At 39.4% G+C, this 288,358-nt stretch overlaps 2 protein-coding genes across 2 annotated transcripts; one reads left to right on the plus strand and one right to left on the minus strand.

Moving 5' to 3' along the window:
* Nucleotides 1-22,760: 22,760 nt before the first annotated feature.
* On the plus strand, nt 22,761-150,855 carry OSBPL10 (oxysterol binding protein like 10). The gene is given in 14 exon segments (XM_030007562.2): nt 22,761-23,062; nt 23,064-23,161; nt 59,777-59,885; nt 59,888-59,954; nt 61,703-61,782; nt 74,552-74,743; nt 95,763-95,973; nt 106,363-106,517; nt 126,829-126,975; nt 133,637-134,120; nt 143,399-143,585; nt 145,038-145,220; nt 146,754-146,907; nt 147,677-150,855. Coding segments are annotated over 14 exon segments (2,325 nt in total). The 5' UTR covers nt 22,761-22,849; the 3' UTR covers nt 147,722-150,855.
* Nucleotides 150,856-152,891: 2,036 nt separating this feature from the next.
* STT3B (STT3 oligosaccharyltransferase complex catalytic subunit B) lies at nt 152,892-206,338 on the minus strand. Its single transcript, XM_030007561.2, has 16 exons — nt 205,834-206,338; nt 183,647-183,755; nt 181,590-181,877; nt 179,811-179,876; nt 176,118-176,217; nt 171,419-171,517; nt 169,754-169,900; nt 167,021-167,069; nt 165,262-165,416; nt 163,281-163,492; nt 162,240-162,427; nt 161,559-161,730; nt 158,961-159,134; nt 157,831-157,944; nt 156,555-156,767; nt 152,892-154,550 (listed from the first exon to the last, which is right to left on the minus strand). The coding sequence occupies exons 1-16, from the start codon at nt 206,112-206,114 to the stop codon at nt 154,470-154,472; spliced, it is 2,448 nt and encodes an 815-aa protein (XP_029863421.1). The 5' UTR covers nt 206,115-206,338; the 3' UTR covers nt 152,892-154,469.
* Between the last annotated feature and the right edge of the window lie 82,020 nt (nt 206,339-288,358).

Raw genomic sequence — 288,358 nt, forward strand, 5'->3', positions numbered from 1 at the left:
AGAAACCCATGTTCGTAAATTCTTTAACAATCATCTAAGTTTTAGAGCATTGTAACAGGAGTTTCTAGAGAAATCTTTTCTATAAACCCCATTTCCTATTCCTTTCCACCCATAGTGCTTAGTGTATCTAAAGGATGGAGGGCAGGTCTAGCATTGCAGGCTAGTCACCTCTCTGTGATGGAGGTAGGACAGCTTTCCTGCTGCCTCTGGTCACCTTTAATGAGATGCAATCTTATTTCTCACCAGCAGCGGGCTGTTTTTTTGCCTTTACCTTCGTGCTGTTCAATTGCTCTGCATCAGAAAACAATGCAAGCTGTGCAACCCTAATGTGTGCAAAGCCTCTCTACATCGAGTGTGACAATCTTAGTAACATTTGTGTACAGTATATGCAGTCTAACAGTACCAGCACATCCAAACCCTGTTATCAGCATACCAAGCCAGCATGGAATGTCCCCCATGGAACTGATCTGCCGTAACTAGTTTGTAACTCAAGGGCGTAGGGCTTTATTTATCTTATCTGCAGAGGATAAAAACTCCCATGAGGGTGTTCCAACTTTCTGTTTTGTTATTCCATGGTAGAGCCTATGCATATTAACCCACTGAGTATCGACACCTAGGACAAATTTAGCATCCAGAGTAACTCTGACTGATTTCAATGTTTTTGTTTAGTTGGAAATCATACACTTGCCATAAATTGTGAAAGGCCAGGGGGTTCTGAAACAGCTTTCAAAGATGGCAGCTAGCCAGTTGATAGGGCCTGAGTATGTACACCAAAGCTTTTCAGTGTGCTTATGTCGTGATTTAACCCCAGCCAGCAACTAAGCACCATGCAGCCGCTCACTCACTCCCCCCGCACCCAGTGGGATGGGGAGAAAATCGGGAAAAGAAGCAAAACTCGTGGGTTGAGATAAGAACGGTTTAATAGAACAGAAAAGAAGAAACTAATAATGATAATGAAAACACTAATAAAATGACAACAGCAATAATGAAAGGATTGGAATGTACAAATGATGCGCAGTGCAATTGCTCACCACCTGCCGACCGACACCCAGCTAGTCCCTGAGCGGCGATTCCCCCCGCCCCCACTCCCCAGTTCCTATACTAGATGGGACACCACATGGTATGGAATACCCCGTTGGCCAGTTTGGGTCAGCTGCCCTGGCTGTGTCCTGTGACAACTTCTTGTGCCCCTCCAGCTTTCTCGCTGGCTGGGCATGAGAAGCTGAAAAATCCTTGACTTTAGACTAAACACTACTTGGCAACAGCTGAAAACATCAGTGTTATCAACATTCTTCTCATACTGAACTCAAAACATAGCACCGTACCAGCTACTAGGAAGACAGTTAACTCTATCCCAGCTGAAACCAGGACAGCTTAACATCATTTGTTTCAAAGAAAAAATCATCAATGCCCAACAGCGTCCTGATTTGCTAGCACAGAAAATTTTTTTTCTATTAAATTTTAGTGCCTGTTAACACTTGTATTAGCAGGTACAACAAAGCCTGGTAACGGAAGAAAAGACTCCTGAATGCAACTTTATAACAAGAACATGATATCGATCAGCAAAGAATGACTTTCACTGGAGATAATTTAGTGTGCTATGAAGGAGGAAGCTCCTTTGGCACTAGAGGGAGTTGCTGTTTCCCGACAATAAATCCTGTCCCATGCAGCTAAGGTTCAAACATAGCGGAACTTCATTGGTTTTAGAGAGTTTGTATGCAAGCTGACTGAGAAAAAGACCAAGATGGAGAGGTCTCCAGGCATTAGACTGAACATTTCCAAACAAGATATGGCACAAAACAAAGTTTACAGCCAGTTAACATGTCAATTTCTATTGTGATTCTTAAAATTAGTAAATTATTTGAATTAATCTCCCAGTTTGGACCTAATTTGAGTCTCCACCCTTTATGTTTAAGAATGACAGGGATGTTCACAGCAAAACTAAAAATCTGTAGTTTATGGGTAGCTTCATTGGTTTTAGCAGCTAGCTTACGTCCCTGCTCACAGAGGCATTTCCAAAAGAGGTCTGAGTTCCAAATTCCGGATTGATGCCTCAGTTGGTTACTTGGGTGTGGGAGAAGCAACAGGAAAAAAAAAATCCCTGCAAGTTCTTAGAAAAATAATGTTGAACTGTGGTGATGTTAACAATTTCATCACTAGTTTTGATCTTCTTTAATTTTGGATAGAAAAACTTCATTGTTTGTAATGCTTATGTGTATTAATGTGGCATTCAGACCTAAAATAATGTTCTAGAGCCTGAAGTATTCATCCCCAAAGCTCATGCAACTTGGTTGCCGTGGATAGGGTTGTGGAGGCATAAATGATGGGAGTATAAGATGCAATCACATTGATTAAGAAACAGGCTGAAGAAGGGTTGAGTTTTGGTCACTACTGATAGGAATAAAATCCACTAAATATCAGTAGATAGATATCAGTAGATATCACCAGATATCAGTAAATATCAGCAGATATCTCTAAGTAGAAGAGTTTTAGTTTTGAATATGCACAAGGGATAAGTCCACTTTCATTTACATAAACCCACTCTGAGAGTCAACAGCATGCCACAAACTACTGTCTCAAAACAATAGCTGTCTTTTTATGTAGAAGAGAGGCTCTAGCACTGTTTGACAGTGTCATAGTTTAAGCCCAGCAGGCAGCAAAGCACCATGAAGCCACTTGCTCACTCCTCCCCTGCAGTGGGATGGGGAGAAGAAAATATAAAGAAAAGCTCATGGGTCAAGACAAGGACAGGGAGGGATCACTCACCACTTATGGTCACGGGCAAAAGACAGGCTCAACTTGCGGAAAAAACAAAAGCAATTTAATATACTACTAATCAAATCAAAACAAGGATAATGAGAAGTAAACCCCAAACCTTAGAACACCTTCCCCCCACCCCTCTTTCCTTCCCAGGCACAGCTTCGCTCCTGATTTTCTCTACCTCCTCCCCTCCAGCGGTGCAGGGGGATGGGGAATGGGGGTTGGGGTCAGTTCATCACACTGTTGTCTCTGCCGCTTCTTCTTCCTCAGGGGGAGGACTCCTTACACTCTTGCCCTGCTCCAGCGTGGGGTCTCTCCCATGGGAGACAGTTCTCCATGAGCTTCTCTGGCATGAGTCCTTCCCACAGGCTGCAGTTCTTCACGAACCGACCCAGTGTGGGTCCCTCCCGTGGGCTGCAGTTCTTCAGGCAGAGACTGCTCCAGCGCGGGCTCTGCCATGGAGTCACGGCCATCTTGGGGGGCATCCCCCTGCTCCGGCGTGGGGTCCTCCCCGGGCTGCAGGTGGGCATCTGCTCCCCCGCTCCTCTCCACGGGCTGGGGGGGGACAGCCTGCCGTCTCACCACGGGCTGCAGGGGCATCTCCTCCTCCAGCGCACCTCCTCCCCTCCTTCTTCACTGACCTCGGTGTCTGCACAGGGGTTTCTCTCGCATTCCAATCTCCTCCCCCGCTGCAGCTTTCCCTTCTTAAATCTGCTATCCTAGAGGCACTACCACTGTCGCTGATGGGCTTAGCCTTGGCCAGAGGGGGTCTGACTTGGAGCCGGGGAAGCTTCTAGCAGTTTCTCACAGGAGCCACCCCTGCAGCCCCCTCCCCTGCTACCAGAACCCCGCCAATCAAACTCAAAACAGATAGTCTAATTTATAGTCATTTGGTTAAAGAGGAAAATTCTTTACAATTATTAGCACAAGGAGACTATCCTCCCTATAGTTATCCCCATATCTGCAAACTTGTCTCCTCTGCTCTGATATTCTAGTTTTTACCTAATACGTAAGAATGGATACCAGGATGGTGTAAAAAACATTTGGATTGAAGAATAAATTAACATAGTAGATAATGAAGCCGCTTCTCAACTGCTATAAAATTTGCTGCATCTTTTAGAAGAAATATTATCAGTTCTCTTGGAGATTCAGATCTTCATATTTGCTGCTAGTAGAGATGATGCATTGTCTTTCTTTGTGCACCCATAAACTCTATTGCATGACTAAATGACCTGCTGTAATAACAGTGAACTTAGTAATGTAGTTTATGGCTTAGCTTTCAAGTTTGCAAGAGGATTTATTTGGAAGTTTTTAATTGTTTAGTGTGTTGGCCTTGAAGGCACTAAAATGTGCGCAAACATGCATGCTCTGACCATTCAAAATTCATCATCAGTAATGTAATTAGAAGTCTTCTGAAGTGTGTGAGCTGTCCACATTATAATGAAATGGAAAATTGACTTTGTAGTCATTAATTACAACATTAACTGGGCACCTTCTTGCACCTTTAAACCTTGGAGATTTTATTAGAATATTGGATTAAAGAAAAATATGATTTAGTATTTTCTCAAAGGAAAAGTGAAATACATAGGCTTTTCAGGATATGCTATTGCAGATGTATCTGGAAGATTTTGGGAATGCATTCAGTGAAGAAAAATCCTTGGCATCAGACATGTTCCCTGAGTGTTCCTTCCCTTTGAGGAAATGGAACACGTTCCTTTTTTAAATATTTGCTGAATTCTTTGGAATCCATGCCTAAGTGGAATATTTTTTCTATGATGTTTAAATGTGTTTGCTCTTTTGATTCTTCTGTTTGCTCTGTGTCCTGGGTTCAGCTGGGATAGAGTTAATTTTTACAGGAACCTGGGAGGTGGGGGGGCATAGCCGGGGCAGCTGACCTGAACTAGCCAAGGAGCTGTTCCATACCATGTGACATCATGCTCAGTATATACATGGGGAGTGGGCCGGGGGGAGGGCTCTCCTGCTCTCGACTTTCGGTGGGGGAAGTGGCGGAGCGTCGGGTCCCGGGTGGTGAGCAGTTGCACTGTGCATCACTCTTTTCTGTATACTCTTTCATTAGTACCGTCGTTGTTGTTGTAACTTTTTTTGCGTTGTCCCAGTAAACTGCCCTTATCCCAACCCTCGAGGTTCCAGTTTTTTTTCTTTTCTCTCCTCCGTCTCCCCCCTATCCCACCGGAGGGGGCGGGAGGAGTGAGCGAGCGGCTGCGTGGTCCTTTGTTACCGGCTGGGCTGAAACCACGACAGTCCTTTTTGGCGCCCAACGTGGGGCACGAAGGGTTGAGATAACGACAGATCTAGCCAGAGCGTGTTGAAACAAATTTGTCATACGCATTCCTTATATTAGATAAATAGATGTTAGTCACAATGTTGATTAATTTGTTTACATGGTGGCGTTTTGTAAGTCCTTATATGCTCTATGTATTGCCTGTAGTTACGTTTCTCACCTCTGGGAGAGTGATTGGGATTATCATTTTGCTGTACTGGGCAATGTCGACTTGTGAAATGATTACATCACTGGTCATGAGATTAAGCTGGTATCTTTATGAGGCAGTGATATCATTTCCATACTTTGGGCACCTTCTATCGGATTTTATTGGTAATTACAGCCAATCCATGGGGGAGTTAGGGGGGGATACTTCCCCCCGTCCGTTCGCCTCCCTTTTCTCCTTCCGACTAATTACAACAGCTTTTGAGAACTTTGAATATCCTTGGGATGCACAAGCCACTGTGCTGTTAGTGCTATGCCTCCTGAATATGTTTCAGGTCTTGTTTAGGGCTACAAAAAGGCTCTTTAAGAGTACCACCCAGAGATCTGCCCCAAAGCTGGATATTCATGGGTGGCACGGCATGTGGGAGGATATGGGCAGGTATCTAGAGAACTTCTCACCCCCAGTGGCTTGGAAGTTCACTCCCGAACAACTACAGAACCCTCATGAAGCGGTAGAATATTTGAAAGAAAAATGCTGTGGCTATTCCAAAGACGTACAACTCGCTGCACTGTGCTGGGCCCTGGCCAGTATCTACCAAACACTGCTTGATATTAGGCAGCACCCTCAGGGAGAAAAGGGGGAAAAGATGGAAAACAGGACAGCAGGCACCGTGGCTACCCCTACCCCGGCAACAGGCACCGTGGCTACCCCAACCCCGGCAACAGGCAGCGCGGCTACCCCAACGGCAGTGACAGATACTGCAGCTAAACCAGAGAACCAACCTGTGCCAGTATCAGTCGCCCCTGTACAGAAAAAGAAACACACAAAGAAATCAGTTCGCTCAGTGAGAGATGAAGATGAACCAGGGTCATCACGAGAACAGGAGGAAGAGGCAGAACCTGAAATAATCACCCGATCTCTATCCCTGAGTGAGTTGCGTGACATGCGAAAAGATTTTAGCCGCCACCCAGGTGAGCACATTGTTACCTGGCTGCTCCGATGCTGGGCTAATGGGGCTAGTAGTGTGGAATTAGAGGGTAAGGAAGCCAAGCAGTTGGGATCTCTGTCTGGGGAAGGGGGCATCGACAAGGCGATTGGGAGAAAAACACAAGTCCTCAGCCTCTGGAGGCGACTTCTGTTAGGTGTAAAGGAAAGATACCCCTTCAAGGATGAAGTTACATGTCACCAAGGCAAGTGGACCACCATGGAGAGAGGTATCCAGTACCTGAGGGAATTAGCCGTGCTGGAGGTGATTTATAATGATCCAGAAAATGCGCAGTCACCCATAGACCCAGATGAAGTCCAATGCACACAACCCATGTGGCGGAAGTTTCTATGAAGTGCACCACCAACCTATGCCAACTCATTGGCAGTAATGTCCTGGAAAGAAGGCCATGGACAAACGGTGGATGAATTGGCTGTCCAACTCCGGCAATACGAAGGAAGTCTCTCTTCCTCCCTACGGGCCTGTGTCTCGGCTGTAGACGAATTGTCCCGAGAGTTCCAGCAATTCAAAGTGGATATGTCTTCCTCCCCACCTGTACAGGCCCGCATCGCAGCTATTGGGAGTAAGCATTCCTCTGCCCAAGAGAGAGGAGAGAGAAAGTACACATGACGGGCTAACCTGTGGTTTTACCTGCGTGACCATGGAGAGGACATGAGGAAGTGGGATGGAAAACCTACCTCAGTCCTGGATGCACGGGTACGGGAGTTGCGAGAAAAAGCAACCAGAAAAGAGGATTCTTCTTGGAAAACTGCTGCTCCAGTTTCCTGTGAGGAGTCCCCCAGATGCAGTAGATGGGCTGATCACATTTCTGATCCTCTTGAAGGGACTTCTGATTCACGTGTGCGAAAAGTGAGTAACGAATATTCTAACCAGGATTAGAGGGGCCCTGCCTCCAGCCAGGTGGAGGAGAGGGACAACCGAGTCTACTGGACAGTGTGGATTCGATGGCCTGGCACATCAGACCCACAGGAATATAAGGCTCTAGTAGACACTGGTGCACAATGCACCCTAATGCCATCAAGTTATAAAGGGGCAGAACCCATCTGTATCTCTGGTGTGACAGGGGGATCCCAAGAGCTAACCGTACTGGAAGCTGAAATGAGTCTAACCGGGAATGACTGGCATAAACACCCCATTGCAACTGGCCCAGAGGCCCCATGCATCCTTGGTATAGATTATCTCAGGAGGGGATATTTCAAGGACCCAAAAGGGTACCGTTGGGCTTTTGGTATAGCTGCATTGGAGACGGAGGAGATTGAACAGCTGTCTACCCTGCCTGGTCTCTCTCAAGACCCTTCGGTTGTGGGGTTGCTGAAGGTTGAAGAACAACAGGTGCCAATTGCTACCACGACGGTGCCCCGGCGGCAATATCGCACCAACCGAGATTCCCTGATCCCCATCCATAAGCTGATTTGCCAATTGGAGAGTCAAGGAGTGATCAGCAAGACTCACTCACCCTTTAATAGTCCCATATGGCCCGTGCGGAAATCTAATGGGGAATGGAGACTAACAGTAGACTATCGTGGGCTGAATGAAGTCACGCCACCGCTGAGCGCTGCTGTGCCAGATATGTTAGAGCTTCAATATGAACTGGAATCAAAGGCAGCTAAGTGGTATGCCACAATTGACATTGCTAATGCATTTTTTTCCATCCCTTTGGCAGCGGAGTGCAGGCCACAGTTTGCCTTTACTTGGAGGGGTGTCCAGTACACCTGGAATCGACTGCCCCAGGGGTGGAAACACAGCCCCACTATTTGCCATGGACTGATCCAGGCTGCACTGGAAAAAGGTGAAGCTCCAGAGCACCTGCAATACATTGATGACATCATCGTATGGGGCAACACGGCAGAAGAAGTTTTGAGAAAGGGAAGAAAATAATCCAAATCCTTTTGAAGGCTGGTTTTGCCATAAAAGAAAGTAAGGTCAAGGGACCTGCACAGGAGATCCAGTTCTTAGGAGTAAAATGGCAAGACGGGCGTCGTCAGATCCCTATGGATGTGATCAACAAAATAGCAGCTATGTCCCCACCAACTAATAAGAAGGAAACACAAGCTTTCTTAGGTGTTGTGGGCTTTTGGAGAATGCATATTCCAAATTACAGTCAAATTGTAAGTCCTCTCTACCAAGTTACCCGGAAGAAGAATGATTTTAAATGGGGGCCTGAGCAACGACAAGCTTTTGAACAAATTAAGCGGGAGATTGTTCATGCAGTAGCTCTTGGGCCAGTCCGGGCAGGACAAGATGTTATAAATGTGCTCTACACTGCAGCTGGGGAGAATGGCCCTACCTGGAGCCTCTGGCAGAAAGCACCTGGGGAGACCCGAGGTCGACCCCTGGGGTTTTGGAGTCGGGGATACAGAGGATCCGAGGCTCGCTATACTCCAACTGAAAAAGAGATATTGGCAGCATATGAAGGAGTTCGAGCCGCCTCAGAAGTGGTTGGTACTGAAACACAGCTCCTCTTAGCACCCCTACTGCCAGTGCTGGGCTGGATGTTCAAAGGGAAGGTCTCCTCTACACATCATGCAACTGATGCCACGTGGAGTAAGTGGGCCGCACTGATCACACAACGGGCTCGCATAGGAAACCCCAGTCGCCCAGGAATTGTGGAAGTGATCATGGACTGGCCAGAAGGCAAAAATTTTGGAATGTCGCCAGAGGAGGAGGTGACACGGGCTGAAGAGGCCCCGCTGTATAATAAACTGCCAGAAAATGAGAGGCAATATGCTCTGTTCACTGATGGGTCCTGTCGCATTGTGGGAAAACATCGGAGGTGGAAGGCTGCTGTATGGAGTCCTACATGACTAGTCGCAGAAACTGCTGAAGGAGAAGGTGAATCGGCTCAGTTTGCAGAGGTGAAAGCCATCCAGCTAGCGTTAGACATTGCTGAAAGAGAGAAATGGCCAGTGCTCTATCTCTATACCGACTCATGGATGGTGGCAAATGCCCTATGGGGGTGGCTACAGCAATGGAAGAAGAGCAATTGGCAGCGCAGAGGTAAACTCATCTGGGCTGCCGCACTGTGGCAAGATATTGCTGTTCGGATAGAGAAGCTAGTGGTAAAAGTACGCCACGTAGATGCTCATGTACCCAAGAGTCGGGCCACTGAAGAACATCAAAACAACCAGCAGGCAGATCAGGCCGCCAAGATTGAAGTGTCTCAGGTGGACCTGGACTGGCAACGTAGGGGTGAGCTATTTATGGCTCAGTGGGCCCATGATACCTTGGGCCATCAGGGAAGAGATGCAACATATAGATGGGCTCGCGATCGAGGGGTGGACTTAACCATGGACACTATCGCACAGGTTATCCATGAATGTGAAACATGTGCTGCAATTAAGCAAGCCAAGCGACTGAAACCCCTGTCGTATGGAGGGCGATGGCTGAAATATAAACAGCGGGAGGCCTGGCAGATTGACTATATCACACTCCCACGAACCCGCCAAGGCAAGTGCCATGTGCTTACAATGGTGGAAGCAACCACTGGATGGCTGGAAACATATCCTGTGTCCCACGCCACTGCCCAGAACACTATCCTGGGCCTTGAAGAGAAAGTCTTATGGCAACACGGTACCCCAGAAAGAATCGAGTCAGACAACGGGACTCACTTCCGAAACAACCTCATAGACACCTGGGCCAAAGAGCATGGCATTGAGTGGGTATATCACATCCCTTATCACGCACCAGCCTCCGGAAAAATCGAACGATACAATGGACTGCTGAAAACTACATTGAGAGCAATGGGGGGTGGAACTTTCAAACATTGGGATACACATTTAACAAAAGCCACCTGGTTAGTTAATACTAGAGGATCCACCAATCGGGCGGGCCCCGCCCAACCAAGACTTCCACATACTGTAGAAGGGGATAAAGTCCCTGTAGTGCACATGAGGAGTATGTTAGGAAAGACAGTCTGGGTTAGTCCTCCCTCACGCAGAGACAAACCCATCCAAGGGGTGGTTTTTGCTCAGGGACCTGGGTACACCTGGTGGGTGATGCAGAAGGATGGGGAAGTTCGATGTGTACCTCAGGGAGATTTGATTTTGGGAGAGAATAGCCAGTGAACTAGGCTGTATGATATTTAACTGCTAAATAACCTGCCAATGTATGTCATTGTATCTATAGTGTCTATATGCCATATCAAGGGTATTACTGTAAGAATTACCCAAATGACTGAAGAATGGACTTTGAAACTGAGCCAAGAACAACAGTGATAGAACTTGAACTGGCGCCCAGCAATTTCCTCAAGATCAACATCTTCGACCTGCAGACCAAGGGTGTGGGTTGCATCAAATGTACCAGCCAGAAGTTCCAGAGACAGCATACAACAACCCAACACCTCACACCATCTCTCTTATCCTGAAGAAGTGTTACAACAGATGGAGCCTCAAAGTCATGGACTAAATAAAATTGATGGACACATTGGAGGGATAACCCATTGACTAAGGGAATACTATTTGTATGTGTGTGTGTGTGTGGGGGGGGTCCATATACATATATATCTATATATAAGACAAGGAAAGTGGTAGCGGTTGATTGGAAAATGTAAGATCTGGGCATGATGTAAATGGTATAGAATAAGGGGTGGATAATGTCCTGGGTTCAGCTGGGATAGAGTTAATTTTTACAGGAACCTGGGAGGTGGGGGGGCATAGCCGGGGCAGCTGACCTGAACTAGCCAAGGAGCTATTCCATACCATGTGACATCATGCTCAGTATATACATGGGGAGTGGGCCGGGGGGAGGGCTCTCCTGCTCTCGACTTTCGGTGGGGGAAGTGGCGGAGCGTCGGGTCCCGGGTGGTGAGCAGTTGCACTGCGCATCACTCTTTTCTGTATACTCTTTCATTAGTACCGTCGTTTTTGTTGTAATTTTTTTTTGCGTTGTCCCAGTAAACTGCCCTTATCCCAACCCTCGAGGTTCCAGTTTTTTTTCTTTTCTCTCCTCCGTCTCCCCCCTATCCCACCGGAGGGGGCGGGAGGAGTGAGCGAGCGGCTGCGTGGTCCTTTGTTACCGGCTGGGCTGAAACCACGACACTCTGTGAATCCCAAAATAATGCATTCAGGGTCTCTTCTCATGCTGTGTTAGGCCAAGGGGAACTTTAGTAGAGGCATGAAATGTGAAGTGCTTGAACTTCTCCAGTTCTTTTCTATACTCTGTGAGGACTTCTGTAGGAAGATGTCTTCATAATAACCTGAATTATTTTGCTTTCCATTTGCCTCTGAGTGTGGCCTCCTTAGTAAGACCAAGGTCGTTAGTTACTTTTAATCCAAAAGTTGGGGCTTTTTTTCCTTTGACACTGTCATAATTTATAGAAATATAGCCTAATTAATATATTGTGTCTGTGGGAAAAGCTAACCACTGTGAGATCTAAGTCCTGTTGCTTGTCTTCTATTATTAGTGGCATTATATTAGAAACTCTGCAGTTCTGGCAATACATTAGTTTTGAGCTGGACACTGGTGCACAAAGCAATACATTTCCCATTTGCTTTCTAGCTGACAGTCCATTCATCTCCTGGTACAACACCTGTGAGGAATTAATCAGACTTAATGAGGCCCTCATCATCTCCTTTTTGAATTGTGCACTCTGCTGGTGCACTCTTGCAAAATGACATCATGTATTAGATTTTTTTGCTTCTCTTTATACATACATTTTGTGAAATGTTTTCCTAGGTGGTGCTGGCTATTACAGAATGTAAGGCTTCTTGTGTTATTTTGCTTGACTTTGATTTTGAGCTTTGTATGCTTATTCCTTATTACCATGTGGATGTGAACTTCATACTGAGTCGTCCTTTTTACTGGCATTTTGAATTTTCAGTCGTGTCTGCTGAATTAGACTGCCATCCATCTGCTAGAAGCCTTGTTCTAGATCTAGCAGATCTTGAGCTAACTCTAAATAATGTGCCCAGATTTAATTCTAAATCTGCCAGTCTTTTAAGCGTTTTCTGAAGTTTTTTATTTGTGTCCTAGATTTCTATATTCTTTTTTCTTCATGAGGAAACAAATTTGATTCTTTAGTTTTCATTCAGCCGCAGATACTTCTAATGTAATCTTGTACCCTAGATAAAACCACATTTTTGTGTTTCATTTTATGGCACAGCTATTGTACTTCTTACATTTCTATGCTGCAGTTTCACTGCCTCCTTTGACCTATATTAATAGGAGATCCCTAAACGTACCATGTATTTCAGCACCAGCCACCATAAAAAGGTGACCTTCTCAAAGTCATTTTTTCTTTTAATGATACCTATTGCTTTTGTATATACAGTATAACAGCATTTGAACTTCCTTACATTGTCTGCTGTATTTCTAGAGAGTTAGAGCTGTGATTGAGCCTTTAGGATATGTAGTTTAATTTTATTTCTGATGTTATGTGACATTAAGTAGGCTCTGGGACACAGGATGCATAGCAGAGATCAACTACATTAAGTGCTTTGATTCCAGTTGGACTTGAATTTCTTGATCTTCTCTATTCTATAGCACAAATTTCTCAGAGGTGTAGCTCTTCACAGAGGGTGCCACTAACAGTACAGAGAATGTAGGGGAAGTTCAGAAGCCAGTGAAACAGGAAGGTACACGCTTCCTGGCCAGTCCTTCCACGTGTGCATTCCTGGGTAGCTACGAGCAGCATTAGTGAGAAGAAAATAACTTTATTCTCCAAGGAAGAAACATCAATTGCATTGTGCTACGGATTGTAAATGAAAAATGTGCTGCCTTCGTTATATGTTACAAATGGATATTAATTCCTTTTTTGTAAACTGATAGTGTATATTGCTTGCTGTTTATTTCTACCTCCACAGTCCAGGTTGAAGCAAACTGCATTTGGTCAAAGAAAAAGAGGGTCATAACCTTAGCTCTCTTGACTTGAACTAAAGTGGACAATTTTCCTGAGAAAGAGGGTGATGCAAGATTATTTTTCTACCTTTCCCTCACTTTTATTTTTTTCTTTTAGTAAGACTCAAGCCTGAGGACCTGTACTGCATTTAAACAACTTCATAGAATTTCTACTTTTGAGAACTGTGCTAATTATATAGTAGGGAAATGTTAGGAAAAAACAAAGTGGAAAGAAATTGCTTTGTATATTTCTTCCCGTATTTATTAATTAATAAGGCTATTAGTACCTCTGAATACATAAACACAGTTCCTATTATCTGTGAAGAAAATTACTTGAGTGCAAGGAGTGTGTCAGAACTGTTATGCATAAAATTTGTGTAGATAGGAGTGGTATTTTCCCTCAAAACTACTAAACTGAACAAAAATAATCTTAACACCTATGGCATGAGGGCATCAGTTTACTTTCATGCAAAGAAACCTTTTTTTTTTCCTTAAACCTTTCTCTTTTTTTGTGCGTTGGCTTGGGTTGGCTTGCTTAGATCTGTTTCCCTTTGTAAAATTTTCCTAAGTTTCAAATTACCCTGAAATGCTTGGTTATCTCTGTCTGTGGTCGATGACCTCTGAATTATTTCTGGTGCACTGCATCATCAAACAACATCAGTTTTCCTTCTGAAGCTCTATGAGAGTGAGAAAATCCTGTGGTTATGTCAGGAGACTTGTCTTCTGTTTCTCCCTGGTTTATAAACTTCCTGGCAGTTAACTGCCAGGATTTTGACACATGTGGTTTATGTGCAGCCTGTGAAGACTGCATCTAACCTAGCCTTTTTTGGCAAACTCTCCATTACACTCAGGCTGACACTGGAGCAGCTCCACCTCCACTGGGAATTCTAAAGTAGACCAGCCACTTGTGTTGCTATCAAAGTGTTGTCTAAACTTGGTTAGAACAGATCTCGCTGCCAAAATAAGGCGATAGCAACTGCCAAAGACCTTGCTGGTGCTCCAAACGTGGTGTCACAGTCCTCGTTGTTAGCCAAGAAAAAATCTAAAACTCTTTCAAACTGACTGATTCTTGTCTTTGTTTCTGCCTATAAGCCCTATTTTTCCCTGTCAGCAATAGAATTCTATGCCCTTCTCTGCCAAAAGCAATATGAATTTGATTTCTGACATGAAGGAATCTGGCATCAGATTACATTAGTATATGGGCTTTGTTTTCCCATAATAAGACCCTATTCCAGTTTATGAAGCACATGCTATGTATGAGTTTATTTATAGCTTTTAGATGATGATTTTGTTCAAGCACTCTTCTAAAAAAAACAGGAGGTGCATGATCTTTTGAAGACCTTTCCTGTTCCATTTGATATTTATATTAAAACCTCAGCTCCTTTCTATTTGTTTTTTCATGATGTGTTTTGAAAATTACGTGGAGAACTTACAGAACCTATAAATCTGACATCAAATTAAGTGAAGCCTAATTTAGTGGGGAAAGTTCTTATTGAGACACTTCAAAGCTTTGTAATATTGTTTAAACTTTTATTTCTGATGACAGTTTCAAATATGTGAGAAGTTTTTTTTTTTAGAGATCCAATGCCTGTCTTGTCAATTAGGGGTTGACCTCTCCTGATCAGGATTTCAAGGTCCCCCAGAATTGGTCCCTATTTTTCCCCAATAGGATAGTAAGATTAGACATTCCTTCTTCATTTCACACAAAGAGGATGTCAGAAAAATGAAAACAAATTTCTCCAGTCTCCTGTGTATCTTATAAAGAAGGAAGAAAATTCTCTGTGTGTGCAAACCCCTGGATTCTTCCTCTTATTGTCATTTCAAGTTGTTTGTGTCTGGAATCTGTTTTATCAACTTTCATAACTTTAATGCTATCTCATTTGCTGAAAGCATAGCCCTATTTTAGGCTGTAACACAGTATCACCATATTAGGGGAAGTTTATGATTGATTGAAGTTGGCAGAGCTCAGAGTTTAGAATGTCTGGATTTGTGAAACTGCAGCTAAGGAGTGCCAGTTCCAGGCATCCTCTATGGAAATGACCAAGGTTAGGAAAAGTTAAACTGAAAAATGGCAGCTTCCTGAACTCGTAGTTGCTTATTCTAAAAAATTAACATTTGTTTCTACCTTTGAAATCACGGCCACTCTCATATCAAGCCGTGTATGAATGCACATTCAATTTTGCAGAATAGGCTCTCAAAAGACAAAGATCAAAGCTGACAGCTGAGTTTCAGAAACCAGAGAGACGGAATCATAATTCAGCTCTTTGCATATTTGAGGTTATCTCCACTGGATACTCCTGTCAAGGCTGAGTGTGATATGAGAGAGCAAGCATTACAAGCAAATTCACTGGAGAAGAAGGAGAAAAAAATATGGCTGTCTTTTTTCTGTCCTGCAACCAGAAGAGGATTAGATAAATGACCTTGTCAGGCTTTTATAAACCTCAGTTTCTACTATTCTTCAGAATCAGTGAACAGTCAATTCTGTGCTGTGGGGTCCTGCTGAACATAATTTTGTCTATCTGTTATATCAGCATTAAACCTGCAGACCACAAAAGAATTAGCCCAGCATTTGCACGAATGAGGCAATATGCAGCATACTCATTATGTTTTTTTTTTTTAAAAAACTAATCTTATTTATTGTAATATGTAAGAAATTTTTGGTTCACGCATTTTTCACAAGCTATTATAATTTGTCTGTTATCAGCCAAATTAAAATCACTCAGTGGTGAACCCTGGCAAACAAAATGTCATCCCTAGCTTGGGATAATTGCACACATCACACATTCTAGAGTTAATCAAAGTATAACTCCCAAGACTATAAACCCCCAAACTGTAAAAAAAGCCCAAGTTTTACTGCCTTTTACACGCTTATTGATTGGTTTTATTGGTGAGAGCTAAAATTTAGAACTGAATGGCAAAATATATTTCAGTAGTTTAATGAATTTTCAAGAGATTTATTTTGATAGTAAAAAACAGTTAAAATATAGGTATCACAATTTGCTCTAAGTTTCTTGCCTTTTGTGTTAACATTACTGATAAAAAACTAGGAAATTTCTATAATCTGCCAAGCTTCTAAAACACTGTCATGAAAAAGGGAGTGAACATTATGCTTGTTTTAATATGAGGTTCTGCAGTTTCAGAAAGTTTCATATATACTCTGTCTTTTGTCACGTCTGTATATTTCAATCACACATATTGAAAGACCTACCAGTATTTTTTATGCAGATTTGTAGGTAAAAAAGGAGTCAGTCATGTTGCATTAGAAACTTGTATTTGTTTCAATTATGTTTCTGTAGATGAAACTGCTTGCAGAATGGAGCCTGAAATTAGTATCTGAAGTACTTTCTGCATAAGTAGTTGTTAGAAAGTTTTATTAACTGAATTTTTCTCCCTTTTGCAGTGCCAAAAAATCTTAAATATTTGTGTTTTGTTTTTAATTTCTAGTGCATAGTTCTTTCCTTTTTTCTTAAACTGTCATCCCATTGTGTGGTGGATTCCCGAACTACCTAAATAGTATTTTAAAGCTGATGTGAGTAAACCACAGCTCTGCTGTGGGTGAATAAGCGTATTAGAGACTGGTCCAATTTGAATGAGACTAGTTCTTAAGCTATAAGATACTGCATGCTATTGTCAAACAACTATACAAATTGCTGTTGGTGGAGTATGAGGTCAGAGCTTAAGGGGCATAAGCTAGTACTACATTATCAATAAATATACACTCTGCAGTATAAGTGCTCTATAGCAATACTTTTAGGATGTAAAAATGATTTTGCAAATTAGGCATAAGATTACAGGTGCACAGATATTTAATTCAGAAAGTGGATGGACACTAAGCTGGGTGTTTTTACAGTGATACACAGCCTCATGCCTTATGAATAATAAATGTTGAAATCTGGCAGATTCCAGTGGAACCACTCAGCTCTCCAAAAAAGGGGGATAAAAGACAGCTTAGCACTGGTTTGAGATATGATATAAGAGACCGGCACTGAGTAAACTCAGCCTGGTCTTGAACCTGAATTTCATCCTTGGTGGGCTAGTGTACTTTTCAAATCTCTAAATGTTTAACTATGGAGCTAGAAAAACAGTGGGTAAAAATGCCTGCATGCTGTTAAGATTTGGTATATCGACATTTATCTGTAATTCCACATCAAACCAAAAAGGGTTACTGTTATCCAGCAGGTTATGCTAGATAATCCCAGTGTTTTCTTCTGGCCTCAGTGTATGAATGAATCTATTTTAAAGAACTGTATTTGCGATTACCTATAACAACTGTTCAAACATTATCTGGCACAGAATAAGGCTGTTCCCACTAGCTAAAATACACAATATGTAGTGTTAGTGATATTTATGCTCACTTAGTTTCTTTATGCACTGGTTTCCTATTTGTTTCCAGTTGCAGTTCAAAGGGTTGACTGTAGCTATGTAGAAAATACCTTTCGTCATGGTTGTCATACACATCACTTTCTCAGGCACCTTTAATGACATCCAATGCAAATATATATCATATGCATAATATAAACTAGTATTCTCTCCAGCTAACCATCCCAAAGTTTGTATTCCAGAGGCTCAGACATTTTGATCAAGTTTTGTTTCAACTGGTCTAACCTGCAAATTACAGAGCAGTGCACTGCAGCAGAGTAAACAAGCTATGAGAGTCTAGTTGTGGCAGCACAAACCTCAGTCCAAATGAATTTGTAACGCCTCGTGGTAGAGTAAATTACCCTGCATGCAAGTGTCTCTTTCCTTGGCTCAATTGTTTCTAGCAGCAAAGGTAGTTTGGGTACATTTGCCATATGTCGCGTTTCTCTTGACTGTTTCCCTCTCACCAGCTTTAAGTTAAGTGAGGTTTAGAAGGATGGTTATATTGGTGGATGAGAAACCTGGATGAGAAGCTGCTGACAACAGGATTAAGTGTGGCAAAGAAGCATGTTTAGCATACATTGCAGACTTACAGGAACCAGAGAGGGAGAATAAGATGCATACTGATTCAGCAAAGCCAATGCTAAAGTTGGCAGACTGCAAAGTTAATGGTAGCTTCAACAAGTTCTTGAAATCCTCAGGTCAGAAGTATTTTACTCATGGATGACATGCTGGTTAAATCTAAGTGAAACCATTATACGAGATAGAACATAGTATTACAATTCTTGGACGGTGCTATGAAAAAGGCCAGATTAGAGGGGTCACTGCTTCTTTTAGACCCTTCAAGTCCAGGAATCTGTGGAACTTGATCTGAGGAAGGACTGGAGGGACATGCTGCTGCTGTGCACTGTTCTGCCTGCTGCATTCACTCTCTGGCAGTTGCTGTAGACAATTGGGGAAGCATTAGCGAGAGCAGGCTTGGTGCAGGTGTGACTGTGGCATGAACTGAACTTTAGGGATCGTGTCTGAGTCATTACAGCGCTGATGTCTATAGACAGTGGTGATAGAGGTGCACAGTGGTATGTTTTTGCCCTAAGTACTTCCTGCAGTTTAGCGACAGATGGCTTTAGTCTCCAAAGCTCATGTGAAATGAAGCAGTGTCTCAGGAGAACTCTGTAGGGCAAGGAGGAGACAGTAAAACTTAGCAAGCCTTGGGGCATTTCCATGGAATAGAGTCAATGCTTGAATGTCGACAGGGCAGAAGAAGTTTCTGTAGACCATATAGTTAAATTCCTCCATATGATTATGATGGTAAGAAGTTGTGTGGAAATCTGGTGGTGGGAGGAGGTGGAAAAAGAAACTGGAAAGCAATTCTAGAAAACTGTTTGCTATGGGAGAGTTAAAAAGGTATAGAAACCCAAACCAAGATAACCAGGAAACAGAAATTGGCCAAAGGATTATGAGCTGACCTTGTTCTAGAAGCTAAAACTGTGTAGCTTAGCAAAGGATGGAGAAACATTTCTGTTTCCTGATAAGGGCAAACAATATCGAATTTGTTACCTTATCAGATGTTTTTCTTTCTAAAAGGTGCGATAAACAATAAGTTACTTTGATTCTTTTGGGTACTTAATGAAAGAGGCAAAATTTTGGTTTGATCGGAGAGTGAAACTAACATTCTAAAGGAGGACTGTAATGTAGCAGCTGTGTTACCTTGGGAACAGTGAGAACCTTCATTAGGCAGGTTGCTGTTAATAAATAGCTAATTAAGAATACTTGTAACAAAGCATACATCATGCAGTACTGCATCAGACTAAGTCAGTGCGTATTACCCTGAAGTCTAGCTCTACTGGGACAGACCGTTAGCTAGTAAAAAAAGATAAATACAGGTTCAGTCATTTTGAAGAACATTAATAACTTAAAATAAATGAAGGTAGGGGCTCACTGATATCAAGAATGCTATGAAAGGTTGTCCAGCTCTGTTAGATTGCAACAGTATGTACATACTGGGAAGGGAAAAGGGATGAGAAGAGTTACATACTCTTTTGCTTAAATACAATCTAAAAGCTGCATAGAGTGCCAATGTTTGACTCAAACGACCTTTGGTTAACCAAGGTGGAGGAATCCTTAGTATATGAAAAGCTGCACTATAGGTTAAACCAAAGGTCTATTTAGTCCAGTACTTTATTCCTTCCACTAGTAGGTGCTTAGAGAAAGACTCAAGAACAGGGCAGGCATTATTTCATCAATAAAGTAAACAGTCTTCAAAGAGAAGTTTAGGGCCTTTCTGAACTTTGAATATGTCCAAAACACTTTGGTCAACCTTGTTTAAAGGTTCTTCAAAACCAACTGCTGTTTTAATCTTTCTAGACATTAGGCATCCAAACCCATCTCATAACAATGAGTTTTACAAGTACAAATCATGAGAAAAAGTATTGTGCGTGTTTTAAACCAGCTGCCACACAGTTCTTGTTTCATGAGAAAGGGTGAAGAATCCTTCCTATTAACGTGAATACCGTCTTGTACACTGATTGTCTCTTCCAACTGAAAACCATGTTCGGTTAGATCTCTCCTCATAGAAAAGCTGGGGTTTATGCCTCTTCTCTTTTTACTCTGTCCTTTTTGAAGGCATATTATAAATGCAGAGTATACAGACACTGGCTGTACTATAGATTTATATAGCAGCATGCTGTTACTTCTGTTTTCCTAATGAGCTCATCACAGGTGTTTGCTTGATTACCCTTGAACAATGGAGATGGGGTTTTCAGAGGACTACTTAAAATGACTCCAAGATCTCTTTCCTAAGAAGCTATAGCTAATTTATAGATCATCTTTATGCGTACATAGTAAATGCTATTTTCTCTCCATGTGCTTTACCTTGTTTTTTAGCAACATTAAATTTCAGTTGCCATTTTTTCAGTGATTTAGTCACTACTGTGAGATCCTTCTACTATTTTTTGCACTTGATTCTAGTTTTAACTATGAGCGAATGAAGGGATTTTTCCTGTGTTTTGCTTCCTATCTACTCACTAGTTTATAACCTGTAAGAGGACTTCCTATGTTATCACATCACAGTGATCCTTCTAGCAGCAGTGAAGAATGTTTTGGGATTTTGCAAAATTCTCCTGGAGACATAATGTCCTTAAGCCTGTTGTCGCTTTCATTTCAGAAACACCCTGATGAGCGCACCACTTACTTGAGTTTTATTGTATAGAAAGGTATGGAGAAGCTTCTCTACACCTGTGTAAGGCGGCTTCTTTTCCTGACATAATTCTCTTCCAATAAACTCTGTGGAAGGCAGAAAAAATTACATTCATTACCTATAATGTAGAACATATATAGGTAATGTGTTGCAGTGGCTGATGTGATTACACTCTTATTTCATTAAAGCATTTTATTCCACTGTTCTGGAATTGTAACTTATTATGAGGAGAAATGAAAGGGTCTTATCGTTATCTCCAGCGAGCAGGGTCTGAGCTTCCTGAAGGAGCATGCCTTGTTCATTCCAATGCCTTCTGAAAACTGTGGTCATCAGGAGTAGTGGAGTTGAGCCTAAGAATGAGGATTTTCGGGTTGTAGTCATGGAGTTTCTTTCCACAGTAAACAATGATTGGGGAATTTTACAGGAACATCTTAAGAAATAGCTCTGACTTGGAAAAGTAGTTACTCTAAAATATTCTGTTTTAACAAATAACTGAGTTCATAATCTTCGTCTGTACCGCAAGAGATGTGCATTAAATGTTCCACCAATGAAATACTAAATTAAAATTCAAGTTTCCAGACTGCAGTGCCTCAGTATTTAGCTACAACATGAGAAGTTTAACCACCCAAAATTCAGGATCAGGTTGCCCAACATTTCAGCTACCCAACCACAACACATATGGTAGGATTTTCCAGAGAGAAAACTGGGAGAATCTAAGTTAGGAGCCCTCCCCTCTGTGCTGATTTATATGGGGAATGGAGACCTCTAACTGCAGGTGGATTCAGATGGTTTGAGTATCTTCTGAGGTGCAGAACACAGGGGGCACAGGACACTCGGTACACTCAAAAAATCTCTGGTAGACAGGACTGTAAAACTTTCCACAGGGTTGAAAGCACAGGAGCTAAGCTCAGTTCGTATTTTGTCATGGACTCTCTGAGCTCCTCTGTATTTCAGGTCTCCAGTTAGAAAATGACAAGAATAACCACATCTCTGGTATGCTGTGAAGACACGTATTGTAACAAAACTGAGGCGCTTCACTAACACAGCAAGGATGGCCATAGAAGTGATCTGAGGGTACGTAACCGCACAGCTTTGTACCGAGCTGACTGTACAAGGATCTGCTTAGCTTTTTACAGTGATCTTGAGGTTACATCCCCCGTTTTCAGGGTGGGTGATGTAACCCAGAATCGTATTTTTTGCAAAGTCTGGCTGAATGACATGCTGGTACACATGATGTGCAGCAGCACGTGCTGTGTGTTGGGCACGACTGTTGTGCTCCTGACTGCTGGGCACACCACCCACCTCTTGATTTTTCACCGAGCGCAGGCACTGCTCTGTGCTGCTGGTGTACTGTATCACGGACGGTCGTCTCCTCGGTGTCACGCTCTGTGGTAACGGGCAGTGGAGTGTATCAGCCTGTACCAAGAAATCCCCTCCCCGGTGCTATGCTTTGCGCTCTGGTGGGCACAGCTTTTGTGAGTGCCAGTCATACGCTTCGTAGCCCGGGCATCCTCCTCTCTGGTGGCGTTTCTGCGAGTACACCCTGCACGCAGCTGCTGCGTTCCTTGCTCCCCACGCGTGTGCGTGTGAGGCCTGTCGGGGAGGGGGACGGGTGTCTGCCGGGCCCTGCGTGCTGGGCTCCCTCCCCTCCCTGCCCCAGGCAGGAGGGCCTGGCACCGCGGACGCGGGGCACCCTCCCCGCGCCACCAGCCCGGGCGCCTGGGTGGCTCCGCACCTCCGCCCCGCGCCCCGTGTGCCGGGCACCGTTTCCTCCGGGGTCACCCCTCTGAGTCGCACGGCGTGCGCGGGCACTCAGGCCCGTGGGCCGCCTCGCTGCACCACCCGCTCCGTCTGCAGGTCACGCCTCTCCCCCCTCGCCGCCCGTGTGCGTGGCACCCGCCCGCACGCAGGGGCCTGCTGCCCGGCTCCCGCGGCCCGCGGCGGCCGAGCGGCTCCCGCCGCCGGGGCAGCGCCCCGGCCCCCGCCTCGGGCAGGCGGGGCGGCCCAGGGGGCGGCCGAGGGGGCGGCGGGCGGGAGCCCGGCGGGCCGCGGGGCACCGAGCGCCGCCAACTCCCCTCAGCACCTCGCGGGGAGGCGGCGCGGCGGTTCCCTCGCGCGGCGCGGCCCGGCCCCTTCTCCTGCGGGCGCCGCCCCCTCTCCGCGCCGCCTGTGAGTCAGGGCTTTGCCGGGCACGGGCGGCAGCCGCGGCCGGAGCGGGCTCGCAGCCTCCGCCGCGGGGCCCCCATGGAGAAGGCGGCAGCGGCGAGCGAGGGCGGCGGCAGCAACAGCAGCAGCCGCAGCAGCAGCCGCCCCACGTCGGCGGGCTCGTCGCCCTCGTCCTCCTCCGCCAGCCGCGGGCTGCCGGGCCGGGCGGCGGCCGCGGGGAGGCTGGACGGAGGCGGAGGGGGGGCCGGCGGCAGCGGCAGCAGCCCCGGCTCGGCGGCGGCCAGCCCGGGGGGGCGCGCAGGCGCCCGGTGGCAGCGGCAGGCGGCGGGAGCCGGTGCTGGAAGGGACGCTCAGCAAATACACCAACCTTCTGCAAGGCTGGCAGAGCAGGTAAACCGCCGGGCCGGCCCCCGGCGGCGCTGCGGGGCCGCGTCCTCCCCCAGCGGGCGCCGCTCCTCACCCCCGGCCGCCCCCAAGATGGTGTCCGGGCAGCTGGCGCCGCCGCCCCGACCCGACCCCTCCCCGGCCGCCGCGGGCAGGTAGGCCGGGCTGTGCCGCCGGCCCTGCCCGAGGCCAGGCTCCCTTCGCCTCCGCGCCCGCTTCCCTTCGTTTTGCGTTGCCTGTCTGTTTTCCCAAGCGAAGGAGCAGTTGGGCGTAAGGACGGGGCGGGCGGCCCGGTGTCGAGCCGGGGGGCGCAGGGCAGGGCGGCCGGAGCGGCGGGGGCAGGGGAGGACTCGGGTTGCACATGCTGTTCTCCCGGCAGTCTTCCCGGTTTTAGGCTCCGTTTCTATCGGGTTAGTCTCCTTCTTCTGTGAAGTTACCTTGGATGACTGAAGAATGAAAAACTGGGTGAGATGCTCTCAAAAGAAGTGGGGAAAACGCCATGCTTGTGATTATTATGGCTATTATTTTCTTGCTGCGGGGTGGGACAGCGCAAACAGTTACCTGCGTGTTCAGTAAGATCTCCTCTGCTGCTATGTCCTTCCTGTTAGACAAGTCGTAATTTATGTTGATACGGTGACAGGCCCCGGTCCTGCAATTTGTTGGGTGTGGACCGGCTGACGTGCATCTGTGGGAGTCCCAAGGAAGGTCTGGTTTTGAATCTAGTGTCTCAGTGCAAAATTTCTTACAGAGTCGAAGCCACACTGTGGAATTAATAATGCTGTATTGGGATCTGTTGAAATCAAGAGAGAAGATTTCTTATTAGTGTTTTACTTTCTGTTATTAAACTTTGTCCTCTCAGTGGATGGATTAAGATGAGTATCTATCTGAAGCTTGACTTTTTAATGTAAGGCATCACAGTGATGGTTTTGAAGAGGAGGACATTTACAGGACTAGTTACAAACCTCTGCATAAACCTTTAAAACCAAAGAAACCCCAAACCTACCAAAACCTGCTGTTGCTTATATTAAGTGATCCCAAGCAGTAAGAACATGGGAATGGCTGGGACCTTGATGTTCTGACAGTAATTTTAAAGCATTTATAAGTGACAGAGTTAAATTGCACAAATGCCAATGATGCTATGATGCTGACTGGTGTGGGGCTAAGTCAGTGGTAGGAGTACTGTAGCAGTACTTCCTGAAAAGTTTCAGGAGTTGGTCTAATTCCATACACTGGAAGGCATGCATAGGTGCACCAGCTGTGAGTGATAATGAGTATGTCTGGTATGATTTGGATACACACTCATCATCATAAAACTAGACTGCTTCAACGTAGATGTAGGGAAGGCCCTGTACTGTCACTTGGTTACTGCAGTTCTGTGCTAGATTCACATTAGACTTGTATATGTTGATTTATGCAGTCCTCCCGTAGTTTTGTTTAAAAACCAAATAAACACATTTTGATACCTAAAATGTAGGACTAAAATGCATGACTGAAAATTAAGAGCCCACCCTACCCCATTTTTTTTTCCCGACACCTCCATCTCTTTTTGTAGAAACAGTAACTCTTTTTACTCTGGGTGATTTTAAGGGTCGTTTTCATGTAATCTGATGAAATTACAAAATACAGGTCATTGCTTATAAATCTTTGGGTCTAGAACTGCCTGTTTGTTGTATTTGGGATCAGATTAAATCTTTGATAAGGCTGACAGCTTGAAATAGCATGTATAATCTGTGTATGTCCAAGAAACTTTTATCTGAAAACATCATGGGAAAAAGATAAATGTCACTTAAACAATTCTACTATAACACTTGGAAATTAATGTCTGTTTATTTTTAGCAGTCTTTTTTTAATGCTGCTTTATCATGCTTTGTCAATTACCAGTTTTATTTTCTATAAATTTGGCTGTTGAGCAAGCGGTTTATGATGACACTGAGCTTTTAGGCCAAGTAACTTTTTTAGTTTGTTTGCTTATTCTGTTCTGTTGATGTATGTATCTGGTTTTTGGGGTAGGGAATCTGATACAACTTCTAAACAGAAGAGTTGAAACTTGAGGCTTACAAAAGTTGGTCTTCTTGCATAACGTCCAATAAATGAGTAGTGATCCATGGGTTCAAGTGTGGTTGTCTGTCAAGCCTTCTGAATATTTGTTATGGAGTGTGTTTTCTGTGAATTAGAGCTCAGTCTATAAGAGTTGGTAAGTGACTTCATAGCTGGCACCTGCAAATCAATCAAGAGTGTATGTGTTACTGAACGATGATACAAATTAGTTTTGAATTTACCTCATCTGAAAAAACACAAGGCTGTTTAACTGCATGATCAATACAGCCAGATGGTGTGAATATAAATAAAATGGAAAAATAAAGCAAAAACTGACAGGGTTCAGTGATCATGGATTTGGAATGTTCTTCTTTAAAGCTCCTTATCCGTTAGCCTAAATAATTTAAATGTATTTAATGTTAGCTATGCCACGTGGTGTTGAAGTTGAAAGGGTTTCCTAGCTTATCCAACACTTACTGTGCAGAGTAGCCTCTACAAGTCTAAAGAAATTATTGTAATTTGAATTATAATAAACTAGTGTCACTTTTTTATCAGTTGTCCTTTAACAGGTGTATGTAAGGTAGTCTTATTTTGGTTAAGGCAACTGAGTATGAATACTGAAGCATAACACTGCATTTATAAGCATTAACTGAAGTAATTGAAGGCCTCAAATTCAGTTAGTCTGGAGAGCTGCATTAGTCCTTAGTTTAAGAATTTCTGAGGGTTTGTTGTTTATTACTGAAGAAATCTGTTTGTTCTGCTCTAGCAGGTCAAGCACGACCTGATCTGGAAATGAGTGAGGTTCTTCTTCACCTTTATAACAAGCAGAAAGAAATGCTGGTTTTTGTTTGGTTGCTTTGAGGCAGTTTGTTGTGTGATAAAGGTGTCAAGGGGCCTGGGCATCTAGAGTGTCTCCACTGAAGTCTGTAACTTTCTGTGGATTTACACAGGTATGAATGCAGAGAGCAGAACTTAATCTAACACACAGACGCTTTGACATGAGAACACTTGTGTCTGGTCTGAGACATTGGGGCATCTGACTGTCTTTACTATGAAATTACAAATAATTATGTTCTCAGAATTGAAGTACTGTTACAAAGCATTTCTGTTGGGATTTACTTGTTCTGTGTCTATGGGAGGGTAGTAGCTTGTATTTTAAATGGGAGTTGTGTGGGTTTGATGGACAAATATATCTCTGTAGAATCATCTCATGTCATGCAAAACCTATTCTGCATGAATTAAATTGATATTAATGAAATACTTATTGCCTGTGGCATCATCATCCTGTTTTTGAATAGATTGGTAAAATGTTGTAAAAAGTCTTAAAACCCCATTTGCCTAAGGTAGTGTGAAATTCACATGTGGTTGCCTCCCCCTCCTCACTTTTTCCTTTAAAGTGTTTTTAGTACTTGTAGGGTTTTGTCCTGCAAGCGTGTATAAGCCCCTGGATCAGCTGCATTTGGGCTGGGGCTTAAATTTGGATTTGTAACAACAACAAATGGAGCCCCAGCTGATGGACGTTGTTGTTGCTTTTCTGAGCTGAACTGCTCTGTGTAAATTGTTTTGTAGCCCAGGTGTTTTCTAAAGCATGACTTTGGCCTATTCCTGTTTACTCTCTCAGTTGAGAAATACATTGTTGTGATAGGTTGACCCTGGCTGGTTGCCAGGTGCCCACCAAAGCCTTTCTATCACTCCCCCTCCTCAGCTGGACAGGGGAGAGAAAATATAACAAAGAGCTTGTGGGTCGAGATAAGGACAGGAGAGATATCACTCATCACTTACCGTCACGGGCAAAACAGACTCAACTTGGGGAAATTAACTCACTTTATTACAAATCAACCAGAGTAGGGTAATGAGAAATAAAACCGAATCTCAGAACACCTTCCCTCCACCCCTCCCTTCTTCCCGGGCACAACTTCACTCCCGGCTTCTCTACCAACCCCCCCAGCGGCACAGGGGGAACGGGGATGGGGTTTACGGTCAGTTCATCACATGTTGTTTTCTGCCGCTTCATCCTCCTCAGGGGGAGGACTCATCACACTCTTCCCTGCTCCAACGTGGGGTCCCACCCACGGGAGACAGTCCTCCACGAACTTCTCCAACGTGGGCCCTTCCCACGGGCTGCAGTTCTTCACGAACTGCTCCAGCATGGGTCCTTTCCACGGTGTGCAGTCCTTCAGGAGCACACTGCTCCAGCGTGGGTCTCCCACGGGGTCACAAGTCCTGCCAGAAAACCTGCTCCGTGGGCTCCTCTCTCCACAGATCCGCAGGTCCTGCCAGGAACCTGCTCCAGCGCGGGGTTCCCACGGGGTCACAGCCTCCTTCGGGAAACCCACCTGCTCCGGCGTGGGGTCCTCCACGGGCTACAGGTGGATATCTGCTCCACCGTGGACCTCCATGGACTGCAGGGGGACAGCCTGCCTCACCATGGTCTTCACCACGGGCCGCAGGGGAATCTCTGCTCCGGCGCCTGGAGCATCTCCTCCCCCTCCTTCTTCACTGACCTTGGTGTCCGCAGAGTTGTTTCTCTTACATGATCTCACTCCTCTCTCCGGCTGCCGAATCCGCCTGTCCCAACTTTTTTCCTTCTTAAAAATGTTATCACAGAGGCGTTACCGCTATCGCTGATTGGCTCGGCCTTGGCCGGCAGCAGGTCCATCTTAGAGCCGGCTGGTATTGGCTCTCTCTCGAACACAGGGGAAACTTCCAGCAACTTCTTACAGAAGCCACCCCTGTAACCCCCCCCCCCCGCTACCAAAACCTTGCCAGCAAAACCAATACAATTGTGTTACCAGTCTGCATGAATCATGCCCGATGTACGTCTTGTGCCTGGGCACCACTAGACATCTTTTGGGGATTAGCTGCATTCCTTGTATGTCAACAAAAAGTGTACTTTGGGGCAATTTGGGGATTTTTTTGCACTCAGTCTCTTTACTGGGCTTCACAATGCTGTGGTGTGGTCTCTTTGCTTGTCTAGTTGCAGAGAACAGTTGCAGTCTGACTGCTGCCACCACAGAAAGACCCTTCCTTGTTTCCAGTGTCCCAAACAGCAGCTAGGATACCGCCAGAGGCTGTGCTGCTCTGACCATAGCTGTTACAGGAGGGTCGTTTTCTCAATATGTTGACAAAATATGTCAATGCTGTTTTGTGCTATAGCACCTACAAAAATCTGCATGTAACTTTTTTTTTTTATTATTTTATATATATTCTGGAGAAAGAGATTGTGACCTCTTGGAAGGGGAATTGATGAAGATACTTCAAACACAGTAATAATCCCCCTCTCCCTCCCTCTGAATTAGCTAGTCCATCTTTTGCAGAATTTTGGGATCGACATATCTGCTTGGGGAGCTTTGGGGTAGTTAACACCTCTAGTAGTTGCTAATTCTTCAATGGTACCAGTCAAGTTGTTCTAGCAATGAATTGTGGTCGTCTTCCAGTGTAAAAAATGAGTAGATGGTTACTGAGCAAACTATATGACTGTAGTTCTGTAAGTATACCAATATAGCTGCTGGGAGGGAATTCTGTCCTAGAGAAATAAACTGTTGTTTTAATACAGAATAAACCATACTGTCAGGATTCTAACAGTAGACAGTATCTGAGAAGGAGAAAATAACCATGTGCTTATTTAATGTTTGTGACGTTTGCTGAAATGGGAATTTGTTGTGTTCTTACTAGAATCGGATAAATGCCAACTCCTCCACTGCCTATCTTTTTGTCTTAGTGTGTTTCTGGCATATCTATACAGGGCTTTGTGTAGGTTTTAATACCTTCCAGGACTTATTTGCAGTGTTTGGGAAGGGGGCAACTCCATTTTAAGGAGCTGGAGATGCAACCGTCTCTCTTTCTCCTGTTGTTGGAAATCTGCTCCTTAAATTTTGGAACCTTGATTATAATTTGTTAGGAGCTGTGGAAACTTTAAATTTTCAAGGCATTTTGATAATATTGGGCTAACATTCTACTAAAGATTTTACTTGCAAAAGAGATTTTACTAGAAACTCTGTTGTCCCTTCACATGTAGATTCTGTTTGTAGTAGGAGGCAATGTGGAAAGGGAGAAAACTACTTAAAACCAACATGTGTTAGTTCTGTTGAACAAATGAATAGGATATTTTCTGTGCTGAACACTCAGAAGTCGCATATATTACATTACTGAAATTAAGATGTCTGTCATCAGTTTCAAATAAACTTGGAATTTAAAATGTCAAAAAATCAGTTATTAATAAGTTCTGTTTTGGATTAAGGCACTAATCTTTTTTTCTTAATCCTGAAATCTATGTAGCAGAAAAAATTACATGCAAATGTAAGCTTTCTTTTTTTCTCCTCTCCTTCTTTCACTTTTTGTGTTGAAACTTCTTCCCCATAAGTATCATTAATGCTCACTTAAAAAAAAGTAAACAAAAAAGTGAAAAAAAAAAAAGTAATATCTTTAAAAGTATATCCCTAATTTATTTGTAGAAAAATTAGAACTTTTACTTAACATGCACTTTGTCTTTGTTTCGTTAGTGGTTGATTAAACCTAACTGGTTTAATCATGAACTGGTTGATTTAGTTTGAATAGCTTTTGCTGTTGTCTCTAAACTAGCTCTGTTGGGATAATGGAGAAGGCTGTTCAAACAGTGGAGTCAGAGAAAGAATTTTAACAGGGTAAGAGGGAGGCTGAGAAATCCATCATTCTCTGCCCTTCAGTGATGCTTACAAGAAGCATTTGGAAGAAGACAACTTTGAATCTCAGGCTGAAATTGAAAAGATGGTCTTGTGGTTAAGGAATTGGTTTGCACTGTGGAGATGTGCATTCTGGTTGGAGAACTGCCATGGATATTTCTCTTGTCCCCAGGCAGGTAACCAAAGTTCTTTGTTCCTCAGCTGCTTGTGTCCCATGGTGTCAGGGCTGCTTATGCCTATGCAGAGGATAAATTCATATGATGCATAACAACCTAATGCATAAGATGCTTGATGGTAACGTAGAAAAAATCTGTTTAAAAGAAATGAGACTCGGGCATTTTCACTCAGGGCGTATATTTGGGATTTGCAAGTGTACTTCAGAGCTGAGCAGCAGTCTTGTACCAGAGGGAATGAAGTGACAGGCAAAATAGAGCTTGGTCTTCCTTTCACCCAGATGTCACACTTAGCTTTCAGACAGCAAAAAGAAGTGGCAGTTGGCACTAACACTGAAGCACTTACCCTTATCTGGGTTTTGTTATTACTAGCTCGTTTTGCTGCTAGCTTTTTGAATGGTGATTTCTGTGCTTGGCATCACAATGATAAATGTGGTTCGAGGGAGCACACATGCACTTGCTGGCTCATTTAAAAAAAACCACCAGTTTATGAATATGGATTTTGTTCACGTAGGAGAAGTGACAGTAAGTTGTTAAACTAAGTAATGTGCCTGGAGTCTTTTTATGAGTGTATAAGAAAAGTATTCAAAAGATTTCCCCAGTCATTTTATATTTAAAACAATTGTTTAATAAGAAGAATGTATTTGGGCTTTAGCTTCTCCTAATACTTTTGCTTTGTTCTTTATGATGTATTTAAAAGGCTGAACCTTCTAAGTGAAAAGGATGCTAAAATTGCTGTAACTAGTGGTTTTTAATGTAAAATTGTATTTGTTAAATATGTATTATAATGAATGATGAAACCAAAAAGTATTAAATTTGGTTCAACTGAAAATGCTGAGTTTGTTTCTTTGGTCCTAATACACTTCCACAACTTTATTTTCAAGTATCTCGGTATTGTGCTTTAGATCTTGTAGGCTTTTGTGGATATCTTACTGAGATGTTTGATTACTTTTTGGAACCTAATCCAGGGAGGCAAAGTTTGCTTAGCATTTAACTATTGCATATAAAAATGTTTCAGTAAATGCTGTCTAAATGCTACTGCATTCTCTTTTGAAGATGGCATTTAATTAGTAGGTAATTTAAAGTTGAAGAACATAGGTCCTTAACTACCCAGTTGTGTAGCACAAGGCATAGAATTTGTCATGGTTTCTGTTACACCTAGACTTGTGTTTCTCTTTGGATATCTATTTGAGAATTTATCTTCCAGTGATAGAGGATTCTTTACCATAGCTATGGGAACAATTTGCCCACCTTTAATCACTACTTAAAAAATTGCTTGTTGTTCTGAATACATGTCAGCCTTCGACTTTTCACTGAATCTCGTTATGCTGGTTGTGCATGAGACTGAAGATACCTCGTATCAAATCTAATTTCTGTGTGCAGTCTTTTTGGGCAGGCTAGGTTATCTTTTGTCTGTATTTGGAGTATCTAGAACAACGGAGTTTTCTTGCTGCAAGTCAGATCTCCCAGTAATTTTAATAATTTATGATAGTTCTGATTATTATTTGGTATTTCAATGTTTTTCTTCACATGTGGACACTAGAACTGTGTACAGTTTCAGTTGCGGTTGCACTGGAGATCAAATACAGGGGTAATGCATCCCATTTCCTCCAACTCAATATTGCCTGCTTAAAAAGTTCAGAGACCATTAGCTTTTCAGGTCTTCATCATTATTTTTTGAAAGCTAGGTTGTTCATCTTGCCTCGTAAGTTCAACTGTTAGTCTAATTACACAAAACACTGAGACTTCATGTTCCTTGGTGCTGCCTGGGTTCTCCAGACAGGTATCTTCATACCCAGGCTCTTGTTATTTCCTACTTGCTTTGCTTAAGCTGTCAGTGGCGCAACACCCTGGTGCTTGTTACGCCGTTTTCTCCTGATATCCGGTATACTTCCTGATCCAGTAACATATGGCATAGTACTACCAAAATGAGTGCCAGAAGTGTCAAAATGAAGAGTAGCACTTAACTATCCTTTTTTGGATGGGAAGGTGATGAAAAGGAGTGCTGTGGGAGCTGTCTCCTCGCAGTATGCTCTCTCCGTGGTTAACATGTTTTTGCATATCCCCAGTGATACTTCTTGGGCTTTCTCATGGTGTGTGCATGCCCTGTTTTTGAGGGGGTAAAAATAGTAGTTAATTATTTGTTTACAGAAGACAATAATTTAAAAATATAGTTGAGGAAACTGATTATTAGCTGGAAGAATTACTTGGACAAAATAATCAGTAGATTTTTTCCTTACTCTGAATTTTTATGAGTCAGTGCTTTTCCAGGTGAATCCTCTATCTTGTAATTTTGACTTTTTGTCACGAGATGTATGATTTTATTTTGATAGTATTGGAATGCATGTTGTTTGCTGATGATAGCTTACTTTCATGTCATCAGCAATCTCTATGGAAATTTTTTTTCCCATCTAGGTCATTGCTGAACACTCCAAAGCCAAGAACTGATTGCCAAGGAACCCTATTAGAAATACATTCACTCGAAGATCCTCATTTAGTTATATTTTGAGGCTGGCTCCATCTCTTAACTGTTTTTCAATGCATTTAATGTGTCTTGTTCATTTTTTTTTATTGTACTTAAAACTCAGTGCTGCCTGTATTAGAACATTGCTTCAGTGCTGTTAGTATTATGAAGCAAACTTGTGATATCAGAAACCTAGCAGGTGTTCTGGAGGAAATTTGTTTTTAGTAAATGCATACTCATTAGTGTTAATTATCTTGCTTTAAATATCTTTTGTTTGTTTAAAAATGTACTGTATCAGCTGTTGCGTTACTTTATTGAGCATTGGATTGGCTGAGAGGCATATGCAATTACCTAGGCTGTTGCATTTATACTTTTTAAAATATTTGCATAGTGTAGTTTCCTTCAGTTTGGGAACTTTCCCATTGGTTTTGGTGGAAAGGAGCTGGATGCACCAAGTATTGATGAACCTTAGCATTTTGAATCATTCACTATATGCTTGGTGAAACCTAACAATTTTGTTAGTTAGTATCTTTCTGATAAAATTACAGTTTAAAATTTGGAGTATTATTCTTCAAAATAAAAGACAGGGCTACACTGGTACATAGTATTAATTGCTGTGTACATGGCGTTTGTTTCCAGACCCTTCTACAGGCTAAATGCGGTTGCTGTTGTGTATCTCTCAGTCCAGTGCACCCACTCAAGAGTGTTGTACAGTATTTGCAGGTGCCTTAATGTATTTGACTGAAAAGACCTTAGCTTATCAGTTGGATGGTTCTAAGTTGAAATCCCTAACATAATATTTTTCTGTGGTTTTGAATAAGTTACTACAACCAAGTTCATTTATCAAGTACCTATTTCTCAGTGACCTAGGAAGTGGCTTTTCTTCAGTTACACAGCCTTTTAGAGATTAACTGTTGCAGTATTAAGAGTTGTGCCTTATATAGTCTGCCTTTCATCAGGTTCCCAAGATTTTTTATAAAATAAGTCAATGATTATTTGATTTGGTTGAGAATGGACTTGGAGCACAGTTAAGAATTGTGGTGGGACAACTTGTCTTGGGTCATTCAACAGTATATTTAAAAGTTAGAGGAATTGCGTAAATGTAAGTTGAGCATCTGTGTTGATAAAGCTTCTGCATTTACCTTGTATACAGAATTGTGAACCACACTGCCACTTGCAGCTATATTAGTTGCTACATCTTCAATCGAGATAGGATGATGCTTTCATGTAAGGGACACATATGTGCTGTGGGAAAATCTACACACTGGAGTGGGACTAGTATGTTTAACCTCACTAGGAGAGGGCTGTGTGTGTTTTTCTAGCTTTGGAATATGGAGAAAACCTTCCTGGTAAAAGGAGAGTGGCTTAAGCTAATGCAGGCAAGACCAGGCATTCTGCTGCTATTCTCCTTAAATTTATAAAATTAAAAAAAAAATGGGGGTAGAGGGGAAATGGCCTACTTGTCAGTTGCCATTATTTGGAGGTGGCAGGGAATTGATCGGGTTTCTCCATACTGCTTTTATCATGGTGATAAGAGGAAGATAATGAACTTGATCATGAAAAAGATACTGAAGTGTAGGCACAATGGAGAAGCAAAACATGTTATTCATTGCTGCAAGCATTTGAGCATTTTGCAATGGCACAAAAACCTCTCCTGAAGGTGAGTGGGGTTTTTTTGGGGTGGGGGTGATGGTGCCTTACCACAGTAAGCTTTTTATAGAAGCTCCTGCTCTTGAAAATGGAATAGAGAGATTTTTTTTTTTTTTTTTTTTTTTGAGCTGGAAGGTTTGCTTTCTACACAGTAAGGTGTAGTGTGGGTTTTGTCTTTCCCATCTTTTTTTCCCGTCTTTTTTCCCCTGGTTAGTAGGCTTTGATTTTTGTGACTGTTGGGTTCATGTATCAAACTTTATCTTATTTTTATTAATGCAAGTGCAAGGAAAGAGTAGTTTGGTAATAGAACATAGAACAAGGGAGGAATGAAGAGATGTAGAATGGTGGGAGAGATTTAGAACAGGAGTTAAAGCCTCTGGAGGACAACTGATGGAGGGAAAGGGAAGAAACAGAGGAGGGAAGGAAGTAGATACTGAACTGAAGACAGCACAAGGATAGACCTTTACCACTTTTTAAAAAAATAAAAAAGAATGTCTGGAAATCATATAACATGAATTCAGAATGAAGTCTTGGAAACCCAAGTGAGATAATTTGCTCTTTTTTATTTTAATTCTGCCATTAGGAATGGCACACAAGAACTAGAGAGGAAATTAGTATTTTCTAAATTGCAGAATGTGTAACGCAGTGACAATTTTTCTGGTTTTGCTTTCTTTCCTCTGCCACCTTCTGTAGCAGGGCTCATTTCAGGCTAGTAGATGACTGATGTGAATAGCAGCCAGAGGTAGCTACTGACAGTGTCCACCTGGATATATATTAATGTGCCAGACTTACCTTTGCCCTTTTAAACACAATATTGTTTATGTGGGAATTCAAGCATATGGGATGATGAAACTGTTTTCCTGTTAAAGATTATAAGTATTGTTTCTTTATTTTTAATTAAAACAATGAGGATCTGGATTTTTGTAGAACAACGTTTTTAGAAATATATATATGAAGCAGCAATCTAATGCTTAAAGGTCTTCGGAAGTAATTGTTGCTCGCAAATCTAAATATGCTTTCTTCAGAAGGATCATGGCTAATACACTGCATATCTCACAACATATTGATGAAACCACCCTCTCATGGACTCTGTGGACTCTATACATATGTTTCTAAGAAACGGTGTTGACAAGATACTCTGTTGTGAAGATGGCTGCATATCAACTGTCAGGATAAAGACCAAACATAGAAACTTAAACTTCTCATTTCTGTCAATGAATTGATAGACCTAAGAGTAAAGGCAAGGCAAACCCTATTGGACTGGAAAGTATTGGCACAGAAAGCTGATAAGTTCCAACTATCGTAAGATGATGCAGCATGTGAGAGAGGTCTGGTTTCTGCAGAGCTTTGTTTGAACTAGCTGGGGTGGAGAAGAGATGGAAATGAGCCAGCATGCTGATCTTGCAAGCAAGACCCTTACTTTGTATATCGTATTTTCTTCCATATGATGCGTAAAGAAAATACTGCATGGTCTTGGATATGTTCATTCTTTCCAACCAGGAACTTTTAGACTATGGATTAAAGAAAAAAATAATTTCAAAAGCTAGGAAGAACAAGCAGAAAGGAAGACATAAAATTGAGAATTCCAAAAATTCCCAAAGCAAGACCTTAACTTGCCTTTTGCATTTTTTTCTTCTGTGTAAATATATATTAAAAATATATGCAGCTCACAAAAAATGGCATTAGTGTAACATAGCTGAGTTCTTAGCCCCTTGTATATGAGTGGAATGAATATTACTTGTTGAACAGGTTCTGTCAGTGAAATAATATTTTAAATGAAACTTGCAGTTGGGAGAAATGCCAACATTCATGTGGTTCAATTTTGAGAACCTAGATGATAAATTATCCGCATTTTGAAAGTGAAAAATAACAGCTGCTATAAAAACTACAGTAAAAACACAGAACAAATTTAAAAGCAGATGTTTTATTCTGTCAACTTGCACAAAAATTACTGTCCAAACAGATGTGTTCAGAAAGCATTTGTCTACTAGAAGGTATCTGGTAGTCCATGTATTCACTTAGAATATATCATAATAATTTGTGTCTAGAACAGCTATAGAGAATATACCCTCAGTGAATTATATAAGTAGTACACAGTGTGGAATGAGGGAGGAATGAAGAATGGGTTTGAGGACAGCTGTCTCCTGGCATCATGTATATGTCTTTTTCTACCTGGAAATTACCTTTAAATTTTTTTGTTGCTTTTGCAGGTGGTAATCAGCTCTTGTTATTATGTGTTTCTTCCGCATAAATTGTATGAGTAATGTACATATATCCAAAAGCCAAAAATAGCTAGATGAACGTGAGGCAGTTACCAGAAAAAATTGGGAAGCCAGATTCTTGAATACAGAAGCTTTGTATTGGCATTCTGATGACCTAGATTGATGAAGATAAGCGCGCTTCAGATGAAAAGGTGTTTTCAAACTGTTCTACTTGTCTGTTTTCTTAGAAATGTTATTAATACTTCAAACACACCATAATATATTAAAGAAAAAAAGTCGTCAGTATTGCTTGCATCTTTGCCAGTATTGCAATACATTACTCAGTAAAAATAAAATACTTACTAAAACTAAGTTGTAGCACAATTGTTCTCCTTTTTAAACTTTTAACACTATATTTTATGGTGATGGTGTTTTCTTAAAAAAAAAAAAAAAAAAAAGCTTTATTTTTCATCTGAGAATACCATAGGTACTTCACAAAATTTGAACAAGCCTCAAATGTGATGCTTACACTACTGAGGTTAGGGGAAGAAGTGCTTGATCTCTAACTAAGCAAGTCTTTCCTCATTAAATCATTGCCAGGTGTAATGTATATGTTTTTCTTTTCTTGGTGTAAAACTGGGATCCACAAGTGGCTTTCATTGATTACAAGGTGGGTTTCAATTCTAAACATTAATCTTTCAGTTTATAGGAAGGTTATTATATCTTGAGGTCCCTTACTCCTTGATGGTTTTAGCTGCAGACGAGAAAGTAACACTGAAGAGTTGCTGGCTCCTGGCAATGATTCTTGCAGAGGACAGGGCATCGCAAACCAAGGATGAGCAAAGAAGTCAGTGAACTCTGATACAACCTCTATAAAACTTTGCTGACTCAAGGCAGCTAATTGAAAATTTATGCTATAATATCCATTGATGGGATGTGGTTATGCTTTGAACCTTATTGGATTGCATTATTGTAATACAGTACAGTCAGTACCTTTCTCTTGATATGTTCTTGCTCTTAAAAAGTTGGCTTCAACAAAATAGCTTCTGAATATTGAAAAGATGTCAACTTGAAATCTAATTGATCTAAAAATAAACTAGGAGTAGTTTTGGATATACTTGAAACTTTTTCTGCCATTTTTTAAACATACAATGATAATATGAACTACTTGTATTTGCCAGTCCTTAACATAATATGTGCTGAGAAGAAAAACCCTCTTATGTAGTACGGTAACCTTTACTAATACAGTTACTTCCTATTGTAGAAGATCTCTCTGTAAAAATTCCATGGATTTATTTTTAATTGACTGTGCAATCATACTGTACTTCCCTTCTATCTCCACCCCTCCATTGTCAGTGCCTCTATTCTCTTTGGTTTGTTCAAGATTTTTTGGACATCCTAAGGTATTTCTGTAATTCCATATTCTGTTTGTAAAAACTACAGCTATAATTGATGCAAGTCCTGTCCAGTTAAGTGTTTGTATACATTTTATTTAATGCTTACCAGGCTTCATACAGTATGCCTGCAATGGTTCCACACCCAGTAAGGAATGCCGTTTAGTGTGCCAAGTAAATTCATCATCAGGGAGATAGTGAAATGCAAGGGACCTGGAGGTTGCTGATAAAATATGTCGTTCATATTTTTGTTTTCCTTTCTTTCTTCTCTCTCTCTCTGTTTCTCTCTGGGAGGGCACTTTAATCTAAACATGCTTTTGAGGCTTGTTTCAGAATATCCTCTTCTCCTCCCAAGCCCCAAATTGCACTGGTTAGGGGAAGGTTGGTAATTTGCCCCAGAAGTGAAAGCTGGGACACCTGATGTGGGGATCATTCTGTCTAGCTGGGTCTCTTTGCTCCTGGATGAGAAAAACACAACCAGAGACTGGAATACCAGAAGCTTCTAATTCCTTGGTTTTCTTCTGTCATTAAATAACTTGCTAACAGGACTGCTAGTTTTCCCCCCAGTTGTTACATTTTAATAGTAGAAACCCTAGTGAAAATGTAATTATGCTGGGAAAATAATGACTTCACTGGTACTCTTATCCTTCTTTTTTAATTAAGATACTAATTTAGACTTGATAGTCATAAGGAGCTATGAGAACAGCCGGTATCTTGAAGCAAAGCTTTCAGATAGTACAAACATGAGAATCAGTTGCAGACAGTAAGCAATTGATAACCTGTCAGTTATGACAGCCTTGTTCATCCCCTTTGTCCTTCCCAGGGGGTCAGAGGTTCAAATTGCAAGTTTCATTCTGCAGCTTTCTGGTAATCCAGTGCTTTTCTAGCCTTTATGTCCTCGTGTGCCCTGCGCTGCTTACAAGGCGTAGGCGGGTGATACAAGGCGTAGGCGGGTGATACCCGTGCTTTTGGGACACTCTAGAGTGTTGTGGTGGTTTCTGATGGCTGGCATTGGCAGCTGCCCACAGCCCTGCTTTGGTGTGCTCAGCGCTTCGTGGCCTGGAGTTCATCCATCTGCGCCTGTGAGCTCAGACTGGTGTTAGTTTTTGAGCTATACTGAATTAATTCACAGCCCCTGGGCTCAACGGCAAAGGGTAGGTTGCAGGTATAGCATAGCTTGCTTCATTCAGTGCGGTGGTTTCTATGTTGGCCAAAAGAAATCCTGTAAGACATACTGTGTTTTTGCTGTGCTGCCGTCTAAAGGCTGGCAGATCATTCAAACGTAGACAGAGCTCAGAGCTCCCCATAGCACACTGTGCTCCTCTCAGTGTGGGAAGAGTATTGGAAGTGTCTCCCTGTGCATTACCTTTTGTAAAGGGGTCAGGTGGGTGCTTCTTGGGCACAGAGGTTGTGGTGGGAGTACCTGAGTTGAGGGATGAGCCGCGGGAAATAGGTGGACCTTCTAAGCAGACGGTAGCAGCTTATGACTGTTAGCCTCATAACTTGGGTTCTTACTTTTTCTCTTGCTAGTTTTTAAATGGAAGAATTAAAGCCTTGAGGAAGAGGGCTGAACAGATGCCAGATATCGTCTTGCTCCTTCTTGTGCTGAACAAACAGGTTGGCAGTTGAATATGAAGATTTTCTGTAGGGTCAGGTGAATGGTATGAATCCACCTGTCCTCTTCCCCATGTTCTAAGGATCTCTGTCCTTTCCCATCTATTTGATCTTGCTTTTGATACTGTGACAGCACGTGTAGGGGGAGTAGTGCTGTAGGAGATGGACTGAAGAGAAGAAAACATTTGAAAGTAAGGAGGTCAGATATGAAAATGTTACATGTCCTAAAAATTAGAGATGGATGAGCTGTGACCTCAGGTTCCAGAGAAGAGGCTAATGACATGAAGCCTTTTTGGGTTTTGTTCCCTTTGAGCTTAAAAATTGATTTTTCAAAAGTGGCATTTGAACAGATTGAACACAAGAGGTGTGGAATAGGTGTCTCAACTGAGGGAGCTGGAAAGCTTAATGGAACTGTCAGTAGTAATAGAGAAAGCAGCTGGTATAGGAAAAGATATAGTGCAGTTTCTCACAGATTGCTTATTGGAGATGGTGTCAGGACATCAGGAACAGATGTCTGAGAGGCTGAAAATACCTACTCTACTCATGTTGAGTTTTAACTTTAATTCAATAATTCCCTCAACTGGATTTAATTCTTGGAACACTGAATTGCATGCTGTTTCAAAGGCAAATATCAGAATTATGAAACTGTAACTGAGTTATTGAAATGTGAAAACTACTGGATCTCTGCTCTCACAATTTATTTATTTATTATCTCCACTTGTTCCGTGCTTACATTTTTCATTTTTTTTTTTTTTTTTTTTTTTTCCTAATAGCATTGTCATCTATTAGGTGCTTGGATGAATTGTGATGGGTGTCTTCTGTTTTAAAGAGTATTTTACATTTATGAGTTGGTTTATTCTGCCCCCTTTCTGCATGCATTTGCTAACACTGGGTTCAGTGGTTCAGTTAAGTTGTGGCATGTTTATACTGCTGAAGGAAAAAATGACCACCTTATGTCTTTCCCTTCAGGGGAAAGAAGTTCTCTTTCTTGAAATCCCTGCCACTGAATTTCTTCCTGAAATTCTTCTCCTGCATTGTTTCCTGCTGTGTCATTGTTTCAGGGAATGCATAGTAGGCAAGCTGGCTATTGCAGTTCTAACAGCAAGCATGGTGTTTACTAGAGTTGTCTAAGGAAATGCTTAAAATTATTGCTCGTGTTTTAGTCTGTTATTAAGGAGTTTTTCCTCCAAGTGTATTTAGGTTGTGTGGTTTGGTTTTTTTTTTTTTTTTTTTTTTTTTTTACGGTCCTTTTATCATACTGTCTGCTTGTCATTGCTCAGAATGAAATGAAATGCAGAGAGGGTGCCTTATCAAATGCTGCAGTGCAGGACCAGTGTGAGACTGAGGAGTGTGGTGAAGGCAGGTAGTAGAGTACCAAAGAGCACTGCAGAGAAGGAGTGACCTTCAAATGTCAAATATCTGTTAGAAAACAGGACTTAACAGTTTGTGCTCCCTAAAGTGAAGGAGAAATACTTCTTTATAATGTTTTCTTTTGAGAAACACTAAGTTTTTAGGAATGGCTGTTAAAAAAAATGCATCTCTCTGTAGTTCCAGTTTTCAGTTGGGACTAATATTTCTTTTAGGATCCCCCCCCCCCCCCCCCGTTTTTTTGCTTAAGCATTTCTGATCATAATTTGTGTGTCTCAGATACAATGAGTGAGGGGAGTTATTTTGTTGGGGAAGAGGGGGAATAATGGTATACATTCTGAAGCCCTCAAATCATATCTTGTCTGTTGGAGGTGCCAGGTAACAGCTAAGGAGCAGCATCTGTTAAGACTGTTTGCAAAGAGTTGATAACGTTTAGGACTAAACTAAAAGAAATCTACAAACAAGTGGATAAATACAGAAGTACTTAACACAGCATTGATTTTTATCATAATTAGGTACAAGGAGAAAAGCTAGAAGGAAGGTTTTTTTTGAACTGCATTTGAAGGGAAGACATGAAAATAAATTCTAAGTCATTACTGAAGGAAACTTAGTGCAGTAAGTTTGCTTGCTTCTGATTTATAAAGCTGAAGACTTCTGGTAACCGAAGGAAAACATATTGCTTATAACTGCTAATTGAGGAAATGGTTAAGCTATAACAACTCAATCTTTCCTTTTCCCAAATCTCCCTGTAGCATTTAATTATTATGACTATGGATGTTCATGAGGATATTTATAATGTAGCCTAAATGTTCAGGCACTAAATATAAGATTTGGGATTCTAGCTGGTGCTAGAACCATTACACTTCAAGTGTAATAGAAATCTCACAACTTGATGATATCTCCCATCCCGTGGAAAAAAGCCTGCTGTTTTGCTATAATGTATTTAATGCTGGTTTTACCAAAGAGAGGAGAATGCAAACCTGACCTGAGTGAAACTATAAAAATCTGAAGTTGAACTAGAAGCAGACTCTACAAGACATTTTATTTGTCTCATTAAGTTAATTCATTGTTCCATGGCTTGATCTTCTACAGCCAGGTGATTCTGCTTTATACCATTGATAAACAGTGACATTGTCAGCATGTTTAAAAGAAATTAGTTTTGCTATCATATTTTCATTATTAGCATTATTTCTTTAATACCTGTGTACTAGTTTATTGCAAAAGTGAAGAATTTAAACTTCTATTTTGAAGCTGTTGGTTCGTAGTTGTTCATAGCTCATAAGTTCATAATTTCAGTTATGGCAAAGGAGCTCTTTTTATTTGTGTGGGAGGGTGGATTAGATCAGCAATTTCTGAATTGCTTTTATAACTAGTGTGATTGTAACTGTAGGAATGACAACAGAAATTATGTTAAGCTTTTAAAAAGTTACCAGTGAGTTGGTGCCTTTTTGTAGAGCAGACTGATTGCTTTTGTATTAAGAATGATGCCAAATTTTATTTACAATTACCTGCTTGCTAGCTGATCAGCCAATACGACTCTTCTCAATAATTCAGTAAGATATAACAAGGGATTTGACGGAAACGTATATAATGTAGGAGGCTCCTGAAAAATACCATTTTTCATAATTTTAACATGGAAATTGATGTAGTACTGAGTACAGTGGAAACTAATATGGCAGGACTGCTGGTGCTGAGTGGTGTGAATTGCTTGTACTATCTGTTTTCTTTGACCATCCATCTAAGGTTTGTATTAGTAAAGTAGTTGTTAGCGTGGGAGAGGCTGTGTTTTCAGCCTGGGAGAAGGTTTTTGCAGGTAATTACACAAAAGCTTACTTTCCAGGAGTTCGGAGTAGTTGAAAGTTGATAATGGGGCAGCGAGCGAGCTCCTCTGTGCTGGACAAGCTGTCAAGTCAGGACTGCTATGTACGATGACTAATGAATGCGACCTTGTCGTGGATGAATGGAATGCACCTCACTCAAAGAGAGAAGCAGCAATATGTTTTATTGAGGCAAATAATAATTTGACAGAGTTCAATAAATTCGATGGAATTTAACAAAGTTTAACAATGGTTTAACAAGGTTCATAAGTTTGATGGCAAGGTTCACCTTATTAATTACTGCATGGAAGAAACATACAAAGGAAAATTGAGTTAGAATTGAGTTAGAATGATTGACACACAGACTGGAGACGCAAAGAGTGAGGAAGACCCTCCTGTTGACTCATGAGGTTCAGAGTGGACCCCTTGCTTTCTAAACTCCTTATGGAGCCTAGGTGCGGCTAGGTCCAATCTTAGACTTTGACAACGGTTTATGTCTAATGGAATTATCTATACAGTGTTTCTAAAAATATTGAGCGGCTACATGGATTAGTAATGTTTCATTGGTATTAATTCAGCATGCTATCAGTCGCTTACTGAGGATCTGTCGCGGGTAAGGGATCTCTCCGCCTTGGGCAAGGAAGGACCTCTTAGTCTCAGGTGAGGGATCTCAGACCTTGAGAGGCGTCCCTGCTCAAGGGGAGATCACCTGGCATGCAGTCCAGCTGCGGTTCAGGAAGAGCTCCAGCTGGGCCTGTCCTGCTGGTAGTACTTGTAGAGTGAAGTACTTGTCTGCTAGTTGATAGTACAGACGAGATAGATGTCTTCATTTTAGCTGTGGTATCTTGTTCTGTACTTTGGTTATCTTGCATTTTTGGGTTTCAAAACCACCTTTCGAAATATTTTTCCGAGGTACCTTCACTCCCTTGTATGTGAGCCAGGAGCTTTCCAGCTCACAGGTTCACCACGGGGTGTGAGGCCTGTTGCTCCTCAGCCAGCCTGAACCAAAGTATGGCTAGGGGTCAAGTGTATCCGTTGCAGACCTACGGCGGAAAATATTGGCCAGTGGTTTCCATATAACACTCACAGGTGCAGAGGAAATGGGTCTCTCTCCTGCTGGATGGATGACTCTGCAAAGTTCCTCTTCTGCCCAAAGACTGACCTGGCTGCATTATTCTTTAGCTAGCTACCACTCTTATTATTGTATAGGCTATACTGGGATGCGGTGCCGAGTACTGCTATTGGCCAGCGATGGGAACAAAGAAATGGAGATGACAGAGCAGTAGTTCTGATGTGACACCAAATAGGGGAAGGCTAGTTCAGCTGAACTAGGTTTTTAGAGTGCAAATCAGCAATTTTTCCTTGAGGAGGGAAAGTGAGAAATTACAACTGATTTTCACCTGCACTTTCTAAGGGCAGCTTTTTTCACTTTGCCCAATTATGTTGATGTAACAATTACTGAGGTTTTGGGGGAACAATTCCTGTTTATTTTACACCATTGCTGTGGACTGTGGTGTAAATGTGCAAGACATTGTATTTCTGTCTAAAAGTAAGTGATTTAGAGATTAAAGAACTCATATCTGATGTTTAACTTTTTTTTTTTTTTTTCATTTTAATTTACTGATCATAAAGGAATTGTATGTATTGAGAAATACCAGAGCTACTTGATGTATTTTCTTCAAAAAAGTAGTTCTGGAATGGAATTGTTCACATAGAATGCAAACAATTATAAGAGGATGTCTGTCCTGATTTCCTATGTCTTCATCCATGGAAATACATAAAATGTAAATCAGGTTAAATATAATTTTTGGAAGGGTTTTAGCTTCCAGAGGAATGTCATGTTCTTTAGAGTCTCATATCAGTAACTTGCACAGAATTAAAAATCTCTGACTTTCTTCCAAATAACAATGTTGGAAAAGCAGATTAGGAGAAGAAAATGTAAAAGTTATTTCATAGTTAAGAGGAAAAAATGAACATGGCTTATGTATCTTTGTAGGCTTTTATAATGATTTAGTAGTTATAAATTATTTTGCATATTCCGGTTGTTGTTTGCTGATATAATTAGCATGAATTTATTTTGTGGTTTGGGTCGAGCCGGTAGGTGGTGTCTGAAACGACCTCCTTTGCTTTCATGGTAGCTTGTACCAACTGCTTTCATGAGACCAGAAGATGAGCCACTGTTTCACATTCTTGCTGCTGAATGGTAGAGACCGTCTCCCAACCGTCTGTTCCTTCAATATTTTTTTTCCTCTGGTTTAGCAAATTGAGTTAGTTCCTACTGAGTTTGATGAGCACTAGAGAGGACCCAAGGGATGGGTTGTGACCATGCAGCAGGGGAGGAAGGAGGGAAGAGGAGCGGTGGTGAGCCCTAAGTTTGGATGAGGTTTTACAACCAGCTGAGCTGTAGACATGAGGTGAGGTTAACTGCGCTGTGTTTTGTGAAGAAAATCTAAGATATGTAAGCGTAACCCACACTTAGCAGTAAGCCTAGCACACCAGTTTCTGGAGGAGAGGGAAGTGATCATTTGTCTCAGTTAATACTTACCTGAGGCCTGTTTCTGATCACTAGTTTACCACTCACGCTTCTTCCTTACTCATTTAACTGTTGTAGTGGAGGTTGTGAATCAGTGCCAACAGCACTGCTGTTCAAAATGTGGCACAGTGATACATTATCATCTGCCATCAGTCTGTCAGTTTTTGTTTCACCGAGCACAGGACTTTGGTAGGGTTGGTTGTTTGCTGCTCTGCCGGGTGATGATCTATGGCAATGAAGTGGAGGGGAGCAGACAACGGGAAGACATAATGGCTTCTCCTGCCACAGCATGCATTAATGGCACTTGTGATTTGGAGCCTGCAGGTATTCAGTAATAAATGTGACTTTTAATATTTTTAAATGGTACCTGTCATAAGTTTTTCAAGATTTGGAATGCAGAAATACGTTCTGAGAACGCATGCACAGATGATGGAATGCATTTACAGACTCATTTAGATTCCTGTATACTTCTTGAATATTTCCCTGCTTGCTCTACATGAATGATTTTTTTGTTTATTTTTATTATTTATTTATTATCTAGTGGTAGTGTTTCTGACACATTACTCTTCCAGGTAGACTAGGGAAAGCTGGAACTAATATCTTGAGGCTGATATGACCAGAGGAGAGCATCCTAGGTGTCTCTCATACATCATGAAGGAACAAAGAGGGTGCTTTTTCTGCCTGCTGGTCACCCTTAAGCATAGCAGAAGTGATGTAACTAGATCTGTACACAGCATGCCTGAGAGTGTTGAATGTACAAAATATGGTAGATTTGCATTTTCACTTGTAGGTTTTTATATTAGCAGGTGGTAAGATGGAAGTCAAGAATATGGTATAAGAGAGAAGTGAATGAAAAAAAAATAGTACCAAGGTTATTCCTCTGTAATTGAAAAATAAACCCCCAAACGTCAGACCATACACCATCACTTATGATACTTAGTACTGTTGGAAATAGAAAAGACCAAATGAGAATAACGGAAGCAACAGAATTATTCTCTACAGTTTTATCCCTGCTGATAAATACAATAAAGCGCTATGCCATTACAATAGTCCTCAGAGGGTATGGTTTAATGAGTTTTCTTGAACTGAATTAAGAGCATGTTGTTAACAAAAGGGGGACAATTTCCTTGCATGCTACTCACTGCTCCTCACTCCCTCTTACTTTGCTATGACTCTGATGCCCTGTTGATTGCATGGTAATGGAATTCAGCTCACTAAAATGGCAGAAAATTAACCTGGCCAAAAAAGATGAAAAAATCTTTAAGTATATACGGGGTCTTGGTATCTTTCTTGTTAAGTACTCCAGCTTCAAAGTACTCCAGTTACATCTTTGCTGCTTCCAGTATGTGCTTGCTTAGTCTATTGAAACTAGGCAGCTATCAGGAGAAAGTGTAATGCTTAAGAGAATGATATGAATGTACTGTCAAAGTGTGGTCTGATGTTGGCTTTTCTGTTGGTCACCTAATAAGCCTTGGAAGAAGTAACCAACTAATTCTTTTCTTTAAGGATATGTTCAAGATGTTGGCAAACTAGTTTCGTGAGAAGTAGGAAAAAACCCCGCCTTCACTAACCTAATAATTAACCTATAGTACATATAGTCCAGTGCAGGAGAGTGTTTTGCTCTGGATGGTGGTTGGAAGTCTAGCTAGTGGAGTGCTTTATTCTTGACTGTAGTGTCAAATGATTCTTCAGATTTCTGTTTACTTAGTTTTAGGTAAATTTGCTGAAAACCTTTTGGCATGTCCTGTGGCCAAACTGTTCTGCTTGTCTACTCCTTCATCCCTCCATTTCCTCTGTAAATTGTCCCTCACTTGTTGGCAGCAGAGTGGTCATAATAAAACTGAGGTTCTGTCTCCATAAATCATGACATGTGTGACTGCCCTAATTAATTTTCAGCAACATCTTTCTATTGAAAACTTCTAGGTTGGTGACACCTTTTTATTAAGAGAGTTTATGAATCCTATCTAACCTTTTATATTTCATGTTTAATAATTAAAAATGAGAGAAGAGCTAAGTGGTGGTGAAGGCAGTTCAGTGATTTAGCTATTTTGTTCAACAACTACTATATACAAAATAGTGGAGATTTTATAGCATAGAATTTACAATTCAGTTGCATGACTTAAGATACCTTTCCTGTGGCTTTGGGGTTTTTACAGTCTGTCTTAAAGCAACCTTGGTTTCCAGTAAGCAGTAAAAATGAATTGGAAAGAACTCCAATGGCCAGTTTGCTTGCATTGACATTTAGTGCTTTTTATTTATATTCAAGTCAACTCCCTGAAGTTCCCTGACTTACCACTACAGGCAGTTAGTGTTGTGCATGGAACCATATTCACCTGTGAGGAGCAGACTCATTAGGGTTCACCTACATAGATAATTTCCCTGGCCTTTAACTTGGAAACATGCAGCCCAAATACTTCAGGCTGAGATAAGACTCCTTTTGTCTGTGTAATTGACTCAAGATATGACTTGAGTGATATTCCTAACTTCCCTTCTCTCATTGTTAAATTGAGCAAAAAGCAGCACTTAAGGTGTAGCTGAACTACTCTACAGCTACTCTAATTGAAGCTAGAGTGGTCTTGTAATTTGAGCTACTTCTATTTGAGGTCTGTTTTTGTGGTCTGATTACCTGAATAGTTTGCCTGATATTCCCACCTGGAGGTGTTTGGGCCATCCCTTGGTTTGTGATCCAGCAATTGTCTCTTCCTCGGCTTCTGCGTTCATGCTGTTGTTCAGGGTCACGCTCTGTGCCTTTGTTATTTGTTTCATTAATATTTCAGTCCATGTAAGTATCTTATCTCCAGGTGAAATCCTAACTAACATCAGGTCTGGCATAAAAACTCAGGGTCATATTGGTTTTCTCATGGCTGAGTGCTTTTTCTGTATACAGTTGTAATTCTTGGCAGCAAAAGAGAGTTCTAAAAATTTGCAGGTGTTTGCTGTATGAAGGTGCCTCCCCTAGATGGGACATAATATCCAATAACAGTAGTGCTGGGTTGAGTTAGGGTTAGTTTTTACTAGTGAGGAATACAAGTTGTTGGAGAAGAGAGAGGAAGAGTTGGGAGGCACAAGTCGGAGAAACGTAAGCCAACTTTACCTCTGCAAATAAGGGTTTGATTCATCCTTGGTACACCGTAAGAGGGAAGTAATAGGAAAGTTTAGGATGGGGCCAGTGGAAGATGCTGTGTAGTAGATGTGGGGGTGTGTGTGTGTGGGTTTACTGCTTTCTTCTTACGTTTTATGTCCTTCTAGTAATAGTATCCATCTCTCTTAATGTAGTTCAGAGGGCAGGCTGTAGTTGCTGAAGGTGAAGGAGATGAGTGTGGGGATATTTCAATTAAATAGATGTCTTTTGTTCAGCGGCCTCTTTTGCGGGTATGTATGTTTGGGATTGCCAAAATTTCGTAGCTGTAAACGGTAGAGAATTTGGATTATGGATTATAGTATTTTGAGATAAAATTGTGATTTAGACCTGGCTGGCTCACACAAATTCAATGGAATATGGTTTTCTTTAAACTCTGTTGTGTAGTAGTACTGATACAAAACCAGCAATTCCAGGCTCCCTGTGAATGTGTGTTGTGGGAGCTTTATATTACGTGACTGAATTTGCTACTTTCTCATTACGTTGCATGAGAACCAGGCTGTCAAATGGATTTATTTGATTCATTTATGGATGTTGTAATAGCAAGTACCAGAAAGACCAAGCTAAGGTCACATCTTCCCTTTTCAGTCTGTGAAGTCTCCTGCAGAATGTGGCAAGTAGCAGACAGAAATCTCTGTAAAATACTGCCCTTGGTCAAATCTCACTTCATTATTGATGTGTCTTTATATATGACCTTCCTGGAAATGTGTTCTCTGTGTGTGTGTACATGTCCCTACTTAAAGCAGAGACTGTTGAAAGAATAATATATAATAGTGTCAGTCACTGTTGGACTCATTAGTGCTCTGAGCTGCTGTGTTCACAGTGGCTGCATTCAGTGCTGCCTTCTTTTTGATTACTTTCCTTCAAATAGGTCTGTGGGATGCTTATATTTTCTTAGTGTGTTTAATGTACATGGTAGAGCCTTTGGTTCAGCATTTCAGGCTTCCAGCTCGTTGGAGAGTTATATTTTTAGTATGTTAGGCCGTCTTCTAAACTGTTTATTTCATACTGTATTTTGTAAGTACTTTGTGGAAGATGAGTTGATGCTACGCACTAGGCAATTTTTGATGTGAAGTGAGCTTGCCAAACCTGTCAAATCTTATGGCATTTGTTGCAGAAAGTGTCAAGCAAAAAAGTACACATGTTTTTATGGAAGGTCAAATATTTCTGTATCACTTACAATTATGGTGTGGGTTTTGTTACAGAAAAGAATAGGTAATAAGATTCCTGGCATGGCTGGCATAGTTTTGGGAGATGTTTAAAACTTTGTGGTGATGCAGCTGTTTGCTCAGCAGCAGTTTTGACAGCTGCTAATGTGAGTAGAAAGAATTACAAATACTAATGTGGAAAAGTTGCTTTCACAAGCTAGATGTAATTGAATATCTGATTTTATATTTTTTTTTTTCTTTATTTTGGGGAAGGAACTTAGATTTTTTCCAATTTTTACTTGTATTCCTCCCCCGCCAATGTTTAGGGGTTCTTTTGTAGGTGATTCATTATAGTAATGAAAGCAAATGAGTCAGTTTTTGCATTTATTTACTACTTCTCACCTAGTTTGCTTATAGGTCCTCCTGAAGGCTGTTTCTCTGGATAGACTTAAGGTACTTTCCAACTAGAGTATTGCTTGACTAAGCAAAGTACATGCATTCTACTTTACATCCTCTTGGGATGACTAGGTGAAATCTAAACATCTTAATGTAAAACCCACTTTAGCTAGATTTTGGGAAAACAGAAGAAAATTAAGAGCTTGATTTCTGATAGCTGCCTTGTTTATTGGTGGTGGTTTTTTTGCTAGTTGGGACAGACCAATACTACGTAAAGACTTGGAGCAGAGAAGCAGTTGTCCATACAGGCTCCAAAGTAGGTCTCTGTAATTTTACTTTCTCAAAGGAGCAAAGTCTTGCTCCTGGATAAGGTGGAAAGGTGGGACTGAGAGAGGGTAAGCCAGACGGCTTCCTTCATTTTGGTGCCCAAATGACTGCAAATGGCTATCCTGTGGACCTGGCTTCATTGAGAACCAATTTAGCAGCAGAGTCTTGTGTCATACAGAGCACTGCCTTCCCCTCAGGTGAGGAATGGAGTTGGTGTGTATAACTAGTTGTCTCTTGGATGTTTCCTGTGTCTTGTTTTAGAATTGCATAGAACTGTGTCTTTCTAAAGCTTAACGACCTTTCATTACATGCAGATTATTAGAAGTGACATGGAAGTACTCTGTTCTTGTTTTGGTTTAGATCTTAGTTGTTCTTATGAAGGAAAATGTATTTTCCTATCTGGAAGCTCTGTTTTTAATCTGTGACCTGAATCAAGCTGGATAATAACATTGCCAGAATTAAGATTGCACCAGCCCATTTATTCCCCAGTTACGTCACTGCTAGCCTTTTCTCTCTGATCTGCAGTACAAAAATTGGAGTCTGCTTAATTATTAAGTAGTACTGAATTTAGAGCAAATAAAAAGGGAAGGTGGCAAGGACTACTAAATGACACAGAGTAGCATTGGGCAGCCAGCCAGTTTGGTGGGCTGTGCGCAGTAAGTGCTGTTTATGGTATCAACCTCAACTGTGTACCTTTTGTTTATGTTTGCCCCTAAATTGCAATTGTTACCCCTCAATGTGGGTGTGTTCTGCTAAAGCATAGATTAGTGTGATGAATGTACTTTTCCATAGGTCTGTATGAATTCGACGATCTGTATGAACTTTACCTGATGGGTAAAAATGGATGCATTTTTTTTAAGCCTATTTTTCCTCCCTCAGTCTTAAAAAGCAACCCCTAAGCAACTCTATTTGAAATTAGAAAACTAATAGTAATATTTATCCTTAGTCTAGTATCTTTTTACTTAAATAAAATTCGGGCAGCATGTCTATTGCTGACTATATAGAATTTCAGACTGTTGAAAGTAATTGGCATGGCAAGCAGAAGTTCATGCACGGATGAGCTGGTCAGTAGCAATTGTAGCTTCTGCAGATGCTGAGAAAGAAGTGATGTTTTGGTTCATAAAGCGGGCTTGCTTGTAAACTTAAAGATTGACTGGGACTTGAGAAAACAGAAAAAGAGATTTCTCTTAAGATTTTATTTGTGTGAGAGTTCTGTGGATGTTAAAATCACGAAGGGCATGATGATCAGAAACAAGCAGTCCATCTATTAGCTGTGGATAATACTTCCTCTATTTCTTATCTCCATTTTAGATATGGAAGACTTCTAAAAGTGTCCAGCAAATTGTAGTTCAGCTTGACTGATATGCAATTGTAATAATGCAGAGAAATTACTGTTTTGAAAATCCAGTTTTCATTGAGATGCTCAAAGTCAGTAAAGCTGCAGTTCTTACGTTTTCTTATGTTAGAAAATGATAAACTGAGGAACCTCAATGCGTAAAGGATGTTAAACAGTTACTGAAATGTAAACGTGTTCTCCCAACACCTGGCTTTAAATGACAACTTTAGAGATGATTTTTAATAATAAAATCCTTGACTGTCGAATGTGTATGCTGTGCTTTATCTTTAGTGGAATGAATAATTCCATTAATCTTATGGCTCAAGGTAGAAGGGAAAAAAGAATTAAGCAGTTGCATAAATGTTGTCTCCAAGATGGCCTATAAGATACAGTTTCCTAAAAATGAAATATTTCTATGTGACATCTTGTTCAGTTACTGGAACCATAAACTTTGCTTTTCTTTGACAGAGTCATTTACTTTCTATCCTATAATTCTTATCTAGTTTTTTTTTAACTACATTTAAAAAAAAAAGGAAGAGAATTATAGAATAGTTTGATTCCTTATTCTTGAAAATGTCCTCTTTTTGAGGATTGTGGAATCACTGGCAGTGACTGGAGGAAAATTGGAATGGAGTGAAAGGAAAACGTGTTTGGAAACTCAGAAATGTTGAGAACAAAGTGGTAGAAGGAGAAGGCAGTGGAATTCTTCTGTTGATGAGCTGCTTCTGTTCTTAAAGCTAATTCGATGCTGAAATGTGTAGTGGAGCATAGTATTTGTCACACTGTCTGGAATAATAAATTCAGCAGTTTGAGAAGGGGAAATACATGGATTGTTACTTTTCTAATATGATAGGGAAGGTGATGTTGCCTATCAAGGTTGTAAATCAGGGTGAAGACTTCGTGCTGTTTCAAATCAATGTATTTTATCTGAAAAATTTGCATTTTTATGGTTAAAGCAAAAAAAAAAGTAGACCATAAAGTATGTATTGTGAGACTGGTTTAGGAGAAAAGGTATCTGTGGAAGAGGTAAAGTGGTGTTTAGAGAGGAAAGCTTCTCTGTCCATCAGTGGGAAAGTAACTGGGAAAAGATCTCCAAAAAGCTGAAACCAAGGCTAGCCTGCTGTAGAAACCCAGCATGCCTCTCCATCCAGAAGTAGTTGCTGTGCTAGGTCATCATACAATGAAAACCATTTTATTGTTTGGAGATTATGGAAGATTTTGTCTTTAGTCAAAGGATTTGTCTATGCTACTGTGCAGTATTTGGCATCCATACCAATTTTAAAACAGATGAGCTCTGGGATTGGACACAGTCCAACTATGAAACATGGATTCCAATGTAGGCTAGTTTATGAACCCAAGGAAGTAATTAATATAATGCTGCTTTCCAAAAGAGGTGCGTTTTTTAGCAGATTGAGTCCATAATTGAAGATTTGACTGGGATTGCAGTTGTCCAGTTGCAAAAGTCTTTATATAAAAAACCACTATCACATTATGAATTCAAACTGGAAGTTGTACAAAATCTGGTCCAGAAGACTGACTTAACTGGGAAAGGAGGGTCTGGGGAGAATTCAAATCACTAGGAATACATTACACAATGGAAAGATTTGGCAGCCCTACCTTGAAAACTTCTTGGGATTCCAAGTATTGAAGACTTATTTTCAGATGGTTGTTTTCTGAGATGTGTTCAGAATAAGAGGAGAATAGAAGGAAGTTCTTTTAAGGGATGTTTTCTTCTGGGAACGTACCTTTGGGTGCATTGCAGACTTGCATCCAAGTGACAGCTTCAGTGGGCAGTATACCATGTTATGGATGTACAATTGAATATTGAAATGCCTAAAAATGTTTTTGTTTTTTTTTTTTTTTTTTTTTTTTTTTTGTTTTGTTTTGTTTTTTTTTAAAGCATGCATTTCCACTGGAGAATACGGAAATGCTTAATTTGACTGGAAATAGGAAAATGAAAATTCTTATATCCAGTGAGGTGAGTAAATTACATCAGAAATGTTCATATCATGTGCTTCTGATATTTTTTGGTGTGTTTCGTTTTTATTGCCTCAAACGGGGATAGTATTGGAAATCTCAAATTTTCTCATGGAAGACCTGTTTAGCTGCTGTTCTCTGTTGACAGGCTCTGGTGGTAGACCATTTTCATCTCCTACTATACTACCAGCATTTTATCGCTTTTTAAACCATAGTCATTGCTTTTTCTTAGATTCTTCTTGAATGGGGAACTAATAATAAACGATTGTAGTAGTATATAATTCTAACATTAATGTATTATAATCATTACTATAATAAATGCAATGCTCATATCAGTGAATATGAAATCCAGTTGAAATAGTTTATTGGTACAGTGTTTGAGTCTCTCTCTTCCCCTCCAAGAATTCATAAGGCAACATAGTTTCGCTTGCTAGTATGTCATACTTGTTCTGCTTGATTATTATTATTTTTTTTAATGGCTGTCAAGGTGAATGGATAAAGGGGATAGGAATGAAGCATGATGAGTGTTTAATTAAGACAGATAGTTACAGAATTTATAAGACTTAGGATTTATTCTGAGAGCGCGCTGATTTTGAAATATGGGAAATAAAATAGAAATAAAGTGTCATCAGGACAAACTCATGAGTAACTTAAAAAAATTCTGGTAGTGTCATACTGTTTTGTGGTTGTGTTTTGTTTTGTTTTTTTTAACTTGATAGAACAGCAATAAAGTTCTAGTTTGCTGAGTGTGGCTGAGTGTTTTATCTTGCAATTGATATCGGTTGGTAATGTGTCTGCATTTGGCTGGAATGGCAGAGGGGAGTATCCCAGTGAATCCCAGGAGCTTGAGGGAGGCTACACCAGAGGAGCAGGAAGCCTGTAGTCTCTGAACGGATTTGAGTTTAAAGTGAGAAATCCATTGGCCAAGCCTTTTCTTTTGTGAAATGGCCTGCTTTTTCTTGCCTGTAATTTTACGTGTCTACTCTGAACAGTGCTTAAGCAGTTAAAACTGCTGAAAATGTGTTAAAGCGGTAATTTTCTATCTTACCATTAGATGGCCCCTTTTAATGAATATTAATTAAAAAAAAAAGAGATTATTTTGTCCAATTTTGGAATAACAGAAAAATTTAACTGTCTTTTGGAAGTGTCTGTCAGTGACAGTTATTTCATCATTTCTGTATAGTACTAATTGTTTGTATGTCTGGTATGACATAACTTGACTCTGCTACCTCCTACCTGACTGTTTTCTAAAGAGTATGTTATTTTTCGTCAGTTTTAATCTGTAAATTAATTACGGAAATACAACAGCATGGGTAAATGTGTGCTCTGTGAACAAAGCCAGTAGAAAAATACAGGATAAGTTGGCAAAGTTAATCACTTCTGGAGAGGTTAGTGCTGTTATTTCTGCAGTGCGTGGAACAAATGACAGGAACTCAAGTTAAAAGATATCCCTGTCCTTTTGATACAGTTACATGGGGCTTCTAAAATGGGACATGTACCATTCTCATACTTCTGTTCTGCTTTGTATATATAATAATTTTCCATCTTCAGTTAATGAAAGAATCTGGTATCCATGTCTTCTGCACTTTTGCGATGCTCTGAACTGGGTCATCACTTGGTTTGTGATGGAAGAAAATGTTTTTGAAAGCTGCTTCTGTTTCTTCTCTTTCTGTCGTGTCCCCCCCCCCCCGCCGCCCCCCCCCCCCCCCCCCCCCCCCCCCCCCCCGCTTTGTACGAAGTCTCGCACTGACTGATTTGACATTTAATTCCTTATTCCTTCTCCTGGCTTTTCCTATCCTTTTAGCAGTTTTCGAAGTACATTATCCCCCTGCTTCTCTTGTGAGAGTATAGTTGTCTGTGTGGTTTACTCCTGTCTATCTTTTTCTGTGATACCACTGTGTGAAAGGTGAAGAGGGGAGTTGCACATCAAACCATAACTCTTGAAAAGTAAATACTTGGTTCCGTGTGATATGAACAGTGTCACTGTCAGGATGCCTGTGAAAAGTTCCTGAGCTCTCCAAAGTTACAGGAAAGCTATTTTGGTGACACAACAAGTTTTTGTTGGGCAGTTGGAACTTAACGTTTCTGTAGATAATTCTCTTTTCTCTTATGACTTTCAAAGTTGGCAGCCATAGAAACTGGTTCATCTGGGACAAGAAGGAAGGCAGGATACTTGAAGAGGGCAATGCGAAGGCTTGTGAGAACTGGTTACTTTTTTCTTTCTTAAGATTACTGCTTGAGTTGTACTGGAAACATGTTGCATGCTTTTACAGGCAACTAAGATATCATCACAAGTACTGAAAACTGAAGGTACAAGGCCAATGCTAAAGCTCTGTTTTTCTGAGACTGTACATAAAATAGGTTATGGTTGGCTATAAGGTCAAGGTAACACTACTGCTGTAGCTATGATAACAACGATGTGGAAGGATGCTGTCTCTGCATATGTGGATTTGCAGAAGTTGCTGCTCTCGGATGTCATTATGCTGGTAAAGGTGTATTCTGTACTCGAATGGCTGTTTTCCTTCCCTGGGGTAGTGTTATGGCAATGCAAAGCCCATCTTTGTGGAGCTTACAGTCATTCTGGGAGTGCTTTGCTGGCCTAGTATGCAAAGGTTTCTGAGTTGAAGTGCTCGTAGTGTTTATGTAACTTAATAGATTCTGTTCTAACAGACTCAGAGGAACTTTTTTCCCCAAATTGTTTGGTCTTGATAGCAGAACGAAAGATGATTTTTCTTGCCTCTTCCCCCCCCCCGCCATTTTTTAAACTGTTGTTCGTCCTTTTGTTAATGGTAGAGCTGTATTGCATTAGCCACAATGATGACTTCCAAGGCAGTAATGGATAAAAGATGGCCTGATAACAAAGGCTGAAGTAAATGATTTGTACCTGAACAATAAAAGGACAATGAAATTATAATGATGGCACAGGCTCAGAATGGATGTCACTGCATATAAAGCCTAGACTTGTTTGCTAAACCCAAAGAGTTTGCTGAAAACTTGTCAGTTGGATGGAGAGAAGCACTAGCTCTACGGTCAAGCTACTGTGTCATTTTCTCAGGAGCATGGCATCACTTGCGCCTAGTGCTCTGCTTTTTCTCCTGAATATGTAACAGATATTCCTAAAATGGACAAGGAAAACTGAGAATGAGCGAAACTAAAATTTACTATGAAATGTGCAAGTCTGACTTTTTTTTATTGTATATTTTCCATTTCTGCTGTTTTGACCTGCAGTTAAGTACCTCATCTTTCCCTGAAGAGGAAAAATGCTTTCGAAGTGGGAGATCAGTATTGTAAAATCATTTAGAAGTCAAACAAAACAGGAAGGTTATGTACTGGTGTAATACAAGTCAATAAGGTAATCTTCTGAAATTTTGGCAATTTCCATTTAAGGCCTCCTTATTTTTAACACTACTGTTGAAGATGTTGTGGTGGTTGGCATTCAGTTTGCCATTTCTGTAGTCCTTTTTTTTTTTTTTTTTTTTTTTGTGGTGAAGATAAACTGTAGAGGGAAGGTAAAGAGATGTGCTTCATGATTACAAAAGGGAGGCTTTCCATTTGTTTCGTGAGAGAAGGGATGCAGAGACATGCTTATGGGAGATGTGGGAGATGGAGTCAGGGCTGAAGTGAGGGGTGTAGTGGTGCAGTAGCTTAAAATTATTTGGGGCATGGGTTGTTAATCTGTAATAATTTAAAGAGAATTTGATCTTTGTTCTGGGGCAGTGGTGGCAGTAGAGAGTTATGCATAAATGTGGCAAAGGAAGGTTGCCCAAGCAAAATGTCTGAAGCTCTGTAAATCCTAGGCAATGATTGCTTGCATCATGTCCAGGCTTGTTTAGCTTGAATAAAGAGGTGAGCACAAGAACACCAATAACTTGAACACGATGTGAAGACAATCCTGGAAATATGCCATGATGGGAACGGTTAGAGGTGTTCTGCATATGGGGATATTGAAAAAGGGCTAAGACAAAATGCCACTTTCAAAACAAAGTAGTGACTTGAGCAAATTTGGGGTGTACAAAGCTATAGAAGTCTGAATAATCCCAGTTTCTGAAATATTGTACACAACTTCATATGATTTTTGCTACTTTTCCTCTAGATAGGATTAGCATATAGTATGCATTCCAAATGCCCATGTTAGTGGTATTAGCCAGATTGTTAGGGTTGTTTTTTTAGTAGAGGCTAAGGGGGTAACTTGCTGTGTACTGGGTTTGTGTGGAGGGGTTTTGGTAGCAGGGGAGGGGCTGCAGGGGTAGCTCCTGTGGGAAGCTGCTAGAAGCTTCCCCGGCTCCATGTCAGACCCACCTCTGGCCCAGGCCGACCCCATCAGCCACGGTGGTAGCGCCTCTGGGATAAAGGAGGGAAAACCTGCAGCGGAGAGGGGAGTGGGACGTGAGAGGAACCCCTCTGCAGATACCAAGGTCAGTGAAGAAGGAGGGGAGGAGGAGCAGGGGAGGAGGGGATGCCCCTGCAGCCCATGGGGAAGACCATGGTGAGGCAGGCTGACCCCCCCAGCGCATGGAGGTCCACGGGGGAGCAGATGCCCACCTGCAGCCTGTGGAGGACCCCACGCTGGAGCAGGTGGGTGCCCGAAGGAGGCTGTGACCCTGTGGAAAGCCTGTGCTGGAGCAGGCTTCTGGCAGGACCTGTGGCCCCGTGGAGAGAGGAGCCCACGCTGGAGCAGGTTTTCTGGCAGGACTTGTGACCCCGCGGGGGACCCACGCTGGAGCAGTCTGTGCCTGAAGGACTGCAGCCTGTGGAAGGACCCACGCTGGAGCAGTTTGTGAAGGACTGCAGCCTGTGGGAAGGATCCACATTGGAGAAGTTTGTGGAGGACTGTCTCCCGTGGGAGGGACCCCACGCTGGAGCAGGGGAAGAGTGAGGAGTCCTCCCCCTGAGGAGGAAGGAGCGGCAGAGACAACGTGTGATGAACTGACCCCAACCCCCATTCCCCATCCCCCTGCACTGCTGGGGGGGAGGAGGTGGAGAAATAGGGAGTGGAGTTGAGCCAGGAAGGAGGGAGGGGTAGGGGGAAGGTGTTTTTAAGGCTTGCTTTTACTTCCCATTATCCTTGTTTTGATTTGATTAGTAGTATATTAAATTGCTTTTGTTTTTTCCCCAAGTTGAGCCTGTCTTTTGCCCGTGACCGTAAGTGGTGAGTGATCCCTCCCTGTCCTTGTCATGACCCACAAGTGTTTCTTTATATTTTCTCCTCCTCATCCCACCAGGGCTGGGGGTGGGGAAGAGTGAGCGAGCGGCTTCCTGGTGCTTTGTTGCCAGCAGGGCTTAAACCGCATTCGTGTGATCTTCACTCTGGTCTGTTGTGAGTCATAGCAAACTGTCCTTCATGTGAGCCAGGAGGTTGCTGTCCGTTCCCTCTTGGCAAAGAGTGTTAAATAGTTGTTCTGTGTAATAGCATAGATGATTTCCATAGGGAGATGGAATTTAAGATCTCTGCTGTTGTGAAATATAGATTTATATGGGGGGGAGGAATTATGTTTCCAACTCTTGAGACCAACATACTAACATCGAAACATCTTCACTTTCATTTAGTGCACTTGGACAATGCAATTAGTTTATTTTTGTTTGTATGATCTTGCAGTCCTAGCAGTTGGTTTATTGTGGCATGGCTTGTCTTCGTAAAAACTTTTTTTTTTTTTTTTTAAATTTTTGTGGATTTTACTTACTTGATTTTCACTGGCTGACTATTTCTTGATCCTAAATGTATGATCAGCAGTAAAAATGTTTTTTCCTTGTTAGAATTTGTTAGCAGAATGACCAAATAGAATTTAGACTTTACTTCTCTCTCCTCCTGATTGTTTTCTTATACATGGGTGTCCATACTTCCTACCTATTACTTATTGGGAACTGAATACTCAGTTCCCTTGGCCAGTTTTCAAAATTACATTCAACATCTGCATGTGAAATATTATCACAAAGATGAAAATACCATTGTATCTTTAATTGTGCTCATCCGTCTGCAAAAGCAGTGTCATCTTTTCAAAGGACTAGTTGTGGGGAATTAGCATGTCTTTCAAGGTTATAAATGGTAGAAAAAGGGGAGGGGCCAAAACCCCCCAAAAGAAGCAGTCTCATACTTCTTCAGTGGAACCTCTTAAATTAAAAACTCCTTTCCTTGCTTTCATGTCTTGTATGTGGACCTCACCATTAATCTGAAAGAAACATGAGTAAAAGAACAGCTCACATGTACCCTTGAAAACCAAACCTAATGATCAAAATAACAGGACCTTATAAAATTAGGTTATTACAGAAACGACTTTAATCTCGTTCGTTTATTTATGATCTTGATTTAAGATCAGTCTGTGCTCTTCTTTGAGTAAATGCGTGAAAAACTCTAACAAATACTATACAATTGCATTTTCTTTGAACAGGTACTTTGTGCTGGACTTTGAGACGGGGATTCTGCAGTATTTCGTGAATGAACAAAGTAAAAACCAGAAGCCACGTGGAACTTTGTCTTTAGCTGGAGCTATAATATCACACCCAGTGACGAAGTGCCACACATGTTGGTGGTCTACTCTGCTAATGGAGAGATGTATAAGTTGAGAGGTACAGTGTTGTTTGAAGTGCCACCTGAGTCATTCTTCTCTCCCATTCCTGCTTCTACATCTCTTCTCTCATATCTCATTTCTCTTCTACTTCCCTATACTGTCAGAAAGTAGTGGTTATACAGCTATCTTGTTACATACTGTATTATAAAACACACTGGAAGAGTAATCTGGAGTTAAATATGTGTGAATTTACAATATGTAGACTTTCAGGGCTGGAAGATACCTCAAGATGCCTTCTGTAAGTTGTTACTGTGGCATTTTGCTTGTACAGTATCTCTTGTTTGCTTCCAAAGGTAGAAAAAGCAGCTTTCATTGCTGTCCACAGCATAGCATTTAATTTCTAATATTGTTCTCCCCTGCCACCATCCTGCAGATAATGTGCAGTAATGAATCTGCTGATGGGTCAGAGAAGGGAAAAATGCCAGTGGAAGGCTGTTAAGATAATATGTTCTTGTCAGTCTTGGAATAATAGAATGCACCCTTAACATAAAATTTTGCCTTCCTTTGCTCCCAAATATAAGAAAGACAATATAAGGTATGTAAGAGTTACTTTGGAATAATTAAAAAAAAAAAAAAAAAAAAAGGCAGTATTCTGATTCTAAGGTATTTTCAGTATGGTTGATTGATCAGGATACTTTAATATCAAACTATTTTATTAAAAAAAAGAAATAAAAAAGTGACGTGGTATAACAAAAGTTTAAAATTATGTTAGTTTTATTCTGACCACAGTTTGTCAGTTATCTGGCAAGACAGAGTATGCAGGACTCCTCCCCTGTGGTACAGTGTGTTGCTGTTCTATATGTAGAACGGAAACACAAGAACAACCAGGGAGAGTTTCTGTTAAAATGTTTTGGAATTTGCACAGCTAGAAATCATGAACACTTGTGGTTTCATTATCATGCTTTTCCAGTCACTTGAGATTATCAAATACTTACAATATGCTGCTTTTAATTTAATGAGATCTATGAATTTTATTTAAATCAGTAAATAATTTTTATGCTGAGTCAGTAACCATTGAGATACTTAATAGCAGAGGAAGTAAGAGAAAATGTTTGCTGAAATTACCCACTCTGTATGGGTATTCTTAATTACAATTACTGTAGTAGTGGTTTGTTTAAAACAAAACCAAACCTCTCTCCTAAATAGACTTATTAATATTACACAGGAGCCACCTGTGTGGCTGCAGATAATCTTTTCAATAGTTTTTAAAGCTGTTTTTTAAAAATGTGAGGGGGAAATTGTGGTTTTCATCCTTGTGTATTTAAGTTGCATGCAAATGATACACATGTTTAAAGAGAGATTTAGTTCAACTACATTGAAACAGAAGTACTTAAATTTCTGGGGAACTGGTAGCTTGTTTGGTAGTTGATTGACAGCCTGAGTGCAGAGGTTTTACTGATGTAAGTGCTTTGGTGTGGCCCTTGTCCCTCACAAAGAGAGACAAGTAAAACAAAGTGGATTAAAAATTAAAAAAAGTCACCTTGAGGTAATTCTGCTTTTAATAACACTTGGAGTAACTATGAAGAAGGCTCAAGCTTATCTCTTCCAACTGGCCATGACATCTTAAGTTGAGGTTTAGATGTGTTGTACTGAAGAACTTACACATACTTAAATTAAGTAGTGTGAATTAGAATTTGTAATGCATCCTAACCAATAAATCATCACCCTGGCCCATCACCTTCTCTTATGCAAAAAAAGAGTATCGATTTACGTGTGAGTCCCTGCATTTTCTTGTTTCTGTTCTAGCTGCTGATGCAAAGGAGAAACAGTACTGGATAACTCAGCTTCGATCCTGTGCCAAACATCACAAGGAAGGTAATTCTAAGGTAAATAATTAAGAGGGAGAAGTAACTATTATTTTATAAGTGGTGTAGGTGAAGAACAGCATGACCTGGATGATAGACTGGCTGCTGCAGTTAGTGGGTTTGATGTTTAGAGGTTTATGAATAAAAGCAGCAAGTTGTCATTTGTCACTAACTGAAGCAGGCTTAAGTCAATTGGGCAATCTTAATAAATAAACTTTATCCTATTTATGAGAAATTAATGAAGTGCATTTTGGATGCTATCAATACATTGTTAATTGAGTGGCTGGATAAACAGTTTATTAATAAATACCTGTGTGATGTCCTGATTAGTATTTAAAAGTGTTAATTGATAATAGTTTTATTTAATTTTATAAGATTTAATGGCCTTTATTATAAAAGTTTCAGGTAGGTGTTAAAAGTGGTCAGTCTTCAACTTCTTTACCAGATCTGAAAGAGGTCATCATATGAAGATTTATATTATTTATTTCTCTTTGGAAGTGATGACAGAATTTTTGTCATCAAACAGATAAATATTTTGGACAGGTAAAACGTTTGGACTTCAAAAATTGCAGAATGATGGGTTGAGGGTGTCACCTGCCTCCAAGTAGAAATGACATGAATCTGTTTAAATTAGAACGCACTTTGAAAGTGGGAGATATTAAAAACAAACAAACAAAAATCCCTATTAGAAATAAATTATTATTGTATTTATTTTATTTATGCTTTTGGTGTTAATACTAAGTCAAAAAAAAAAGTTCTGCTCTTATCTTCAGTCTTTTAAGCACTTCTATTGATACCTTTACAAGAATGAAAAAGGTTGCTTTCCTCATGACTAATTGTTTGCTATGTTAAAAAAATGCATATAACTGCAAGCAGAAAGGATTCCTCCCTGCCCCAAGATGTTGAGAATATCAGTCTTATGTTAACTGGAAAGTCATGATCCTGGCTATCTTTGAAAGTTGGACCTCGAAAAGATGGATGGTATTTGAGAAGACTGGCATTCATTGAAGTGTGTGAAGTAAAATAAAACCAACTTTCTGTTCTTTGTGAGCGATGTGGACTTGTCAAGAAGCACTTATGGTATAATTAAAGCCCTTTTTGAAGGAGAAAAAGTAACTTCAGTATTTCGGTACTTTTTCAATTCTTACACATGGCAATTAAATATGATCTTTATCTAGCTGTGGCCCAGTACTATTCGGAAAGGTGCAACTCTACTTGATCAGGATACTCTCACAGTTGTTGTTGGTTTGCAGCTCAGGGACTTCCTGTGCTAGATAGAGATGGTAACTTTTTATACTCAATTGCCATCAATGAATTATTCCTCAACAAGTTTTCTGGTCGCTTCTTGAACCTATTTAAATGTTTAGCATCTACAGTGTACTGTGATGAGGTAGTAGAACTGTTGTTCAGTATATATGATATCAGAGACTTGTGCAATGGCATAGTGATTCTTATACTTCTACTCTCTATTTGTTTGCTAATATTTCTTAATACTGGCTTTGTTTTTCTCCTTTTGCCTGCTCCTGATAAATAATTCTGTAGAGGTGTCTCTTTTTAATACCAAAATCTCATTCCAGAGCGGCAGTAATTGAGTTGAAGCTGATCTTTGTGTAAGTGAAGTTTGGATCATTTTTCCTCCTTAAGTAAAAACTGTTGTACTTAGTAATTTATGTTCAGGATTTTTCATACTGCCTCTCCATGTCGAGCTCCTGCAGTAGTAGTATCTACATATTTTGATAGGCTCTGAATTAATTAGTATGTCAAGAGAAAAATCTTGGTGTTACAACATTGAAAATGTCCAGCAATTAGTAGTAGTCCAAAAAAAGCAAATAGAATTTTAGGAATTACCAGGAAAGGAGCAGGGAACAGAAGGGAAAATACTTAGACTGCTCTAACTCTGTCAAATACTTGTCTCAAATACTTTTATCAGTCCCCTTCCATTTCTGAAATGGAAACATTGGAGTGGGGGAAAGTACTTTTCATCACTTTTGTTACTCTTCTGTACAGAATGAACTCTGTGTACTGGAACTTGGCTACACTGGCGTCTTTTTCTGATGATGGGAAGGGAAAGGGCAAATCAGGGAAGTATAGTGTTAATAAGTGCTCTGGAGTGGCTGAATAGGAGGTATTTGCTCGTTGTTAATATCGGTATGGGGGACCCTCAAAGAAAACGAGGTGAAAACTCAAAATAAAAGGAGATGAATGAAAACTGGAGAGTATTGTGGGATGCTTTGGATGCCAAAAGTGTATATAGATTTGAAAAGTATTTGAAAGGCAAAATGTTGTTAGAAAGTCTTGACTAAGTGAGTGGGAGGCTATAAAATAGAAAGATGGTGACTGTCACAGAAGATCTAATATGCAACTTTTAGAAACAGGAAGGGCTTAGAACGGGGAGCATCTCTCTAGACTTGTTCTTGTACTCTTGCACAGTGACATACCACTGCTGTGACTTTCTTCTGGTTCCTAGGCTCATTGTGCAAGAAAACAAAAGGATTTCCTTGACTGAGGGGTGGTGGGCATACGTAACTGAGGAACCAAACAAAAGATTGTTTCGAACAGCAGAAGGAGGGTTCTTGCATTTTTTCTTAGAAGACTGATGAGTTACAGGAACTTGGCATAGGATGCTGGAGTATAGATGCATTTTGGTTTGTACAGCCAGTCATACATTTTAATTAGCTTGGATCCTTTTAGTATGAAATAGAAATGCTGAAGAAAACTAAAATATTTTTCTTAGTTCTGTGTTACAAGTCTACATCTAAAATCAGACTAGGTCACTTTTCACTTCATATGTTTGTTAGTGAAGCACTCTTAATTGTCCACTTTTCTAAGCCACAGAGCAAAGAGGGGTTTATATCTTCTGTATTTTTAACCTTAACAGTCTAGAAAATAAAATGTTGGGAATTTATGTGCTTCCTGATGACTCTGCTTCTTACTTCAGAAGCGTACTGTACTTGAAGCAATGTCGTGCTTACCTGTTTCTAGGAACCTTTCTTTTGACAAGATTTGTCTCTTACTGTTTTTCAACATACTTTTTTCCTTTTTCCCCTCCTATCTTCTCAGGGTTAGAGTATTATCTGAGAGGCAGATTTTCCCTGACTTTAGCATTGCATGTAATGCTAAGTAGGATTTTATCTACAAGTAAGTTTTAAAGCTTCTCTCTGCTTTTCTCTAGAAAAGCAAGTGATCAAAAGCTTTTATGTTACAATGATTAGATTTTGGAGATCAGATACTGGTTACAAGGGAGTGATGCTTCACAGAGGTTCCAGAAACTAGAAAAAAATTATTTTTTTCTTTTCCTCAAAGTTTCTTGCTTCAGATCTACTGCCTGATAGGAGGTAAGGGAAGCAAGAACTGCTGCATTTCTTTGTGATTTTTTTTTTTTTTCTTGTAGTTGAAGGTACTTTTATATAATAATATAATAATTATTAGCATGGGGTGGAAACATGCTGTTTAAAATATTTTAAATTTACATAAAATAGCATGTTGCTATTTTAGCCACCTTACTGCTGCTTTTTTGTTGGGGTTAGGGACTGGAATTACGTACAAAGGTCTGTAATGACACAGAGAAGGGTACATGTTTGACTTCCTTTTGCAGAATTGAGGACAAAAATCTGTATTTTTGGATTTGTTAAAATAGCCCTACCATTGATACGTCTGTCATGATGTGATTTGTTGTTCTAATGGCAGGAGGGCTGGATCTCTCTCTTTCCCCCCTTCCTCATACTTTGAGGGCTGTGGTAAGTGATAACCACAAATTGTCTGTCTCTGATAGCGCTGTCACGAACAGGCAGATAGATACTCACGTGTTGTAAGCTTCTGGAGTTTGAACAGAATCCAAGCTCTGTCTCTGCTGGGAACAGGCATGTTTCTACATTGGGAAAGCTGGAGCCTGAGTGGTTGCTCCCAGCTTCTTCTACAGCTTAAACTCACCTTTTTCACAGGAAGAACGAGAGGCAGAAATTTCTAGCTATTTTTTAGGAGTCATACACTTGAGAAGGAGGTGCAATGGGAAGTGTAAAATACGGAGTGAGGGATATGTTTTATCTTATGCAAGTGGGATATAGGTTAACTGGGGAAAAATAATGGGATAACCAGGCAAGCCTTGGGAAGGTTTCCAAGAATACCAGTGAAGCAACTCTTCGCTACAGGTCTTTCATATTGGAGAGAGAACACGTTTTTGAAATCTTGAACAGATATTGTTGGAAAGAGATTCATAGGAAAACATGAGAATTTGGAGAATGTTTTTCAAAGCTGAAGCTGTGTCACTATTTCTGTGAAATATTCATAGGAGAGCATTCCTTCTTCCTGCACTGGATCCAGATCAGCACTGGTTTCCTTCCTTGTTCAGAGCTACTGCCTGCTTCAAAATGCCACTGTATGGCTTGCTGTCCTTGCTGTCTTTAAAGCTTCAGCTGGGGACTTGGAGTCGTGGAGGAAATGAAGCAGAGCAGTGATTAAAAAAAAAAAAAAAAAAAAAAAAAAGTTGTATACTAATGACTAAATTTAGTTGCATCCTAATGAGTGGTCTGAAGGTGAGCTATACAGCTAACAAGTGGGTGTAACACAAGCTGTCTGTCACTTTGTTTTAATTAAATTTTACATCTTAATGATAAAAAAAGCAGTAAAAGGATAATGTTCTCTGGCAAATAATTCCCATGCTGTAACATAGTCTTAATGTTCTTGGTATTCCCATACAAGTCTCATTTTGCTTAATTACAGATTGCTCAATCTCCACAGAGTGCCAAATCGCACTGCATTGAAAGAAGTCTTCTATGTCTGGGTAGGATTTGCTGTTTTTTTTAGACTATTCTAAGTGAATATTGTTGTACAAGTTTTAATTAAAGCATTAGTCAAATTGGAATTCAGTGATATAAAATGCTTCCAAGAAGAAGTAGGCTTATGCATAATTTTTGTGGTAACTTCCAAGAACAATTTTATATCCATAAATTGTCACAAGCTTGTTAGTTCTTCTATTTCATACCACTTTTTTTCTTGACTGTTTAATGATGGTGGCTGTAAGAGCACTACTAAAACCAAACACGGGTTTTTATATCAGTTCTTAATTCCAACGTGTGGATGAGTTGCTGGATTGGCATACAACCCTTGTATTTCTCAGTGTTTATCAGCAATGTGGCAGGGAACAGAAACCTTTATCTTGTTGAAGTAGCTTCTGTCTTAAATTGTGCTCAGATGGTAACTTTCAGCTTAGGTCTGTGCTAGAATAAGGAGGTAGACTCCCCCTTGTTCCAGCTTCTGGTTTGGAGCTGCGCAGTGAGCTGCCGAAAACTGGATGGTGTGGATTTATGTTTCAGCTGAACTCAGTTGCTAATTCCCTTCAGCTGTAAATGGCAGTCCAGTTCCCTTCCTTCTGCTGCCACCCTTTGTGCGGGCTCTGTTGTGTTTCTGGTTCTGGGTTAGCTTGGGCATCAGAAACAGAAAAAATGACATCCTACTAAAAAGGACTTAGCTTTCTGACCAGCTCACTGAGGAATTGGATGAGCACTAATGTAGGAGAAACTGGACTGCTTCCAGCAGCCCCTGATGGTAAAGCTCTGTTCTCTTGTTCCTCCTGGATGGAGGATGGCTGAAATGGATCTGCCCAAAACCTAACCTTTCTCTGGTTTAGTCTGAGGCTTCATATTTAAAACTGAGCCATCCTGATGACTGCATGCTTCCGTGAGGTGCCGTCCTGCTCTCTTTCCCCTCAAGCAGTGCTCCTGGTGCCTGTTATAACCATCATCCAGCCCTCTGCAAAGGCAGCTTGGGGAGCTGAAGCCACAAAAAATTCTGTATGTGTGTCTACATCTCTGTTTCTCTTCTGGTTTAACTCCCTGGAATGGCTATCCATGAGGTCAAAATGGGCCTCAGAGCCAGCATGGAGAGATGGTGGAGAAACAAGTCCAAACCTGCCCTTTTCGGTGGCAACTGCAGTAGCAGTTTAGCTGTAATGTGAAACAGCACCTGTAGTAATGCCTGGAAGTTTGAGGTCAACACTTTTATCAAATCCCTATGAGGCAGATGTGTAATTTTTCTCCACAGCTGGAAGAATGGCTATCATAGATCTTTGGTTTTATTAGGTTTCTTCTTGCCTTATTAGTGAATGTCCACGGAGATACCTTTAAATTTCTAAATGGATTATTCACTGGGTATTTTTAATGTCTGCATGATAACTGCTTCCATAAAGCCAGATTAGTGAAAGTTTCAAGTCTTTGTGAGTGTTGTTTTGGGTCTTTTACGCACATCAAGCCTCTTCTCCTTTTGGGCAAGTTCACTATTTCCTCCTCTGGTATGCTTGTCTGCTTCCTCCCTTCATCCCTGACCTAGAGAAGTCAACTAAAGAATAGTGCTTCTAATTAAAACATGCTTTGGAAATCCTTACAGTGGTGACGCTGAGAAGGAAGCAGTGCTTGGCTGTAGGTATGTGTGTGTTTGACACCTTTTTTCCTCGCTTTGGAAGCTGCATGAAGATAAGAGTTGCTCACAGCTCTCTGCTTTCAGTTTCTACAGAAATGGAAAAAAAATCTGTTTAGGACTGAACATGAGCTTGCTCAAATGATTTTTGACAAAGAAAAGATATTATGATGGAATGATTATCATAGTCTCTTGCTTAAAAGCAGATGCATGTATTGCCTTACTGAAGATGATTAAGCACTATAATATTCTGTCAGAAAAGTTAGTACCATAGATGGTGCTTTACACAAATGTGCAAAGCGTATCGTAAGCTTTTCCCTTTGCAGTGCTGAAGTTTGGATGTTATGTAGATTCAGTCATTTACATTTTAATATTTGTAAATTATTATAATGTAAATGAAATGGATCTCTGTCTATTTTTCTTTTATCAGTGTTTGTTTACTTAAGATGCATTGGAAAAGAAGTAGATGGGAATTAAAATACTGAATGGTGGTGTCTCAAAATTGTAATTACTTCTGATAGCGTGTGACTTCTCATTGCTCTAAAGCAGCGTGCAGGGATTGGTTCTGTGCTATATATGCAGAGGAGTAAAGGAATGTCATTTCAGTATGTGTTATTCTGTAGAAAACATCTATGGCACAGTGCCTGTGAAAATGATGATTATCAGCCATAAACAGCTATGACAATTCACTTCAGAAATTAGTTTATTGATTTCTGGAACATTGCATTTACTTTCCAAAATAAACAAAACTGCTTCTGGTAAATGGCGAAAAACACTTCAGCTTTGTGAGCAGGAAGGGCAATCTCCAGGGAGAATGAGTCATGAAAACATTAGTATAGTTGGAACTTACTGTTCTACAATTACGTTATTTTAATTGTTAGGATTTTTGATATCCAAATGGAAGCATTCATTATAGTGCCTTTTTATCTTGGAGATGGACAGTCTACTAAGATAAAAATCTTAACCCAAATCTATGTTAGCTAAGCATACTTTAACTAGCTTTAGGTCATAAAACCAAGATGAACACAAGTTACAAATTAATCTTTTATTAGCTGCTTTATTATTCTTTTATTAGTTTCATTTTATTAGCAGGAAAACTGTTGGAGCAATGGTAAAATGTAGCCTCAGGAAAGAATATTTGTAATCCTTTTGGGATGCTTCAGCCTGTGGATTTCTTGACTCATTATTGCCACTATGCATTACTAATTGTTGAAGAGCTTATGTCTTCCTTTCATCAGAATTTCACTATCTATTTATTTATTTATTTGCAAACCAGAAAGCAGTAGGTCCAAAGAAAACAAGATATGATAATAGTTAAGAGGGGCAGATCAGTCATACCAGCAGCACTAGGGAGAAGAGCAGGGGTTAAGGAATAAAGATCCATGAGTTACTGTCATTGCTTTGATTTCCTGGGAGAGTGACTTTAATGACTGTTGTAGTATGATGTGTAATTAGAGAGTTTTTAGCTGTAGAAAACATCACATAGGTTTTAACATTTTAACAAAAACGGAAAATTTTTATTTTTGCACAGCACATCAGTGCAAACTGATGCTTGTCACTCCCCGTGTTTAATCTGAAGAAGTTCTGCAAAAGAGGAGTCAAGTATTTGGCTGGGACATAGGTGTTGACAATGTGTTGTGAAATTCAAAAGTGCCTAAGGGCCTGAGTGTGTAGTTCCTGGAGAGGCTTCTTCTGGCAGTGGCAGGAAGAAACTGTCAGAAGGAATTAGCTGCTGCCCCTGTCTCCTTGGATGGAGCAGGCACAGTGCTCTGCTGCTGTTCTCTGTGGCATTGAGGAGTGGAACCCCACTTCAAAAGGTTTTGAGGGCTTGTAGAAACTGCCTCCTGCAGACATTCACCTGCGCTTTGTGCGTGACTGCTTTTGCAAGTTGTAAGTTGGAATTCTTTCTTTATCATGAGGCCTTGCCTAAGGGTAGTTTCATGGGTAGCCAGAGGTCCTGGTGCTGAGCTCATTTAGGGTTTGCATGTTACAGACGTCCTCTAAAGAATAATCCCTAATTAGATGCTACAGGATTTCTGTTATGGGCTGGTGGAGTTTTCTGCCACGTTGGACGGAAACATTGGTTAGCTAGATGGATGAAGAGTATAAAGGGACGGAAAACGAAAAGGTGAGGAAAACTTGCTTATAAACCTGTAGGAGCTGTTCAAACCAATGTATTTGCCTCTGATATTTGGCACACACCGTGGCTGTACCTGCTAATTCAAGATTGCCAATCTTCCTGGCTCAGCGAGCTGCATAGGACTGATATATTGTGCTGAGAGGAGAAGGAGAGGACTCTAGGAGAGGCTCACTGGCAGAGGTGATCACTCCCTAGAGATCACATAGCACTATTGTAGGGCAAGGCATGCAGCTGAATGTCAGGCACACCAGGCAGTGTGATATGGTCAGCCCTTGCCAGGCTGTGAACTTGTGTATGTAGAGATTTGAGTTTACCTAGCGTCCCTGTGTCGCGGATGGAGTGACGCTCTTCACTTGTAAGAGAAAAGTAGCAATAGATATAAAACAGCACTTTAACAGTGTTTGATAGTAAATGCAACTGTGGTTTAACAAGATTTGATGGCGAGGTTCACTTGATACTTACTGCATAGAGGACAGGGTCAGACAAAACTGTTGGGGAGACCCTCCTGTTGAGTCATGAGGTTCAGAATGGATCCCCTTGCTTTCTAATCTCCTTCTCAGAGGGAAGTTTAGGTGCAGCTGGATCCAGACTTGGTCAACGGTTTATGTCTAAAGGATTATATATGTGCAATCAATCCTTTCCATCACTTAGCTCAGATTTCAAAGTTTAGCATGCTATTAATCACTTACTGAGAATCTGTTGCGGCAAGGACTCTCTCGAGCTTGAGGAATAACCTTGAGAGGTGTCCCTACTCAAGGCGAGATCCTGGCATGCAGCGTGCTACCGTGCAGGAGAGCTCAACGGGCCCTCAGCTGTCCACTATTTATGGAGTAAGATAATTGACTCATATTTACATACTGACTACAGGTGTTAGTTTCTTCCAAATTTGGCTTGAGTCAGACATTGACCAGCACTGTGGTTAGGCAGGTGCATTGTTCAAATTAGCCCTCGGCTATTGTATTGTTATCTGTCTCCCCTGAGTCCACATTAGAGCCGGATGCAGCCATCGCGACCAGACGCATCCATCACGACCGCCACTGGTGGTTATCAACCGCCACTCGTGGTTATTGCTTGGGCAGGGTTACGGGGAAATACAGGTCAGGTTGGGGCGTGGGAGGGGAGAGCACACCGCCACACCCTGTAGCAGGACAGCCTTCTTGAGGACCACCTGCCACTGAAACTACAGGTGGGCTGTTCTTCCTGATTTTCTCCACTGCTCCACTGATTCCCAAACTCCATGCCCTAAATGACTGTCCACCAACAGTTGCTGTGAGCTGCCACAGGCCTTTGCAAAACTTAATGAAAAGCCATCTTAAATGCGTTGTGGTCCCACAGACTGTTTATTCTGCCTCAAGTCACAGTTTAGGAGTGTAGTTGATGTAGCCCAGTGAGTTGTGTTATGAAATAGAGCAAATCTTGCACAGAATAAAATCTAATCTGGATTGAGAGACTCCTAAAATGATGGGCATATCTGTTTCTTGGAAATGTGTTCATTACTTATTTGTGATACAAAGCCAGTTAAAAAAAATCACAGCTAGCTAGCAGCTTTTGTACTAATAGTTCACTATCAAATTTATGACTCCCAAGTATAAGTGGGGTTTGGTGAAAGGTGTATTGTGTTAGGTGACGTGATGAGAGAAAATGTGAGGTGTGAACTGCAGTCAAGGTGTCTGTTGTGATCCATGGGTCAGATGCAGATAGTCCACTGCAGTTTGAAACAGTCTTGAGGAAAAATAGCATTGAAATGCCAAATAATATCAGTGATACAGATATTAACTTAGAATGTACATGCATTTCAATTTATGAACATACTTCTCAAAGTGTGCTGGTTAAATGAGATTATTTTGGCAGCTGGTTTTTCTGAAAGCCAACTCTCTCCTAGAATTCCTTCCTGATTCTGTATTTAAACAGAAACAGTGCATGGATTTTTCCATATTTGTTTTATGTTACTTTTGTTATTTGCAGATCTATAACTTCCCCCCATCCCCAAGAAAATCAAAACATAATAAAACTTCCCTCCTCACAGAATGTTGTTTTCTTTGAAGCAAAACTAATGGCTAAACTCACTGTTTTACATTGCTGCTGTTTATCTTAGTTTTAGGATCAGTTTAGCTATATGAAAGTAGTAGTCGTGTATTTTTAATATTGTGATCGCATGATACTAGAGTGTCAGTTATTCTCAGAAAGCTTCATTCTAAAAACAAAATAAGTTTTATTAAACTGGAAGATAAGTTCATTTTATGCTGAAAAAAAATGAAATTACCTTGTTCTTCTTCTGCACTCTAAATTTAGTTTAGAAGTATTCTGATGCTAGTCAGTTTAAAAAAGAAACATCAGTAAGTATATTCTGCTATTATATACTAGGGATAGCCTTTTTCTGTGAAACTCCTATTTAAAAAAGGAAATCCAATTGTACCCAGTTTCCCTCATCCCCTTCCTTCTCCCAAATACCTTTTTGCTGGCTCTTATTTAATTGTAGTTATGTCTAAGCAGTGCTTTTTCAAATGGAAGATGAGTTAAAAACCTGGCAACCTTTTGTGCCCTTCTGACAAATTCCACTCACCATGCTTTTCATGCTTTTTTTTTTTTTTTTTTTCCTTAGAGTCAAATCCAGTTTTAGTGCAATTGTGAATTATCAGCAGGATGGATAGTTTTTGAATGTCTGATTTTACAGATGCTTTTTATTATAATCTTACTAGTCATGGTAGTAGAGAATATATTCATCGCAAAAACAGAGTCAGTCCATCATTCTTGGAAGTATTTGTAAATGTAAGTCCAGACCAATGGAATAATGCTTATTTCTATGAGTATAGCAGCTCTTTGCACACTGGGAATGTGATAACCCATTTTTTTAGACCTTCAAATGCCTCAAAAAGTCTGAAGTCTAGTTTTGTGTGGGGGTGGCAGAGGGATCATGTAATTTATTTCACTCTTCCTTCTTGGCAGTGCCAGATAATCTGCCTCGTCATTTACAGTCAGTGTAGGTAACATGATGCCTGACTTTAATTCCAGTGCTAGGTGGAACCTGTCCACCTTGGATTTTAAGTCTTCTAATGAAATTACCCCAGAATTGCAAAGTTTGACCTGTAAGGGATAAGAAGAGAGATTGCACCCAAGTAATACTTTTGTGCACTTGCCAGCAGACTCAAGAGTGGTACCTCATGTTGATGGTAACTGTATTAGCAATGTTGAAGGCAGCCATCGTTAGTTGTGCAGGGTTTGTAGGAGAGGTGAAATGGTATTTCACCCCTAGGGCTGTATATATATACCTCACTTTAAGAAAGTGCTATTAAATTTCACTCTCTGAAGTGGTTTCTGTTTCATGAGGTAAGAGTTACTCTGTTTCAGCTGTAACCTTACAGATGCAATCAACAGTTCAAATAGAAAGGAACAGCTCTTTTATATTGCACTTCTATATATGATGTCCCCTGGTGCTCTAGTGCACATCTGAGCTTGATTGAGAATTGCTGTCCTAAAGACCTCCAAGAAAACTTGGGTTTGAGGGCTGCAGAAAACAAACCAAGATGGCAGCACTGACAAACGGTTAGATAAGAACAGAGAAAGTTCTTGAATGTTCAGACTGATTTTATAGTTTGTATGTTACGAGCGTTCACACTGCAGCTACTGTTGGAGATTTATTTCTGGCGTTTTTTGTATTTAGGGTTTATCCCAAGCTTCCTCCAAAACCTCTTGACTCTTTAAGGCATGTTTTGTTTTAAATGTTAATGTTTAATTGGTGTGTGGATTGGCCTTGCCAAAATTGCAGCTCCTCTGAAGTTGAAAACAGCACTGCACTGTTTCAGAAGTTCATCAGGTGAAAGCATTAAAATTTTTTTTCTTTCTTGCTGTTCATACCAGTTTGGTGAACTATAGGTCAATGGCTTCATAAAAAATGTTTGTGTTGGTGTTGTCATTACTCTGTCTGCAAAATCCTTTCTAATCTTTCGTAAAAAGTATGGTTGTAAGAACTTAGCAGCATGTTAATAGGTAAGAGTTTGTGAAGATTTTTGTTAAGGCCAATTTCAGACAAGCCAAGACACAAAGGCAATAGCCACAATGTTTCCAAGAAGATCCCTGCTGAGCAATGCAGATGGTTCAGAAGGAATAAATCAGTCCTGAGCACAGTTACACCTCCAGATTTAGGTTTGTGAGGAAAGTAGAGCAGCACAAATCTATAGTCTGAATTGTAAATTATTTACTTGTGTAAAGGTTGCTAATATCAACATCCCGTTGTTCTAGAGCATTTCATCCTCACGAAGTAGAAGCTCATCTCTTCTGCCGCCTGGGACAGTTAATTCTGCATCTCCTAGTGGCCAGAAATATACGAATCAAAGTGGGCCGACTGTTGTAACCATTACACATCACAAATCACCTGCAGCTGCTCGAAGAGCGAAGAGCCAGCGTTCTGGTCAACTCCATGAAGTCAGAGAGGTAAGAAAGAAAAATCTGCTGTTTTGCTATAACTTCTAAATGCTTGTTTTCCTTTAGAATAAGCAACCAAGTCTGACAAGTTAACAATTCTCTTTGTTTCCTACTTTATGTTTGACTGCTTTGTTTTGATCCCCTTGCTGAGCAAAAGGTGGTCTTTAGTTCTGGTTCAGCTTAAAGTCTGGTTTATACAGGCTTTTTTATGCCGATGTTAAAATTAGCGTGTGCATGTGCTTAAAAGAGGAAGTAGTTTGGCCACAGCTCCCAGACTTTGCAGTGGTGCTGCAGTGCTGGAGGAACATCTCTTTTAAGCTGCATGCAGCAAAACCTTTCAGATTGGAGAGAGGGCCCTGAAGCATTTAAATATAACTAGAAAAAAACCCCTAACTTGAATGTCTGTTGAATGAATGTGAAAGAAGGCACAGCTCTCCCCACTCAGCAGTTTGTTTCTCTATGGCTATAGTCTTAAATTTTTTGTCAAGTTTCTGTTGCTGGCCTTGTGATGGAAGAATGCTTTGTCCATATTAAACACATGAAAAGCAAACAAGAAAGCATGTTTCTTTCAAAGCATGTTTACCAGGTTTTAAGAAGTATAACTCATACACCAATTTAAGTCTGTCTTCCAGACAACAAAAATAGTACAGAGTTTTAAGCTTAAATAGTATGGCAGACTTTCACAGAACTCACTTTCACCTTTCTTTCATCCCTTGTTATTTTTGCTTTGTCTGAGTTTCTTGCTCTTCTCTAATAGTGCCTTTGTAGGTTCCCCTCCCACCACTTCTACGAAACAAACTGTTGGCAGCCTAGCTGCTTTAAAACATTCTTTTATCACATGGGTTTAAAATACCTACCCATATAAAATACCTAAAATGTCAAGATGCAATCTCCAGAGCCTGCTTTTAAGTTTACACTCCCTAAATGTTTTATAAATGGAGACCTTTCATATTAAGAGTTTGAATAAATTCTTAGTGTATGCTCACAATGAAGACTCAAATTACGCATCCTGATGAAGAATGCTTGTTTGTTTTCTAGTAATATTAAAAGTGAAAACTTCCCTTGTATCCTCTATTGTATTACGATAATCTTTCCTTGCTCTGAAGAGCATGCTGTCTGAATGTCACCCATGTTTTCTTTACGTTATAGAAAACACACATCTGTTTGTTTTTCATGAGAATATCTTGTCTTTGCCTACCAATCATGTCCCCCAAGTTGTTTCTATCTTACTAAATGTATTTGCTCTCATAGGTTGAATTCAGAGTGCACCTTAAACCTATTAATAAAATAAACAGTGGGAGCTGTTGCAGTTTTGTCAAATGAAGCTGGGTAGGGCTGAAAAGAATTTAAAAGAGAGACTTAGTATATGTGCTGATCATAATAAGTTGGGAAGGGAAAAAGTCAACAGATGCAAAAAACTACACTTGGGAAGGAAGAAATAAATACTAGCCTGTAGTAAAACAGAGAATAAGTGGCTAGGTATCATCCCTGTAGAAAAGGCCTGGGCATTGCTGACTCATTTGTTTGCAGTCTATTGCAATGTAATGTCATTCCAAAAAGGTAAATATTACAGGACTTTAATCTGTAATCATGGATGATGATTATTTTGCTATGTTTGATGTGAGTGATACCTCAGCTGCAACACCAAATCTTGTGAGAACAACTTAGAGGGCTGCAATAAAAAAAATCTTAGACATTGTACATGTGGTAATGATTGAAGGTTAAAAGAAATTAGTGTTTTTCAGGGAGGGAAAATAGTACCAAGATAAAAAATGCATAAGAAAATTTTATAAGGAAGAATGTGAACTTTACCTTTTTGTGTATTGGATTTTTGTGTGTGCGTGCTGGTTCTTAAAGAGCATATCAGTGTAAAAATAGTCCTTCTGCCCTCTTTCCCAGTCTCATGTAAAAAGTGGCTGCTTGACTGATCTTGTTTCCATCTTGTGAAAGGATAAGTCTGTTTTTCCAGATTAAGGAAGCAGATTTCGTTTCAATGGCATGCTCTGTGCATTTCCTTCTCCCCCCTTTTCCAGAGTGAATGCATTAACTTGGGTATATGCTGCCTGTTTTTTTCAGGGAATATTCTTGTTCCCTATATGAGTCAGTGGTGACTGTTAGATCTTACCCTCCCTTGTTAAATTTATTAATAAAGAGATGGGTCCAGAGGCCTTCACAAAAGTGCACTTAAATCTGTTCTAGTCCTTTTTTTTTTTTTTTTTTTTTTTTTAATCTGAAGCGAGAAGAAATAGGAACTAAAAGCACAATAAGAGAGAATTAATCCCCTGCTCAACACCCAAATCTTTGCTTTTGTTTGGAAGTTGTTTGGTATGATTTGGATGAAGGGAACAGACTGCAAAGGGATTATAGATCTGTGTTAGTGTTCCCCTTATAAAATGAAGTCATTGAAGCTTTGACGTGCAAATAAGCTTTTTTTTGTTGTTGTACTGTAAATAGGACTACATGAACTAATTTTACATCTTGTAAAATACTGTAGTTGAATCAATGGAAAGAGTCAATATGCTTCTGGAAAATGAGAGGAAGTGTGTATTTTTTAAATTTGAGAACTATTTTATGGTAATACTACAATATTATATAGAGAGATCTGTGAAAAACAGGAATGCTGCAAAAGGGGTATCCTTCACGTGGGACATATGACCTTCACTAGCTTGGACAATGTCCCTGGGAAGTGCTGAACTTGAAATTGCTACTCTATTCTGGACGAGTTTTTCTTGATTTGGCCATGTTATTTGGAAACAGTAAAGTGTATCTCCATCCTGCAAATAGGACAAAATGTAGTCCTATATTTGACATAATGCAATGATATTTGGTAATACTTGGTTGTTCTTTTTCCCCTTTTTTCCTTTCATAGTAAGAATAAACGAAACATTGTTTCCTTCTCTTGTTTGTTATGGCTGATTTAATTTATTTATTTTTTTGACAGCATAGAGAATTTTAGTGTAAAACAGATTATAGCAAAGAGGTCTTTTTAGCACCAAACTGACATGCAAAATTCTATGAAGGTAGTAAAAGCAACTGTGTAGGTCTCCAAAGTGATCCATGTAATAAGTGTTTCTGTTGTGAAATTACAACTTCACCTTTTTTCAAAATTTTGGTAAGTTAAAATTGAACATGAAGATGGAGCTTTTGACTGCTATAAAAACTTTACGTTTAATACTCAAGTTACTTTCGTATAGCATTGAATTGAAAAGGAGCTCAGGAGTATTACTTTTCATCATAATGTAATTTTTTGTTTAAAATAATATTGTTCTGTTAAATCAGGTTTTTGCTTATATTAACTTGATGTTAGTAGTCCAGTCTGTACTGATTTATGGAATGTTACATCAAAACTAAAATTCACCATACATTAATTTAGGAGAGCTGATCTGCTATGTGTTGGATTTTATACAGAATTATTCAAGATCCTACCTCTCTATTTGGGCCATAACTTAGACTAAAGAGATGCTTTCAACTGATTTTTTTTTTTTTTTTTTGTAAGTGATTTTATGGTAACCTAAGTGTGTGTGGTCCTGAAATTGAATAATGTTTTTTAAACTACACATATTATTATCCTCTTAGCAATTTGTGATAAGAGTTATGCTTGCAGAATTCTTTACTGCAGGCAATTAAAATTAACTGGAACATAAAGCCAAGTGGCCACATCACACTTCATATGAAATTTTAGCTGTCACTGAACTAAATAATAGTGGCACACTTCATCTTGGAATGGTGTTTATTTTGGCTGAGAACGTCTGACTATTGTATGACCTCTGCCAGTGTTACCATTGTTGTTAAAGAAGCAAGAATTGCAGTATGTGAACATTTTGTAGTAACTTACATTGATTATGTACAGAAGTTTAGAGAAATTAAATGGAGTTGAACCAAAAGAAGTCTAGAGAAATATTTTTTTCCATAATTTTAAAAAGTCGATAGAGGAATTTCTGATACCTTAGAAATGTGGTGTTTGTTACAACTTTTGATGCTCTACAGCGGACTGGTCATCAGCATGTGTTTCTAAACATCTGGTACAGTGAGATCCAGATTTCATGGGGCCTTCACCAGTGTGACATTTATTTTATGTGCCAGTGGGCAGTTCCAGAAATTGGAAAGGACTGCTTTTTGGTAAGATGACAGTCCTACTGCTTCTTGCATGTCCTTTGCCGTGTATAAACATGGTTACTGTTTGATTCCTGCCAGAATTATGCAACTAGCTGATAGTTCTTTGCTTCCTCCCTTACAATATAGGAAAATCTAGGATTTGCACCTAGGGCTTCATGGAGTGAGGTTTACCTGCAATTTTGTGGGGCTGCAATTGTCCAATTTTATGTGGTTACTAGGAGAAAAAGATTATTCTAAAACACTTGGGGGATTTTTCAATGAGAAGTGAATGTCTTCAGGTCACTGTAATATTTGGATAGCAAAATTAGGAGCTGTGACTAGCTACTGTTAGCAAAAAAGTATGCTGTTGTGCATGGAGAACTGTTTGTTCTGTTACAGAATTATAGCACTGCACAGGCGGCATTGTAGGTGAAAAAGCAGATGCAGTACTTAAACCACTCAGGGAAGCATTCAAACTTGCAGGACTTTCATATGTGCAAACACACAAAGACATACACTAAGCTGTGAATATGTTGATGGTAAAGTTTCATAATTGGTATTTAAGCTGGTAGTATGGGGAAAAACTGGTAACTTTTGTTCCATGCCACATTTTACTTCACAGCTTTCAAAAAGTCAGGTTTTGCTTTTTACTTAATTTTTTTAATCCTGCTTTTGTTTCCTTTTGTTGTATGTACATAAAACGGTCAATGGATAAGATCAATCTAATGCCAGTTCTAGCAAAAAGAATGCTGTAGCTTTTGGTATTTGGCATAGCATTGAGGTTATGCGCGGTTGTGTGATAAGGGGCACATGTAAAAAAATTGATTCAGATCCTTGAACAGGACATCATACGTAAGGAGTGTGAAGTATGCACAAAGAACATTTAAAAAAATCCTACTAATAATTGAGGCGTTTGAAAGTAGGTGTATAATTTTGATTAGTTTGATAAACTTATGTGTAAGCAGGGAGAAGTGCTATACATTAGATCTGTTGCTGTTACTGACAGTTCTCATCTTGATTTTGGAGTGGGGGAAGATGAGAGCTAGTTTTGTGACAAAGATGACCTTCAGCACTGCATAGCTAATAAGTCAAATATTTGCTTTTAGAAGATGGAAATGGCCTCATCATATTGACCTAACTAAAAGGTGTTGATGTAGGATGGACTGCTAAACTGTTCTAATGTCAGTCTTTCTGGCCTAGTAATGTAGGTGCTTTATCAGGGAGAGGCCTGATAACAATGGACTGTAGCTGCAATAGGACTGCTGAAGTCTGTGCTGCTGTGCCTTTGCTAGGCAGATTTAAAACTAGTTACGTAAAATCACGTCTGTTTTTCCTTCTAGACATGTTTTAGTATAAAAGGTAGCTTTGTGGTGTTTTCTTTGTGGCAGTTTGTGGTTGATTCTTTTAACTAGAGTCTTCCTGCACTTCAAAACTGGTGTAGTAAATACACCCTATAGATTTCCCAGTTGGACTGACGAGGGAGTTTCATCTTGGTAGTTTATAGATACTGCAGAAAGTGTTTATAGCTTTTCACTTCTGAAATCTAAGTATCCTGTTTTCTGTTCATTTGGACAAATAATATTGTGGTACAGTGAGTGGCAATTTTGGAAAGAGAAGGGAAAGAACACAAAGGAGGAACCTTTGTTAGTTATAGATCTCCAGTTTTTCCTGGGCTTGTGTTTAAAATATCTTCCTCCCACCCTCCACTATACATAATAAATTAAAGGTAAAGGGTCATCCTTTTGATCATTTTTAATCAAGTGCATCATATCATATGCAAAATAGGTAGTCTGTAACTATAGATGGATGCTGGTCAGAAAATGAGATGTGTTACTTAAAAGGTTACATCTTAATACCACTACATCTATACTTTATATGTGTTGTATGTATTACACATCCATTTGTCGGCAAACTTGTTGTCACAAATTTTTCATTTTAATTAGCAGGGTGTGGAAAACAGTGACTAATGCCTCCACTCTAAAACAGATAATGAAAAAGTGCTTGCAAAAAAACCAACCCAAAACCATAGCTGTTTCTCAGAAAGCAATGATTTCTTCTTGGCTAGCGGTAGTGAAGAAGAGACAGCAGAAAACTTTTGGGTCGGTTCTGTGTCCGCTGAAGTCAATAGAAAGTGAATGAGGCCTTAAGTCTTAATTCAGCTGTTGATATTTATTTGGCATAGAACATGCTTGTGTAAGTTATACTACAGCTGCTGCTATTTAACTGTGCTTAGAAACACTTTTTGAATTGAGAAGTATTGCGATACAAATTTGTGTTGCAGGTACGTTTAACAGCTTAGTTGCCGCTGAGCTGGCTGATATTGAAAGGGTTGCTCCCAGCTGTGTTTTAACAGGAACCATTATAATTTGTTTAGGGGCATTAAACCTGTAACAGTATATTACCAGTTTCAAACCTAACATGAGAGCTGAGAGGCGCAGCTGCAGATGTTATCGTTGCACTTTCTTCTGAATTGATATTGACCCCAGTTCTAGGAATGTGTGTGCCTCATACAGTGTGAAAATACCCGTGCAAGCATGCAGAAATGTTCTGACTAACTGTGATTGGCTATCCATATCCTTACAGACAAAAAGCAAATTTAGAGCATATAGAACAGATGAAATTATTTGGTATCTTCTGTGGCAGTTTCTTTGGAGGCCATTTGACTTGTCTGTAGAAGTCTCATCTCCTACGTCTGGTTATTTTACCTGAAGTTAGTACTGTGAAGATCAATAAAAACAGGTCTCCTCAGGGGATAAATGGGATGCTTAAATCTCTGGGAGTGTCAGTCTACTTACTTCCTAAGTAGTAAATATGCATGTGCTTATAAAAATTATTCAGTAAGTAGCATTAACTGTCTCACTTTGGGGATTAGGAAAAGTAAATTATTCTAATACTATAAACCAATAATTATTATATCACATAAACATGAGTTGAATACTCTTGTTTCCTCTGAATCTTTGCCTTGCCTTTGCAGTATCTTTGAGGTCGCTACGGGTGCATATAAGTTACACCTTCCTAAACTATACCTTGTTCTGTGCATTTGATTTGTATTCATGCAAAGGTTGATTCATCCAGATACCCAGGCAGGGAGAATTAAGGTTGTTATGGGAATCATAGAGCAAATGTTCTACTAAAATTACACCATTTGTCCATGCGGGTTATGCCAAGAGTGAACCTGGTTCATGATTTCTGATTTTTTTTTTTTTTCTTTTTTTCCTCCAAATCTGAAAAATATAAATGATGCAAACGTGGCTTCTTTTCATTAATTTTTTTTCAGCCTGTAGTTTAGTACTAATTAAGCATGTGCAAAGACAATAATTTTCAATCATTTAATAAATGGCAGTTTATGAATTAGGGATAATACAGTGCCTATGATAGCTACATTCAGAGACTGCTACAGCATTCATTTTCTTAAGCAATTGTAGAGAAGCTAAGATTACTCTTTACAGTTATTAAAATATTTCATTACATTTTAAGTAAATGGTAGGCTCCCAAAGGAGCTTGAGAGAAGTCAGATTTGAAGGGAATTCAGTCTCCAGCTTTTGTATGTCTTCAAAACTGTCACTTAATTTTGTACGTAAAACAGAATTCAACTGTTCTGTTTTATATATGTATGTAAACCAGCATAGCATGTCATACACTTACCTACATTTTTTTCAAGCTACAAGGCTGTTTTCTTTCATAATTAAAGCACAAATACCGCAGTGGTTTCAATTTGGAGTTGACAGGTTGAAAATGAAGCTTTAAAGAAAGCATACTTCAGTATATCGTGTTTCAGACGAGGGTGTCACATCTCATGGCTGCTTGTTTAGTGGTCTTGGCTTCAGTGCGGTTTCTGGGTGGCTGGCTGGTGCAGCAGTGATCTTCATAGCAAACCCTGCATGCGACAAGGTGCACTTACCTTCTGCAGCTCTGTTTATGATGCAAATTACTGCTTCCAAGATACATATGCTATTTTGTTAACCCACACTTAAATGCTATTTTTATTAAATTAAGTAGAAGATATTTTTGAATGTTCTCGGTGGTAATAGATGACAATGTAATATTAAGTGGGTAGCCAAGTTCCAAATATTAAGTACAGAAAGTACTTACATAAATGCCCTCCAGGAGAAAGTAACCATAGAAATGGCTCGTATATTTTAAGTGTTTTTGGTTTATATTATTATACGTGTATTTCAGTTTACATTATTATACACTTTTATCGAGGGACTTACTATAATCTTGAACTCCTTGTGTAACAACCAAAGTGCTGCATGCTACACTAAGAAATACAAGCAACATTTTGATTTTACAACAAATGGGAATGGTAAACACTATAGCTCTCATGAGTTATTTAACAAAGACCTGATCTCTAGCAGCTTTTGCTACGTGTTCTTGTGATCTCCATCTCTAATGCTTGGCTTGCAGGTTTTGAATGCTTTAGAAACTGTGTGTGTGTTACACGGATGCTTTTAAACAGCTGCTTACCTGCTTCATGGTTGCAATTCTGGTTTCTGACAATATGCTTTTAAAATATGGCTAATAACATGATGGCTAGCAACATTTCATCCAACAAGCTAAACTGAACTATATCTGCCTGAATTTGACATGTACTTTAAAGTAGCTTTGTATTATAGGTACTAGATGTATACCTGTAATTGATTAATTATTTCTGATTTTTATTATGGTTCATGTATTTGTCTCTGGCTCAGAAGCATAGTCTTATGTTCTTGCACATACTGCTTAGCATGTTCTTCTGGTGATATCTACTGTTCTGGGATGACTACTTGCAGTTTTTCTCATAGAGATCCCCGGTTATCCAATTGCAGTTTTATTGGTAGGTCTAGGCCAGCATACACAAACCACATGAATTTGTGGAAAAGTTGCTGTATAAATGCAATTCAGCCATGTTACAGTGTGTTGTAAGTTGGCTACTCAAAATCATGGAGTGTATGTTGAATCACTTCAGTGCTGTGAAGTTTATGATGTCAACTTAAACCAGTTGACAGTCAGCTTTGGGACATGAGAAGGAGTCAATGGGGTGGATTTGGAATGCTTTGTCACAAGTCATAGAGGTACACTTTATTCAAGGCTCAGGAATGGCAAGATTAGATAGCCTTGATAGTAACAGTTCGCTTGCTTTTCAGAAAATGAGGTGAATTTACTGTCAGATGGGGAAGTCATATCTACTTTGATTAAAATTGAAGGTTATTCTGGTGTATAATACACACCTGAGAATTGTTTAAATGACAGAAATAAAATTTTATTTTATGCTTGGACACTACAAGCTAGGTGGCTACCTGGGAGTGGGGTGAAAGGAAGTATAAGCAGTGTTGTGAAAGGGAAGAATCACTGGAAGTGTCCATCAGAAATTTGGATACGTACTATATGGCATATTGGACTACTCTGAATGGCTCTGTGTGTGTTTATATATTCCCAGGTGTAATGGAATAATTTTTAAAACCCAAGAAATTAGAAAAGATTCAGAGTTACATTATCTAGCACCATGTGTTCTGAGAGAAACCTCATCCTTGAAGCTACACATATTGAAATGTGTAATTCATGTTCCAGTGCAACATGGCCTTTTCTCTTCTGAAGACTGATTTCAAAGTACAAACCCCAGGTTTTATCAATGGTATGCTATATCGCAGTTAACTAATAGAATTTTCCTGTGATTGCTGATGTTGACTTAATGACTAGCAGCAACCTTTTAGGTGCTCTTTTGAATGCTTAAAATTCACAAATGTGCCTTAATTGCTGATAATCAAAATATGCTTTCAAGCTCTGTGCTACAGCTATTAACTTCACCAAAGTGATCCTTCTGAAATGTGTAAAACTGCAATTCAGAAGAGCCCATACAATAACATCTGCTTATGAACGATGTTTAATCACTAAAACTAATTACTTTCCTTGCAGATTTTGAGGTAATTTTTGTAGTAAAATTGTGTAAGAATCATTTCCTGCAAGGTGTTTTTTATAAGCTATGTTTTCAATGCTGCATTTTGTGGTTTAAAATATCAACAGTGTGCTTCCTGCTTGGCTAGATGGCAGCCAGTTGCTGTCCAAGATTTACTTGAACTTGCAAGCTCCTTCCTTTTGTGTCTATAATTTGTGGTTCTGGATCACTGGAAGCAACCCGGGGTAGGGGAAACAACCTTGGCAGACACTTTCTGCTTTTTCTTTTCTCTGTGGTTTTACCTCAAGATCCCAACACCCTGCTCCCCTTGAGTCGTCTTTGATAGTAAATGGTAAGTGTCAGTAGGTGACTATTAGTAGGATATGGTTAATATAGCAGGTAGATTAGCAAATGCTCAAGAAAAGAGCTCATGGTGGAGGAACCCTAGCACTTACTAGTTGTGGTTTTGTACAAACCTTATACTGGTAGCAGATGTCATGTGTTACCGACAGGTGTGGAGTATCCACAGGGAGCTCCAATGTAACAGGCAAAAAAGAAAATCTGTAGTGTCTCTTGCAATAGACACTGATGCCCAGACATCTCCCTCCAGTGGCCAAGTGACCAGTGCTAGACTGATACTGATCATTTTGCAGAAAATGTGTAGCCCATTCACTCTGATTTGTGGGGAAAAGTAGTGCTCATTCATACAGTTTGTCTGAATCATGCTCTTTCACTTGAGTATTATGGCAGCCAGCTCTTACTGAAAAGCTTTAACTTCTCACCTAAAGACTTGTGGAGTAGCTCCATGAAACACTCAAGGTAGCTGATGCTGTCAGAGGAATTTTGTTTTCCTCCAGTGTTTTAGTACTCTGGTTTGTTTGTAAATCTTTCTCTTCCACAGGTAAAAGAACCTGAAGTTTATATTGATTTGGAAGGGAGAAGTGTTCTCTTCAAATCTTCAGCAAGAAGGGATTCTCAGAATAACTAGCAAATTTTGGGAGGGTGACAGGAAAAGCTTCTTTTTTTTTTTATTTTTACAGCCATAAAATATGAAGCCATTCAAGGGAAGATGAATATCTCAGGGTATTGATTAAGATTAAAAGCATTGTCTAGTTTAGAAAATCCAAGATTGTCTGCGGAAACATTCATTCTCTGGCAAGATTTGAACTTTTTGTCCTAGTCCATCTCCGTGGACACAAGGTCTTTTCTGTAATTGATCTTCCTCCCCACCCCCCTGCCAGTTTCCTTTCTTTCATTCAGAAACTAATTTCTCATGTGAGGAGAAGGACAGACTGAGTACAGAAAGCAAGAATTTAACCTTAAGTCTGGAACTGTGGTCATAAAGAGGTGTGATAAGAAGTCTGACTGAGGTAGCAAAGGGAAGCACCTGATTTGTTTTGGCCTGAAGTAGGTGAGCTGTTTTGCTGAGATTTCTGGAGGCACTCTCAGGGATCCTGCCAGAACTGCTAGATCCTTTCTACTAACTAGCATATGTGTTGCAAGGGCTGTGAAACTCTCTGGTGTCTCTCTGTTTGCCCAGTGTAAGAAGCAGGGTTCTGTAGAAACTCACGGTGGACAGTCAGGTTGTCCTTGGGAGTGTTTTGCATCCAAATGAAGCATCTGCATAAAGTCCCAGAGAATGCTGACGATTACAGATTTCATACGCTCTTAGGTATTTGAAGATAGATCTGTTAAGTATATCCTGTCTTTTGTCCTTCTGAACAGAGAGATGCTTTTGTAAACAGGTAGTTAGGTCAGCTCCTTTTCTTGCTGAGCTTCTGCCTGTTTTAAAGCATTGAAGGAAAGGATGAGCTTCACCCTGTATACCTGAGTTGCAACAGACTGAGAATTTCTTGGGAAGGTAGATTACTTTTCCTTCTCTGGTACTGGAAGGAATGTTTAAGGCTTCCAGACCCATCAACAAAAAAGACCCTTATCCACTTTTTCCTCCCTCAAATCCAACAATCTTATGGGCTAAAGCAATAGTATGCAGACCTACAAAATACAAAGTCTGATTATTGTAGCTGTACAACTAACAGCAAGGGAGCTTGCAGGTGTGACTAATAAGCTACTGGATAGTAGACCAATGAGTAAGAAGTCTGTAGTCCCATCAAATGGTTAATGAATGTTGTCTTCACAAAATAGAATGATATTATGTTGTAAAGATATGCAGCAAGTGTCCAAGTTACAGAATTTGAAGATATAAAATAGGAATAGAATGTGTAAAGAACAGAGCATAGGATCATGTCTAGTATATGAATAAATTAACTAAGCAATTTAAAAAGTTCATGACAGGAGTTGGTAAATAACAGCTGCTCCCTGGAGTGTAAATACTGTGCTGAAGTCCTTGGAGAGCTCATAGCCCCTGGAGGTGCTGATGGCGACTAGTGGAACAGCAGCGGCGTCAATGGAAGCAGCAGATGGGAAAGAATAGCTAAGAACAGGAAACAACTGAGCCAGACTGCCTTCTCCACACCTTGTTTTCTCCTGGTTGTCTTAGGCTTGGCTTTTAGAATCAGTCCTAATGACATTTGCTCTCCCTTCTGTAAGGTTTTCTTCACAAGGAACCACCCTGCAGAGCACGCAATGAGAAGGCTGAGCAAAAAAAGCCAAAACAAACCCCCAAAGTAAATGATGTTTTGTTAGCTGAGACAATGAAGATATGTAGCAACTGGCTTTTCAGTTGTTCCCTTAACAGAGATTATGTGGATTCCTGGTTAGGGAAAAGAGAACAAAATGTGGATGGGGTGAGGGGAGCTTGTTTTCATTCTCCTCCGAGGGAGGAAATAGAATTGTGAAAGCAGAGGCAAGGACGGAAAAGAAAGAAATGTGCCCTGGTGATTAGCTGCCATCCTGATTGTCAGAGGTATAGTTCTGTTTGTTCTGTAACTTTTTGTTATGTCTCAGCAAATTAAACGCCAAGTGAAAATTAACTTGCTCCTTTGAAGCTTCATTGATAGAATGTATGTGTCTAAGCCTTAATAACTATTATATAACAAATCATTCTAATTTTACTTTTCATTGTTTGCTTCTTTAAAATAATTGAGGTCGAGGCAGCTGCTACCATGAGGTGACAATAATGGAGTATTATGTGCTTTTTCTCTGTAATGGGAGGGAAGCAGTAATCAAGAAAGGACAATTGATGCAGATGGCATTATCTTGTTCCATCTTTCCAAGATGCTTTCAGAATATCTCACTTGGTGTTCTAGGATCCCTTCTTAAAATATTTTTTTCTCATTAGCATAGTAATGTTCACAGAGGCTACTGTGGGTCTTCATCCAGATTGAAGCTTTGTGGATAGAATTCCCTTCTGTTCACAGCTCAAGGAGGTTCTTTTTGGTCAAAAGCTCAGGTTTTATTGTAAGCAAAGTGTACAGGTATGTTACTTGTGGAACTTAAGCATCTTGCTGGTCATCTGGTCTTGTACATGTTTCCACTCTAGACACTTCTAAAGCTGAAATGCAAAATTCTCTTTATAAGAGATTTGCATTATATACTGCAGTACTTCTAGCAGCAACCTCTGTGTATAGCTCTTTCACTTTAGTTATATATTAAGCTGTAATTTTGCTTTCCTAGCTTGCATGTTATTGATGAAATCCCATTAAAAGATCTGTAGATGTGACTTTACTGAAGAAAAGAGAGAAGTCTATAAATCCTTATCAGAAAATGTCTTTGGTCAAGTGACCTTGAGTATTTTGAGAATGCTTTTCAGAAGTTAAGCTGAGGCAAAAGTTCTCTTGCTCTGCAGTGGTTAGGTATAAAAGCTTAACTCAAACAAAAAATGCTTTAAATTGGAAAAAAAAATTATCACTTTTACTGCAGTTGTAGAAGTTACCTTAATTTGTCAGAGCTCTCAATTGGAGAGATGTATCTCTTGAGCTGGTGATTAACAGTGTTTACAATAGTCTTTTTGCATGTGTGTTTATGCTCTTTCCTTTCTCAGAATAAATAGTTAAAAGTTGGAAAGTTTCATGGAAATATTAAGTGGGAATGATCTGAATTGGTAGCTAGTGTGTCAAATTAATGACTGGTATGATTACTGTAGCAACATTGGAGTTCCAGGTATCTATATCTTATATTTTGATATATACTTGGTACATAATGTGTGTGTGTGTATATATATATATATATATATATATATATATATAATACTTTTACATATATTTGTTGTCTGTTTTAACTTTTAATTTTTACAATATGACAGTTTGTGGTGGTGCTGATGAAATACAGGTCAAGATTGCAAGAGGAATCCTTGCTCAAGGTCAGATTTGATGATTATATTAGGTTTACATGTCAACCCAATGTACTGGGTTTACAATGACTTGGAAGGTTTTTATTTTTTGTGTGTGGTCTTTCTTCTCTTCTGTCACTCATCTGCTTTTGCTTTTAAGAAAAGCAGTGTTTAATATTAAAGAAAAGAAAAAACAAAACCCTGTGGTATATGCTTGTTTAACAATGACAGCTAAGATCCTGACTCATCACTTACGACTTATTCTAGGGTGGTTTGAAAAGCTGGTGTCTCCTTGTGTCCTTTCCCAATGTCTTCTGAAATGTTTTTCTTTTGGTACTATTGTCTAAAAGCAGGAAACTAATATTTCAGAAAGTGTGTATGTGTGTGTGATTGAGAGATATATATCATGTTTTCATATAACACTATATTTATTTTTAAAAAACCAAAACCAACCAACCAAAAAACACCCAACCCCAAAGTGAAGAAGCAAACTGGCTATTTCCCAGCCTTTGAAGGCAGTAAACTTCTCACAAGGGCAACTTGACTTAGAATTGGTAAGAAAGTGATCCGTGTTGCATTTCTGTTACTATTTAAAGGTCTAAAGCTTTTCCCACACAACTGTTTATTTTTACAGTTGCTCTGTTTTTCATATAAGCACTGTGTTGTTTATTTTCCCATGTTTTTAATAATTGTTTTCAACTTGCATACAGTCCGTAATGGAAAGGATTTAAAAATAAAAATCACTGCATTAAATCATTCAGAGGAATTGCCCAGAGATAAGTAGGCAAACAATGTGCTGCTGGTGGTGGTGCGCAGAGAATACTGCAGTAGAGAAAAAGAGTTATTAACTGATGGAGCCAAATGTCTCCTTGATGAATGATTTCTAGCGTGTCACAGAGTAGTGTGACGATACAGAATTTGTGTGGGTTCTCAGCACTGAAAGAATATTTTCCTTTTTCTCTGGAGTGTTTTGGGTTTTTTCATACACATGGGTAAGTGTATCTTAATACCTACTATAAAGGGATTCAATATGTGTGAAGATCAATACCAAAAAAGGAAAATGTCATATGCTAAAATTTAAATTGTTCATGTGTGTATCAGATTGAGGCTGGCGAGGTCTGAAGAATCTTCCTCAGGTTTTATATTCCATAAGAAAGGTAGGAGGATCTGAAGGATTTAAATTGCTATATAGAAGGGCAGGATTGGTGATGCTACTTACTTTCTTGGCCAGCTCCACGTGGCCTGTATGACAAAGGAAGAGTGTCTGCTTGCCCTTTGAGGTAATATGGCTGATGTCATTCCTCCTTTGCTTCAGGGAGCTTGAAATCGCTGTGTCTTGGGAGATGCCCCTGAGACAGCTGTGGATCAGGTAGTTTTGTAGATGGCTTAAAGCTGCTGTTTGCTTTAGGTTGGTGTGATGTGCTGTATTAGTTGCGTGAAATCCTGTAGGACCACTAACTCTAGAAAGAAAAATGTTCTGATTTTCATAATACCCATCTGGGCTGGACAAACAGACTTAGGCCTGGTAGTCCTGGAGTCTGAGTAATGAGCATTTCCACTGTAAATAAAATCATGTCAAAAGCAGTCATACGGTCTTCCATTTAGGTGTGGCTATTCAGTTTTCTTCCTTTGAAGTTTCTGTTTATCCTTGGTTTAGGATGTGAGGAAAAATCTTTAACAGAGAGTTTATTATTATACTCAATACTTGGGAATCTCTCTTTCTAGTTTCAGAAACAAATTGAAGCCTTAAATTAAAAATGACATTCAGGTTTTGTAAGATGATTTCTCTGCATGGCAAAGATTAATATATCATCTACTATTTCAACAAAATATTGAATTACTGTAATATTTTTCTTTTAGCAGAGAAAATACCTTATTTTTTCATTATTATTTCTTAAATTAATTTTTAACAGCTAATTTTAGCTTATTTACTGTATGAAAGAATGTTCTTTCTTCTTACTCTATCTGAAATACATTTCTTTGCAATCCTAGGGTATCTTATAGCTTTTTCTGCCTCTCTCACGTACTGTGGGGGTGACCCCAAGAACAGAGTCATTTCTACTTACCCATTTGTTTGGTATCTTGTCACCTAACCGTTTGGTCCCGTACATCGTGGTTGGCAGTGTGTTCATAATAGGGAGATCCAGGAGGTGCAATTCCAGCTGTGAAGGAGTAGTGAGCAGTTGCTGTGGCTGGGCTAAGTAGGGAAAGCAATCACACTGGATTTTACGACCAGCCAGGGAGAGGAGGAGGCAGGCAGCAACAGAAGCTGTGAATTGGCTGTTTTGGATCAAGCGGTAGAGAGCAGATGACCTACTGAGGAAGACATCAGAGATGATTCCCGTTGCATTCAGTCTTCTGTGAGGCTGTCATTGGGTGGCAGATTTCTCTGAGGGTAGTGTTATTCAGAAAAATTGTATTGGGATTGTGTAGCAAGATTTTGGTAGTGGGGAGACTATAGGGGTGGCTTCTGTGAGAAGCTGCTGGAAGCTTCCCCTGTGTCCGATAGAGCCAATGCTAGCCAGCTCCAAGATGGACCCGCTGCTGGCCAAGGCCGAGCCAATCAGTGTCGGTGGTAGCACCTCTGGGATAACATGTATAAGAAAGGGGAAAAGAAACCCTGCACAATTGCAGCTGGGGAGAGGAGTGAGAACATGTAAGAGAAACAACCCTGCAGACACCGAGGTCAGTGAAGAAGGAGGGGGAGGAGGTGCTCCAGGCACCGAAGCAGAGATTCCCCTGCAGCCCGTGGTGAAGACCATGGTGAGGCAGGCTGTCCCCCTGCAGCCCATGGAGGTCCACGGTGGAGCAGATATCCACCTGCAGCCCGTGGAGGACCCCACGCCGGAGCAGGTGGGTGCCTGAAGGAGACTGTGACCCCGTGGAAAGCCTGTGCTGGAGCAGGCTTCTGGCAGGACCTGTGGCCCCGTGGAGAGAGGAGCCCACACTGGAGCAGGTTTTCTGGCAGGACTTGTGACCCCACGGGGGACCCACGCTGGAGCAGTCTGTGCCTGAAGGACTGCAGCCCATGGAAGGACCCATGCTGGCACAGTTTGTGAAGAACTGCAGCCTGTGGGAAGGATTCACATTGGAGAAGTTTGTGGAGGACTGTCTCCCGTGGGAGGGACCCCACGCTGGAGCAGGGGAAGAGTGAGGAGTCCTCCCCCTGAGGAGGAAGGAGCGGCAGAGACAACGTGTGATGAACTGACCCCAACCCCCATTCCCCGTCCCCTGCGCAGCTGGAGGGGAGGAGGTAGAGAATTTGAGATTAAAGTTAAGCCTGGGAAGAAGGGAGGGGTGGGAGGAAGGTGTTTTTAAGATTTGGTTTTCTTTCTCATTATCCTACTCTGATTTGGTTGGTATAAATTAAACTAATTTCCCTGAGTCGAGTCTGTTTTGCCTGTGACAGTAATTGGTGAGTGATCTCTCGCTGTCCTTATCTCGACCCATGAGCCTTTTGTATTTCTTCTCCCCCTGCCTGGTTGAGGAGGGACAGTGACAGAGTGGCTTTGGTGGGCACCTGGCATTCAGCCAGGGTTAACCCACCTCAAGAATATGGACAATACCTGAGAATTTCTGGCAGGCTAAAAGGTCTGAATCTCCTTCAAGATTCAGGAACAGCTGTTAATAGGGAACACATAATGTGGTCTGCTTGTTCTCCTGCTGCAGGGTGAAGGTGGAGAAAGGAGCAAGCCATGCATATGAGCTGGTCTCTTCCTAGCCTGAGGCTTCTCCTTACTGAATGTTTTGCAGTTAGGTAAATGAAGGGCTACTAATGTTAGATACATGCACACATATAATTCCTTTTAATACATGTAGTCCTGAAAGTTCTTTTAGTTTTTCTATTTTATATTTAGCATAGAGTTGTATTTCTGAAGTTTGAGTGGATTTGTGGGAATATGTGGTTTCTTTTCCATATTATGAGAAGCTATTTATAGGGGAAGAGGGTGTGCCAAAGCTAAAACAAGAGTGGAAAGAGAGGTGGCTTGAGACTTGATGAGGAAATGGGGACAAACAGTCTTTGGTGTTTTTAAAAAGTAAAGAACTACTACTTTGAGCTGTCTCTCTTTGCAAATGGGGAGGATGGAGAGCTGTAAGGTACTAAAATAACCCTGTGTAAGAGCAAAGTCATTCAAAATTAAGGAAGTTATTTCACTTTGCAAAACAAAAGTTACAATTTAACTTTCTCAAAATCAAAGCTTTTCATTCTGGTTTTGAAACCAGCTTAGAGTGCTGATAAATCAAGCGCTCTGCTTCCCCTCGCCCCAAGATAGCAAAAAGCAGACCCACAAGTAAGGTAGAGGACAATGCTATAGCTGCATGGCCTAGTGCCTGTCCTATTAAGGGTTAATGTGTTATTTAATGATTTTTGTCTAGCATGGTTTGGTGTTTTTGTATTGGCTCCTCTTCGATATATTCTTTTTTTAGAACAACCACACTTGAACTCTTTTAATATCTTTTGTTAATGACTTAAAAAAAACCAACAATTGGCAAGCATGTAAAAAAATTCAGTTATTTCAGTAATATGCGTTAATTCCTTCCCCTTTTGCCACAGAGTTGTTCTATGACTCTGGAATAGGGGAGGTTCTTCCTTTTTGTTCTGTTCATTCAGCACCTTAAACAGAGTGGTTTTGATCAGTGCTCGAGCAGTAAATGTTCAGCAAGTTCTAATAATTTGAATCCTACACAGAAGCTGCTGTTCCTGGTGTCTCTGCTGTGTCAGGTCTGTAGAACGGCTGCTGGTATCTCAACTATAATGTGAAGCTAGGTAGTGCAGAAAGGATGAATCAAAAAGGCTTCTTTAAAACTATCTTAGTTCAGCTAGAGAATAGTAAGACTCAGAGCAATACCTTGTTTTGGATGAAGGGAGAATAAATCATTGATTTTATTTAAATTTCTCCTAATCTAGGAAGAACATAGTTGATAAAAGCCTGTAAAGCTTTGGGCTAGGTGATAACTGCAAACATTCAGTTAATTTTCCAAATGTTTCCTAAGCTCTCTGGTCAATTTATCTTACACTTCTGTCTTAGCTGCACAAGAAGGGGGAGGGGAAAATGGAAATGTCTTGAGTTTTTCGAAGTTTTATTTTGGATTTTATTTCCTATGGAAGCAAATCTTCAGGACTGTAAGTTTTCTCTCGCAAAAAAAAAAAAAAAAGGTATGAAAACTAGTCACTTAGAAATGAAAATAGAACATTTCTGTTGCTGTGAAGCATGAGAACATCAGGTTTTCAATGTCACACTCTTATGCAGGATGGGAAAAGGAGGGAAGCAGTTTTCCATACAATTATATTGTCTTCCAGGGAGAAGATGATCTTTTTTCTCCTAGCTGTTCTTTCAGATTGCTTCCCTGAGCTCTCTTCCTGAGGGAGGAATATTTGCATGAATGAGTGTCCGTGGTGCTTTTGGTTTTGTTTTAGCTTTGAAGCAACCCTCTGTGCTGTGGAGCTCAGTTACATGGTGTGTGACTTCTCAAAGCAGAGCACTGCCTGGGGTTCTAGCAGTTCCCAGAAGCTGCGTATCATGGGGGTCTGTGTCACCTTCTGACTGATCTTGTTTTCTGTCAAAGGGAATTAGAATTGACTGTGGCTTCTACTGATGCTTTGGCCTCTGTTTTAAATGTTGACTATTAAAATGTCATTATTGTAACTTTCAGCAACCTTGGCTAAATTTCTTTACAAACCTTGCAACAACAGCTTTTCACTTAATTCTACTCTAACTTGTTTGCAAGGATGGTTATTTGCATCTTTGAGTTCAGTTTGCTTTCTTGCTTTTCAGTGCGCTCAAGGTATACTACTTTAATCAGTCTATTTACCACAGTGTAGGCTACAGGAAGCACACCATACTTTGAAAATATGATAACGGTAATACAAAAGTCATGAAGTTCATAATAATACATTTTTACAGTGTAGTAGCTTGGACAAATGGAGCTTGAATCTTTGTTGCTTACAAAGTCTTCAGGTATTTTTTTCCTGAAAGCTTTGGATACCTCAAGTATGAACCTCTAAGTTTTTGCATTAAGTTGTTTGCAAGGTAAGTGTAGGAAAAGAGGCTTCTTATGTGCATGTATAATTTCCTACAGGCTATAAAAATGGAGAGAGAAGTTTTAAACTTTTCCTTTTTCTTTTGGCTTTCGGAAGGATTTTGGAAACTTGCCAATTTGTTTAAAGAACAGCCTGCTCAAATAATGTTGTTTTTATCTGCTATACAAGCATGCATTTTGTCTTCATCTTGATGGTCCAAATCTAGAAACAGATTAACTTTCTCCCTGACAGCTGGTATTCATATCTGATAGTAAATAAGTACTCTAAGTTGCATCCTATGCTAATGTCTTAAACTCACAAGTTACCTTATTTTTTATAAAAAATTCCTTACTGATGCTTGAGAAATGAAAAATGTCTGTTCTTAAACTGTGATTAGCTATTTTATGTAGGAAAGAAGGAGGAGGGACAGTATAGCTTCCTCTGGTGTCTCAGATCACATATAAAGGAAAGAAAATCTAAGCTTAAATTAGTAATAGAGAAGGAAGTAGAATTTTCATACTTTTCCTTATGAAGACTTTGAGAAAGTATGAGTCACACTTTTAAACCTACTATGAACCTACTATTTTAAGAGACAATTTTCTCTAACATAGTCTTGACATTTTTACAGGCCTTTGGTAGTCTCAAGCCCTTCGTTTTTGTAGGTAAGTGTATGGTATGTTTGGATCAGAACATTAACATCCATTTGTGGTAGTTCTTCACATTTAGTCACTCTATCAACCCATAAGAATTTAACAGCTGCATAGTGATATTTCCTATGACAGCAGATGTTTTTGGACCTTTACAGATCATGAGCCAAGTTGAGGGACAACAGAAGAATCTTGTACAAGCCATCGAAGCTCTCCCAAGTTCTGGGCCACTTTCTGCCTTGGATCAGGACTTGCTGCTTTTAAAAGCTACCTCTGCTGCCACCCTGAGCTGCCTTGGAGAATGCTTGAGTCTGTTACAGCAAAGCATGCATCAAGTGGGCCAGCATCATAACAGGACACTGTCATCAGGTGAGCACAAGCTCTCTTGGGTGTTACTTTATGTGCCTTGGGGTTTTTTATTATGATACTGAAGCAGGCAAAACTAACCATTCCTGAGAGAGGTACGTTGGGGTGAGCAGCTTGTAAGTTTTTACAGCCTCAAGTATCATAATCTTTTTCTTTGCCTAAAAAAAGATGCAAAATCTATTGAAATCAGAAGAGAGGAAGAAAGGAGGCTGTCCTAAGTCTTCTGAGGGAAATCAGGTTCTGAAGACAGCAAGACCCAAAAAAACCCCAAAAAACCAAGGGGGGCATGGAGAACAGGTAGATAAGCCTATATTCTTAATGACAGTGCAGAACCTGCTTGGTTGTTTTGTTTTGTTTTGGTTTTTTTTTTTAGATTGAAATCACAATACAGATTTGTTTGATAAAAATATATGTAATATTATGCAATGCCACAGTGAAAATGATATTTCTAGTTTTCTACATGGAAGGATACTGTTGAGGCAGATTTATTCCAGTCTGTGGTTTTCTTTAAATCTGGAAAGAGTTCTCCATGCTGCTATTAGGAAAAAAAAAAAAAAAAAAAAAAAAATCTGTGGCAAATTTTTATGAGCCTAAAATGTCAAACAGTGTGATTCTGCATTGAGCTCTGCAGGCATGAACCTTTCAGTCCCCATGTAGCTCAATTTTTTCAGTTCACCCAGTTCTACATCTCTGTCAATAATGTTGGAAGTTGGACTTTTAGCTTTCTGGAAGGGTGGTCAGTGTTTTTCCATACACAGACTGCACTGCCTAGTCTAAAAGCAGGAGCAGGACTTGATATAAGAGGAACAGCAGCAGCAGAATTCTGGATATGGGGTGGCTTTTTATGTTTTCTTCGGGTGCTTCAACAACATTCCCCCTCAACCTGTCCTTACATACAGTGGGTTTACTACAGGGCAGCATATGCCCTCAGGGCTGCTGAGACAGCTAGGTAGGAAGCCCTCTGAAGAATTCCTATTGTGGGGAGAACAGAAACATGAGAGGGTCAGCTGAGAAGTAGGCAAATGATGTAAAAAGGGTTCTAGGAAAAAAACAGTGTAAAAACTTTGACACCTATACCGTGGTATATCATGACTTTCCCGCATCCAGATGTGGGATGTATTTGATGTATTTCATAAAGGAACATAAATAAACAAAAAATTTTCTTATTTTCTGTATTTTGGTTTTCTTGTAGAAAATGCAAAAAAGCCTTGCACATATCTAAATGGTAATGATAGAGTGCATTTAATTGAATTCTTCGATATAATTTGATTTCAAAAGAGAATGGTTTCGAACAAAGATGAAAAGCATCCTTTGAAGAAAGTCACTTTCTAGTTTCAAAGTCCCTGAAGGTTGTTTTTCATGTCCCTGTGATCTAAGTGAACTGTCAGAGATAGGTGACTTGAGTTGTACATGTCCTTGAATGTGTCCAAATAATCTTCTGTTAAATCAGAGTCTGTATTTTGACCCGACAGACTTGAACAATGATTTTTGAGGATCTGCGCACAAGAACAGAGAAAAGCAAGCATAACATTAGTAATTGCTGAAAGGGAATCCCATATTTTCTGAAAAAAAAAAAATTGGAAAGCCATGACTATAAAGTACTTAATAAAATTTAATAAGTGTTTTTGTTTGTTCCTCCTAAGACTTTAAATTTGTACAAGAATCCTTTCAGAAATTAAAATTCTGTAGCACTGGCTCACGCCAGCATCTTTGGTGTAACTGTGAGAACTTGAATTCAAACAGTTAATTCTTCAGTGTGTACGTGTGCTAATTCTTTGGTATGTAATAAAAAAAAAGAAAAGAAAAAAAAAAGGAAGGAAGTAAAAGCTGCTGAAGTATTTAGTCTCTTCTCCCAGACTGAAAGAGTCTGTGAAATGATTTTTTTTTTTCTTTTCTCCTTTTCTTTTCCCCAGGCCTTGTTATGCAACAGTTGCCTGAAAGAACCTGGCCTACAAGTCTTGATTACTGATTTTCCTACACACTTAATCTTGTTCAGGCATACTTTGATAGACTTAACGTTTCTGCTGAGTCGGTAGAGTTTCAGAGTCATTGAAGCTGCATAAACTCATCTTAATGAGCCTAATGCCTTTAAGTAATCCTCTAGCAAACTCTAATTCTGAGATATGATATATTTAATTTCAGTTCTGTGTCCTCCAGGTGAATTTACTTAAATTCATACACAGAAGGTGCAACCAAAAGATGATGACCTTTACTATCACCTGTTGATACTGTCAGGTGAAAATGACTCTTGTTAGGCTAAAAGCCATATATTCCTCTGACAGGAAGTCTCAAACTCCTTTCCCATGAGATATGATGGCCCTGTGCAATTTATTGCCAAATGTTTCCATCCGAGTGCTCTCTCGTTACCTGCTGCATAGTGTCCAAGATGCTACTGGGCATTGTGGGGCAGGATCCATAGGATTTTGTAGAGAGAGACAAGACAGGAATTTGATAACTTGTTTTCTTGCTTCTAGCCCACAGTTCATGAAAGCAGTCCAGTCCAGCAAAGCAGCACAGTCCTGCTCATGTGGAGTGTGAGAAATAATCAATGGCTTAGCTTTGGTGATTTGAACTTACCCTTAAGTTTACCTTCCTTCAGCATCAAAACTGGTCACTAGTATGCCATAAAGAGAGAGAACTGCCTGAAAAGTAGATAGATACCTACTTTCTCTGCTTTCGCTGTACCTTTGCTCTGCTTGTGTCCTTGAAGTCTTTATGGCTGATTATGCAAGGATTGCTCTCGTCTTCTCTGTCCACTGCAGGCCTTGCAATCTTACCGCTTCTAAAGCAAGGACTTAAAGTAGCTGAGAGTTTCTGACCTAGTACTTACAGAATGCACTCATGAAGATTATAATTAAATAGTAGCTATTTTAAACAGATTTACAGACCTTTACAGCTTTAAACAGAAAAAAGATGTCTCCTTTCTTTTGATGTAAATATTTTTATTGCTTTGGTTTCCAGTAACGTGAGTAGAAAGAAAGCAGCTTGGCATTCAGTTTAGTGGAATCTTATCCAGAATCTAGGATTGTGTAGGTCTTGACTTTAAATATTTTTGTGGCATTCTTTGTCATGCAGTAGTTTAAAGATGACATGATTTTTCCTCTTAATTTTCATGTTTCTCGTGAGTTGTCAGTCCTAGACCTCAAGCCTACAAGCAGACATGAAGATTAAACTGAAGTCTTCAATCTTGTCTTGAAGGATAGTCAATACATGTTTTATTTCCCCTCTAAAGCTTCAAGGAAGGGTTTTTGTGATTGTCTTTTTTGTTAGTGCTTGATTTTGGAAGTGCATCAACATGAACAGTCGGTGGAGCAAAATCCCATGTTTCTACTCTTGAGTCAAAATAATGTCAAATAATGTCAAATTCATTTCTAGCTGTTGTTATTAAAGGTATGTACATTGATCACTAGCTAAATTAGTTGTATTTTTTTCTTTCATTGAAAAATATACTGGAGAAGGATATTATTAGCTGAAAGTGTTGGTTATGTGTAGTGTGAGTTGAGGATAAGAGATTGCATCTATACAAGCTTCTTTGGTTTGGGAATTTTGCTCTTTTTGTAGGAGGGAGAAAAATGTCAAGGATTTTCTTATTGGCCAAAAATGTCACCACTTAGGTACATGGAAAGTATTTGTTAATCAGCATTAAGGGCCTTGTGACAAGCTTGAGTTCATTTAGCATGCAGACAGGAAACAGGTGCCTTTTAAAATAAAAATGTGTAGAAGAAACCTTTGTCTTCGCTTCAAATTTTAAAATTTTTAGTGTTATTTTTTCCGCCTGTGTAGCCTTTGGCAGAAGAGTATCTCTAGAGCCTATTGACTGCTATGATTAACATCTGTCCTGCTTTCAGCTGGGATAGAGTTAATTTTCTTTCTAGTAGCTAGTGTTATGTTTTGGATTTAGTATGAGAATAACGTTGATAACACACTGATGTTCTCAGTTGTTGCTAAGTAGTCTTTATAATAAGTGCTGGTTGACAGCCGGCTGAATATGAGCCAGCAGTGTGCCCAGGTGGCCAAGGCGGCCAACGGCATCCTGGCCTGTATCAGAAATAGTGTGGCCAGCAGGAGCAGGGAGGTGATTGTTCCCCTGTACTCAGCACTGGTGAGGCCGCACCTTGAATACCGTGTTCACTTTTGGGCCCCTCACTACAGAGAAGACACTGAGGTACTGGAACGTGTCCAGAGAAGGGCAACGAAGCTGGTGAAGGGTCTAGAGAACAAGTGCTACGAGGAGCAGCTGAGGGAACTGGGGTTGTTTAGCCTGGAGAAAAGGAGGCTGAGGGGAGACCTTATCGTTCTCTACAGCCACCTGAAAGGAGGTTGTAGTGAGGTGGGTGCTGGTCTCTTCTGCCAGGTGGCTGGAGATAGGATGAGAGGAAATGGCCTCAAGTTGTGGCATGGGAGGTTTAGGTTAGATATGAGGAAAAATTTCTTTACTGAAAGGTTTGTCAGGTATTGGAACAGGCTGCCCAGGGAAGTGGTTGAGTCACCATCCCTGGAGGTATTCAAAAAGCGCGTAGAGAAGGCACTTCAGAACATGGTTTAGTGGGCACGGTTGATGGTTGGACTCGATGATCTTGAAGGTCTTTTCCAACCTAAATGATCTATGATTCTAAGTCAAGGATTTTTCAGCTTCTCGTGCCCAGCCAGTGAGAAGCCTGGAGGGGCACAAGAAGTTGGGAGGGGACACAGCCAGGGCAGCTGACCCAAACTGGCCAAAGAGATATTCTATACCATGTGACATCATGCCCAGTATATAAACTGGGGGGAGTTGGCCTGGGGGGTGGGGATCACTGCTTGGGAACTAACCGGGCATTGGTTGCCGCCAAGTGGTGAGCAATGGCACTGTACATCAATTGTTTTGTATATTCCAATTCTTTTATTATTATTATTATTATTATCTTCCTTTCTGTCCTATTAAACTTCTTATCTCAACCCACGAGTTTTACTTCCCCCCCACCCCGATTCTCTCCCCCATCCCACTCGGTGGGGGGGAGTGCGCAAATGGCTGCGTGGTGCTTAGTTGCTGGCTGTGGTTAAACCATGACAGCATCCTTCCCTCCCACACTGCAAACAAAGCAAACTTGAATGTTTGTTTTAAAGTAGCTTTACCAGCTTATGTTGTGTTTTAAGTCTGTTTTTTTTAATTTTAGTGTTTTGGCAGACAGAATCCTGTCTTGTAGTAGCAGCCTGCACAGATAAATCCATTCTTTTAGTCTGTGTTCCACATTAGCCATTCATTTACTGAATAAAGCATCTCCTTGACAGGAATCCCCTCTTATGTTTTTCTGTTTCTCACTTGCCCACTTTTCCAAAGTGTAAAATAGAATGTTTCTTTTTTTCTGAGGATTTTTTTAAAAACAAAACCCAAACCCATCCTCACCATGGATTTTCTGAAGTTCATTTGAATGTGCAAATGCTGCTTGTTTTACCTCCCATGGCAGCAAAGGGATTGAAGATGATTCGGGAGTTCAGGGGGGATGTATTTGAACTTTGTTTTAGCAGATTCTCTGTTGCCTCCTTTTTGGAGAAAATAAATGGACAGGAAAGACAAAATCTAGATGCTTTCAGTTTGGTAACAAATGACAACTAGGGATTCTCCTGCAGGTGAGATGGCAGGAGAGAAAAATGAACAGAGTCCTCCTCTTTCTTGCTTAACCCTTCCCTGCCAAATGCTTGTGGTCAGGGAAGAGTGAGGAAAGAAGACAGGGGAGAACATATTGTTTGTTACTGGTGTAATTTCCTAAATTTGGCGTGGTCAGTCAGGTCTCCGTTAAATGCATCATTGCTAGACTTGCTTCGATCGAGAATAACCAAAACAATTTGCTGTTCTATCTAAATGCTAATACATTATTCCATATATGTTGTTCTTTCTTTGGAAGATTACGTTATTTTCTAGTCCTGCACAGCCTTAGCAAATACCACGTTGTCCTTCTAATCTGAAAAGCAGATGTGCAGCTGCCACTTGCTGTTGCTGGTTCAGCCTGCTGTAGGGTTCAGCGGAGAGACAAAACTGTCGCATCCATCCCTGGCAGGGGAGGGAATCCAGATCTAATCTTGGCCTCTCCTTGAGGCCTACCATTCCATTGTTAAGGGGATATTTGATAGAATGTAGTTACAGTATATCGTAAGAGTTTTTTTTATGAATAGGTGTTAGCTTACAGTTGTGCCAGGAAAAACATAAGTGTTTTTTTAGTCTATAAACCAAGACCAGAAGACTTAAAAATAGAAGGGTTTTTATAATAGGATTGAGGTAGATGTTAGGCATATTGCATGCATCAATTACCTTCAAACTATGTTTTTGCATGATACATCAGGTACCTAGAAAATCAGAAGCAACAAAAGAAAATTATCAACCTTGCTTAACTGAAAAATCTCCAGTAAACCTCTTTGGGGAGGATTTCCCTCTCTCCAGCTGTGTGCACCTGTGAGAGGGAAACATGTTTCTCCTGAGGGCATTTGTGTGGGGTACAGCCTGTTGTGCCATCTGAAATAGATGGGGTTTTGTGGACAATAGCATTGCTATAGGGAAAGGAGAGGAGGTTGTCTCTGGATGCTGTATTTTTCTTATGTGGAAGCATTCTCCTGTGCCTTGGTGGATTTGTCTGCTGCGTGTTCATCACAGTGGAAATCGGTGTTGAGGGAAAGCAGGAAAGAAGCTCTTTTTGGGGTATTTTCTGTAAGAGCTGTCATTTTGTGTGTACATAGGCACTGAACTTCCAGAGGAATCAGGCTTGAGTTTTCACTCCTGGAACCACAGAACCAACACTGTGCAGAAAGAAGAGATCTGGCTGATTTTTACTAGTTGTGGATTTGTTACGTCCTTTCTAATTTTTGCATCGTTTACTGCAGAAACAGATGTTTTAATTAATGTAGTGCTTTGCATAGTCTTAAAGCAAGTAATAAAGTAGCTGTGTAGCTGTGAATGCTTTTGTATCATTTGTGACTGCCTTTCTTAAGAATTTCTTTAGAATTATGAAGTGTATCAAAATAAGAATTGAATTTACCTTTCTGTCAGCTGCCTTTGGCTATGACTGAGAACAGAGCAAAAAGCTGGCTTAAAAACAGAACAGAGACAGCAGTTTCCTCCTATTTGTATCCAGCTCTGAAGATAAACTCTTTCTCATAATATGTTTAGTTTTCATATCTTTTTTTTCCTTCTTGAAGTCTGTAGAAGAACAGGAATTGAACTAGTGACAGAAAATTTTAAGTGCCATAAAGTGGCAAAGATGGCAACTCCATTAGAGTGGATCAAGTTATTTACAGATAGCAACTTAGTCTGTGGAGAGTAAATTCCAATAAAATAATTTTATTTGATATAGGACAGAGAACAACTACCTGTACTATTTTGTGGTAAGAATAATTTCTACTAGTGCAGATGAGAATGTTTTGGATGTACAACTGATAACATGAGTGAAGTAGGAGCCATGTTGTTGTGTCCTTTCACTTAATATATATAGATTGTATTCTGATCTTAGTTGATTTTAAGATTATTTCTGATGAATTCTCTCTTCATACTTTGCTTTTGCCTGAAAAGTAGGCTGCTATATTTGGTATATGGCAACTCCCTTGGGATAATATGAGAATGCTGACATCTCAGAGTAAGATTTGTAGATCAAAGATCACCAAAGGTTCCCTGATGGCACTTTGAAACTAGGCATGGAATTTTTTTCAGCTTGTTCAGAAAGCTGACTTTTTATTTATTTAGGTTTCTGTGGCGTATGACTAATATCTTTTACTGCATATGTCTCTTCTGCAAAGTAGTCAAGTTCCAGGCACACAGAATTTATCAAAACAATTTTTCTCATTTGCAGAGGTGTTGAGGAAACAGATGTGCTTTATCCTTTGGACCTTAACTCTTGGCATCCTATTGGTGTTGGCTAGGTCATAATGTATTGTTAAGATCTGTTTAAAAATTGATTGAGCTGACAAGATTTGTTGTTTTGTGAGGGTAGCATTGCCCTTGGGACAGGTGGAAAAACATGCTTGCATATTCTAACATTTTCTATTTCTGTAAGAGAGTCTCTAAAATGTGTGGAAAAAGATGAAGTAAATAGTTGTCTTATGATGTGTTTGTACTGAAAAGGAAAACTAGTATAGTGTTTTTAAAAATATATAACTGATGGTGAAGTAAATGTTCACACTTAAAAATTTCCCCTGAAGTGAGGTATTTATTCAAGTGGGAGCTTCTTGTTGTGCTTATTTACAGAAATCAGATTTTTAAAAAATATACTAATTAAAAAAATAATTGTTTACAGTGAAGGCCAAATAGATTGTGTGTGCACAGAGAAAATGGATAGCCCAAGGAAATGATCAGATGACTTATTTTCAAAGATTGGCATAAAGAGAAGTCAGTTCAAATTTTTTTTTTTCTTTTAAATAGGAAAATAGCAGCAATAATCCAATATTCAGCTGTTTGACAGGGAGAAACAGAAAAATAGTTTGAGATTTGTTACTGCAAAGTAACGAAGAGCGAGAAGCATAGACACGCACCATAAAACTCTTTGTGGCTATTCTAAAATGAAACAAGTTTATTTGAACTTCTTGCCTTTTTTTTTCTTCTTTGAAATCTGTACTAATTAACACCAAAAAAAGTAAAAAATTGTTGATGGTTTACAGACGAGAATTCCCTCCAAGGAACCAACATTATTATTTGAAATTTTCCAATTTGGTTTTATTGTTCATGCTGACGGTATGCTTCCTTCCTCCCATGCAGTGAGAGTTCATTTTGGATCTGCCAAAACAATCTTTAGATTATCCTCTGAATCAGCTTGTTTTGAGGGATCTGGGGTTATCCTTTGTTCCTAGCAGCAAGTTGCTCAAGATACTATGACTGCAGTCACCGTGCTCTTCATTACTTGCCATGTATACCAACATCGTGTGTTGATTTATCTATATCTTTGGAATGGGGACAGATGTTAGCTTCCTGATGTGTAGGACCAATGTGTAGAGCCAATCCAAGAAGATGACCCTTTGTTTGATACTTGCATTTTCTCTCACATGGTTCACATAACTCGACCAGGTCTTATAACATCTACTGGTGTCGTCCTCAAAGTCATTGAAACTCAAAAAGATTTGCAGTATGTGGCCCGACAGCAGAGCCACAGAGATGCTTTTCCTTCGGCAATAAGAAATTTGAGTCATTGTGTGAAAAAAACATTTAAAAAAAAAAGGCTGGATTTTTTTCGCTGTTGGTAACTCACTTCTCTGAAAATCATTTTATGCTTAACTATTTGCTTATGCTTTCTTCAGCAAAAGATGATGCCACAAAATCATGCTAACCAAGTAGACCTGAAGTTTTGTCATGTCATCATAACTTAGTGCCATTTTAGATGAGAGGAATGTTCTCTAATTATGTTATCTTTAGAATTTGGTAAGAGGTCAGCTATAGGATTCGTGGCCCATTTTTTAATAATATAAGTATTAATATAAAAGTACACAGCATTACCTTACCAGATCAGACCATTTACTTTAATTAGGATGCAACCTCTGGTAACCCCTGGTGATATGGAGAAGGTAAATTGCATGTTCTTTTATGTACTGTGTGTTGAATTGGGTCATCTTAAAAAGTTGTCAGTGATGAGAGAAGCAGATCCTCCCTGTAGCAATAATTGTATTTTCATGTACAAATTATGGTAATGACTGAAGAGCTGCAATTTTCTTATCCGTATCTCTGCATTTATAGCAGCGTGTAATTAATAGCTGAAATTTAAGCCCTATGCTGAGGGCTGCTGATTTGAATGTTGATACTATGTTTTAGAGCAGTAAGGGAGGAATAACTGTGCAGTCACCTTAGCTGATCGTTCTTTCTGTCTTGGCATCCTTAAATACTGGCCCATCCTGGAAATCAGGTACCCCCAGAAATAAGGGTTGTTCTGATGTCTAATTCTGTTTGATTCATATTTAATGTGTATCTTTCTAATGAGACCTCTTCTAAACTGTGGTCTTGGGACCAGTAAAGCATTTTAGCACTTAATCTAGAAAGAGCTTTTAATAGTACAGACAGAAATAAAATACAGCTGCTAGGCTTAAAACTCTGATTTCAGGCAGAAGAAATGAAGGGTTTACTTGGATAACTTCATAACTATGAAAACAGTGGGTAGAGAATACTTGCTTAATTACCAAGGTGTGCCAGGTTGTATAATCTTTATGTAGAATTCTGTCTGGTGGTAGGAGTAATGTTTTAAAATGTTTCTTTGTTGACTTTAAAAAAAAAAATACTTCTCACCGATAAATCGGCACAGAAGGTGCTAGAGTATTTTTGTTACTAAAGTAAAACTGTGCATGGAAGCAGAGAAGAGATAGCAGTTCATTTATATTAGTAGAATGATGAGATGAATGGAAGAAATCTGTAATCTGTCTCGTGTAAGTTGACACTCATTTCTGCTTCAGAAGGTATCCTGGGATGGCCTGGGCCCAAGTCGCACTCCACAGAGCAACTGAAAAATGGTGCCCTCAGCTCCTTATCATCTGCTAGTGCCAGCATTACATGGGCAATAGTACCATCGGCAGCCCAGGATGGACAGGCATTACAGCCAAATACAGAGGTAAGCATGCTAGGTCTCTATAGGTGGTTTCTGTTGTACCTGAGACTTGACATTGGTTAGATGCAAACTATGTACGATGGTGGATGCTTTTATTAATTATTTATTGTACTTTTTTCTTTATGGTATCCTCTTTGAAATTAGTTGTGAAAATGCTAAGTTTCATGCTAAAGTGCACTCTAAAAACTAGAAAAATATGTTGATGATATTGCTGTGTGCTTTTGCTTCTCTGAGGTACTTTGGACAGCGGACTATGGCAAGCGTACAGTCTCTTTTGTAGTTGTAAAAACAATTAACAGACTGTCAGTACACATTTCTGTCTTCTGGTGACAGAAAAAGCTGTTTGTTTTTTATGCTGGTTTGAGATAGACAGGAGACGCTAAGACCACAACATTGCTTGCTGCTGCTTCTTCCATGTTGCTGTTTGCTCTTGGGTGTCTCTTGAGTATAGCTGACTATTCTTTGAGTTGGAAAAATATATTGTTTTCTGACCCCTTTTCCTGTTAAGTGATTATGGGCAGAACTTGTCCACATCATCCTGCACCAGCCTGTTGATTTGTGCTTTTGTGGCATTTACTTGGTAAAGGGCAGTTCTGAAGCATCGGCTCTTTGAGGAGGCTCACAGCTGCGTATCAGGCATCTCATGCACTGAAAATCTCTCACCATGCCAAACATCTCCAGCTTCTACTGTCTGCTTCGGTTACCAGTGCTGCCCACCAGGAAAACACTTCACTCTGAGACCCCACAGATTGTAGGGCACCTGGAGCACATGAGACCTGGAGAACTGGGAAGAACGTTTTAAGAGAGCTGAAGAAACCCTTTTCTACTAGTGAATGCTCTTTGGCAATTGGAATGGCTTAAATGAAATTATATCACCTTTAACAAAATGTGTAATGGCTGGGGACGTCAATAAAGCTGTTTGTTTTTCTGGTTCTTTCGTAGTATCTTGAATTGAGTATAGTTAAAAAAATCCAAGGATAAACCAGATTTTAATTTTTTTTTTAATATTACATGTTACTTTGGTCCTCTTCCAGATCTGTCCTTAGAAAGTAGTTTCAAATTCAGTTACTTCTAGTGTCCATTAATCGCAATGTTTAAATTACCTGTAATTGCTTTTTATTAGGAAGTTGTGTAATTTCTTTTTCAGATAAGCCAACTGCAGTTCTTATAGTGTGCTCTTAAGACAGGCTATTTAAGAATATTGTTTTGGGAGTTACTAATTTACTCACTGATACACTGCAATTTGTTTCATTAAGTTTTTTTAGATGTTTTTATTCCTGATCATGTGGTAAAGCCAAATGGGATGTGGAAGCATGGGCTTTGCAGCAAGAACATAAAGAGCAGCAGCTGATTTAACTCATCTCAGGGTATCATTTTGCAGTTGAGTTGAGCCATTTATGACTTGTTTTAAATGACAGTTTTTTTAAAAGTCCAATTTCCTCCCCTTCACTTGCTGATGAGAGTTACTGAGTTGTGTGTGTGGCTTGAGGTACTGCTTTGCGTGTGGAACTCATGATGTATTGAGAAGGGAGTACCCTTGAAGAGATGGATATAAATGGGGGAGCATAGCACTGTTTGTAGTACAGAATCCTCAGTGCTTTGTGGGCAATCTTCCTGAAATCAGCAGCCTGCATTTGAAGGCCCTGGGGCCTTAAAAAAGAAGAAAAAAGGGAGGGGAAAAAAGAGAATAAATTAGATTTTTAAGTTATAAAAAGTTCAGCTGAAGATGGTGTTTTTGGCAGAAGCAGTAAGTGGAAGTTTGTGGATTGGTGGAGCAACAAGAAGCAGCTGGACTCATGCTTGTAATTTTTGTTATGTGTCACGTCCCAATTTCTCAGGACGACGACTCAGGTTTGTTGATTCCCAGGTCAGGATTAAGGTGAAACAACATCAGGGATCCTTTAACTCAACAAAACTCAAACTTTTATTCGCTCACAAGAAGAATGGGCATGCTTGCAACAAGAATTGGCACGAAACTGTCAGTAAACTGTGTAACGTGCTAACCATATGTCACCAAACATATACTACAGGCCTTGCTTATTTGGGGATCAGTTCAGGGAAGACAATAAGGAGAGCCCTTCCATTGAGTCACGAGGTTCAGAGCAGACCCCCTTGCTTTCTAGACTCCTTCTCAGAGAGGAGCCTAGGGATGGCTGGATCCACTCCTAGTCCCAGACTTGGTCAGCGGTTTATGTCTAAAGGGTTGAGGTGTAGGGATTATGGGAAAAAGAGAGAGAGGAAGAGACAGAGAGAGAAAAGAGAAAGATTTCACCGGTCCTGGGTCCAGTGTTGGTCTAGTCAGTCTAAAGGTCCAGTTCTGGTGGGCTTCAGTTTGTGTCCTTTTATCATCCTTTCCCCTCCTTCGGGTGGGCACTTGAACTCATTAGGCTAATTAAGTGTCATGCCAGTTTGTGCTTTCAGAACCTTTGGGAAATGGGTCAGTGGGCTTGGGGGTCGTTTGGGGAGTAACTTCTCCTTCCCTGCAGACACGACCGTTGTTTGATCTTTGGCCATGCATGGTGAGCTGCCCTGCTCAGCATATCAGAACACAGAGCTGCGCACCCTCCAGCATGCCCTCCCTGTCCTGTTGCTGATGTCCTGTGCTGATGGGCTTCTTTTCACCTGTTGTTCCTTGGTGTGCAGGGTTCGTGGTTATGTAGAGTTCATTGTTGGGCAGAACTTGCCCCACCACAATGTTTGAGACATTAACTCCTTCAGTCTCTCACATTATGGTAGTACAGTTTATTAAGCAGAAATTTGGTTTTGCCCCAAGAAAGTGGCCTGAATCAGGATTCATTCCTGGAAGCTCTTTCCAAACCTGCATCTTCCCTTCCATGGCGTCCTTGTGTGCTTCATGTTATCCGAGATGGATACTGTTGGCTCGCAATTTAAGGTGCTCTTTTAAATGTAGCTGATACATTTTTCAGTTTTGGCCATTGTGATCAAGATATCAGTGCCCCATTGGAAGGCTGAAGCAGAAAACCTGAATTGTGGAAGAGGTGAACAGTTGCATCTAACATAAGTTGGAGCTTTTGTATTTCCATATTCATCTTCAGATCAAGCAACTTGTCATGCCCTGTTACAGAAGCTACACCTCTTGGCTGCTGTGGTGAGATCTTTTTCTGGGAGAGGAGGTGAAGTTTTCCTAGAGTGCTACAGGTTCTGCCCAGCTGTCCAAGCTGAGCGAAGTGTTGAACAGGACACTGGAGCTACTTGTTGTTGCGACTAGTGTGACTAGAGAAAGGACGGTGAGAGAACAGGCTTTGAGGAAGAGAAAAAAATCTTTTGAGCAACATAACTGTTACCCTGCTAAGGATGCTACCTAAGCCAGGTGGTCATCCTGGAGATGATGTCTGACCCCAAAGTTAACAAAGGTGTTTGACTTAACACACTTTAACAATTCTGTGTGCTGGATTTAAGCTTATTTTAAAATATATTCTGGCCTGTTGTGTGTTCAAGGCAGGAGCCTAGATTTGGCACTGGGTAGCCAGTTCATTTTCAAAGGTATAAAAGCACTGACTGTGCTAATTACTTAGTATGTGTAGTTGTATGTAAAAGCCACTGCAAATCATCACACACCACTTCTTTTGTAGTCCAGATACATTGTCATTAGTAACTGTGGTGGCATCAGCAGAGATTGAGAAAATGCATCTAGACATCATTGTTTGACAAATTTTTGACATTGAAGACCCTGATTTCTTTTTTTATTTATCTGGTAGCTTCTTTTAGATGTAGGAGAAAAGGAGGAGTCCACAAATGTCATTCAAATGAAGCTTATTTCTCTTAATGATTTTCTTTTAAAAAACTCAAACTAGGCATTTGGATGATCCTCATTTCTGAAGAAGTTGGTAGTGTATTAATGGGGTTCAGCTTTCAAAATATACCTGCCAAAAGAAGTGAGCCTTGCTTTTTCAGAAGTTATGAGAAGAGAGTGCTGGTTCCTGTTGGTTCAGTGCTGGTTCAGTGCTATCAAAATTAACTCCAATTTCTTTGACTGGGCCTAGATTTTTATTTTTAAAAAGTCTGTACTTTTTATGATATAACCTCTATCTCTTAGTCAGAAGCTATAGGAACGGGTGAGAGCTTTTTGGCTACCACTCAGCATAATATAGTAGATGTACCAACAAAACAAATTGTGAATTGACCTGTAGTCTGGAATAGAAAAAGCCATTAAATTATTACCCTTGAGGAACAACCGACTCAGCTGCTTATATTATAGAATGTTATTTATAAGGAAAAAATAATTTTAGGTATGTGGATCAGCAGTGATTTTAAAAAGATGTTTGTTATGTTGGAGTGGGGTGTTGGGGGGGGTGATGGTGTGTGACTGCTGAGGAGTCTTTCCCATATAGCAGGCTGCCAGTGGCAGCAGTTTCCTGGCAACATGACCAAGCGGCTGAATGTGTTTAGTGATAGCTGTGTTAATTCTCAGTGCAGCGTGTAGACACTTTGCAGCAGTGCATTAAGCAACATCACTAACAAACCAATGACTTGTTCTCTGCTGTGTTTTTTATATGTTTATGAAGAAGCATGCATCTATATAATTCTCCTCTGCAATAACAAGGCTCACCTGATGCCATTTTCTTTGAATACTTAAGCATTCTTGAGGGATATAGTAAGTTCTGGAGTTGAGTTTTGATGTGGTAGATAACTGAATTAAAACCTTTCTTTTTGGTCTGTCGCACTGTCAGGGTTTCAGGAATGCAGAGTTTCTCCCCTGTGAAATAACAGAGCAGCTAAAGATTCTTGTCTTTAGATAAAACACTGTGTTGGTGTTTACTTGCTTTTGTTACTTAGGGTGTTTCTTGCTTTGAAATGCAGGGATATCATTTGAGATACTGCTTAAACTAGTTCAGAAAATACAAGATTTTGTAGCAGAGATGATTATCTTGTGTATTGCTTGCTTCCTTTAGCATGTTCTTTCTTGATGTTGCTGTTTCATCTTCCCAGATGAGTTTTCTTTCAGGGTTGTGATATACGGCAGCATGAAGTTAAAGCCTGTTATCTTCGCTGAAAGAAGTAACCCCTCACAGTGAAATGCCCCATCAAGCATCTTTGTCTTTTTTTTTCCCATACTCTTTTTTTTGGTATAAGCCTCCAAGTTTTAGCTTACTTTTTTGGATTTTTTTTGGTCTGTCCACCTAAAACATCAGGTGGAAGCAGGGATAAGGGCTGAGTGGAACAGAACTATTGTCCATCTGCTGTGAGTTGATGTAAAATACTTCTGTGCGTGTGACGTGAACTTAGTCTGTGTCCAGTCTGCAGTAAATGTGATCCTGCTTCTTTCATTTAAGGGTTTGTAGTTTTGCAACTCCTTTCAATAAATGCTGAAATTGATTAGTTTTAAAATATTGAGTCTCATAGTAAATTCAGTTGTAATAAACTTGGTGCCTAACTAGAATAAAGATGTGAATCACTTCCATGTGTGAGCTACTATTCCAGTTAAAGTTATTGTCATTTTGGGTGTCAGAATTCCCCTTCTGAGCTGACAAAATATAACTGCAGGCCAAATGCCTCCCTTGGCAGCCAAATACAAATGGGAAACAGGCTGTTCTTATCTGGGACCTGAGAGGGAAGGAATAATTTTCTTTTGATCTAACAGTTTAGTTAAGAATTATTACAAAAATCGTGCTGTAGCTACATCTGTGATTTACCTCTCTTTATGTGATTTTTATGCCTTAAAATGCCGTGCCAGCTGATTCTTTCCATCTTGTGGATCTAGTATCTATGCAGTCTCCTCTGCTTTCCTGTCCCTAACTTTCCCTTGCTTGTGTGCATGAGAAACTGTACACATGCTCCATATTGAAGTGTCTTTTTAATAGGATTGAAGTTTTAGCTCTGTAGGATTGAGGCTTTAGCTCTGATTATCTAACTGCTAAACCAGGTTTTAATTGTGATAGTGATTGCAAGGGCAGTCAAGTCCAGGTTATTAAAGATATTTCGGTCGCCTGGATGATCTGAACCTTGATGTTTTCAACTGTAAGAAGGAACTGCACTATTTACAGGAGGTACTGAATTGTTTAGTTCTTCATTTTAAAAGATTATGTGTTTTTGTCCAATCTCTTCAAGCTAAAGTTCTTTTCTATCTGTAGGCTAGTATACCTCCTAGTATGATGATACTTCATCCTTTACAGAGGATGTAATAGCCTTTAGAACTCTTACAGAATGTGTTAGAGATGCTAAGAAATAATTTTAAAAGTGCTCCTGCAATTTTAGAAACTAAGCTAGGTATAAGAAATGATTTCTAATTCAATATTACCTTTTCTTTATATCTCTGTGTCTCAGCAGACTTGCCCAGGACTGTGGATTGTTTGCTAGTGTAAATTGTCCCCAGTGTTTCCTAGTTCCTTTTTGTACTTGACATAAACCTGTATAATTGATGCTGGGAGATCAGCTTAGTTGTGAACATACAGTGCTAGCCACAAGTGCAGTAATGGAGAGAGAACAGATCAGGGTGGGAAAGTAACATTTGCAGTATTACAGAGAGTCCCTTTTCACTGTTTAGTACAGACATTACAGGATTTCTGAATGTGCTCTGCTTTTTGCCTTCTGCTTGATTAAGTACTTTTTGGGCCAAAGAGCACAGTAAATGGCCCCTAATGACTTGGATAGATAAATTAATCTCTAGACAAAGATGGTACCAGTTAATCCATTCACTAGCAGACCATCTAAAAAATGAAATCTGAGATAATCAATTGAAGGTATATTTAAGGATAATCAAGGGAAGGTATATTTAAGGATTAAATGTACAATTACACTAAAAGTAGAATTAAATGACCCTAAGCCTGGTACAGCAGCACTGACAATGACTAAGATAATCTAGCTAATTTTGATTTTATTTTTCTGCTAGCTTTCTGGAATAGTTACTGTGTCAGCAGACAATCTCTGGTAAAACTGTTTATGCAAATAATTAATAAAAATTTAGCTCCAGTCAAAGCCATTGCATTGTGTTAAGTCACTCCCACCTCCAAAATGCATGTATTTGAGCTGCTATCTATATAATATATTTGAGAGTAATATTCTACTTAAAATAAAAATATGAAGCTTTCATACAAAATTTGCATCTGATTTGAATAAACATGAGCCTCTGATTCATATGGCATTCCATAATTACTAGTGATATTCAGTGAAAACTAATCACTGGAATGTAAAGAACTCAGGTTCCCTTGCAGTAAGGCTTAAAAATCGAGTTAAAATTGATCAATTGCTTACTCTGTTCATTATAAAACCTGTGCCCTCTGCAAAATGAACTCTGAAGCCAATGTTAATATTAATTCAGGATTGTGTGCTAATTGATGTGTTGTGCGGCTATTGATTTGCTTTGTGCTGTCAGTTTTATTTCTTAGTGTGTTTATATATGTGGATTTGGCAATGCTGCCCATTAGTAAGCTTACCCATCTCGTTAAGACTGTCAATAACTTAGCTGGACTTCAGTGAGTTGGGCTGAACTCTTCTATGATGAGTATTTGTCTCAGGTTGGAATTGCTTTATCTTGCTTAGTGAAGCATCATCCAAGCTGGCTTCAGCTGTTCCATCTGGTCTTGCTAGAAAAAAATGGGGTTTTCTGCTTGTGGTGATGAATTCTAGTGATTCTTTATTTGAAAAGCCCTGAATGTGGAAACGGCTGGGGTGAAAGTATTTAATTATAAAGCTTTGTCTCAGAGGAGGAGTTGGAAGGAGAAGATGAAAGAGGCAGGACTTTTCTACGTTATAGTGTAGAAAGACTGCACAGTCGTCTTCACAGTCTGAGGTGGGCCAAGCGATTCATCAGTCGGAGAACAAATTTTAGAAGCTTTTGAAGTAGAGAGTTCCACTGACCTCAAGAACTTAGCTGCATAAAAGATGACAATCTTCCAGGCTCAGTGTTTCACATATGCATTGAATGTTCTCCTGGTATGGTTTATAATGATTTATTTTTCTTTTGAAAGACTCGAGCCTGTCTTTAGTTGGTTTTGTTTTTAATTTTTTTATTTTGTGTGTGTGTGGCAGCAATGGGTATGTGTATAATGGATGGGACAAGAAATTGCAGGAAGAGTCAGGATGGTTTACTAAGCATGTTCCCTTGAGGAAAGATTGTTAATACTGCTTGTATTAACATGTCTTTACCATTTTTCTCCTCTTATAAATATGCTGGCATGTGATACTGCATATAAGAAATAGCACTATGAGAACTGGATTTACATATAGATTAGTATTGCAAGACCAGATGATTGTAAAGGTTAAATTTGTAGTTGTCTATCTTTTTGTTCCCTCTTTCTGCATGTGAATGGTATGATTATTGACTAACATGGTAGCATTTTTCTGCCATAAATTTGCTTCGCAAGCATACAAAGTGACATAAAAGAGAATAGAATTACAGCTGGCTGAATGACTTCAGTTCTATTACTTCCTAACTTTAGTTACTGGGCTTTGCAAGCAGAATCATTATGGAATCAGAGAGTACTCCAGGTTGGAAGGGACCTCCGGAGGTCCTGCAGCTTAACACTCTGCTCAAAGCAGAGCTAATCAGGTCAGCTTGCTCAGAGTCATGTCCAGTCAAGTCTTGAACACCTCCAATAGTGGCGGTCCCACAACCTCTTTGCACGACCTGTTGCAGTTTCTCTAGGGATTTTATCAACAGGAGCAAAGGTTCGTTAGAGTACGATGCCTTTCCTTACCAGTGTGCTGTACTGTCTGGTGGGCAACTAAAATCACCTGCTGGGTCCCTTACCAAAAGTGTTTGTCTTTCCCTTCTTTGTGGGAGTATGGGGCAAGTTGCTCCTAGTTCTTCAAGTTTCTCCCCAAGGATGTCATTCTAGAGAGGGTCTCTTTTAATACAGGGGATAGAGTATAGCCTTCTGCCATACTTCCCTCCATGTTAGTCTCCCTCATGAACTTGTAGCTCAGTGCAGTCTTTTGTCTTAGCTCCCCAAAAGTTACAAGCATATGACTTTCAGACCCCTCACAATCTCTGAAGTCCTGCCTGGCCTGATGGGAATCTGTCCTGCTGCACTGTGTGGTTTGTGAGCTTGTAAATTCTGAGTAACTTATTTTGGATAGTGTCAGATGCTGTATTTATAGCCATTTTCCTTCTAAAAAAATTGATTCTCAAAACAAAACTGAGTATCTTTCAGGAAATTGTTCTTCACTAGTATCTGTATTGCATTAGGAATAGGTATTGTTAAAATTGTTTATGATGTGATACTGTATTTCTTGTGATTTTAGGTTAGCATAAAATCTACTGTTGTGATTTATGCTAGCCTTCAAGGTTTTTTGCTTCAATTTAGGACAAGTCCATGGGGCTTTTCTCTAGCATTTTTTTGTAGTCTCATGTTGCTGTTCCTTTCTGATGATACCAGTGATGAAAAATATTTATTCCCAGTTCTTACTGACTGCAAAGTCCTCTTGTGTTTTAGGATTCAGATTAAACAGTGCTGTACTTCAGTAGCCCTCATTTCATGAAAGATGCTCACAAGATGTGTGGACTGGTGCTGGTACTTAATCTTTTCCTGTGGAGTCTGTGCTTGGGAATTAGCTGCTTTTCAGTTGATTTTCAGAACTGGCTACCTTAGGTTTATGAAAATCAAAATTTGCAAGAGGAATTGTCTTAAGAAGATATGAACAGGTAGGGAAAAAGTGGTTCAACAAACATTATTTGGTGCGTAACAGGATTACAATGCTGTAGGTAACCCAAATGAAGATCTCTCTTTAAAAGGATATTAAGTCACTGATTGATTCTTTATTCTTAAACATAATCATTTTAATGATTAGTTTCTAATATTTTTTCTGAAGGCTTACATAGTCTATACTGCAACATAAACATAGATGCCCTTTGTTTCACGTTACATGCATTTTTTTTCTATTCTTTAAACAACAAATCAACCCTTTTTCTTCTTACATCTCTTGTTATCTGGTCCTCATCACTGCTGTATTGTTATTTTTACCCCTAAATATGGTCACAGGTCAGAGTTTCCAAGCACATCTGGTGTAGGAAAAGGAAGCTTTCTGAGCTTGTTCTTTAAGAATGAAGAGACTTATGTTCCCATAGATACTACTGCAAAACAAAAAAACATTAGTAAAGCTCTCAAAATAGTGAATATCCAGATAATGTGCCTGCCTCCAGATGCCTGGCAGATTGGTTTTGTTGGGAAGGAAGAAGCAGACCTATTTGTCACCTAAGATACAGGTTTTGTGATTATTTTCTTTGCTTGCATCATCTGTATGTCAGCCTGTATATCTTTATGAAGTATTAGTATCAAGGTGCATTTCTACTTTGCTTGCTTGCTTCACAGTGAAGTAAGAATCTCCAAAAGAGAGCTAGGTATTACTTGGTTCAGTAGATGACTCTGCTATTACGTGTTGTATCCAATTAATCTTGTGTGATAGACAGATTGCTTACATTGCCACAGTTTGATCCTTGCACTCGTACTTAGCTGGAGAGATTTTCTGAACAGCCAGTGTGTTTAGCATATTCAATTAAAAAACCCCAAACAACAAACCACAAAATATATATAAATTATCCATACACACAAAAAAGGAGATGTTTTAATCATTGATAGTCCTAGTTTGAAGATTTTTATCTTCTCTGGAGACCTGAATGACCAAACACAAATAACAAATTTGGTAAGAAATTAATTTCTGGGCACTTTGTAGACATTCTTTCCTGATGCAAGCTGCTTCTAAGAAGTATTCTATGGTTTGACCTGTCAATGATGAATGATGTATCCAGGATTACATAAAAGCTTTGACCCCCCACTCTCTCACACCCCAAACCCAGATGCAGTAGTTACTTATCTATCCAGATAGATGTGCCTGGATTATTTTTCTTGGTATACATAGTTTACAGTAGTAGAAAATCTGCCTGTTATGCCATTTTTCCCTCATCCAATTGTATGAAAAAGCTAACTGTCTTGCCGATTGGATCTGTATGTAGATTACAGTAACAAAGCAAAAAGGAAGTGGTATTTTTGCTTGCCATAGCGTTGTTTTAAGTTAGTATGCTCACTTTTTAATTGTAAAATCCTTCTTATTTGATTGTCATCCTCTGTTACTTGCTTTGATATTTTAAAAGTTAACTTTAATTTTGGTTCATCGTTATATCTAAGCTGTAACGATTGAATGCTAGGAAAACTGTGACTATGGGTGTGTGTGGTTTGGGGTTTTGGGGGGTGGGGTGGGCTCCCCCTTGAGGTGGTAGACATTTTGCATATTAATACTATGGCAAAAATTTTCCCAGCAATTAAAGCAAAAGCTACTGACAAAGGCAGTAGAGGAGACGGCTCCTATGAAATATTCAGAGTAAATGAAGAAAATCAGCTGAGCTGAGCCACCTGTTTTGCTACCTTTAAGAGACCTTTTTCAGGATGAGATTGAGATGTATGGGCTGTAATAAGTTTGCTTCCTACATTCTCCATTTAAGCTCTGCTTTGGTTCTGAGCTCGCTAAGTCTCTCAAAAAAAATCGACCCTTGAACGCTGGGGAGCCTTAAGTCTCTTTGAAAGTCACTGGAACTTCGGTATCCAGGTGCCTACATTAACAATGGGTGTATGGGATGTTGGTGTGTTTGAGGTTTTATCTTTGATCTACTCTTTCTTTGGAATCATCAGTCACAGGGCTACCGGGACCAAAGCATAAATAAGACTACAGTAAGATGGAGGCCAGGGCTCAAGCAATGGCCCGAGTTCACTCTACCACTGCTTTTCAAACCCTCCTTTTTCCCTTCCTCTGCTTACATTGTGTAATGGTGTAGTGGTAAATGTTGAGAAAAAGTATGTTCCATTTTGTTTTATTTGAACTGTTCTTGAAGAGTTGTAAAGCTATATAAAGCTATATAAATCCAACAGGAGCTTGTTGGATTTAAAAAAACCCTGTTGCTACTTTATAGTTAAGCTTAAAGTTGCTAATCTGTAAATGACTATGAATTTGGAAGTTAGAGAAGTGCATGGAAGATGGTGATTTCAGTCTTTACAGTGAGATTGAAGTAAATGTGTTTGAATTTTTGTTTGTTTTGTTTAAAGATTTAGGTTGAAGTAAACTGAATTTTTCTATTTCATTTCTACTATATTCATTTCAATTTTCTGTATGAGATTATGTCTCCTTTCACAGTTGTACTGGGTTTGCATGGCAAGGTTCTGATAGCAGGGGGCTACAGCGGTGGTTTCTGTGAGAAGCTGCTAGAAGCTTCCCCCATGTCCGATAACAGCCAATGCCAGCCAGCTCCAAGATGGACCCGCTGCTGGCCAAGGCTGAGCCCATCAGTGGTGGTGGTAGCACCTCTGGGATAACATGTATAAGAAAGGGGAAAAAAACCCCTGCACAATTGCAGCTGGGGAGAGGAGTGAGACTATGTAAGAGAAACAACCCTGCAGACACCGAGGTCAGTGAAGAAGGAGGGGGAGGAGGTGCTCCAGGCGCCGGAGCAGAGATTCCCCTGCAGCCCGTGGTGAAGACTATGGTGAGGCAGGCTGTCCTCCTGCAGTCCATGGAGGTCCACGGTGGAGCAGATATCCACCTGCAGCCCGTGGAGGACCCCACGCCGGAGCAGGTGGGTGCCTGAAGGAGACTGTGACCCCGTGGAAAGCCTGTGCTGGAGCAGGCTTCTGGCAGGACCTGTGGCCCCGTGGAGAGAGGAGCCCACACTGGAGCAGGTTTTCTGGCAGGACTTGTGACCCCACGGGGGACCCACGCTGGAGCAGTCTGTGCCTGAAGGACTGCAGCCCATGGAAGGACCCATGCTGGCACAGTTTGTGAAGAACTGCAGCCTGTGGGAAGGATTCACATTGGAGAAGTTTGTGGAGGACTGTCTCCCGTGGGAGGGACCCCACGCTGGAGCAGGGGAAGAGTGAGGAGTCCTCCCCCTGAGGAGGAAGGAGCGGCAGAGACAACGTGTGATGAACTGACCCCAACCCCCATTCCCCGTCCCCTGCGCAGCTGGAGGGGAGGAGGTAGAGAATTTGAGATTAAAGTTAAGCCTGGGAAGAAGGGAGGGGTGGGAGGAAGGTGTTTTTAAGATTTGGTTTTCTTTCTCATTATCCTACTCTGATTTGATTGGTAATAAATTAAACTAATTTCCCTGAGTCGAGTCTGTTTTGCCTGTGACAGTAATTGGTGAGTGATCTCTCGCTGTCCTTATCTCGACCCATGAGCCTTTTGTTGTATTTCTTCTCCCCCTGCCTGGTTGAGGAGGGACAGTGACAGAGTGGCTTTGGTGGGCACCTGGCATTCAGCCAGGGTCAACCCACCACAAAAGCATGCTAATATGCTAGTCTGTATATAAAATAGTTTAATAAGTACAACTTACTTGACAAGCTACATTTGAGATTCAAATCACTGCTAATAAGGGATGGGTGCAGTAAGCTTGCATGTTTTTCTATCAGGTGCATGCCACAACTGGTAGTAAATGCAATTAAATATTTTGAAGGTGTACATGCTGGAAGAAGAGAAGACAAGCGAGGCATGCAAGTTAGTGCAGTTTTGTTGATTCTGATACAGTGACAAGTCCTGCAAGAAGCTAACAGCTCATTATATATTACTACTTTTGGGGTATTCTTACTGTATCTACTTTAGAAAGAGAATTCTAACTTTGGTATTGAGACTGGTGAAAATCTTATGGGGCCAATTTGTCACATTACTGTAAATGTGCTAAAGCTCTCTGACCTTACAGAGTTATATTTATTCTTACACCCACAGAAAACCTGTTTGCAAGCTCTCAAGTTACCCAAGTGCAAGTGTAAGTGATTGTCATGGTTTAACCCCAGCCGGCAACTAAGCACCACACAGCTGCTCACTCACTCTTCCCCCCCAGTGGGTTGGGGAGAGAATCGGAAAAAAAAAGCAAAACTCCTGGGTTGAGATAAGAACAAGTTTTAATAACCAAAATAAAATATAATTATAATAATTGTAATGACAAGTAATATAATAAAAAGAGAACTAAAACCCAAGAAAGACAAGTGATACACAGTGCAATTGCTCACCACCTGCTGACTGATGCCTGAGCAGTGACCTGTGCTTCCCGGCCAACTCCCCCCAGTTTATATACTGAGCATGACGTTCCTATGGTATGGAATATCCCTTTGGCTAGTTCAGGTCAGCTGTCCTGGCTATGTTCCCTCCCAGCTTCTTGTGCACCTGCTCGCTGGCAGAGCATGGCAAACTGAAAAATGCTTGACTTAGGATAAGCACTACTTAACAACAACTAAAACATCAGTGTGTTATCAACATTATGCTCATACTAAATCCAAAATACAGCACTGTACCAGCTACTAGGAAGAAAATTAACTCTGTCCCAGCTGAAACCAGGAGAATGCTGCTTGCAAACCTGTATCATTAACAAAGGGAATCTGAAAATCAAAATGAGGCCTTTGACTTTTATGTGCACTAGTAGAACTAATTGTAATTAGATGACTCTACAGAAAATATGGCAATCCTTGCCTAGTCTGAAAATGCTAATTCTGTTTAATGTTGCTTCTGAACAAGCCCTGCAAGTAATTTATTCCATCTTCCTTTCAATGCAGAAATGTTTCATAGGGTTATTTTTTTAGTATCTTTTAAGTTTCTAAGATTCATCTTCTTGCTCCTGACTACAGTCCTTTTTGTACTACATAAAATCTTTTTCATGCCTTAATGATAATTCTTAGAATATTTTGGTGTAATTATATGAAGAATTGCCTTATGAGTCCTATCAAGTCCTCAGTATGTCCCTGTCAGGATACATGTGGTCTGCTTATTACTATGATGGAGAAAAGGCTGAGTTATGCAATGCCTTCTTTGCCTCAGTCTTTACTGGTGACATCAGCCTTCAGGAATCCCAGGCCTCTGAGATCAGGGGGAAAGTGTGGAGGAAGACTTACCCTTGGTGGAGGAGGAACAGGTTAGGCAGCACTTAAGCTGCACATACTTAACTCCGTGGGGCCTGATGGGATGCACCTATGAGCATGGAGGGACTTGGCCAATGTTATTGTAAGGCCACCATCTGTTATCTTTAAAGAATCATGGTGTTTGGGAGAGGTTCATGAAGACTGGAAGAAAGCAATTGTCAAGAAGGGCAAGAAGGAACATTTGGGGATATTCCGGTAACATCTGGGGAGCTGCGGGTTGGTCAGCCTCTCCTTGATCCCTGGGAAGGTGGTGGAGCAACTAACCATGGAAAGTGTTTCCTAACATGTGAAAGACAAGAAGGTGATCAGGAGTAGTCAGTGTGGATTTACAAAGGGGAAATCAGGCTTAACCAACATGATAGCCCTCTACAATGAAGTGACTAGCTTGGTGCCTGTGGGGAGAGCAGTGGATGATGTTTGCTTTGACCTTGGTAAGGTTTTTACCCTGTCTTCTGTAACATCCTTGTAGACAAGCTGACAGGGTATGGATTAGATAAGTGGGCTGTGAGGTGGATTAAAAACTGTCTGAATGGCCAGGCCCAGAGGGTTGTGATCAGTGGTACAAGGTCCAGTTGGAGGCCAGTCACTAGTGGCATACCCCAGGGGTCAATACTGGCGCCAGTGCTGTTCAACATCTTCATTAATGGCCTGGATGATGGGGCAGAGTGCACCCTCGGCAAGTTTGTAGATGATAAAAAAGCTGGAAGGAGTGGCTGATGAGCCAGAGGGTTGTGCTGCCGTGGAGAGGGACCTCGACAGGCTGGACAGAGAGGAATCTCATCAAGTGCAACACAGGGAAATGCAAAGTCCTGCATCTGGGGATATCTGACGGTATCTGCACCTGTACAGGCTGGAGGCCAACTGGCTGGAAAGCAGTTCTGCAGAGAAGACCTTGGGATCTTGGTGGACAACAAGCTGACCATGAGCCAGCAATGCATTCTTGTGGCAAAGGCGGCCAACAACAGCATCCTGGGCCGCATTAGGAAGAGTGTTGCTGGTGGGTGGAGGGAGGTGATCCTTCCCTTCTACTTGGCACAGGCGAGGCCACATCTGCGGTGCTGTGTGCAGTTCTGGGCTCCCCTGTGCAAGAGAGGTGTGGACTTAGGGGAGTGAGTCCTGCACAGGTTCACAAAGATGATGAAAGTTCTGGAGCATCCTCCACATGAGGAGAGGCTGAGAGCTGGGACTGTTCAGCCTGGAGAAGAGAAGGTTCAGGGGAGCCCACCAAGATGTATAAATACCTGATGGGAGGGAGTGAAGAACAGGGAGCCAGAGTCTTCTCAATAGTGCCCAGTGACAGGACAAGAGGCAAAGGGCACATGAAAGTCAATCTGAACATCAGAAAATGCTTTTTTCACTGTGAGGGTGGTCTAACACTGGTACAGGTTGCCTAGAGAGGTTATGGAGTCTCTATCCTTGGAGATAATAAAAACCTAGCTGGACTGGGTCCTCGGCAACTGGTTCTAGGTGTCCCTGCTTGAACAGGGTGTGGGACAAGTTGATCTCAAGAGGTCCATTCCAACCTAAATGATACTGTGACTCTGTATACTCCTTTCTCCCCCCACCCCCAATAAACAAGATGAGATACATGTCATGCTTGACAGTACTGTTGCATGATATGGTTTGTGAAGTATGTTGGAAAACCAAGCTCTGAGTCTTATAACTGAACTAATTATCTAAAAATTAATTTCCAGCAAAGCAGTTTGAAAAATTAACTTGCGGAAGAGGTTTTGGAAGAACAGAGGCAGGTTTGCTCTTTGACAGAAATGTAGCTTTTAACTCTGTGATTCTATCCCAGGCTTGTCGAAGTGTCTTTTTCCTGAAGACATTTTTTTAAAATGCAGAATGTTTCCTTCAGAAACAATTTCATTTCCTTACATGTTTCATCTGTTAAAAAATAATCAGGATGTTTTCTGATGAAGACTGCTGACTAGAACATCCGTTTCATATCCCAGCAGTTGACCTCTCCAAATTAATTGATCCCAGTTCTAATGAAGTGACCTGTTTAAAATAGCTCTCTGCTGGCATGTGTTTTCATGTCTTCGGCCTTTAAACTTTGAAGTGAATGCCTTCATGGGATTTCTAGAAATGATCTGTTGTTTTCCATTCAGATTTTTCTGAAAAATCCTGGTGCTTCAGCCCAGTGTTGGAAATTCATTTTGGTTAAAATTATTTTAAATATAAGCACCTTTTTGGTGCTTGTTTGTAACTGGTTCAGTATTTGATTCTCTTGATTCTCAGTGTTAGCACTGAAGCCTAGCTGTGCTGTTCATTCCCAGGCTGAGCTGCGCACAGCTCAATAGCTTTTACATTATGCTCTGACCACACAGGAATGGAGCAAATCACTGCTTTCCTAGTTCAGCTTTGCAATTATATTTTACGGGGCGGGGGGGGAATGTATGTCTGTGTCTGATAATTCAGAAAAGCTGCCATTAAAGGATAATCGCTCAACATAATCTTTTGCATTCTACTGAATGCTTACACATTGGTTACTACTAAACTGCATACTATTTCTGTGGAAAGAAAAAAGAATTAAAAACCTAAAAAACAGTAGCTTTCTATTTTGTGGCTGTATGTCCACACACCCTGTGTTGTGCTTACGTGGTTGTTTTTTTTAAAGAAAATATGAGTTAGTTAAAAGAGAAGTGGCTGTTTTCTGTGCTCTCAAAAAGCAATTCAGTAATTACCTAGAACAGCTAATGAGAAGAGAGGGAAATACAGAAAGGATATTGCTTACTGAAGATGACTGCTGTTCAGTTCCTGTGACATAAATTGTAAACTGCTACTTAAGTTCTTATTTTCTTGGAAAGAGAAAAGGTGCAGACAACTGATGCTATTCTACATGCACTGAAGGTCACTAGTATGTTGATAACTCTACTATTAGAGTTGTGGGATTTTTGGTACCCTTGCACATGTTCTTAAAATAGGGGATAGTTAAGATAATTAAAATTACAGTCCTTATTGCAGAATGGTCATTAAACACGCTTGATCCTAATGTTACATTGTACTTACCCTCTCTGATGAGCAAAAAGTCTTTCATTTAAAGCAATGCAAACGCTACTTTCCTGAGCACCTAAACTGTTTATAGGGTTGCTTGCCCCCACTGTGCATGTTTTGTAGAGTAGCAACGAGAGGCAGTTGCTATTTTGTTAGTAATACTTTGAAAGGCATGGAAAACTAACACCTATTTTAGCAGGTGAGAAAGAAGGATTTCTGTCCCTGGCTGAATGTGCGATCTTCAGGAGGAAAAGAAAATTCTTAATATATGATTTAGTCTGCAAACTTGTCAGTGTGTAATTTGTTTATTTTCTGATGCTCTTAACAGCTAAAGGTTATGCAGCTGTTTTATGTTCACTTGAAAGCATGTTACCCGCTAGCATGTTCTCACTGTCTCACACTTGTGCACACTCACGCACAGTTGTGCCCCCTCCCTCCTGCCCCCCACCTGGAGAACAGCCCACCAGGATATCCTTTGGGAAACAGCAGCACCATTTCCCAGTTGGAGCTGTGTGCAGTTAAGCTCACTGATCTCAATGCCATGTGACTAGAAATGCAAGGAGCGGATTGGGATCCAGTGCACACTCTCCGACTTGTGGGATAGCCAGGGGAAAAAAAAAAAAAAAAAAAGGGGTGGGAGTGAGGAGGGGAGGTTCCCTTGCTTTTTTTCTAGCACTGTTAATGCCTGCTGGAGCTTATTTGCAGGCGAGCTTGGTTCATGGCAGTCACAGAACCAGCAGTGCTTATTCGGTAGCTCAGTGCTCTCAATGAGGTCAAGCTGGATCAAAGGGAAACCTTCTGTGGAAGCATCTACTGTAAGTTCTGATACTGCTTTTTCCACGTTCCCTCGAAACGAATTGTAGCCTATACAACTGAGCCAGGCTTCAGTGCTTTATGTCTCCCCGACTGATAATTTGTACGAGGTTGTCAGGTTTTATGTTAATTGAACTTGTCAGTAAGGCATCAGTTGGATAATAATGCTGTGCATTTTGGGAGGAAAGGGCTTATCATTCTTTCCTTTTATTTTCTGAGGGAGTGGGAAGAAGAAAGTGTGGCTTTGTCCTTTTGAGAAGCTGCAAGCTGTTGAGGTTATAGCTCACCAGATTCTGTTTTATGCAATCTACATATTCTACTTTCTAAATAAAGTAATTGTAAAGTGTCTTTCAAATGTCCTTGGATTTCACGAAATAGCTATTCTTTTGGGAATAGCTACGTAAACATTTATTTAATTAAAAAAAAAAAAGAGGGAGAGAAAACATCTTGGAAACATCTGTAGTAACTAAATTTCAGAGACACTCTACTCACACAAGCTGCTGTTCACCTGAGGGGTCTCTAATGTGATCATTCAGAAATATTATTTGAAACCTAATTCTGAATATCAGCTGGTTGTAATGAAATCTTTCAGTTGCAAAGACTTTCACAGTGAGATGAAAAATTTCTCATTTTATGTAACAAACTAGCTCTTTCTGCAGACGTGCTATTTAGAGTGAAGGAATGCTAACTTTTGCAGGTAGTGTTGTCTCATTTACAGCATGGAATCCTTGGGGAATAATGAAACGCTGGGCTGTAAATTTTTCAGCTACATAACCCAACTTTTTTTTTTAAAGTACAAAAAGCTTACCTGAATACCTATTTGGAAGGCTTGCAGAGTGGTTTCAATGGATTGAACAAAATAACTACCACCTGTTTGGATTGTTGTTAGTAATATATTGTAAACCCTAAGGAGAAATAAAATATCACAAATCATTATCCCTTTCTGCTCTAAAGTTCCTTTTGAAGGGCAATGGCATGATGCCTCTCTCTTGATCCTCAGCTTGTATGTTTGGAAACTGGGCAGTATTGGCATTGTTGTGCGGTGAAGTATCGTAGGGTTGCAAATGTCATAAAGACTCATGGCGTTGCCTAACCCCTCAAAATCTAATGTCTTTGATTTTTTTTCAAAGGTGTGTACTTTAATTACAGTCATCTTTTTATCTCCTTCAGTTAATAGTCTTGACTTTCTTAGATATATAACTTGAAAGTTGGATAGAGGAAAGAAAAAAAAAATAGTGTGAAATCAGGTCATGTAACATCTAGGTATGAAGTATGAATATTTGCTGGAGAGATTTATGAAACAAACTCTTGAAGACTCATTTTCAACCGCGTACTTCTATTTAATAAATAGAAGACCCGTTACTTTAATATGCTATGATTTTTGTCTGGCATCACTGCAATATAAATATGAGAAGATAATGTGTAAATTAGCATCTTATACTTACCAGTGTTGTTCTGAGGAGGATAGGATCAAAATGCATTATGAACCCATTACTGGATTTTTTAAATTTTGAATTTGCGTCTTTTCTTAGTTTTAACAGAAGCTGTCTTTGGTTACATTGAGACAGCTCCATTTTTAAACATATATAGTGGGGAGAAAAACATACTGTATCTTTTTGTCCAGATGGTGATGTTTCTTTTCATTTCAGCATTCAGCTTCTGAGTTGATCCTAGTTGAAGATGAAATGACAGATACTGAAGATAATGAAGAGGAGGATTTAGGAGTCATGGATGATCAACGTAGTGTAATTCTCCATCTCATCTCTCAGCTCAAACTTGGCATGGACCTAACCAGGGTACGAACACTGTATCTCTTTTATAAATTGTTCATTATTTGTAGTTCTTCTCATCCTTCTGTGTGTGTGTATGTGCGTGTGCACACATGTGACTCCTGTGAGCATGTTTTGCCCCTGTGGACAAGGAAGTTTGCCTCTGTAAAGGTGTAGTTCCAGAGAGCTATGGAGTGCTGTCTCCTGCTAGGCAAGCTTTCACATGAAGTGACCACATCACATATTTTAGGGATGAGGGGATGGAATGGGGGAAGGGAAAGAAAAAAAGAAGAAGAAAAAACCCCCCAAACTCTTCCTTATTTTTTTGTAAGTCTGTCAAAGCAGCCGTATGTTGTGTATGTATCCCACATGTATGTTAAGTCAGGGTGCACTGAGTGTTTGAGGAACAATAACGTCAACTGTATAGATGAAGGAGGTATGTGCTTAAGTTACTGCTTTGTGGATTGGATTCTATTTAATTACTTGGCAGCTTAAAAACCCCATGATGGTAAAGAAATTATAGTCTTCAATGTGTCACTGTTCTTGTATGTGCTAAGCAGCTCACCACTTTAACCTTCTGTGCATCCTTCCGGTCTTGGTACCATTATTGTTATGAGCTTATCTATACTGTTATGATCAGGGAAGTTATGGTGTCTGAGAAATTTCCCGTAAGTCCTTAGAGTGTTGGAAGTGAGGTAGATGTTCTGGAAGCATGGAATGCCTCTTTTTGAATAGTCCTACATTCCAGTGAAACCTTCTCATGGGGCTTAATAAATAATCAAATGGATTTTTGTAGAGATACAGAATACCCTTTCCTTCTGGAAAGGTTTTCTACTTAAAAAAACCCAGATAAAATCCCTATAACCCACTTTCCACAACTAAGAAGGGCTCATTCTGACACACACTCCACAAATAAAAAAAAGTTTGGAATGACCAGAGAATTTCCCTTGTGCATGAAGTAGCTTTGCAGGAGATTCTTCTCATGGGCATTTTGATATTCTGAAGAGTTCATCTGCTTTCCTTTTGATCTTACATATTAATAAAAATCATTTTACTATCGCTTTCTTACAAGGCTTTCTCAATATAGTCTTTTCTGCTTCCTCTGGACCAATTGACAGTATTTAAAAATACTTATATTTTTAAGACTGAGCAATCCTGTGATCTGTTGCTAAGTATAGCTATTGAATAGCATCACAGAAGTTAATATTCTGTTCTAAATAGATCAAAAGTTTCATAATTTCATTTGTGAATAATTTATACCTGTCACTTCTAGTATGTCTGGGGTTATGTACAGTTCATTTTTTATTTTGTTTTTCTTACATTCCTCAATTTTTTGTAGCTCTTCCTCTTTTCTGTGTTGGTTCGCTAAGGCTGCCTGAGTCCATAATGTTTAAACTAGACTAAGATCTTATCTGTTGTGTCTTCAAAACGTTTTGTCTTTGATAATGAACAAGGTTTTTCTTCCCGGATTTCCAGCGTCATCTTTTTGTCATGGCAGAGGAGGCAAAACCCCAAAGACACACACTTAATGTAAATAAGAGAAAATCCTGTAAATAAGAGAAGTGTAGATGCTTATAAGAAAAGTAGAAAGGTAAATATATATGATAACCTCTTTCTTACACAGTGTCTTAGAGCACTGTTTTTGAGGATAGCGATGAATATTATCAGATCTATAGTATGGCAAAATATTAGCATGCATGAATGTGTGTATATAATATCCACAGTCTCAAAAGAGGAACAGACATATGGCAGGTTTAGATCTATCTCTAGTCTGTGTGATGCACGAATACACATATGATGAGTATTAATGAGACGTGCCACATGTGCGCATCACTTTTCTGACCATTTTGAGGATTTAAAAAAAATAAATTACAAGACAGCTGGCTGCTTTTTTTATTAACTTTGCTTACTGACATGAGGCCCTTAGGGCCACAGATGTGTGACAATAAAGCTTGGTTTGTTGGCTGCACCTCTTCTCATTTTTCATTATTGCTCTGAAAGTCAGATTTCAGGTAGCCTTGATGCTAGTCAGCTTCTGCTGGAAGTGGTTGTGGCACAGTAATTGCTAATATCAGAGAATGTTTTACATGTTTCCATTTTCCTGTGTCTTCTTCCCTAGGGTTGTTTCTTTGGTTCATTTTCTGAGCAATGGATTGTAACGTGATGCACACATGAACAAACAGCTTTTCTGAGCCCTTGGTGGCTTTGGGTTCTGGATGCTTAATCATTACCTTCATGTACTATATCAGAGGAAACAGCATCATTTCCTTTTCCTATGGCGTGATTGCTTATGTTAGTCTTGGCCTTGCCTGTGCTCACATCAATTTCCCACTGTGATGATAGCCACATTTAATGTTGCAGAGGTGCTTCACTTTTGAAATGTGTCATGCTGCCATGCCTTTTAATGAGGAGTTAAATGGTAAAAATCTACTGTGAAGAAAAACACATGCAATGAAGTATTAAGTCTGCATGGGGATTTGCTAGAACAGGCTAGACTCTGTGGTGGCCAAAGACTTCAATAGCTGCTAGAGACAGTTGGGTGGGGGAGCAGTTCACAGCAGCAGAACATAGTACAAAACTGATGCCTTGGACTGGGCTAGGACTTTAAACCTCATTTAAAATTGGAATTGCTAGGGAAAAAATAAGTTTCTAAATTGTTTGTTCTTTGGACTTTTAAAAAATGAAAAATAGCGCCCAAAACCACTGACAGTCTGATAAACTTGTTGGCAAATGGCATCTAATGGAGGGCAATTAATGCTAACAGTTTGTACAGATGGGTGATCACTCCCTTGCATTCCCTCACCTTCCCTACGCAGTTAATATATGCTAAAAATAAAGGGCTGCCTTTCTGTGTAAAAGGGCTGCCAGTGATTCTGCAGAATATCAACCTGTTGTAAATTAACATTGCACTATGTTCACAATGTCGCAAGTTTTTAATTTGCTTGTCAATATACTTTTACCTTGTAATTTTAAAATAAGTGGGATGAAAATAGCTTGTTTTATTCCCACAGTGACACAGATGACAGTGGAAAACTTTTGTACCTCTAAGAGAAGGACATCTATGTATGGGGTACCTTGGTCAGATTTCTGAAAAAAAAAGGGAATGGTGCTGACACCCATGTTTTGCCTCCCAATAAATAGTAGTGGGGGTAAATATCTCTGTTCTTAAGAAGTCATGCTCTTACTTTTCTCAGCTGCATTCAGATCTAAATAAGTATAGGTGAATTCAAACCTAGGAGATTATGATCAAGCTTTGAACCAATATCCTCTTTTTAACCTCAATGAAAATGGAAGAATGCCTGTTAAATTGCTTCCTTTTCACCTGAAGCCTGAGACGGAATAAGAACAGAGATTATTCTAACATTTTAGAATGTAATCGGGAGATTTTTTCTTCAGACTTCAGCAACTTGGTATTTATTCTACAGAGATTCTTTTGTCCATTTGGTTGTCGTGCTGGCTTTTTCTTAGAGGAAAAAAATTAGGCAGTTTTGACTTTTTATGCAATTAAAAAAATAATTGTTGTAGTCCAATCCAAAACCAATATAAAGAATATAAGTCCTAAGTGTATTTTTCTGGACAATGCATTCACAACAGAAGAGTTGAAAACCTCATTGCTTTGGAAGCTAGAGTACTACCACAAGTGCTGACAGTCCAATGCTGGCAAGAAGAATGCCGTACACTTCCAAATTTGTTTATTTCTGTTTTGCTTATTTCTGCAAAAATCAAGGTAGCGCCAATTAAAGAAAAAATTGACTGGTGTGATTTTTCTTTTTTTTTTTTACTATGTTAGTGTGTGGTGGTGTAGCATATTGAAACTTGGAGGCTGTGAGATTATTTAGTAAAAGGCAATATTTTCTAGACATATTTTGTAATACTAGAGTTGTGTAAGCTTTAAAACTCATATATTTTTCATACGTAGTTCTGCCTCCTTTTGTGGAAAGAATTCAATTATTCTGCATTTTGCAGTGGATCCTTTCCTGCTACAATTAAAGATATAGTTTCCATTTTAGTTTGCCTTTTAAAGCAAGATCATTTGAGCTGGAGTTCAAGCTTTAGTCAGCTTTTAAATTGATTCTTGAAATGGAATAATAAGGGTCCAGTGGTTCGTAACATCTCATTTAGTGTCTGTGTTGGTGTAGCTGTGTTAAGTATGTAGCTGCAAAGCACACAGCTGGTACTTGAGAGAGTAGATATGAGGACTGTATGATCAAGTTAACAAGATGAAAACACAGCAGTCTTAATGTTGTACCATAAAATTTGCATAATCTTAAATATGGTCTGTAGTTTTCTTCTCCTCCATTTGTGCTAATGAAGGTCACTCCAGAGAGAGACACTTGGACATAACAAGATGCAGAGTGCTGTTTATTCAAATGAGTTTCTTTGCCCTTTCAAGTCTGTGCAGTGCACTCATGATAGTCACTACCAGTATTTCTAGACAGAATGTTTTTCTATGTTTTGCTGTCAGTTTCCCCTTTGATAACCTGATCTTTAAGTGTGCAATTTATATTAAAATGAGATCCTGTATTGAGGGTCAGTAATGCTGAATTGCATTTTTTTAAGATTATATCGGATAATGACTATTTGGTCAGAATAAGAATGCTGCAAGTAAGACGGAATTGTTTAAAGAGCTAAAAATACCTACTAAAAATCTACTGCCTTTCCACTTTGCCTTCCAAAGTTTTAGATTTCACTTTTAAAAACCAATCTCCTCAGCCCCTCACTATCACACCACAATGGGGACTGTAGGCTGTCTTTAGCACTCAGTAGTTTGCCACGCGTAGTGTAAAATTAAGGTCCTGCATCTTTTGGGGCCTCATTAGGTTGGTAACGGAGACCGTGTAGTCCTCCAGGCTTACCAGAGTAGAGTCAGAGGAATATTACGGATGGAACTTTGCTTGATTTGTATCTAAACTTACAAAAATTATTAGCCTATAAAAGACTATATATGTGTAAATAATATACAGGAGGAGAGAGTGAGTGAGCATGTATGTTACCAAACGGAGCGGTTATCTTTTTTTGCAGTTGTGGTATGTTGACTTCCTGTGTAGCTGTTCAGACTGTGTTTGAGCGGTTGTGACTGGAATTTTTTTTCATGTTTACAAGTTTTCTTTGAAAAGAACTAAGTGATTAATAAAAGTTTGACAGCTTCTATTTCATTATCCATGGGATCCAAAAGGACTGAACTGTGGTTTGGTCCCACTTACAATAGCAAGCTGGAGCGGCAGGGGGGAAAGCAAATGTGTTTATGATGGAAGGATGGCTCCCTGCCTGCTGTAAATAGCCCTTGGTTTTGGGAAAGGGAAAAAGTAAATGCAATGAAGAATTAAGGGAAGAATTGCTTTAATAGAGGACAGCTCTTGGTCTGCATCTGGCATCATTGAGCCACTTTGATTCTAGACAATTTGGTGTGTGCCAGAAGTTCTTACTGGCCATGCAGGAGTGACCTCTGAGCCCCCCGGGACAGTCCTGCACAAGGTGTGGAGCGTGGGGGAGAAGGAAGGGAGAGAAATAAATAATTTTAGGTCCTGTAGCCCTCGTCTGTCTTGCAGTGCACTCCAGGATGTTTCACTGAATACTGTTAACAAAGTGTTATTCCTAAGAGGGTGACTTTGGCAACATCTGCGTTGCTAGACAGGAGCAACTGGAGACTGCATCCAAACCACTGGGGGCTGGCTCCCTCCAGTGCAGACTGCCTAGTGCTCAGTTCCAGATTTTTTCTGGGCCCCCTGGAGCCTCTCTAGTCCCAGGACACTAATGTAACAGTTTGTGCAGTTTTTGTTTGTTTCAGCTTGTCTGAAATAAGGTGAAGGCGTGCAGGGGCCCACCACCGTAGTATGGTACGATCTCAAACTGAGGGGACATGCCGTGTGCCTGGGGGTGACAGGAGAGTGTCAGGGTGGCAAGGGATTTGTTTGGGGAGATGGGAGGGGACATGACACGTACGATGACAGGGTAGGGCAGAGGGAGTCAAACGGGGAGTGTTTTCTTGCCTATAGCCTCTTGGGAAGGGTCCTTGTCATGGTTTTATCCTTGGAAACACACCTGAGATTTGGGTTTGGTTGGATCTACTTGGCTTGGTTTGTTAGAGGCTGGAAGGGACCTAATACGTATGCAGCGGGTGGTGTCAAGGGCCCAGGAGTGAAGTTGGGAGCCCAGATGTTTGACAGAACGGGTAGATGTACCCCTTACACTCTCCACCACTTACAGGGTGGTGATGTATATGATCATATAAAATACTCATCTTCTAGTGGTTTGGGAGGGTGTGCTCCTCCGTTTTAAGAGGGTTATGATTAGTTGGGTTTGTCGATGTTTGATGTAAATTAATTTACATCAAAGTGTGTTTTTATGTCCTGTAAACAAGGAGAACAATGGTTGGTTTGTTAACTGAGAGGAGAGGAAAGGGCAGATATCCACGTCAGTGAACAGCCCATCCCTGTTGTGTGAGCTGCTGTTGAGAATCATCATGAAATAGGAAGCAGCCTGCATGGCTACCAAGGCTGCTGCTTTTTCCTTCGGTTATTATTTACACTGCAAAGAAAATTAAATTGCTGTGGCAGGGCAGGAAAATACGCTGTCCTAAAACTTGGCAGGGCCAGAATTGCAGCTGTCTTAACTGTTCTCCCCCCCTTCCCCCGTGGTAGTATGATCATGGGGAAATCATATTTGCCTTTGTCTGCTTTGCATACAGGTAGTGCTTCCAACATTTATTTTGGAGAAAAGATCCCTGCTGGAGATGTATGCAAATTTCATGGCCCATCCAGACCTGTTTTTGTCAATTGCAGCTGGAGCCACTCCCGAGGAAAGAATTATCTGCTTTGTGGAGTATTATCTAACAGCTTTTCACGAAGGCCGAAAGGGAGCGGTTGCCAAGAAGCCCTATAACCCTATAATTGGTGAAACGTTTCATTGCTCGTGGGATGTGCCTAAAGATAAAGTGAAAGCATTCAGAACTAACGGTGCCTCCACGGTTCCTAAGGACCCAACCAAGGAGTTTGGCGAGGACCAGTCCACATGCTACAAGCTGAGGTTTGTAGCTGAACAAGTATCCCATCATCCACCGGTATCTTGCTTTTACTGTGAGTGCAAAGAGAAGAAAATGTGTGTGAACGCTCACGTATGGACCAAAAGCAAGTTTATGGGCATGTCAATAGGTGTTTCTATGGTAGGTGAAGGTAAGAAATGTGCTTTTATTTTGGTTTTTTTGAGCTAATGTTGTGGGTGTCAGCACACCAGAAATCCAGATATTTTCCTGCTTGCTCTCCCTCTGACCTTTCATTTGAACCTTGTGGCTATTTGCTTTTGTGAAGTTTGGAATTAAAACTGTAGGGTTCATACAACTTTTTTCTGTCTGGACAGAATGCGAGGCACACATTACGTGTATAAATGTGTGCTTATATTTATGTGAGTCTGTTAACATACGACTGTACTTCAGATACAATTAAGTTGTAGTAGCAAATGGCTACTGAGAACATTTTTATTTGTCTTGCTTACTTAAAGTAATATGCAATTCGATATGGGACAGTTTCACAACTGGAACAAAGCAATAGGAAAAAACACGTTTTTACTTAAGTCCAACATTCTTTTTTCATAGTTTCTGCAAAGAGTCATGGTTTCTGTAGTGTTTACAAAGTAAGTGTGTTATCTCAAGCTTTATAGAAAGTCATGTAGTCACGGTATAAATCGTGATTTGCTCTATCGTACATATACAGTCTGCCTTGTGATAAGTCATTGCTCAACAGAAATACAGGAAATCATAACAAATTCTTAATGGATGATCTGAACTGATAAACACACCTGTACCAGTGTCGTTACTGACTGCTAATGTATTGATTCAATGTTTCTAAGCAATTTAGTTAGTCCTTTTTGCCATTTGAGGGTAATTTCCTGTGTACGGTTTTTAGTGTTCTGTCTTAAAATAGCTTTTAGACTGTAGTCTCAGAAATACCAGGACAACTTACAGTAAATGCTTCTTTTTGTCATCATTATGTTAAATACTATGATATTAAAGGTAGTAAAAAAGTAGAGTGGGAAATGTAGTGGTTTGGTTTTGCTTATTAATAACAGCAAAACAATTGGGGTGAAAACATACAGATATGTTCTGCTATTTCTACTAGCTAGAACTAACGGACAAACTCAAACAGTAGAAAGGGCTGCAGTAGCTTCTTTCCTGATGGCAATATATTCCCTTTTTTGTAGAAGAGCCATGAAACTTCCTTACGACTGGATTTTATATTGTCGTGATAGGTAGTCTGTAATAGCACAGTTGTTTTCTTCTTCCGATGATTTAGGTATTTGGCTTTTAATACAGAGTTAAGGAACTTGGGAAGGGAGTGTCAGAAGGGAAATTGGTCTTTCTGTCTGTCTCCTGACTGTACTACTGCCAGCCTGAGTCATTGGTTTACCTTGCTGCTTTTTTCCGGTACATATTCATTCTTAGTACTCTTTTTCTCAGTGAAGGATGCTATTTAATGGAAATAAAACTAAACACAGAGTCACTTATGATTGTGTAGGAGTAGGGAAATTTATTTTTCTTGCTGCTAGCGCACACAGTTCCCTGGCATTGGGGGTGTCTACTGTGGGGATTATTTAAGACTTCAAAGTCCTGATGTGTCCCAGTTTTGAGAGAAAAAGGGTCTAGGAATTAACCACTTCCTTATGCCAAAAAGATTGTTTAATGTGTGTTTGTGAGAATAAGTTCTCCCCTATCCCCCTTTTCTTCCATGATCCTGGAGATATCCTGGGTGTGGAGGCAGGCTTTGGGGAACATCTGCAATGCCGAACTCTTTTATTGCAAGGTTTCCTGCTGTCTTTAGGGGCATTTTGGGAGGAAGTTTGGGTTTACCAATTCATAGTTACCATTTGTCTTTTTTGTTTGTGTAAGCAGTGCAAAAGCATGCAGCTTCACGGTGACAGTATTACTGGGAAGTGATGGAGAAACTCCAGTGCAGCCCAAGCATTTCTGTTGCATGTTGAGGACTGGCAATAGGCAGCAAGAAGTTGTACTACTGAAGCTTTTCTATCATCTGAAAACAGCCAGCCTAAACCTGACAGCCTCAGTTTAAAATGTTTGCTTCGCAGTGTGGTTTCTTCGCTCAAAACCACACTTTTTTCAAATTTGTTAAAATTTATTTTAGTCCCAGGGAAGTCTTCCTAATTAAGTTGGTGTGTAGATTTGTCAGGCTGTGCAAAAATTAGCATCTGCTGCAGACATTTCTTTCTCATGTGCTGCATTAAGTATAAATTCTGTATTAGATTGAGGTCAGCATGAGTACTGGGGAATAGATTGCTGAACCAAAAAAAAGTAGCCGCTGGACTTACAATGTGGAAAAACTATATTTGTATTTACACGTCTGATAACGCAAAGCATAGTAATTTTTTGATTGGAGAATTTTCTTTGTATTTAAGGATGTTTTATGCATTGTAGCATTTCAAATGGCCTGAGTTAGTCTAGCAAAGAGTAGATTGTGGAAAGACACTGTTAGTCAGAAAGTGTTTGAAGGTAGTTAAGATAGGTAGAAACTAAAGTTAGCTACTAGGAGAAGCTTTCTGACAACAAGGTTGGCTGGTAAGGTTGTAGAATCTTATTTTAAACTGTTAAAACCAGATTAAGCAAATTTCTCAGGAATGATTGAAGTATGACTGATCCTGCTTTTGATAAGAGACAGAGTGTCATCTCATGAATCATAGAAATCCCTGGGTTTTGTTTGTTTGGTTTTTTTTGCTACTGTGCATTGGATAACCAAACTAATCATGTGTTATTGTTGGTTTTTTTGTCTTGTCCCTTCCTCCTCTTATTTTCCACTATGAGCATTCAGCCCTTTTTTTTGGCTGTTGCTGGAGTTTACTTACATACATGTGGGTGCCTTTGACTTTTTGTTTGATCAGTAAGGATTTTACATTCTGCATGATGTTACTTGAAAGGCAGCGTCCTTGATATCTCTAATATACCTGTGTCTGTTCTGAGACTTGATTTAAATCATTCTGGTGTAAGTATAGTTGTTTCATTATACTGTGCATTCATTCAGTACTATTTGATTTATGTAGGAAAAAAAAGTTCCTTCCAAACAGAGCATTAGAGAGCTGCAATTAATGTTTTGGGTAATTCAATGGTAGGGAGTGACCATCTTGTTCTAGTTCAGATATTTATCAGAACAGTTTTGTTTGACCTGTAACTTTGTTGTGACCTTAGTGTTGAATACAAACAACTGTGATGTGTTTTGAAACTTTGCTGTCTGCTGAATAGTTTTGTGTGTCTCCTTCAAACAGTTCAATGAAGCTTTTTCTGCTGCAGTTGGCTATTTACGCAAATAAAGTAGTACTGAATTTTTGGACCTACATTATGTAAGGAATATGCTGGTAACTTTTCTGTAGTGCTTTTGAAGCATATTTTTTTAACTTGTCACAATGGCCTTAGATGTATAGAGCATGTTGCTTTTTATGCTTTGTAGTTAGAAGCAGCAGTGGATATGCTGCAATAGAATGTCATGGAAGTACAAAGGCTTCTATAAGAATTTAAAGAATGAGGGGATTTGAGGACAGCATGGTCCTGTCATACAGGAGGTACAGCTCAGTATCTTAATTGTACAATTTTTAGTATATGTTGCACCTCAAAGTAGCTAAGATTTTTTTTTTTCCTATCTGTGATTTTTGTTTGTTGATTCAAAGTATCAGTTGCAGCAATGCAGAGCCAGTAGGAAAGCACAGCTGGAAATCTGTGTGAGAAGCTGTTTTATATGCGAGCCCTTCATCTGTGGTTATGAGCGGTCTAAATCCGGCTTGCTAATGAAATGTCTTAACTTTTTCTTCACTATATAACAAAAACCCCATTCTTCAGAGTTGTCAGCATTGAGTTTCCTCATGAAAAAGCTACCCTGAATAGAAAAGAGGATATTTTGCGTAAAAGAATTCATGTTGCGTGCGCAGTCCCTAATTCTGGTTAATGTTAATTATGTACTAATGAGAGAGTGAGGGAGAAGAGAGTGTAATGAATAGGATCCCATTAAGTTTTAAATTAGCAAGGGATGGGAGAGTCAATGTAAATATTTAATGTTTTTTACGTGGTCCAAAGAATCTTCAGATACTGGTTGTAGGATAAGGATACTTTAGTGGAAAAGGCTGTGGTGAGCACACCTCGCTGTGGGCTGTGCATGTACCTTTTCTGCTTGTAAGTTTTGTTCCAAAGCAGCAAAATCCAACAAAAAGTGTCACCTTTGATTCACGGGTTAATTTTTGCAGAGAGCATAAAGTATGTTTAAGTGGGTTGCTCCGTATTATCAAGTGGCTAGTTATGTCTTGTGTTTTCACTCCTGCTATTTTAAATGTTTCAAAAACTAGTGAGGTATAGGCTTCCAAAAATTATGTTTTAAATTGAAATCAACCTTGAAAATATTTGATAGGTAGGGAAAAGGTTCAGTGCTTTTTACGGGATAAAGCTAAATGAAAGCAATGAATGTTTTTTCCCTTGTTTTTTTCTGTTCAAATATGTGTGTGTGTTTATAGATGTACAGGTCTATAATTTCTATTCCTGAGGCATTAGTGACTTTTTAATTTACCAGTCCCAAAGACTGACTGCTCCATGCAACTAGAGCTACCTAAATATTTCCCTAGTACTAATTTTTATATTAATATTTTTTAGCCCAGTGGTTTCAGAACAGTTTCTGTATGGCATGGCACTCATTACTTAATTTGGCAAATGGCTCCAGTCTTTGGAAAATGATCAGTGCAGTGCAGCTCACTGGAATGTTTATGAGACGATAAGAGGCTGGTTCTGGCATCTCACGTTTTCCCGTGTGAATCTGCACAGTTGGTGATGCACTACACTCGTGTGGGGTTCATCCCATACGTAACTTACTCCTGTCTGCATTATTTGTAACACGGCACAGACAGAGTGAAGAGCCTGTTAATTTAGGAAACTGCCCGAGGCCGTTTGTGTCCCACGTACCATTTGTTGTTCAGATTGATCTCCATACAGTTGGTGGGAAGCATTAAATTTCACTTGCCTCTTCTGCAGCTTATTGATCCGGAGCCGCCTCTGGGTATTTCGTCAATATGTGTTACTGGAAAATCAATTCACAAAGCTGCAGCATCAGTGATGGACATGTAATAGTCAAATGGGGAGAATTACGTGCTGTGAACATCACTTCCTTTAATGCAGGCTGAGGAATCGTGGAAAGGAGCATGACTGTGAATACGTTGCCTTAGTCAAAAGCAGGAGTAAATGGTCTTGAGGACGTTTCAAGGGGGAATTTCAAAATTCTGCACTTGTTTGCAAAAAATTCACCCTTCTCTGTGGGATTTTTTCTAATAAGCTAGATTACTAAATCCACTGTTCCTCCCAGAGTACTTGTCTGGTGCGTTCTTCCATGCATAATAGCTGCCTATAAATACTTAAGATTTTTTTTAAAGGAATTTGCAGTTCTGAAATAATTCTTTGATGTGAGAGGAGGAAGCATTACTGAAAATGGAAGAATCTGTATTTACTTATAGCCATTTTTAAACTAAAAATTAATAATCCCTTACAGTAGGGAAGCAAGGGAAGAAAAATAGCCTGTGTATTTTCCAGCAGATATTTTTAAAGATCAGTCACAATGTAATGATACTTATAAGCAGATGTTAAAAGTACACAACACTTTCAAAAAATAATTGTTAGATTTTAGGTTCTCTGCCTTTAATTTTCAAGATTTAAACTCGGCAGGGTAGGGCATGAATTCAAATTGTGGTAGCAGTTACAAATGTGGACTCTCAGTGTCATTTTTGCTTCTACTTCCCTGAGAGCATGGGTCTCAGTTCAGACGTAGTGGTGTAGCTACAGTCTTCATGGTGCTTCAGTTAAACGAGGTTTTGCATGTGGACTCTGCAAATGATGGAATGCAAAACTAACAGTCACATTAGTACTAAAAGTAATATCAAGTTGTGGATATTTCAAATCTTCCCTTTATTCTTTTTTGGATTATAATTAATGAGCTGGAGTCATATTTCAAGTGAGAGAGCACTTCATTAAAAATGTATTTATTCAGATGTTTAAGGAATTCAAAGAATATGCTACCAGGTACTAAAAATACTACCAAGAGACCTGGGTTCAGTTTTTAATCTCTAACCTGCTGTGGTGGTTAAATATTTACATTGAAGGTCACTGCTGTTATTTGCTGTTCACTTTTCAGTGTGCTTGGCAGCATTCATTAGAGCTTTGCATCCCTCCCACTCGAGTATGGAGGAAAAAAGCTATTGATCCTATCAGAGAGACAAAAGCAAACCTATACTAACCCAGAAGGAAATTGTGTTTATCATGGCAGTTTTCTCCCATGTGGGGACATGCAGTGACGGTCAGAGGAGGATGGCTGGGCCTGGGGAAGTAGGAGGCTCTGGAGAAGCTCACATGAAGGTTTGGTTCATAAATACAGTGATGTTCTCTCCCAGTAGTGAGCACCACACCTGCCCACTGTACTGCTATTAGACCTTTTGTGTCTTAACCCCCCCCCCCCCCCAACCTGACAACAGAACTCTCAAAACTGTCGTGTTGGAAGCTGATGCTTTCAGGCGGACTGTGCTGTTTGACTGTGTGAGGTTTGTGTCTATGCTTAGACCATTAAGACTGAGGAAACGTGACCTCATGGGTAGCACCACAGGCCATTTAGAGCAGCTGGTTGCTGCTACGTGTCTGTTGTCTGTGACTGTAATGAAGAAGGTGGAGAATAAATGGGAAGAGGAGGAGAAGGGAAAGCTGACAGACTTAAGTCTAAAACCTGTTGTAGTTCTCTGTGTGGAAAATGCCCAACTGCAGGCTGTGAGGTTTCCTTTCTGCGATTAATCAGTACCCATTAGCTTTCGTTGATCCTTTTTGAGTATCATCATCTAGTTAAAAGGCTTCTTGATTGTTCTTTATTAATTTCACGTTATTACAACATCCATTTAATGCGTTTGATAAGCAGAGTTGTCTTTTTGAGTACGAGTTCTTCCTGGTTGCGTGTCCCGGGTGAGTTGGGTAGTTCAGCCTTCCTGCAGTGTGTTCAGCTTGGTTTTACCTGCAGGTATGGAGCCGAGGAAGCTTGAGGCAAAATGTTGAGTGTGTTCCAACTGTGTCCTGGCTGTTCCCTGCTGGTGCGGGTTCAGCAGATGGCACGAGGAACTTGTGACTTGCTGAGGCAAAATGATGAAAGGTCCTTTTAAGACATTGCTTCTCTGTGTTTGTGCTTTTGCACTCTCCAGCTCATTTGTGTCGAACTTGCTGGAGTAGATGTGCTGGCTGTGTCGTTGCCAGCAGACTGAGGTTGCAGAAGTCCTGGGAACAACTGCATAAAAGTATTCCGTTTTGCAAAAGATGTTTTCCTGTGGAACAGTTTCAGAAGGCAGAAGTGACAAGGTGCAGAGCTTCCTGTGCCTGTGTTTAGTTCTGTTAATTGGAGCCAGTATTTAAGATGATGATTCTTGTTAGAGCTCTGTGTTTTTAAATTTTGTGTCTTTTTTAGGTTTGTGTTTTTGTACAGCATTAAGGGCATATTTTTATATTGGCAGTAGTAATGCCTTATTCCTATTTAGTGCTTTTTCATCATTGCATGTCAGATCACTTTGCAAAATTAGTGTCATTATTCCCTTAAACAGATAGATGAACTAATCAATACCACTACCAATGTGTTCTTCCCCACTCTGCCCCAGGGTGAAGGCAAATTGACTCAAGCTCATCTTGTTTCTAAATAGATATGTCAAGATCATTTTCCTGTTTTTTTTCAAATATTTCTGGGTTCTAAGTGCTTCCTGTGATGGGTTATTTTCAATCCCTGTTGTGAAAAATTATTTCAAAGCTGTAATTTTTGCCTTTAGGCAGTTATTAATGGGACACAAAAGACTGAAACTCTAATCAAATATATATTACAGGTATTTGGCATGATCTAATTCTGTGTGCAAGGTTTAAGGTACTCTTTACCTGGTCTTATGTCCTCTTCTTTGTCATCCTGAAGACCAAACTACAGCTATGGTGGGGGTAGAGCTGTATCCTTAACCCAAGGGGAAGCTAAGATCTGATCAGACATGCACCTTCCTTTGTAGTTACAAATAATCTTGAAAAATTACTGCTGCTGCATGTTGTTATTTTTAGTTACAGCCCCATAATGCTTAGGTTAGATGTCATGGTTTAACCCCAGCTGGCAACTAAGCCCCACACAGCTGCTCCCTCACTCCCCCCCCAGTTTGGCTGGGGGAGAGAATTGGAAGAGTAAAAGTGAGGAAACTCATGGGTTGAGGTAAAGACAGTTTAATAGGTAAAGCAAAAGCTGAGTGTGCAAGCAAAGCAGAACAAGGAATCCATTCACCACTTCCCACCAGCAGGCGAGTGTTCAGCCATCTCCAGGAAAGCAGGGCTCCATTACACCTAATGGTGAGTTGGGAAGACAGACACCATCACTCCGAATGTCCACTGCTTCCTTCTTCTTCCCCCAGCTTTATATGCTGAGCATGACATCATATGGTCTGGAATATCCCTGTGGTGAGTTGGGGTCAGCTGTCCCAGCTGTGTCCCCTCCCAACTTCTTGTGCCCCCCCAGCCTCCTCGCTGGTGGGCTGGGGTGAGGAGCAGAAAAGGCCTTGGCTCCCTGTAAGCACTGCTCAGCAGTAACAAAGACATCCCTGTGTTATCAACACTGTTTTCAGCACAAATCCAAAACACAGCCCCATGCTAGCTACTGTGAAGAAAATTAACTCTATCCCAGCCAAAACCAGCATAGTGGAGGAACCTTTACTGAATGAAATGGAATTGCCAGTAATTTTCTCTGCATGGTAGAGACATTGGTCTTGGTGGTAATAGAGCAGTGGCCCTCGTGGCCCCTCGTTGATTATGCAAGACTTTTGCAAAGGCTGTGTGGGAAACCAGGCATTTGGAAATGAAGGAGCAAACTTAGAGGAAATTTCTAGATGGCTTCCTTAAGCATGTTTCCTAGTTGCACCCAGGCAGACCTAGGGAGAGCCTTTCACTCCCACCAACAAACGCTTCGGTAAGAAATTAGCAGAGAGGACCTGGTCATGTCTCATCGAAAGGAAAACTGAGGGGTCCTTTCGCCATGCCCATATTTTTTCTACAGAGAGATTGTGATATGACACTGAGTGAGCATCTGAATATTCAGTGGCTTTTTGCAAGCAATTTTTTTTTTTTTCCAGTTTAACAGTTTATTGCTTGTCAGTAACACAAAATAAGTAATCCAGTCAGATTTTCTAATAAGCCGTTTGGTACCATGAAGGACCCCAGGGTACACATTCAAATTGTGTGCTTTTGAAAATGTTTCTCTGAAGAAATTTGTTCCAGGGGGCAGACTTTTTTCTTAGCAGACAGCACCCTCCTTCAAGGCGAGTTGCACATTGTGCTCTCTGTGGAAGTACATTCTGATGACAGTAATTGGTCAGTGACTGCCAGGTCTTATCGGTGAACTTTTATCATTTCACTTTCAACCTTCTTCCTATGTAGGTGTTCTTTACTTGATGGAACATGAAGAAGAGTATGTTTTCACCCTGCCTAGTGCCTATGCTCGCTCAATACTTACCATCCCATGGGTGGAGCTTGGAGGGAAAGTCAACATCAGTTGTGCCAGAACGGGCTATTCTGCTACGGTCACATTCCATACCAAGCCATTCTACGGAGGAAAGGTCCACAGGTACGGGAATTACTGTCTTATTCTTGTTTACCTGCTACTGGATTTCAATGGGAAGACTCTTGGGCATCTGTTCGGTTCTTCCGCTGGATTATTTTATAGACAGATATCTGAATTTATTTTCCTATTAGTGTCTGAGATGACTTACAGCTTTAGAGCACAGTTTATTGTAATTATACATTTTGTATCGTTTAACTGAATTGGATATATTTCTCTCATTAAACTAAAGTGAATGTATTCTTCCAGGCTTTGTTGCTTGTAAAAATTGCTCTAAGTGCAGGATCAGAAAAATGTACACAGAAAAGGCAATATTTCTGCTACACCAGCTGCTGCTTCTGTGTGAGTCTTGTAGATGAACTGGCGTTCCAGGTGGAGCTCCTGTAAGGAGGAGAGAAGCAAAAGTGTCACTGCCCATAGTGGTAGCTCCCTACTGGGGACTCCCACTTCTGCACTGAAATTTCCAGATGATGAAAATACTATTTATGTTCCTTTGGTTCCCCTTTACTAAGGATGTTGAAGAGGCACTGTGCAAGATAGCTTCTTGTTTTACTTCCATGCTCAAGTTGATGACCCAGTCATTTACGTACACAGACCCTTTTCTTGTTCTGCTGCCGACTGTAGCAGTGTCCATGAGAAGACTGTGCTTTTGCATGGTTACCTCTGTTTTATTTCAGTTAGTCTAATTATTCTTCCATATGTGTGTCAACCGTTTCAATATTGTGTTCAGGCAAATACCAACATGGGCTCTTTTGACAGGTTTTTTTCTGAAAGGTGTAGATTATTAACTGGTGTCGTTAGGGAAAATTGGGGAAGGCTGTGCTGTATTAGTTTAATAATTTAAAAACCTATATGAGTTTACAGATTAGTTGACATGGCTTGGTGAAGCACATGTGTGCATGTTCATAGAGACACACACACACACATGAAACTTCTCCCTGCGTTTTGGTTTTCCAGTCCTATCTATCTATTTTGCTGACTCTCAGACCAGTTCTTGGACCACTGAGGTAGCTTTAGTCATTGCCTCTCAGCAGCTGAGAAGTAAACTTGCAGAGCTAAGGAAGAAAATAAAGGTACCTGAAGTCTTTGACATAGGTATCTGACAGCATTATGTTCAGGTGTGAAAATACTGTGTACTGAAAATGTCACATGAATGTCAGGAGTTGTTTTTCAGGCTGATGAGGTAAACAGTTCTGGGTTAGAGCTGAGTATCAGAGTTTTTTAAGTTGGGTTACTGCTGTACTTTGGGAGAATGTCATCCAAAAGCTATTGCTGTATTAGCAGAGTTTTCTCGGGTTGAGTCTTTCTTTTTGGAGACAGTGTCAATACATTGCTTGAAAAATTACTTTGTAGATGTAGAAAGCTGCTTGTAGCCTTAGCTGTGGTAGTGCTTTCATATGGTGATAATAAATGGTACCAGTTATTTCTGTGGTCTTTTTTTCTTCCCTCTTGAATTAGGGTTACAGCTGAAGTGAAACACAATCCCACTAACACCATTGTATGCAAGGCACAGGGAGAATGGAACGGTACTCTGGAATTTACTTACAGCAATGGAGAAACCAAAGTGATTGACACTAACAAACTGCCTGTTATCAGGAAAAAGATTAGGCCGATAGCAAAGCAAGGCCCACTGGAATCAAGGTAAGGGCAGAGGCGTTACAGTATTCTGCTTCTGAACCTTGGATGGGAACAGAACAGGGAAGCAAACTGCAGTTATAAATGGTGTGGTTCAAAACCACCTCAATTCCTACAGCACGTTAATCTAGGCACAAATAGTTGGAGCTGTGTATTGGTTCTTTGGAACATAAATTATAGTGACGTATATATCAATTTTCTAGAGGGGGAAAATGCTTGTATGCGTTCTAATGAGCATTTGGAAAATGGTAATGCAGTGTTTTCACCTGCTTTTCTGAGTGATTGTAAAATGGTAGTCAAATTAATTTGTTGCGAGTAATGTTGCATCTTATAATTTACACTGGAATTTCATGTTTTATATATTTTAGAATATATATATGTAAAATGTGATGCGATATGAGATATAAATACACACACAGACACACGTGATTTTTAAGGCTCTCAGCACCCATGTCACATGCCTAATTCTGACTAGGTACGTTAGAAAAAAACTTGTTCTGTTATTCACTGTCAATAACCGTTGACGCTTATCTTCAGAAAAATCAATATTTTTATTGAATTTAGGAACATTTTGTTGGAGGATTTAAAAACATGAGTTAGGCTTCATTTTATTATCTGTAAATAGTACAAAGGTGTGTCTTGAGTCATTGTGCAGGGTCAGATACCATTTTCCTACTTTGTAGACATGCTTGCTTATCACAAACTCATTTTCCCCCTATAGTTTTGGAACAGAAAGGTAGGGGTAAATAAGGAAACCAGTAGCTCTGCAGTGTATTTATTATATTTCTTAGATATTAGTAAGCAAATTACAACTCTCCAGTGTTTCTGCAGGATATGCAGTTTATCAGATTGTAAACAGAAACTCATTTAAATACCCCTGGAAGTATGTGCAGGCTGCAGTTGGTTTCTTCTGAGTATTTTTCTAAGCAAAGTTTCTGCTAGGCTAATATAGTGTCAGAAGGCTTTGTATCTGAATGCAGTCAGTAGTGTGAAAAACAAGTTTGGTTATATACTGATAATTATTGTTAACTGGGAATATAGAGCACAGACCTAGAAGGGCTCCTAGAATCAGTGCATCAATTCCTCTGTTAGTAACCTGGTGGGAAGAGTCAGCGTCCCAATTTAATGTACAATTGGCTCTTGGCTAACATTCATTTATAATTCAAAAATTTAACTGCAAATAAATGTGTATCATTTGGGGGTGGGTCATCAGTAAAGAATGTGAACAGGAAATGATAAAAATAAATCCATCTGCTTTGAGAAGAAAGCTTAGGTTGTGAAGAGTCAGGAACAGGAACAAAAGCTATTGAGAAAGTTAACTTGCATGGCAAAATACTGGGAGTTGAGCAAATCTGAAAATCTGGTCCACAAATGCAATGAATATCCTAGGAGAGCAATGGTTCACAAGCTGCGTGACTTGCAGAAATGGCATGGAGAACATGGCATCAGTCTGCCTCTCATCGTACTGTTGTCTAGCCAGGCACTCGGCCACGGCAGAAGTGTTCTCACTGTCGCTTGTGCTCCTTCTCCATCACACAGGCACCTTTGGCAACATGTCACCAATTCTCTGAAAGAAGGTAATATTGATGCAGCAACAGAACACAAGCACCGCCTTGAAGAGAGACAGCGAGCAGAAGAGAGGCAACGTGTGGCTCTTACAATGCCGTGGAAACCAAAATATTTTGCCAAAGAGGTACTTTCATTGTCATGTTTTAAAGACCCTATAGCATGTTTCTGCATACAGGAGGATGCTAGTACAAATGAATTTGTCTGTGGTTTTTACCATGGGCTAGTGTTACGTACCACTGAGTGTTTTAAATTCTATTTTTGCCAGAGTTTGGCTCTTAAAGAAGAGCAATGGATTTTTCTATCTCCTATTGTAAACTTGTTCACTTTGCTTCAGTTAGACTTATTTTAACCTGAATTTTTGGTACCTCATGTTAGGCACTTAAAGCTATGTTTTTTATCTTAAAATCCACACCTTAATTTGCAGATGCTATGTACTTACATCCCCTACTAATCTTAATCCCAGCATACTAAAGTGAACGTGATCTAGGGATATTTGTCCAATGTAAGTAAGCATGGACATCTTAAACAGAGTCTTGGGTTTCATCTGCTTGAAATGAAACAGATTTTACTAAGTTCATCTTTGCCCTTTCTTAAAGGGGGAAGGGAAATAAGACTGACTGAGGGAATTATTATGTGACTGTGTTGTTACATTAGCCAGTAAGTGCAGCTATTTAAACCAGCAGTTCATCTGTTACATGTTCCCATTGCTTCTCTTCCCCCGTGTAATTTTTTCCCTCCCGCCCAGATTACCTGTAAATTCATCAAGCACAGCATTTTCAGATGACAGGGATGGTTTCTTGTGTTGATTAGTGTTACTTTAGCTTTTATGTGGACATACACAGATCCAGTATGTGTAAGTCTTGTTTGTAAACTCTCCCCTAATTTTCTTGCAGGGTGATGGTTGGCTATACTTGAATCCTCTCTGGAAGACTCACTGACGGGATAGAGCAGTTGCCTCATAACTTTACCTTAAAGGCATTAAAATGATACAGTATATAACTTCAAGATGTCATTAATAGGTCCTGTTATCAGAAGATACAAATGAGAAGCTATATACTGTGAATGATGCATCTCAAAATAACCACAAGCTCAAGTTTATTCAGGAGCCATTTTGTGTGTATGGATACACAAACACACACGCACACGTCCATAGATACACACATATATACACACAGTGTGTATGTGTTTGTGTGTGTATTATTTACACTACATGTAAACAAGTATAAACACTAACAGTGATTTAAAGACCTTTTCCTCTAAGTCTTAGGGCATAGAACTCCGGCTGGACTCAGCTGGGGTTCCCCGAGTTGTGTGCTTGCAGGATCAGGCCCTATGCTAGTATTTCAGAAAATACTTTTTTATTAGTACTGGTTAAGGTTTTTCTATTTTTCACTTTTGCCAAAAATGTTTTGCACTTCAAATGTGATGTGTCACTTAATGGCAGTCATTCTGTCTAAACAGTCATTGAGTAACTCACTTTGACATAAGAATGATACACTGACAGCGCGCTCGCTCTTTGGGATGCTAATTTAAGAGCATGTTTCCTGTCACTTATGAGTGGGAATTTTCTGCCATCTTATAAGAAGTAGCAATACCTTCTCAAGAAGATCGTTCGCACTAACCCGTGGTGTCCTCACGTTTTTGTTTTTTCATACTTCCAGCTGTTTAATAGATCTCTGGTCACCAGTGAGCCAGCTGCTCTGGTAATTTTGATCTTGCTGTGTCACGTTCTCTGGCTACTGTCATGCCAATGCTTTTGGGTTACACGTTCCGCTAAATCCCTTCTGGCAGGCGTAGCTGTGGTGGTCCAGCTCACTCTTGCCTCAGCTTTCCGCCCCGACGTAAGCGAGGCCCGGCCTGGCCGTTGGGCTGTGTCACAGCCTTGCCTTCCAAGTTAAACCACTGCTGATGCGTTCCTGCTGAAATAAATGCCAGGCTGTGCATTGAGGCGGGTGAGGCTGGGTAGGGTCCTGTCCTGGTGTGCTGCTGCGACGGGCGTCAGCCTTCCCCACCCGCCGGGATGCGGGTTCTGAACACTGCTCTGGGAAAGGAGACGGAGCTCGTCTGGTCAGAGCCCTTAATTCCATATTAAGGCTCCAAGCAGACCTGTATTTTGATTTCTTTTGCTTTTGACCCAGTTGATTGCTTCTGGATGTGAAATACTTGGATGAATAGAGATGATATAACTAGCCTTCTCAGATGAATGATTTTCTGATGTAAAAGTAACAATTTAGTAAATTATTACACTGAGACAATAACTTCATTAATGAAACAAACAAAATGGGATATAATTTGTTTTGTAAAGTAAAAAAAAGTAAGTAAACAATCCTGTAGCTTGATCTTGCTTTGTCATGTAACCACTGTGACATTAAGAAAGTGGATTCTAAAAGTGTGTTAAGGCTTTGTTGCGTTTTAGTTCATATTTGTTGAAAGTGGAGATGTTTTTGAGAGAAGTGGCAACAAAAGGCAAACGTAAAATGTGCTGACTGCTGCTCAGTGCTTCTTTCTACAGTGCCCTGTAAAGAAACCACTATATTTCTAACGTACAGTAGCATGGATGCCTACCTTTCTGTAGTACTGATTAATTTTGTGCCTTTTGTCTGCTTTCTTAATACAATAACTTAGGCTTTATAGATACTACACAAATATATTTAGGTCAAAGCGCTGTGCTTATATCTGTTCTTGTGCGTCCTGCATTTTATAATTATTTTTTTGGTAGATGTTAAAATATCTGGAGCAACTCAGAAGGCTAAATGGAGGTGTGTACACAAGGAAACATGCCAGTAGTTGTTCATTTGGACGTAATATTTAATAGATCTTTACGTTTGAAGTTCAGATCCCTATTTAATGAAGGTGTGGCTCCTTTTTTCCTCCTAAATGCTATTTTGTCTGCTTGTGTGTCCTTTTTTTGCACATTAGAAAGATTCATGTATACATGATTTAAATCCTATTTTTAAAAAAAAATGTGGAGTGTATGAGCTTGGTTTTGTAACTGACACTTTTTTTTTTAAAGGAAAAAAAAAATCTTATTTTTAGGAATAGTTCATGTTTTTCTGTAACAAAACCAAAATGATGCTGTCATAGTAATCACCGAACTACTACCAAGTATCATCAGGAAAATGTCTTTATCACCTGCAAGAATTAACTTTATAATGGATCCACTCTCATTCTAGAGGTTAGTCTGATAAGTAACTAGAAGTATTCATACAGTTTATAATATCATCACAAAGAAAAATCAAAAATACAGAATTAAACATGTGGAATATCCTCCCAGAACTCTTGACTTTCACACACCAAAGAACAAGCCACATACATACTCACTAAAAATAGCCATTGAAAACCTCTCTCTGTCAGGCATGCAGGCCCACCCTCCTGAAAGAGTAGACCTCTTTCAGCTTTGATGGTATGACTGTCAAGGCTACAAAGATGCTGTAGCCATTCTTTTAAGGAGAAGTTTGAATAATTTTATGCTTGTAATTTATTGAAGATTTTTTCTGTCTGCATGGTTGGTTGTTTCTGCATGCCGAGAACATTCCACTTGTGCTCTGACAAATGTTTTGTTTTGTTCTGATGCTGTGAATAATCCCCTGATATCTTTACCACTGTTTCTCTTCCAAAGTAACTTGGGAGAAGCAAACATAAAAATAGTCCTTTCTGAAAAGATGCCATCAGCGAGAGATTCCAGAACAAGATTCACAAGTGTCATTTTATTTTTCTGATAGTTATGTGTTCAGTATATTTTACAAGGCTGAAAAGTAAATATTCATAAGCCTTATTCTGTAGGTTGTTCCAATAGCTGTCTTGGATTTGCAAGTAAATATTTTCCTTTTCAAGTAGCCAATGTACACTCTGAATTATAATGTAAAAACCTCCATGTAGTTAAATTTTTTTTGTGCACACCTGTAGAAAGCCTATGCAACCTTTTTCTTTCTTAAATTAGAGATGTTCAGAAAGAAAATTTATACCTTTATCATTTAAAAGATGCTCTGGCAGTCTCTTCTGATTTGCCTTCCTTTCATAATTTGTGAATTTACAACGACAATGCTCATGAATAAAAGATTTGTTTCATTTAGTAGTGGGATGCCCTTTCTCTTTCCATGGAAGCATTAGTTAACTGCTATAAGTTACTCAGATGTCCAGGAGCGGTGTATCAGGGTGCCTGTGAGCTGTTTGCGTGGTTCTGATAGAAGTGACTTGTCAGCTGAATCCGGGTTTGTTGTGGGGTTTTTCTGCCCTGTTCACACTGCCAGACACAGTATAGGTAAGTTTTTGCTTAAACTGGACAGCACTACACAGGGAAGGCAGGGCTGGGCAGCATCACAGCTGTAGGAAAGGCTGGGGACCATATGCCTTATTTTGACAAATAAAAAGGAAATAGGTTAAGGTGTTCCCTTGTTTCTGAAAATCGTATTTCATTTAATCTTTGTCATTAACAGATTCTTGATTAGATACCTCTTAAAATACAACTCTAACTTATTGCAGTATTGGACACTTGCACGGGGGGGAAAAATGTGCTTAAATGCATCATGGGTCCTGGTCAACATTTTTCAAGTGTTAGATAATGCAGCTGTGGTTTACTTTAAACATTCCTCCACAGTGTTGGAAACTGTCATGCCAGAACACTTTGTTTTTATGCAAAACAGAAAACAACACTGGCTGTGACTAGGACAGGAAACACTACCCGGTCGTGTTCCTTGCCTTCTGTTGCATTGCGTCAAGGCCATGTTGTGGAGCAGTTTATACATTTGGTTTAAAGACATTACTGAGTTTTAGTCATAGCCAAATACAACTTTTGGTTTTTACTTGTAGTGGGATTGATATGTACAGAGGGCTGAGTCAAAGCACTTAACTGGTTTTTCAAGACTAAACCTATCAAGATATTTAACTAATGACTTTTCTCCCCCTCTGTTATGGAATTACTTCCACAAGTCAAAAAGTTTCTTCTGGGCTTACCAGTCGTACTGTCTGCCCTCACTGCTTTCAACAGTAATGATTAAGTGATACTGGAACTTACACAATACTGGCTTCTAGACACTTGCAGTTTTAGTTCCTTAGCAACTGAAGAAGACTGGCTTAACCGTTGGTTTTTTTTTTACTTCAGATTCTACTGTTTTGTGGCAGTTATGCTTCAAAATTTGACCTAGTAGAACAACAAAAGGATGGCTGTAGCTAAGGAAATAAACTAGTATGGAAGGTATGTTTGATAATGATGCAAGATGCTAGTATTCTTTGCTGGTACAAGCATGGTTCAGCTCTCAGAAGAGGTACAAGTTAGTTTAGCTGAGTAATTCTAGGATGCAGGTGGAGAACAAGGTAACCTACGTGGTGTGCGGGGTCCTGAGGAACCAAGGAAGGTGATACAATGCCTGCCAGTTCTTCTTCGTAATTTTGTTTTTTTCTAAATGGCTGCCTTAATGACTCCAACTTTACATTTCATTTTAAATGCAGAACATTGGCAGAAACCTTGAAGTCACATTAGATTTAAGAAAGCTCAGGTAAGTGGTAGGCAACTTTACGCCCAGGCTGGCCAAGATTCCTGTAGTTAGGTTATTTTTCTTTTACGTAGCTTTAAAAATGCTATAGAAGGTGACAGGCAGCTTTTTATTTCCTTTTTTAAAAACAAAGCTGAGTTACTGCCAAGCCACAGACTGACCAGCAGCATCTGTTCTGCTGCCTATCAATCAGATGTTCTTCCAAATGTTAGATCACTTACTTCTTACCAGTGGTGAGGGGGCAGGATGCAGATTTGCTTGGAAGAAGCAAGATACTACAAATCATGCATCACGTAATCACCCCTTCTGCTTGTGGGTAAGCAACTGTAACAGCTTGAGCTTCTGCAGATTCTGCAGGGATTCACTGCAATGTGTGTGTTTGGGAAAGATGGTTGCTGTTCTTTATTACAGCCACCCTAATTTCATCACAGCAGAGGCCCTACGTTTGGCTTAATAAATTGAAGCTGGAAGGATGTTAAGTAGCTGCTGTGGCTTCATTACAGCAACTTCATGAGGTCAGCAGATTTGCATTACAGAGTTCGAATTACTTAATTTATCACTAGGACTATAAGCAACATGTTACTAAGTTAATCACAACAAAACTGACACAACAGCCTTAACACAAAACTTGAATTAACTTTATTTTCCCCTACCGTCAACAACTGGTCTGAATTGAGCTTTAAAGCAACAAAATAAAATCAAATCTCCAAACGACAGGGGGCCAGAAATCCAGATTTAATTACCTTTGTGAAAATGTTGCAGCTGTAGTATTGGTCTGTATAAACCACCGGAGTCAAAAATGAGTTCATAAATCAAAAAAATATTCTACACCTTGGGAAAGAAGTCAGCAGTAACATTCTCACAGAACACTGTAAATTTACATTTTCTTCATGAAAGGTACATACTATTCTGCATTTTACATCAAAATATTGATGCAAGTTTTGTTTCTATAAAAAGTTACAACCTGTGGCAGGAAAACAAACTGCAAAACCCTTTCATTTTAATTAAATTTTCAAGTCTGTATAAAGTTTTCCTATAGCTGGAAAGTGAACATGTTCAGTCTCCATTTATATTTTAGTGCATTTAATCTGACAGTTTTCACCACTTTAAAAAAAAAAAACAAAACCAGTATAAAAGACAGACAAAGCAAATAGCACTATAGCAGGATTTTCTTCAGTTGATTTAAGCACTCTAAATAAAAATGCAGAGAAACAGATTTCCAGAAAAACTTCTACCCTCACAAGAAAGGCAGTGAGGGGGTAGAGGTTTGCAAATCCTCTACCTCTGACAGCCACAGAAAAGGGGTTTTGTATACCTGTCAACCTTCCCCCCCCGCCATTAAACAGGCTATACTTGTTTTACCAATGTAAACATTTACCTAAAATAGTTTCTGTTCTGAAGCACCAGCCACTACCTGGTGCTCAGGTGTATGTTACTATAGCATTCATTACTGTCGTTTCAGATTTTTCAGGAGGATACAAATTTAGCCCTTTTATCTATGGTGTGCGAGATTTGCCTTGTCTACCTTATGAAACGACAGCGTAAGGCAGCAACTCTGCAATCCCCTGTTAAACAAAAGCAGCTCGTCCATCTAAACTAGCATCCAATTAATCTGCCCTGTCATCTCTTGTGAAAACTGCAGCTTTGCTTCTTGCACTCCAGATCAAAACCAGCCTGCAGCAAGAGTAAAAGGACATTGAAAGAAACCATTGAAAAATAATCATGGGAGTAAGTTATTTTGAAAGTTTAATTTCAGAGAGCTCTGCTTCCTTTAATTGTAGAAAACAAGTCATTTTTAGATTTCACCATTCCAGTTTACATACTGCTGCTATTCAGCTGAACAGTGTTTTCCAAAAAAGATTGACAAGTATGCATGTGCCAAGGACCAAATTACAGGGTTCTTTGGTGCAGTCAGTCCAAATTCTCAACAGATTTGAAGGATAATATGTACCAATAAAAAAAATGCTGCTAGACTTGGATAGCAGCTCTGTCTTGCTTCACATTACAAATCTAAAACAGCTGTTCTCAATAAGCCAATATTTTTAATCAGACATTGCCTGAAAATTTTGTACAATAATCTGGACCAATGATGGTTCTGTACCCTCATGTTGCTGTGAAACATGACTTGAGCTAAAGGCAAAGACTGGTTATCTCAAGGACAACTGCTTCGTATTAGCAATCAAAAACAGTGTATTTAAACTGTCTTCCTGTTGGGTCTCTTGCCTTTCTTTAAAATTAGTTTATTCTTAATGTAGCCACGCTTCCTTTTGGAGGTCTAAAAAGAAAAACAGAATAAAATGTATTAGTTAATGATTTAGTCTTGACCGCGGTTTAATGATGTGCATTTCAATGCCTGATCTTTAGACTGATTTTAAAAAGCTTAAATGGTAAACCCTCAACTAGGTATTATCCAGTTATTTTTAAAGTTGGGGTTGTTAATTCATGCCCAACATTTGCTTTTGCACAAGATGTACTTTTGCAAGGCCCATCCACCAGATCTGTAGAATTGTTTTCAAAGGTTGTGCTGAGGCAGAATTAATAATTCACCAACATGATAAAGCTCTAATATGCCCAAAGAGCAGAAGTGTAGAGTGTTAGTTTTATTTGGAGGTACCTTCTTGCATCTTTTGCACTATTTGATTCTTTTAGTTAGAGAAATGATTGAAATATTTGCTCAAAGCAACATTTTTCAAAGGTAAGAGAAAAACTGAATAATCACATTTTAGTCTTTAATCCTCTGCTGTTGGTCGGTAGGCTAGTTAGTGCTTTCTGCTCATGTGTCTTTATCAGCATATCTTAGATTTTTTTTTTAAGGTAGTAATGGGGGAAACATTAATGTTAGTCAAAATTGTATACACAGGGTTAGTTCGTGGCAGGTAGAATTGTACATTCAACATGCCTGCCACAACAAATTAGACAGTAGGCTGCTCCCACACTTGCTGCACTTCGCTCTGCTTACCAGCAGGCTCTATTGTATCAATTAAGTAGAACTTTTCTCCTTTTAATAGTAACAACGTTATCATTATAAAGTGAGATAGATAACAAACTAATACCTAACACTCTGACATGTTGTATCTCTGAGCTTGAGCAATGTCATTCCTAACATGGAAGAGTGATGGGAGATGGACTGAATTTCCAGTAAGGAAGCAACTGCTGAAAACCTGTGGCTACTAAGGAGCCCTCAGAATGCATTCTAAGAAATCCTACTTTAGACATCGCTCCATGCTCTTTGCTGGTTCTCTGATTTCTTGATGGGACATAGAGCCTGTCTGTACTGCAAGAGTTGGTGATGGATCAGAATTTGCATTGACTTTTATTCTGTCTTTAGACAGACAACTGACACATCCACAGCTTAAGTGGCGTCAATGCAACTATCATTTATAAATATTGCCTTGCTTGTGACTTAAGATCAAAAGTTACACTAAGTGAATGACAGTCACAGTAAAGCTTATAATTTCCTTTCCAGATAAGTCTAGCTTCAGTGGCAACTCCCAAATAACCTTATTTTATGAATTTCCATCAAATCACGAAAAGAAGCATCTTTACCCTCTAACATTCTTTACTTGTATTTCCATGACACAGTGTAAGTTTACTGCCTATACTAATTTAGTTTGTTACACATTTGTTTCTGACAGGATTCTGGAATTCCTTTTGCACATATATTTGAATATATAGAAAACAGATGTTGTGAAGGAGAGGGCTGCTAAGAGTCTCCCCAACTCCCCTGGTAACACACCTTTCTTAATAGGCTGAAGTAGCACACCACAGCTAACACTTTTAAAACCGTCAAGATGACTTCAAACAGTAAGCAGCCAGACACTAAAGTTCCGTCAACAAAAGTTTCATATTTAATTTATTTCATACAAAATTGCCATTTTTAAACTTCTAGGCATCACTACTTTCAAACAAAGTCAGAAAGCAACTTCCACATTATTTACTTAGTGAGCCATAGTTACTGAAACATGAACTGATGTACTTTAGAGATTATACTTCCAGTTATATGAAGACTTAAGAGTTGTAACAGCCAGTGACACACTCTGTTTCCAGTTAGCATTCTGCCTAAAAAAAATCTAGCCTTGTGTCTTCACATGCTTTTAAATTAAGCAGACAGTAAATTAACAATTATTACCAGCAGGCAGGTCTGATATTGGACACTAACATTAACAGTATCCATAACATTCTAGCTAGTGGAAATACATAATTCACCAGCTATGTGATTCACTGTTAAAAATAAACTGCCATCTCCTGACCCCTTTTAGTTACTTCACTGGAAACCCACCTTCTTTGACAAATACTTCTGTTTCGGTACAATGTTGGTTACTCTAGGTTTATGATCCAACGTCTCTCTGTTGTCTAGTTGTTTCACCTTGTATATTCTAACAAGCCAGTGCTCTGAGGTAAAGGCTTCCTCCAGATGTTTAAATTTAATGTCTTTGTTGCCTATCTCAGCATTGCGTGTACGATCGAATCCTGGGGGTGTCCGAAAATCCAGCTATAAAAATTAAAGTTGCATATTAGTTTGAGACAAAAATCCAAACCACCCATCACTGCAAACTGTGGTACTTTGTACCACAAGGCAATGCTTTCAGCTGGTCTAGTCAAAGGACAACACTTCTCTTGCATTGGTTATTACTACACAGAAAACACTCTCGGTTCCTTTCTACTGTTGAAGAAGAGACAAATTCATTCTTACTCCTACAGATGTCGTAGGAGAGGGCACTTAATATCTCAACAGAAATATCATGTCTGCATTCAGAGATGAAACTACTCAAGTGAAAGCCTGAGGTGCAGCAGCCTGTGGTGGCTTTTCAGCATAGCTGCTCCCTTGTGCTCTCTCTTCTATAGTGCAGTAATTTGCACTTTCACGGTTTTCCATACAAGTCAGAAATAGTTCATCTTTATCAGTTAAATTTGATGCCCCCGTGTTACAAGTAAGATCCACTGGTCTCAGTTTTAGCCGAATAAAGCATTCTTGTTAACACATCAGAACGAAGGGCCTTTGGCCAGGGTGGGGGAAACAGGAAAGAAAAAAGCAAACAAGGCAGACTTAGCTACACACATGTGCTTGATGATCCCAAAGAGGAGTGACAGCTCTCTCTGAGAATTATGCCCTTACTATATAAGTAACTGTAGTGTTGTTTAATACACTGATGTGACTTGGATAGAAATCAGGTAGTTTCTGAACAGATACTAAATAGTCAAATTAACAGTTCCACTTCTGTGTTGCTGTTACAAAAAACAAATCTAAAGCTCTCCACAACATAACAGTTAATGCTTTAGCAAGCACACTGCATAGTGGAATTAAGATGCTCATCTGGGACAATGTAAAGGACAGCAGAAAGCCAAGTACAAGTGTAGGTTAGCAGCAGAAATGCTTTTTTCTAAGAGTTACATACAGTAGACCATGCCTAGATGTGTTTTAATTTGTAAAGCTGACTCTTACCTCCAATTCTGCTACTACAAGCAACACTCAGTCTAAAAGATGGAAAATACATCAAAATAACATTTGTTTTCTCACAGTTCAATTAAGATTCAGTAGAAGTTGTAGCACTAACCTGCATCTCTCCAAATCTGTAATAGGACATTTTATACATGAGGCAGTTCAGCAAAGTTGGAGAACCTGCCTTGTCTACCCGGAACTCTCCCTGAGGGGTAAAGTAATCACTTTCCTTTAAAAAGAAGATGCAAAGAGTCAGTATAAACTAAACCCCTATTTAAGGTAATTTCTCATTCTCTTCTCCACAAAAAAACTTCACAAAGAATATAAGCTGACTTTTACAGTTTAAAAGCTGATTTCAGCTAGTCTTAAAATAGAAAATGATGGTGCTCATTAAAGGTAAAATAGTTACAAACTACCTGCTTGCAACCCAGACCCCAACCAATCTTCCTAAATCCGTATTATTGTGCTGGTACAAGTTTTGTCACTTCACAGTCAGCAGTTACTGGAAAACTGATCTCAAAATGTAAACGTTAGTTGGGCATCTATCAAAATTATTCTTCAGAAAGGTGAAAAGCACTGTACTGTTAATATACAAGGTCTGCAATGTTACCATAAACTTCATCTGTGCACAGTGTTTAAACAAAAAATTTCTGCCATTTTCACCTCCAGTACAAGATGAAACTACACACATGGGCTACTCCCTTAAGCCTGTGCTCAATATCTAGAAGGTTTTGTTAGGCTTAAGAAAATATTGCTACAAACTTCTGTAATCTCTGAGATATTTGAGTAACTTAAACTCTACATGTCAATATTAACACTTTAACTTGTCTCCTACTATAACAGAGTTTGAAGAAATCTGTAATGCCAACTATTTAACACTGAACACTCCTACTTTTAAGTGTGGTGGTACACAATGAGACACACAAGAATTACAAAAGATATCCTATACTTTTAGTATCATGCAAAAAAAGTGAAAAGCTTTTGACATTTCAAAACCATAAATACTGAAAGAAACTGGGCTACAGGCCTCTGCACTCCTACTGTTCTAGGAAAACAACCCATAACATGGTTTTCAAATAAAATTGCAGTAAGTAGTAGAGATTTCCCTCCACTGTAATGAGCATTACCAGAAAAGCAATAACATGAATAAAGGGTTAAAAAAAAAAAAAAAGAAAAGAAAGAGATGGAACATCCAGAAATACAGTATTCAGCTGTTGCAGTTTTCCTGTGTACGTTTCCACTTACCCGAATATCTTTGGGATGTTCCCCCTCTGCTATTCTCACCATCCACAAGAACTTATTAATATCATCACCAGAGTAGCCAATCACACCACCAAAAATAATCAAAACATAATCCACATCCAGGCTTCTCATGATCTCGTATGCTGCCGACTCATTTGATGACATTGCCTTTCCCACCTGTATCAGAGCAAAAATACCTTAATTACCTGCATAGCTACCTATCGAACAGATCCGCAGATCAATACCTGACAGACGAAAACCCAAGAATACATATTTGCCAACCAAAGCCCGCATTTTCATTCTGATAAAGAAAACCCATGTGAATATTTAGAAACTCAAAAGCCCAACCTAAACTGAAATATTTTCTCCTCTGTAAGAGGAGTGTTGCCTGTTGAAACACGTGTTTTAAGTATAAAATGTAGGAATAAGGGTTTTCCTTTTGTGGCACCTACAGATTTTTCAAGTCATGGCCGTATTGCCAAAAACTTAGTATTGCAGAAAATACCTAATTACAAATTATTTTCAAAGCTTTAGATACAGCCCAAAGTGAATAAATTATTTGAAGTGTTAGTAATTGCTTGTGTTTTTTTTTCCTTGAGCTCTGTCCTTCACAGACCAAAGAACATGTCCTTCACAGCCATGCTGCATTGTATTCAGTAGCATACAGGCACCCTCAGCATTGAATTCCCAGTAAATTTATGCAGAAAAAATGTGAGAATAGAGATATCCTTGAGTTAAAAGCGTAATATAGTTTTGGTCTTGAAAAAGTCTTTAAAGCTGTATCCAGAACCTCTTCCATACTGGTCACCTCCTACACTTAAAGAATTCACTTAGGTCAGTAACTGGCATTCAGTTCAGTAGTTTTGTTTGCTATTGAAGCTCTTGTACTTAAGGCATAATAATGCATCGCTGTAGTAAAAGGGAGTAACTACAATATAAATAATATTGCATCCAAATTGATAGGACTCAGTTACGAACGTAATTTGAAAACGCTAAGCTTAGGCTGCAATCTGTCAAAGAGACAGAGAACCTCAGCTTCGTGGCCATTATCCTAATTGATGTGAAGTTATTTGGCAGATTTCCATTTCTGTGCAGGAGGAAGTCATCTGGACATGCCTCCAGGGCATGCCTCATTTAGAGCACAAGTTCAGGTATTTGCTGCAACACACATTTATTGCTTGGGTCCCCCTTTATGGAGTATTCATTCTGAAATGGAACCTGACAGCACCAGCAGTCATACTACAGAGAATCTTTATTAAAAAGCATAATTGCTAATTGCTGTAATGTGTATGGTTACTGTGCTTGTGCAATACAGATGACTTCCACAGTCTCTCTATTCACATGATGCACCTTGTCCTGCAGGGATCTGTTGGTTTAGATGCAGTATCTGCACATCTACCTCTTGTAGAAGAGGGAGGCACATAAAGCTATCAGAGTTGAATGTCCATGAAAACACACTAACACTGTCAGGTCGACAACCAAAAGAAGAGAAAAGTGCCTTAGAGTATATGGGAAGGCTTGTTGACTGATATTAACACCAACAATACAATTTCCCAAGCTTGCTTTCAGCTGACGTGAGTTCTCCACCTCTGACAAAAGCACGTACATGTGATCCCTCCCTCCCCATCACACAGTTTTTCAGGACTTTGCAGGCTCAAAGTACAGCTTGATTTTGTTGATTTTGAACACTGCTTTTCTGCAGATCTGGTCCAACTGCTGTACTAGCTACTGACAGAAGGCAAGAAACTATCCTAATACATTCCTCAAGCCCTTCCCCCATTCTCCCCATGTAGCATGACATAGGTCTTCTGGGAAGAAACAGCTGCTGAGTGATGACTGATGTCATCACTGAGTGATGAGTAGTCATTATACAGCACCTGGAAAGACTGCAACCCAGGTACAATACAGAGCATTCATTTGTTTCTGAAAAAAGTTTTAAGTTGCCCAGGGTGCTGCCCCTGTAACCACAGGCAATGCTAACACCCTGCTTTTAAGCACATGCACAAAGCTTAAACTTACTCTTCAGAAGTGAAAGGAATTAAATGTACAGATGTTTTGTCTAACTGCAAATTTGAGAAAACAGAATTGCATCAAATCTGCAACACTTCCATTGCTATTCATAAACTTTCTCTAATTTCCACGATGCCTGAGAACTTCTTGTTTCACGTGATCAGTTTTCACGTGCCATTCAAAAATCCAGTCAGCAAAGACACTGCTGAACTGAAATGATCCCTATTTGTATAGTGCCAGTAAAGTAGTGGTACCAAGTAGGCTGTCATAGCACTAATCACAAGGGGAATGGTTACATTAGATTTTGTCTATCCTCCCACAAAGAAGAGACACTGAAGTGCAAGTGAAGTTTTGGAAGCTCCAAGTAAACAAATCGGAAACTCCAAAAGCAAAATTGATCCCTTCCAGCCCCCAAACTCTTGATACTTGCGTTCTAATAAACGCAAAGAATATGTTCTTTCCACCTCTGTGTTTCCCACTCTATGGAATTTTTCCTTAGTATCATACTATCAACAGACATTTACAATTTCATACTTGACTGCAACATAAACATTTTGGTGTTTCTGCTCCATAGGAAACTGCCACCCTTACCAGGGCTATGTGGCTGTTGTTCCAAGTATTGTTATCAACCAAGGTTGTCCGGTTAGCCATTCCTGCTATCTGATAACCATAATCCCACCATGACATCACTCTGGCGTGCTCATCTGTGTTTTGTCTCAGCCAGTAGTAGGCTTCTCTGAAGTCATCTAGAATATTCCGAGTGCTGGAAAACAGAGTTCATTTTATTCACATTGGAAGAAATACTAGCAAGAAATTAACTGCACCATGATAAATCTGGGCTCACAAATAACAGTTTTCTTATGCTTTCAGCTCCCTTTGAGGGATTCAGTCACCAGCAGTCATAAGTTTGAACCCACTGACAGCTGAACAGCCAGAAGCTGAACTGCTTTTGAAGATGCGACTAAATGCCTTTCCAGTTGAATATCTATTCCTAAACAAGTTTTCCCAATTGACTCAAAAGCTTTCTTTTTTTTTTAACCATCATCTTTATTGGCTTTAGATAGGATTATTTTTATGCATTTACATTAACTATTTCAGAAAATGTTGTATCTTTTTGAAAATTAGAGTATATTAAGGATTTTTTATTCAGGTGACAATTCTGCCTTAATATAATAAGAAGTAATTAAAAGAAAGTAAAGCAAATTGCTAGTGCAAAGGAAGTAGAAAGGCTTTTGCCCTTTAATTATTTTAAGGCCTGTAGACCTTACTTACCCATCATGGTTATAGGAAGCGAGAACAACGCTGGGGCTGGAGTATGCATTGCTAGTTACCCAGGTACAGTGAACAGCAAACATCATCAACAACATCAGCATCAGCATAGTAACAATGTTTTTGATATTGGGACCCAGTCCTTCTTCTGTTTTTTCCTGTTCAGATACATGTTTTCTCACTTTGCCTGCCTAAACAAACACAAATATATCTGTTATGGCAACTTCTATCACCCTTGACAACGGAACCCATGCCTTTTTCTTCACCACATGCACCCTATAAATGCTATCGGATACTATAAAGCTAGACCAAGTGTGGCATAAATTAACTAAGTATGCACAAGAATGTTTTGACAATCCAGCAACTTATAAAAAAATGGATGATTCCTTGAAAGTTTTTTTCTTCTGAAAGAGGCTATTACATGAGGGTGAATGCATGACTTCCTTGGTTTGGCACAGTACGATGATGCCCTTGTATAAGGCAGGGTAGAAAAAAGAAAGGCACACGTATTTACTGTGAGAAAAAGGGGGAAACCCAAGGCTCATGCATTGTCAGGGTCAGTATAACAAAACCTATGAGATAAAAAAAATTAGTACCTAACAGCATTTTCTTCATGATGAAGAGAGTATGCAAGTTTATGAATAGAAATACTTTTTCATAAAATATATTATTCTTAAATTTCACCATGTCTTAGAGGAAATACGAGAGGGAAACATTCAGCGAAACAGAACTGCTATAACTAGTTAAGAAGAGCAAGCAACTGTCTGCCATCGCTTCTACAGAAAGCTGGGTCAGCACTGTACACTTCTTTAGGTTAAAGGCTCATCACCAATCAAGCTAGAAGGAACCACTTCTACACTGACACTGATTTTTTTTTTTTTGCAGGACATCAGTTACACCTTATTGGAGAACATCAATACTGGTTCTAAATTTCAATGCTAGTGATTCACACCTCTGGTGGCATTTAAAATATTCTGACAAAAAAAAAAAAAAAAGTAAAAATAAGCTGTTTTCTGACTTGTATCTTTTGCTCCCTCTACTCACCTTATCATACAGATTGCCAGGGTTCCTTTTGTCATCCTCATCACTGCTGTCCTCTATTGGTGGATTTTCCCTCTTCATATCATCACCCAAATAACGCTCAAAGACATTGGAGAAAGCAATTGCAGACAGCATACAGACCACTGGAGTCAAAGTGAGCATCAGCCGAACCATCACACCAGCAAAGTAAACGGCGCTGATTGCATACAGAGCAACTGCAAAGAAACAAATCTACTGATGACATTTAGAAAATAACACTCACTCTGACTGCACACATACATGCTCTCCATAAAACTACTTCTGGAAGTGGGTTGAGCATCTGTGTGTATAAAGACTTGAGTATGCATTGTATTTCATTGCTTTTTAATTTACAGAGATACAGTTCAATTAACATTTATCCCTTTTAAGCCTCAAACCCTTCCCGAAGTTTATCTTGGCAACTGTTAACAATAACACAACCCCATTTTCATATTCATTAATAATGTGTCAGAAGATACATTATTAGTGAAATCTAATATCACACACCAAAAATACTACTGGAATAATAGGTAGCTTCATTTGATTAAAAAGGTCAAACAGCCCTAGACCAAACAAGTTACTGAAACTGAAAAAGCAAAAGGAAGTGTTAGAATTTCATGTAAATACCAAATTTTAATTTAAGTTAGAGATATCTGTGGACAAATTGGGGGCTTGTCTACATTATAATTCCATACAAATGATATGATATTGTGAGCCCTATTCTGAAGCAAGTTTTCCTGAACAGTATTATCTCCACTCCCCAACGCTCCCCTGCCACCCAATTGTCCCCCCCCCAAAAAGCAAAAAACCAAACCAAGATTTTCAGAATAGCAAGGAATATTCAGAAAACTTTTCTGAGAAGGAACAAAAACCTCAAACAATCCTGTATACACTGGTTAGGAACATCTATTCTTTAAGTAATAGTGTTTATTCCTTGTCTGTTGCAGTTTAACAATACACTTCTATGAAAGATTTGCCACGGAAATCACGAAGGGACACTGATTTATGAGATTACATTACATAAATATTTTCTACTCTGTAGCGAAGTAGTATGGCTCTCCATTCTCACTCATAGGTCTCTACACCAACTTAAATAGATGATGCAGCAGTAGGAGGCTGAAAGCGAATTGCCCAGCACCGGACAAGGACTCATTGTGAGCCACAGAGCACAGAATACCCCAGAGTCGCTGGATTTAACACAGTAAATGTTCCCACTGCCCACACAGCTCTTAGGTAATCCTAAGAGGCAGCTATATTAGTCTGGAGCTTCCTATCCCTGTAAAAGCCCAAGACCCGAGTGATCTTCACTGCTCCATATGGGCTACAACTTCATATTACATCCCTACAAGCCTCATTCATAATCTTAGAAGTCTGCTTTCACAGCACAGCTTCGTACAAATAAACAATTTGTTGTCTCTGACACAGGGAGACCCCACACCTCCGCTTAGGCTTGTGTCTTATCTAGCATTTGTTCCACAGCAAGTGATTCAGTTCACCAAACAGCAGAAAATCTGGAAAGAAAAGGCATTTTGAATCATCATCTGTGATGGGATGAGTGCCAGACACCCAGGGAAGGGTCGGTTGCCTTGCAGACTGTGTAGGGTAGGGACCTTCTGAGCTGTTCATCTGGCTGAACTGTACTGTGGGACTGCACCCCAATGCGTGGTTTGCAAGAACAGCATGTGGCAGAGCATGCAACTCCAGCCACAGAACAGAACCATACCGACAAATATTTTAATACCACCTCTTGGGATGACACTCCATCACCATTTCACCTATCTCTGCATTTTTATAAATGGTTTTAAATACTGCTGGGTGCAGGCAACTTTTAATAATCATCTTTAAACACATCGCTTTTAAACCTTTTTTAGAACAAGCCATATACCAGCTTTGAGCAAACAAAACCAAAATAGAACCAAGTTGAAGGCAAGGTTTTTCAAAACAATTTTTAAATATTTTCTCTTACCAAAGACTCTTTCATCATTGATGTTTTTGATACAGAACCACAGCCCTGCTGGGAAAGTACACACGAGAATATGGAGATCAAAAAAGAAGGAAACCCATGTTGTAGGCTGATGCTCAGACACAGAGGCAATGATCGGGATGTGAATTTTCGCATACCTTTTTTAAAAAAAATTCAGTTCAAATTATTTTGAAAAGATAAAATTATTAAAACTTGTAAACATTAGGAAGTCTGAAATTCATTTCAAAGGAAGCATTTCAATTTAAAATGGCAAGTCATCCATTCAGCAGAAATCTGATGAAACTTCTATACCAAAACAGTCCCCAGGTCTTACTGTATTTAGGAAGTACTTGGTGTATAGAGTTATTTAAAACACCAATATAAAGGATTATTGCCATACTAATTAAAGGAATGAAAATTACGGATGTTTTGTTTTATTATGAAGCCATATTCACCAAAATGAAAACACCCAGCTATGGAAGCCCCACCACTACATTTTGAAGAGATAATCATCCATGCCAGTAAGTCTCCTAGGTTTTCAACACTGTATTTTGAAAACTCTCCTCTACACAGAATACCTTCATTTTCTCAGTACAGAAAGTTACAGTATTAAATACCAGACCAGTCACTGGTGTCCCCATGTTCTTTTAGATGCTGAAAAAATCAGGCCTTGTCTACACTCGGAAATATATGTCAACTAAACAACGTCAAACACTCAGTGCAGACAAGGACAAAACTGTGTTCTATATTAAAGACAGCTATACATACGGACCTTATCTGAGATGCTATATGACTGAATGGTGAGGTATCAAACATATGTCCTTTTCTTCACTGAGATCTAGTTCTCATTAAAAACTGGATTGTGTCTTTTAACACAACATGATTTTCTAATGTAGACAAGCCCTCAAAAGTTTAATGCTTTGTGTGTATATATACCACTTCATCTATAGGCAAAGAACAACACCTGTATGTTCTTCAGACAAATCTGAGGCTTCTCTACTGACATCTGCATTTATTACAGAGTTGGTGCAGAATCCTGTATGAGTTGGACTTTGGTGCCTGAAAAAACCTGAACTGCAAAGGTTTGAAGTTCTCCTATCCCTCCTTTTAATCTTCAAAAAAAATCCACCAATTCAATTTCACCTTAAATACATTTATCTTAGAAAAATATCTTCAGTTTCATTCTTATTCTCCTGGCTGGCTAAAGAATCCAACACTGGATTTTTAAAGGTTAACTAAACCAAAAGATTAACTAACACGGGTTTTTACCTGTGAAAACACACACAAATAAACCAGAATTGTTCAGAGTAAACATCTGTATACAAAAACAGATGTATGAACATAATAAACAGGCAACATGCAAGATCATATGTGCAACATCTTTGTTACTTTGTGCAATGTTGCGCAATGAAAATAATGTAAGTTTAAGGCTCTTAGTATGTTTTTCTATATGAAATTGTAGTGCTTCTCAGCATAAAATAACCACAAGCTGTACCAACACTTGAGGACACATTTAAAAATTACTATTACATATTCAAAGACTTCCAAAGAAGCAAGAAATTTAATAGACAAATTAGTGAAATGGTTGCAAATATCATGAAACAGTTACTACAGATGCTCTCTTTACATAACTGATTAAAACCCACTATATTATCCTTGACTGAAATACTAAATGGATTTGAGGATGAGGAGAGCAAAAGATTTAAGTTTTCAATAGAATGCTATTGATATCTAAATCCTCGTATCCTTTATCCTTACTTACCCAGTGTCCCACAATGAATAAAATCTGCCACTCCAAGGAGCAATATAACCTGAAAAAGAGAAGGGGGAAAAAAACCTTTTGCTGCCTAGATATTTAAAGGCAATAATTTTTCTACTCCCTCAAATTATAGCACAAAGCCAAAGAAATTTCATTGAACTTGTAATATATGTGAACCAGACCTACTGCATTAGGCAGGCTATAAAGTCTACCAACCATGAAGCTAGTTTTAGAAGAACACGCTTACAGGATCACATTGTACTCATCGACTATAAAGACACGCACACCTCCAAAAGTCAAAGCAATGCAATAATATAAAATATTTCTCAAAGAATATGACAGCTAGAGACTCTGTAAAGAAGTATAAGAAAAAGAAAACATAATTGATGAGAAAGTATTTAATTTTTCTGAAATGCCTGAGCAGGAAACTGGGAGCGATCTATAGCCAAAACACTAACACTCAATGAAACACTGGTTTCCTATTGTTTCTCTACTGATGGATCTACATGTAGCATGGAATATAAAAGCTGTTACTAGACATGCTGAGCAGCTTTATATATATATATTTTTTTTTTAAACAAAGCCTTTAGATACTTGAATATCATAAGATAAAAAGGAACAGTATCATTTTCAGATGAGAGAAAAATTGTTATTAAAAGTTATTAGTAAGATTCTTCTTAAATTTTATTTCCACTTTCCTTGCAACTGTTTCAGCTCTCTCCAAAGACAGATACAGACAAGCTGAAATAAGAGAAAATTAAATCCTTTTATTTATTACTCAAGTCTTCATGCATGAGACAGCAAGTCTTCCCTTTATCTGGTATTTAAAATTAGTACAATCTGACTAAAGGTTTTAGTTTCCTACCTAGTTTAGACATTTAAATATTGTGGTTAATGTTCTATGACAAGACACATTTTTTCCTTCAGTCTTTGGAAGCAAAGCTTGCTCCCAAACCACTGCATGCACAAGAAGAAGGAGCTGCCAGCAGATGGGGAACTACCGGTTATGGTGTTCTCTGGATGTATCCAAAACATGAGATCAGATGGCCTCACCTGAGGGTGCTGAAAGAGTTGGCCAATATGATAACTACCCACCATCTTCATCAGGGTGGTAAGGGAGGCCCCTGGTGCCTGGAAATTGGCTAATGCTACACCTCTAGGAAAGGCAAGAAGGAATATGCAGGCAACTATAGGCCAGTAACCCGAGTTCTTGAAAAGATCACAGAGCACAGCCTCCTGAAATACACTATTAAATGCTTTGAACCATTTTCCTTACTTCTCATTTATAAGCTGAAGAAGAAAGGGCTGGACAAACAGACTGTTTGTTGGGTTGAGTATTGGCTGTCCTGACAAGCTCAAAGTAGTACTCAGTGGATTGGGCTCCAGCTGGTGACTAGTAAAAAGCAAAAATATCCCAGAGGCCAAAACACTGAACCATGCTAAATTGAAAAGAGTTGCTGACATGCCTTATGGCAGGCAGGACTTCAATCCAGAACCTCAAACCCTTTCTTCCAGATGTTGCACCTGGGATACAGGGTCCAGATGTGGGCACCCTTCTGCATGAGGATTATTAAGAAAATAGAGAGGGATCAGAGTGCTGTGAGATGGTCAGGAGCCCAGATTGCGCAGCATACCAGAAGCTGAGGGAACGAGGTTTGTTCCATCTGGTGAAGCAGTGATACTGATCAGTGAATTTCAGAAGTTTAAATCAACACTTCCTAAGAACTGTAACAGAAGATGTATTTTGCTGCACACTGATATTAGCAGCCGAATTTTGTTTTGATAGGCCAGTCTGAAAATTTTTGCTAAGTATTAGTAGGACCTGCTCATACATACTGAAAAGCAAATCATAAACCATCAAGTTTTAGAAAACTTTCAAACAAATAGAGATGCTAAGTATTTTTCTTAAATAATAGTATCATAATTAACAAAAATAAAACTGCTATTATTAAACAGTCCAAAATGTTAAACAATTGATACAAAAAAATTTACGCCAGAAACATTGTTAAAAAGAAGTACAAGAAAGAAGTCAGTTAAAATAAAAAAAGTTATGTCTCAGGAAAGTGTTTTTTCCCCGAAATAAAACTCTGACAAAACAGAACTGTATTTGAGGTATAATATTAAGATCATGCAATTTAAACCAAGCAGAAGTCAATTTTTGCATGGGTAACATACATTTAGCTAGGAAAATAAGACTGCTTTTTCTTCATCGGGGAAGGAAGTATGGTATTAGATCACCAAGGAAGTATATCATGGAATGAGAAGATGGCAGTGAGGCATCTGGGGATAGCAACCAAGCAGACAAGCTTGTTCTTGTGAGATTGGGTAGAACTGCCTTGAAGACTAGAAGCTGAACCACAGAAGTAAAGTAGAACTTCAGATTAATTCCAGTCATACAGAAATCAGATTCAAGTATTTCAGAAAGTAAGCAATCTGACCTTGACCTATCAATGCTATTCAGAACGGATCAGCTAAACATATCTTCCTAACACGCTTTGGCTATCGTTATGCTCCTCACCCAGTCTGACTTCTTACATCATTATGTGGATTGTGGATAAACCTGAAATATTGGAATGATGCTATAAAGTAGTTTTATTCTGCAGCCCAGAAAGCACAATGAATTCCAACACATGGGCACTGGTTTGCTGTGGCATTGCCAACAATAACTTTAGACTAAATCAAATGTTGATCATCTGGTTTACCTGCTCCAAAGGTACTAGTTTCACATTTATTTACCTGTGTATGTCAAATAGATGACACTCAGGAATACAATACCAGCAGCTAGTGAGACACCCAAGAAGAACAATGTCTGAAATTCTTGCTTTGTTAATCTGTCTCTCAGATATTGCAAAAACGCATATGCCTGCAGCAGTGCAAAAACACCTAAAGAAAGAGGAAAGTTTTTGTTTAAATGCTCAGAAGCAGTAACAGCTGTTAAAGCAATTGGCATACTTTGGCTATATATGAATTAGAAAAATAAATGTAAGGTACATCCTTACACCTAACAACTAGTATATAATCACTTTCTGACAAATAGCCTTTAATACTTAACAGGGATGATACTTTCTTGCAATGACAGAAACTTGCAATGAGAGAAAATACTGTCCAAAACATACTTTGCTTATTATATCAAGAGCTCCAATACCCACTGCCTCTTTGCTCCCAAATTAAACTGGGGTAAGGGAGAGAATCACCTGAAAACTAGATTGTACGGATAATAGCAAAAACACAGGTTAACATACCTAGACCTGGTGAAAAATTAAGACACAGACCCCAGGCAGCACACAAACAAGGCTAATATAGAAATATATGGAAATTAAGTTACTAAAAAAACAAGGATTTAATGAAAGAGAAAAAAACCCATATAAAACTAGTGTTGCAACACCAGAATTCACTGAGTAAGCACCCCACACCCTCAAAAAGGCTGTTCAGAGTTCAACATAAAACCAGAACTTGGATACAATCCAATGATTAGTCCATTCAAAAGTGCGAATTCACTGGTAGCTGGCAGAAGAAGAAAACAGAACTCAAATGTATGGTGCACAATGTTGAAATTCACTAGTTCTGAACTCCTAGAGAAAGACACAAACTCTATTCACTAAATAAATGTAAAATACTTCAGATGCAAAATATGGTTTGATAAATCTTTACTCTTTCCATTATATTCAGATTGCTGAAAAAAATCTCCATTTTTAAAAGTATTTTTCTAGTAAATTTTAATGATATTCCAATTGCTGTCCAAAATACATTTTGATAAGTCACTACACATAATAAAAAAATCTAAGCAATCTAACATACTAAACTATATCACACAAACAGTGTATGCAGTTAAACATAAACCTATCAGTCTTAGTAGAGGTTATTGCTGTCAAGAAATCAACATGTCTGACTTAACTATTGAAAAATCAACTTACTTTAAAGAAATAAAAAGAATCAAACAAGATTGAAATCAGTTATTTAAAAATCAGCCTCCTGATTAGTAATTTAAGTCATTTGTATTTAAGCCACTTTGAAAAATTACAGAAAACGATCAACTCCAAAACCAAATTGCTCAGTAAAAACTATGTTTACCAATAAGGAATGTTTCAATTGTACAGTGCTTGAAGGCAACATTATATCGCAGAACAGTAGAGATTATCAATGTGTAAAATAAGTGCTTGTCAGAGTGCGTAACTGATGCAGTGTTATGGAGGCATTTTACCTCCATTAGCTCACACAAAGGATGATAATGTGTCAATTGGAAAGAAAACTTCCCTACAGACACAAAATTGTACCTCTTTTTCTTTAACAATTTGGTTTGTTAGTATGTGCTCTTTCTAATGCAAGGAAACAAAGCCGCAAGGGTTTGAGGTTTTCTTGTGCTAAGCAGGCTGTTTGGAAGCAGACATTTAATTTTCTTACCTGCAGCTGCCATGTGTTCGCTTGTTCTAATTGGCTGAAATCCCACAAAAGGTATCTGCATCGATAATATTAACCCCACAATGTAGAAAGTGCTATATGCTAGGAAAAAAAGAGGGAGAGGGGAGGAAGAGAAAGATGGGAAGAAAATGAACATACATATTTCTAAAAGCATTGGTTCTATAATAGAGTCCATCCTCCCCCCAACTTCAGTGACACTGAAACAGAACCGTATCATTCCAAGTATTTCAGCCATCCTAATGACTTTTTCCTCCTTTGACTAGAATAAACCTGCCTGCCTACTGCATCCAGATTTAGAGAAAGTAGCAAAGTATTGTTGTTCCTAATTGTACTGTTTTTTCTCCTCCTAGGGTAATAAACTACGTACCTAAGATGTTCTAGCTTGGAAATAGTTTGCTCAGGCCATGGATGGGGGAAGACCTCTCAGATAGCAAGTGACAAAAGAAGCTTTCTATATGAGGAGAAACTGAAGGGACCAGACCTCAAAGAAGCAAAACACTTAAGAGTCCACTACCTATTTAGAAAATCCAAAGAGGTACGTTTGTTCTTTTTTTAACACAAGAGCAGAGGCATGCCAGGAAACTGAAAAGCAATAGAATTAAAAATTAATATTAAGCATATGTATTAATGGCTCTATATCAACCATGGGGACTCATAACCCCCAGAAAGTAGAGGCCAAGAACACAATTAATATTAATATTAGTATTAATAACATGAATATTATGTATGCACCAAGATTCATATACTTTATTTTGACAGCGTTTTGGTCCTCAGTATTCCAGGGTGAAGAAGAGAGGGGAGGGGAAGAGAGAAGTACCAACTCTGAATAGCCGTGAGTCTGATTACATTTAAAGCAACCAACCAACTTAAAGGCCAAATGAAGTTTTGTTCCTTCAGTGGCAAACAACAATAATCCACCTCCCAGATTTTTAAACACTCTTACAAATCATAAACCACTGTCTTTGTTACAGCCTCGATCTTATGAAGAGATCCCTGTTCTCATACAATCCTTTGCTAACCTCCATGAGAAAAAGTTTGGGGAGTGCATCATTTACCAGTGGTATTGTTCCCTTAGCACCTGTGTGGTCTCACTGGGGGGTTCTGTTCCCAGGGTACTGTCTGCTTTCTAAAAGTCATGGAAGTAACTGTGATGATACTTCCAACCAACCACTTGCTGTCTTCTCTGGTGTATTCTTTCAAGCATCTGTATTGCACCACTTGGCCTACCTACTGATCTATGCCCTCTTATGTCACTGAAATACATTTTTGGAGAAGGACGCTCAATTTTTTAAGAATTCACTACAGCATAAATCATTTACTGTACCATGAAAGTGTTACAACACTGCCATCCTGTGGAAGTTCAATGATTGGCATAAATCACTACATTTCACATTTGTTAGACCATTGTAAATCATCATTTTTAAGCCTAGTCCTGCAACTGTTACACTTTCCATGCCCACTTCCATTCCCTTCCCCCCGCATCCCTTACTCCTGATCCTTCCAAACAGCTATCACATACGTCTGCCTTGGATTGAGAAAAACCTGGCAATTTACACAGCAACACAATTTTTCTAGGCACTTAGATACATCAAGGTGATATATCATCGCAAACTTTCCATGTTCCTTTACATTCTACTGTCTGCACAGTCTTTGCAAAAACAAGAAGTTAATTTTGATTCCTGCAAGCTACTCTGATGGTTATAACTTTGATTAGGTCAAGGAAAAAACCCAACATTCTGACCTATTGAGGATAAACTCATTTTGCAAACATTTTTAGTTGCTGTATACTGCATGAACCCAGGAAGAACCTACTGAAAAACTTCTCCAGAAAGTACGATCAAATACTTGACCACATACTTTCAATTAGTGGATTATAATCACCAGAAATAAACACTCATCATCTGAAGTTTTAGAATACTGAAGTAGTTGATACAAATATATGCCTGCTCACTATTCAAATGATAAAATCCAATACATAGATCAAGAAATTATTGAAATGAAGTTTTAAATTCTGGAAGATCCTTAAGTGTTTTGTTATTAAATATTCTGAAAAGTATACAGAACTTTAAAAAATTGTACAGGAAAAAAAAAAATCAAATTGAAGTGAAAACTACCAAGTCTCTTAAGTGTGCAAGGATGACATATCTATATTGGTACCTTTCCAAACGTAAACCCATTTATTTTTTTCTAAATATGATAAACAAGAGAAACTACAAGTACAATAATAGAAAATAGTATCAATGGTTCCTGTATCTGAATAAAGAGATTATTTACCTATACAAGTGCTGCTAATACACTGAAATTGTAAGCACTTGTTCTTCATTATTAAGCTAATAAGATCTGAATGAAAGAACAAAAAACAAAAAAGCACAGCTTAAGCTTTCAAATGTAGATAGCATGACCATCATTGTTGCCAAGTGGGTCAGAAGCTATCTGGCTGATAAATTCATCTGCCTGCAAGTCATAAAGTATTTTAAAATTGGCAAAAAGTTCATATTCTGGAAATTTTTACTCATTAAATGATTCTGAGTTACACTGCCAGGCATATCAGATCATGTCCCATTAACCTTTTCTTTGGTGTATGAACACCCAGATGAAAAATTTATACCAGGAAACCATCACGATTTTTAAAAACTTGGTGCTGCCAAATACTGTCATCTACATTTATGTTATTATGTTAGATTAAACATTCATCTGTTACAAAAGTTAGGCTCGTGCTAGTTTAAAATAAAATGCAGCAACTGGTCTAGAGATTAAAAACCCCCAAATTCTTGGTAATAGTAAAATGGATGCAGATTTTACTAGCTACTGTCAGCTGACAATAGTTTACAGAAGTTTTACCTGCACATTGGTAGTTTTTTGAGAATTATGAGACTGCTGCAGGCACACTAGCTATTGCATATCACAGAAACTCCAAAAATATCTTTATTCTCCCTATTTCAATGACCTTTTGTAAACTCTTCTCCCTATCTGAATAGTTTGGAAGTGAAGCACACTTCAATTTCCTCTCAGAAGTGCTTGAGCATTCTTACCTGTTTTACAAAAACATCTTGTTAAACAAACCTAGAAATCATATACTATTGTGAGACGTACAGACTTCTCTGTGTGTAAGGCTTCCCATGAAAGCTTAAATTAAGCCAGCAGTTGCAATGAAACAGCAGAGCAGCAATCACATTTTCATTCTGACAATTCTGCTGAAGTACATCTCCCTCACAGCTGAAGGGCAATAACATCTCAAAACACTGTAGCTATTTGCAAAACAAACGTCTGCCAAAACCTTTAATTCATATGAACCTGCAGCACTATTTTCCCCAGATGAGTTCAAACACCAGTTCATTGAAAGCTGAAAAAGCAAGAATACTTATTCTTTATTGTTTCTGGTTACCACACTGCTTCAGGATTTTATAATTAGTAGATTTAATTTTCTCTTGACTAACTCATAGAAATTGGAAAACAAAAATATTCAATAAAACAATTTTAAAAGCAAAACAAGATAAATTACTTCCCCCTTAAGTTATGAAGAAGTAGTTAATGACAAAGTTAAGTAATACTAACATTAAAAATTAAAGATGGGTTAGAGCTTTTTTTTTCCTTTTTTTAAAAGAATTTCTGTTTCTTAATTACATAAATAGATTAACAAAGCAGCATGAAACCAATATTTATAGTTTTGGTAACAAAAATACAACACTGAACTTGATTAAATTGAGTAATTATTATAGTATATAAAGGTTCAAATATGTACGTAAATATAGTAATTTCTCTAGCAGGCACCACAAAAAGGCATTAAAATAATTAAAAATACAAAGATAAAACTATTAAAAAGGGTAACAAAAATATATTTACAAATATGAAATATCCTGTGGTATTACACTTCAACTCATATTATGTTCTCGAACTATCTATTGTAAAGATTTCACATCAGGGAGTCAAAAATGTTCTAGCTAACTTGCAAACCTTTGAATACCCGAATTGCTTATTACTTATTTCATTCACACACCTACACCATGGCCAACTGATTTAACTGGTAAAGTTTCTATAAGAACAGTTTACAGAGTATTTAAATGTCAGGCAAATCAATTAAAAAGTTAGTATCCTAAGATCACTATTCATACATTCCTGAAACTGGAAGGAAGGCTGACCCATTAACCCAATAAAATCTTAAGGATTCACGTGGAGCGGACAGACTCTTACACTACATTTTAGTCTAATTTATATACAACATACATGGCTGCTTAAAATGCCCTATGTCTTTTCTCATATATGTCACAATGTATTATATGTTTGCACAATTTCTGCCGCACAACTTTTTTAAAATAGCAATTGTTTAACATACTAGAAAAAAAAGTATGAAACATTATTACAGACACACACATAATATATATATAAAATATATTAAAAGGATTCTATAAATATCAAACTATCAAATTTTTTTCTTCAGTGCAGTACAAAGGAGAAAATTAATTAGCAGCTACATATATGAAATTTTGGAAGTGTGAGTATGTTTTAACTCCTTATTTCCATGTTGTAGAGAATAACTGACTATAATCAGTAATCAAATTAATAAAATGCAACCTGATATGCAATTACTTAATTCCCACTTAATACAAAACACATCAGTATAATTAATTTCCTATCTCATGATTAAGCATTTGAGAATGACTGTTCAATGAACAAAACTTACCAATGTAGACTCTCCTGCTGTATCTCTGCATCAGCAACAGAACAAACACATGCAGTGGAATAAGGTTGATGATGAAAACATAACCACCCCATGCAGAGACCTATGAGAAGTAGAACAGGAGATTAGATCTGAAAATATCTGCAGATTTTTAGGATAGCCAATGCTGGATTTATACATCCTGATGGTCTAACAAGAAAACACAACCCCCATCTAGACAAGCAGTCAGAACTACTAGTAAAACCACCAGAATCTTTTCTCAATATTTATTATCAAAAAAGAAAAGAAACCAACAAAACCCCCACAAGACACTTGAAATGGCCTGGTGGATTTTCAGGGCTATCCTTCCTGTATCTCCTCCTTCTCCCAAACTAATCTGGTCACTCTGGCAAGCAAGAATGGGGGCTTTTCCCCATGGTGAAGGCTGCAGCACAAGGCAGCGGTATGACTCCCATGTAGGATCCAAAATTTTCCTTTAGCATACAAATTTAGCGCCATGCTCTGCACTTTTTGCTGGGGACAGGGAACAGTATCTCCAGGCAGAGGAGAAAGGGAACAAGGTACACCTTCAGGAGCAAAACTCCTGGAGCAGAGCAGCCAATGCAGGTTACAGTGTAAGGAAAGAAACAAAAGGAAGGTAGATGCACAGGGAAGCAGGGCTGAGCACTGTGGAATGCTGTACTATACCATGGATATTGCAAACCTGTAGTAACAGTACTGGTATGATGTACTTATATTGATAACATTGTAGTGTTTCAGTTCTATGACTGATTGCTGGTTTGGATAAAGATTTAATGAGCTATCATTACAATGTGTTATCTAAATTTGTAACATATTTAGAAGGGCTAATGTTGGCTAGACAATCTGTATTTTCACACATGTCCTCTTGTCAAATTACAGTCTAGACTTCTCCCGTATACCATGCCTAACCTAGATCTTCATTTTTAGAATGCAGTAGCTAACGTGGTTTTCACTTTAACTGTACTTTAGGGCTTAGAATCATGTAGATATTTTTAAAGCCCTAGAATCCAAAAAGAAACCCAAATGACTATGTTCTATAGAACAGATTCTAAAATAAGGACGAGGCCAAGTACTACTTGTTTTTGATACTAATACTACAAACCCTGGCATTGCAAAATTTGGGGTAACTGATTCAAACAATGTGAAACAAGTAGACTAGAAATATTCTAAGTTTTCTAGAAACTCATTTCAGATTATCATGATCCTATTGCCAAATTACTAGCATGAAGTATCATGGTTTACAGAGGCAAGTTTATTTAATGGGAGAAAATACTATATGAAGACAGGTAAGACAGAACAGAATAAGAACAAATGTGCAATTAGGACACTGTCATATTCAGGGAAAGGTTTGAATGAAGCAGGTAGCTGACAGCTTGCATGGACCAGAGACCTGCAACTCTAATTATCAAAATATTAAACCAAATCTAAGCACTGAAGATTGTACTGAACTGAAGATGCACTTTGGAAGTTTACAAACAAAACTGAAGCATCCTCATAGATTGGCAAAAAGAGTGGAAACATGCTATCACTCCCACAGGGATTGCTTCAATGTAAAGCTTTGTTTTATTTCACGTCTTTGTCATTAAAAGCTATCCAAAGCAGAAGTTGCTGAAGTCAAACAAATGCTAGAAATATAATTGCAAGGAAAAAACACTTCTCCTTGTGGAATGCAATGCAATGCAATGCTACGAGTCAAACTACCACAGTGAGTGAGGTATATATTTTAAGCAGATTTAGTTAAAGAAAGATTTTGGTCAGTCCATGCAATATCCATTCCTCTTTCAAGGAACTGTTCCCCAAACTCCCCACGCAAGGACTGACTCTTACCACCTCAAAATTGTGATTTGATTTAATTTTCAACTTGCACTGAAAACGTAACTAATTCCATCACAGAAAAACAAATAAATACTATATAATGAATTATATTATTATAATTAAGTACAATTATGCTTTGTCCTAAAAATTTACCTAAGCAAAACATCTAGAAGGGCATCTTAACAAAACTGTTTCCCAAAGTGAAACAGAATATATAGAAAGCCACCACCAGGGACAAAGTTGGTACACTCTGTAAGCAATAAAATTCTGTCATCTAATCACTGAGGTTAAGCTATGGACAAATCTTAACCTTTCACTAGCTGACAGCACTTGAAAGAAAAATAAAAGAAAAAAAATTAATTTACATTCAAGGATTGAATGTCATGATGATGACATTGATTCCGTACGTTCTGTCACCATGCACACTCTAGATCACATTCCCTCCCTCCCATATAATCCCACAGACCAACACACTAATCAGACTAAGATGGGAAGAACTTGTTATTGTGCAATTTTTCAGCAGTAAAACTGTGAAAGTATTGTATTTGTTATCTGCATATTTATGAAGAGCACTTTCAGAGGATCTTGCCAATAAATTGGCACAATATAAAAAAAGACTATGGTATATAGATATAACAACTAAAAAAACTTACTTGCCTGATTTTGCACTCCACATAAGTGTGTACCAAGCCTACAGGATCTCTTCACTGCAATGCTATATAAACAGCAATGCTGTGTATAAAGTGGTTGTTTATTTATTGACTTGGCAAAAAGGAGGAGAAATAGGGGAGGAAATATATGTACTCTTAACAGGAGATAGCTATCCTCTTTGGCAACATATACAGGGATATTATTTACTATATTAACACCAAAAATCTCAGAAAACCCAATGAACATTAAAGCTAGAGGAAATCTAGGCAGCATCCAGATAACCTCTGAATCAACCCTGTAACTTAATTTAAGGCATGCAAAACAGCTCAGAAGTTCCTTTTTCTTGCAAGCCTAGTTACCTGACTGTGGAAAAGTAATATATGAGACCTCAATCTTAACCAACACCAAGCAATTAGCCTGACTATCCCACCACTGGCTATTTTGAGGCTAACTTATTTTTCATATAGCCACAAAAAAAAAAAAAAAAAAAAAAAAGTTTATCAGTCAGGGGAAGAAAGGACTCTTGACTGATTCATACAGGAAAATTCTTCAAGTCTAAGGTTTCAGAAGATGGAGGAGGGGGGGGAACCAATTCCCTCCATTTTGCTATTAGTTTTATCTCCTCAATTTTACTACTCTTTTTACCCTCTGTTAGCCCTCTAGGAACATCTCTGCAATAGCCTCCATTTTCATAGATCAAGAATGAAAAGGGACTTTATGATCGTTTAATATGACACTGAATTCATTCAGCAGTTCTGGTGGTAAGCTTTACTTTATGGCATAATTATACCCAAAGAAATAGCTTTCAGAGTGATATAAGTGTAAATTTGTCCATAAATTTTAAATACTATTATTGCATTTTAGTAATAATGACACACACACGAATAGCAAAATTCCACCTCAATTCACCTGCACCAAAACAAAAATCCCACTGAATCAGAGTACCTCTTCACAGCATAGGATCAATTTATAAGTAAAAGTTATTATAATTAAAGAGTTTTCCAAAAATTGTTTTCACTGCATTTAAATCATAAATATTTTGAAATTTAAAGTATGTTTTTTTACTCATATATTTGTAATACGAAGCAACAATTTTATATTATGGCTCTAACAAAGATTAAAATCTCCTTCTTCTGTTCTTCATCAACATATGGATTATGTAAGCCCTACTCAAATAGTTTAGCTATTATATATATGTAAAAGGCTTACCATGTAAAAGTAGGATAGACAGCAGCAGATTGTCCAAAAGACTGACCCAGTTTTCACAGACTTCACCTTAAAAAATAACCAAGTATTTATGAATAACAAACACTGGACAATATTCCAAAATTTCATTCCAAAACAACTGTCAAGAGAACTTCTTTAGCACGTATCAAGTTATATTTGTACGCTTCTGAACTGATGTCCATAAAACCAAACCAGAAGCTCAATTCATTTACACACAAAACAGCTTATACCTATCTCTCTAGTTAAAGCAGAGGCAGGATGTAATCCAACTCTGCTTCATGATCTGAGGTAGAAAAGTAGTGGCAACACCTCTGTGCTACTTTCTGTGAGACATTAGACCACTTCATAATTCGAAGTGTAGACTATCCATGGCTCACTTTGGCTGGCATCAGACGCAACTCTGCAATTACAGATAATAGAGCTATTCTGTAATTTTGAAAAACTCACTTAAGGTTAATGACAACATCCAGATACTACTAAAGTTTAGCGTGATCCATAAACTGGCCCAGTAGTATGATTTTGTCTAAAACTGATGGTGGTGATTGTGGTGTGGGAAAATAGGAAAGAAAAACCAACATTAAAGCTAGAAAGTTATCTATAAAATATATTTGATTCATACATAATTCTACAAGAGTTTATGCAAACATTATTGCACTATGCAGTTTAGTTAAATACGAGTTCCATAATAACAGATAACTACTATGTCTCAGTTGTTATAAAGTAACAACATAGGTTGATTCTATTATTATCACAGTATACCTTTACAGCTGCAGTTTAGTCTAAGTCCAGATTTTAAAAAACTGCATTTAAGTAACACCAGCCACTCAGTCATGAAACATCCGAATTCCCTTCCATTATACTCCTACCAACAATATCCTAAGTTTGAAATATTCTAAAGCTAAAAAACTTGTTAGTATGCATCTACTTATGAAAAGTGGAACTCTTGATAAAATCGTGAGAAAAGCTGTAATGACCATGTACATACATGGAGACACTCAAAATGAAAAATACATGCATTCAAGGAACGCACAAGGGACAGTACCATACAGTGTCTAGGCTGAATTAACAATATTGTTATGCTATTTGTGATATTTCCAAAATGGATGCAACAGTCTAGAAAAACTCCAGCTTGCCTAAACTCCTTCATGCAAAACTGCATTACAGACGCAATGCTACATACAGATTAAGGAGTGACAGACAAGTGCACTAGCAAGTAGGCTAATTAAAAGACGTCAGGCTATTTTTTTTTAAGCATGCAAGCAATATTAATATCTGGCTCTGAACATCTTTGAGTATTTAATTTGGGTGCTCAAGCCAAAGCTCAGACCCTCCATACAGTTGAAAGCTTCTCCAGAAGACAATTCAAAGCACTTTATATTCAGAGTCTACTGGTTTTCACCAGCTAAATAAGGAGGCTAAAAGTTTGATGCTCACATAATACTAATACCTCCAAACGGAAAAACAGAAACAACCCTTCTGTTTGCTTTACATTTATAGACTTACCATCATTATGATTACTACTCCTACTACAGGACACACATACTTCAGCTGAACAGTACTTTTACATAGCAAACTAAAGAGCATGATTACGGAGTTGTTCAGATCACATGACTTCTCAGTACTTGCCTGATCAAGAGCCAAGGGGAAGAGGGATGAGAGGGAGGAAGATAAGAATTCAATGGATTCTAAGAAAAATCAGTCATTTGGTTGGAGGAGGAAACAAAAAACCTTTCCAAAGCAGAAGACTCGGCAATTACTTACCCATAAATAGTATGTGAACTGCAGTGCAAAAATAGCTATGCCTTCATTGTCAAATGATCCTGCTACTGATCGCGATATGTAACCTGGAACTATGGCAATAAAACAGGCAGCTAAAAGCCCTGCTCCCTGGTTCCACAGTTCTCTGGTGAGCAGGAAAGTAGAAATAGCTGTAAGGCCGCTAAAAACCGGTGCTAGGAACACACATACATCTCTTATGTGGACTGTCACGTTAAGCATATTTAAAATCCAATGTATAAGGCCTGCTGTCACCATCAGTCCTGGGTATACCTAAAAGGAGAGAAAAAACAAAACAAAACCAACCCACTAGGTTATTGCAAAAAATGATCATGGTAGGTTTAGGTAGGCTTATTTGCATATAATTTGCAATGAAACAGTCATTTTTTTAAGCTGATATGAGCAGTGAGCAGGTAAAGCTAATGGAATTATTTTAATACTACTTTAATCATGTTTTGACGACACTGCTGAATACCAGAGGTACTTCAAATTTTACCCAATGCTAACAATTACATATAATCCATTTTGTAAATGAATAAGCAGCATACAGATAATATTCTATCTTGCCTGACATTTATCATATAATGAGAAGAATTTGTTGTTCAGGTATGGAAGCAGAAGCTAAACTTTGCAAGAGAATTTCAAGCCAGCTAACAGCTTTAAGAAAAAAACAAAACCCCAAAACTGTAAGACAACAAGAAGAAACTCAGCAACATTTCCCAGCCCTATCCATTTTCCTCCAAAATATACCATGCCATTCTTTCACTTCTTGTTACCCATGGAGAAAGAAAGTGTGCATCAACGAGATTAATTTTTTTTAAGCTGAAAAGCTGACAAGACAGTTGAGTATTATATATTTGCAAGACATCTGTAGACATCTTTGGATATGAAGGATTAAAATAAAGTCCTATAAAATTGAATTAAGATGTCCTCCAGGAAAGGTAGCATAGACTTATAACAAATCTATTGAACCCACTATAGAATATTGGAGAACTTCAAGTTATTCTTAATAGGAATTCTACCCTCCCACATTTATCAACATTAGAAAAATCAATATGTACTAGAAAAGTTAATATGTACTTCACCTGCCTTAGTTTCTTTCAAAAGCTAAGAAGGGCGTTGTACTAAATTAAATTAACAGACAACAGAATGTTTCCCTGCCTATATCCTTGAGACACAGTTTTCAAGACAAACTATTAAAACATTATATACCATATGACTTGCAAAATAATGTATGAAATCAACATTTCAATTCTATTTCCTAAGGGTTTTTACTTCATATAAGACAGGTATGCAAAACCCACATATATATGTTACATAAAAATGGTCTCAAGTATCTCTAAGGTACTACAATGAATAGTGATCTAGTTGTTACAAAAAACTTTGTAAATGCATTTAAATAGTATCTACTATAATTAAGAAGTTTAATGCACTTTCACACATTAAGTAACACGTGGCTCAGTGTTACTAAAGCTATTCTACCAATGAACGATATTTGTATTCCGATTGTTTCATACACCTTTCCTGTCTTGTAACTTGCATCGATACCAATCTTACCTACTCCTGATGCTTCATACAGGTGCCCCACTGTTTAATTTCAAAAGGTCTTTTCCCAGTAAAATCCTAACATTTTCCATACACACATGAAGTCCACTCAACATATACCACTGGATTAAAACTTGTGCCTTATGAGATTCAGATAACTTAAAAAAAAAAAAAAAAAAATTTTCATTTCATGTACCAGAATTACAGCAGTCATACTACACTTACTTATTACTATTAGAAGTTCATATGTAAGGAAGTAAAACTCAGTTCTGTATTTCTTGTTCACAGTATGCTGTTGGATAAAGACTAAAGCATGTTGACTTACTGTCTTAGCTCCTGCAGCAAAAAATTAAAAACATCTTGCTATTCCCTCTGCAGCAATTTGACAATTAAAAGCATATTTTATTAAGATTCTCCTTTTATCAATGTCAAATTTGTATTGAAAGTTCAAAAAACCTACTGCAAAGTCATCTTTAAGTTATTATTACAATACTTACAGTTCCACCTACTATTCTTCCCAGTGGATACCATGCTCTTTCATCAAACCAATTTAAAAATTCATAAAACCCATGGGATGCAAGATGATGTGTTGATCTATAGTTAAACCTAGAAAGAAATAGAGGAAAAGAAGGGAGGGGGAAGATAAATATCAAGAACCTAAATTTTAGGCATACCTTAAGTCATCTGTTTTCTAAGACCTAGAAAATAATTAAACTTCAGCATCTCATTTAGTATATAAGTACAATGGCCCTCTCTAAATCTATAGAGTTTTAAAGTAAATTACTAAGCCTTCAGTTACTAACCACTACATTTTCTTCATTTCTACAGCCAGTGCATATACACAGATGAAATGTTACAGTTTTGGGTGGGTTTTTTAAAACATTAAAGTTTTCTGTCACTCTAACAAACACTCCTGGCATTTTCTGCATTCCTTTTTAAAGCCAGTTTTCAAATATAGTCTGTCAACCTATTATTTTCCACATCCAGAATACCACTTAAGCAGAACCAAGATCATGGAAGAATCAATGCAAGACTCCCATTCTGAGACAGGACGGCTACCCAGTAGATCTGCTGCTCTATTTCATGAAACATTGAGAGGTGACATAATGTAATAATATGCAAAAAAGGGAATCAGTCTATTTGTTCACACTATCAAACTAATGGCCTTGACATATTTCTTTCTTTCAATCAATAAGAACCTATACAACGTAGAATCTATGTAGATGAAGTTTCACCTTCAAAGTTTGTACATTCTCTGCTGCAGAAAATCCCTTGTACAGCAAAAGCCTTCCTATGCATCCCTTCAGTTCAGTCTTCCACATTGCCCATATACCATTAAAAAACACAGATGGATTGCCACCAAGGCATTAATATTCTACTTTTCTGACATGTAATTTTTCCAACTTCTCAAACTTCACATAGCAAAACCTTTCAAGTATTACAAAGTCCATTAATTCTTCAAATTAGGAATCAGACTGCTGTGAGAAGAACTGCAGTGCATGTTACCCCGAACTGCAACTCTTTCATGATCATTTGAAAGCCAAACTAACAAGGGTGCAGGTATTGATGCTGTAAAGTTTTGTAAAGAAAGTTTAGGCTTAGAAAAGCCTCAGTGAACACCACTTCTGAAACAAGCAACATCCACAAACCCAACCCTCCTAATAGATATTCTAATTGGAATTTAGATAACGTGAAATTCATTAGTTAAAGAAGTATTAAAGATTGTATTCATTAGTTAAGAAGTTCAGATGACTAAATTGAATACCATAACAGACAACAGGTTAGATGAGGAAACCACCATGAAAGACTTCCAAAGACAGTTAGTATTCAAGACTAGAAAAGCTTACGTGTTTTTCATTTTGTCTATTTTATGAAAGTATGCACTTATATCACTAACATGCATCACTTCTAACACGGATTTTAAAACTACATCAAATTCTTTCATATATCTAGGATTCCCAAAATATCACAGGTTTACTTTGAACTAATTCATTTTACCAGAAAAAAGCTAATGTAATTCAAGACTATAAGACCCATCAAGTTCCTACTTGTTTAATCAGTACAAGTCCAGTATCTGAAGTACAACCACACAGAGGTTATGAGCAGATTTCTTCATCTACACAGCGAAAGAAGAAAAATAATTGAAATTCAGGTCCAGATGTCAGCAAACTTGACTGATGCTATGATAGTTCCGTCAGTGGAAACATGCAAGTAACATTAAAAACAAGTAAATAAAAAAAATTGAGCGCAGTATTTTCAGGAACACTCTCTCACATGTTAAATAAGCAGTTATATAGGATACACTAACTGATAAAACTGTAGACTTTCAAAAGTAATTAGTCATGTTTATATAAGAAAATTCACACAAACATCAATCATTCTGACCTAGAAATCTTTGTATCAAACAGCAATGTGACATTTGTTTCTAATAAGCCTGCAACTATTCCCATTTGACTAGATTTCTAAATATTAATTAATTCTCCAGTTCTGAACTGTCAAGTATAATGTGATTTATGAAATGCTGTACCTGTAAAATTAGCCCCTTATCTTAGTATAGCAAGGTCTATTGTTAAATTGTTTAGTGCCAAATGCCTGCAGTATGGTATGAGACAAAGCAGGAGTTCCATGTTGCACAGGATGCATACAATCCAGCCAGCTATGGACTGGACTTAAAATGCACTGAAAACCCAGTCAATGTTGTTATCCTAGAACTTTAAAAAGGAAACAAGAAAGATATTTACTAACATGAATTACTTTCAACTTTTTAAATCATGACTCAAACTCACAGAGGCTACAAAAGTATGACTAATGTTTACTTTTAGAGTATTAAAAGATTAGTTAAACAAATTAAATAGGCAAGAAGAATACATATTGACATTCTCCTCATGTTTTGAACTGGTAAAGCTTCATAACTGACTTCAGAAGGATGCGAACAACTGTCTTGTGCTTTGGCAGCATCCCATTAAGTCTTTTAATAACAATGAATTACCATGCAAAATTGAAATGCAACATAACAGCATTCTACTTCTACCACTTAAGAGGTAAGAATTTAATCTTCCCTCCTAATATACTTCTGGATAGATACAAATCTATTAACCCCTTCTTTCAAAAAGCAATTGATTCTTTTGCCACAAATGAAAGCATGCAGAGACAGCTGGGCATGTCTTTACAGCAGAAATTATTAGCAATACTATAGGTACATTAATTTTTCACTGCAAGAAGACCTATAGGTGAGAATGAGAAAAAACATTCTGACCACAGAAACCTAAAGAAAAATATTTAGAAGCTTAACTACAGCACCTCAATTTGACTTTAGGGGAGGAAAAAAAAAAAAAAAAAGTGCTCACTTCACCTCCCACTAGGTAACCTGCAAACAAAAATAAGTTAAAATGTAAATATAAACATATGCATACATAAGGAGAAGCTTGATGAGTAATGCTGCATATCAAAGCCAGCTTCAAGCACTGACAAAGTGGCAACAACAGTATGGTCTAGCAATCATATGATGCCAGTATTACACCCTGATACCGCTTACGCACTTCATAGCACTCTACTCCTTTAGGGACAAGCCTGAACCTTGTAAAACTGTTTCCCTTTCAGCCAGAATGGAGAAAGGCAAGAGTCCCTTTGACTGGAGTTCACACTGGAGTTCCAGCCTGTCCAGTACAGCAGCACAGAAACAGCAGCGATGCCCTGGCCATCTGCCAGCCCAGGCACATCGCCACTGCTCTTAGCAAAATGTTCCCAGGCACTGCAGAGTAAGGTGATAAGCAGTACAGCAGCACAGCAAGCAGTGAAAGCAAAAAGCAGCCACTAACGAGCATTAGACTCTTAAGATACAGTGAGGCAAGCAAGCCCCATGGCAAGCACAGAAGCCTGCCCATTAATAGCTAAACAGCAATAACAGCTATAAATTCGATCTAGCACATTCCAATCAAACCTGTTGTTATCTTGAATCCTTCGAGCCCCATGTTGGGCACCAAAAGGACTGTCGTGGTTTAACCCCAGCCAGCAACTAAGCCCCACACAGCTGCTCCCTCACTACCCCCTGGTTTGGTTGTGGGAGAGAATCAGAAGGGTAAAAGTGAAAAAACTCATGAGCCGAGATAAAAGACAGTTTAATAAGTAAAGCAAAAGCCACACGCGCAAGCAAAGCAAAACAAGGAATCCATTCACTACTTTCCGTGGGCAGGCAGGTGTTCAGCCACCTCCAAGGAAAGCAGGGCTCCATCACGCCTAACGGTGACTTGGGAAGACAAACGCCATCACTCCGAACCTCCCCCCAGATTTATATGCTGAGCATGACATCATATAGTCTGGAATATCTGTTTGGTCAGTTGGGATTGGCTGTCCCAGCTGTGTCCCCTCCCAACTTCTTGTGCCCCCCCAGCCTCCTCGCTGGTGGGGTGGGGTGAGGAGCAGAAAAGGCCTTGGCTCTGTGTAAGTCCTGGTCAGCAGTAACAAAAACATCCCTGTGTTACTAACACTGTTTTCAGCACAAATCCAAAACATAGCCCCATACTAGCTACTGTGAAGAAAATTAACACTATCCCAGCCAAAACCAGCACATCCAGAATGGAGAGCACTGCTAACAAACAGCAAGTATCACAAGCCATAGTCACTCAACCTTCTTACTCTCTTGGTACTTTTCAAACTATGTTTGAAACACAGCACAGTGGTATTGTATTTCTTCAGCAGTACTGTCACGGTATCTACAACTATCTATAGGTTTCATAGGCATGTAAAACAGCCCTAGGAAATATCAGAAAAAGTGCTGCCTTTGCTTATGCCCACATCCCGGAGATTTAGGGGCTGCAGCTGAGGGGGGAATCAGAATGGAGACAACAGCAGCCAGGACTGGGTAGGGGTTGCATTTCAGGCTTGGGCATCACTGTCTTCCCCAGTTCTTCCATCTCCAGCAGCAGCAAGCATAGGTGATATTTAGGGTTTTTATCCAACCCTCTTTCTGACGGGCTAGACATTAGCCAAGGAGACACAGGAACTGGAGTACGCTGCTGGTTACAGTGATTAAATAGGGTGCAGTACTATGTTGCAGAACCAGACTTAAGGAAAGGATCCCTTTTCTCCCACCCATCTGATCTTGAGGTATGGGAACTGCTCACCCATCTCCTAAGATTCCCTCTCATCCTCTCTCATCCCTCTGAGGCAAGCCAATTTGAGACAGACCTGAGAAGAATAACAAAATTATGTGAAGCACATGCCTAATTAAGAACTTAGCTTGAAAGACTCAGTCCATGTTGTAAAAAAGATACACACTTGCTAACATTCAGCACAGAAGAGCTCTTAAGGACCTGACTGACTAACACCAGTAAGCGTTGACTTTTCTTATTTTAGCTGATGTTCTAGGAGGAAAAGTGATACTCTGCTGTTCTCCTTGCCTCTTTCTGTCAGGCCTGTAGTTTGAACTGTCTCCTCCTCTGAGCTAAGCTTTAAAGGAATCATCAAACAATCCTAAGTCTTTGTACATTTCAGAATTCAAAGCCCCAACCACCAAATTATGCTGGTATTGTAGTTTGAACCTTTTGGGGGATGCTCTAATGATCACAGAAGCACTCTATGTATGGTACCATTAATTTTGTGGCACTATTGGAGATACCTATATTATAGTTGGTTCAGCAGACAACTTAAGATGAGTTAATAAAGATATGGTTCTCATTTTCAAAACATATTTCAATTTCAGCATAGAACAGAACACAAGCAGCAACAGCAAAATAAATGAGCAGAGGCATATTTTTTTTTTAGTAGCAACATTCATTTGGAAAGCTTAACTAGGCAACTTGCAAAATAAAGCCTGTAAAGTTTTCAGTTGTATGTTATGTACTGTTAATATATAATCTTAACTATCTTTTCATGCTTGGGTTTGATTTTTATTCCACCCTATGAACTGCTTTTTTGATGACACAAGGTAATGCTGTAGGATGATTAGTTAATGCTAGTCACAGTGATCACTTGCTCTATCCAGGAGCTATAGAGTTCTCCAGCACCTCACAGCAACAATTACTGCTATATTTATAAGGAGACATCTTTGGCTTTGACATTCTTAAGTTCAGTATTTCCTTGACAAAAGTACTATTTAAGATCAACATTCCAATAAAATTCAGCCTACTGAGAAAGTAAGAACATACAGGAAAAGAGCACACGTACAGTAATGCAATTACTTCATCTAGATCTTAACAACATTTAAGGCAAATTACACTGACAGCAATGGAATTCATTTGACCGTCCCATTACAACAGAGCTCAAGATCAGAGTGTTGCTTCTTGTGGGAATGTTGACTGTCTAAAACCCTATCAAATTTCATGCTACTATTGCCCCATCACCTAGACTTTTTATCTGGCATTTTATAGCCATCTGAGAATATGTAATCTCCTTACTAGCACAATCTGTTGAAAATTTTCTAAGCCTGCAATTATAAAGGCTTCTCTGCTCTAAAAGTCTTCAGCTGCAGATGCACAAAATTTTCACATCTGCAAACTCAGAAAAATGACATGATACAAACTAACTGTGAACATTACAAGCTATCTGAGCAATTCCAGGAGTCAGTTTTTAATGCAAATGTAGATTACAGAATCAATTCTGCCATACAGTATCTAATTAGAGATGGCAAGTCTAGATTCTTGAAAAAGATAGTTGCAGATTGACTCCATATCCGACATATTCTTTGCATCCAAAGGAAGAATTTATTCAGTGCAACACTTTTATGGCAAATTTAATGAGAAAGTTCAGTAACTTCCACTGAAACAAAGAAACATATATACAGTATTCCATATTAAATTTCAAAACACCTGCTTGCCTACATATTATACTACAAGCACAACATCCTGAAAGTCTTATTCTGAAGTCTGTATCTACGACTAAGCAATTACCACAATGATTTTTGCATATGGTTTTTAAAATGGAAGTACAGTACCCCATCAATCACATAATGAATTCGAGGCACTACAGCATTATTTCTCATCATGAAAATGCTTACTTGTGTTGAGTTTATAACCTTGGAAAGTATGTATGGACATTTAAGCCAGTTTCAACTAATCAAGATCAGAATTCTGCACAGCAATACCCGTAGGCAGAAGTACTTATGACAGGTGAAGAGCCTTTCCTACCGCCCACAACCTAAACCCAAGGTGTTACAGACCTCACAGTAAGAATGGAGAGGCCCAACTGATCTTTAGGGGTTTTGTTGCAAGTAGGGCCATTTGAAAAGAGAAATACACATCCTGCACGTTGACTGTCAACCAGAAGTCTAATGTTTGATAAGAGAATTGGCAGCAGTACTATCATTCTGAGTTTGCTCAGGTTCAATATTGGTCATGATCCTGCTTTTGATTTCAGATTTCCTAATTCTGAACAAACACACTCACTCAGAAAAATGTGGCGAAGACTCCTTTGTTATAGGAAGAATAGTTAGTACACTGAAGTAATAAAAATGGCAGGAGGTTCTGCAGTGATGTGGCCACCTAAATTCAGAAAACATGGAAATTCTGAGTCAAAGGAGGAAGAATTTTCTCTTCCTGGAATCCAGCCGAGCAACAAAACTCCTCCTGTTTGTAATACCATTAGAATAATCCCTGATGGGGAAGAACCGTAGAAAGTCCAGGCAGAAAAAAAAGCTAGATGGCACAACCCGAAGGGAACCTATTTTTTTCAGGTCCAACATTCAACTGTGTTCAATTGAAATCCTGAAGAATACCAGAACGGTTATAGAATAACCATTAAGAATATCAGAATGTCCCCAATGTGTTTAAGAAGGATTACAGCATTCATACTCCACTACTTGGCATGGTATTTTCACTGCCTGCAATAAGATGTCACGCTTAGCGAGTGCTAAAATCAAGAACAGCATGCTGCCAGTTTCTTAATGATATGAAATTCTACAGGGAGCATACAGTTACTCTAACTTCTTCAGAGAGCCCAGGGCATCTTCAGTATTTTTGCTAAAGAGCTGCAAGCCTTTTAAAGCATTCCATGACCACAGCTTATAGTTTTCACACAATATACCACATCTGAAGCCACAATATACTTCCCATCATCACTGTAGTGGGCGTATATCTGCCTACAGTTTCAGACACTTCCTATGGTGCCTATTAGGCTTTTTCATGACTTTTTTCTGTCTTTTGAACTATTCCATGTCTCAAGGCAAATTATTAAGAAAAGCATTAGTTTTATCAATACTAAAAGACGTACTTCACCAGTGAAGTGTGCCATTCATAAAATTTAACAACATTTTAGACCTAAGAAGAAAGTGATGATGACATTTTTTCTTGGGACAGTCAAAATTCTGAAGAGTTTTCAATGGTAAGGGGAAAATTGAATGCTCGTTCTCTGCTCTATTGGATATACACTTCACTGCAGATACTACACTATGACTGGCATCAATACTGATGGCAATACTGGTTCCATATCCTTTGACAGCATCAGCTTCTTAAGAGGCATCTCTTCTCTGCTCAACACAATATTAACTACCACAAACTCAAAAGGCTCTATAGTGTTATGTCTGTTTCTTTCTGAGTGCTATTGGGCTACTCTGTAGCACATTAGCCTTGCATCTTGCAACTCTGAAGGCTTTGCATGGAATTCAAGAATATGTTCAAGAAGGATGTGTCTTTTGGACGAAACAGATTCATGCTGTACTTGTTTTTAACATGATGGAGGCAGCTTAACTTCAGAACCTTCTAAGTTAAAGGCTGGTACATGAAGATTTGGTCGGCAGAAAGGAATTCAAAAGGCAATTAGCTAAATAATATATTTTATGAAGCAAAATATTCTTTCTGTGAGAAATGTGATACTAGAAATCAATGTGCTGAACATGACTGCTTCACAAGAAGTGACTGGGAACAGAGGATGGCTAGCTCCCAAGTCACTTCTTTCATGGTCTTCTACTATAGAACAAAGCAACATGTAACACCTAAACAACTATAGTGGACTCTTACTAAACTGATCTCAAACATACTACCTGCTATCCTGTAGCGAGATCCAACACGTACCCAGAAAAGAATACTAATTTTTTTAATAGTCTGAAATACAGAGCAAAATAAAAGATATTTCTCATTCATTGTGGGTACTTATAATTATATTTTAACTATTTGGGAGTATGTGGCACAGTTATCATCTCTATTACATAATAAAAGTCACCTATATGCTACAGTGCAGTGGCAACTATGGAAGTAGTAGCTACACAAAAACGCAGTTGAACCAACTTCACAATCACTTCCCTTTAAGTGAAATTTAAGAAATCAGTCTGGATGCAAGGTGGCCTGGCAGACTGTTTCTACCCTGTAAAATACAAGACACGAAAAAAGTAAACAGGAGCCTTAGAAAAGCTCTAGATCCCCAACATCCCATGTAATATTTAAGCAATGACAATCTCATTTCTGGCAGAACATTTAAACAGTTAGAACACCATAGAAGAGCTTTAGCAGAAACTATTGTGTTCACCCCTCAATAACCAACAGCCTGTTGCTTGAACTTCTGCATAACATGAGAAAGAGTAGGTCCAGACAGAATCGGGCATTACATATCAAACCACTCTGTACAGATTACGTCAACTTAGTATTTTGTTAGCTCACAGAAATTAAAAGAATCTACAGTATCGTGGTTGCATGTCAGCAGTCTAAGTCAGTTTAGCAAGTTAAAATAAGGTAGTTTTATCCAATATTCCTTAAATATTTGCTCTTTAGTATATCTCTTAATGCACCTGCTATTCTTCCTCCTGCAACTAGCTCTCAGTTACCTGAATTCTCTGACTATGCTTTCTTTCAGTTGTCCTTTCTGTGTGTAGAATATGTTTAGTGCAAGAAGCTGGACCTCTCATATTGCACCTGTTCAGCTCCATCTGTTGCAATATTGACTTACTGACTTTTTACTACAATGAACGCTGAAAAACTAACAATTAATGTTTCAGAGTGGGTAACACAAAGCATCACCAGAGCAGAACCAGACAGTCTATCTAACTTGAACAATTTCTGTCCAGTGATTGAGGCTGGGTTAGAGACCTAATTTTATCTAATTTAAATATGTCTGCTCAAATTCTGCTTAACCCTTCAGTAATATGGCATAAATAGACATAAATATTGCATTCATCAGGCATGTAGCAGGGACCAGACAATTTTCCACAGTAGGTATGTACATATACAGCTATACATATATAGCTACCTGTAGAACAAACCAAACAATACACCTAGGGTTTGCAGAAACCTAGAGATAGATCTAATCATGCCCTAATCAAGTAAAGCTGAAAAGAAAAAGGCATGAAAACAGCCCAAAGTGCAAAAGAATAAAGGGCGGAGGGGGTGGGGGTGAGATTCACAACTCCAGGATGGATGCCTTGTACTCAATTATACACTCACCCAAATTTAACTGTGGCAGTTACCCTTCGGCTGACCTTTGCTAGTTAAAAGGAGTGCAGAAGCACTCATAATCCACTTTTGCACCCAGATCAGACAAATTAGCTTGAATCACAGCTAAAAAGCAAACCACTCTAAAGATTATCTGAACTATTTCACCTCATTTTTCTCTGAAGCAGATTAGGAGTACTCACATGATCTATTAATACAGTCCAACAGAAGAGATGGTAGCCTCCAGCTGAGGGCAGAAAGTCTTCCAGCTGTTTGCAAAGTGACTGCATATTCTCACACTGGAGGAAATTGATGTGGGAATAGGATGTCACCAATAGAATAAACAAAGACCAGGAAAGAAGATGACAGCAGAAAGTGGTCTTCATCCTTCCCTACAATACACAGACTGGAGTTTATCTTTCTAACCATATTTTGCATTCTTGATCCACTTTCAATGCCTGATTTATTCTGAAATAAGTATGGCAAGCAGAATTTAAAATCAGTTATCCACTACATTCATTTTATCTTTCAGACTGTTTCTAATAAGTCTAAATAAATTTTTTAAAAAAGCAAGTTTTCACTGAATTTAATTCAACCTGTTAAGAATTGTACTTAATGGTTACCAATGTTTCTTTAAAAACTACGCACAAGAAACACAAAAGTGTAATAACAAAACGTTATTTGCTTTTTATTAGGTATCCTCACAGAAACACTACAGATTAAGTGTACTGCAGTGACTACAGTGCTCAGCATTGAAGATAGTATTTGTAATTAATATTAAATTCCTGCCATGTACAATGTGAAATTAGTTACATGGTTTTTTTCTCATTATGTGATGGAATTTCTAGTATTGCTTAGTCTTACTACATTGTAGCTATCAAACTACTTCACTGTGCTCCCATCACTTTAGTAAAATCCAAATCATGTTTAGAAGTGATCTTAAAGGGGCTTTTAAAAAAAAGAAAATAAAATAAAAACATGGAGGTGGGGAAATATCATTAAGATGAGCTAGGCTTCATATTACACACACATACGTTCTGAAGCTGTGATGCCTTTCTGCCACAAATGCTATTACGGAAATATTCACAGACTACACCCACCATTGCCTCATCTTGTCCAGGAGCATGTCCTTTCCAAAACACATCACCTCCTTGACCAGCTGGCTACATTAGTATACAGTTTGGTAGCTACAGCCCTTCTGTCTTATATTAATGAACAGTAAAAGGGATGAGTTTAATTTCTAATGCCATTTTATTTATTAAATAACAAGTACGGACTTGAGGTACCATGGCTTCCCCTTCTCCCCCATTGTCACATGAAATGCAGTAAGTCAAAATGAACACCTTGTTGCCCATGAAAAGGAATGGGGAAAGAAGGATACTAAAGCAAGACGATCAGCTGCAGTTCAGGCAGGGTTGAAAAGAGGTGTATTGCAGGGGATACGTGAAAGTTGTTGGAAGGACCTAGCAGAAGTTCTCAAGGGATAGTTCTTAGGTCACATAATCCTAAATCTTCTCTCTCCTCGCTCTCCAGATGTGAATTTTTAATTGGTCTATTCCAGGACCTTTCACACTTCAATCCCCACCAGACTATATGCCCCCTCAACTCTCTCTCCACAAATGTGCATTTAAATTAGAAACTCAGAGTTAGCCTTCCTGATTCAGAAAAGGGATTTGGCTCTAGATCCCCAACATCCCATATAACCATTTAAGCAATGATAATCTTATTTCTGGCAGAACTTTTAAACAGTTACAGCACAGCAGAAGAGCGTTAGCAGAAACTATTGGTATGTTCACCCCTCAATAGCCCAAGACCTGTGGGTCACAGAACTCATGTATACTTGAGATCAGATCAGGGTACAAGATGTGCCAATACAGTAGCTCACTGCCACTGGTAAAGGGGAATTTCCCTTCTCCTTGCATCCAGCTGCAGATCCTGACACCTGCACTTACCAGATTTCTGCGAGTTGCCTTAACTTGTTAACACAGCAGAAAACTATCCCAGGAAATGTCCAACAGATGATGGGAAATTCAAGAGAACTGCTCCACTTGATTAGATGCAAATAAGGCCAATTTATACCAGCAAAGACAAGCTTAGCAGCACCTTGTTATATTGTAGATACTCAGAGTCAGGCTTTACTCAACACACTCTGAACTGCCGTCTTATCAGCCACAGCAGCTTCCTGAAGGTTCTCAAAAGAACCTTTGGAATCACCTTCCATGTGTTTTTCAATGCGCAAATGATATCCACAGGTACTCCAGCACAGCATATTAGATATTGAGATAGAAGACAACACTCCTTAACTTCCCAGGTAAAAGTACCATTCAACTAACATTTAAAGCTGTTCTGTGGCTTTTTCTCCTTAAAGGTAGCCCTGAAAGAAGACAGCAGATTGCACTGTATGGAACATCCTATCACAAAGCAAAACCATAATGCACATAGGTAAGAATGCTGTGTTGAAACTAGAGTATGATGGAGGCATAAGGAAAAAGGGACCCTGAAGTTGACTTACTAAAGCAAAAGCTAGAAAATAAAACTCAATGATGAAACAACTACACAAGAGATATCATCCAGTCTTCTCCCAAGCAAAAACTGGGCTTAACTGTGGGAGGGTGGGGCAAGTGTGGTGAAGCAGCGGTGGATTACAAAATTAAAGCACTAAAGATTCCTTGGCTCCTGAAGGTGTTTAGCCATAGGAGAAAAATTACATTTGTCATCACTAGCTGACCCGAGACATCACAAATTAAGATACTGTTGCAAATGTTTAAGGTAGTCTCTCCAATGTCAAAATCCATTCTCTATTTGGCAAATGAAAGATTAAAATTGTTACAGAGTAAAATGAATTGTGAGACATATGCAACAGTTTTTCAAATATTACTTCAGACATCTGACATTAGATAAATCATTCTAGTCAGCTGTATAAGATAAAACAGTCAAAACAGTAGCATTACATAACTTCTTGGAGAACTCAAACACTGCATTAGCTTTCATGAGTCTTGTTCTACAGTAAAGTAAGCCAAAGAGGCACCCATTTACTTCTGTTGTTAACATCAATATGATAATGACAAAGCTCCAATTTTGTTTCGCCGACTTTCTAAATTAGAAGAATAGCAATTTTAAGACATTTTATCTATTGCCAGAGAAAGAATTAAAGGCATTTTAAAGGTCTTTAATACCCAAATGATAAACTCTAAATATTTCAACATGAAGATGAAACTGTCTTTTTCAAGATATACATTCCAAACAATATTTATGAAAATCTAAGTTATTCAACTGAACTTCCAAATGCTGCTTGGGATAAGTTTAGAATAGGAATGAAGCACATTTGACATATGTAATACACTACAGAAAAAAAAAAAAAGCAGGATAAATGTGAAGAAAAGTATTCGGGACAAGTAGGTTTGTTTTGTTACATTTTGCTTCTGCATCAAGGAAATGCATTGCTGTATTTTCAAATCCTCTAGCTATATCACACAAGTATTCTGTTCAACATGTGGTCTTCCCAATCAGCTGCATCATCAAACAGGTACTTTCCATAACTAGATTTCCTTAAAATATCCATCTATTGGGAAGATTGGAATAAAAATAAATAAAATCACACTCCCTGGACTTAAAGAAGTTGACTACCATTTATAGGATAACAATTGCAAAAAATGAACGCAGAGACTGAAAAAAATAAAGAACTCACAAAATGTAGGCTGCCCAGCCACGTGTGCTGGAACAGTTTAAAATTACGTAACGATATGCTATTTTTCCCTTCTGCAAAATCCATTTACTATTCAACAAACAGGATAGATGGTGCCCAACCATACAGTGAACCACTCTTTTCAAATAAATGTAAATACTGTGGAAAACAGCCTAGAAGATAATAGCAATCCCATTAAGAACACCACCAAAAATCAATAATCAAAGCAAACTCACATCCTCAGTTGCAATGTAATTTCCCAAGGGTTTCTGTTTGTTTTAAGCGAGGGAAGTTTTGAAAAGGTGTTTTGCAATTCTATCTTCATGGATAACGAGCTGAGCAGAACTCCAACATGCTCTTTACCTAACAAACTAACATAACCCATACAAATCAATTGACATAGAAAATGATATGATAAGCATTGTAACACCCGGAATTAATTATCATTACAGTCCACATACACCAGTCATTTATATTAGATGGGCTCTTTAAAAAGTAGCATATGATACTGGACTTGGGTCTCCCATAGCAGACAGACATTTTAAATACTGTTTCCTGCTCTTAGAAGCGCTCATGTACAAACATTCAGTTATTCCTTGTTTAAAATAGACCATTTCTTTTTCTAAAGCACAGGGATATTGCCTCACTTAATAGCAAGAACTTTTGAAGTATAGGAAGCATTTAATTCTCTATATGCCAAAGGAGCTTGTACCCTGGGAAAGTAGCAGTAAGTTGAGAAATACAGAAGCTGTTCTATTTGGTTTGTATCTATGTCCTTAAATTCATTCCTCGGGCTGCTTCAACTTATGTAAGGTGTGGTGCAGCATTAGGGTCAATTTCATGGTACCTCTCAAGCCTAGGCCTACCAGCTACCCACATTAAAAATACCTCAGCTTGATTCCCAGCAACAGCTCAGATAAAGATCACAAGCTCTGCTCAGCTACAGGGCCAGAAATTAAGTGTATCCATTGGACCTACTACAAAATTTACTGCAGATGTGAAGCACAGAAAGACTATAACAATACTGAACCTAATACTTGTCCTAAGTTCACTTTGTTCTCTAAGCAAGTGGTAAGACTGATGGTTAGAAGTTTTGCTAAATGAGTTAGGAAAAACGTCTGCGCATGCCCTGCTACAGGGTGCAGGCTCCACAGCTCCGAAAGCAGCAGCTTTAATGGCTCTGCTATGTAGAAAGAAGCCCTCAGGATTAGCCCTAAATGTCAGTACAAATGTACCTCAAAGGGCTTGCAAGAATGGAATTTTCAAAAACTAAGGAAGAAACTCTGCAGCATATGCACAGATAGACATTAAATGGGAAATAACCTGACTGAATCAGAAGAGATCCTTGTGGAACAGCAAAGACACCTCCCTAAACCCAGACTACTCCCAACCTATTTAAATACTATTAGTACCTATAGGATTTTGAATTTTCCTGCTAGCTTTGCTGTCCAAAATTTTTATTCTCCCCTTCCCCCACCAGTTCAACATGAGACAGATATAAAAACATGAATATTAGGATTACAGGCTGCCAAAACCAGAGACTATTAGAGAGAGAATTGTGATAGGAAGCATAAGTAACCTTTATAAACCACCCTAACCCTATGTAATCACATCAAACTTCTGTTTAAAAAACAGAACATATTAAGCTGCTCAAATAATAGGATATATGCCAAGAAAAGTCCATTCAAGGATTTTCATCATAGCATTTGCTCTAGCTAGTCAAGTGTTTGAGTATTTGCTGAAGACTGTTTAAAAAAAAAAAAATCACAGCATTAAAAGCTAAACTGCTGGTTCAGTTCAACCCAGTCTACATAAAACATTCCGATACATTTTCCTTTTCAAGTTTCATTCTGCTACCCACAAATCAATAAAAGGGTCAACACTTTGCAAGCATTCTGTCTTACCTCCTATGTTTTCCAAAAGAAGACTGTAGGGATAGTTTCTATACTCAACCATACTCTGCACATGTTTTTTGAACACTGCCCCTCCTACCCTCTCATGCATAACCCCATTACTGTACCCACATGAAGTCTGATGAAGTTTTCACCCCAATTAAAAGTTGTGCAAGTGAGGAAAGAAACGCTACCTGCTAAGTAAAGATGGGAAAAAATAATAGTAGAGATGGAGCAGAGGTTTGATTCTTACATGAATGTTATTTTATGAGGCCACATGGTGAACCGCTTTTCAGCTGCATCAGCCTAACTGATCAAATCTAGCCTGAGGTCTCCTCACTCACAAAGCATGGTCTCTTGCCTTCAACTCTGTCCAATGTTCTTTTTTCAGATTGTCCTCCTTCCATTAAATTTCTAATATTTACCTATTTCTGCAATTACCTAAGCAGTAGAGAAGTTCAGTACAGTCAACTGCACATCTTCTTGACTGTTAACACCATATCAACCTTCTAGAAAAGTTTACTTAGCTTCAAAACAGCACCCTCCAAGTACCTAAACAAGGAAGAGCTGTTCAAGTCCCTGGACATACAGGACTTACTATCTTATAATCTAGAAAGTTCCAAAAGCCAGAGACTAGCCTGTGCTAACAGAGTTTCTCAACCCATGTAACATTGCAATAGAAGTGATCAAAAAAGATGCCTGATCTGGATCATCCTCATTACAAAGGGGGGGAAGGGGAAGATACTGGCAGACTATTCTCCAAGAACATAAAAATCTCTAAACTTGCCCTTCATGAACACACAGGCCTCACTAAATCAGATTCAGAGGTTATACTAGAATATTTTTCCTACTATAATAAAATGGCAAAAATGAGTTTGAGCTACCTGGCTACCTGAAATCCTGCTAAAATTATTACTATTACTAGAATATAAACAACTTTTATCATTCAAACGTACTATGTCTGTATCTTACATTTAGAAAAAAGTCAAAAAATACTTAATTGTGTACTTACTGTTAATGAACAGTTCAATCTTTTAAAATATATTCCTATAAAATAGAAATAGGGTACTTCTCATTTCATAGAATCACAAATCTTGTGAATGAAGATATTGTAGTAAGTTTTCAATATAAATCTCATGACATTTGCAACATCTCAAAATCAATCCAAAGTGATTATATTCAAACTGGATTGGAATCAAATGCCTTCCCAAGGTCTGGAAATTGTCAAAGATTATAAACAAAAGGAAATGTTTGGGAAAAGAATCCTAAAGTGGGTGGGAAATGTTTCCTAAACAGATCCACATTCATGTAGTCACCTTCAACAAGATTATGTGATGGGTTGAAATCCTCCAGAAAGATAGCAGTTTGGAGATGACAGTGGCTGCCACCCCTCAAGAACACATTTACTATGCAATCTGCTGTCTGTCTGCCCAGCAAGAAGAGTCACTAGCAGGTAAGCAAGCAATGGCTAGATGAATTATCTGGGCAGGCCACATCTGGCCATAGCCTACAGATTGAGCATTGTTAATTGAGATTATCAACACTATCATGCTCTTTACATGATTTTTTTTTTCTCCTTATGAACACCAGCTTAAGGCACTCTCATTCACTGCTACATACCCCTTCTTTTGTCATTCCTGTTGCTCCAGTGTCTTAACATGCTCTGTTTTTATACGTATACGTCTCCTCCTTATCACTCAATCCCAGTTTACCCTCTAAAAATCAGCTGCCATTTACATTCCCTTCCAACATTCATATTCTGCCTCAAAAATAAGAAATTAAACTGCAATATAAAAACTGATGGTGGGCAGGCTCGGGGAACAAAAATGTTACAGTATTTTGACAATTTACCTAATTGAATCAACTCACCATGACTGCTTTACAGCAAGCACAAAGAAAAAAGCAGAACTGCACAGTGGGTGACAGAGGAGAACTCCTACTCCAAAAGGCAACCATTGGATCAGCTAACTACAACACAAACCCACGACCTTACTCTCTCCCAATGAAATCAATACATTTACACAACCTCCAGTGTTTGATCAATTCCATGCACCACTTCTAATGTTCACTTGAGTCACACTTTCTATTTTAATGAAGATTTCATATCATATTTATAGGTGTTAATTTATGTTTTCATTAATGAAAAAAGTTCATAACAGCTCAAGAATCCATCTAGCAAACATGATTTGAGCTTAGCAAAACCTGTGTGTTTGGCTGTGCCCAACGTAAAGTCCTAACTTCTTTAACTCGTCTGTCTCCGAAATGCAAGCAGTGACACCAACCTTATGTTTATTTTCACCAGTTCATCCCCATTCACCAAAGTCCACTAATGGTAGATGATGGTATCAGTGACAAGAAAGTGGATTGCTATCCATAAACTATACTCCCCACTAGCACAATTACGTTACCTCAGTGAGGTATGATAAACAATGGTCACCCTGATGACAGTTAAAAAGCTGGTGGTTTGAGCAATCAGTGATGTTGGTTTGGAAGAGGCAAAGATGTATGTGAGATTGTGGTAGTGCTGTTCATTACCAGGAACGGGCAGGACAGTAGGAGACAACATTCCTGGCAGTAGCAGGTGGGCAAATCTAACTGACAAAAGACCACACTGGTGCTCCATCCTGCATGTGCAAACCAGTATGGAGAGGGTCTCATGCTCAGACACACAAGCTTCTGCATTTCAGCTTAAACCAGCTCTCAATCCCAAAGTAACGTGTTATCTGGTGTTTAGCAAGCTGCTAAAATTCTCAGGGAAAGACAAAAGTTTGATCTAATGTCATGGGATATGATTCAGATACAGTTCTCACAGGTGTGACTTAATGGTAAGAACTGTGCAAACAGAATGAATGTTACTATTTTGATAGCACTCCCTGAAGACTACTGATGTAGCAAAGGTTGTTACCGTTTTAGTTAGTAGCAGTATCAGGATGCAACGATCTCGCTAGATATATCTACGTTATATGTATACACACATACACACACACATATATAGATTATTACGTATATATATGATATGAACGGCCAAATGAAACGGCATACGGGCATGCTGGAGCTGTACTTTAAACAAACCAGTGCATAGAAATTAGTCCCTGTTCAAGTACTCCATAATTTTGGTTGCCTTGGTTCGGTAGCCATGCTGGCATTTAAGGCAACATCTGACAGACAGAATGACGCTGCTTGACAACTGAGTTAAACATGCTGTTGTACTTTCATGAAAAGCTTTCACCGCGCACTTGCGTGTACGTAGCACGGAAATTATGCTCCTGGTCCACCCAGCTGCCACACCAGCCAACAGATGAACCAAATTTCAGACATGAAACCTGTCCATCCCAGTGTACCATCACTGTCCGTGTTTCAAGTTCTTGGCCTGATAATGAAATCCTGAAGTTAAATGCTGGAGGCCTGTCCATAGCACAGCTTAAAGTCAATACTGACTGACTTCATGTATCAGCTCACCTGACCTAGGAGCCGCCAAAAAGTACACACATTTTTCAAAGTCTCTAGACCAGCTCAAGTATGGAAAGTAAACAAGACATGAGAAATAAATCAAAATAAAGTGGCAATACTATACAAAAGAGTGTGGAAAAAAACCAGTAATCCTAGTAATGATGAACAGGTTACAAGTTAGTAAGTGACAGTATGGTGACTTCAAAACACCAGTTTGTTTTTTCCTCACACAAGCATTGAGACCAAAAGCAAAGCTGTCCTCTCTCTACTGCCTTGCCCTATTATACTACATTTGGGTCACTTCTGGAAGAAATGCCAGCTGGAGTAAGTCTCAGAAGGTAATTTCAGAAAACAAGCAAGCTTCCCCTCCCCAGAAATCAAACCCGAACTTTACTGTCAGAAATGCAGCTTGAAAGGGATGTTAGAAAAAAGTGGTATTTGATTCAATTAATATGTAGAAAAACCAAGGCAAATCTCCCTTTCTTCCTACCCCAGATCTCCTAAGTTTCTTATGTCCATACCAGAAAACTGGATTCCCAAGTAAATGAGAAAGCTTTCTACACCTTAGAGACAACAGTATTTTTCCATTCAAAAGAATAACTAATTTGCCTAATGCTCCTCATTTTGTCAAATATACCTCAGCTTCCTCTCTTGATCACAAAATGAACACTAGAGAATAGGTGACTTATCAACACGTTGCAAGATATCCTATGCAAGCTTGACAGAAAAAGCCAAAGGAATGGAGAAAACTATGGAACTGTTCCACCAGCAAAGACTGTGGCCGCTATCCTGAAGAAAAAAAAAAAAAAAAAGAAAAAAAAAAAGAAAATTCAGTTTACCTGGACAAGCTGCTAAAGAAGTGGTTAAAAAAAAATAAAAAAAAAGCGCTGCTTCTAATCTCTTTTCATAAGCTCCTTTACCACATTAAATTCAGACTTGTAAGACCCTTACAACTGTGAAAAACCATTCCTACCTAGCTACTCAACAGTATTTAGGACCAACATCATTTTTTACTCTTTCGACCAATATTGCTGCTGCAATAAAAGCACTTTTGTTTTTCCTCACTTCTACCATTTTAGGTTCTCTTCCCTACTAATTAACTTAAGTGCATTTGCCTCTACTATTTCTGGCATGCAGCAACATGATACTGGCATGATTCTTGACATTTCAACTGCTTCTCACAGACCTGCATTAAAATCAATGAGTTTTGTCAACTTCGTCTATTCTAATTAGCAAAGGCACATACAGCAGCATAGGCAGCAATGCCTTCTGTTTGCATACTCAGGAAGATGACTTTGCATCAACTTACACATTGCTTAAACCAGAAGTTTACCTTTACAAACATACCATGACTATGAACTTAACTCCCACAGCACCTTTTTTAATGTCCTTCAAGGCTTAATAACAGAAGTTATGCAACTCAACACTGTAAAGTTTCCATTTATCCAAAAAGGATGAGCCTTGATTATAAAAATCAGAGAAAGTTGTACAAAAATGTAGGTTGTATGCTTAAAAAAAAAAAAGTTTCCTCCATTATAGAGAGGAAAGTCTTTTTGCTTAAATTTAGATTAGAAGAGCCTGAGAACTACTCCATAGGATCCAACCCCAGGTTCATAGTCTCACTGCAGATGTGTTTAACTATGCTTCCCCATTGTTAACTTTATTAATTGAAAGTTTGCATTCCTTCCATTCATTTGTGTGTGCAGAAAAAGACTTAAATTATGGGCAATTACTTGATGTTTTGAAGATATTTTGAGATATTTAGCTTTCACATCACAAAGCGTGTATTACTTCAGACAGTATTTAAAAACAAAGCAATTCCTTGTTCGCTATCCACTATTCTGAGCCATGATTTGTGAATGGGTTACAGTGGGGAGGGGAGTGAGGGGGGAAAAACCAACCAGAAAAGAGGAAGTTGTGCTTTTGAAACTATCAAAGTGGAGTGCACGCTTTGTAGATAAGTACAATTTCAGTAACAATTTTAGATTAACACAGAGTGTTTACCGTGCATTTCAAAACGAAGCATCTCCTTCCTTCGTGCGATTAACAGTAAGACCCGAGACACATAATTTTAAATTAAAACCAGAGAATTCATTATTCTAAAGTCATCTGCTGCCTACCCTGCTTAAAGCTCTAAAAAACCCCACGGATTCCTAGAATGAAGTAGCCACTAATACAAAAATTCATTGTCACATTTTTGCGTTAAAAAAAGTGCCCCACGAGTCCCGTCATCTTTCAGTTCGCCTTGCTGCAAGGAACGAGTGCAGCATTTCTTGATCTTATACATAAAATGGTTTCAGTCCCCTCCAACAGGGAAAAGAACAGACAGCTTCTACAGGAGGGAAAGCAATCTTTAGAAAAATCAAGATGCGTGGGAAACACAGAAAGTCCTTGGGCTCAGAAACGCCGCTTTGAAACACCTGGCAGTAAATCAATGTCACCCGTTTCACTGTAATCCCTCAAGTCACTTTTATGAAGATTACTTCCTGCAGTGCATTCCTCACCCTCCTCCCTCCCCGGCCGACAAGGGCTCTAGGAAAGACCACTCCGAGAAGCCGCACCGCGCATCTGGAGACCAACGCCGCCGCAGAAGGACCCGGACCACCTTCGCTACGAGTGCTCCGTTACGACGGCGGTCGCCGGAGCCCCCGGTTCCTGCCCGGCGGCCCCCCCCCACCACCGCCACAGCTCTCCCCGTGCCCCTCGGCAGGGCGGCGGAGAGTCCTGCCGCAACTCCACCGCCTCCAGCCGGCACAGCTCCGCCGGATCCGGGGCAACAGCCGCCTCCCCGTCCCCGAGGTCTCCGCCACCGCACTCCCTCCTCCCTCCCGCCCTGCGGGGACACCCAAGCGCCGGGCCCCGCCGCTCGCTCCCGCCGCTTCCCTCTCCCCGCCGCCCGCCGGCCGGCCCCGGCCCCGCGGCGGCCCCTCACGCCTGTCGCCGCTGCACCGCGACCCCTCGGGCTCCCTCCGACCTGCCACGGCGCGTCCCGTCCGCGCCACCTCCCTCCCCCCTTCCCTCCCTCCCTCCCCGGGCGGCCGCGGCTCTCGGCTCCCTCCGCCCGGCGGCCAGGGGAACAGGCAGGGCGCAAGTTCGCGAAGTGGCGGAGCGGGGCAGGCGGCGGGGGCCTGCCGCTGTCCCCGCGGCCGCGGCGGGGGAAGCCTGCGGGGCGTCGTCCGTCCCCCCCCGCCCCCCCCAACCTCTGCCGCCGGGGCTCACGGCGCGGCGCCCGCCTGAGGCGCGCCCGGAGAGGGGGCGGCTTTCCCGCCTCCCCGTCCCGTCCGGCAGCGGCGGGGACTCACCAGGGGTCGAACTCGTGGATGATGCTCTCGAAGCGGATGACGGCGAAGAGCCGGGAGCTGAAGCCGGCCAGCCAGGCCAGGAAGAGGATGGTGAAGGAGAGGAGCGACTGCCAGCCCGCCGGCTGCGACAGGCCCCCCGACAGGCCGCCTCCGCCCGCCGGGGGGCCGCCGGCAGCCGCCGCCGCCGCGCCGCCGCCGCCCGCCCCGGCGCGGCTGTTGAGCAGCGCCACGGAGTTGGCGGCGGGCTTGTGCTTGCTATCGGGGGCCGAGTGCTCCGCCATGTTGTACCCGGGGCTCCCTCGCAGCCTCTCCGCCTGGCGCGTGCGGGGAGGAGGCGGAGGAGGGGTGGGGGAGGGAGCGGGAGGAAGGGCAGGGGGAGGGAGGCTCGGCAGGGGAGGGGCGGAGCCCGCCCGCTCCCTCAGCGGGCCTCACTGACTCCCCGCCGCCGCCACCGCCTCCTCGCTCGGCCGGGCTCTGCCTCCCGCCGCCGCCGTCACCGTCCCAGTGCGGCGCGGGGCGGGGCGGGGCGGGGCGGAGGAGGGGGCCGCTTGCGGCGGGCGAGCCCGGGGGGCGGGGCCGGTGACGGAAGGGGGAGGGGCCGAGAGGCCGAGGGCGGGGCTCGAGGCGGGGGGAGGGGCCGGCGGCCGCGCGCGCACGCTGAGGGGAGAGCGCGGGAGCCACAGGCGCGCGGCCGGCGCCGGGGATGGGCTGCGGCCGCCTCGCGCGCGCGCGCGCGCGCGAACACCCCCCCCGGCGTGAGGGGGCGGGCGGGCGCGCGCTCGCGCGGGCCGGCGGATCGGGTCCTCCCGAGCGAGCGGTTTGACATTGCCGCCCTCCAGCGCGGGAGGAGCTACGGGGGCAGGGGCGGGGCTCCGAGGAGAAGGCGAGGATGGCGGGGGGTAGGGACCAATCCCCGCGGTAGCCCTTCCAACAGGAACTCCGTGACGACCTGTCACAGAGCGACAGGTATTTAAAAGGGGCGGGGCGAGCCCAGACAGCCAATCGGAGCGGCGGAGGTGAAGGCGTGGCAGCGCGCGTAGGGGAGGTTGTTTTCTCCCCGCAGCCATTGGAGGGGGGGGGCTAAAAAAAGGGGCAGCGGTGACTGGCGGCCGTTTGTTCTAATCGGAGCGAGGCGTGCGAGTCACGTGGGCGCCCTTAGGAACGGCGAACACGCCCGGCGCCGTGCCAGGGCGCTGCAGTGCGTGTGGGCTGGCGGGGCGGCACCGCTCCCGGCGTGCTCTGCGCGGGGGCGCGCGAGCCGCGCGGCGCCGAGCCGAGCCTGCCGGGAGTCGTAGTCTGCGGGGTGGAGGCGTGCCCGAGCCCTCGGGGCCGCTGCAACGGTTGTAACGGCTCCAACGCCCCTTGCTTTTTGGGGGGGCCGCGGGTGGCAGCAGCGGCGCCAGCCGCCCCCAGGGAGGCCTGGGGGCTCACCTCCCTCCCCTGAGGGGGGCCCTGGGCCGGCGTTAAACGCCTCCCAGCCCTGGAGCCTGCTGTTGTTTGTCCTTCGCGGTATGAGCTTACTCCTCGGTGCTGTGCCTCCTTGGGGCTCATGTACCTTTGATCGTTTGTTTCAAGTGTTTAATCACCCCCGTGGAAGTCGTGTTGGCCGCAGTAAGCGTTGTGCCAGAGGTTGACCCTCCGGCAGCTAGGAGGAGTAGCTGGAGGCGAGGCCTGGCTGAAGTCTGGGAGAGCCTGCAGCCCTCGCCACCGGTGCAGTCACCTGCAGGGCGTCTGGGCCCACCTGCCTCTCCTGGGAGCACTTCCAGACTTGGTGCTGAGACTGGCAAATGGAAACCTTGGCTTTTTTTAAGTGACTTCTCTTTTAGGAGTTTTCATAATGAAATGGTATTTGGGAGTCTTGTAACTTCCTCAAGTATTTTGTGAAACCTGCAGTTACAAGGAGATCGTGAAGAAAACTGAAAGCTACTGACGTTTTGCAGGCATGCTTTTTGAATGGTCGTGCTGACCTTCATTCTACTCTGAGGTGGCAGGAGACTGCTTTTAGAAGAAGAAGTATGACACTAAGCACAGGCAAAATAAAAAATAAATGGTTGTTTGCACTGTTTACACCAACAACTCATTTTGTGACTTTCACATAGGGCTGTATTTTTGAAATTAAATAGCTTGGGTATTGTTGTCTGAGGTCCAGGCATTCTCTTTGATACACAAACATGGCTTTTCGGATGTCCTGAAGATTTGGAGTTCATTTTCACTAATATTGATGGGGACTATACTGGGGCCTTAGCTGACTAATATTCTAATTAGTCCTTGCTATTGTCTCTGTTTTTATTTTATTTGCCAGAGGAGGAAAACAGTATGTTTCTCTGAAAGCAGAGTGTAGTAAGCCTTTCTGTTAAAGTTGTTCTTTTAGTGGAAAGTTCTGTTTAACAATCTGTAGAGAATGTAACTATTTTTCCTCAATCCTTGCATTAGTCAACAGCTGTGAGTTGGTCACTGTGTTTGAAAGCAAGAGTTATTGTATTGTAAGATGTGTGTAGGTTTTAAGATGAGCACTTTTATATACTGTTGCTCCTAAAGGACTCCATTTTACATAGTCTTTAGAATAAGGCTTAGGAAAACTTCCAGAAAATTCCGAGGTTCAGTTTTGCTGAATCTGGCTCTTAAAAAGCTATGGTTTTTGTCTGGCGAGTTTTTTGTTTCTTTGTTTTTTGAATACCATGTTCTTTCTTATTCTTGTTTAAATAGGCCGATAATATGTTCAAGATAAACTGAGTTAGACATTTGCCCCTTTTCTAGTGTTGTCACTGAGGCTTTTTTAATGAGCTGACCAACTGGCATTTCAAGTGAAGGATTTTTTTTTAATTGGCTCATGAACAAAGAGCAAATGTGACTAGAAATCTGCAACTATCAAGTGTTTTCTAAAAGGCATTGACTGGTTTTACAACAGGCTCAGTCCTGGTGTACTTTTCTGAAATGACAATTTCCATCCTCACAGTTGGGATCCTGTCTTTTGGTAACAGCAGTTCAAGCTTAACGATGCAGCAGAGGAGCTGCTTTAAATGGTAGTGTTGTACATATAATACTTTTGTCTTCCCCCACCCCCAGTCATTCTTCTAGATGTTAAGGAGCCAAAAAAGGGCTGATGATGCATATCAGCTGGGAAAAAATATGTATATCAGAAGTTCTTTTTATGTAAAATTTAGTATCAGTGTTAACTTTCCTTGATTGGGAATCTGGCTTATTTAAAAATTATTGCAGATCATGGTGTGGATAAAGGTTATACAGTGTTGACTTTATATTTCAGTGCTATAACTTTTACATCCAACAGGGAGGTTGTATCATTCTGACTATATTGACAGAGTTAAATTAGACAAATTTTTGAGCATAGACAAGCCCAGTCAATGTGATTTATCTGAATGCTGACTATTGGTAAAGTGTTTCTTTGTTGTTGGTAGCAAATGATATTGTTGCCTATTCATTTTCAAACCGTTCAAAAGTCTGTACTGTTGAATACCTCAGAGCTTGGGCAATGAAATTTAGTGGCAGCAAAAGCACAGTTCTAGTAAAAGCTTTTATTAATGTTTCTGTAAATGTATTGTTTGAATTTTTGTATGAAATCAAGTTTAGTAGTCTTACAATAAAATTGATCAAACAAATGCACACAGATGGAAATTCATAGACTCCCATAGTTAGATGGAAGGATTCAGTGATTTGGATACTATACTGCCATGACAGCAATGGAGAGTACATTTCTGTAGAGGAGATGCAAAACATGTCTAATGAAAACTGCATTCAACACATACTAACAGCTTGATGGGGAAAGAGGTTTTTAATTTTTTTTTTTTTTTTACTCTCCTCCCCCCATCCTTTTGTGTTCTTCCATTTGTTTTAAGGTAATTTGGTTTGATCTCTTCCACTGTGTGTGGTGGTGTTTTCTTTGAACACAAAAAAACCACAAAAATGTCCACATTAGTGACTGAAGAGTTGACTTTGCATAGTGATTATGAACCATTTTGCATCTAGAAAATCAGTTTCCTATTCTAAGCATGCAAAATAATAGCCAAATGCCTTAAGGGAAAAAAAAAATTACATTTCCAAGCTTCCTTAATAATGGAGTTATTCAGGGAATAATGCCAAGTGCAGAATTCATGTTATGGTTGTACAAACCAGAGCACCTTGAAAGTTGTGGAGCTGCATACAGGAAAATGTCAGATGAGAGCTCCTTATTCCTCAACACAGCTACCATGTGTCACTGATGTTCAGTCTGCTATTGAAAGAAAGGCAAACAACATTTGTGCAGAAAAAACTGCACATGGACACATCCAGGTAATAAATTATTAATCAGAAGTACAAACTCATGGTTGGTGGGAACAATTCATACCTTTCACCAAACTTTATTGGTAACAATTCAGCAGTGTTTATTAACGGGAGTAGGTACCTTAGTTTAGAAAGCCATTTGAAGAGCAGTTCAGGTTTGAGGTGAATAAACAAGTATCTTAAACAGTCCTTCCAACTTCGTGGTCCTGCAGATGAACAAGTTAATAAGTTTGATGTTAAGATTTTTTTGAGGATGGCTTTAGAAATTAAGGATACAATACTTCCTGAACTGAAAAATATTACCATGTAAGTAGCATAGCTGAGCATAACTTGATGTCATGGAGGATGCTTGATTTCAGCTATGTGCTCAGATGATCATTGTTTAAAAATGTGTGACTGTTTAAATGAGAGAAAACATAATACTATTGCACATAATTATCCTTGATAATCTGAAGTTTAATGCATTTAAAAAATATCTATTAATCTCCATATAGACAAAATGGCGTGAGTTTAAAATAATTTTTAAATCAGTTTAATTAAGCAGGTGCAACCCTTTGTGGATATGTGTAAATCACTTAAGCCAGTTGTAAACCGATACAAGATTGTCTGCAAAGAGCTTTGCACCTGTATAACTATAATGAGGTTTGTAATTGATTTGAATTAAAATGGTGCAACTGTTGTGTTTAGACAAGGCCTTCATTCAATAACAGTAGAAACTTGACTTACTCCTGACTGTGTTCTACTGGTGATTTCTCCTCTTCCTTTCCAATAATTTAAACAGATGTTGATGTGCCTACTCTGCTTCTCTGGTCTTAATTATCCTACTTAATTTCCCTTTCCCATGACCTGCACAGTAGTAAAAATCACTCTGGTTTGCACACACAGACCTGCCAGGAATCACAACGCTTTTTGCTTTCCCTAGCCAACCCCTGGCATGTTCTGCTGCTGCCAGCACCTTTTGTATCAACCTTGTCTTCGCTTCTTGTGAAGAAATGGGGCTTTTTCTTCTGGTGGGCTGGTACCAGCTCTGCAAAGTCCCCATCCCTTGTTAGAAAAAATGAGGGAGAGGCATACACTGGGACTTTAAATAAATTAAAAAAATACCATACTCAACATTACACACATGTATACTCTTACCCACATGCATAAATGCTGTGCAACATTTAAAACCTGTGGACCTCTGAAGTACCTTTCTTGAAGTGTTGTGTTTTGTCATCTCTAGTGTTTGCAAGCACCTTAACCAGAAGTTGTTTTTTCTTGGCAAATGCTGCAGCCAAGTGTTTTTGCAAAACTTTTATTCCTTCTGCTAAGAAGGAATGTGCTGCCTTGGGGATGATCAGGAAAAAAATAAAATAAAATTAAAAAGGCCATTTTCTTCAGGGGCATCGCTAAATGGCCCATCAAATAGCTGAAGAGTGATGTTTAACATGTAAATGCTAAGTCCCCAGAAGTTGTAGATGCTGGGTCTTATTAAAATACTATGCTGGAACAGCAAAGCTGCTAAGGGAACCAGCTGGAGGGTAAAGCTAACTTCTGGGGAGTGGAGTGAGAGATATATCCATTTTAAATATATGGGATCAGTTACTGCTTAGTTGCAATTAAGGTGAATTTTGTCACTAGATTGAGGTGAGAAGGGAGAGCAGAATACAGGAAAGAGACATTCTGCTGTTAGCTGTAACACCAGCTGCATGTTACAGCATCAGAGTAAGATGTGTGGAAACAGCAAGGGACAGAGGGAAAGGAAAATTATTTTTCTGTTGTTGTTTAAAGCCTGTTGAAATTGGTGGGAGTTTTTTGTTGGTAGGATTTTGATCACCCTTGAGTTGTATTCTTCATTGCCTCCCTCACCAGAATGTTCCACACAGTTCCTGGTAGCAATTGAATGTAGGGGAAGGGGCTATTGTTTGCACATTGTCTGTAAACTATTAGCATAGTTCATCAAAACTTAACTCGTCTGATTTAGTTTGGCTGATAAATTTGAGCAAGTTGTTTAAGTTGGAAAATTCTTCCACAGTATCAAAGATACTTCTTCCACAGTATTCAAAGATAAAGTGCCTTAGATAATTCAGTAGGAAAAAATCTGAAAATCGTGTAGTATAGTATCAGCAAAGAATTCCCCATGCCTGAAAATTTCTCTGTAAGTATTGTGCAGTATTTTTCCATAATTGGGTTTGTAATCTAAATGTGCATAGCCTTGAGGAAAGAGAAGTTTACAAAGGATTGTTTCCAGTGCTTTTCTGTTGCTAGCAATTCAGACTAATTGTCTCCTTGCTGTTTTCTAGACTACTTGTAGATATTCTAGTCAGCTGCTGCATTAATAACTGCATCAGAATTGCAAAAGAATTTAAGTCATTTTGTTGTGGAATGAACTGTGCCAAAATGCACAATGCAATACAAAACAGGAGCTTATGGGTGCTCTGGGATAGTGTAATTTCAACCCATCCTCATACAGATCTGAAGTAAGGACTCCATCACTGTCGAGAATTGAATTCAGCAATGACTACTTTATGACTTTATATGACTTGAATTTTTTTGGCTGCTGCAGTGGCATCAAATGATTAGAGGCTTCAGAAGTGGAAAAACTGCTGTATTGCAGAAAAGTTACTAAGAGGCTTTTAATGACTTCTGTCCACATGTGAACTGAGACACCATGTTCTGTGATACCTAATCTGTAGGTCATCAGTTCTTACCACAGGAATCTCTTTTTCTAAACGACTGTAGCACTTGAATCCCAGATCTATTGTTATCCAGTTGAATTTCTGCCATGTGTTTCTGATTCTTTTTTTTTTTCTTTATTGTAGATGTATCTGGAACAATGAATCTTAATGTTTAAAATCCTATCCTGAGGAAACGGATCCCACAATAATTAATCCTTACTGCTAAACTCTCTTTTTATGCATCCCTCCTTTAAATATTTGTTCCACTTTTTTAGGTCTTAGGACACTGAAATCCCTATTGATACTTTATGCCAGTTACTGATATGTGCTCCCAGACTTAAAAGCCCAGTTCATATGTCAAATGAATTTCCTAAAAGAGAATTTCTAATTGCTAAAGGAAAGCAGCCACCTAAATCTGATGCAAAAATAAAGATCCTTTACTTGACTATATAAGAAGTGCTGCTGCAAAAACAAGACCAGAGGATAGACTCTCCTGCCAAAGCACCCGAGCCACTGTTCAAGGCAGACACTTGCAGGACATATTGAGCGACTATTACATGCCCTGTTTTCCTTCCTTGATGTGGCAATCAGCCAGAGTAATATAACCTACTGTAACAAGCCATCTCATAGCTTTAAAAAGTCTCTTTGTTGTTTTCTGGTGTGAATTCTGTCCTCTAGAACTTGCTCTTGTTTTTTCCTCTTATGCTCTCTGTACTTCTGCATTTAAAAACACGTTTGGGGGGGTTGCATGAAATTGTCTATAACATGAAGATATAAGTGCCTTACAAATGCTGATTTAGTAACTCTACTCCCCTGGCACACATGTACAGCCTGCCTACCCCCTCCCTTCCTCCACCTCGCTGATACTGTGCCTCGCTTTTGCATGGATCCAGTGTTGCTTGAGACCATTGAAAGTTGCTGAGACCTGTGTGATAACTCTATTCTCAATATTGCTCTTTTCTGAGCTAGAACAGAGGCACATTTGTTTTGCACAAAGGACTATGTTCAGCATTGCTTTAGCTTCTTTGTGCCATGGACATCGCACAGAAGGAATAGCCAAACTGTTGACCTTCAAAATCATAGGGGTGAGAGATGGACAAATCTTCCAATTGTTCCCTCTACTGATGCCTAAAGTGTGGACCATTATGTACAGCATTCAAGATTCATCCTTGGAGCCTTTTCAGTCCTGTAACCTACCATGTCAGACATGCATTGTTAATGGACAGGGGTGGACACGCCAGGATAGCAGTGGCATCCAAACTGCATGGCAGCTTCCATGCCTGCTCTCATCCTCTGTCATCTGACAGACACACAATGTCATAAAGAGCTTATCAACGTTAATTTGAGAAAGATGTATTTTGTGAGTGCAGTTGCAGTTCTTTCAAGTGCATGGTATAAATGCCCTCACGGGCTGCGGGGAGTATCTGTCATGGAGCACTTCCTCCCCTTCCTCCTCCTTCTCCTCTGACCTTGGTGTTCCCTCTGTTTCTCTTTTTGTTCCCTCCTCCTCTCTCTAGCTGGTGTTTTCCTCTCTTAGATAAATTTTCATAAAAGTGCCACCAACTTGGCTGATAGGCTCAGCTTTGACATGCAGTCGGTCCATTGCAAAGCCATCTAGAACCATTTGTGTCCAGCATAGGGCAGCCCCTGACCTCTCCCACAGAGGCTGCCCCTGCAGTCTCCCCACAACCAAGATCTGGCTACATACACCCAATACAGGTTTCCAAGTCCACATGGGCAAGCTGGATAGGAAATGCGATCAAGCTACCTGCATCAGGATATCTTTTTGCTGGTTACCAGGAATTTTTTACTTTACTCAAAAGTCTTTTTATTACATACTGTTCTTGTTTATACAACATCACATGTTCAATATTACATTTGGGGGCTGTACATATTTATGGAGTCACACAAATTTTTCATTTGAGAGGATCTCATTTATTAATATCAATAAATATCAATAAATTTCTAAGATAATGGGCCTCTTTTTTAGAGAAAATACCCCCATTATCTTGACATACAAGGTTCTTAAATTTGCTGAATCGGTTCTACTTACATCTCCTTCATGTGACTTCCACTTGAAACAGAGATACACTCCATGCTTTTTATTGCAGGCAGATGGTAAGATTTGTGTGGAAATCCTAGACAATTTTTATTGGGCTGTTAATTACTGGCATTTGAATTATTAGGCATGGTAATCTTTTCTTATTTCTGCAACAATTATCCTTCTTCTAGAGAGAAACGTGACTTGTATTAGTCTGTGACTTTCTTGTTTTCTTCATTAACTCACTGTGTTAGGTAACAACAAGGAGAAGGCAGTGTTCAAATGCTCTTTTAACAGCATTAGAGTAATTTTGTCAGGCTTGGGAAAAATGCAATGTCATTTCATTGTAGTCCCTCCACCCTACTGTGGCCTGTAATTTAGTGTGCACTGTCCTAACCTGAACTGTCAAGTAAAAGTTTTATGTGGTTTCTTCTAATGTGATAGGAGAAAATTTTTATTAATACAGTCACCACTGGTTCTCACAGCTAGAAACTAGGAAAGCTGTGAATATTAAGTACAAAGACTGACCATCTTTTACTTAATTCTGTATTTTAGTTGAGATAGAGGTATGCTTCTGAAGATCAGCCAGATCCTCCAGATATTATAAGCACTGTCTGTCAGCATAACACAATTATGTTTTGGAGTACTATAGAGGCTCCTAAAAATTTGGAAATGCAAGGTCAAACCTTGAGTGCTTTTAGGTGTGTAATCCTGAATCATACTAATTTATGACAGCAAAGAGTTTTCTCTGTCTGTCACATATCAGAACAATCTGAAGAATGACAGATCCCCAGTAGGATTAAAAAACGAAATACCAATATTTTAGTTCCTCTGTCTCCATATGGTATTATTATCCTTTTACTCATACAGCCAACATCATGGCACCTAGTTTCTTGATAAGGAAGCAGAAGCCTTCAGCTTCCTAAGCACTAGTGCAATGTAGGTCTCTAAGAAATGTATACGGTAAGCTTTCCTTTCCTCCAGGATGAGATATAATCATAACTTGTTCCGCCCACCCTTGCTTGAGAAACGAATACCTCTCAGTGCAGGTTTTTAATTTGGTAATTAGACATTCTTGTCCTTTATCTTAAGTTCATTTTGGAAGCAGTACTCTCATCATTCCTACCATTGCTTTTTATTAACTGTTGGGAAGCCACCCTTTTGTGTATTGGGAGATTAACTGTAATTAGATTCCATCTCACTAAAGCACTGCTATATAAACCACTTCACCTCTTGTTTAATTGAGAAAGTGAACGTGGAGAGGCTTTATGTTAACAAGAAAAGAATGAATATTTAAATTGTCCAGAACGGTATTATGGCTCTTCTGAGCCTCTTAGTAGATAGTTATTGGCATTGCCTTCTTTCCTATGCTTATGTAGTCCTTATTTTCAGGCATCTGTAACGCTTGAGAAATGCTCTGGAGTTGTAAATAATACACCGATAGCAGAGTTGAGATGTTAAGTGTTCAAAACAAGCTCATCAGTGTATATATGTCATGAGCAAACAAATACTGTGTTTCTACCCATGTATCTAGTAAACTCCAAATTTTTTGAAAAATACAGTTACTTAGGCCTAACTTATATGTGGCAGAGCTTTTTCCCACTGGAGGAATAGAATCACAGGGGCCAGTCCTTTTGGTAACAACGCTGTTTACAGAATTCAAGGTGTGGTCAGTGGATCCCCATCATGGCTGCCTATAAGGAGTTTGCAAAAGAAAGCCCAATACCAATGACCTTAGATTGACTATGGAGAAATACATCTTCATTGGAAAACCTTTTGGGGTATAAAAATTGAAAAGGACTGAGAACAGTTCTTCTGTTGCAATGTTTACTCTCTTGGTCTATTGCAGGGTCACCTACCGTGAGCAAGGAGCTACCCCAGTCCTGTCTGCTGACAAATAGAGTTTACACATAGAGTAAAAGAACTGTAAGTATGCGATAACGTATTTTACTTTTTAGACTCTGTTTTGAATGTCTGTCCCTAAAACTAATAAAATCTAGGTTTCTTAGGACTCTGAAGAAGAGTACTGCAAATTGGCAGAGGTCTTGGTTTGATGGGAAATGAACTTCTATCCTTAAACCATTAACACTAAATAGTCCTAAATTTCCTGCACTTCACCTGTGTTGCAAGGGTATTGACTGTGATACCTGAAGCAGAAAGGAAGAAACTATGATAGTAGTTGTGGAAGACTTTACTTAGCTGTAGAGAAATGTAAGAAGTATTTTTAATCCAAAACTTCTATCCTGTGACTGTGGTAGAGGGAAGAGAAAAATGCCTGTGCCTTAAGGAACACATATAAAATCCTAATCAGCAGGAGCATTCTTGGTGCTTAGCTACCTGGTTAATCTAAGCAACTTGCCTACAGTAATAGAGTTAAGCATTTCTTGCTGTGAGTTTTCAAATTCTTTTGAAGATAGAGTTGCTTGGATTCTGACTGGGCTGAATCCATGGGAGAAGAACAGGGACTATGAGAGGAGAAAAATCTGTAGATTTTCCTGTGGAGGTTTCCATCTAGGTGAGCTGAAGTGCTGCCAGAGCACGCTTATGGTGACATACATGTTAGACTTGTGTCTTTTATGTCATGGCCTTCCTAGAAGGCAGGAAGATGCTGCTGCTGACTATTAATCAGGATCAGAGTGATAATTTCTTGCAGAAGGACTTTGGTTTAGGATCAAGAAAGCATCTTTCTTGACAGTTTTCTAGGTATAGTGTTTCAATGGTTTTCTAGGTATGTTGTTTCAAATCCCATTTTTTCTAGGAATATTAACAGAAGAGTTGTGATTTAAAATAAAATTGAAAAAAAATTGCTGTGCTCCCACTAGAGATCAGGTTGCCTTGGACATTTGTAGTTTGGTTATATGTCTGGATATAACAGAAGAGACAGATTTGCTGATTCCCTCTAGCAATGGATGAGGTGAGGACATCCCTGCAGATTCTGAGTGATGGGAGAAAAGTTGCTTGCAAGTTGGGAACATTTTTATAAGATCCATTTTTATAAAATCTATTTTGGCATGTTTTATCTGAAGACTGTAATTTTAAAATTGTTGAAATGTCTAAGCCTTAGGTTGAGCACTTAAGCTAGTATTTCTTTGTAAGCACGTGAATAGCCCCATTAAAGTGCGTAGAGCTAATCTTACACTGAAGTGTTTTGCTGAATCAAGTCCCTAGAGAATTTAATGCATGCAAAGAAAAATATATCTAAATATATAAGCATTGTTCCCAGGTTTGGTGGAAATATTTTTGCTTTGTGTATGTACTTCTTAGTATATGTTTGCCTTGAATGCAGTTTGAATATAATTCTGCTGTTCAGCAACCCAGATGCAAGAAGCATGCCATAAATATCTTTCCCTTCCCTTCCCTCCCTCCCCCAAAGTTGCATTTTGTAAGTGTATCATGCTATATATTGATGTTACTATTTTATTAAGAATTTATAAAATGGTGGACAGTAATAAGATACTTTTCTTTTCAACCACCTAAGGGCTGGATTTGTGCACTGGTCTGTACTGTTACATAAGTATGGAGAAAGTGGAAGACATCACCTCCCCTCCTGCTCCAATCCAGTATAATACTCATCATTGTGCTCAAGAAACTCTATTATCAGTCTGCAAACAGGATTAAGCCACTGTTGTCAGTAAGAGTTATTCATAATATGTTTTGGAAGAATCAGCCCACAGAAGTGGATCTCAGGTTTTTATTTTTGGTGACGGGGGTGTATATGCTCTCAAGAAGGTGCATGGGATGTATCTTGAGGGAGGTAAGTGTGTGAGGAAAGTTACTGAAGGCTCACCGAACTGTGATAAAGAGTAGATGATGGGCACAGCCAGTGCACAGCCCAGTTACTACTCTTTCTGTCTTATAGGAAACTCTGTATGGTTCCAGTATATGACCCTTCTATTCCCTGTGGAGAGGAGAAAGCAATAGCTGGGGCTGCGTACTGCTACAGGGTCAGCTGGGGCTCTCTGCTGCAATAGGTGAGTAGCTGGGTTCATGCGGAGCATTATCTGCTAACGTTTCCAAGGAAGGATTTGCAATTGGGCTCCCAGGGGTGTCTCAGACTGCATTCCTTGTTGGGGCAGGGATCAATAACTGAGGCTCCCTGTTCGGTCTCTTTTTTCTTTTGGATTGTAGGTGGCCTGAATCACGTGGCAGAGCAGCTTTCTCGTAAGTGGCTGTAGGTGGAGCTCAAGGTGACAGTGTGAATTTTAGGCATTTTGGTAAATATCCCAAGTGAGGCTGGGAAGACTCCAGGCTACTGTGTTGTTTCAGGAATTCTCACTGATGTGATCAATCATTTATTGCTCTAACTTGACTAGTAGATTTACAGCTCAAATTGGCTTAAATACTTATTGTGTACCCTTTGTTCACCTGTATGACTTTGCTGTTTCACTTTGCTATGGGCACACAGCAAGTTGTGTTGGACCATGATCAAATGTAAACATGTCAGAAGGTGTAATGTTTTAGAAGTGTAAGTATGATACAGTACTTGTGAAATGGTACTTAAATCTAAATAATTTATTTTATTATGTTGCAAGTTTAGAACCATTAGTGGACTTATCAGACTTTTCAACCTTATTAACTCCCAGAATAATGAAGGACAGAATTTTCATGAGATGCTGGTTTTCATTTTATTGGTTAAAAAAAAAAAGTCATTGGTCATCTTCATGTACTATATGAATCACGGAATGTAGAGATAGGGAAGACCTGTTGGTTACGTAGTCCATCGCCTTACCCCTGCAAAATGGTTCTCTACCATAAACTTTTCCAGTGCTTTATGCAATTTAGTTTTAAATATCTCTGCAGATAACAGGATTTTGACTGCTTCCCTAGGGAAGTTATTGAACACCTTTTCCAAAACTATTCAATTATATTTTACTTTATATTTAGCATATATAGATAGGTAGATGGATATAGATATATTTTAAAGGACAGCAATTTATTATCTGATCTTTTCTGGACTAGGTAGAGAGAAAAAAATTTAAAGTAGTTTCCAGTCCAATGCTATATATACCCAAGTGCCTTAGCAAATGTTGAGGTTTTGCAATATATGTTTTCATATATATATATATATATATGTAAATATATATTTTTAAATATATATTTATAAAAATATAAATATATGTAAAATATATATTTTATATATTTTGTTGCAGTAGGGGGCCCACCTGAAGAGTGAGAGAGGATATACTATTGAAAACAAATTAGTTCAAATATGTACTGACAAAAAAAAAAAAAAGCTTCTTCTATTACCATGACTTCTTATCACAGCCATTTAATGTAGTGCTAATTGCAATGACAGGTGAACAAAAGAATAAGCAAAATGAGATTTGTAAATTATATCTCTTTATTTTAAATTCATGATTACATGTCTTTGCTGCTGTCCTTAATAATTCTTGCTGCCAAGCACTGCAGATCTTTATAGCATTGCTTCTGAACTAACAATGTTATTAATGAAACAAATTGCACAGGTATTGTTCTTTTAATCTCTCTGAAAGATTAAAGATCAAGTAAAGAACAACATTATAGAGGCACAAAAAGCTAACATTCACTTTCATTTTGTTTTGCCCTTTAATGAAACTATTAGTTCCTCTTAGAAGGTGCACCAGAAATAATTTCTAGTGTCTTAAAATATTGTAGCACATCTATTTGCCCATAAATACAATGATTTGTCACCTCTTTGGGACAACTTATGTGATAAAAGCAACTTGCTGTGTAACAGTGTACAATGAGAGGGTGATTAATAGAAATCTCAGAACTGAAAACAGGTCAACTGAAGTAAATAAGCCTAAAAATATAGCTTGCTAAAGCAGTTCATATGAAACTAAAGATCATATTCTCTCTAATTTAAAAATTATATATATATATCTTTAATATTTAAAGTTTTAGAATAAAACTTTTATTCATTTTCTGAGTAGCTAGAATCCCAATAGATAAAGGTCTTCAATACTTCTAGTCTTGGTAATAGAATCATTCATGGTACAATTTGGTGGGCTTAAGTTCCTTAATGAATTGCATCTTAATGAAATAACATGATTGCCTATGTAGCTGTAGATCAGTTCATGACCAAAAAAGGGATTTGAAACTCCTATGGCCTTCATCCCTTATTTAAACACAGCAAGTTGCTGATGTTTTCCCTCTATAATGATAAAGGCCTTAAGAAACAGACTTGCTCCCCTCCCTTCCCCAAAATAGTGATGGGACTTACGCCCAGGCTAAAATATTTTAAGTACTTAATGACTTTTAAAATAAGTTGGATTGGAGATTTGTCCACATTCTTTACTAAGGACTTTAGTTTTATACATAGGATGTCTGTGGGGATATTTTGCTTGAAGAAAGTAAAACATGAAGTGAGGTAAAAATGAATCCATAAGAAAGTAGTGCTCCCATCTGAGGAGGCTTTTACTATTGCTTGTTGAAGTTGCTCAGCAAAATAAGCAAATGAGCAAGCTTGTTGCCCAGGAAGCTAAAAATAGAAATCTTCAAAATTTGTGGCATCCCTGAGAAGAACCTGTTGGACTGCGATCAGTTTCTTTCGAGAAATCTTCCCACTAAAGCTTCAGATGACTGAAGAAACATCATGTATTTCACTAGTTAGGAATTTACTGGATAACCAGCACTGGTGGGAGCCAAAACCACCCTAGGCAAATGTGATTAGATGCTAAAAACTTTACTAAATTTTCATTAATCAGGCTTTATGTCCAAATGGCAATTTTCGGAAAGTAAAATCTTATTTCCTTTAAAAATTTATCATTGTCTCTTTCCTGCTCTTATCCTGAGCATTTTTTAATTTTTAAAACTGATTAATATCTACAGTCATCTCTCATCATACACCTACACTGCAATCTAGCAATGCAGCTATAGTTCCTCATGATACACCTGAGCTGGCTTTGAAACAGCTAGCTTGGGTACCAAGCATAGCTTAGCTGGACAGGGGCCTGGAGTTTCATTTTGGCTGTTTGATATATTTAGGCTTTAACAGTCTTTACTGAGACTCATCCTGCTTTGGGATGGACTTTTGTCAGTCACCAAACAGGTTAGTTAAGTCAGCTTGGATATGTACACCCAAGCTACACTGCCTCGTGGCAAACCAGCATATTCTTTATTCCGCTCAAAGTTGCATAGGGTAAAGAAAGGTCAGCGTGTCCAGACTCTTGTGGAGGCAATAAATTGATTTGCAACATCTAAGTGGTCTGTGGTGGCTTCAAACTGAAAAAAATTACAATACAGGAGTTACATCAGTGCCTTGAGAGTTTATAATATTTGATTTCTCTCCCCAACAGACACATAAATGACCAAATTCTGACAGAGCAATGGATTTGGAGAAATCAACCTTAACAGAGAGTCTTAATGACAGTCTAGAGTATTCAGTCCAATCCCCAAGTCATTTAGCATAAAAGCAATCAAGCAAACCAATGCGTTTCTTATATCACTCACGCCCTCCTTAGATTACTTATCTGAGATTTATTTTTACAAGTTTCCATTTTTATAGTATATTTTTATTACCATTGACAGAAAAAGATATTTTTTCAAGCAGGATGTAACAATATTGCAGTGTGCTGCCCTTTGTTCAATACTATATTTTATTGGTTTTTCTTAGTAGTAGTAACAACAATAATATTTAACACTTTTATAGTACCCCATGTGTTGAAAAGAGCTTTGCTGCCAACAACGTGGTATCTTCTGTGGGCTAGCTAGATATTGTATCTCCATTTTAGAGATAAGCTGAGACGGAAGACCTTTGACAGCTAGCCCTTGGAAAGTATCCATAATTGTTGGTCTTTGAATTCTTTGTTGTCCAACTCTAATTTCCAAAGGTTTGTGGCACGCCTGCCTCTTCTGTTACCTTCAACAGGGGAATCAATTATTACTCTGAAAATAGGAACTGTGGAGGATAATTGACAGGCTGTCTGCATTTGAGTAAGATGGCATTTCCTCATGTGCATTCTGTCCTTCAGACTCCAGCTGTTTCATACCATACCCAGCATATGCTCCACCCATCTTGCAGCCACAGTCCCAGTGCTGCAGAGCTCAGTAGGGAAACCTCAGTCTCCAGAGACTCTAGAGAGTCTCTAGCCACTCTGCTTTTCCTTCTTGCTTTTCGTCCATGAATCATCTCTATATTCCTGCTTGTTATCTGCTGACTTATCCATGCATTCTGTCTAATTGTAGTCCCTTCCTACCATTCTTCTATTCTTACATTCCTATTCTTGCTTGCAAGTGGCTGAAGAATCTTAGTGGTATAAGTGTGATGTATTTACCAGTCCAAAAGAATGTTAAAATTAAGTTAAAAGCAGTGTTCCATCATATGTTACACGCCCCACTTGCTACCACATCTTTTGTATGCACGAGTTCACATTTGGTTCTGCTTTCCTTCCCTCCTACACTTTCATTTCCTCCACACACACACATCTGTTTTCCTTTCTCCAATCAATGGTAAGTTTTAGCTGCTTAAATAAAACCACAGTAAAAATCTACTGGTGTATTTGGGGGTGTGTAAATGTAACATTCAGAGTGAAAATACCATCAATTTTATCCATTTATGATAAATTTTGTAAAAGAACCTGTCATGAGAGTATTTCTAGTACTGGAAAAGAGCAGAAGGCAGCATGAAAGACTGTCATGTGGGACCTTGTGGTACCTGTACCTATACCTGTATTATTTCACAGGGGAAGGCTGATAAGTTTGGTGTGTGATATTTGATATGCATTGAAAGATGCTTGTATTTTTAGGATTTCTGTAGATGCTGCTTATATATGAATTTATTATGTAGGATAGCATATGAGGGGTTTTATCACCAAGTTTTAATCAAAACTAGGTAGAAAATAAAATTGGATAATCCTCTTTTTCATTTGGGGGGATTTTTTTTTAAATAGTTCATCTCTTCCAATAGTTTAAGCGAAAAAATTCTGATCTGAAATGGGCTTTTGAACAAAGGTCTAATTTAAATATAGATAGAAGAGGGCAACATTTTTTCTTTACTGCGTTTTAGTGCATTCCACCAAAGTCTGCCAGCGTGTGTTGATAATTATTTACAGAAAATTCCAGACAAATTTCTGTACCTCTGCCCCCAAATATTTTGCAGTGCATCATGAGAATATAGTCTTCTGTAGCAGTTTCACAGTTAAAGTTGTAAAACATTTTTTATTAAAAGCTTTTAATGTTGACTTTCATAGAGGAAAACTTTTCTCTTTTAAATTTTGGAGTGTGATGTGTAGTCAAAAGAAGGTACTTGGAAAGGACCCAAGTTTAACTGCACGAGCTGTTTTTTGAAAAGCCATATAAAAACGTCTTGCTTGGAGACTTAATACTGCTGACTAGCATGAGAAAGCATCAGGGTTATTATTAAGTAGGTAGGACTTTCCCTATAAGACAGTGTTCAATGCACTGGAGCTACTAGAAATACTTGAACATCAATTAAAAAAAAAAGGTTTTGCTAAATCTTGCAAGATTTAACAGCTCTTTTTACACATTTAGCAGAACTGTGCCCCTGGGAAACAAGGGAAAAGAAAAAGGCAGAGGCCTGCCTATTTTCAGACATCATACTTGGGTCTGTAAACCTGCAAAGAGTTGAGATCTCTGAGCGCATTTAATAGTTTGCTACTGCTGAAAAGAGGATTTCAGGTTCTGTTCTCCCCTGCTTCCTCTTCTGCCCTCCCTTACTTCTGCCCCACGGTCCAACCTCTTTTATTACAGGCACTGTTACTTGTTCAACCACTCATGAGCTGATTGAGCTCATTAACTCAGCAGAAAGCAGGGTGGGTTTTTTGCTGAATTAGGCAGGCTTTTGCAATTTTACTTGTTATATTTGTCATGGGAGACTCTGCACAAAAGTAACAAAAAGACAATCACAGTCCTGAAAAACATATGGTATTTTAGAAATCAGAAGGATTTAGATATGTGCTTGAGCCATTACTAGTTCAGGGCCCCAAAAAGAAACCATTAATTTATCTTTTCCAGTGGAAAATAAAATCAGGATATTCTGATGGGCAGCAGCATACCAGAATTGCAGAACCATGCTCTCTGAAGTTCTGCAGTCCCTGTCAGCCCAGAATAATTGAGAAGCAGGGTTGGTTTTTTCATTTAAAGGTCTGCTTGAATGCTAGGATTTCACAAACACTGAGAAAGTCAAGGTTAAATTGGCTTCGTCTTCATTTTTAAAGCTGGCAAACTTTCCTCCCCTTAACCTCTCTGTTTTTAGCCTCTTGCGTTTTCCAGAAAGTTCAGAGACAGATTGCATTCTCTACCTTCTTCATAAATGCAACCCCCTCCCACTTTTTTTGGTTTGTTCAGTGCTCTGAAATAGGCAAGTTATGTTTCCTTTCTATTGAAAATGATGATGTAATGGGTAAGACATCAGGAATTATTAACCAAAATGCTGAAGTCTTCATTCCATAATGGAAAAAGATAAAGGCGCTAAGCTAAGCTCTACAACAACTTTTTAGTTTTTCTGCTCCTTTAACAACTCTGATAGCATGGAGGTTGTTTCAGACTATAATTAATAACAATAATGAAGTGGCTTTGGTTTTTGGTACAAAGTATCTTTTATTGTTTTAAGTGAGGAGAAAGTACCGTATCAATCTTCATTTTTGAAACGTGGTTGTTACTGAATGAACATGTTGTATTTTATTTCTGCAACTATACTAAGACATCAGTAAAATATGATGTGAAAATAGTAAGTCTCCCCAAAGGCCTAAATTAGACATAGCATCCTTGTAGGTGCACGTGTTCAAGAGTAGGATATTTTAAGACCTGCATTTTAATCTAAACATGTGTTTGCTATTAGCAACAGAGGTCAGGCCTTCACAGATTATCCTGTGCCCAAGGAAAATCTTTGAGTTTGCTTCTTTTGAAGCATAATATGGATGCTTTTACCCTTAGCTACTGGCATTGGTGAAGACAAAAGGAATCGAACCAATGGTTCACCAGCTTTTAGCCTGGTTCCAGTCTTTTTTTCACCTCTCAGTACAGAGATACTCCCTGAACAGCAGTAACTACAACCCATCTACAGTGATATGATGCTTATTACTGCACATGTCATGAGAAGGACTTGAGAAACTATCTCTTTGTAAGGAAAACCTATTTATGATGCCTGGTATTAAAATTTAAATGTGTATTTTTATATTACACCTCTTAAGGAAAAGGAAACCTTGTATGAGGGAATGAAGTCTTATGCACACCCCAAATATAAGTATCTGTAATAGCATTTGTTCTACAGACAGTAAAAGCACAGAAGGAGCTCTAGATGCACAATAGAAAGATGACAATGGTAAACTAGCTGAATTTACGACAAACGAACTGGTGCATAATTAGACTCAAATGTCAATAATATTATAGAGCCATGTAGTTCCTTCCCCTCTGGAAATAGGTTATTGAACATCCATAAAGCAGAAAGGTCAGTAATGCCATTTGTCCCATTGGCTTTCTAATACCATAGAAAAACTAGATTGGGTAGAAGTTGTCAACCATGGATTATGTAGATTACAGAAATGGAAAAAAAGAAAAGGGAGTTTTGAGTTTTGTTTTGTTCTTTTTGCCTCCAGCATTTGAACTTGGAATGAAAAAAAGAGAAAAGAAAGCTGCTTTCTTGACATGTCACTAGTTTACAGCTCTTTAATTATAAATCTTAACCTTGGCCTAAATGCCTTCCAAAATGGTTGGAGTTTCCTAAAATCTTGGTGTAAAACTAGCTAAACAACGATTAACAGAGCAAGTGGTTTTCAACGTGAGAAGTATATAAGGAGCCTCACTTGGGCATTGTCACAAGAAGGCTTATTTGAGAGTCTGTTACTAAATCTTGTCCTTCAGTATGCAGATCCAGACTCATTGTGATTACTTAACTGTTGCCTTTGCAGATGAACAAGCTGTGTTGCAACTGTTTTTAGAAATGTTTTGTTGTCGTTAATTTAGCAGTCACTTTTCTTTTTGTGGGATTTCCTCATTTCAGAACTTGAGACTTATCTACATGGAGCAATTCATTAAAATTAACGTGAGTCAACCAAAGATGTGACTTAGAAATAGATCAGTTAAACGTCATTAAAACCTCCAAGGACCTTCTTATCCAGAATTCAAGTGGTCCTAATTTAATTTAATTTACTTCTACAGTGAAGTTAGATCATTCAAATGTAATTCTAAAGGAGAACATCCACATTAGGGTTTAATGCGGTTTTACAGCTTCTCTTTAAAGTAACATTTTTAGTTAATTCACTTTCATGATTGTCGCCATATAAATAAACCCCTAATCCCACAAGTGTTTTTAGTTCTGACTAATCCTTGACAATTCTTAATAAGGGACTGCATAATCCAGATAGTGTCTATACCAATTGCTGAGCTGGAAAACATCCAATTTCCAGTCTTTGCTACATCTGGTAAGACTTGGTCTCTGACTATTCAGCTTTACCAGCAAACTATAGGGCAGTTGTAAAACAGGCTAAACCTAAGGCAATAGAATTTTGTTCCCCAAATCGATTAGCTGATACTAATACAGTCAGACTCTCATCTGAAGCTGAAAAGCTTTTAAGCTGATCTGCACGGGATATCTTTAGCATCTTCATCCAAACTTTCCCTGAGGGGTGAACCATTTTCAGTTAAATGTCATGTGTGAGAGAGTGCTTGAACCTTGCTGTAATGCCAAGGTGTAATTATTGGATGGAGAGCCTGAAAAGTCTGTGTAGGGGGAGATTTAAATTCCACACTGGATTTTTTGGGTGCTAGTCAGCAAAGGCTGCCTAGAGTATGTATAGGATCTGTACATGTTTCAGCAGGCAGATCAGTACCTCAAGCATTTAGATAATTTTAGGTGCAGATTATGCCATTATATATTTCTCCAAGAGGTATTAATGCTGATAGGAACTTACACCATTTGAGCTGTGGTGTTAAACCAAGTCTGAACTGTTATGCTTCTGGTTTGTTTGCTTTTAAGTGGAGCTTTGAAGTAAAGACACAGAGATGAAGTACAGATACAGATAGTGATGACACTGTGGAAGTAGTGTGGCCCTTATGGTATGTTAGAGATGTGAATTTCAGCCTTGTGACAAAACTGTATGATTGATCCTGCTGTGCGTGGGTCCTTGGTCATTTAGGTTCAGGAGTCAAAAGTAATGAAGTGGGTTCACAGACACGTCATTCATTTGTATAAAATTGGCCACAGAAACAGTGCTCTTAACCATGCTGGCCTTATGAGCTGCCAAATTCAGAACAGACTTTTGAGCTGAATTGCTTTTGGATTCTATCAGCTATATTGATTAGATCACCACTAACTACAGTGGGAGTGTGGACATCTAGCTCACATGTAGAACCCTATCTTTAGATGTCTTAATCTAGAGGTAAGTCCCATCCTTATAACTTTTTACTGAGCATCAAAGGGGTTTGTTTGATCTTTGGATCTGTGTACAAGCTATAAAATGATGATACAGTAAATCCAACATTAGGGCTCTTAGTCTTGGATGGAAACCACCCTGGCCACAGGACAAAACAACCCCACTCACATGGCTAGATTAGACTTCTCTGAAAATTTTTGGTGGGCTAGCTTTGCTCCTGCTGACTTTATGCCAGACAGGTATGGATGATCTGTATCACTCCAATTTTAGGGGGAAGCAGGTGTTTCTGTAGTGACATACAGTTGTCTCAAAACCATGAAGCCAGTATAAGCTCCAGGTTGTGTCATCTAGCAAATTCAATAGAACTATGGTTATGTGCCCGCAGTTAAGCCAGAAGAAAGGTTTACTGCTATGTGACCTGGCAGTATGTAGAACTACAGCCTCATACACTACTGAAATAAGGGTATAGGCATTTTGTCTTGAGGGGAAAAAAAAAAATCTTTTGAAAGGTTTCTGCTAATTACACTTCTATTTTAGATCTCAGTCAAAAGAAGGCAATTTCAGTGGCTAGGCACCTACTACCCTTGTTCTGAGTTTATAGTAGTGCAATAGTCTCATTATCACTTCTTCGTTCAACACCAAGTTTTCCAAAAAGGTTTCCTATTCATGTATTTAAAAAGACCCTCAAACCTTAGCTTCTGAGCTCTGGTAAATCATAGCCTAAGGTGATCTGGTTGGGAAATGAGAAGCCACTGAATAAAAAAAATCCTGAAATTTCACTCTCCATAGGGATTACCAGTTTCATTAGCCTCAGTGAAAACCACATTTCACTAAATTTAGAGCTGCAGCAGAGCTCAATACAGATAATGCATTTAATGTATGCTCTGGGCAGTGAAGTTGAAACTATTTTCAAGTAATTTTCTTCAGTGTTGGATGCAGCCATCCTGTAAATTTCCTGATAACTTAGAATTTTTCTTTCTCAGAACAGCAAGTGATACTCTTCCAATGCAGCCAAAATTCTCCATGACAAAGGTGTATCATCATTTCACATAGTGTCATGTTTTATCACAATCTGGTAATATAATGTTCACAGTATGATAGCACATGCACTTCAAAGATATGTTTTTTCCTAGTTCTGTACTCCTGTCAAACACTGTTGAATAATGTAGAGGCTTTTGATTTTTTTTTTCCACATGCATCTTAACTCTACCAAACTAAAGACAGTTCAAACTTGATGGGAAGGCAAAAAACCCCAGATGTTTTCTCCTTAGAAAAATGAGGATGTAGATATTGTGTATTTATACAAGGCAACAAAAGTATGCAAACAAGACAGGAAGTGAAGATATGGGATACAAAGCAAAATTCTATGGCAGATATGGTTTGTTTTCTTTATAGTATTGTTAACTGCAGAAGTATGGCACTGAATTACACTGTATTATGGGCAGACACCAGACATTTGTCTCACTTTTGATGACATCAAGTGTTCAGTTTTCTGCCCTGAAACCTTTGACAATTACCTTTCACAATGTACAAGTAAGCTCAATTACATAGTAAATATTAATTTTTCAATAGTTAAGGTGATGTGACTTCATGGTCCATGACTGTGGCTCTTGGTGACAACAGTGATCAAACAATAGTAGAAGTAAACAGAAGTTTACTTGAATGTTTGTCTGCTTTGGAAAGATTATTTTTAGCAATGTGTTTTCGACTTCTTCCAGATTGCTGGGACAAAATATTAGAGACAAATAGGTTTTTGGCTATATGTTTTAATCAATTTGTCTACATGGTAGTATACCAATATTTAAGAATTTGGATATTTTAAAAAATTCTTTAATGCGGAGCACCTTGTGCTATTACAAAGAGGATGTTATATGTCCCATCAGTACTGGATGGCCACCTTACCTACTCTGTATTTTAAATTAAAATAAGTGTAAATGCGCAGGGATAAGATGTAGGGGAGTCTGGCCAGATGGAGTTAAATACCTGGTGATAGACTTAATATGAGGTGACAGAATTAATGTCTGGTGAAAAGATGACTGTTTTAAGTGTTATGTGATACATTCTACATGGCTAGCTAGTAACTAAACACTTCAAGCCTCCTGCATGCTGTTTCTTTAAAGATCATATTTGTTACAGAGACTTATGTTTCTTAGCAGGACTTGTGTTCCTTGGGATTGATACAACAGGAAATTGCAGTCCTTCCCACATTACTAAACAGGTGGGAGCATTGCACAGAATAGAGATCTACTATAGAAAAGATGAACTGATCTACTGTATAGTTGATTTTGCAAGGCTCAAGGGTGGCTAGAATTAAAGATCTTAGAAATAAATGTTTTTGGCATTGTTGTTCGCTTAAACAGTGGGATTATCTGGAAATTGCACTGATGAGGTCCGTACCAGTTTTTTTCAGCTTTTTCCTTTTTTTTTCTTGGTGTGAAGGAAATGGTAGCCAAGAAATTCAATTATACTAGAAGGGTTCCCATAAAACATATCATAAGAGTGGTATGGAAGTCTGTGGTCAGCAGGAATCAGATGATACAGATAAGCATTCATTAACAGTTCTGTCTCAAACCCTGTCATTTATCATTCACAGGAATTCTGGTCCAAATAAGCAACAACTGGGGCACTGTTCTGTATTTAAAATCTTGCCTAAATTCAGAGGGATGAATTTTAAGTGTGGAGTCTGACTGTAGGGGTGGTGAAGAGCTGTCTAAGAGAGAGTAGGTCTTTTAGGGTGACAGATGCAATCACTGTTTCCATGAGGCCTAAACACTGAGGAGTGCAGTGGCTCACTGCTGGGGATGGTTTGGTTTTGTAAGTTGATTAAAACTGTAGATTAGTGGCTGAAACAGTGTTTTTCAGATAATTGCTGGAATTGAGCCAATGCAGTGTCTACTGTGAGCTCCATATGGTAGATTATAGATTCTACTAGCAATGGATACAAAGTGAAGATGTTGCTTAAAGGATTTTGGAAGAGGAGCTCTGTATTCTGCTCTAGTGAATTGCACAGCAGAGAGTTTTTCTTGCATTCCTTGACCTCTGTAGAAGAATAATGACATAAGGGAAAGAAATACACTTCTTAATATAGACAGGTGGACCTCAGCTGTCTTCCACTAGCTGGGAGCTAAGTAGAGCCTTCTCTCATTTAGCAGTTGTGGGAAAAGCAAACCCCAGTCTGTAGTGTAGAGAATTACCTGTTGTCTACTAAATTTCCTAGTAGCTTCAGTTAGATGCTTCTTTATTTTGTCCCCTAAATTGTGGTGAAATGTTACTCATAGTGCAACAGATGCCATATTCCCCACTAGAACTAACTTTGTAGTGCAGTGCGGGGTTGTCATATCTGTGGTCTACTTCCCAAGGTGGTTGACAGTCTCTATAAATGTTAATGAACCATCTTTACCTCCGGGTCTTGTCCCTCCCAACTGTGTGAGCTTTCCACATTCTGTTCTATCAAACCGTACTTCCCCCAAGGTTTTCCTGCCCCTTATTTTCCTCTCACTGCTTCCTTCCAGTCAGCCTGCTTACCTTTACCCTTCCCTCTATAACTCTGATATGCAGCCTCCTCCAGGTGTGAACTTGCAAGGATGAGGACACAGGAGATTAATGTTCTTGGCAGCAACAGAAATCATTTGTGCATGTTTTTTCCTCCTTTGGTGTTTCCTCAGAGGCATCCCCACTTTGACAATGCTTTGCTTTTGAATTCCCTGGCTGAAAGGGACTACAAAACACAGCTTTCACAAAGTGCTGTGAGGTGCAGGTGAGATGGAAAAGTTTATATGAAGAGCCAAGTGTTATTAGTAGAAATAGTTAACTACCCTTTTTAAAAAATAGCACTCGTTATTCTTCTGTGTAATGCACTTGGTTGTGTCTCTCAGGAAAGAGAGGCAATAAGCTAATATCCTACCATCTTTCTTAGGAAGCCAGTTTAAGGACTTGTTTTCAGTATCTCTCCACTGTGTGGAGTTGACTACAAATTAGTATGTTTTCTCCCTGAAATAGATGTATTTTCTATTATTATTCTGTCACATCAGAGCCTGTCACTTGCTGTGATGCTGCTAATATTGTGGCACCTTCATTCCACTGCTCTGTGGAAGCAGTTACCTCTTGTTTACAGTGTTAAGATCGGAACATGTAGAGTGGTATTTGGCCATGTGACCTACTTGTTATTTATATAATTTAGCAGGTAGATACAAAGATATCTCAACTGTTAATAGCCTCTGGCCATACCTACACACTGTATGTGAGCTGTGTGGCCCCAAAATGCTTTGAAACCTTGAAACTGTATGTCTGTTACAATGAGTTTTCCATGAGCTGGAGCTTGAGCTCACACAAACCATTTGGCTTTGCAGTGGGACTTGGTGAGGCCTTCCTGGAAGAACCTTCAGCCATCTCATTTTGCTGACCTTCATGACATAATGCCATCCTGAAGGCAAATCAGTCACAGTATCTTGCAGTGCATCCATGTAGCGAGTAAGCACAACCTCATGTGCTTTCAAAAGTGCATGGGCTTTCTCTACTAGGTGCCCTAGTTGGGTTGCTGTAGAGCTGACCCTTGAATAGGCTTTTGCGGGAAGGTACTGTGGAGAAGTGACAAATTCAGCTTGAGCCTGGGCTTTATGCTATGTCTACACAGTTACCTATATACGGCTAGTAAACTCAGCTAACCACTTGTTTAGATGATACCAGTTAGTTGACAACTAATTATCAGCACCAAGCTGTAAGTGAAACAATCATTTAAAGTTCATAGTTTCTTAAACCTTCTGACTCCTCACACCATATATTTTTTTGGCATCCCATTTTATCTGTTCTGCTCTAGAATGTTATTGTTCTGTACTTTGCTCATCCTGTTTACTCTAGCTGTGCTCAACAAACCCCTTGCAATGACAGTTCATATTAATGTTAGAAACTGACTTCCAAAAACCTGATCTTTTAAAAATGACTGTTTATTATAAATGACCCTGCCTCATTTATAATTTAGAAATCAATTTCCCAATAGTATTATGAACATTCTAGAAGACAAAAAGAAGGTCTATCCATAGAGCTGATGGAAGCCAATATCAGTGAGAAAAAAATTACCTGTCCAATTGAATATATATGGATGTTGATAATAATTACATGATATGGCCTGCTTAAAACTGGTCATACTTGATCACTCTCATGACAGAAGAAAACCACTATGATCAGCATCAGACATGATGGAGTTCTATTGCAAAACATTTATTTATTTTTGAAGAACAAGTATTCATTTTTTTATATAAATTTGTGTGAACAGCACACATTTTAGGATTATGCTAAACAAACAACCCCAAGTTCTCCATGAATTTTAATTTTTCCTTCAGTTGTTCACAGATTGAATGTTTGTTCATTCACTCAGTCTGGGTGACTAGGAAGGTGTTTTTCCTTGTCTTCCATTCACTGCCCAGTGAAGGGCTAAATATAGTCACTGTGTGACATGCCTATTCAGTATGGAACATCCTGTCACAGTGTCCCTATGAAAAACATGTATGTTCTGTACAGGGCTGTACCTGGTTCAAATGAGGTAAACTGCAAGCTATGGAGCTGCTGAATAGAATGCATCGTGGATCATTCTTTAAGAAGATACAATTTGAACTATGTTCCAAATCTTTATGCTTTTTATTATGTTTCTAATTGGCTCTTGCTATCTCAAAACCTAAATCTCTTAAATTTCCCTTTTACTATTTAGGCAATTTGGTTGCCTGCTATTAGGTATCTGTAATTGAAAGAGTTGACATTTATATGCTTGCTGGGGATGGACAAGTGAAAGGAATCCAATGTTTTAAAACCATTCAGCAGTGATAAAATTAGATAGATCCACAATAACTTATGATGTGTATAGATTTCATGTTCTAGATGTCATGCTGGTGTTCTTCTGTTGTTACGGTGTTTGTAACTATATAGCTATCATTTTAGCAAACACCTCTTCAATTGTATAAGCTATTGGGCAGGAAAGCTAATCTGGCAGAACGCATGGAAGCATTTGCATCAATAACCATCTTTATAAAAATGTTTATCATTGGAGCTGAGAAGCTTACCCATTTTTCTATGGTTAAGAGTTGTAAAAAGTTTCTCTCTCCTGAGAGAGGGAAATGGCACAAGGTCATTACTGCTCTTCACAGAAACACTGTGGGGAAAATACTTGCCCTTAATATTTCTTGACTCAAGCTCTAAAAGTAGTTTTACAGAAATATGTATTCTGGTCATGTATCTCCAGTAAATTAAAATCCCAGAAAAATGCTAGAAAATAGAAACTGCAAGTGTGCAGTGTGCAGTGCACACTTCAGTGTGTCCTTAGTTACCACTTTTTACGACCTGAGGTAATCTGAGTGAATTTCAGATCAGGGTATATGAAATGAGATGAATAAAGGTCTGTTCTTGGAAGCTGTTATTCATCAATCAATTAACTCAGGAAATTTTTAAAAATTCTAATCTTCCTGCTTCAGCTATATTGAATTAAACTGTGACACCCAGGCAGTTAAATTTTCTCCTTGAAATATATACTTTGATACAGTATTTGAACATCCATCTGCTTTCTGAGGTGAGCAGATGTGGCCACTTCTACTGCAGTATGAAGTAAGAAAACATATTCTGTCTCTCTTCCTGGAAAAATGCAATATGCCTTTACATATATATTAATTTTAAAGTAAGACTGAATGTATTTGGGTGAATGAAAATTAGCTGGATTTTCTTAAAGGCAATATAATCTTCATTTTGTAATTGATGCCATATCTTGTATTTATAGATGTTTGTTTAATTTTTAAATGTGAAATGAATTTTTCATTGCTAGTTTACACTAAAGAACACAATGCTTTAAGCATAAGGTCTGAACTGCCATTTCTTTCTCAGATTTGCCTGAATTATTACGGGATGTTTCTAGATTAACACAGGAGTTATTGACTAAAGAGCCTTCCACAGTAGATACCATATTTTAATGGTCATGTTTTAATGTCCTAAGAAAATATTGCGATATATTTTGCCATGTTTAGCTGCTTGAGTCAAAAACTATAGGAAAAGCTTAGAGTTTATTTTTAGTAGCTCATGTATTTTTAGAACATCTCTCTATACATTTGAATTTAGAAATAGTAATTTTTAAATATTTAAGCTAAAGTAATTCTAAATGTGCCTTTTATCCTTATCTTGGCAATACCATCATAGTCTATGATCAAAGAGTAAATTTGAGTATGTTAAAGGTTTTTCTATCAGCATAGTACACTGCTTAATTAGGCACAGACTTTTCAGACTCCTATATGGGTGACACAGTCCAAGTGAGATAAGGTGTACAAGACCAGTTATGGATTTAAGAAAAGCTCATCAGTACTCAAAATTGGTAATTTTTATCTTCATATGTCTCTATTATATGTGCAACATGAGCACAAAGTTTTGAAAATTTGCTTTCCTAGTAAATACATGAAGTTGCCAGAGCTAATACTTAAAATTCCCTTTTTTGAGAGGAATTCTGTTTAACATAGATTCAGTCTTGCTTAAGTGAGTACCTAAATATAAAGTCAAGCTGGAAAAGACAGATTTATTGCAATAACAGCTGCCACCACTACTGATAAGAGCTCAGCATCTGACTTCTCTAGCTGCTGTTAAATCACGTACAATTCCTTAGGCTGCGAAAGTAAATAAAGATAACGCAGTACAGCAATCTGTGTGAAACCAGGAAGAAGAACATAGGTTGCAGGGAGATCTGAAAGACCACATGTAAGCTAATCTGCATGCACATCACTTCGGTGTTAATTGCAGTCTCAGCATCTGTGTAAATAGTTTGCTTATTAAAAACCCATGTTAGTGTTATAAACATGGAGTCTTCTTGTAATATTGTCCAGTACATGATGCAGAAACATCTCAGCAGCAATAATTCCAGAGAGACACACCTCCCCTTTCAAATATGATTAACTAGAAAATAAAGCTAGGAGTAAAGTAAACAGATGGCCTGGAGGGACTTTTAAAAATGTGATGGTGGAATTCCAGACAAAATAACCTACACAAACAAGGAAGAGGTTAAAGAAGTAATTGAGTATATGCACAAAGGAATAAAGGTGAGAAAATGACAGTAAAGGGTTTTTTACTATCCTTTTGGGAAAAGATGGAACAGAAGCGAATAAGATGCTGTTGTACCTGAAACACTGGCAAGACTGATAAAAGTACTTAATGAGTAACGTGACCCCACAGAAGGAGATCATGGACAAGAGGCTGTTGTGCTGTTTTTGTTATTTTCTACTTAAAGCCAAGCAGAAGAGGAAATGATTATACCAAGAGCTGACGACTCTTGTAGCCCCCATGAAACTCTGGAAACATTAAAGATTCCTTGTTAATGACAGATTTGTATGTGGCAGACAATTTTCTCACAGGAAAGACTGTCAAGAGACGTACATCCAGCGCAACAGCATAGCTTCCAATAACCAAGACTGTTGCACTATGCAGGGAAACTATCAAAGCAATAGTGGATGCTAGGAAAAAAACCTCAAAGCAATCTACTGGCTCAAATTAAAGAAAACCAGGAGATGTTGAGGCTGATACCATGATCTAGGGCAGACATCAGAAAGCAGTATGAAAAGCACAAAAAAAAAAAAAAAAGCCCAGTCTGTGGGCAGGGATGAGGACTAGAAATATGTCTTATCCCCAAACTGAAACTACCATAGGAGTGGTAAGCAGCAGTGTGGGTAACAAAGGAAGCCTATAGAAGAGATGTCTGCCACGTGTGAGCGATCCCAAAGCTAGTGTGTATATATATATATATATATATATATACACACACACACATATATTCATGTCAAATAATGTCTGAAGCTATGTTATTAGACTGGCAACCAATTAAATTCTAGCTGCATTATAATTCCAGCTGATAAATAAGACTGATAAATGGTTAGATTTAAGAAGGGTGTCTACCAAGTGATGAAAGACAGTAAACCTTTCTGAAGTCAGTGGGCTGAATACATACTGTCCATAAGCACCTCTCCTCCCCAAATGATGTTATCTGTTAGAACTTCCTGTAGTCCAAATGCAGGTGTAACTGCCACTGTTGAACAGCAATTAAGTCCTTGATAGAAAAGAGAAATGAAAACTGTCTAGCAGCATCCAAATAGGAGCCAATGATCTATAAGGACAAATAACTGTCCTCCTAGATACTGCATGCTCTTACAAATAGCCTGTGAGACAGGTTTTAACACATAGTGATGCAACATAAGAAGAGTCATGGGTCCAAGAACAGGCATTTGAGGAATAAAAATATTATAGCTGAAGTATTTGCCTAAAGTATTTGTCTTGCTGGAAACCAAGGATGCTGTGGCTGCTAAGGCAGCAGCTTGCAGAATTTGTTAGAAAGCATCAAGAGACACAAAAAATGGCTATTAGAGTCAAAGACTGAGTTTTTGCAAGCAAACATTTTCACCAGCTCACTTCTAGGTACCAGCACTGTGAGCAGTCTCATCAGAAAAGCTGCATTCTGAGTACAGTTGGATGACTGAGTGTTGTGAAGACTCCAGAACTACAACATGGAGCAAGAGTCACTACTAGTAGCAAATACTGAACTGGTTTTCCCAAACACGGTGCACGCATCTCTGTGAGATGGATTCCAGCAGTGGACGATGTTATTATATTTGCTTCTTTTCTTGAGATGCACATGCGCGTGCTCTCTCAACACAACACTGTACTGAAAGTGGGGATTAATGAGAGTAAAAAAGTTTATACTCTGGCATGGACCGGATTGCGAGGAGTAAGTACCACATGGAGCTATCTCTTATATAAGATGATGGATGAGCTGTGTGGTTGAGACATTTTGTTTATAGAGAATTGAGTCATAATCTTAGGAGTTGATATGAAATGGACAACATCGCATATATGAAATTACAGGCATCACTAAGACCAGTTAGAGAGCCTGTCTGCTTGGCAGACATAAATATCTAACTGAGTGCATATATGTAGCTGGATGACGAATTCAAAGACGGTATGCAATACAGTCTTTGCACATCTCAATTCTGGCAGAAGGTGAGAATAGACTACTTCTGGTAACAGTCACCTGTAAGATGCTACACACGTTTCTGGGAAGTGCCTGTCTGAAGGACACACAGGTAACAGCTCCAACTAGGGAGGCCCATGTGTGTTTTGCAAAGTATGTGTTTGGCCTGAGATTACTGTGCTCAGACAATGGTCCATGCTGCACTGCAGCCGGATTTAACCCAGTCAGCATCAACAGGACTTTGAGCACAAGGGCACCTTCTCATGGGTAACACAAAATGATGGTATGGCACAGTTGGCAATCCAGACGTTCAGGAGACTGTTGATTTAAAGCAAAACAGAAAGGAAGGCAAACAGACAGGAAAAGATCCCAAGAGATAAGCAAGATTGTTCGTGGGAGCAGATATGGGAATGCCAAACTAAACAGACAGAGCAGTGCAATAGATGAGTGAAGGTCTTCTCATTGTGCCCAGATGGTCAGGTTTGGGTTCATGCAAAACAATGGCATAAGGCAGCAGTACAAGATATGGTGGGATACTAATTATTTGTGTAACAGAAATAAAATTGAAGAAAAAACATGATTTTTAAGCAAAGCTCAGGAAACAGCTGTGCTGACACAGGAGAGACAGAAGAAGTTAAATAAGAGTAAAACAGAGAGAACACCAGGGTGCAGAATTCAGGGAGCTACAGTTTGGAAGCCTGTACTCCAACAGCAGCTGATAATGTAAGAAAATATTAATGGACATTGGAAAAAAAATTATTAGAACTGCTTGCACACCCTGAGAAGTCCTAAATGAACAGCAGCTATGTTCAGAGGTACACACACCAGGAAAAAAAAAAAAAAAGAGGATCCTGAAATTTAGAAATAAATCAAATTTATTATAAACATCTTACATAAAGCAATAGTAACCTTCCATTTTGAATATGCATTCAGTTTGGTCACTTCATTTCACTTAGGCTATAAGTGAAATAGGAAATAGAGAATAGTAATGAGAATGATTAGAGGCATGGAAAGAGTTCCATACATGCAGAGATTAAAAAGATTAGAGTATTTACGTAAGAGCTGAGATGAGTAAGGGGTGAAATGAAAGAGGTGTATAAATTATTAATGGTTTAGAGAAGGTCAAGAAGGTGCACCAATTTGTCTCAGAACACAAGAACAAAGGATTCACAATGAAATCATAGCCTTTCAGTTTTAAAACTGATAGCAGGAAATCCTTTTTACATAAATGTGGCCTCACTGCCTCAAGATTTGAAGCAATGAACTTCCTGGGATTAATAAAAGGGTCTGGCATTTCTCGCTACCTTGGGTAATCATCCAATAACATATGATCTGAGTGTTTAAGAATCCTTAATGTATTAATCCTTACAACAGGCTTCTAAGGCAGGAGAGTATTATCATGCCCCTAATCTAGTGAACAGAATTGACACCAAGGGAACACTAGGTGATTTGTCCTGGACCACAGACAGAATCTCTTGTAGAGCAAAACTGAATTTTAGTGACCTGAATGCTAGATTGGTACCTTAATATGTGGACAATCTTTTTTGCCATTATTTATTTATTTATGTTGGTGATGCCCAGTGTTTCTGATATGGCCAGTCACACAGCTTCTTATAAAAGCACTTGAGCCATGTGCCATGGCTCTTCCATGGTCATGTGGCCAGCACATAACGGACTGACTGACCAGAGGATTTGCACTTGCACAGTAAATTAGATGAATCCATATGGCACTGGATTTACTGAACAAGCCCAAATCAATGAGATTGTGTATGCTTGCTAGATCTGATGCTTCTCTGAAGCAATGGAAATATTGCTGATGCACAATGCAGCATATGTCTGTCCATATCTATGAAGGAAAGCTTTGGCTATTCTTCCCTGCCACCTCCAGAATCATTGATCTATCCCAGTCGCCACTGCTTTCTTTTACAAGAGCCCTTCACTACCCTTTTCCCATTTTTCTGTGACTGTCACATGCTGGGCTGCTGGAAAGAAGGCTGGGCATAGAACTATTCAGGTGGCTGGCCGCTCTCTCCTCAGTTGTGCCTCAGGAAAATAAGAGAAGAGAGCAGCCAGACTCAATCAATTGTTTTGACAAGTCATATATGGCCCATGTTTCTAGATAGGCCTTCCTACTTTACAGGGACGTTTAGTACACAAACAACAGTAATGCTAGCTTGTATTAGAAATAGTCAAAGGAATGGCTATCATCCAGCACATAAGTTTTCAGGATGTAATCTAACTACTACCTGCCAGAGGTGAGGAAGGAACTTTATGCATCAATACAATATCAAACAGTTCCTTATCAAGGAAGAAAGTTTAAACTGTTGCATAAATTATCTGCCTGTGGCTACTGTGGAAGACAGGATAACAGATTGCAAACACTATTACTTTGATTTAATGCAAAAATTAGTAAGTAAGATATAAACCAGTAAAAATGCAACAGTGAGCTATTTGGAGGCTATTTGGAGGAATGAATGAAAACCCAGGCTTTACTGTTTGGTCCTTCTGCTAGCTAATCCTGGTTACAAAAACGTTTTACAAAAATGTACATTTTTTTGCCTTAACGGTCAGAACACTTTTAAAATAAAATCTTCTTTTTTGTGTGTGTGTTTTGGTTTTTTTTTTGTTTAACCCTGGACATTTTAGAATAGGGGGCTATAAAAAAAAATCTTTGAAGGGATTATGTTTCTGTGTGTTGGCTCAGGGTGAGAGAATATTTTTTTATGGGATTGTATTATGATGTGGTGATGATAATTGCCCTTCTTGCAGAACACAATAAATGTATCACTCTTTGGTTAAGTTACTGATTCTGTCTCTGAGTGTGCAATGCATGAAAATAAACCATGCAGAGTTGTTATTTTTTTAATATCTCTTCTATGTCTGTAATCTTGGATCTGCATAAAGTTGTAAATATAAATCTAAAGCTTTGCTTAAAAAGCCCTGTTAAGATACCTGTGCTGTTGTAAGACTTTTTTTTTTTTTTTAAAAAAAAAAGAAGAACTTTTTTCTTCCAGTTCAGGACTGTCTCTTTACTTCCAATAGAGACAGGCTGGCACAGACTGCCATTTTCAACCCAAGAAAAAAGGAGTGGCCAAGACCTCCTGCAACTTCAGTTTCAGAGCTCTGCTATTACATCAGCCATAACTCTCATGCTTTTCCTAGTAGCCTCCCTCCACCTGTTCCTGGTTTTGTCTTCCTTTTTTGGGTGGCTGGAATTGTCACTTGTTACCAATGTCTTCTATAATGGCACACATGGTTCTCTGTGTCCATGGAAAATTCTTCAAGTAATACATCCTGATTTTGTCTTCATTCTTGTCATAGCTGCAGTGCTCATAGTTGTTCTGTGATCAGCCTTTAAGCATACCGTGATCTGACTGGGGGTCTAGGCAGCTGAACAACTGAAAATGCATCACATGCAGTGGGAGTATGTGTGCTGTACTTGCTCTCAGATAAATGCTGGTGCAAGAGAGAAAGGACATTCTAGTTTCCTGGTAAATCTGTGCCTCATAGCCAAGATAGGTCCTTTTCTTCAGTCATTTTCCTCTAGTCATTTCCTACATTTACTGCAGAATGATTTGCAATTAGGTCCTCAAGTAAATAGTGTTGCAGGCCACACTCTTTTCCATTACTCCTGTCCTCAGATCATTCCAATTTTTCTCTGCAGTGACTTGATTTTGTTTTGCATTGACAATGCTTCTTCGCTTCATGTCATCATACCACTCATTTTTATACCATGATCAAGAAAGAAAATTTAAAAAGAATTGGCCCCAGAACTGATCCTTTAGTAACTACCATTAAGCTCCCTCCAATGCCAAATTGCCCCCTTCAACACTGTCAGCTATCCAACACTCTATTTCCATTTTTCCTTTAGCAATACCCGTCTAACAGTTCCTCTTTTACCTCTTTCTTCTCTAGCATTATTTATTAATTTCCCACATAGCCCTGTATCAGCTATTTTACTGAAGTCCAGACAGAGGATATCTAAGGATTTTCTTTTAAAGCCAGCTCTCTTTAAAAAAGAATGCTGTCAAGTTTAGTCTGGACTTACCTGCCTTTGAATCCATTTTGTATTCATTGCTGTCTACCAGTGACATCTGTTTGGAAGCACTGTGTTCCACTGAGGTCCAAATAGTGCAGTAACTCTCTGGATCACTTTTTCTGTTCCCACTACTTCGTAAACACAAGCTCAATAATTGCTGCTACCTGTTCATATGACAACTTGAGACCTTTATTAAAAATATTTTCGTGTGAATGCATGTGCTAAGTCTTTCAGAATACCAGGCTGGAAATTGGCAGATACCCTATAGTTCATGAAGCCCCCTGAGTTTTATCTCTGCCTCCTCTGTGGTCAGTACCTTGTCACACTTGCATTCCCAATATCCAGCTTTTCTTTGCCCCTAGATCAAAATCATTGCCCTTTTTGTAGCCGGATGAAATACTAATTTAGTGTTGGACCTATTCATCTTGTTTTTCACCGTTTGACACAAATCAGGGAAAATGCTAACCTTTGAGACTTTCAAGGCTGTTCCAAAGGATCCACTCCACTGGTGCATTCTCTCATAATCTAGTAGCTCTGAGAGCATTTCAGCCAGTTCCTTTGTAACTGAAGACCTGGAAGAAAATCCTTGCCCCGGGAATAATTTTCAATTATTCTAGCCAACACAACTTTAGTATTTTGTCAAAGCCTCTTAGGTGCTTAGTGCATATATATACATATATAAATAAAATTAATTCCTTGATTCCTGTAAGTCTCAGCCTGAGGCCTCCTGATCCTTTTTTTTTTTTTTTTTTTTTTAATCACTTGTTATCACTGGAATTTAAATGGTAGGCAAGCTTTTCAAAGACATGCCCAACCTAGCTTTTCTTTCAGTGGCTGCTGTCTTGAGCTAGATTTTTAGCTGTTAGCACACCTAAGTACTTTTGCTCATCCTGCTCTTGGCCCCTTCCTCTGAGCTCTGAGTCAAACTTTCCTCCATGTTGTTTTCTGTTGTATTCTAATGCTGAGGTGTTATCTGTGGTTTCTTGTGCTTTTTTAATGCTTAATTTCTGTCTTTAAAATATCAAGTTCTCTGTGGTCTGAAATTGATGTGTTGATAAGAGGAGCTTCCTGCATTGCTAATAGGACTGAGCTGGGGGACTGGCTTATCATGGCAGGATTTCAGCTCATCAGGATCAAACTTTGCTTTTACAAACCCTGATCTAATTTTATGAGTTCAATACCCCCATTAAAATAAGCAGCTCAAAGTAAGGTAAATCATAAGAATCATCATTGGCTTGGCCTCCTTTGCATTAGCTCTCCAGCACTGTTAGTATCTTGAAGGTTGCACCCTTCTGTCACAAGTTTTGATGCACAGACTTCTTACTAGCTTCTGTGATATACATTCACTTCCCTTGTTCATCTCAGCAGAAGGAACTGGATTGTTTTATTGGCCTCAGTAGCCTGGAGTTCACGTCCCTCAAAGAAACATTGTTCTTCCCTGTGATTTAGCACTTCTATGTGGTGGTATGCTAAGTGATACAAGATCTCTGTTGATGCAAGGGCCCATCATTTGACATAGTGTCTAAAATAACAATGTTGCAGGAAAAAAAACCAGTGCTATAGAGCATGGAGTGTTAAGTGCAAGGGGTACCTTGTGGATCTGGGAAATCCCACAGTAGAGGCACTGCATAAAAATGCAGATAAGATCTCCACCAAAATGACTGAATTTCTTCTGTACTGTGATGGACTGATACTTGTGAAAAAGATCAGGCCTTACATGGTCAAATAGACATTCACAACGTGTAAAAGCCTCATATTTGCCAATGAAAAATCATGATATGTAGGCATTATCCAGAAACAAACATTTCTTTTGGATCTGAACAATTACTACTGGATTTGAAGTGAGTTTGGGGTTGTATTGAGTATAAAGTGAGTATAAACTCAGCATCTCATGTAAGATTTGCAATAAGATCCTTTGAATTTTGCTTTAGAAGAGAACTGACCACTGATCATGAGCAAAGATAAACACCTGAACTACATTTAAAAGATTTTTTTTTTCAAAAGAAATCATAACCCTGTAATGACTGCTCACTTGATAAATTTCCTATTTCATTCTGAAAACAAAGCCAATGTTAACTGAGAGCATCTACATGTTTTCATTTTGGCTCAGATGAAGCTGTTCTTTTTCATTTACAGGTGGGGGGGGGGAAAGAGAGAAATGTGGCTTTCAGCTAAAGTTTACACTGTAAATGTTATTTTCAATTTAGGGCCAATCCTGCATCTTTATTGATGTGACTCATTAACAGGCCTCCTTTCACAAGTCAGGATTACTCACTCAAGTAAATGAAGTAAAATGAAGCTGTTATCTTTTAAGGCTAAATGATAAAACCTATGAATTAGACACTTACAATAGAACCATTAACAATTTTTAGTTACAGTACAGCTACTAGCCACAGCAGTAGTATATGGTAATACATACTCATTTTTTTGCCTGCTGTTTCAGTGTGACATATCATTATGGAAGGAATATTTAAGTCCTATTTTTTTAGGTTTAAAATTTTGCAGAGAACAACCAAAGCTGGAGTAGCTGTGTGAACAGCTTTCATGTTATTTCAGGTGGTTTGAACTGAAAGGAAAACACAGTAAAAAATAATAATGTCTTGTGGTCAGAGGGGCAATTCATGGGGCCCAGAGGGACTCAGGGTCAAATGCTATGTGGTATGCATCTGCCACATGGCCTTAGGGCCAGAGAACAGTCTCTGGACTCTTTTATTAACATTGTAGTCTTAGCCATTCTGATTAGGTGCCAAAAAAAGGTTTTGGAGGCATATTGTGGACCGCTAACAATGAGAAAGTTATGACAGATTCAGTGTATACTGTCGAAGACTGCCAGACCTGTTTCTCTGTGCAGCCTACTCAGAAAACTGACAACTCTGTTTTGGGACTGCAGATGACCAAATTAAGTACTGCTCCTAACTCTCCATTTACAGCCAAGTCTTACAGACTGTGGATAATACATACTGTGAATAACTGATTGCTCCTGACTGTAGATTCCTTAGTAGGCTCTTAAGTCCTCTTTGTGTACTGTGATAGGCAGTTTTAATAATCCTTAAAGTGTCTGTCTTTCTGTCTGTCTTGGATGACTGTTTTATTAAGAACATTATAATCTCTGTGTGGAAGGAAACTAATGAAAAATGGTATCAGAAAAATATATTCATTGCCATGAGGATGCTCAAGAATTCAGATGATGAATTTTCTGATGAAACATTCTTTTGCAAAAAAAATTATCACTTAGTGTCGTGGTTTAAGCCCAGCTGGCAACAAAGCACCATGAAGCCGCTCACTAATTCCTCCCACCCAGGCCTGGTGGGATGAGGAGAAAACATAAAGAAAAGCTCGTGGGTCAAGACAAGGACGGGGAGGGGTCACTCACCACTTATGGTCACGGGCAAAAGACAGACTCAACTTGGAGAAAAAACAAAAGTAATTTAATATACTACCAATCAAATCAAAACAGGATAATGAGAAGTAAAACCAAACCTTAAAACACCTTCCCCCCACACCTCCCTCCTTCCTGGCTCAACTCCACTCCTGATTTTCTCTGCCTACCTCCCCCAACAGCGCAGGGGGATGGGGAATGGGGGTTGGGGTCAGTTCATCACATGTTGTCCCTGCTGCTCCTTCCTCCTCAGGGGGAGGACTCCTCACTCTTCCCCTGCTCTAGCATGGGGTCCCTCCCACAGGAGACAGTCCTCCATGAACTTCTCCGGCATGGGTCCTTCCCATGGGCTGCAGTTCTTCACGAACTGCTCCAGTGTTCCAGGGTCCCTCCCATGGGCTGCAGTCCTTCAGTCACAGACTGCTCCAGCGCAGGCTTTCCCATGGAGTCACGGCCATCTTCAGGGGCATCCCCCTGCTCCGGCGTGGGGTCCTCCCCGGGCTGCAGGTGGGCATCTGCTCCCCCGCTCCCCTCCACGGGCTGGGGGGGGGACGGCCTGCCGTCTCACCACGGGCTGCAGGGGCATCTCCTCCTCCAGCGCACCTCCTCCCCTCCTTCTTCACTGACCTCGGTGTCTGCACAGGGGTTTCTCTCGCATTCCAATCTCCTCCCCTGCTGCAGGTTTTCCTTCTGAAATCTGTTATCCCAGAGACACTGTCACTGATGGGCTCAGCCTTGGAGCCGGGGAAGCTTCTAGCAGCTTCTCGAAGGAGCTACCCCTGCAGCCCTTCCCCACTACCAAAACCCCGCCACGCAAACCCAAAACACTTAGTAAAACTAAAACTTTCTGCAGAAATATACTCATTTTCACGAAATGTCTGCTGGCTGAAAGCTTTCCAGGTGCAGAGACAGAGAGAAAGACTCAGTCCTTCTATCGTGTTGCAGTTGATGGCACTTATCTGAGATATGAAAGACTGACAGATCAGGGGCGTAAGCTGGTTTAGTTATCAGCTCTGTAGAGTTGTACGCTGTAGTAAAAGATGTATTACCTTCATTGGCAGGATGTTTGGGAGGTGCTTGCTCTTGCATGCTTCTCTTTCAGAATTCCAGCTTTTGAATATTGTGTAAATTAATGTTCTTGTAACTTGCTCAGAAAATAAATCCAATTCCAGGAGATCTTAAGTAAAACGCCTGATTTGTTCATGTTTCTAAAGATCACCTATTTTAGCTCCTTGTCTGATACAGAAGTTGTTTCTTTTTTTCCATTATTTCATATGATTTTTCTCTAGTAGATTGTGTGGGGTTTGAGTCCCAGATTATACAAATTATTTTTCATTTGTAATGAAATGAGAATATTCTTGCTTTAGCATTATGGACTGCTAATAAAAAGGAATACAGTGAGATATCCTTTTAAAGTTTTACTCAAAAGATGAGAGAGGCTTTGCTGTCACAAGATGGAAAGCTGCGGGATTTTTTAAAATAAATTGCAATTATGTGTGCAAAACCTGAAAGGAACTACCACTGCCTTGTATAACTCAAGGTTATAAAATATATGAATATGTTCTGAATATACATGGTCATTTTTTCTGTGGAGTTACCTTGATATGATTTGCCTTGACAGTGTTCTGCTGAGGAATAAAGAAGAGAACTAAGAAAATACAAGATGACTGAGAATCTGTACAGCATTTAGAACACACTAAAGAAAACCTTTCATGTATTAGACTTTTAAAAACGTACCTTGAATTTGTGTTCTTTTTTTTAAGATAAAATTTTCCTCTTCTAAAATGGGCAAATTAAAAAAAAAAATTAAAAATAATCATATAGCTCCAGATAAAGCCTTAACAAAACCTCTCCATTTGCAAATTTCTGCATCGATAGCCTTTATAGCTCTGTTTCCTAATTCCTTATTGCCTGGCCATCAAAATGTGCTTCTGGATCTAAGATCCATACAATTCCAACTACAGTGCACTTCGGGATCTGTCTTTTTGATTAGGTGAATGGCTAAAATGATAGCAAAGTAATGTATGTGGGTGTGTTAATCTACATGTGTTGCTTAAACGAAGAATTGATATAAAGACTAACAGACTGACGCTAGTGCAAATGAAAATATGATACAGGTTTTAAAAATACAGAACCTTTTGTCTTTGGTGTATCAGTTCTGTCAAAACTTTATATTACCATTAAAACAAATCAAAACATTTTGCATTTAATCATTCTGATACTAGCCCTATTGCAATACAAAATAGCAACCAGGACGCTTGATACATAAGGCTGGAAAGAACTGTGTGTTCATCGTTGATGGTGAGTAAAACACATTCATATTATAGGATCTGAACTGTCCTGGGATTTTAAATGTTCAGGTTGCCCCAAGCATCTCTTATCTTTCCCACTGTGTTTTGGTCTCGTAATTGGGGAAAGTTGTACAATCACACGGAGCTGGTATTCTTCGTTACTTAGAAATACATGACATTTTTGCAATAACAGAATTGTAAATTTAAAGCTACTGCCACACAGATGTTACCCAAAGAAACAGTGCTTCTTCAGCAACAGATTGGACTCATACAAGTGCCATGTTAGGTTCAGGAGTCACATTCAAATGAGATTAAAATCCTCTGATTGTTTAATAGACTGCTAAATTCAGTATAATGGTAACAAACAGGATATTAACCAACATTAGGTATGCCTCATCCTTTATCACCTATTTTAAAGATAAAGACAGTGACTAATACCATATTAAGGAAGAGTTTCACCTTTCATTTTTTATTTGATTTCTCTTGTCTCTCTGTTGAAATATCTCAGTATAGTGCCAGTGAATTACACTCTTTATGCTTCCCCTTTAGAGAAGCCAGTCTAGAATGTTGCTCATTGTGTTGCAGTATTGCCCTGTGTATACATTACCACATTTTTAGAGGAAATAGATGTGGGATAGAATCTGATTATTTCTCACCTTGGTATGTAATGCTGTAGAATAGATTCAGTCCTGCACTGACAAAAAATGATTGCATGTAAGCATACACCTTCTTCCTCCCACTTCATTATCAGTCACGTTTTTATACTAGAATTTCATTTTATCCAGGTGATTCTGTTTTGCTTTTCTTCTAATCATTTAGTCTTTCCACACAACCCTGTTCTCATTTGTCTGTAGTAATAAAAGCAGGTAAGAAAATGACAAAACATCTTCAGAACTTTGCCTTTTCATTTGTTCCATACTGTATGTTATATGTGTTTCATTACTGAGGTACTTTATTAGCAGATTTGTAACTTCTTTTGTTTGCCAATGTAAGGCACAAGGTGATCTATTTTCTGGATAGTTAATACTCCTGAATGGAATGCAATCTAGGAAGCAGGCATGTGACTTTGGAGCAGTTTTCAGTTATATTTTTAAAACAGTGGCCAAGCACAGCTGTTCTGCATCCCCCTTTTAGATTCCATGATATAACTGAGAGACCCTGAGCTAATTTGTTATCCTTTGTGTGCCTTTGTTTGCCTCTGAAATGAAACTGAAAATATTTCCTAATTTCCAGATAAATTATAATGCTTACATCTGCAACAATATTTGTACAGCTTTCCAAGATATTTAGAAAGAAGTTGCCAGTACTATTATTATTTTATTACTCTAACTTTTTAATTATGTAACTGTACTACTTTTTACCCTTTGAAAGATGGATTTTACTTTGAGATTTCGTAATTGTCTCCTATGACACCTCTGCTCTGAGAATTAACATCATAAAAAAAGAAGTAAGTCTACTCTTATTTTGAAGGAAGATTATTTAAAAGATTTTGGATGTTGCATGTAAAAAGGTGAATCATTTGGAAACATATCTAAATTTGAATATGATGTTTGTTTGAAAGAAAGAAACTGCACTGGGGTAAAATGTGTAAGGAATCTATAGTTTTAAGCTGTTCTTAATGACTTCTCATTGGGTATATGATTTCCATTAGTTTTTAATTAGTTCTGTGCTACCAAGGCTTTCCCATTTTTTTCCAAAGGACCCCTTGGTTCATTCCGTACACAAGATGAGCCTGCTGAGGGGTTTAATCAAAGCTGAGGAGCAATGGAGCCTGTTGTCTCTGAATAGTCATTTATTGTGTCACCACTCCTTTTGTTCTGTAAGTGATTCCAGCTTTCCATGTCCCACTCTTCTGTTTCTTTTTATTAAGGACTGCTGGGTATAGGACATTCTTCCATCCCAATTACCAGCCCATCATTCTGTGTTCTTTCAGACATCTCATAGAGACATCCTCAAGGATGCCCCGAAGAAGTGAATTTATAAAGAAAAAAGGATTAAAAAAAAAAAAAGAAAACATGAACTTGGTTGCTCGTCTGTTTTTCTTGCTCTCTTTTCCCAGTATTAAAGGCTGATGCCTGGTCTAATGGGGAAGGAGTAATGTATCACTGATTTCAGGGGCAGTGAACCGACTGATAAATGCCAAATGTCTGACTTACTCTCTTTTAAAAATGTTAACCGTAGCACATCAGGAATATTGATGTATTAATGAACAATAAAAGAATATGAGAGGAAATCATGGTTCTGGTAAATGTAAAAGCAGTAGATATTGTATACCTTGACTTCAGTGAGGCATTCGACACTGCCTCCCAAAAGATGCTCACAGAGAAGCTGAAGTATGTGCTAGATGAGCAGGCAGTGAGGGGGATTGAAAACTGAGTGAACAGCTGAGCCCAGAGGGTTGTGATCAGTGGCACAAAGTCTAGTCGGAGGCCAGTAACAAGCAATGTACCCCAGGGATCGATACTGGATCCAATACCCTCCCTTCAGGTATTTATATACCTCCTTCAACCTGCTGGCAGCACTCCTCCTAATTCAGCCCAGTATACTGTTAGCCCTTTTTTTTGCTGCAAGGGCACATTGCTGGCTCATGTTGAAACTGGGGGCGAACAACCCCATGCACCAATAAGTGCTGTGGGCCAGCCCAGCTGGAAAGCAGCTTGGCAGAAAAAAACCTCGGGGTCCTGGTGGACACCAAGTTGAACAAGAGCCAGTAATGTGTCCCTGCAGCAAGAAAAAGGCTAGTGTATTGTTGGGCTGCATTAGGCAAAGCACTGCCAGCAGGTGAGGGGAGGTGATCCTTCCCCTCTACTCGGCACTGGTGAGGCCTCACCTGGAGTACTGTGTCCGGCCCTGCGCTCCCCAGTGCAAGAGACATGGACATACTGGAGAGAGTGTAATGAAGGGCCATGACAACTATTAAGGGACTGGAGCATCTCTCCTATGAGGAAAAGCTGAGAGAGTTCGGACTGTTCAGCCTAGAGAAGAGAAGGCTCAGGGGGGATTTTATGAATGTATACAAATACCCCAAGGGAGGGTGCAAAGAGGACAGAGCCGGGCTCTTTCCAGTGGTGCCCAGTGACAGGACAAGAGGCAATGGGCACTAAATGAAATACAGGAGGTTCCCTCTAAAGATCGGGAAACACTTTTTCACCCTGAGGGTAACCGAGCACTGGCACAGGCTGCCCAGGGAGGTTGTGGAGTCTCCATCCTTGGAGATATTCCAAAGCTGCCTGGACACGGTCCTGGGCAACCAGCTCTAGGTCGCCCTGCTTGTGCTGTGAGGCTGGACAAGATGACCTCTGGAGGTGCCTTCTAACCTCAACTCTGATCAACTGATTAAGTGTTTTAGATGCAAAGTAATATGCAGATTCAAAGTACCTTGAAAAACATCATATCTGTGATTTAGGGCCAATTTTCAACATAGTGTAGGAGATTTTTAGGATTTTCATTAGTGTGCATGAAAAAATGCTGTTTATCTTGAAATGTCACAGAGTAAGTTTACCTCTAAATATGCTGTGACAAATATAATAAAAAAAGGTTTCCAGACAGCACACCAGATGGGTGTCAGAATTAGATGTATTCTTGTGTGTAAAATGAGACTGCCCCCATATAAACATTTTTGTGGAGAAAGTGATAATAGAAATGTGAAAATAATTGAAAACTGAACTACAAATGCAATATACATTACTGGTATTATTGGAACTTCATAACCTTTAGCTCAAAAAGAAGCTCTGTAAAATATTATGCTGAACAGTGACAAGACTGAAGTTATTAAAAAGGACCACAGTGGAAGTACTTTTGCATTAAGAATTTAATATTTTTGTGGGAAATATGGAATGAGAATCTCTAATGGTAAGAATAGAGTGGACATGTAAAAGTACATTTGGACACCCCTGATATCTGAGCACAGTTATGCAGAATGGTTAATTCAAGCAGCACTGTTTTTATATTATTATGAAAGTAGAGCACTAAAAAATTTCTAACATTGCAGATAACAGAATGTGTTCCTAAAGTACTCTTTGATGTATAATTAGGTAGATACCATTATATTTTTTTCTTTGAAGGTTCTTAAGATATGTTATCTTGCACTTCAGCTGACTTTATAATGATTCATTGTAGCAAATGAAATTATATTGTGTAGAAAGATTTTTACTGTGCTAAAAAGGTGGACTAAAACTAGTCTCTTGTGCTATCCACAATTTTCAGTGGAATCCTTCCTATTAAAAAGAAGTGAGAAATATAGGAATAAGTTGTTAACGTACTGAGGAGAAGTCAAATGAACAGGCCTGGAAACGAATCTTGCATCTGTTTTCAAGAGGAACAGTAGAAGCACAATTTTCCTCCATAAAGGATATCCACAGTCACTTGGAATATCACTTTAGAGGATTCTTTTTGTTCTTATAGGCTTTGCTTTCCCTGTGCCTGCCTGTGCCATACCAGTTTGTCTGCTAGCAAAGTGTGTCCAGTAAAACAGCTTGCTTTCCACAAGTTACACTTGCATCGGTGCATCAGAATTGTCCAGACCTGCCTTGATGAGGTGTTAGAAATGAAAACCTGACCCAGTCTCCTCTCTTACTTTCCGATTTTACAGTAGGACTGAGTGATTCTTCATTGTGATGAATGCACTTCTATGCACCTCCTAGCAATTTCACTTACCTCTGTTGAGTTTATACACTAAATAAGGGTGTGTTAAGCAATCCACTACTCCTTTCCCACTCATGTCACCACTTGATATGGCCTTTATACTTCCCGCTCACGTGGCAGTGTACCGGCCACCTGTCTGCGCTGCCCACTCCATAGTTTCTTAGGAGGAAGAGTATGTGCAATGGAATTTAAGGGTAAAATAGAAACTGTTCCTACTGCTAGAGGAAGAGAAGGTGAGAGAAAGTCAACCTGTACTTGTGTGGTGAGGTTTGGACTGCTCCCATAGTGCAGGCTTGACCATGGGATTATGTTGATCATAATGTTCATTTTGGAGGTTTTGTTGATCTTTTAGACACTCTGCCATCTGGTAGAACTAGAACTTCATTTGTTGCCTGTTGAGAAGCCACTTTCAAGTGAGGAGAATAGATCTGATGCGCTCACAGCAGCATGTGTTTCTGAGGGCCCATGCTGCTCTGCTCTGTGCCAGCTGGAATTTCTAAAGTATTAGAGGCTTTGTGTTGAAGTACATGGCAATAGTACACAAGTCAAGAAAGGGTAAAGACAAATAAATGTGGCCAAGGTCCTCTTTTGCCAGAATGGGTTGGTGTTTCTTAGCCAAGCAGATATAGTAAAAATCATTACTCACCTGTCTGCCCTAAAACTGGGAAAGATCTGGGGAGCAGTTCCAGTTCTAAATAAACAGTTCTGCCTGTATATCTTTGACAAAAAGAGACTGTACTCTGATTTCAAACTCTTCAAAGCACTTCTCTATGCCTACCAGCACAGTTTCCTTCTTCAAATAGCACTAATTCATCACATTCAAGAGTGGATCATCCTCTCAGTAGTGGTAAAGTCATGTGGTGAGAGATAGATGGTGTTACTGATTTCAGCAGAAGGTGCCAGGCTCTGGGTGTTTTAAAAATCTAATAATTATGTCTATTTTGATATATTAACATAGACTTAGGAAAGTAACTTTATGGGCCAGTGTTAAAAAACCATCTTTGGTCCTTAGTTTCCTAATGCTGTGAAGTTTGAAGAAAGTTAGCTTAAAATAATCCCTTGAGAAATCAAATGCAGATATTGAAAAAAGAGAGACACAAGCAACCTAGCTTTGGTTTGCTCTTTTGTACAGCTTGTTCATTTTGATTGTATCTTCATATAAATCCTTGTCATTAAGTGCTCATGTACCTTACAGGCAGCATTTGCTATTTTCTTCTCAATTGATTGGATCAGTTCCAGTAGCAGATATTGTAATATTTATAATTGACTTTGACAGTGGATTATGTGGAACTGAATGTCCTAAGGCATGAAAGGAAATCATATCAGCCTCAGGTTCTCAACCATTGTGGCTTTTGCTGCTTTGATATTGGTGCTATAGATTCCTTCATTTGTTTGGTTTTTTGTTTACCTGCTTATTTGCCTTCTCTTCCTCCTTCCTTCCTTTACACTCCTACCCACTTCCTGACTAAATCCTTCCTTGACTTTTAGAATTCAGTGGCACCTCAGGGAAAGGCAGATATGACCGACTACAGGAAGAAAGACAGACAAGAGGTCCCCTTGTGTTTGCAGGCAGTGCAGTCGCAGTGCTGCAGATGAGAACTAGAAAATGAAACTGTAAGGAAACAGGTGGTTCTTTAGTGTTTTTTTCTGTCTCACTACTGAAAGACTTAATAGCAGTTCTCCTTTTCCTCTGTGGCATAGTACAACTCGACTGCACTAGCTTGAAGGAATCACATGGGACTCTTTATCCGGACATCTGTGCTTTTCCCACTCTTTTTAATTTGGCATCAGGGCTCCTCCATTCTTCGGGCCCTGTGGGAGATTCACTTTTTTCACATTTGACCAGTATGCCCCTGCTGTGTCTCCTCATGTTCTGATTCAAGAATGTAAAGATGGAGTGGCTACATCCCTTCATTAAACTCCTTCCAACTTCTTCAGAAATCCTTTGAATGACTTTGTTTTTGACAGCCGTGATCATATCGATCCATTTTCACCTACTGTTGGTGAACATACTCCTCTGCATGGGCCTACCTGTGTTGTCATGCTGGTTATGATTGCATCATTAACTAAACAGATTGAGAAAAGGTAGCAGCTGTCTTCAAAGGCCTTCAAGTATGTTAATATACACCCTAATCCAGGCTCCAGTTGTGTCAGTGATGCAGGAAAGTTCAAACTCAAGGAAGTCCACTATCAAAGTCACAGGTCAAATGACATAGGAGGAGGAGACAATGAAGTATTTCCTATGTTTACCTGAAGCCAACTGCTAGTCTCAGCTGTGCTGGAGCTATAGTACAGATAAATGTTTTTACAAGTGTCCTATTTTCTAAGATCTGCGTAGGTGCGAAGTGAAGGAACCCTCTGATTTCTGTAAAAAACTGTTCTGTAGTTGCTCCTGCCTGATCAGATGCTAGGGTTGTATCGGTCCTCCAGTCATTTTTGGACTGATAGTCCTGCAACACCTCACTCCTGCCTTTCAGGGAAGAGTCTGATGGCCAGTTACTCAGAGTGGCATCTACACCAGCATGTACTGGAGGGAGAATAACTGTCTTTTCAGATTTTATCATTACACTGCGACATACCTGCCACTCCTACTGTCAGAGTCCTCAAGTGCCATGAACTGTGGAGGAGCTGAGCGTCCTTGCATCAGCCTTGTCTTCACACATAAACACAAGGAGTTGCAATGTGTGTAAAGTGCCCTGGCAGAGAGTGCCACAAAAAACTGTGCTATTTTGTTTGCCCAGAATTCATTTGCAGGTGCAGCAGGGGCCACAGAGACCACAGTTTAACCAGTAACAACTGGAGCAAAAACCCCAGGTATCTACTTTGGTAGACAGGCATTAAATAAACACAAGTTAAAGGAGGCTCAATGGAGTGGTGACTAGATGAAACATGATAGATTATGATGTACCTGAAGTGGATGGAGTGATCTAATGGTCTCCTTTGATTTAAAACTTTACAAAGCCATGGAATATCTCAGTGCTATTCCCTGCTGGGGTAGGTGTCTGCCTTTTGCATTTCACTTAATGCAGTGAAAATAGGAAAAGCGTACAAGCGCTATGGTGAACAAGATTTTTTTTTAAAATAGGTTAAGTTTTATTAAGCTAATGGATTGAAACTAGATATACTGTGCATTTTTAAGAACAGTGGGACATTTCTCAATTTTCTCTGCAAATTTTCCAAAGTTAGTATGAATTGCTGAGAATAACTAACACTGTACATCAGCAGTAGTTTGAATAGCAGCTTGAGAATGTTGCTTTATTTTAGAATCATGGCACTGAAAATGTTGCTTTATTTTAGAACCTGTGCCAGCACTTGAATCACAACAGCTCAGAGTGACCTTCCTCCATAACCACTGGTTTACACCACCTATACCCACAAGGACGAGCTGAGACACTTTTTAATGAAAATAAAAGATATCTGGAAGTTTGCCTCTAGGAGAAAAGAGGAATTTGTGGGCTGACTTCTGTGAATACCTCCCCCTAAAATTTTTTAGCCCTTTAGAAATGTTTTGGCCCTGTATGAAGTCATCACTGAATATTAGTAGTACATGTGTAATTATTTATTTCAAAATTTTTTTAAAAATTGATAATATCCCTTTTTACTAATGAAAAATGTTAAGAATAAAATAAACCTTGGCCTTCCTAATATCTTACAATAAGATATAGAAGGAACAACAAAAGTGGAAAATTGAAAAAATGCAGAAGGGGCTTTTTGTTGCAGTGAGAGGAATTTCTGTTAAAGTTTTCTTTTAGATTTTTGGCCTCAATCTTGCAAACTGCTCCGAATAAGCCATGTCCCATGTCAATCCTGAGTCTAATTGATCTCAAGTAGTCTCAGCAGGGAGCAATTTCCTGGATCAAGGCCTTGTTTATTCCTGTGTGTGCTGAGATGTTTTGCTCTGTTGTTTTAGTGTGAGTGATTCCCAAACCATTGGGATTCCTGTAATGGATGAAACTCAGACTATTGCTTCTTTTATTTAGAAATCAGATTGGACATCTTGGACAGTAATATTTTTTCTGTGTATTTTGGCACTTCCAACTGAAGCAATATACCTGGCAAATCTCTTCTGAGATGTTCCTGCTTCAAAACACATAGAGAAATTCTCTTTTATACAGTTTGACATTAAAAGAGGATGACAGTAAACCCTTTGATACTGATTTGCAGAATCATGAAGGATTTACTAATTTTGTTACTTGTTCTTTATGTTGTTTTTTCCTAGTCTTTTAAATATGCTTCTTTTAGTATGTATTGGTTTTAAGGAAGCATTATGATTCAGGCTAATTAGCTGTAGTCCTTAAGTCTGAGGAGCAAAAGGTTTTACATTTTTAATTTGGATTGCTAAAGCTGTTGAGATATTTCCTTTCTTCCAAGGATAATATTTAACTCTTTCTGGGTTACCTGAGAGTATTTCCTCAGGCAGAATTAAATTTCAGCCAGAAGTAAATCAGATATTTCTAATAATCTTGCATATGGAAATATTTCCACCTTTGGGTCATTTGCAGGTGCAAAAGACTACCGCAATTGAGAGCTTCTTGGCAACAAATGGAGGTCTTAATTGGGCCTTCTACTAACCTTACCAGTATTAATATTGGCCTGTCTGATGAGGTTAGAAAGTATTTTTAAACAACTTGACAGGTGAAAAAGTCTGCATAGTTGTGGTATTCTGATCCAGCATTCTGATTTAAGAATACATTAGTTTAATTTAAACCCATTCCTAATCAATGTAAGGCAAATTCAAATAAACCTACTTTAAACATAGTGGTTTGAACTGAGTTACATTTAGTCATTTTAAGTGCACACTTAGTTAAACTAGTGCTACATTTTATAGGCGGCTCTGTAGGTTTCCATCTAGTTAAAGAAAATGGGCACCAGTACCTGTTAGTTTAGGCTGACATAGATCCCTGAAAAATGCAGCAACTGGAACAAAATGCAGTTTATCCCGTTTTAGTTTGGTCATTTAGTTATTTTTGTTGTGCAGAAGTCAGACCAATTTTACTGTGTTCTCACGTTCCTCATCCAATGCAATGCCTTGACAAGATATTGCACACTAGCTGATCTACAGTGACTGTGCATCTGTCCAAGACAGATGAGAAATTATTTGAATTAGTTTAGGTTTCATGGAAAAAGATGGCTAAGCTAACTTTGGTTATCTCACTATTTGTTACAGGCTAAGAAAACTGACATGGTCTGTGGCCATGGATCAGCTCATACACAGTAGCCTGTTATCCTATTGTAATTTGTCTGTGTGGCAATTTCTGAGAGTTTCCAGACAGCTTATTTTGTGTACCTGAGTAAATCCCTTTAAAATGTTAGCCTAAATTAAATAGAAGCTATTTTCTTCTGTTGACATGCACATACCAAATTAAGCTACACTTTTAATCCTTCTATCAGTCTACTGTATCTCTAAATACATACCTTGCTTTACATGACAGTAAGTTTTGTGTACGCACATATCTCTAGGAGCTTGCACTGATGTAACTAATTTGATAGTTACTATTAAACTTGTGTTTTGCCAGTTTTAAAAATCTGGATGAGCAAATAAAATAAGTAAATTGATCCTGATATTGTCATAGCTAGCAATAATAACACTTGTGTCACCATTGTGTAAAACCCCACAGTAGACAGAATTAGAACCTGTAGATGTAAAAAAAGAGGAAATTAAGTCTTGTGGCTCATGTTTGTGCTGTAGCTCTGCATGCAAGGTGACTACTAATAATTAAATCAGGTAATTAATAATTGTTAGATTAAAACCAACATTGCCACTAAACTGCAGAGCTTACATGGTATGCTTCTCTCCTTTTTTACACAACTAATGTTAGTAACTTACCTTATTGATAAAAATGGATCTCTATACACATCCTTTTGTACCTAAATAAATAGCTTGGTTCTCATCCTGTTTTCTTTCCCTTGGTATTTCCAAATATAAAACTCATGCAAAACCCTTTATTTTGCCTGCTATTATTTCCAGCTTGAATACTACAAATATGCAGGCATCATGTGGTTTCCCTAGCAAGTGGCTATGATGAGCTTGGAACTGTGTGAATAGCAGTGATAAACAGTTGTTGACTTCTTTGGGTTTTTGTGTCAGAATTGAGATGTAGCCCATAGTATAGCTCCAAGGTTTTGCTGCAAAGAAAAAAAGCTGAGACAGTGCTGCATTTTTAATGTCTGAGTCACCTGCCTCTGTCCCAACACCAGAATCTCATTTTAGGTCTCCTCTGAAATTCAAGTTTGTTTGCATTGATAGGGCTACAGCCTGTGTTAATGTAATTTATATTATTATAGTAGCTGATAACAGTGATTTTGGATGTAATAGTATTTGAAATTGCATGGTGCCTTTGATCGAAGGATTTCAAAGTGTCTTAGAACAACATATTTAATTAACTGTTACCTCAGCATTACCACCAGCTTTGCTTGGAATAGATTATGATGTGCACACCTAAAGAAGGATTAGATAGTAGGTCATGAGAAATGTGACCTTCTGAAAACATTGCTTGGTTACAGTTCTTCTCTTCAGCCCAAATATTTATATTTCTAATGAGGGGAGTGGTATATCACTTTTAGCTCAGAAGAAAAAATACCCCAGGTCTGTCATTGTTATGGCACACAAGGGAGTGATTGCTCTGCATGTATAAAAAGGTGACTCTGAAGAGACTTTCTTGTATCCTCATAAAGGACAATTATACAATTAACATTTGAAATTTATAGAACAACTACAAATTTTGGTACAAAAGAAATAAAATTATGATGTAAGATATTATGAAGTGTTGTTCAACACCAAGAAGGAGATGTCAATGCATCATAAAAAAAGATTCTCCGCACTCCTAAGATGCAAAACACTGTTACTCATGACATCCCAAGGTATATAAATGTGACTGATTTTTAATCTGTTTATTACGGAACCATCTATTAGCATTTAATGAGAGTACTGTCAAGACTGTGTAGGAAATAGTTTATATTTAAAGGGATGTTGCAGTTTTAAACATTTTAAAATTAATAATTCAGCATGCTATTATATCTTGATCCTATAACTTGTCCTGTGCATGGCACTTTTCTGCCTGAAGGGAATCCCACTCAGTTCAGAGCAACTCTTCGGAGGCAGTTGGATTTGTTTGTCTGGGATGCCATCCGAAACCAGGCCAAGAAATGTGGTTTTAGCACTCCAGGCTGCTTATTGATCTGGTGACTGTGTTGGCTATAAGAAAGGAAAAAATACGTGCTTTTTTTTTTTTGTAGGCTTCAAGTATCTGTCTCCCTTGCTGGCTGCATCTCTGAAAAGTCAGGTCTTTATCACTGTCCAAGAACAACTGTCTCCTTTTTCTCCTGGGAAGCTCCTGACTAGACTAGATAAGGATTTAAGAGAACTGGATTCTATTTTTAAGTCTAATGGCAGCTTGTCAAGTCTTGAGGAAGGTACTTTGCAGCTTTTTGCCTCAATTTCCTTATCTGTAAAATGGGCATAATGATACCAGCCTCTTTCATGCAATGCTCTGATGAAAATGCTGCTATGACCTTTTCTGTAGCTACTCTGTCCTCACAAAAGGCTTGATTCTGTTAGATGCTACCTGAATGGTAATGAGACCTCTTAATGCTTAGTAATGCTTCATGCTTAATGTTCAGCATGTGCTCAGTACTGTGCAGAAGCAGGTCCAAATAATGATGCTTTTTTTTTTCACATCAGGTTTTTCTTTATTTTGTCCCGTTACAAGACTGTGTTATATTTTCTATTTAATGTTTTGGAAATCTTCAACTAGACTAACAGGAGGGCATTCTACATGGGGTTAGTTTTGCATTTTGTTCAATAGAATTAAAAGTACAGCTGAGCTGATGCCACCATTACTTCTAATGTTAAAATACATACGCTTTCTCATTGTTTGGGGCTAAATTATCCTTGAGTCCTGTGCATAATAGTTAATTCTGACTGCAGCAATGCTCACTAATACTAATGAGTGTGGGTCTGATGCATGACAGGATGCCTTTTTGCCAAAAAGCCACTCATACCTCCTGCAGCTGCTGTTTTTGCTGTTTTTGCTGTTCAGCCTGGAGGGAATTTTATAGGCCTGTTCTTCCTATTCCCCAGAAACAACCCAGTGCTTCAGGAGAGAGATGAGGCTGAAACTCATTCCAAGTCAAAATTTTGATGTATTAACAGGATCCTATCAACAGCTTCTTGAGATGAAAAGATATTAATACATAAATATATGTAATTTCTCTCTCTCTGACACCTCCTATACCACATCTCCCAGACTGAAGTACTTGACATATTAGTGCACTTAGATGGTAGCCTGTTAACATTATAGATAATATAAGGAAACTGCTTAATAAGTTTGTACTCAATTTAAGCAAATTGCAAACTGTCCTTTAGCAGTCAGCTAACAAATCTTCTCAGATAGCTGAAGTAATTTACTAATTCTAGTATAGAGAAGGTAGCATGAGATTTCTCCTGTGCTAAGGTGAAAAACGTTTATTCCCAGATAATATTGCTTTGTTGATTGCATATGAAAATAATGCTCTCATTCTTCCTGAAGTTGTGGGATAAAGTGACCATAGTAAGGAATTCAGTATTCCATCAACTCCTTATATCTGCTTAGTTAAAGAAAGAGTAAGACTGAAAAAGGCAGCAATCTGATTAGTTAGAAGTGGTTATACTTTGTTTTGCTGTAGGTCAACAGTCGTCTGGAGGATAACATCAAAAACATGTTCTACTTTGCTTTCTTTGGTCTTGTGCTGAAATGGATTTTTTGCTACATGGCCCTTTTCCCACAGATTCTTGGGAATTTAGCTCAAATGATTTGGTATGCTTTTTTTCCAGCTGAAGAATGAATTGTTCTAGGTGTACAAATTATACTTGCTTTATTAATGTTTCCTTTACATGACAGCACAGTGCCTAAAGGCATCAAATCAAGACTCAAGTAATTCTGTTTAGAACTTGGCTGTTTGATAAAGCTGCATCCTTTATTGTAGAAGTGCCTAATTTTATGCACCGAGCAAGTGAGTTATTTCAGAAGGTTTTCAGAATGATTTCTTTAGGCAACAAATTAATGACAAGTGTCATGAGAGTCAGCAGCAAGGAATGGAGGCAATCAGTGCAAATATTGAGCAATCTGAAAGAAGCTAATGACAAGGTATGGCTCAGAAGATAATACATGGAGGGTGCAAAAATTTTCTATGTAACTCATAAAGAAAGATACAATTCTTAATCTTAAGAAACTGATTTGTTAGTAGGGAGGGAAAGGAAATTATAATGTTAAGATTACAGGTTTCCTGAGTTGTAGTGCGATCAATCTTTCAGAATTGTTTTCTCAGATATCCTGTGTGGCCACCTCTGAGCATGCACAAAATCTTCCTTAATTGTTTCTGACTTGCTCTTTGGTTTATGTCTTCTAAGCTGATCTATGAGGTGGTAACTGATGAGAAGAGGAAGAAAGGGTTATTTTAATTTAAATGGCTCTCTTTGTGTCAGCAGAGTTTGGCTGAGTAGATCTATTTATTATTAGGACCAACAGGTCAGGTGGCTAAGAGAGTTTCGATGTTGTTTTATTTAAAATACACTTTAAAATACACACAGCCTGAAATCCTGACTTCATGATTGATTGTATAGCTGGGGGCTTGCATGTTCGGTGAGTTGACCTCACTACCTGATCTGGAGAGCTCAGCTAGAGAGAAGTTTCAGTTTACAAGCTGTTTCAAAATTAGACTGGACCCACATTACAGCTACACAGGGATTTGTGGAGGAAATTGACAAATGAAGAGCCTAGGGATAAGTATTGAATTCTTGTTTTAAGAAGGAGTATCTGTGTGCCTGAAAACCCTTAACATCTTGTTTCATGGATCATTATGAGAGGCTCCTTATGCCTTAATTTCATGTTTATATTTTTGTACTGATGAATTATTACATGCGACAACGCCCTTTGCAAGGAAACGTTAGCACAAAATGATTGTTTTAAATTGCAAGCCCATAGGTAGAGATGCTTCTTTAATTGCATTCAAAGCACACTCTGCTCCCATAAATGCTGATTAGCAAAAGCAAAGAGGAGCAGTGGTTTGATGGTCAGAAGCCACTAGGGCAGCCCCACACAGGGGTACCACAGGTAGCTAAGATGGGATTGGAGGCAGCCTAGCCATGGTAGTGTAACACACGGCCTGGGCTCTGCTGAGGGAGACTGTTTATACCCTGCTACAGCAGCTCTCCTTCAGCAGAGTCTGTTGATTCTCTGGTACATAAAGATAGGAGCAATAGTGTGACAGTGTGGGGAATATGCCCCTGTCAGGACAAGAATTCTTCTTTGTTTTATGAGCATCATTTATGATTGTAACCTTCAATGTAGAGAAGAATATCCATTTTATAGCAGTGCTGAATGCATCTGGGAAGCAGAAAGAGGCTAATCAAGGTCTCGGCAAACGTTTCCGCTGTGGTAGAATACAAGGATTTCTGCTAGCAGAATCACTGATTTTCATAGGTTCCCTGCTCAGCTGCTGGTAAAGAAGGGGAGGCAGGGGGCAGAAATGAGAAAATTTCAAGTAGAGGAAGAAGAAAAAGAATAGTGTTCCGATACCATAAAGGAGACATATCCATAAAAGAAAAGGAGGTATGTCCAACCTACTTCTGGAAAAAGAAGACAGCTGAAGGAGCTGGGGGGCAAGTGGAGTGTTGTCCTTCCTCAAGGACACAGACTAAATCCAAATGCTCCAAAGGGAGATGTTTTTCCAAGTATTTGTGTTTTCTCACAAACATTGCAATGCTCTAGCACTAACTAAAATTAACGTACATGTTTGTAGAAAATTCCTTTGAATGCCTGTTTATTTTTTTTGAACATGAACCAGAACAGCCACAGCTAGGTGTAATTCTGGGAGAATGTGCCTAACAACAGAGTTGAGTTGGATTTTGCCAGCTGAACTGGTCCCAGGCCCTGGGCAGCTGGACTAAAGGATCCCTTGCAGAGGGCTTCAGACAAGATTTCTGTATCCAGAAATTTGCTGGACAGACCCAGAGTAAAGACCAAATTTGGAATCTTGCCAGATCCAGCTGGCTTGGAAATATGTGGGATGCAACTGTTGGGTTCAATTACAGCAGACTGATGGTTGTCTATGAAAGGGACTCAGCCGGGACTATGACAAATAGTAATTTGACTTTCCATTACATTTTTCCAAAATCTTTAATGGGGGAAAAAAAAAATGTATATATGCAAATATTTGCTGTCTCAATAAAGAGCTGAGGCCACAAATAAAAATTATATTATGTTTGTGTGTTTATTTTTTTTCATGGGGAAAAGAGATGTTTCCCTTCCTCGATATTTTCCCCCACTTCTCAGCTGTTAACAGTTTCGGAATGGAAAGAGAAGGGAATCCTAAAATGATGTTGGAGATGGTCAGTTCAGACTTCTCACTATTTTCCTGTCATCTGTCTGTCCTGGTCCTCAGAGCATGCTGTTTGTTATTGATGGAAATGTGTAAGTTTCCTGCAAGCAGTTCAATTAAGACAGTATGTTTTGTTTTTATTTGCATTTTTCTCTTTGAGAAGTCAGCACTGTAAATTAATCTTTAACATGTACTAGGAGTTAGCCTTTAAGGAGGATTCATTTAGTTGATGTTTGTGAAGCATATTTTTAAAGAAGTATCCCTAAATAGTTTTTGACCAGCATTTCCTAAAGTTTCTTTTTTTTTTTTTTTCCTTACTCCCTGGTGTCTTTGAAATAAAGTGGCCTGTTGCTCCTTCAGTGATCCACGTTTAATATCTTTGAGTCCTAAAAGAGAATTGTTTGCAATTGGGGTTTGCATTCATTTATTTGGGAAACTCAGAGATTTCCACCTTCCTGAAAGGCCCATTTATTCTCCTAGAGAGCTCAAATTCTCCGCTAAACCCGATCTTCTGTTTAAAGGCTTAAAGCCCTGAAGTTGGTGTCTCTGCTCAGAAGAACGATATTTCTGCCCTTTCTATGATCCTCTATAGACTGTAGTACATTATACCAGCTAGTGAGTTCTCTCTGATAAATATGGTCATAAGTAGTAATATTTTGTATTTTCAATTGGTGGCTATTGGCAAGCAGATTCCATTAGGCGTTCTTAGCTTTTTGGCTATTGTGAAGCTATATGTGAAGCTTGGATTCTGATGATTTACTACTTTGTAGGATCTATCACTTGCTTTTATAAGCTTTATAGAGAAAAAATGATCTGCTGTAAAATCTATGCTGAAGAAGCAGTTGGAAGGAAAAAGAAAACATTTTCTAAATAAGTATATGTTTTGGGTTTCTCAAAGTGTGATTCTTTCAACCTTCTTGGGGCAGGAGACCTTTAAATGTGTTTTGTACAACTCCACACACTTCACTTAGGCAGGCAGTGTATGCATTCCCATTCACACCTGAAGTGTAATGTCTGTCATTGGACACTCATTTGTATTATAATGGCACTAGTAGATCACATTGGTTCCTGGGCTCCTATTGTATTTTCAAGGCTTGTTTCTGGCTTTGTTTTTGTGTAATACTGGTGACACATGCCTTAAGGATAAAGGCATTTTAATAAAACTCTTTTAGCAGGAAGGAATTTTGGCACCTGCATCAATGCTGATAGCAGAGAGCATCTGCGCTGTTTGCTGTGATCATGCAGAGAAAGAGTTGACTTCATTTCTACAGCAGTTATAGCTATAATTTCCCTCGATTGCAGTCTACTTTCATTTAATTTGTGCTCAAGGGCCCTTCACCTAGAATGATTTCTGCTGGGTGAAAGATCTTGCTACAGCTGAGAGGTCACGATATAATACACTCTATTGACTGTAATGAATACTTGGTGTTTGCTGTATTCAGGATGCATGAAGGAACCCATTTTAAGTCCTGAAATAAAAGTAAAATGTAGGTTGATTGTATCTACAACTTGCAATTGTGTTCATGGAGGCTTACATCAGGTATGAGAGGTCTGTCACCTGCTTGACTATGCAAACTCATAGTTTTTTAAGTTTACCTTTGTATAACAGCCTTTTTGTGGTGTTATTATTGCCTGATGTAAATATAATCAAAGCCCTGTAGAGGGAATGGTTGTGTGACCATTAGTGCTTTGTTAAATTCTGGAAAAAAGATTATTTAATGCAATGTGAGAAACAGGACTGTAGTTCCCATGGAGGAAAAAGTATTTGCTAATTCTAACATGAACACAACCTTTTCTAGCAGGCAATGAGTAAAAATAAATCACTTCTCAATGGGAAAGAAATCAAATAGTCTACAGGTGTCTTCCCAAAAGACAGAGAACAGGAGGATTAGGACAAGGCTATTGATTCCTCTCATTTCTCCCTTTGCTCCCAGGACCTACTGGACCATCTGTGGGTTCCCTGTGTGTACAGGTCACAAGCTCTCAAATCGTTTCCAGGTAAAAATCACTGCTTCTGATTTAAATTCAATTCTGCATGCATTTATGAAGGAAGGAAAAGAACTGACTGTCAGGGCAGGCTGCAGGTGGTCAAAAGCATTCTTATTGATGAACTGTTCCTTATGTTGAGTAATACAGCTGGAGACAATATGATCAGTCTTGTTTGTAGGACCTGGCAGCACTTGGTGAAGAAGCAACAACTGTGCTGTTAGATCTAGAGAATAGGCACTTGCATATATAAGATCACTGCCCATCGTACTGCATCATACTTGTTGACGTGACTAATGTGACCATCTCATGAAACGGGATTTTTTTCCCTGTTTGAATTCAGTAGCCTTACAGAAAACCCATTACTATATCCAGGAGTTAATATGTTAAAGAAGACACAATTTTGTGTATATTTATTTGTTAAAATCCAATAAAGTCCTACTGAAAAAGGGGAAAAAGAACAGCAACAAAACCTCAAAACCCAGACTCAACCAACCTGGGACAAATCTATGATGATATAAATTATGCAACATTGTTGACTTCAGAGTCATGGTACATCTGCACACTGTGGTGCAATTTGTCCCAGAGGATTTGCCGTACCAAATTAGACTTCGTATCAATCTACTCTACAAACTTGTCTCTGAACATAGCCAGCACCAGATGTTTCAGAGGGAAGGTGGAAGAAACCACCTGCTTCATATAGAAATGAAGCTAATGTGTTGTTTACATTAGGTGCCCTCCTGAGCAGTGGTTAGATATAGGTTTAAGTCTGAAAGCAGAAAATGTATTATTATTTCACAAAATTTATGGCAACTAGGTATTTTTACTCTTTTTATAAATGCAAGTTTGTGTATAGTTTATGAGAAAAATTAGGGGTTTTTAAGAGGTTTCAGTATCAATAAGTCTTTCATCTCTGGCAAGAAGATAAACCTGTATGTCCAGAGAAACCAAATTTGTGACACCAGCCCCATGACAATACTAGAAGAGGAAGTGATGACTTTTGGAACTCTTTTTAATGGGATCTCATACATAGAAAGAATGTTTGCATTTATTTATTTAATGTTTTACAATAGCTGTAACAGATAATGAAACCCTTTCTAGACTTTCTGAACCTTCTGTCGGTAGTCCTGCTTATTTTCATGCTCATCAGAATTAATACAAATTCAGTGAGACTACTGAGTTTCAAAGTGCATTTCCTATGATTGTGGTTTAGGTCAGGAAGGACTGAACTCATGCATCAAATACTATGTGATAAATAGATCTGTGTGAAGAAGTTTGGATATTTATTGTCTCTGCATTTTAATGCATAGAAGACTACAAAGTTACAGAAATGGGATTGTCTTTACCTCCACTTTAGCTGCTCACCTAAGCAGCAGTTGTCAATAGTTTAGAGGAGTAGGGCATTAAGTATGCTGGTTTGGGCTGCATGATCTTGGTCCTGGACATCCCTGAAGATCCTCCAAGGTCAGGTATCTTCAGAGGCAGAGTTGTGCTGCTCCTTCTTCGGGCTGAGGTGAATGAGTTCCATGAGGCGGAGAGCTCATGGTTTGAACTTTGCTGGCTGGAGTACTGTTGTGAGCTTTTGCTCTTTCGGTGTTTTAGCGAGTCACTGGATAAATACTCTTGCATAAGTTAGGTCTGCTATTTCTGTCAGTTACAATTTTTTTCATAACAACTGTCTAACTGTGCTTTATCTAACAAAAGTTACATCCCTAAGAACTACATAGCAACACACAGAAGGTCAAACTGTGGGCTTCCAACATCGGCCTAATTACTCAAGTGATGTTAGCTCAATAGGCCAAGACTTCTATTCTTTTGCATTTACAGAGCAGGAAAAACCCCAAAAAGCGTCACATAATTTGAGTAAGTAAAAATAACTCCCATATAAGGTGTACAGTATTTAAATCGGAGGAAAAAAAAAAAAACCAGAGAATATCAGGTAGAGTGGCAGAGCTGAGACTCATTCTTTTCCTGCTCTTTCGTCATGCATTAAGTGCAAACTGATAACTGCAAAAAACACATAGCCCATGGGATTTTCTCTTATGTCACCAAAGGCAGTCTGACTGCTAGCATGGGCTGACTTTCATGGGTAATGTGACCTTGCCAATGACAGTGTGTGCTGCCAGTGCAGAGGAATCATACTTCATCAAACTCAAGAGATGGTGCCATCTCAGGACTTATGGCCTGATCTGAAACCATTGGAAATACTTGTATTAGCTTTGGTGGCTTTAGACCAGGTCCTAACAACATGAGAAGTTTTCTTATCTAGTTTCTTAATGAGTCTCAAAGGTGGAATTAATAGTACCAGCTGGGAAGGTCCTGAGAGGGTTCCCTGTCAGTCAGGTGATTTGCACATTGCATCTCTGAGTTCATAAATTGGTATGTATGCCAGTCTTCAACAATTAAAGATGCCTCACTAGTACCTATTTTAACTTGGTTTTGGCTCTTAATGATTCCTAAGGTGGTTAAAGTGAGAGGTGTACAACGAAATTCCTCTGAAACTTCAAGGACAAATAATAGTATTTAAATTCAGCTTTAAAAACAGGACAAAATCATTGTAATGAGGCTTTTTCCCCTTAATGTTTATACTGCCATTTCTTAAGTTGCTTTTTGACTGTTGTGTGTATTTATATCCAACTCTCATAAAACTAGGAACAGAAAGGCTGGTTCTCCTTGTAAAAGGCTTTTCATGCTTCTTTTTTTACATGCTTGTAAACGTCAGGAAAGTCAAGCTTGGTTTTCAGTTGTTTTATTGGAAGATATGGTTTGGGTCAAGCTTCATGATGGCCTTGTGGTCAGGCAGGGATCACATCCTTCATTACATCTAGTCTGATTTTTCAACTCACAGCTTCTGTTTTTCTCCTATGCTGGCCCTGATGATTAGAAAACCCTTCCCTACAAATATCAGAAAAGTTGCCTCCTGTTTCTCTCTCAGATATCTCCTTAAAACTGCCTATTTTTAAGCAATGTCCCCAAGAACTCTGGCAACATACTGGCTACTGAGGTAATGAGATTGCTAGTGCACAGAAAAATAAATATTTGGGACCCTCATTGAGTGATTAGCAAACTTTCTTGTGCACGTTCTTGCCTCATCTCACAGACTATAAGCAAGGAGGCAACTGGCAAACAAAGATGAGATACCGTAGGGAGATGGTGTTACTGATGTATAATGAAGGCAGAATATGGGTTGCTTCAAAGTAAAACATTTTTGAGGCACATAAGAGAAGTGTTGAGTTTTGACTTATTGGAGATTTGTCACGTGTCAAGTTCTTCATTGTAATACTCCTCTGTAAGTAGAGGAAGATGAACTGTTATGTGTTGGTGAAGATTGAGAGTTGTTTCTTTCAGTTTCATATTGTAGTTTGCATAAAAAATCCAGTCAAAGTACTATAGGCTTGAATGATTACCTATGAAATCATAATCGTCCATCACGGGACAGAATAATCTTACTCATATTCTTCTAGAACAGAAAATTGGTCCTTGAATATGCTGAAGGTCTACACTACCAAAGTCTTTGAAGGAAGAGACCTCCAACTCACAACTCATGAAAAGTAGAGCTGAGGTCTGCTCGTGGGCTAGTCGGTTGAAGGCTTGATCTTCCATTAGTGTGACTTGTGATCCAAGCTGTTCACACAAACACTTACCGATGGAGACCTGCCAGGCAGCAGGTAGCCTGGTGGGAGCTGATTGATTCACAATAAAAAGTCAAAGCTTTTCAGGCCTGCAATATCTGATGCATTAGCCTAAGCCTAAAAGAGATGGATCTTTCTTATCTTGTACAATAGAGCTGAAATTCAGACAATAAATACAGCTTCAAACCTCCCCATCCCCCTTCTAAAAAGTAAGTTTCATTTTTACACAGAAAGCAGGAAAGTCATTTACCGCTGGCTTGGGTACAGTGCCCTTGTTATCAGACTAGAGTCAAAGCTGCTATAGCAGAGTGTAGCAGAAATGAATGGAAATATTATTAACTTCCAAATTAAGCACAGTATTTGTAAGTTGCAATTGGGAGTAGAGAATTTTTAATTAGGAATCTTGACAAGGCTTAAATGAATTGTTTTTGTCCCAGTAAAAACTGTGGCCTTGATAAATTTGTGTTACTGAAAAGCTAGTTAATTTCCCCTGTTCAATTCTTCTTTCAGTGGCTGTTATACACCATAGAAACTAATTTATGGGGGGAAGTACTGAGGGGGAATTGATGATTATTTTAAGAATAGCTCAGCACAAAACTACTCACATGTGTAAAGGAGGCTGGGATTTGATTCCCCACTCAGACTCCACAAATGCTATTATCAGATGCTTCAGGAGCTGGAATCACTTTTTCCCCATCTTTGTGGCATGTAAGAATGTAATGTAACCTGGGCATTTGCACTTCATTCTAATACCACTGGCTCACAGGAGCACTGGCATCAGTTTTGTGCTCTGACATTTCACATTAAAAAAAAAAAACCATTACCACTGGTTTTCCAGTTTTAAACAGGTTAGTTCTTAAGCCTATAGAGAGATGCTGTGTTCTGCTTGCAGTAGGAAGCAGATACCACCAGTAGCTCATGCCACAACTGCTTATCACCACCCTTTGTGGTATGAGAAGCTATCACTCATTCAGGGCTGCCAGCAATGCCTAAACCTCTTCTATCAAAATGAAACCAGTCAATCTACATTTACGAAGTAAACTGTTTATGTTCAGGTGGTTATTGCGGCTAAAGCAGGTTAGGGAGTGCATCAAGTAGATACATCGTACCCTGCACATACAAGGCACAATTTGCTTATTTGTTTCCTTCTATTGGATTCTGTTACCATGACCACATTACTATCCTTTCCTAATAAAAGCTGATCGTTTCCCACGTGGTTTTCTGACCTCAGTAAAGCAACTTCAGGAAAAGTTCATCCATGTCAGAACTATCATAATCACAGCCCATGGCAGTGTTTCTCCAATGTGGTTGGCAGGGATTTGGAAATAGCACTGCCACAGGAAAGAGAGAGGGATCAGGAAGTTCTGCTAGTTTGCAGTGGAACACCTGCCTTAAAATAATTCACGGGACTCACTCCAAACTACACAGAAGTGCTGCGGAAAGCCCAGCACAGGTATCTGGAGAAGATTGGACCATTTCTGTTAAGGATTTTTTTTCATGTGGTGTATATGTTGAAGGTTTTGTCAATAGTCCCTGGGCAGGCATAATTCTGATGGCCAACTCCAAAATGCCAGACCAGGCTGCTACAATCATGCAGACTTTGCAGATTCAGCCTCTGCGAAAGCCTGTGGTCTTCTGAATACACACAATTCCCAGAGAAGTCAATGATTTCAAGGGCAGTATTTGGCCTCATGCTGTCATCTTCAGTAATTATGCAATTCAGTTCAATTAAAGTGGGAAAGTCACTTAGGCAATTTTGAAAAATCACACCTTAAATGAGTAAAATGGAGGAAACAAACATATATGTATCTGTATATAAAATATATCGTGTATATACCCATAGTATATGTCAAAAGATAACATTTGCAGTTACGCTACTAAGTATAATTCTATTTTCCCTGGACTGTTAGACTACGTTCATCTCTGTGGCATGCACTTCCGTTAGTGCATTAAGCCATATATCTTACACATCTGTTACATGCATATTCTCAGATTCTCCTGCTAGAAGCAGGAAAAACTTGTTCAATTAGGTCTCTTATTTTGGTGGACCTGAGGGATTTTATTTATTTGTTTGCTCTTTCAGTCTACATGCTTCTACATAAATATGGTAGATAAGGAAAGATCAAAGGATTTTGCCTGGCACTTGAAACCAGAAGGTACAGAGGTTTGCCAAAGACTCATTGATCCATCACTGATGCTGGGGTTTCCAACTTATCCTCTGTTGCTTTGTCATATGAAGCCTTACCCAGGGCACTTGGAGTGCAGAAGGAGTATGCCTTGAATGCCAGCCAAATGAAAGGGGACAGCTGAGGGGTAAGTGCTAATGTGGCTGAGGGCTGTGGGATCTGAAAATAGAAGGAAAATAATTGCTGCTGATGTGAATTTCCCAGCATAGATGCGAGAATATGGGGATAGAGCCAAATAGGTTCAGAAAGGGTCTTCACTAACACCTGCCTAAAAGGCAGCCTCTGTCAGGTGCAGAGGATCTGTCTTTGTTTAGATCATCCATTCACGTACTTTAATGTAGCACATACTGCCAGGTCTCCTCCATAACCCTGTTGAGCTTGGGACTCGTTCTCTCTCTCTCTCTCTGTCTATTTCTCTGTGTTATTCTTTGGCTCCTTCATAGCAAAATTATTCTAACTTTCATCTCTAACTCATCAGAGTTCTGGTTCTGGTATCTTCAGTGTCTCAGTGTTTTCCATAATGTCCAACTCAGAGTAAGGATGAGGACTTGCATAATTATTAGAAGACCTCTTTCTCTCCTGTGCTGTTTAAAAAGTTACACCCTTTTTTGACATTACCTAAGATGTGTCCTAGGCAAATACCCTGTCCTACCTTTATTTACTTCTTGTTCATAGCTCTTTGTGCTACAGTGACAGCTTTTAAAGGAGAATAATTTCTTCTATCAGGTGTCAGAGAAATCTGGAATCTCTGCTTAGTGCTAGGCAGTTACACAATGTGTGATTGCTGTGATGCTGAGTGGGATAATCAGCTTTTAGGAGTGTGTGACCACCAGTGGAGTGCACTGAGGTGCATGCCAACCTTTAAAAGCAGTGAGTCAGCAGCTGGTCAGCTTGACTCTGGTGCACTACAGGGCAGCTAGGTAATCTGACAGGCTGGTCATGGCGTGAGACAGCAACGTGTAGGACAGCAGTGGGAAGACTGCCTAAGTCTAAAAAAGGACATCTGACATACAGATGCAACCATATGAACTTTTCCTTCCCCTGCTTTAACTCATCGTGAAATGAATGTAATGCCCTTTTGGAAGACTTTCTCCAGTTGGCAGAAGCTTGCTAGTTAACTTGGGAGAACTCCATCATGAGGCTGCAGGGACTTCAACCTGAAAACCAAATACCAGAACATCTCACATATTCACTGTTTCACCTCCCATCTGATGTAGACTAGCCCTTAGCCACACAAAATATGCTACACAGAATGACTGGGTGAACAACTGAGTTGTGCTGATTTGATCTAGTTCCCTCATCTTACAAGCCACCTAGCTTGTGTTGGAAGCCTTTGTCATATATACTGTAAAAGTGGGGTTTGGGTTGTATACAAGAAAGGGAGATTTTGGAGCCACGACTTGATTTAATTGTGGTGTAAAGACAAATGCTTTCTTGCACTGTATGCAACCTGAAGGAGACTTACACAGAAGTCCTTCTCTTACCATTGTGATCCCTATTATGGAAGAAGGAGCTTTGGCTGGCAGGGAGTGAGCAACCCTGGCCACCTTCCATTACACAGGTTCTGGACCAGGCTTCTAAAAAGAACAAAAGTTCAAGGTTTTATCAGCAGCAATTTTCCTGGCATGTTTTGTCAGCTGTGAGTTATTTCTATTGCTCCTCTGAGCTGGTGGGAACTGATCTATGAAAGAAGTATAGCTACGCTTAAGTAGTACTAGACTCAAAACAAGTATACGCTGACTTTCATAAAGTTTATGAGATGAGCTTGGTGCTGCCCTAACTTGGTAAATGCAGATTTAGTTCACATCTAATTCACATCTTCCCAGGACCTGACTCATTCCTGTGTGTCCCTAGTAAATCAGTATCTTATATGTACATATATAACAGGTAAATGCTATCTGCCTGTGTCAGATGTGAGATGCTTGTCTTCCCCAAAGATTGTTATAATGAGATATATTTGCCCTCAATGTAACATTTTATGATCTTAAAAGGCCAGCATATTATACCACAGACACTATGAATTATCCTAACGATAAAATTTCATGCAATTTAATCAACTTTGCATAGTTTTTTGAATCTAATAATTTATTTTCAAGCAGTCAATAATTAATATCTATTAGAGAACACATTTAGATTTGTTTTAGTACTTATTTCACTTCCACACTCCACGAAAGATTTAAAACATTCAAGTACCTCATTTCAACTCCATTATACTTGTGCTGCTTGTTCGACAGAAAATGCTCTTTTCCCAAACACATTTTTCTTTTATCAACACTTATGATTGACTGGGAATCAACAGAACAGATTTGGCTGCCAAAGCCTTGCGTCCTGTTGTGAGCCACAACTCTAGCAGTTTGTGCTTTGAAAATGTATCGGCTCTCCTTCAGAATCAGCAGGAAGTCTCACTAGCATGCCCAACGTAGTAACAGAGGGCCACATACTTTCTTTTACCTCTTCTGAACGTGTTAGGACATGTTAGAATGCAAATGAGATTACTCCTCCTGAGGAATGTAGTGGTCAGCGGATACATGCCCAGATAGGCTCCCAGGCACTCAACAGCCACAGCTGGTACTGCACCCTTTTCCTTGCTATGGGGCAGAAGGAACATTGTCTGCTGGCAGCAGCGGCCTGAAGGATGTCTTTGGGACATCCCCCAAAATGTGTTTTGTATTACAAGCTTGGTTGCTACCAACATAAAGTCTTTTTGGTGTCTGGGATCAGAACCTTCCTTCTGATTGACTGAGATGGGCTCTCTGTGTGCTCCTGGAAGTATAGGCAGTCTGTGTTCCTACAAAAGTACTAGATTTGGACAGTTAACAGGAGAGCTCAAAAGGGAGATTTTTAGGTCCTTTTTTTCTTGAACCCTGAATAGATAGAAAAAAAAAAAGGAAAAGGAAAAAAGTGTTCTACTCTATTGACTTGAAACATATATGGCCATGAATTTCATGAGCTTACTAATGTGACTGTCATGTCTCTTACACAAAAATCATCATTTGCATTTTCCATTTAAGAACTTGATATTCTTTATAAACTTACTTGAATTCTGTAAAGAGAGCTGACAGTTCCTAAAGAGAAAAAAAGCCACATTATTATTATGTCACTTCTAGAAATGCTAATGGCAGGATATGAAGGACAGCGTAATTATAGTGTTGCTCTAGTGATTCTTTGGCTAAGGTTTTCTCAGTACTTTAATTATAAACTACATATTTCAGCAGTTTAACTTTCTAAATTCTCAGTCAAACACCCTTTGGGTTTGACTCACACTTTACGATGCTTGTTGGTGTAAAAAGAGCCTCCTCTAGTCAAAGCTGAAGTCCTATGCAATCAGGAGCACCCACCTCTATGGAGGACAGCTGGACTGAAGAGAAAGACCAAGGGAAGAACTGGCTTTTTCTGCATAAGAACCAAACCATTGTTGAGAATTAGGTGCACTGAAGTAAACAGGAGTAATAAAACCCTCAGAAGAAAAGTCAGGAAGAGAGTTAGGCATATATCAAGCAAATTTGACAGGCGAAGCTGAAAAGCTGCAGAATATGTAAATGAAATCAGACAAGGTCAAAGCACAGCAAGAAAAAGAGAATTCTGCAACTATCTAGCCAGCATCTAAGAGACCTGCTACCTCAGCATATCTGAAATCGGGGAAGTAAACTTAACACAAGGAAAGAACAAAACCTTTGAAAGAGCATCTTCTCAGACGCCTGTCCAGCAGGCACAGTTCTCTGTATTCTACAAAATGATTTTTCAGTCACTGAATCCATTCTCAAAGCTTTGGTCAGGGAAATTTACTTTTGAGGTAATGTATACTTAAACTCCATTGGGATTTATGTGCAATGCTTTTAAACTCATGCCTAGGTGAATTTATGAATAAGAGCTGATTTACTTACTATGTCACCAAATACTTTCCTGAAGCAGGGCCAAGAAAAGGGACAGATAGTTCTGTTAAGCTCCTTAAGAATGAAATCTAGAAGAAGATCACAACATTTGAACAGCACTGCAAACTTCTCAAAATTGTAAAGCACAAATCCAATGATTAGCAAGACTCACTTGTTCAGAGAACAGCAATTTGAGAAGTCTGATCTGTAAAACCTCAAAGACATCATTAGGTGTTTGTAATCCTTAGTTTGTTTATTTACTGCTAGAAGTGTACACTGGCAGTTTTGCCTCAAAAGTTACTGCTGCTTGTCCTTGGTGAGGAAGAACATGACAGTTTTAACTTTTGTGACAAGACAATGTGTTGTGATTCATTTCAAAAGTGATGGCATGAAAGCTGGGGTGTGGGATTGAGGGAGGGGAGTGAACACATACAGTTCTGGAATAGTTTGCAATAGTTTGTGAATAAGGGTGGGTATTACCTTGATTTCCTCTTGTTACTGTCTGTTGACAACTCCTTCCTTCCCTCCTCCTTTGCTCACCCATCTTTTTACCTCAAGCAAAGGCTTTTGGAAAGTGGAAGCTCTCTGAACAGTTCCAAATACCTTCTTTCCTAAAAACCATTCTCCTTGCTCCTTGACAAGGGAGGTAAAGCTGGGTTCATTCTGAGAAACCACAAAATTCAAGGGAAGGTTGAACCTGTATGAGCTTTGGTAACATTTTTGCAGGACTGTCCTACAGCTAGTTTTTGTTTTGTTGTGGTTTTTTTTCCCCCTTCATTCTCCTTCTGTGAGATGCAGTGCTCTACTGTGGAAATGGGAGTGCATTTGCGTGCCTGTGTGTGGGGAAGTAGACAGCATTCAAAAAATCTTAACAAAGATTTATGAGGCAAATTATGTTGTTTGTTAAATACCCAGATGGAAAATCAGAAACTCTAGACATGGTGAGGAGTGAGGGTATCAGCAAAAAGCTATGATTCAGACAAATAGAAAGCCTCATGGTTTAATTTAAAATGAAATAGTGTTCTCTTTCATGAATAACAGAAGGTTGGTTTGTGTTGCATGTGTCCCCCCTGCCGACACCCTTCCTGAAGCCCTGTGTTCTCTGTTTTTGTTCCTTTCCTATAGGTATAGGAGGTACATAGGTGGCTTAGCGAGGGGCAATACCTACCGAATCTATAATGAGACTGATAATAGAAAGAATATTCTGCCACAAATTATTGCAATGCTGTTGATTTCAGTCTAGGAATTAGTTGGCTTGGGGAGAAAAACAGGGCAGCCGGGACTTGTCAATAGAGAGCTTCACAGGCTAGTAGGAACCTGCAATACAGGGTGCAAAAGTGTTAGATCCCTCCTTCCTCTCCTCTCTTCCCCACACCTTTAGGTCCTCACAGGCTCACAAGGGTGGCAGCACTGGCATTCATCCTGGGCAGAGGAAGGAGAGCTGCTAGCTGACCCAGGCAGAGCCATCCCCGTTCCTCCAGCTGCCTGCTGCTGGGGCAGGGGAGCTGATCTGCCAGTACTGCCCCAGGCTCACATGGGCAGGAAACAGGGACAGAGACACGGGTAGCACCGAGTCGAGCCACCATGGTAGTATCAGCATGTACTAATTTTCTAATTATGTGATACTGCGTATTTTTCGAATCATGGTACCGCTGTGTCAGCAGTGTTGCCTATCACTAAGGTCGTTCTGCTGTGACTCACTGTTGTCTCATAAAGCATAGGGGAGCTGAAAGGCAGTGTTATCTGAAAATGTTTCATCTCCAGCATTTCATTTTCAGAAACATTGACAATGTTTCTGAAAATGATGATATCCTTCAGTTCAAAGGTTTTCCTTTAAAACACTGCTTGTTGCACTTAAAAAAAAAATTACATTGACCAGCATGCAGGCCCTTAAGCAACAGAGATGCTTCTGGAAATGTTGACCTACCACTTTTGTGTACTTATAAGGATGTCTTTGTAAGAATTCCAGCTGTTTAAGGGAATCATACTGCAGAAGGACTGCTTAGTTTTGAGCATTTCTATTCCAGTGGTGCAATGGCAAGTAAAACAGCAGGCAAACTTCCGTATTTGGTAGTCTAGACCAGCAGTGAAAGGTGGGTACACTGCATTTATCATTGACCTGTCTGCCCATGCTCTGCTCTCTGATACGGACAATGATGTTAGGACTGGGTGTACTACATCTCAAGTAAACAGAGAATTAAAAAAATAAAAAGCAAACAAGTAAGTGCCATTGCAGGTGGGAGGTGTTACTGGTCCAGACAGCTAGAGTCAGTGGCTTTTTTTGGCTCTGTTTCTCTGTGAATTGAATACAGGGTGCTTAACACATATGGCGTTACCCACAAGTTTACAGTATGTGGGCAGCAGATGAGAGCCTGCTGCTGTATTTTATTACTGCTGTGTGCTATGTGTTTTCTCCATGGTATCTACTTTTACCTAATCTTAGTTATTAAATCACACTACTATCAGTTAACAAGACCTTTTTAGAAGGCAGAATGGAATGGCAACTTGGTATAATGCAGATGACTCTTCTAAAGTTGTTTTCTTTTTCTCTCTTTACTCCTCTGGGAATTGTCCAGCATGAGTAAAAAATTCAAAGTACTTTTGTCATGGTTTAACCCCAGCCAGCAACTAAGCACCACGCAGCCGCTCACTCACTCCCCCCCACCCAGTGGGATGGGGGACAAAATCGGGAAAAGAAGCAAAACCCGTGGGTTGAGATAAGAATGGTTTAATAGAACAGAAAAGAAGAAACTAATAATGATAATGACAACACTAATAAAATGACAACAGTAATAATAAAAGGATTGGAATGTACAAATGATGCGCAGTGCAATTGCTCAGCACCCGCCGACCGACACCCAGCTAGTCCCCGAGCGGCAATTCCCCAACCCCACTCCCCAGTTCCTATACTAGAAGTGACATCACATGGTATGGAATACCCCGTTGGCCAGTTTGGATCAGCTGCCCTGGCTGTGTCCTGTAACAACTTCTTGTGCCCCTCCAGCTTTCTCGCTGGCTGGGCATGAGAAGCTGAAAAATCCTTGACTTTAGACTAAACACTACTTAGCAACAACTGAAAACATCAGTGTTATCAACATTCTTCTCATACTGAACTCAAAACATAGCACCGTACCAGCTACTAGGAAGACAATTAACTCTATCCCACCTGAAACCAGGATAACTTTTCATTTGATGAATCTATGCTTATTGCCCAGTTGTTTCACTCTGCTGTACTTCAAAGTGAAAGATCTGAAATTAATTAACAAAATAGTTTAATTAGAATTTTAAAGAAAATTTTTTGGTGTTTGTTTTGTTTTTTTTTTTTTAAGATTAGGAATACAGCACTAAGTACCCAAATCTACCTTTACATACCCTGATAAAGTTTCTTAATCTTCAGAGCTGCGGTGGTATGAGGACTCTAATGGAGCAGATTCTCTTTTACTAAGAGGAAAAGAGGCTGAGAATTTTTCTCCTCTGTGATGCAGGTGAAAGTGTTACAATACAAGCTACTGTAAAGGACAAGAGTAGAGATAAATGCAGTATTTGAGAGAGAAGGAAAGGCATTATAAAAAGGACCTGAACCACCTAGTGATGTGTTTGTTCAGCTGAGCTTTTAAAAGTGCACTAATGGCCCATTTTATCTATCACCCCAAGTCAATGAAAAACGCCCATTGACTTAAATAGACACTGAATCGAGTGCTGAGCTTTTAGGAATAATTATACTCAGTATGCTGAAGTTCCTAGTATTTCTCTTCAGCCTGAATGCTGCTCCCTCCATTATGTGTCCTGACTTCAAACAAACAAACAAGCAATCCCCTTTTCCTGCCTATGCAAACTGAAGCCTGGTGCTTCTGCTATTACTCCCAATTCAGCTTGCAGATGTTGAAGAAGCTTTTTAGATCAAAGCAGTAGTCTAGACCCAGCAAACACTGCTGGATGGGAAAACCACATGTGAAATGTGCCTTTGTTGCATATAGTCTTTGCTGGATGGCTGGAGTACAGCTGGTGGGTTTGGAAACCTTTTGACTTCTGAAGGTGTGTTTTCACTTCTTGCCCTCAGGCCATTATGCTATTTGGCCCAAGAAATGCCATAATCCACACTTCCCAAGGAATCTCTTTTAAGTACACTGGCAAGAAGGGTGGCCACTATTCAGTCCAGTGAGCTACACCCTCACCTAGCTTTTTTTCTAAACTATTTGAACCATTACTTGATTTTTGTCCCCTTGTGGTAGGACTACTGTTAGTTTTCTTTGCTACTATTGCCCAGTTTGCTCTGTAAAAAACTACATAGTACTGAAACCCTCAGGAATATGTTTTATCATTAGAAACAAACAAAAAAATCTGTAAAAGCCAATGAAGAATAGATAAGATGATGGCTGGGAAATAACTGGATTCCCTCCATCCTGTTCTATTATTATTATTATTATTAATAATAATAATCATCATCATCATCATCATCATAGCAATAATAGTAATAATACTCAAAAAATCCTACTACAAATCTTTGCCATCCTCTTGTCTCAGTTAAATGCATGGATGAAATTAAAAAGCATAAGCTGATTCTGGATGGCATGGATTAAGGCATAGGGCACATCCTACAGTTTAGCATCCCATTTGTAAGTTAGTAAAGATATCACCTCACCTCATGTAGACAATGAAAAACTCACACTGAAGAGTGACTCAGTAAGGCAGGGATATCTTACTGAGGTAAAAAAGGAGCTGTTTAGACTTTGAGTGTTAGGAGGTTTGTGTGTTACCTGTGATGATCTCTTAGCAAAGTATTAGTACCCACACTATACTGCCTTTTGGGAGCCTGAGTAGTTTATCAGGTTTTATGTTTATATCCGCTCAGGACTGGATAAGAACAGAAACTGAACTACTTATCCATCTTGTGTTTTGAAAATATTTCTTTCTTAGAAACACAACCCTTCTATCATAAATAACCCAGAGAAGCAAACTAGTATGTGAATGAATTATAGAGTCATACATTCAAAGAATAATTTAGCTTGTAAGGGATCTCTGGAACTCACCTGGTCCATCACCACATATACCTGGTTCAGAGCTGATTTTTCTATCTCTTGGCAGGAAATAGAGTCCCATGCGTCACTAGGAATGTCTTTTTGGATTCTCTACATACCTACATTTCAAATCCAGAAAGAAAAATAAGGTTTGTGATTTAGACAAATTAGTTTAGAGCCCCCCTACAAAAATTTAAAAGATTATTCTCTGTGCAAAATAGTGGGGGAAGTTTTCCTTATGCTTGCTAGGGAAAAAACAGCTGAGAATATCTTTTGTTCTTATTTTCAAGATGGAAAGCTTGATGTGCAATGGGTTATTTATACTGACAGATTGGTACTTAAATAAATAAGCTGACCACAAATCCCTAGCTTGGAGATGAGTTACTGCAAATAAGCAAAGAACTAAAAAGCATGTAAGTGAAATATCTAAATACAGAAAATCCTTGTGAAGTGCTCTACAAAGGTATGTGGTAAAAGAAACTAGCACAGTTGTGTTCAGAGATGAACCTGATAGCAAAGAGACTAAAAATCACATTTTTTTTATCAATTTGGACCCAAGGACCTCAATGCTCTTTGTTTTCAAATAAAAGACTAATAAAGCTTGGCCATCTCTCAAAAGCTGATGTGGAATGGGACAGTCATTTGCTGGCAACATTGCACAGGATCATGAAATGAGGTGGTGAATATCATCATGAACTGAAAACGATGTCATATTAAGATAGGCAGGATATTATTATGTGCTGTATAATTTGACCAGCATGTCTGATTTGCTTCAGCCAGTATTGTGATGGGTTCTTTGCAAACATTCAGAGCTCCTGTTTTACGTATCACCTGTGCTAGTGACTTCCCAGTCACCCTTAGGGCTCTACCCATACAGCTCTGCTCCTAAGTCAGGCAGAAGTAGGTTTCTTGCACGGTTTCCTGAAGCACAAAGATGGCACTTAAAAAGCCTTTAAATCAAAACAAAATAATCTTTGCTGATTTTACCACCAAATACTGCATAACAAGGCTCTGATACTTGTCTCCCCTGAGCCGCCAAAACTCCATTGAGCCTGACGCCAGTGGCCAAGAGAGGCGTGCAGCTAAGTGGAGTCTCTTGAAATGACATGAAGTTGCCCCGACTGCTGGCAATTCAGAAGAGAGCAGCCTGCTCTTCAAAACGTTACATACCGTAACAAGAGTTTGAAATCACTTTCTGGGAGCCTTTCTTCTCCGGTCCCTCCTTCCTTTCAGGCAGAGATGTGCTGAGTTCTTAGGAAGAAGTATAATTTCTTAACCTGTTTTAGAAGAGCTTGCTTTGATGTTCCTCTTTACGCTCTGTTGCATGAAATTACAGATAAACACTATTGTTACTTTACAAAAGAAGAAACAAATACGTTCATATCTGAAGATAAAGAAAGCTAGCATTAACAGAATAATTATGTACAGGTATGTTAGAAATAAAAATTTATTAACTTGTTTATAGGTGATTGTTGCAAAGGAGACGTCTGCATCTGCTTCCCCATTTTATATGTTATTAGGGGGATTTAAAAAACGTTAACTGTGCAAGTCCAGTGGCAGCTTCGGAGGGGGTCTTTGCCACCATCTATTGGTGAACTAGGGGAAAAGATAGAGTGAGCTGACCTTGCTAACGTTCCCTACTATACCAGTGCAAGCTTCTACTCCGTTTTGAGATTTTGGGGTAACAAATGTTTTGTATTTCTTGCTCTGGGACAAAGGGCAATAGGACTCTAGTTATGCCCTCTGAGTAAAGAGCTGCGTATTGTGTTTGCATGGCAAGGTTTTGGTAGCTGGGGGGGCTACAGGGGTGGTTTCTGTGAGAAGCTGCTAGAAGCTTCCCCTATGTCCGACAGAGCCAAAGCCAGCTGGTTCCAAGATGGACCTGCTGCTGGCCAAGGCCAAGCCCATCAGCGACAGTGGTAGCACCTCTGGGATAACATAGTTAAGAAGGGGAAAAAAGTTGCTGCGGCACAGAAACTGCAGCTGGAGAGAGGAGTGGGAACATGCGAGAGAAACAACCCTGCAGACACCCAGGTCAGTGAAGAAGGAGGGGGAGGAGGTGCTCCAGGCACTGGAGCAGAGATTCCCCTGCAGCCCGTGGGGAAGACCATGGTGAGGCAGGCTGTCCCCCTGCAGCCCATGGAGGTCCACGGTGGAGCAGATATCCACCTGCAGCCCGTGGAGGACCCCATGCTAGAGCAGGTGGGTGCCCGAAGGAGGCTGTGACCTCATGGGAAGCCCACACTGGAGCAGGTTTTCTGGCAGGACTTGTGACCCCGCGGGGTACCCACGCTGGAGTAGTCTGTGCCTGAAGGACTGCAGCCCGTGGAAGGACACATGTTGGAGCAGTTCGTGAAGAACTGCAGCCCGTGGGAAGGACCCATGCCAGAGAAGTTTATGGAGGACTGTCTCCCATGGGAGAGACCCCACGCTGGAGCAGGGGAAGAGTGTGAGGAGTCCTCCCCCTGAGAAGGAAGGACTGGCAGAGACAAAGTGTAACGAACTGACCCCAACCCCCATTCCCCGTCTCCCTGTGCTGCTGGAGGGGAGGAGGTAGAGAAAATAGGGAGTAAAGTTAAGCCTGGGAAGAAGGGAGGCGTGAGGGCAAGGTGTTTTTAAGATTTGGTTTTCTTTCTCATTATCCTCCTCTGATTTGATTGGTAATAAATTGAACTAATTTCCCAAGTCAAGTCTGCTTTGCCCATGAGGGTAATTGGTGAATGATCCCTCCCTGTCCTTATCTCAACTCATGAGCATTTTGTTATATTTTCTCTCCCCTGTCCAGCTGAGGGGGGGAGTGATAGAGTGGCTTTGGTGGGCACCTGGCATCCAGCCAGGGTCAACCCACCACAAGCTGTCATGGTCAAACCTTAACAGCTGGCCTGTGATCCCACACACCTCTCAATAGAAAAGAAGGGATCTCATAAGTCGCGGAGAAGAATGTCTAATGTCAAGTATCTTGTTAATTCATTTCTTCCTGGTTTCTGGCAATGGAATTGGGCCTATTTTTTTTTTGCTGGTTTCAAGAAAAATCACACTGATACTTGAATAGAGCTCCATTGCTGCTGACAAATCTTGGAAGAGTGCTGTAATTCCTAGCATTTCTGCACAGTCCAGCGAGAGGGGCATCTGTGAAAGGACATCCCTTACAAGTGAAATATTTACAGAATCAACCTATGCCCCTAAAAAGACAAGCAAGAAGGCAAGTGAAGGGAGCCAATGTCAGCAACTGAGCCAAAAAAGTAAATCTTTGAAGATGTCTCTAGATATGAAATGAGTCTATTTTATTGGATTCATCAACACTGCTTGCATATGCAAATTCCTCATGAATAAAGCTTTTGTAATGCAGACTCCAAAATGAATTCAGGTAGAGTCAGTGACAGCAGTGAATGAGCACAGAGACAGTTTAAAGAGATTGCTTAGTTTTCAAATCAACAAATTGCTGTGGTTCTACTTAATCCATCAAAAAAGGAAGAGAACAATCTGGCAGCCAGGCGGGAAGATATAATGGTAAAGGACATAATGTTCCAGCTATTTTAGGACCCATTTACACTATGAAACTGATGGCATTAGAGAACAGTTGTTGAACACATTTGGGGAACAGCTGTGTTATTGCTAAAGCGTAAAGACTAAAGTGTGTATAGACCTGTAGGGGTGCTCAAGAATAGTTCTTGGGGGGGGGGCTTCTGTTCAGCTTAAAACCATGTTCTTACTAAATTTCAACTATGAGTAAAGAAGGACTAGCAGAGTCAAATGACTTCATGAACGCTCTTTATTTCCATGAAAATGGCAGCAATTATGTATGATAACTTTGATAGCTGTATCAATCTTTCTTAAATAAGACTAAATAACATGGATCAAAAATGTGCCTTCAGTGTTCATTCACGGATATTCTGGTCATTGTTTAGGTATCTCTTTTCCTTGAATAAGACACTTACTTTACCTCCTTTCCTTCCTCTCGGTGGGGCTGCCATTTTGCTTATGCTTCAGACTGGACCTCCCACAGAGAAATAAATTGAGAATAAAGAAATGCATCTTATCACAAGATGATACGAAAAAGACTTTCAAAGTCAAACTTTTTTCCTCCTAGAAAAGATTTTGTTCATAGTTTCACTCACTTATCAAAGCCTCCCTGCCAAACCTGACCTGCATGATGTGTTTGAAGTCTGCATGTATTAATTATTTTTGGATGAATAACTGAAGCAGAAGGATGAATTACTTTGCAGCAATTTTAGTATGTGTCTCATTGGCTTATCTATCTGTTTGCAACCAGATACATGTGCAGATGTTGGAGAAGTATTTCCTGTAGCCAGAGAACAGTGAGCTGTCTGTGATGGTGAAGTGATGGCAGCTCAGGTCTGCTGGAGTGCAAGGGCTCTCAGAACTATTTTCACAAATACTGAGTTAAACAATCTCTGCTTTTCCTCCTGTCTCAATATGAGAGATGTGACTGCCATTTTTCTATTGTTATTAAGTCTGAAAATTAATTTCTTTCCCTTATTTGATTATTGGCAATTTCTGAAAATAACTTTTAAAGTAATGTCAGTGACTGCATGCTGCTGAAGCATGGGAAGTGTAGCATTGACCTGGAAGTTACTTGATAGCTGCTTCTTGTAATAGGGTTTCTTTTGTGTATGTGGATAGCACAGTTGCTTGCACTAATTGTCCGTAGGCATATTGCACATTTTCTACTCTGCTGTGTGAATAAATGTCCAATTTACATAAACAATGGTGTAATTTACATATGCAAATGGGGATTCAAAATCTACACAGGAGCTGAACTTCAATTTATGAAGATCAGAGCAGCATTCCATCTCTGTTTGGTCTATATTGAGACAGCCGAAATGCCACTACAACTTAATCTTGACTCATATTTCCTGCATTTACAACTGTGCCATCTAGGACAATTTATATCTGCCTTTTATTATTTGTAGTGATTTGAATGTCTTTACATTAGATTATGGCTTTAAATTCAATATGTTCTTGCTGTGCTATAAATTCAAAACACAAACACAGTTCTCGTCCCTGAAAATCAACAGATGAAAGAGAAACAAAACAAGAGAAAGAAACTACCTGTCAAAGTGTGTGGGAAGAGGGAAACAAGCAGTATATGTGTTATGAAACACAACAGATTAAAAAGTGTATCTTTTTAAGAACACATGTAGCACTAACACAGGCAAGGAATCTTAGTAGAGTTATTATGACATTATTCCTTCAAATTTACCATTCTTCACGCCCTTTGCAGTACCACACCTTTTCTCACTTCGAATACTATCATGAAGAAAGCATTTAGTGCCTGAACAATATGTGGGACAGAGGGCATGCTTGCTTTATACTGGAGAATCTCAGGCATCTATTTTCTGTTTCTCACAGATCCTGTTTGCTCTCCTTGCAGGCACGGGGGGGGGGCAAAGATTTTAGCATTCCCTAGCTGCAGTGGCCCTCTGGATTTACCATGCTGATATTTACCTAGTTTAGGTAAATATATTTGATTTAGTAAAAGAAATCAGAATAAAACATGGGATACTTGTCTCTTTTTCCAACAGCCCCTCTCACAGATGTTGCTATGGGAAGAACAAATTCTGCCTGAATAAATTAAATTTGACCTACTATGATTTAAATTACAATAGTAATAATTTCAGTAGTATTATTGTCATTGCAGAAATACTCTGGGTTTATTGTGCCTAAATTTGGGGATTTCTAGCTTTCCTACACTTAGATAAGTCATTGTTACGGACAAACACTGTAGCACCTGATGGTTTCCCATTGTTGACAAAACTTTAAAATAAAGCTGTATGGAGACTTTAGTTTGTTTTTGTTGTCTTGAAAAAAAAAATTACGTTTTTGGCAAAACACTTGAAAATGGAACATTTAATTCAAATCAGTTATATTTTCGATTTGAATATATCTCCCTGTTGGCTCATAATTTCCGTCCTTCATAATGGGACTATGACAGCCTCATCCCATGTGAAAGAAGGTCTTTAATGATGGAAGAGAAAATCCAGCTAGGGAGCACAATGTGCAGGGGAGAACGGGAGTATTCAGCTACCAGTGTATGACTTCCATGAGCTATTGTAATAAAACATCCAAATAAAATAGTTAGGTTTTCATATATAAGCCAGAAATGGAGATCTTTCCAGCTTTATGATACTTGTTGATTTTGCACATGAAGTAAATATTTTCTAAGACAGGAAATTGTTTAGTAAAAAAGCTGTGCAGCTGCTGAAAAATAGATTAGCATCACAAAAACTACATCTAGGAATTGGAAGAGATTTGGAATAAAAATTGAGAGAATCTTATCAAAACTTTATTTCTAATTTTATTCATTTTTGTTTGTTTTTTTAGTAGCAACAACACATAAATTCCTTTTCCTTGCAAGGGTCTGATGACTTTTCCTAGTGTTTCTACAGTCTTTGCAGGTTTCTTAGGAACTCCAAAACAATATTGTTCATTCTTCAGTCTGTGGGATGTCCTCTCATCATTCACAGCTCCTCTAAGGACTTCAACTCAATCTGGATCTTCTTTGTCTGATATCACCTCTTTGAAAAATTATGTTTATTTCTGGATATATGAGGGATATATAATTATTGAGGCAATATTAAAACTATTTGAAGCTTAAACCTTATCAGCAGTCCAGTCATTCATGAAAATTCACCTGACCTGAGTCATCCAACTAGCAAAGGTGCTTGGGGAAATCATAGCAGGAAACTAAATCGAAATAATGTTCTAAAGTGAAGATGCTTTTCTGACCAGCAAGGGAAGGATTAGAAAATAAACTGGGATTTTGATTTCATATTAAAAAGTTAAATTAATTAAACAATTTTAATTCAGAGTGTTTTCTTCTTGTTACGTTCTGCCTTGTTCAATTGAGTCTCCCCCACACTGTAGCTCCTGACAGTTCTAGCCCTGACATTCCTAATAATGCTTTCAATACCTCCAGAAAATTCCTGTAAGAGAGGATTTATGTGACGAGTTAATCAAAGCAGACTATACGGCAATGTGTTTTCATCCCAGATAAATATCCATGTTCCATTACTGAAGTTGATAAAATGTTTGATGGACAGCAGTGACCTGCTGCCTACTGTTCCTATGCTACTGGATATTTATTTTTTACATTCAGAAATGCATGAGCAGGTTACATATTCAGATTTCTTCCTAATCTTGCAGCTGATTGCCTAAACCTTCCCATCTGTGGCTTACACTGGTTAGGCATAGAAGCACTTGCTTTGATAAAATAGATGCTGCAGTGATTCAATGTAAATGAATTTTTCATGCAGGTTGTTTCTGTGGGGCTGCTGGCACCAAGTTCCCATGTGTCGTGGTTTAACCCCAGCCAGCAGCTAAGCCCCACACAGCCGCTTGCTCACTTCCCCCTGGTGGGATGGGGGAGAGAATCAGAAGGGTAAAAGTGAGAAAACTCGTGGGCTGAGATAAAGACAGTTTAATAGGAAAAGCAAAAGCCACACATGCAAGCACCAGCAAAACAAGGAATCATTCACTATTGCCCATCCGCAGGCAGGTGTTCAGCCATCTTCAGGAAAGCAGGGCTCCATCATGCCTAATGGTTACTTGGGAAGACAGACACCATCAGTCCAAACGTCCCCCCCTTCCTTTTCTTCCCCCCAGCTTTTTATTGCTGAGCACAAGGTCATATGGTCTGGCATATCCCTGTGGTCAGTTGGGGTCAGCTGTCCCGGCTGTGTCCCCTCCCAACTTCTTGTGCCCCCCCAGCCTCCTTGCTGGTGGGCTGGGGTGAGGAGCAGAAAAGGCCTTGGCTCCCTGTAAGCACTGCTCAGCAGTAACAAAGACATCCCTGTGTTATCAACACTGTTTTCAGCACAAATCCAAAACA

The sequence above is a fragment of the Aquila chrysaetos genome, chromosome 3 (assembly GCF_900496995.4).
Source record: "Aquila chrysaetos chrysaetos chromosome 3, bAquChr1.4, whole genome shotgun sequence".
NCBI lineage: Eukaryota > Metazoa > Chordata > Aves > Accipitriformes > Accipitridae > Aquila > Aquila chrysaetos.

Excerpts from the sequence above, each read along its gene's own strand:
- STT3B (XM_030007561.2), bottom strand. The coding sequence starts at position 206,114 with ATGGCGGAGCACTCGGCCCCCGATAGCAAGCACAAGCCCGCCGCCAAC. Across the intron at positions 181,878-183,646 it reads GAAGAATAGTAGGTGGAACT|GTATACCCAGGACTGATGGT; the intron begins GTAAGTATTGTA and ends CTCTCCTTTTAG. Across the intron at positions 162,428-163,280 it reads CTGGCAATCTGTATGATAAG|GCAGGCAAAGTGAGAAAACA; the intron begins GTGAGTAGAGGG and ends GTGTTTGTTTAG.